This window comes from Cyprinodon tularosa, unplaced genomic scaffold (assembly GCF_016077235.1).
Source record: "Cyprinodon tularosa strain WSP-4 unplaced genomic scaffold, ASM1607723v1 ctg355, whole genome shotgun sequence".
Taxonomy (NCBI): Eukaryota; Metazoa; Chordata; class Actinopteri; order Cyprinodontiformes; family Cyprinodontidae; genus Cyprinodon; species Cyprinodon tularosa.
In genome coordinates, this window is record NW_024039069.1 from 1,225,982 (window position 1) to 1,495,589 (window position 269,608).

The following is a 269,608-nucleotide window of genomic DNA, read 5'->3' on the forward strand; positions in this document are numbered from 1 at the left end:
ATAACAGTATCTTCAATATAACAATTGAAGAAAATAGCAGGGTAGAGATCACAGCGGAAATATTGTAACTTATACATCACAGAGAATAATTTCCTCTTTCTTTGGGAAGCGCTCACAATAAAATCAGAATATATGGAAGATCTATCCATGAGGATTTATTGATCCATAAGCAGAATAACCATCTCAGATCCATTCTGTCTTAAGTTTAAATGAACAGTCACTGCAAAAGAAAAACATCACTGAACTGATAAAGGATTCAGCAAGTGAATGAAAATCTAAAGAAGGAGCAGCACTGCTGGAAAATAGAGCATTTCAGTGTATGTCCACTCAAAGGAAGGAATCTAAGGGTGTAACCAAGAGTTAGAAAATAAGCTTCCTTTTTTTCACACAACAAAGGCAGATGTTTTCAGGTTAGGGCCAAATTATAAAGACAGGGAGCCTCCCTTTTTCTTCTTTCTCATTATTTTCAACTCTTTCTTAGCAAAGGCCCAGTTTTACCTTATTGTTGCTTTTCATAATATCAGAGGTAGTTTTATTCTGTTTTTTTGGGAGTTCAAAACACAAAAGATTAAGAAAATTTAAGCTGCTTAATGTTTTTTCTATTAGATATCGCGTCATATATGTATTTTGCACATAACAAAATACAAAATTTTTTTTTAATATAATTTTACTTAGCTGGTCCTGCTTTGCATTGTACTTGCAGGTGAAATTTGTTTTTTGATATGTTTTCCTCAAAGAGCCCAATGACGTACTACAGACATTGTAAATTTGTATGATAAATGAAGCATGATTATCCAAACAGACCATCGGTTGTTGCGAGTCAATACAAAACGGTTTGCTGACTTCTGACGTCTGCAAACCGATGATCCAAGATAATTGATGCTTTCTTCGATTTTGTGGAAATGTGGTGAACGTTCAATCCTTTGGAGAGGCGGCAGAGGATAAAGAGTCCCTGGACGGCCTCCGTCTGAACCAACATCTGAGGAAAACAGTGCTTCATTGTGTGCTGCACAAAAAACACAGATAACAAGGTTGTCAGCATGTCACTGGTCTCCTCATCTTACCCTCCTACGCACACAAATACAATGCTAATGTAATGGTTTCTGAATTTACGTTAGGACATAGCTGCAATTTCAGTTTCAATACCTGAATTTAGGGAGGCACCAATAAAAGGTGAATTCCGATGAATCTTGAGTAATAGGTTCAAAAATACTAAAGTTTTCTTCAGAAGTGGGAGTTAAGTGTGCAAAAATTATTCTTCTACTGATTCTTATAATTTTTTTATTCCTTTAATTACAAATATAAATAAGAATGTGGGAAGTTATGTTTAGATTTCCTTTCATGAATAATATAAAAACACTCCCTCTTAATTTAGTGCTATATTTGCATTTTACGCAAATCTTTGCACTGGAAAAAAATCAAAATCTAGATCAGTCATTTTTTCTTAGAATAAGTGCATTTTTTTTCTTGATTTCAGGAGGTAAGTGAGACACTTTGCCAATGGAAGAAAATAATTTACATTTAAAGTATGAAAAAAACAATTGCATTGTTTCATTTTAAGTGCATATTATCTAACAATCGTATTTTAAGAGTAAAAATACTAATTCCATTGGCAAATCTTCCTAAATAGCTACTTAAATTAAGGCTAAATATATTCAATTTAAGAAATGCTGACTTATATCTAGATCTATTTCGCAGTGTGCAAATTAATTTGTGCATTGTGAAATTTGACCAGGAGATTCTAACACAAACAAATGCTTTGATCTAACCCTTTCTAGCATAGCTTTGGCTTTATGTTAAGCGTCATCTTCCTGCTTGAAGGTGAATCTGAGGAACAGTCTGAAATCTTTTAGAGCCTCTAAGATTTTATCATTCAAGACAGTCCTGTATGATACCACAAACCATTTCACTGTCACTGCTAAGGAAAACCTCCCCCCAGCATGAAGCTGCCATTACCATTCTTTCCCATAGGGAAGGTGAGGTAAGTCATTTTAGCCCTTTGCTTGTAGGAAGAAAATTTCACATTGCCTTATCACTAACTTAGCTTCTTCTACTAATTATATTTTGGGTTTATTTTTTTTTTTGCCAATCTTCTATGAAGGACTGTTGTTTTTAAATAAAAAAAAAAAAAAAAAACTGCTGATAGCTTCTCCTGAAATCTGTAGCTAATTAATGTTCTCCTAGTTGATGTTCAATTGGTACTTGAAAATATTCAAATTTCTCCATAATCTTTTAGATTGGGCCTTTCTTCTCTGGTACTTTGACATCATGACAGTGATTGCCAGCAAATGTTGTCTAACAAACCTCTGAGGTCTTCACTATAATAGCTAAGTATCAGTTGGGCTCAGTTAGTAATTACTTATTATTGCAAAAGCTTAGAAAATGATTAATTACACTAGATATATTTTTTTAAGGTGTTAGAGTAAAAGAAATAGAAAACACATGTAGGGAAGTTTGGAGATTTTCATTTAAAACAGTTTGCAGTTCTCCATCTAAAATAAAATAAAATAGGTGCTACTTTGTGTGTCTCTCACATCATCTAAAAAAAAAAAAACATTTAATAACGCAACACGTTAAACATTCTGGTTGAGATGAGAATAAATATGGAAAAGTACTGTACCTGAACTGCTGGTGGTGTTTTGTATTCGGCACACATTGTCCTCAGATGACCAGTGATCTCATATCATAATATGGTTTTTGAATATATCTGTGTGTTTTAGGGAAAAGTGGGGTCAGGGTGCAGTTATTGCTGTCACACCATGCCCTGTGTGCCAAAACCAACTCACCCATTACCAGAAGGTTACAGCTAGTCAGAGAAATGTGCTTTTTGATGGACAAGAGCAAACACAAAGTTTACTCTGTGGTTTTGTGTCTCTCTGGGAGTCCAAGCTGTAGACTTTCTCACTGTTTGGAGCGACTTTATCATCCTGTGCTTGGAGAATATAATTTAGGGTTTGAGTTGTCAAGTGGAAATATTCCTATTTTATTCTGTAACTATAAATATTACAGGTAACATATTTCAACTTAATTAAGGGTTTTGATTGCCTCTATGGGGTTGTTCGCATTAGTTTTCTGTTAGTCTTATACGACATAACCTGTGGTATAAATGGACGTTAGTGTGACTTCTCATTATTACATGCAAAGAAAAAGAAAAAGAATAGAGTTTTGCTTGGGTAAATAGTTTTTCTCCCTTAATATTGTGCTTCATGGATTTTTGAACTTTTAAATCACTGTTTGATCTATAGAGCTTTTCACCTAGATGGGCAACTACGTTCATTTTTCATTTTAAATTGAAAATGCCATTCTCATGGAGAAATAAAATGTTTATACCATTATTATCAGTACGACTCATTGTGATCTACATTATAATTTGGAGCATCTATCAAAAAAAGGTTACAAGTGAAAAGACACTAATTACAATGAAGTCTTTGTCTAGATAAGAAACACGCTGTGTGGCTTTTGGACAGGTTTATATGATCTAAGGTCTGTAGTAATAATAGACTATATATCATGTTGGAAGTTAAATGCCTAACCCAGATGCAAAAAGTCACAGGCGACAAGGACAAACTACAACAGCTTTGTTTAGTTCAAGGGAGATTAAACAGAAGTTCTGTTTCTGGAATCTTCCTGGGGGGGGCACCACCATGCAGTTAATGGATGCTGCAGGGAGTAAGCCAGGAGGAGTGAGTTAAGCCCTTGGGCTGTGATCAGAATGATGCTTCCAGAGGAATCGATGTGTTGGAGAATGGACAGGTCGACACGATCGGTGGGGGATATATGGAGCCATGATGAAGCCAGTGAACTGTTTGTAGCCAGAAGGTTGTGGTTCTTATTGGAGAAAAATCCATTTGAGCATTGAGGAGGACCATGGGTACTGCTCAGGTAGCTGCATAGGTCAGACTCTCAGGGATGAAAAACTGGCAGCCAGCTCCTAATATACGGTACTCCATATGATGAGAAGATGAATGACAGGTGTGAGGAAAACAGACCTGAAGTTCTGTCCATGACAGCCACACAGCGACTTCTGATGGCAACTGAAAATTAAGCAACACAACACAGACACAAACCCCAGAACTCTGACACTGTTAGCCCTTTCCCACTGGCCGGAAAACCAGTTTAAACCCGGGAATAATCGGCTTTTAGTGGCAGTGAGAACAGCTCACTGACGCGTGTCTAACCAGGTCAAACGACTTGGCAAGCTTCCAGTCACGGACTACTTATTTTCAAAGTTCTTTTACATGCCTATTCCCCCGAAAAAAAAAAAAAAAAAAAAAACAGGTGTGGAAGGCTATTTTGATCACACATACCTTTTTAGGTTCCAGTTTCATATGGTAATACATAATAGCTTTTTAAAAACTATGCTTTATTGCAACCAGGTTTACAATTTATGCAAAGAAGGGGAATCTGCTACATCCTCTTACACATCTAGACTGACAAGAGCACCACAGCAGAGCAGCCATGTCCATCAAGGAGAAAAGGGAGCAGCAGTAGGAGGGCGAAGAGAAAACTGATGATAAGCCAGCAATTATGCGTCTCGTTCTCTTAAATGTCAAGAGATGCTGCTGCAGGGTTACCTTATAATGTTCCTCATCTTCTTTATTTGAAATGCACCAGTCCCTCCTGAAGCAAACCAACAACAAAACACAATGTTTGGCAATCTTGGTTGATTTCTTTGGATTTTCCATAATGTAACTTGTCATAACAATGTGTCAAAGTCTTGGTGTTAATGGCTGGCTAAACTGTTTACTCCATTCACCAGTCTAATTTGCCCAGTTGTTCATGACTGTTCATCTGATCCCCCTGGTTCCTGCTGCTATTGATGCTGCCTGTTTGCCTGCCATCAGCGCCAGGTTATTTGAGCTGTTTGTGAGAGTAACTCTAGTGATTGTGTATTATTCTGATTCTCTGATCCTGACCTGCTGCGATCGACTGGCGACCTGTCCAGGGTGTACCCGGCCTCTTGCCCAATGCCTGCTGGAGATAGGCACCAGCACCCCTCGCGACCCCACTCGGGAAAAGGGTGCTAGAAAATGGATGGATGGATGGATGGATGGATGGATGGATGGATGGATGGATGGATGGATGGATGGATGGATGGATGGATGGATGGATGGATGGATGGATGGATGGTTTGCCCCTGTTTGCTCTGTTAGTCTTATCTTTTCTATACTGATTCCTGGATTCTGCCAGCTTATTGAACTTTGACCTGTCTTCTGACCTCAGCTTGGATTCTCCTCTGGTACCTCCTTGGCTCTCTGATCTTCTGGTCTGGTAAAATGGTTCTGCTACGATCACACGACTACATTGGATTTTGTCTCACAGATACTGCTACCCCTTGTCATTGGCTGGCGTCAGCTCTGCTCATTACTCGGAACTCTGGGGGAAGCTTCCTCCACAAGCAGTAGAGAAAACTTCCGTTTGGATTGAACTCAGAGCCAGAGTACCCGATGAATTCACCCTAGCTGACGAGCAGCCGCACGTTTCTTATTTAATAAACGCTAGTTTGAAATCACCCTGATCTGTCTGTTTGAATATTGGGTCCAAAGTTCAGAGATTCTGACGCTATGTACTTGTGTCATTGCACCATCCCTAGATGTGCTTCCAAAAAAGAAAAAATATAATGAATTAGCTTAATAAACAATGAGCTGCGTTATCGTCTTGGCTTCAATAAATTATTTGAAGACATAGGGTACTTAGAGTAGGTTAACTTGTGTCTTTAAACAAATCAACATTTTCAGTAACCAATTACTGACCTAAAGTAGTAAAGGTCCATCTGATTTCATTTCAAATAGTTAAAAATCAACATAAAGCTCTTGTCTCTTCCTTTTTGTCAATCTCAAGTCCTTAAGGGAAAACAAGATCTGACTTCACATGTTTGACACACCTAAAAAGTAATTAGCTTATTGGCAGGATTCCTGTTGTATAAGACTATATAATAAGAATGCAGTTAAACCTTTTCATCCAGCTGTGTTGGACCAGGGGCACTGATTTCAGGTGTCTACTTCCTTGGTGCAGGAGACTATATTCATTCTGGTGCCAACTGCTGATTTTTTGAATGATAGACATGATGATGGACAGTCACACCTATAGGAATATTAGTTTCATATTGTATATACATTTTAAGATGAAAAAAAAAAAACGACACAAGGCCGGGAAAAAGTAAAGAAAGGACATGCCACGTAATCTCTCTACTTCTTTCTCTCTCCCTCTCTCTCTCTATTGCTGCTTCATGTAGCTGTCTTGTTTTGACGTGTTTCAGATCCAGACAGAGACTCCAGCTGTGATTTGCATTCCAAAGATGAAAACGTTTTTTTTTTTTTACTGATCTGGAACCAGGCCCGACCCTGATAAAAGAACATAGATTAGAACAGATCTATTATCTAAAATGTCATCTTTGAAAATATAATTTTGTCATGATTATCATCAGAAAAATGAATAGTTATCCCATGTGCACACAATAAAAATACATCAGACAAAATACATACTAACCTGGCATAATATAAAGGCAGAGCTTAAGTTGGTGACTATGAATTCATTTAAAAGTAAAACATAGTAAAAAATCAAATCGAATGAAGTAATGAAGAATTTCACAAGGCAGAATGAATTACATTGGCATTTTCAACCCTGACCTGCAGTTTTTACATGTTTCAGTGCTTTAAAACAGTTGATTCAGATTATTGTTATTCGGCAAAAGCCTGTTAATCAGCAATCAATTAAAATCAGGTGTTCTGATACAGGAAAAGGTCTGAAACTTTTGAAGCAGTGTTTCATAAAGGACAACTGTTCTTTTTCCAGAGCCTTACTTCCGCTACCATTTAATAACACAAAAAATCTATTCCCTAGTGGACCAGGAAACACAAGGATGCTGGGCATTGTCTGGGGTGTGATTGACAGTGGATTGATTGCGGCAATGACACTCTTCACAATGACACTCTTAGTGACTGCAAAACAGTCATGAAATGCCATCTCCATGATGCTAGGCATCCAACCATAGAATCCTTTAGATGTTAGATTACATTTAGATTACAGTAAACTGTTAAAACTATGGTCTGTATTTATACGCACACACACTCGTTATCAAGGTATGGGGAAAATCCATTTTTATACCTGAAAGCAGGAAGGCTCAGTTTTTCTGGGCGATGTTACACCAACTGTAGAGCAAACCCCAAAATGGATCCAAAATATAAACCCTAAACCCTTTAACCTCTTAAGCCTCACCGCCCACTTTCAAGGGGGCTGCAGCTATTTCAAAACAGTGATAAACTTAGTAATAAACGTAGCTGAGATGTAGCCATAACTCTGAGACTGACACAGTTATCATATGTCCAGATCTTCATCTAAGACTCCTCTGAAAGACTATCTACTTCATTCTAATATCCACCAACCACAGCTCCAGCACTATGTCAAAAAGTGCTCTGATAGCCAAAATACAATTTATTGCTTATGAAAGCCAAGACACTGAATCGGCGCAGCCAAGTAAAGCACATAAAATCTGTCCTACCTTTGCTTTTTTAAACAAATGATGTTTCATCCAAATAAAAGTCAGTTTCTGGAATATATCCTACCGATAGCTAAAGGTTGATAAATGATTAATTATGATTTTTGTCAGGAAACTGTATGTTTATAGCCAAATATATAATTGCATTCTAAATTTTAAATTTCAAGAATAAATTCCAAATTTCAGCATTTGTGCCAAACTGTTTCAAAATGGCACAGTAGGAGTTTGCCTGTATTTTCTTCATTTCCTAAAATCTATAACTTCACATTTGCTTGCTGTATAGGCACCAAACTTGCTATATATGTAACCACAGGAAAAGTAAGAACTTTTCCATGTCAACATCTGTTTTTTTTGGGGGGTGGAAGTCATTTTTTGGCCATTTGAATCTAAATTATGAGTATGCCCTTTTTAGAAAATAGACCTGCATGCTTATTAAACATGACAAAGGTACTAAACTTAAGGTTTTAGGGACAAAACCAGTACTACCAAATAAATTATAAAAATAAATTCTCAAAATAATTTCTTATATATGTAGACAGCGCTATATGACACCCATGTATGCAATCTATTATGGGGACTGCATGGTGTCCCAGTTTGTGGCATTGTTGCCTTGCAGCAAGAAGGCTCTGGCTTCAATTATCTGTACTAAGTTCTTCATGGAGTTTGCATGTTCTCCCATGCAGGCATTTGTTCTCTCCAGGTACTCCATCTTCCTATTTCAGAGACATGACTGTTAAGACAAACCATAGTGAATGGATGTATGGATGGTATACTGTTTATTAGCTAAACTAAGTCAATTTTGGGGCGAGTTGTCCTTTAAGGACTAGTTTGTAAATGTAAATGGAAGGTAGTTATATAGCACTTTATATTATATTCAATAAGCCATACACAGGCTGATGGTGGAAGGTTATACTGTAGCTACAGTTATCCTGTTGCAGATTGACAGAAGTTGACTGCTATACAATCGGACACGATTAAGATGAAAATGATCGATCCAGGAACTCAGCAGTTATAGCACAGTCGGTGATATATCACAGCTTTATTGCATTTAGCTGCCCCTTTCCATAATATGTCCATAAACTGTAATAAGATAATGCAGCAACTCTTCTTTGCCGCTGAATATGCAGTCATGTTTTTGGACTGTGGGAAGAAGCTGTAGTATCGGGAGAGAACCCATGCATGCTCTGGGAGAACATGCAAACTCCATGCAGGAAGTACCCAGGCCGGGAATGGAACCCAGAATGTCCTTGCTGCAAGGCAGCGGTGCTACCCACTGCACAGACTGTGTTTTAAATTTCAAACAATACTTGGTTACAGTGTGTGTCACAATGTCAGCAAAGAGATGTTGGTCAAATAATATATGTATGAAAAGTTTTTGCTCCTTGTCATTTGTGACCCTGCTTTGAATATTTTTTTCTCTCAGTTACTGGACAATAAATTCTTTCTGTATTGAAGTTCTCTAAATGTGGAGATTCAGACTTTTACTAACTCGGCTGTAAGTCTGCAACAAAATGAGACATTACAGAAAAAGCTTAACTTGTTCTATTTTATTTATTTACTCTGAAAAAATAGGTCAGTAGTTCAGTGGAATAGGTCAGTGGCAAGTTTTACCTGCCTAAATTGTGTCAGCAATGGATGAAAAAAATGCAAAAGTTGTTTGCAACAAAAGCCATTAAACATATCAACATGTGGGCTCCTGTGTGATGGAGATAGAGAGCATGTAGCAGGACCTAGCTTTGTAGGTTGACACTCTTACCTATGAGATGCAATTAGGTCTTTAATGACTTGACCAAAAACTGCAGGAAAAAAGATAATTAAAAACATGACTAAAATGCCATCAATAGTTGGGGCCTATTTTTACTGGACCCAAGGTGCACCTTTAGGTTAATAGTTTGAGAAAGATAACAGGTAACTCCTTAAATAAGGACATTTTCAGTGGAAAGAAATGGTCAAGAAATGTGTATTAGAGGCTGTTTAGGTATTTAGTCTATCTGCTAAGTTTGCTGAATCAGCGTGGTCTAGTGTTCTCTTATAGAACACTTAACTCACTTACACCTGGCCACACCTCTGCGGCCTGATTTGCTGTTTGTGGAACGGATGAAGCCAGGGTTTAGTGAATTCATGCAGTTGAGTCTGACTTTATCATTTATCCTTGAATTTCTGAATTCAGCCTTTGTGAAAAACGACCCTGTAGTTTGACTGTTATCAGCGAGACGACAATCCCAAAATGTCAATAGTTTTCTAACAAAAAAGCAGAAAGAAAATCAATAGTTGACTGATTCTGACAAAATAAAACTACAGTTAACATCCATCTACTTCAGAGTTTGCTTTTGCATATTTCCTTTGTTTTACATTTTGTGTTATGATTCATTTTTTCTGTTTTGTTCTTAGATTCTTGTTTTTTGGACACCAAATCATTTTCTTCTCACCTGTCCTAACATGTTCTTTATTTGTGCAGAACAAACACTCATTCACTCTCAGTTGTGTCTTCCTCATGTTTTACTTCTTGTGCAGCTATTGCTTTGAAATAATTCCTAAATGAATTTGTGTTATTTTTATTTTATTTTTTTTACCATGACCTACCCTGTAGATCTTTTGTTTTTCCTCCTGAAAGGGTTTGGTTCTAACCTAATTCCTGCTTTTAGCCTCTCAGGCTCCTTTTAGGTCTTTCATAGACGACATCTACTCCAAAAAGTGCTTCAGTGGTGGACCACCCACAATGTTTCAAACTCAAACATAGCTTGCTTCACTTGAGAAAGATGTTTATCATTTGACTAAACACCGTAAACAAGGTGTTTAGGTTTAGTTTAATGAGAAATAAAAAAAAAAGGCTACATGTTTGTATATTTCATTTGCTCAGAAATCCATCTGGGGGGAATTCTGACCCAAAACTTGACAGATAGTTAGCTTTTTTTAAATGAATGAACATCACTGCTGAAAGAAGAGCACGGATAATTTTTGATTTCAGATAAAATGTGTAAAAGAGTTTGAAGTGATAGGACCGGCAGTATTTCATTTGTGTCTGACGCCTCAGTTCCTTCCTGCCTGACTGCTCCTAAGAAAATGAGAAATACTGACTAAATGTATTCTAAAATCTAAAGCCAGAAAGGAAATGCCATGATCCTAATTTATATTTCTTTCTCTTAGATACTGCAGTTTTGGGCTAAAGACCAGCTGCTACATATACAGCCAGCCATCTATAAAGGATTAGAAGATAAAGACACTTGAAGCCTATCCTTATGGGTGTGGCATGAGCCCTGGAGCTGCTTTAAGATGCCCCATACTTTTCAACAAAACTTCACCAAAGGTATTATTATGTAAGAACTAATCTTCCTCACAACATTTTAAAATTTTATTAGCATCTGGGACTCTAGAAATGGATTTGAAGAAATGAGCAAAAAACATTATCAAAGGCAATTATTTCAGGCCATCTACCTAATCTTGTGAAAAACTAGTAGAAAATAGATATAGTTTTTATTTTCTCTTGACAAATCATTTATTAATATTGATGAATGGCAACACATTGGTTGTAAACATTACATTTTAAATCATCATAGGTTAAGAATAAAATGGACATCGAAGTGAAACACATTGGTCCAACTGACCACACTACAGTATGTATGGTGTGGTGGTGGTGTTACTTATATCTGAGGTCTTAAGGCTGATTTATACTTCAAAACTAGGTCGTCTGCTTAGGTGACGCAGTGAACGCAGAGACATCCCCATCCCCTCCGCAGACACTCAGCTGCACCTCTCCCAAATTGTAGGTGACCGCAGACACTAGCTACGTTTACATGCGCAAAAATTTCCCCGATCCGATCCAAACCTTGGTTGATCGGAAATTCAAAATCTCCGTTTACATGGACACTAAATGAAATGATCCGATCATGACATGTGTATACATGTACCAAGCGTTGGATCAGATTAAATCTTTTAAGCATGCGCAGAACTTCCTGCCAAACATGGCAGTCCTGTCTGCGTCTGGTTTTTGGGAGGCCTGACAAACGATGCGCTCGGAGCGAGCGGAAAGAAAAACGGAGAGAGGAGGAAAAAAGCGCTTGGCAGCGAAATGTCCGAGAGAAAATGTAGAGAATGAGCGATTGAACCGGCGTGGGAGAGCGAGTGGGCTGTGGAGAGAGAAAAGAGGAAGAGGAGGAGGATAAATTCCTGCTTCCTGCAGCTTTAAATGAACTTGAGTGTATAAGTCGGCGTTCCTAGACTCCTCCCGCCATGTTGTTCACAACAAGAGCGAGAGCGACCGGTGGTTTCCTGTTGTTGACAAGGCGGAAAAACGTCACGCTGACGTCGCACACATGCGCAGTGAAGATTATTTTACTCTTAAGATCCGAATGGGTGTTTACATGGACGCCAATCGGAATGGCAATCGGCAAAAACCACCTCTCTCTTTCGGAATTAAATTTAGATCCGATCGGACCGAAACGGATTAGAATCTTCAGTCTGACATGTTTACATGAAACATTTTTGATCTGATCAGGCCTTCAATCCGATTAGTTGTGTCCATGTAAACGTAGCTACTGTTGCAGACAGTAGGCATCTGATTGGTCAAATCTAAATCCCCTTTACACTTTGCATATTTCCTGTTTGGTACCTTACCGGTTTGTTTTGTTTGTATGAACGAAAATGACTTGTGAAGTTGGACCAGCTAGAAGAGCGAGGTGCGCGAGAACACTAGGACCCTTTTTCCACCTGGATCCCCGCTCTTTGTATTTTTAAGCGTGCCTTTGTACAACATGGAGAGGTTGAATGCTTTTTCTCATCATATTAGCTTCATCTGGTCTGTTCCTGTTCAGCAGTAACTCCATCCTGGATTGAAATATCAGTTGTGCTGCTGCCATTAACATCTCTCTTCATAGATTGTAGAGATTGTCCTGTTTCCAATGTACTCCTGCTTCCTTTACTGTGACTAGAGGAATTGACTTGGAGCTCATCTTCTTTGCTTTGTGAGTTGTGACTTGATGCAATCAACTGGTTCTCCTAATCAATCTAAGTATTGTCTCTGTAGAGTACATTGAGATGTCATGTTGTGCTATATAAATAAACTCAATTGAATTGAAATTGAATTGACTCACCTTAAGAGGGGCAGCAAAAAAACATTTACTCTTTATTAAAAGTAAAAAATATGCACCAAAAATTCAGTGTGTTGTTAAATTGGCCTACCAGACTGGCTCATATTCTCTGGTCTAAATCAAACCAGACCAATCACAGTGAAGGAGAAGGGAGTTTACTCTTCTCCTAATTATAGCACATATGTAAAACCGTAGTTGTCAAGATTCCTGGCACAACAAAGAAATGTTTTTATGATGCTGTTAATAATATTCCAAGTGTGCTGGATATTTAAAAATGTCAACAATTTGCTGATTTCTGAGATTTTATCATTAAAAAGACGTTTTTACATCACTGCATCAGCTGTAGTCATCTGATTGGTTCTAAACTATTTAAAATCGGGCTTTGCCTACTGCTTTCCAGATGGATAGGTCATGTAAAGTCAGTCATGTTATAGGTGTGGGGTGTGAGGCATGGAGGATAGTCAGGGTTTTCTGACATTTTCCCAGTTGAAAATTACTTCAACTTTAATCAACATGCACTTGGTTTATTTTCCTCCTAAATCCAGAATATATATATATATATATATATATATATATATATATATATATATATATATATATATATATATATATATATATATATATATATATATATATATATATATATATATATACACTATATTGCCAAAAGTATTTGCTCACCTGCCTTGACTCACATATGAGCTTAAGTGACATCCCGTTCCTAATCCATAGGGTTCAATATGACGTCGGTCCACCCTTTGCAGCTAGAACAGCTTCAACTCTTCTGGGAAGGCTGTCCACAAGGTTTAGGAGTGTGTTTATGGGAATTTTTGACCATTCTTCCAGAAGCGCATTTGTGAGGTCGCACACTGATGTTGGACGAGAAGGCCTGGCTCTCAGTCTCCGCTCTAATTCATCCCAAAGGTGTTCTATCGGGTTGAGGTCAGGACTCTGTGCAGGCCAGTCAAGTTCATCCACACCAGACTCTGTCATCCATGTCTTTATGGACCTTGCTTTGTGCACTGGTGCACAGTCATGTTGGAAGAGGAAGGGGCCAGCTCCAAACTGTTCCCACAAAGTTGGGAGCATGGAATTGTCCAAAATGTCTTGGTATGCTGAAGCATTCAGAGTTCCTTTCACTGGAACTAAGGGGCCAAGCCCAGCTCCTGAAAAACAACCCCACACCATAATCCCCCCTCCACCAAACTTTACACTTGGCACAATGCAGTCAGACAAGTACCGTTCTCCTGGCAACCGCCAAACCCAGACCCGTCCATCAGATTGCCAGATGGAGAAGCGCGATTCGTCACTCCAGAGAACGCGTCTCCACTGCTCTAGAGTCCAGTGGCGGCGTGCTTTACACCACCGCATCCGACGCTTTGCATTGCACTTGGTGATGTATGGCTTGGATGCAGCTGCTCGACCATGGAAACCCATTCCATGAAGCTCTCTGCGCACTGCTCTTGAGCTAATCTGAAGGCCACATGAAGTTTGGAGGTCTGTAGTGATTGACTCTGCAGAAAGTTGGCGACCTCTTCGCACTATGCGCGTCAGCATCCGCTGACCCCGCTCCGTCAGTTTACGTGGCCTACCACTTCGTGGCTGAGTTGCTGTCGTTCCCAAACACTTCCATTTTCTTATAATACAGCTGACAGTTGACTGTGGAATATTTAGGAGCGAGGAAATTTCACGACTGGATTTGTTGCACAGGTGGCATCCTATCACAGTTCCACGCTGGAATTCACTGAGCTCCTGAGAGCGACCCATTCTTTCACAAATTTTTGTAAAAACAGTCTGCATGCCTAGGTGCTTGAATTTATACACCTGTGGCCATGGAAGTGATTGGAACACCTGATTCCAATAATTTGGATGGGTGAGCAAATACTTTTGGCAATATAGTGTATATATATATATATATATATATATATATATATATATATATATATATATATATATATATATATATATATATATATATATATATCAGTACCAAGTTTCTGCTCTAGTCCATCTAAGATGGAGCTAAGATCCTATGGGACTTCAAGATCCAGACTGACAAACAGGTGATGGCTAACCAACCAGACATCGTGTTGATCGACAAACAGCAGAAGAAGGCAGTAGTGATAGATGTGGCAATCCCAAGCGACAGCAACATCAAGAAGAAAGAACACGAGAAGCTTGAGAAATACCAAGGGCTGAAAGAGGAGCTAGAAAAGATGTGGAAAGTAAGAGCAGCAGTGGTGCCAGTGGTAATTGGAGCACTGGGGGCTGTGACCACCAAACTGGGAGAGTGGCTACAGCAGATTCCAGGTAAAACATCAGAGGTCTCTGTCCAGAAGAGCGCAGTCCTAGGAACAGCTAAGATACTGCGCAGAACCCTCAAACTCCCAGGCCTCTGGTAGAGGACCCGAGCTTGAGGATGACACATACCACCCCACGAGGGGTGAGAAAACAGTTTTATATATATATATATATATATATATATATATATATATATATATATATATATATATATATATATATATATAAAAAAACTGTTTTCTCACCCCTCGTGGGGTGGTATGTGTCATCCTCAAGCTCGGGTCCTCTATATATATATATATATATATATATATATATATATATATATATATATATATATGTATCTATTATCTATTGTGTAGATTTAGGATAGATTGATATGATTAATAAGCTGCGAAAGACCAAGTCATTACATGAACAAAAACACTAACCAGTAGAGTCTAAAAAGAGATGCACATTTAAACCCAATGAGTCAAATTGCCGAATTGCTGTTTAATTCTTATAATTTGGTTCCCCTCATAATGACTGTTCAAATATCAGATCAAAGAAATAATCTAAACATGGAAAAGAACATCAAAGAATTTTTTTTAACCTTTCTTCAGATCCGCAGGCTCCCAAAATGATTTGCTACTAAACAGAGGGACGGTCTTTTTTTTTTTAGATGTTTTGCCTTTAGTCAGTCTGAACCTCACTCTCTTCCTGCTGCTAAACAAAGATATACAAGTAAGACTGGATTTTAACTGCCTTATTTTGGCTCATAGGAAAATTCCTAAAGGTGAAAATAACCAGTTTGCTTCACTGTGCCTCAGATTACTTGCATTGAAATGAACTAAAAATGAATTTAAAAAAGAAAAACTCCAAACCTAAGCATCTCTAAGAAACTAGACGTTAATCTATCTTTGTGATATCAGAATCGTTACCTAATTGGTTATATTTAACCTCTTGTGAGAAATTGTTAAAATTTCCATAACGTTCTACATATTGTATTTAAATTGAATTGTTGTACTGTAATGTTCAAATTCAGCAATATGTGTTGTGTTTTCGGTGGAGGTCTGTGATTTAGGCTTTCCTGAAGGCAGTCTGGTAGAGCCGCTGCAATTCTACCTGATGGAAGGTTTCAGGTTGTAATTACACCGACACAGAGGAGACCACAAAAGATCACCTATAAGATTCCTCTACAGGTTTTCAGGATTTGTTAAGGATGCCTTCAGTCAGAGGGTTTCCGAAATCCTCCGAAGAGGACCAGTTAGACCAAAGGGTGTGGCAATAAATACTGGTCAGCACGTTTCACATCATCACAAAGCTTCAATCGTTCATGTGTTCATGACGTGTTCATGGTGGAGAAAAACATTTGACTGACACTTAACATCAACATTTTTAAAGTGTTCACTTAGATCTTCATTGAGGATTTATCAGTATCTTTAGTCTTATGGGCTAAAATATTATGTTTAGGTTACATTTATTCTACTTGTGTCCATCCAGCCTACGAGCACCTTTATCCAAACACAAATATAGGAACTTGTCATATTTTCTTATTTGTAAAACTGTTGCACAAAATAGAGAAAACATACTAGATTTTTGTTATTTGGTCTCCATAGACAGAAAAAAAGCTGGTTTTACCGAAATCAGTTCCGATTTAGCATCACACAGCCTGTCTGAACACATCAGAATGAATATTGGAAAAACTTTCCACACTGGGCACAAAGAAAATATGTGATTGTCCTGAAAAAGAAAAGGGTAGCTTTGAGACGACTTTGGTATAGTGGCTTGTAAAAGTATCCACACCCCTTGAACTTTTCCACAAATTGTCATTTTAAAACCACACACATAAATATAACTTCTGGGGCTCTTATGTGAAAGACCAACATGCATTGTTATGCAATTTTGAAATAAAAAGGAAAATATACTTAATTAAAAACATGTTTTGCAGAGAAAACTGAAAAGTGTAAAATAATCACCCCCCTCTGAGTGCAACCAGACTTTGCATGACATTTGCTTATTACTAAGTACAGTCCATGTTTGGCAACCTAATCTCTGTACAAATACAGCTGCTCTGTGAATGCCTTAGAGGTTGGTTTAATGAATACAGGTACTGCAGACTCCCACAGCTCAGGTGGGGGAATCTGTCCACAGGACAGGTAACAGTTGCACACTGCATGCATGGAGAAGTGGCAAAAAGAAAGCCATTTTCAAAAGAGAACCAAAGGAAGTCCTGTTCACATTTTGCCAGAAGTCATGTTGGGGGCACAGGAAACATGTGGGAAAAAGGTGTCTTGATTCAGATGACACCAATGTTGTACCTTTTGGCTAAAAAATAAAACAACTAGATGGAGGGTGGAGCCAAACACAATGTAATCATGGAAAAAACCTGTTGGAGTCTGCAAAAGACAGCGACCCTAAACATGAAGCCCTGGCTAACATAGAATGGCTTAAAAACAAAACATATACATGTGTTAAAGCAGCCCAGTCAAAATCCAGACCTAAAACCAATTAAGAATATGTGGTGCAATATGAAAACTGCTATTCACAAACGCTCTCCAACAAATTTGACCAAGCTTGAGATTGTACAAAGAAGAATTTGGGAAAAATTCCAGTTACTAGATGTGCAAATCTGGTAGAGATCTACCATAAAGACTTGCAGGTGTAATTACAGCAAAAGCTGGACCTGGTGGGGCTGAATATTTTAGTACTATGCTCTGTTCAGCTTTTTCTTGGTAAAAAATAAAAAAACAAAAACATGTATAAAATTCCAATAAAATAGATTTATATTTGTGGTTGCAATGTAACAAATGTGGAAAAGTGTAAAGGTTATGAATACTCATGCAAGCCACTGTATAATTGGTGCAAATGAAAAACAGATCCAAAAAGAAAAACTGTGTTGAAAAGCAGCAGCTTAAAACTCCCAAAAGGAATCTGTTAAAACTGTGTGATTTAAATTGAGGTATTTTATTTGGATTGACAGTACTTTTACAGTATTAGAATCAGAATTAATGGAATTGTTCAAAACACAATTTCCATACAAGTGAATCCATCCTGATCTCCCAGAATTATTGGAGGCCAAAATCAGCCAGCCAGCACCTTCAGCTAACAGCTTTCAGCAACAGTTTTCTGTATGATTATAGTTTTATCTATCTTTTTGTTTCAACCGATTCCTTTTTTTGCACGCCCTATTTTGGCAGAGGGGTGTCCCAGACTGCCTGATTGTTTTTAAAATATAGTACCCTTTACTGTACTTTGCCTTGTGTCCACTTTGCAAATCTAACTTGACTGACTTTAAAATGTGAATATGATTCAACTTGCTAAGCTACAGGTAAATAATCTAACAGCAGCAGCCAAAATGAAGGCATAATTGCAATGTTCTGCTTCATCTCTTTTTAAGCAGCAAGGAATGGCTGCCACGTTTACAGGGTAAGGAGAGAGGATGGCAAAGAGAGCAAAGGGAACAGGGTGTGAGAGGAGAAAAGGGGAAATAAAAGGCAATCCATGGGAGGAGAGAAGAAAGAGTCATGTTCTGACAACACCTCCTCCTTTTCTCTCAATCAGCAACTGGATTTCAAGGCAGAATAGAAAATGCCACGTAGCATTACAACCCCCCTCCTCCCTCCATCCCTTCGTCCTTCTTTCCGATCCTGCAGCTGTTCTTCACATCTGCTACGCTCTGGTCTGTTCTGTGGGAACAGACCAGATAAAATAAAAACAACAATGTTTGCATGTTTAGAGGGCCTCTGTCTTTCCTTTAAGGACGGGTGATCCAACAAGGAGGAAAGACTCCGCAGATGTTAGAGGTCAGAACTGTAGAGGCAGGTTTGAGCAGGTACACCTGTAGGTTAAGTGAGAGACAGAATTATTGGGGCAAAAAGGTGGAATATTTATCATGTGTTGATGAGAGCAAGCTCTTTGAACTTTATGAGAGGCATTTCTGAGGTACATAGTGAGTATGTAAACGCTCAAGAAAAACTCCATGGAAAATCTCCATAACTGATCCGGTGTCAGAGCTTGTAATCTACACTGCTAGCAAAGATGTGTATATGACGTGGCAGCATCCCAGGGGCTTCTTAGAAACCAGCAACTTCCAAATGTTTTTAACATCCTCTCCCGTCTCACTAAGATGTAGACATTAAAATACATAGAAATTCCTGGTTGCAGCGTGCATAATTTTTTCACAAGAAGGGCTTAGTATCCAAGAATTTAAGGCTGAACTGAAGATAGTGGCCTTTGAATTTGTCACATCTACACCATGCTGCCAGTGATTTGGGTAAATGATGACGATATTGGGACTTTTAAAAACACTTCATTTACACAATTCAAAACATATAAGCATTTTTTGATATAAAGGTGTCAGTTAAGAATCATTCAATCAGGAGCTTGTTATATTGTAAATCTCCATCATCTGATACAGTATATAAAATGTTGTTAAAACTTCATAACTGAATAAAATTGTCCATGTTCTGAGTGGCTCTGTGGATGTGAAACTCTTGCCTTATTCTGGCTTTAACGTTGCACATCCACAAAGCCACGGCATCAAGGTGAGGTCCCTCCTGCAGTCTGTCTCTAGGGAACAGGTAAACTGCCATCTTTGCTTCACTGATTAAAACATTTAAAAGTCGGGTCTTTTGCAATATTGTTGATGGAGATGCTGTAACCACTGCATGGAGCAGTACATGCCACTCAGTCAATCTTCTTCGGAAAATGATGCCAAAGAAAACAAAGTTGTTCTAATCATGATTTGGCCTGCTCTATGACAAATTCACTTTGACTTTTTCTGCATAACATCAACCTAAATGTCAGTTCAAGACAGTTGAAAAGTGAAACATGTCCAATTCATATTAACAAAAGAAGGATGGATGTGGTCAAGGTTCCGCACAGTCATCCTGTTAGATTAAAAGTATTCAGTTGGAGCTTCAACAACCTTTCCCATCAAAACATTTCAAAACCTACAAAAGCCTTCATTAATAATACGTTTGGTTTTATAAATATTTGTTGAACTTTAAAGAAACAACATACTTTTCTGTTTTTTAATTGCACTTTTTATATTTCTTTAAAAAAAACTTAAAGATATAGTTGAGAATTTTTCGCAAATTTTTTAAAAAACCCTCCTGCTTCATTTAAAAAAAATAAATAATGCAGATGCACAATCCTTTGCCCGCTCCCGAGAGGGAATGACTATTAAACACGCCCCAAAGTATGCACAAGCCCAATTCTCCTCATGCACACTCTGTTTAAAAATTGCTGTTTGCATCGCTCATACAAGCTTACTTTCCAAAAGAAGATTGGCAACTTTCCCACAGTGTCAGACTCACCACTGGTAAATGAAAATGGGGATGAGCACGTAGAGCAGGTTGACATAAACATATCACCAGAATGATTGACAATTAGGAGGACCACTTATTTTTATGATCCACCCAGAAAAATAATATCCTCCACTATACCTTTAAATCATAATTTTTTTTTGTCAAGAATAGTGGATACTTGTTGCTGAAGAGACAGTGATGATTTCTTGCTAAATTTAATGAAGTAAAAATACATAAACCATTATCCAGAACCAATCGACATGAAACTCAGGAACCAAAAACTAGTAGGACACAGGAATAAAGATAATCCAGCAAACAGCAACTGCAGATGAGGAATATATATGCCAAACAGAACAATGAATGGAGTAATCAACTAATTGGGAGCAGGTGTGGACAGAAGAATCTAGAAGGGAGCTAGGAGGAAAGACACTGGCACTAGGGGGCAACAGAGAGTTAACAAAAAATACAACAGACATTAAAAGGAAATTAATCTACTGGGAATGGCTTAGAAAACACAGAATAGCATAAATAAAAGTATCTGAAAACCCAAAGTGAAAACTTAAACAGAACCAAAAAGTCCAGAAAGGTCAGAATCATAACATTTTGACCAAATGAATAAAAGACTAAACAAAATCCATTAGTTTGTACAATTTGGAATAAGAAAAAAATGCTTATGTTTTAAAATAGCCAATAAAACAAAAGTAAACTGAATAAATAAAATGTATTTGTTAGGCAGTTTTTCGAAATAGAAATTACAAACTGATGGTAAAATTTGTTAGACAAATCAGCACAAAGTCATTAGTGGATGTGGAAGAATGTACAACCCCTGGCAAAAATTATGGAATCACCGGCCAGGATGTTCATTCAGTTGTTAAATTTTGTAGGAAAAGAAGCAGATCACAAATATGACACAAAACTAAAGTAGTTTTAAATGGCAACTGTCTGGCTTTAAGAAACACTAAAAGAAATTTTTTAAAATGTGGTAGTCAGTAATGGTTACTTTTTTAGACCAAGCAGAGGAATTCATTCTAGATTCATCACTGAATATAACTTTAATCTAGTCATCCACATTTTACCATTGCTTTTCCTTAGCCCATTGTAACCTTGTTGTTAACTGTTCAGGTATTAATGATGGTTTTCATTTAGCTTTTCAGTATGTAATTCCCATTACATTTAGGCGTTTTTTTTTTTTTTAGTTCAATCACATATGTTGATTCCGTTTTTCCTTCCATTCAATTCTCATTTGTTTTGTTGTGCTTTTTGATTTTTTTAAACATTTTCCTTCAAGTCTTTTGTTCTGATGCTTTGATGTGCTCCTTGGTCTACCAGTAGAGGTGGCCCAGAGGTGTCAGGTTAAAAACAAAAGCCGCAACAGAAATACAAAAGCCACAAAGGACGTCAAGCAACCTGCAACTGAAGTAACAGTCATTATGCTCATCTTGCAATTAAGAATCAAAAGATTGCACTTATTAACAGTCTTTCTTGCCACATAATAAATGATCTGTCCCGCTAATGTTTCTGACTTAGTGTTCTGGACCATAGACATGTTTATAAATAAATCCTCCATTAAACACTATCACCTGGCGCTGGTGAGATGTGGTTCCGCCATCTTGGAGCAGTCAACCGCTCCACTCTTCGCAAGTCTATATGGTAGGATCAGGAAAGTATCAGCGCATTCAATCAATCATAACTTGAAGACACGAATATCATATATTTTATGCATTTGTGCTACAAATCTTATAAATAGGGTTATTATAACATGGTCCGGTGTATTTTAGCATTACTGGGGTTTCCAACAAATAATATTATGATATAAAACTATGTATATATTATATAACACAGTCACACACATGTTCAGAAATGTTTTCTTTACTTATTTTTAAATATATACTATACACTCACAAAAACAAAAGTATTATAGAAAAAAAGAGAACACAATGATAGACAAATATCTGCAAACAACAACAAAAAAATGTTGTATCCATGGATTTAGAAATGGGTCATTTTCTTATTTAAATTACTGGTAGAAGCGTTGAATGAATAAAAACAGGAAAACAGAACTGGAACACATCCAGTACAGATCAATATCTAAAGCTTAATATAAAATATAATTCTACATAGCCAAATAAAAAAAATATGACAGATTTCTTTGGTGGGTACAAAACCTTAAAAAATGATTACGGGCCTTCCAGAAAATTATTGTACATGCTCATCTTCAGACATCCATAAAGAAACTAGAAAATGTATTGGTATAAATGGACTCCTGCACTTTACCTAGCCGAAGGGAGCGGAGAGTTAACTTCAAGCCCATCCCATGCAGACAGGAGGAGATGGGAGGGGGTTGGGGGATGGAGGGGGCAAGAGCCATGTACATACTGGGACGTCCCACTGGAAATGTCTTCTGAGCAAACTGGTGAGCCAGTTAGATCTTCCTGGAGCCCCGCACACGGCTGACTTCTCTCCCCATTGTCCCTGCTCTGCAAAGCTGAAGGTAAGAGGTCTCACTCTGAACTGTTTTAACTGCCTCAGGTTGACATTTACTAATGGTGGAATATGATATGTCTGAGTGAAAGGTTTCCAAATTCATGGGTCTTTTAAAGCATTCAGGCTGTAAAACTGCACTTCACAGACCAATAAGTGAAATAAGTAAAGTTTGATCACTGCTAGGTGTGGAAGAATCCCTCCATTATTTATAAAAGGTTTTGAGGGTGTATCCATTTTTATGTACCAAAAGCAGGAGAAGTTCTTTTTATGAAATGGTATTCATCCTTCTTACTTTATAGTCACAATATAAATACTTTCCTCTCATGGGGAAATAATTTCAAACAACCCACTATAAATAATCTGAATTCAAACAGAAAGTTGTGCTGAAAATGTCTTCTTTGTTGTTCAGACAGCTAACTGGAAAATCATTCATTGCATGTATTATACAGAGTGTGATTGGGGAGATTATTCTCTATGGAGCTTTTGTCTGCCACATCGACAACAGGAGGAGGAGGGGGAAGAGAAATGAGGACACTGGCTTGAGGGAGGAGGCTTTCAAGAAAGCTATTCTGTTGGTCAACTTTGGTTTTCCTTTCTTAGTTGGATTTTTATTTTCCTAAGTTTGATGCAAAAACTGCACACCCTTGAAGATGTTTTTTAAACTTTCCCAGTTTTGTAAGAGAGTATCCATATTTTTTCTTACTTTTGGGGGGGAGGGGGACTTGTGGAAAAAATGAAGAAAAAACATGGAGGGATAAAAGTTTTTATCTAAACCAGGCAGCAAAACAGGAGAATTTCTCCTTCTCTGCCACCTACCCTCCATCTCCGCTGCAACTCAGGGTCTTTGATTACTCCCATGAAAAGGAATGTGGGTTGCCATGGTGATCACTGACCAGCTGTTTGCTGTGATTTAAAGCAGACCACTAAAGGTACTTTAGGAACAGGAATTTTGATTTAATTTGCTTTACAACTATGTAGAAAAATGTAAAAAGCCACTGTTACGCACTAGTCAAAAAATAGTTTCCCTAATTTAATGTAAAACTTTATGATCTTCAGTTTTGGCAAGGTTTTTTCTTTTAGTTTTAAAATATTGGTTTAAAGTTGTACTCAGATATATAAGAAGGTTTTGTGTATGTAAATTTAAAACAATAATTAGCTAAAATCTTTTGTAAATCATTTATATTGCAATGGTAGCGGGCACTCATATTTTACATTTCAGAAAAATGTCCTCTCTTTCTGTAATTTGAAAAAAGCTCCTCTTATTTTCCTATATTACTCACACTTGTTGAAGATTCCCTTGAGAGCTCCTTTAGAGAGAATGAAGCACAGTAATATGCTGGCATCAGGAGTGAACCAGAGCCTGAGCCTCTAGTGCCTAATTGTTGAGGTGGCAGGTCTGGACAGAATGTAGGGAGGATGAGGAGGAGGAGGAGGGAAGGAAGAAAGGGAAGGGAGGTGGTGTCAGCGCTAAGGATGCTGTGGAAAACTGAGCAACAAAAGCTGTAATCCCTTGACAGGAAGAAGGAAGATTGTGGTGCTGTCCACGCTGACGTGGAGAGGAAAAATCTGGATTGTTTCTGTGGGAAGGAAGATAAGATGAAAACGTAGCAGGCATTTAACATTAAGACACAAAGGAGATTAAGTTAAAAAGTAGAAAAGAATTGAGTAATGAAAATAATAGGGATTCATTATTGTTTAGGTTTTACTGATATTCTCACAGATATTCCAGAACAAGATCCACTAGTTAGAACAGCCTAGTTCTATGCTTGGGATTGATCTTGTTCTCCTAACGTTGATCATCTTTGCATTTTCTGCATCTTAAAAATGGCATGCATCAAGTACAAAACTAATTAAAAGTTCTTTATAATTTAGGTAAATGCCTTTGGGCTTTAAACTAAAGCACCATACATATTAATTGACTGGCGAAAGTAATCTCAATAAGTAGCCTAACAATTGCTGTATTATGAGGAAGAGAAGAAAAACTTTGAAAACGCAGCATCAAGATCAAAGAATGTTGCTCTGTAATAAAACAATAATTTTAGATGTTGCATAAGTCCATTAAAATCAGCTAAAGGAGAATGTTTTCTGAAAAAAAGCCATGAGGAAATGATTAAAACTGTAAAAACAACCATACATTATGTAACATACAGTTTTTTGAATTTACTCTTGACTTACAGTTCTGCATGACTTTATATATTGATGTAAATTGCATAACATTTGGTCAGTCGGCATCTATTTTTTAAAGATTTTTTTGTCATTTTAAAATGAAACAGAGAAATCTGTGTCCGTTCACAATCATTTCAGGGTAGAACAAATGACTACGGTTTATAGATTGTGAAGTGGCTGTAGAAAAGCCCTTTAGGTATGCAACGTCCCTTACAGCTTCCAGAGACATGGGATCTGAGCTGGTGGAGGAAGGGAAAATCTGAGTCAAAGAGGTCAGGTGACCGTGGCTAACAAAGATCTTCACTTTTCTCCTTTACCTTTTTGCAGGTGCCTTTCATGAAAACTACTCTTTGTCCATAGAACTGAATGGGCGTGCCAGAAATCTCAAGGGGGCGAAACTAAATTTGCCAGCTACTATAGGCCACCAAGACTAAACCTTTTTTTAGATTCCTGTCGGTAGGTCAGATATATGAGAAAATAAAATGAAAAGCAACGGGAGTTTCTATACTTAGCAACAGTAGGTAAATATAGTCTAAATGTTACTTTGTGCTTTTACTTTTCTATTAAACCCTTTAAGGTTTTGATGGTCCAGCCAACAAACAGGAAAAACAGATAAATTACAGATACACCTGATCTCAATTGTATATGTACATAAAGTAGGACTCTCCTCAAAGCCACTTCCTTCTAATCCAACCTCTCCATCATTAGGAACAATTGAAAAACTTTGTAAATGACACCAAGATATTAGATCTGCAAAAATGCAATAAGAGCATCTGCAAAAAAATTATATAAGAAGAAGACAGGTACTGGCATGATTACTAAAAAATAAAATGAAAATCACTCCACAACCACACAGAAGGAGCATGTTAATGGTCTGAAGGCTTTTGGAGCCATATACAATAAGACTCATTAGCACGCAGGGCTCTAATGCCTCAGGTTTTACAGCTAAACGTCAAATAAATTAAATGAACTGTAAAATTTTAACAGCCACAACCCTAAAGATTGGTTCCAGAAGGGTATTTTATCTTGATACTGACCCAAAACAAAACATCAAGGCTACAGAACATTGACCAAGCAAGAACTACATTATAGATCATAGAGTGATCTGTCTTAGAAAAAATCTTTGGAGGAAACTGCAGGTTCAAATTACAAGAACCCATGAGGTCTAAAGCACAGAGTCAGAAAGCTTCCTTAGATGTTCCCAAACCTGAAGAAATGCCTTACAGTAGTGTAGGGGAACAACAAGAATGGCTTTTGTTTTAATTTCCTGTCCTTTTCCCAGTTTAAAGCCATTGTTTGATTTAAGATTAAACTCTTGTTTTATCCATCCGTCCTTCGTCCATCCATCCATGTATCCGTCCAACCATCCATCCATCTGTCCATCGATCCGTTTGTCCGTCCATCCATCTTCCCCCTCTTATCCCTCATGGTCACTGTGGGGCTGGTGCCTATCTCCAGCAGTCTGTGGGTGAAAGATGGAGTTCACCCTGAACAGGTCACCAATCTGTCGCAGCACAATACACATTTCATTCAAATAAAAATTATTTAAGTTGGTTTTTATATATATATATATATATATATATATATATATATATATATATATATATATATATATATATATATATATATATATATATATATATATATATATATATATATATATATATATATATATATATATATATATATATATATATATACCATACATTTCCTCATTTGTCTTCGTTGTCAAATATTACAACATTTTCAACTTCTTCTTAAGTTAGCAAACAAATAGTGTCAGCAAAGAACCAAATTACTGTTTATTCCATATGCAACAGATTAACAACATAAATCAGGAGCTTACAAACGCAACAATCCCAGTCTTACGTTTCCTGACAGACTTTCCAGCACCTGTTTGACATGTTTAACCTCTTTGACCTGCACTGTCTGATCTTTGGCACAGTAAAGTCCTTCCAGATGGCAGACATATCCATTTAAGAATGTGAAAAGGAGACAATGATGCTTCCAAGATTTCAACCTACCTTGTTTGGAAGAGTACAGCAAAAATAAAAAGATCTACCACTAGGCTGCAAATTACTGCTGAGGTTTATGGCTTAATATTAAAGCTTCATTGTAGAAACACAAGTTGATCATCACTCACTCCCTATGTTTTGACAGTAGTCACATTATTTCCACCTCTTGGCCTTGTGCAGACACAGGAAATCATGCTTATTCTCAGAGTTTCCAAATATTTCTCTGTTCCTATTGCTGTTTGTCCAGAATGTTTACTGCCAGGCAGGCTGTTTATCTGGATCTCCAGAAACTGAATGTTATGTCACCAAGGAGGATGAGAAAGAATTTTCTCAAAGATCTGGTGGAAAAAGCAAAAGGTATTACAGCAACCCTAAGAGAATTATGAATGAGTGACAGTTCAAGCTTAGGTTGGTTTCCTCCAAAGTAAGTTTACTCTTGCTTACCTAACTACCCAAATTAAATAGATTTGTGGGGAAAAGGGCCTCTTTATAAGCCTGAAGTTTCCCTTTTAGCCTCAGCCCTGTTTAATTATGAGCACAGCTTTCCAAATAAAATAATTTGTTTTGCTGTTACGTCAGTTTGTCTGACCCCCTCCCGACACTCCAACTAAACGGGAATCTTTTAAAAGCGAACATATAACACACACATTAGATCTCTCCAAATCAAATATTGACCCCACACAATTAGGAGATTACAACATTTCTGTTTTCTCCCATTTCTGTATACACTTTTACTATTTTTTCTTATTCATTTCTCTCCCTACCTTCTCTTCTCTAGTTTTCCATCGCCAGAACCTTTTTGTTAGCTCTGCTTCTTCAAAGGTGCACTTATGCTGGTTATTTTTGAGGCGTCAGCATCTGTGTCCCCTGTCGGAGTTTCTGTAATTTTCCACCCCAAAGCTTTAGGTTTTTTGACTTCCTTGCTTGATATTTTGGGACATTCGCAAAAAGCAAACACTTGCTCTAAAAGTCTTGCTTTGTATCGACTTAGTAGAGGTTCATCAGAAGTGCTGGATAACAAAACTTTGTTGCTTTTAAACCCTATAAATTTTATTTATCCTTAATACGTTTTTTTTTCCACAAAGGCTAAAATATTTATTTGTTAGATAACATTCGTATCATATTCTGAAGTTGTACATAATCTTTGCAGTAATACTTTGTCTTTGCCCATAGCTGGTTGTTTGGCTCAACATGTGTAAAAATCCTCCCACTGTGTGAACCTCCTTCTCAGCGCAGCATTACGGGGGATTGGTGCCTATCTTCAGCAGTCATTGGGCAACATAGGCAGCATTCTCCATGAACAGATTACCATTCCATCATAGAGTAATTTAAAGACCATTCAACCAAAATATTCTTCAATATGTTTTTTAAACTTGGTTCCTATTCATAATTATACGCGCAAGTATGGCTCAAAGTACATTTTAATTTAGCTAATCATATGTTTCAAAAAGCGCTTGCATAAAAAGCTGCAAACAAAGGAAGGGGGGATGGTGAGAATGCAGTTTTGAAGTGGTGTTGAAAATTGCATTTGCATTTTCTTAGTGTAAAGGAGTAAAAGTAAGACATTTTTAAGTGGTGCTAGTAGTATTTTTTTATCCATTGCACTAGAAATAACATTGTTTTTGTTTGTTTGTTTTTGTTTGTTTACACTACAGAGATATAGTAGGAAATAATGCACAAAAAAACATAGCTTAATAAGCAGGCTAATGCTGATATCAGCCCAGACGTATCAACCATTCAATTGCATCTCTTCCCCTATTTTATTTATATTCAAAAGTTTTCAGTATGCAACAAAGGTATTTGGTTCTTTTTATCGCATGTATTTTTAATGTTTGAAAAGGAACAAAAAACAAGCAGGAGATAGATAGGAGCATATTAAACTATTGGTTAACAAAATAAAAAGTCATGATTAAAACTGAGGTTAAAGGTTCTGCGCCGGGCTTTCCTCTCCTTCAAGCTTTGAGTATCATCAACATAGATTATTTTGTTTTATGCTTATTTTAATCGTCAACATGGAAGGACATTTTGGTGTTTTGACCTGGCTACTGATAAGATGAAGTGAAGAACACATACAGCTGCTGTAGATGCAGTGGAACATGGCTCCTCTGTCGTTTTGTGTTGTCTCTTGGTGCAACCTACTCCCAGGAAAGAATCCAAATTAAACCCAAAGCAAACATGCCTGTCATTTCAAGTCAGACACAGCTGAGTGTGTTTGCTGAACAGCATACCAAATGTCTCTCATCTAAATGTCAGAATATTTTCGCTCTGCTGGAGGGTTTGTCAGACTACAGATTTACTAAATGCAATCCCAATGTTACCCTTTTCACTGCATGTGTCTGAACATGTCAGACTATTTGGGCCCTGCTTTTCATAAATCTGCACGCAACCAAGAGTTTCTTCAGTCTTGAAACTTAGCTCATATCAAGAAGAAATTAAATGTTAAATTAAATGAAAGTCCCTGTCAGAAGACATAAAAGGATCAACCTTGCTACTGTTTTTGCAACTTTGCTTTTTGCTACTGCTTTTGCAACAAAAAAGAAATCATCTCTGTTATATGTCAAGATTTTAAACAGTTTAGACTTTTTTTTTTAACCCTTGGCCCCTGCAGACATTCAGACTTACCCCTATGTAGCCTTTGATGCATAACAGATTTCCTCTTGATGTCTGGGAGATGCAGCTGATTGCACGGAGCGAGAGAAGGACACAATCTACAAAGAAAGACTAAGCAATGCGATGCTCCATTACCAAACAAAGGAACCCTTGTTTCTTCTGCAGAAGAAGTTTCTCATTGAATTTTACAACAAATGCTTAGACAGACAGCTCGAGGGGAGAGACAGATCCAGGGAATACTTTTTTCATGGCAGCTAACAGGAAATTTGTGTCTGGTGGTTTATATAATGTGTTGCTTTCAAAGTGATTCTGATCAGAAACAGTACTTCAGTCTAGGACATCCTAGTCTGTTCCAGGCTAAGAACAGCATGTTGGATGACAGCAGCCACCATGTCAAAAATAAGCTCTCATGAACTCCTACTTTTTAGTTTATTTAGTTAGGGTTAAATGACATAAACATTTATTTTACATAACAAACATGTTTGTGATATTGCTAGGAGAAAACTTATTGATTAATTGTTCTTATCAGCATTGTTGCCTTTTTCTGAGTTTTAACAGTTTGCCAGAACTACACAATTAATCTGAATTGAAATTGCTGACCTTTTTAAACAGAAGATATAATAATGATGGTTAAGATACATTTACATTTAATGAGCTAATTTTGAACATCAAACTATTTTCTTTTTGCAAGGTTTATTTATTTTTTATTCTGAATGTTTCTCCTGAAGAGTTACTTCCTGGCAAATGCTCACATTCTGGATTAGCAGTTGCACTACATTTTCTGCAATAATAAGTCACTTAAAATTAAGCTTGTTATATTGTGTAACTAAGAGTGTCCATGAATTATGCTTTTCTTAACCCTTTACAATCAAAATTAAGCTTTAAGAAAAAAGACACAAAAAAATAAAAGAATATTATAAAGATAAAAACACAAGTTGGAACAAGATATCTCTGAATCGCCTTTTTAATGCTTATAAAGTTAGCCTTTCAAAGAAAAAAACACAAATTTAAGGTAAATTAAATCTTGCAGATAAGCAGCTTGACCAGATGGAAGCACAAACATTTTCTAATGAAAATACATCACTTAAAAAAGAATGTTTATTTTGTTCAATTAATAGTTTTGGTTTGATTAATTAATCTTCTTCAAAATGATTCACAAAAGAACTACATTTATAATATTATTCCCTGTAATGGCACTCGAAGTTTTTTTTTTTCTTCAAAACAACTCTTCCTCTGTAAAACTAAGCTTATTAACTAGAAAACAGACACAGTCCTCTTAGTTCTTTCAATCTTGCTTACAGCAATTATAGGCATCAGGTGTCATAAAATGAATTTATGGCAATTGTAGAACTAAATATAAACAAGTTTAGTTTTTGACGGTGTCAAGCGAAAAACAAATATCTGCATGATAGCTTTACTACCAGCTTATGCAAAAATCTTCAGTCTCCTTTTAAAAAGTTTTAGATGTTTAAAAAGTAGTACAGAATTAGTACATTTTATTGAAATGTTTCTCTCCTAGACAAAATACATAAACATTTAAAGTTACCTAATCGGTTCCGAGCTAACACCTGAGTGGAAAAAATAGGTTGGATAAATGAATGTGCACATGGAGACAGGAGCCTGTTTACACTTGAAGTCCCGCTCAAATGTCAACACAACCTGTGTGCAGACACATTTCTGAGGCTTTATTTGATGCTTTGAGTCTCTGTGTTTCTTTGATTTATGCTCCTGAATGCAAAAACACCTCTAAGCTGGTGAGATTATTTTCTGGGGGAGTTCTTGAAAAAAAGCACAAAGATTGATGGACTGACAACAAAACTGTGATGTTTATGAGGTGGTTGTTTTAAATTGAAAAAGGACATCAGACTTATACAGTTTATAGAGATACTTGGAGATATCTGATTAAAATGTAGTTCTCCAAAAATATTTCCTACTTGTAACAACAAAATGAAATAAACCATTAAAGAGAAATCACCGAAACACCAGATGTCATTTAGACGTTGGTTTTTAGTCTAAATCTGGTCGATCCATCATAGTCTTGATTCAATAGTTGTTGAAAATTGGGCTATTTGGTCGGTCAGATTTCTTCACACTTAAGTCCAGTAATGCTGAAAATATGTTGATAAACTGGGTTTTCAACGTCTTTTCTATGATCTGAAAATTACGCTTTTCACCTTTCACTTTCAACCAACTGTAGACTTGGGTTAGACATAAATAATTTTTTTCCCCCCAATGTCTTCAACCAATTTTACTGACTTTCTTTCTGTTAGAAGAATATACACAATAGATATTAAGTCCTGTTATATCTTCTTTATCTGTTAATGTAGACATTATTCTTAGCAGTGCAATCAGTTTTTTTTCTTTTAATGTGTCAAGCAGAAACATAAAAAAAAAAAACCCACTAAAATAAACAAGAGGTGGAAGAGCTTTCTCACTATGTGTTATTAACAACTTGGAAAGCACCATTATCCCTATCTTAAATATTTTATCCTGCTGTTTGGCTTCTTTAAACGTTATTTTTTCCTTTATGCTGTGGGTCCAGTACAATGAAATTTGGAAAAATATGTTAATTCAATGGTTGGAATCTTTTAAATACATTTGATGTGTGAGTTTCCCAACTTGATTGCTTTGAATCATTTTAACATGGAATGTAGAACTGAAACATTTTCCTTTGAAAACAGCTTTTTTGGAGCGTTTATACCGATGTCGTTAGTTTCCTCCTTTTTCAGCCACACAGCACATGTTATTTCCTGCAGCACACAAATCAGCGATACCAGGTTCTTTTGAACAATATCAGTTGTTTTGAGTTTCGTGCGTTTCAGTCTTTTTTTTATGCAAAAACAAGACAAAAAAAGTTCTCTAAAATTAGCATTCCTCAAGAAACCTTATTTGGTTACTGCATTTCCACAGTTAATGTGATCTGATTTTAGCTGATGCTAATCTGGTGTTCCTTTTGCGTTTAGTTTCTTTTGCTTATTTGAAAATAAAAATAATATTCTCTGAAATAAAATTATTCTAAAAACTAAATATTTTGTAATTGTTTTTGAAGAAAGCTGTAGATTCTTAAGAATAATATGTAAAGCACTAATGAATGGAGTGACCTACTCTTGAAAATATGTCAGTTATTTCAGGTCAAAAAAGAAGCAGTTCTCTAAATTCATCTTGATCATTTTTCAAATCTGGATTATTAATCTCTGCACTTACACAGTAAAAAGGGATGTGTAATTCAGGTGCATTAAAACACAAGCCTGCATCTTTTATCCTTTAATTTAAAACAAACTGACATCAAGAAAAGACTAGAAACCAGAGGTAATATGCTGAAAAGATTGGGGAGTACCAACAGGGTTGTAAGAATATAAGCTGATTAATTCATTCCAGACTTGAAATGGACACAAAAAAAAGAAAAAACAAACAAACAGGATCGATGAGAAAAGAAGATAGACAGGTAAATCAAAAAAAAAAAAAAAGAAAAAGAAAAAAGAAAATCCGGTTGAGATAATTTATTGGTCTCTTTAGCTGCACATGTTGTTAGATCAGGAAACCTCTTCACTTCATAAACAATGAGTGGAAGTTAGAGCAATTTGGATGAACAAAGAAACTATAAGTTGCTTTATATGTTGTTCAAGTATAAACAGAAGCACTGTTCTGGTAAAAAAGAGCCATAACTGTTTACACAAATATGTGTAGACCTCATATCATATTTTATTCCAATACAGCTCATAAGTCTATTAATTGCATGATGATTTAATGAATAATAAAACGATCTCCCTTTTTTCCAGTCTTTGAAGATGAGGGTGTGGATTGTCTTCCTCCTGTGCCTGGCTGGCCATGCCATCGCTGCTCCTGTAAGTTTAACTCAGAGTTTCCAGTCTTTATCCCTCTGTGAGCCTTTTCCCTTCTTGATGGTGTCTCTGTTCCCATGACCACCTATTATTGTGTGATGGACTTCCTTTGTATTTCTAACCGGGTGTGTGCTTTCCCATTTAAAGTCTGTTTGGATTAACCATTCTTCCTAGGGTAATTCCTCCCCTGGGAGTTGGTCTGCTGGGTTATTCATGTGTATGCCAATTTTATTCACGTAGGTTGCCCCATTTTTTCTGTATTAAACATCAGATTGTTGTTTCTGTGTTTCAGACCGAGGAGGAACCGCTTGTAGAGGAGCTGGTTACTGAGGAGGCAGTTGTTGAGGTTAGTCCAGATGTGTCCTATGTTAGAGCAGAAAAGGAGCAAAAAAGTTTCAATGAGATCTTTTTAGTTCTTTTTCTTTTTGGATTTTCCTTGCAAAGGAAAAACCATATACTCCTATTTTAGTTTTTTAGACAACACATCCCACTTTAAAGTATCGCTTCAAAGATCTTCTTATAGTGTCTTGAGAGAATTGCAGAAATATTTTCCAAACACAGAAAATGGCTTTTTTTCTATTAAAATCAATTTTATTAGGCTTTCATTATTTTTGCAGAACAAAACTCTGCTTAATGAGAGGAAAACAACGCTAAACTTTTTGACATAAACTGCAATCTTTCACCAGTCACATAATAGCATTTCACTTGATTTTTTATACTAGAATAAATTCTTTCTTTTTTTTTCTTTGAATATTTTTCCCTTATTTTATCCAACATCTAAGATTTGTTTTCCAAACCACAGAGCTGATTATAGATTATATGTGACTTTTCTTTTTTCTGGACATGTAAAAGGTATGAATTTTAGTGTTAGCAGCTATAGCTAATTTGCTCATTATAATGTTGCCTTTCATGAAGTTGAACCATGAAGAGGTACCAGAGAAAAAGTTGTGATGTCATTGATTCTCTTACACGAATTGTGCATGATAATAATTGTAAAGCTTAATGTGAATGTTTCCAATATTTTAGTTTGATATTTCATTTACTGTACCTTTGATCTTCTGAATGTTTTTGTTTATCTCTTACTGTAAAGAGACACCTTAAGAGCTCTTCCTCGTCAAAGTGTTATTTGTCCATGTTATAAATACATGCATTCTGAGCTGAGTGTGTCAAATATAATTTCATTAAGAGTCCATAATGCAAATAAAGATTCTTGACTCCTGTTAGGACAAAATATCTCCTTTAGCGCTATAATTTATAGATAGCATTGCTGTATTTTAGACAAATTTGTTCATAACAAGTAGTTGAGCTCTTCTGTGGACATTTTATGGTTTCCTGCTTCAGACGTCCAGCGGGACCAGAGAGCCCACAGCTGTTAATTTTAGCCACTGGTTGAGCTGGTCAGGAAACCATTAGTTTTTTTTCTTTTTCTTTTGGTCTCACCACATGTAGATTTAGCTGTTTTTTAGTGCTGGATCTTATAGTCTCTCAGACTCTGTTGGTCTTTAGGGAGGACTGATGATATTTCATTTTGTTTTTTTAAGAGAAGCATATGAGTAAATCAGCATGAAAGTTAATGTCATAAAAGACCTGATTAACCAGCAGTTAAAAGTCTGATCTTTGATATATGCTGTACCTCAGGAACCAGAGGTGGGAGCCAACCCAGTGCAGGTGGAGGTTGGAGAGTTTGATGAAGCCATTGAGGTTGATGATGTTGCAGCTGAAAGTAAGTAAATAATTTTTCTATCAAAGAAAATGATATATCTAAATCATAATTATATATTTTTTAAACTGTTAATGGCCTGTTAGAAAACATAGGGTGGGTCTCCTTAAAAATGTAAATACATCTAGACTGGATTAAGTGGAGACAGAAGATGGAAAACTATAGAAGATGAACCTCTATATTCTGATGCAGTCTTACAGGAACGGATCTGTTTCTGCAGCACCAACCTCCTCAAACTGATTCGGCTGCAGAGACTGGATGCTGCTATACAGAGGTTTCAGGGTTTGGTCAGGGCTTAAACTGGCACACTAAACAGGCATAATTACAGACTGCCTCATTCTGCATGCAGACAGCTGTGATTATGTGTTCCAGTTCAACCACAGGAAACTTAATAAGAGGCACCATTTCCAAACTGGAGGGACGTAAGGCTGTTCCAGGCAGCTTAGCTTAGCCTCAAAAGGCATGCTGTATGTCAGTATTTTCAAAAACTTTTTTAAACTTTTATCTTTCCGCTTAAAAGATATAACTACTACGATCATATTTTTTCTTTTCATTTGCAAGATTTCGTATAACTTATTAGTATAATTAAATATATCTTAAAAAGCATGATGGACAAAAAGTGAGAGCAAGGCAGCCAAAAGCAGTAATATTATGTTCTGACCCCAAATTTGGGCATCATTGCAATAATACAATGGCTACCTAAGATCCAGTCCAGTGAAATAAGTTGTCTGAAGTAACCTTGAGTAAAGTAGCCTAAAGACCTAACAGACGAGCACCCTACAAGCAGATTTAAAAGCTCTCTGTGGTTAGTCCAGTAACCCAACACTATACTGAATCATCTAGTGACAAAAAACTCACAAACTGAAACACAAAATGACTGCAGAACAAAATATGTGGCAGCATTTAGACAGACATTGTAATCAGTGACCATCATTAGTTCTCTGATTAACGGAGGAACAGTCCGCTCATTTGTCCAAATTACTAAGTCACCAGAATGGAGCATTTCAATGATTTTACACCTCTAACGTTTTCCACTAATTTTCAACTGGTGAGGTTTTATCTGCACAATTTTATGATCAAAATGTGATCTGGGAATACAGTCTGTCGATATAGTTGTTACATAATTGTCCATAATTGTTAGGGTCTTCCTTAGTAACTGGACAAAAAGTAAATGAAAAGTATTTGATAAAATTATACATCCATTCTGAACAGTCTCTGAGAAATTATTTTGTTTAATTGTTCTAAAATCTTTGGTTGTCAGGCACAAAGGTATGATATAAATATCATATGGGTAGGACCTATATTTGATGCTATTTTAAAGTCATTTTGTTTTTATTAATTTGTACCCTTAACCTCTGCATAAATATATTTTCTTTTTGTTCACAGATCCCTGCCTGAACTACCACTGCAAGAAGGGCAAAGTGTGTGAGGTTGATGAGAGCAACACCCCCTTGTGCGTGTGCCAGGACCCCTCCACCTGCCCCCCAGCTGAGGGAGAGTTTGAGCATGTGAGTTCACTGTTAGCATCAGTTTTCCTGTCAAATTAAATACATACCGATCATTCTAAATATCTGATCTATCAGATACCAAACGCATTTTTTAAAGATGCAAAATATATATATATATATATATATATATATATATATATATATATATATATATATATATATATATATATATATATATATATATATATATATATATATATATATATATATATATATATTATATATCAGTCTTCTTTATATTAATCTGATGATTATTTTTTTCCATTCATTGATTACTAAGCAAAAGGTTCCTTAAACAATTCTTTTTGCAAAATAAAACCAGGTGAAACTAAAGCTTTTCCACTTGAAGAGGCTGGTTAGAGCCTCAATTGAAAGATTTTTTTTTTTATTGAATGCAAAATGTTTATATATTCTTTTACAATTTTTGTACAATTATTGCTCTAAGTGGGTCTATTTACTGGTATATTTTATAGTCTCTATAGTCCAGGTTGGCGATTAATCGATTACTAAATTAGTTAATTATTATTTCAATACAGTAATCCTTAAATCCGATTAATTGTTTCAGCCCTAATATTGATACATATATATATATATATATTTATACAAATATATATATATATATATATATATATATATATATATATATATATATATATATATATATATATATATATATATATATATATATATATATATATATATATGTTTGGTTGATTTGCTTTTTGTTTCCAGGTTTGCGGCACTGACAACAAGACCTATGACTCCTCCTGCCACTTCTTTGCCACCAAGTGCACTCTGGAGGGAACCAAGAAGGGCCACAAGCTTCACCTTGACTACATTGGACCCTGCAAATGTGAGAGATTAAACTCTTCTGATGTATTACAGATTATATTGTAAAGCCCTCTGTACCGTATTACTCAGCAAGCCGCAGGCAAAGGAAAAGCCTTTCTCAGCTGAAATTTTGACCCCTCTCGTCTGCACCACTTTGGGAAATACACTGGTATTTGTTTTACACCCTGTTTGTTAGTTCCCTCTCACAGGTGTGATAAAATGAAGAAGCTAAAACTCATCTCAGCAGACTCTCTGCTCTCATGTCTACACTCAGCTGAGATGGATATGTGGGTTGAACTGTCATGTTGGGTCCTGCAGACTCCGTCTAAACATGCTTTCTTCTTTTTATGTGTTTTGTCTGAACACAATGTACGCTGCTTAGGGAAATCAGTAAGGGCTGCTGGATTTGGATGGAAATTACAGCACATCTCATCTCAGAAAGTTAAGAGTAGTCAGTCTGTAGAATAAAGTGAGCATAAAGCTCTGAAACAATCTTACAATGCAGACCTTTTGATTTTACCATATAAAACACATAGATTTGCTTGTAATACTTGTAAATACTTATTATGGTTATATAATATGTCCCTAAGTCATCAAATAAGAGGAATAAGTTAATTGACTGAAGTTTGTGTTGATTATTGGTATTATTGGCTTTGTTCAGACATCGAGCCCTGCCTGGACACCGAGCTGAATGAGTTCCCTCTCCGTATGAGGGACTGGCTGAAGAACGTTCTGGTGACCCTATACGAGCGTGACGAGGACAACAATCTGCTGACTGAGAAGCAGAAGCTTAGGGTGAGAAAAGGCACATTATTAAAATACATGAATGAGTCTTTTACTAGTTATTGAATGGTTGGAATTGACAAAAAAGTGCCAGTAGCAACCGTTTGATAGACTAAGATATTAATGGAAAATACAGAATACAAGCAGAAAAACACAAACCTGCTGCATGTTTGAAAATGCTCACATATTGAGATTTTACTCACAAAGCTTTTCTCTCGGTGACTTCAGCAGCCTAGCAGGGTTCTATTGATTTAGTCGATATTATTCTTTCATATTATTCATACACTGCATCAGGGTGTCAGAAAAAAAGATGGTTGACTGTAGTGATGTTTGAGGGAGCCATATTTAAGAAGAGGAACATTGTTTGGAGCTACATTACTTCATAATTCCATTCACAATTAATGGACAACTGAAAATATTAAAATTTCTGTATGGATTAATTCATTTTACTCACTTAAATATTTGTTGGAATAAACTGTTGCTGACATTCCATAAAACATTTAAAAAATTTATAATTAATTTAGCTTTGCGAAATCTGGGATATAAAAATAGACTGGTCATGTTTCTTCAGGTAAAGAAGATCTATGAGAACGAGAAGAGGCTGCAGGCCGGTGACCACTCTCTGGACCTCCTGGCTCGTGACTTCAAGAAGAACTACAACATGTTCATCTTCCCTGTCCACTGGCAGTTCGGCCAGCTTGACCAGCACCCCGTCGATGGGTAAGAACGTGGAAAACAAGCTGATGGGACGATTTTCAGCTCCTCTTTTAGCTCATGAAGTGAGGAAAAAGCTGCAGATGCTGCATTATCTGATCCAGGCTGCTGAACTAATGAAACATTTTACATCTCTGCACAAAAACCTAGATATAGTGAAGAGGTGTCAAGTAACAAAGTACAAGTACTTTGTTACCTTTAAGTAGGGATTTAGGCTAATCTATACTTTACCTTTTCTGCTTACATATTTTTGCAATTATCTCTACAATTATCTCGACTCATCAGTTTTGTTTTATTTATGCTCTTTTTTATGGCTTGTTAGTATGGTATTACAAAAATAAATAAAAAAAATAAATAAATAAATAAAACCCTTCAAAAAATTAGCTTTATTCAGACAATTTATATCTTGCAGTTGCTGCACCAACTTGTTCTTTGCCACATACCAAAATAGATAGTTTTTAAAGATAATGCAAAGTTCAATTTGACACTGTTACCATTAGTTATAAAACTAGGAAAATTAAGTCCAAGGAAGTTATCATCCAGAATTGTAGAAAAAATGTTCCATTAATACAGTGATGCAGTAAAGTTTATATTGATACTCTAACTTCTACAAAAGTGTTTTTATACAGTAAGATTTCTAATTCTACTTGAGTAATACACATAAATACTTTTGACACCTCTGATATTGTAATGCTTATGTATACTTCATATTTACACATCTCATCCATGTTTCATTAGAGAATTTAGAAGAAAAAATAAATTCATCCATATGGATTTGGGTTAACTTATTATTCCTGATGTCACAGTTTTGGTACACATACTTGTTATATCTGCAAAAATATAGATATTTTTTTAACTTTAATTCTCCTCTCTAGCCGTTTTAATCCAAACTTAAAGGCTTACTAATACATTCTACAATTGTATAAGCAGTAATGCTGATTGCAAGAATTATCAGAATATTCTTCCCTTGTTTGTTAATAATCACATTCTTACCATCATGCATGGTCATATCAGTCATTTTGGGCTTGAAAAAGCGACTTTGATCTTCCTAGTTTAAACACGTCTGCTGAGGTGATCTGGGCTGATTTGATTAAAGTGACTTTATATGTGTTGTCGTGCTTTCATCAGATACCTGACCCACTCTGAGCTTGCTCCTCTGCGTGCTCCCCTCATTCCCATGGAGCACTGCACCACCCGCTTCTTCGAGACATGTGATGCTGACGGCGACAAATACATCGCCCTGGAGGAGTGGGCCTCCTGCTTCGGCATCAAAGAGCGTGAGTGACCCACGGAGGACAACCTCCTGTTTGTTTTGTATAATAATTTTTTACTGCTAATAATTTTTTACAGCCTCAATCCAAAACTGTGTTTTGAACTAAGAAAATAAAAACTTCCCAAAATTCTTATCTGAAAACAGTAGAATTTACACCTACACAGTAAATTCCAGTGTTAAGTATGCAAACTCAAATATACACTATGTAAGGAGTTGATTTTATACAAATTTAGAGTGGGACCAACTGCATTCGGATTGGTTTTACATTTATCTCTAACCTTAACACTGCAAAATTTACTGTGTAACTTCAAAAGTACAAGAACACGCGACAGGTTCTTGCTATCACTTATTACAAATATGAAGCCAAAATGTAGAAGCTGTAAGGGATCTTCCTTTCTTTATAAGCTTCAGCAGTAAAAACACTTGTTTTTGTATGACTTTATCGTCATCTAGATTTTCCCCTCTAATACCGGCCTTTCAGTGCAACTGGATGGAGGATTTGTATTTGTTTTGCTTCGTATTATTTGATTATCTCTGTGAGGTGGTGGACAATTAATTCAGAAAATACAACCTTTCTTGTCTGGCACTGTGTTAACACACACACCTGTGAGCTTCAAAGCAGCAACCTGCCCAAACTTCTGCTTTTAGAGCTGCAGTCAGACTGATGACAATACATGAATCAATTGAATTTGATAAGTAGGACATGACTGCAGCTTTCTTTTTAACAAAATTTAAAAAGTAAAAAAACCAAACCACTGGACTTTATTTTCCAAGTGTGAAGATGTTTCGCTTCCCGTCCAGGAAGCTTTCTCAATTCAAGATGCCTGAAGTAGTGTTTAGTTTCTGTGTTATAAAGTAGCCCTAACAAAAGCCTTGTTATGGCTTAGAAAAAATGCAAATTGAACTGAAAAAACAGGTCCACCCCTTTTTAATGGGGAGTTGTTGAGGTCATTTTTGGCCTGCAAATGAACCTGATACTGGCCCATGCCTCTGAAAAGGGAGTGGTTAGGGTTTTGTCCCGCAAATAGGGTCTTGCAGGCCAACAAACCTGAACAACTCCCCATTACTAAGGGGTGGACCTGTTTTTACGGTACAATTTTTATGTTTGCTAAAAAAATTATTCAGAAAATACAACCTTTCTTGTTTGGCACTGTGTTAACACACACGCCTGTAAGATACAAAGTAGCCAACTGCCCAAACTGCTTTTAGAGCTGCAGTCAGACTGATGACCATACATGAATCAAGTGAATTTGATCAGTAGGACATGGCTGCTGCTCTATTTTCAACAAATTTCAAAAGTAAAAAAAAAATTAATAAAACACTGGACTTTATTTTCCAAGTGTGAAGATGTTTCGCTTCCCATCCAGGAAGTTCAAACTTTTAATTTTGTTGGAATAACTATGACCTGGATGACTGAGAATCTTCAACAGCTACTTTTTCTTATAAATAATATAATCGGATTGAAAATACTTCAAAAAACACCCCGTTCCATTCTGGTTTCATGTTTGATTAATAAGTGATGATGTGCTGTAGAATCTGTCATGTTGGTTTGTTTGTAAAACCATCTTTTCACCACAACCATAAACTTAATGTATTAAATGTTTTGTTGTCTAAATACCATTATAAACTCAGATTCCAATACAATTTGAGTTTATTTGTCCTGTATGTCCAATCTTTTATATGTCCTCACTGACTAATATGTTTTTTTATTTTCTGTCTACAGAGGACGTGGATAAAGACCTCATCATCTAACTTCTTTTAATGTGCAGCAAAAGTTTGAGACAAACTTCTAGTCACAAACAACCAGATAAGGTGCTGATGATCCATAAGTTAATGAAAAAATAAAATAAAATACAGTCAAGGTGCTAATTGCAAGCTTGTTGTTTCTTTCCTATTATCAATTATCTTTTTCTAGCTATACCACTAAAACATTTCCAAAACGTTTAAGTTCACAGTTGGTACTAACCATCAGATATTTGTGAACATTTGAATTATTTTGTTTTTTGAAGAAAAACACCAGTAAGATAAAACTAAAGACCTCTGATGTAAATTTACATTGACAATATTATATGCTGTCTGTTCCAAGATGTGTTCGGGGCTTCTTTTTTTCTTCCATTTTGACCAGCTGAGATCAAAAGAATGAAACTGTAAAGTCGAAAATAAAGTTTCTAAATAAATCTCCCTCTGCTTGCTTCCTATAAACCTACTGTTCAGTTTTTTGTTTGTTTTTTTGCAATTTTTTGGTGGTGGGCTCCTTTACTTTCACTGTAATTTCATTGTATTTTTTAGCAGTTTGACTACTAGTAGTGCGCTTGTTCTGTGATCTGTGCCTTTTAAAGGGGTGCGCCTTTGTGCTTATTTGAAAAGAATTAAAAGCAGATTATTTGCTGGAATGAGGGGGAAACCTCGCAGGCTGAGAGTTTTTCTCACCATGTTTATTTTTGTGACACAAAGAGCTCGTTCGATCTCTTTAATGAATAAATGTCTATAAAAACATCTGAGCATGGCTCCATATCTGCATCGGTCTTCTCTGCAAAGGAATTTGTCACTGAGATGATCTGACCTTGGATCTGTATATTGCACCGCCAGCCAGATTTTCTTTTTCATGTGTGACATTTTTGTCATTTTTTTTTTACTTTTGAGCATAAGAAAGGTTATCCTCAAGTCTGTTGAAAAATGTATACCAAAAAATCCTGTCATACATATAAAAAAGCTTTAAAAACCTCCGTCTGTAGCTTTAAAAACGCATCAGTCTGTAGGTTATAGACTCCTGTAGTCTTTGTTAATAATACTTTTAAACATTTAGTAGTTACATAAAGTGTAACCGTCAAAATTATTAATATTATATCATATTATGTTTTGTAGCTTAGCAGATTTGCATTGCAGAAAATTATGCATATTTCTTCAAATATTTTTATATTACAAAAACAAATATAAACCTATTTGACTGGAAATATACAGCCTGACCACAGCAAGTTCATAGCTATTTGTAGATTTGAAGCAAAATGACACCCTATCTCAAGGCTTTTGGTAGGGATTCCCAGTATTTTATACATGTAATGGCCGATTTTAGCTTTGTATCAGACATCAGCCGTTCCACCAATATAACTCACCGATAAACAAGGCATTGCTTCTGGGAAAAGCAAGTGAGGGTTATGCCTGCAGTTCCAGCAGATCATGTCCACCCAACTGATTCAGGAGAGATGCAGAGTAAAAGTGTTGGGTGGTGTTTATTCCTTCTGAGGTTTCAGATGCTGAAAGCTGAACTAATGTTTGCAACGACTGCACGGGACAGGAGCGAGGAAACTATATAGTGGCTGTAAGTATTTGTTCGGGGAAAAAATGCTGGTATAGGTGATCTGCTTGAATTGTACAATATTGGCATTAGATATTGGCCATGATTACAATATCTCACATCCCTAATTTTTTAGAAGTAAAAATCTAGAAATGCATGCATGCATTTGAATTCAGACCCTCTACTCTCATAACTTATATAAAACCCCATTCTTTTCAAAAGTCCCCTGATTAAAAGGCCATAGTGTCAACTTATTTATTTATACTTTTTTTTTTTTTATAATAGTATATCAAAATAAAGTTATAATTTAACTGAACCTTTTATACATTTTGACGAATCTGAAATATATAAATATACAAGTTGACGTGAAATGATTCTGCACCAACAGGAACAGAAGTAATGTGAAATTGAGCTCAAGGGTTGCCAGATCCTGGTAGCTCTGTGAAGGAGCTGAAAAATGTCTTCTTCCCACCATGACCTCTCTCAGATATAAGCCAAAAAAATTAAACCCCCCAAAAAAAGAAGTAAAATGAGGGTGAAAATCAAGTTTTTGAATGTTGATGCTGACTTGAGGAAGCAAAAGGACAAAGAAGCCATGTGGAGGTTGTCACTTTTCTGTTGAACAGGTTAAATATTAACCTTTGGTTAAAATTTGCATTAGCAGACCTGAATCAGAACAAATAGTACAGAATGAGAGCAGACCAGCGCAGGAAGAGGATTTAAACTTTTAGCACGCAACTTTAATTAATAGAGTCATCTGTGTGAAAAACTGATTTCTACATAAATAAAGTTATATTCTATGTGGGGTCATGGGAATGTCAGAGGATGTCAATGAATAAACAGCATCAAGAAAAATAAGGAACCAACAAGGCAACATAGGTATAAGACTTGGGTAAAGTTTCCAGGATAGTTAGGTTAATTTAGATTTTTAGCCAACATTAGCTTTTTTTTTTGTCTTTTATTGGTTTTGGCTGAGTCTGTCTGCATGGAGTTTGCATGTTCTCCCTGAGCATATGTGGGTTCTCTTCGGGTACTCCGGCTTCCTCTCACAGTCCAAAAACATGACTGTTAGGTTCATTGGATTCTCTAAAATCTCCTTAGATGCGAGTGTGTGTGTGAATGGTTGTTTGCTATGTGTTGCCCTGCGATGGACTGGCGGCCAGTCCAGGTTGTACCCCGCCTCTTGCCTGTAGACAGTTGGCTCCAGCACCCCTCGCGAACCCGCTTGGGAGAAGCGTGACGGAAAATGGATGGATGGATGGTTTTGGCTGATGTACATGTGTTGGTCGATTCATTAATGCATTCAGGGGCCATGAATTGAGATCAAGTGAAGCACATGCACTGCTGCTATACCCCCATCTACTATCCATCGTTAATGTTTTGTTAATAAATATTTCATTTTTGTTGAAACTGAGACTTGTGTAGCATTTTTTATCATTCTTTTTATCTTATAAATCAATCTTAGCTATATCTGCTTCAACACCTATCTGTTTAAGTGTTAAAATGGTCCAATTGACACTATGTTGCATATTATATTGTAAGTTTTATATTGTATATAGTTATAAATTACAATATCGCCATTAGATATTGGCCAAGATTGTAATATCTCACATCCTTTTTTTTAAGAAGTAAAAATCTAGAAATGCACGCATGCATTTGAATTAAGATCCTTTATTCTCATAAGTTTAAATAAAATCACATTCTTTTCAAAAGTCCACTGATAAAAAAGTCATAGGGGCAACTTATTCATCAGAACAATCATTTTTTCAAAAATAGTATATCCATAGATATATCCACAGATGGCTATAAATTCTGTATATATATCCAGTTTGTCTGCACCAACAACACCATGTCAAATTCCTTGTAAGTGCAAACCTACTTGGTAATAAACTTGATTCTGATTCTGGATGAACCTACTGCTCTAAATCCCACTGATGATTGGTGCAAGACTTGACTGTTCAAATAATTCCTTCCCAAAAGACTTGTCCTCTGGTCTTTCTTTAATCCTCTGCTCTCTATAGCAGCTTCTGTTATTCAAGCAAAATAGATCAAATAAGAAATATATATAATTAAATTGTAATATTGGTCATCAATATTAAAAATACAGACTAACAAGATGTATGTCAACGATATGAAATAGGCTACTTAAAAAAAAAAAAAACAGGATGTGTTTTTTGGCTGTAGGGATCTCATGTTCATAAACTCTGTATACTGCCTTATAAGGTTAAGGTTCTGTGAGACTCTGCTCCAGCATTCTTTACTTTGTGTGCTTTATTTCATTTTGGTCCCCTGAGAGACAGCAGAGGGAGAGCTGGAGCACCCAGTTACCATCCGCACCCGCTAATCCAGACTCCAGCGTTAGGAATGTGAAACAACCTCTGGAGCTCTTCCATAATCATGCGGTGCCTCCTCTCTGCCACAGCAGGAACAGAAAAACAACCCCTCAATTCCCACAGATCCTCTTGGGGATTTATTTCCTGACTTTGACTGGGCCATTACAGAAATAAATAACCTTTGATCTGAAGGTTTTGGAGGTGCCAAGGCCAGTCCTTCAGTTCTAGATCATTAAACATTTGGATGCATCCCTGCTTTAACAAAGGATGGATTTCTTTATATCTTTTATATTTATTTTGATCAATTTATAAAAAAAACCCCAATCAAATTTATAAGACTTTAGGATTAAATAAATAAATTAATAAATTAACTTTAGGAGTTAACACTCAGTGCTATTCGTAGTGTTTGTACAAAGATGCGGCGTGCGTTTATGTAGTACTTCTGTCGCCCCCAAGCGATAAAAACCCGCAGTACACCACCACGCAACAATTTCAGTGTATGCTATTTCTTAAAACCATCGCACCTTCAGCCTCCCGTCTTTATTGGCTGAGAGCTGCGGAGATGGCTCTGGATTGGCTCTGTGTAACGTCACTTCTCCGCTCCTCTTAAGCGATTGGTTGTCAAGCCTCAGCTCTGAATTCCATTGGCTAGAAACGTTTCAAGAGGCGGAATCTTGCCTTTAGTGCGGAGGAGAGACCGGTATTCGGGTACTCTGGCACGTTGAGAAGCCGTTAGGTGTCTGCCAGCCGTTACGGCAATTCAATAACTCCACCGATTGAACAGTAATCGTTTTAACACAATTGACCAGTCGGTAAGTTGTTTCCATGTAGAATATGTGTATGTCTAATGCCAAAAAGCTCACATTTGTTCTCTCATTGTGATTATTTAACGTGTTTTATCTACAGGGCTCTGTCTAAACCCTGGTTTTCAGATGGTTGTTGCTATGTATTCATGCAGTAATTAGACTGTCTTTTTAAAATACTCTGTATTGGCAGTGTCATACGTTTAAAAGAATATAACTAAAAATACTGAAATGTAGATTGGGTGATTTATTCAGAAAATAATGACATTAAAATGCCACTAGTTTCGGTTTGGCTTTCCAGGAAGTAGCCACCGCCCTTAACTAGCTCCTATTTAGCCTTTCAGTCGTGACTCCCACCCCTCCTGTATTCTTGTCCGTGTCCAAGGTTAGATTTAAGATTTTAAGTTTGTTGGGGTCTTTTTCGCCGCTTGCTCGCACCCAGCTAACGGATTAGCTTTGGTCGCCATGAGCAGAGAGCATGGCTGGGGAGGCTGAGAGACACGTGCTGCCGGGGATCCTCCTGTCCCTGCTTTTGGGGGGCCGCAGGCGGCTACAGCTGTCGCCGTTAAGTCCCCCTGGTCAGCGGAGTCCTCTGAGCTAAAGTTAAATCTGGAAGCGTGGACGGCTGTCCCTGCTGTCCGCGTGGGCTCCATGTGTTTAGGCCGGTGCGATCGGCTCCATCACTGCCGGCATGGCGCGGCCTTTGTCTGCGTGCTATACGTGCAGCGATGAGCATTCAGGGGAAAACGTGTTTAAGTCCATATTGAAAAAACAACACAAGCACAGATAAACATCATGGAATTATTAGTGACATGTTGCATGTCCATACGCTTAAGTCTGATCGTGCTTTTTATGGTTTTGAAGGAAGGAAAGGAAGGGGCCCCGCGACCAGCAGGTTGCTTTAGGCTTTGTTGCAGATCCACTGTGAGGAGACTGTTCTGTTACTGACCGATCAGCATAAGTGTTTGCTCTAGATGGTGAACATAAAAACGATTCCTTGTGAGTTAATGGCTGAATGTGTTTCTAGCAATATAAACTGACGAGTTTTCTGATATAAAAAAGGCATCATAGTCGATGATTGCAGTCCATACTTGATTTGAGCGCCGATAATCAGGGTCCCTAACTGAACCCTTGTTGCTACTAATGTTTCAGTTAATGATTAGCTCCACCATCCGCCCATAAGAAGGAAAAAAAGGCAAGTTGTGCATTTGGAAAACCGCTGAAACATGGTAAAGATCCCTTATGCCTTACTGAAACATTGATCTATTTGGACCAAACCGTGGTTCCTGCAGATCCTTAAAAGTCTTAAAAGGGATTAATCTATTAAAATTCCTTGAAGCATTCTTTCATAGGTCTTAAAATTGTCACAAAGTCATAAATAGGATTTTATCTTTGTAATTCATATCAAAAACTAAAATAATTCACAATAATTTTTTGACATTTAACGAACGGCTTAGCTGTAACCATTATTAGTTCCATCCTGACAACCAAACCAATATAAACAATGTTGCAAACAGACCTCGGGGCAATGCTCCAATAACTTTTTATCCGGACAACGTGGGGAAGTTTAAATTCAATTAAAATCTGCTAACCAGCCAAGAGTTTTCTGTATGGCTATAAACATTACCAGGTAATGTATATGAGGAATGGAGTATTTTCAGCAAGAAGGCATTTGAGCTTGGCAGGATGGAAATCAAAGCTCTGGAGTCAGACATGTGAAGAGTGGAAAAACAAAGCGCCAAAATCGAGTTACAGAGAAGCAGCAGCTATTTCTCATTTCTGTTCCACCCTTGTCTCTGCAAGGCCTCTACAGACATTTCCATCGTCGAAAAAGGAACCAGTAGCACCAAATCTCTGGATAATGTTTGGTGGTACTCCTACAATGAAAGCAGAGCTATTATGGACTTTGAGTAGGGATCAAAACAAAGTTTGTGAATTCTATTCATTAGTTGTTAAATACATATCTCTTATTAGTGTGTTTTTTAGCTTTCTTGCTATATGGAATTTTTTTTAATATGGTAAACATTTCTGCTTGGCCAGAAAGTAATGGTTTATGTTAAAATAAGCATCAGGTTAAATTTGACGCAGTTTTTTTTTTGTGTTTCTTGTAAAGTTGGTCTTAAAGTTTTATTTCAAGGGACAAAAGAAGTCTTGAATTTAACATGCTTTATGTTGTAGGAACCCTGCAAACTAAGAAAGAAATGTGCCTTCACCTTATAAAATGTCTTTACCCTCGATTTGTGTTAAATTGCTGCAGAAGTCCAGACTTACCAGAAGTATGGGGCTCCCGTCATGCTGCAGAGATCTAGGATTAGCTGGTGTAGTGTAAATAACATACAGTGATTTGACTTTATGCCGAGTATACACCATGCGGTACATTTGATATTAAATAGCGATCTGTGGGAAATCTCATATTTTCACCACTTTTTGTTGTCCTGATGACTTTCCCTGCAATCTCGCTGAGCTTTTATGGTCCTGGTTAAGGGCCATATAAAATGAAGACAAAGAATAGTGAGTCTAATTCAAAATGGTATCCTTGTAGGAAAAGTCTGGTCAGCAAGGAATGATCAATGGACCATTATCTATACCTACATACCTGGCTACATGTTCGCGGTGATTTAATTGATATAGTGCTTATCACTAAAAATAAAAATACTAACTTTTGTTGTGATTACTGAGTCTCGGAACGGCCATTTTTGCCAAAATATAGTAACACCTGACTGCTGACATCTTCCAGCAGTGACGTCATGGTGTGGTAAGCCAAATGCCATTCTTCCTGTTTTACAAGCAAAATCAATGGGAGCTACTAGACACATCTGCAACCAATGACGATTATTTAAGGTTTTGAGAGGACATCGCTATTGAAATCCGCAAGAGCTATTGTTAAACTGACGATGCCAACATGCATGGCAGTTGGAAGTTGTAATACATCGGGTAAAAGTGGGGAGAAACATTTTTTTTATTTCACCATGGGTTCGTCGGAGTGCCAAGAGGGAGTATTTTCCATCAAGCTTCTGGCCAGAGAAAAAAAGTGTAATATGTAGCCAACATCTTGAAGAAGGATGTTTTAAAAATTACTTGGTTAGTAGCGCATTGAGACACATGCCAGATACTGTACTGGGACTTGCTCAACAACCGATACCTCACTGTGAAGTCACAAACCAGTAGGTGGCAGTAGTGTTCTTTGACAAAGATTTTTCTAGGAACTGGAGAAAATCTGAAGAATAATTTATTGAATTGTTAATTCTGATTGAGGCTGCTGTTTTAGCTTTGAAACTGCTTTTAGTTTCCAGAAAACTGGCATCTCATCCATTTACACCTAATCTAATAAATAACAGACAGAGAGCCTTAAGGCATGCTACTTGAATAATTACCCAGCACTCACTGCAAAGTAGTTCTTTGCTGTTATAGTAAGAGATATATCATGTTACTAATATTCCAAGGCTGGAATTCATTACTCAGAATCTATAAAATACAACATAAAAATGCCTCAGAATACAACTTTTTAAAGAATTTATTAAAACTAGTTAAAGAGGCTTATTCTATGCCTTTCATAGATGTTTATGGGCTTTGTAAACTTTGATTATTCCGTGATGCTTTATACAACATGAGAATAATCGTCCTCTCTGTATGACCTAAAGTCTGTGGTTATATTGTACATCTGGTTTACTTCTAAACTGTGTATGACATTGATCTGGGCCACCAGAGATATTACAATAAATCTGAAAGAAATTGAGAATTCTATAAATATTTTCTTGCTGTTTGACTAGAATATTAACCCACATTTATCAGTGTTGATATTTAGTCTGCTGTAGGGCTGAAACGATTGTAATTAATCGATTATTGAAATAATCGTCAACAAATGTAGCATTTAGCCTGGACAAAAATAATAGACAAGATTAATCGATTTGCAAAATAATCGTTGGTTGCAGCCCTTATCTGAAGCTGTACCTATTCAGTTGTGGTCAATCCTTTGCGTTGTGCTTGTGATCAGAAATCCAAATGTTTTCCTTTTTAATTATTTTAAGCGTTCCACCTTTGGAAGCTGTTGAGCCTCTCCCTTATAGAATTCATCGCTCATTTATTTAATCTTATGAATCATTGTTTTTTTCCATTAAGGACAGTGTTCCTAATTGATTATCATGTTTATATAGTTCGACTCAGCCTGTGTGACACTTAACATATATTAGGCTACTCATTTATCAACAGCTAATAATGCTGAAAAGAATTAGCAGGTTTTTTTTTTTTTTCCCACCAATTATCCGGCTAGGTATTAACTTGCACTGAATGTCAGCCTGAGCTGTAGTTGCTGTTGGCAACTCAAAAGAATGTTGTTCTGTTGAAGCATGTCTCAATTTTCGCTGTCAACCGTCCAGACTGTTATCAGACTGCCTTTGGCTGCTGGTATTATAGGGCGATGCATCGGTTCTTAAAAGGTGAGCAAACTCAAACTGATGCCTTTTCAAATGGAAACATTTGCTCTTTAAATGTCATATTAAAGCTTGTCTGGTGCAACTCTTACAGTATTTGGCATTCTGATGTTAGAAAAAGACGGTGGTCAAAAAGTAACGTTCCCAGTAAAGCTTTTTGTACAGATTTGGCCTTTTCTGTTGTCACTGTGGTGAGGCGTACAGAGACCAACGAAAGCAGCAGAATCCAATGAAACATTTAGTCAAAGTTGAGCTCTCATCTTCAAAAAGTGTTTTTCATTTTATCCATGGACAAGAAACTCCAGCTGCGGTTTATTAGATTGGCTCTATTATTGTTGGATTATTGGATCCAGTAAAATATGAAACTTTCGGAATCTGGTTAATGTGTGGTACAGCATAATGCTCAGATAGCAGATGTGATCGATGTCGCCTTGCACCTGTCTCATAGCAGGAGATGTTGAAAGTCTCTTCTATATGTGTTACTTTTAACAACATCAATTTCACAATTTATAACTATAATCGATTTTAAACAAGAGTGATAGAAACACAGTACAATCTAAAAGTTGTATATCATGCTTTAAGTATTTCAAAGTCAACTACAGGCATATGTACGATGAGATCTAGCCTTTTGCACTACGGGGTAACAGTTTATTGTGGAATATGGTTTTCTTTGGATGTTTTTCCACCTGAGGAGTAAGACCCCCCCAGAAAGGCACTGCATCATCAGTCTAAATTTTTTTTTTTTTTTTTGACGGAAATTGTTGTTTATGCCATACTTCCAGCAAGATAAGTAACTGTACAGTTGATCTTTTAATGGAGGGATCCCAGCTTTTGCCACTAGCCCAAAAGGGAACTCTTAAATCAGGACAGTAGTGGGTCAGGTGCTGCATGATTATGTGAAATGGGTTTAGTTTTAGTCGATCTATTTAACTCTGGAAATGACTTCTGGGAATGGAGGAGCTCTGTTGGAACAAGATCCAAAACGAGTCATAAGCTGCATTACAGTTTGAATATTGATGTGAATGCAACCTAGCTTTGAGTATTGGCATGGGTGTTGTGATACGATGCGTGTTGTGATACTTTGGTCACAATGCAATGATATCACCTTATTGTGGTTTTTCCCAGCTATCAAAATTAAATGTATAGATAAAAAGCAAGTGCTGTGTGTGTTCATCAGCAGATGTTGATCATTTAATAATTTTAGTATCCATGTTATTTGGGGTTTGAGTTTGTCCACATCTTCCACTGTGACTGCCTGAACTACAGCCACACAGTAAAAGGGCTGCACAGCGCCATCTGGCATAGTGGCAGTGCAGTCCATTTCCCCTCATTGTTTTGGGTAAAAATGTTTTTTTTAATCACTATTTTGAGCTTTAGGGCTGATATTATAGCACACTGCTGAAAAATTACGATTTATCACAAAGCAAAACATTTTTAAAGATTTTTACAGATTTATATGAACAGTCTCATGGAGCCTGATTAAGGTGCAAATTCACTGATTTGACAAACTCCTTTTCTTTTGATTTATTTTAAAATAATCTGCCACTTTAATTGAGATCACCCTCTTTTGCCCAGCAGAGATTTCCAGTCGACCAAAGAAATGGTGATGGAGAAGCCAAGTGCCCAGCTGGTCGGGCGAGAGTTTGTCCGACAGTATTACACACTCCTGAATCAGGCCCCTGACTACCTGCACAGGTAAAGAGATCAGTTGTTGCTTTTTGATCAGACATGAATTCCTCTGACTTATTTAAAATTGAATGAGTTGTTAAAATGCGTCTCTTTTCAGGTTTTATGGAAAGAACTCCTCATATGTGCATGGCGGCTTGGACAGCAACGGGAAACCACTAGAGGCTGTTTACGGACAAGCTGTAAGCAGTAGACATCATACTAGATCCAAGCTACCTCATTTTCTGCTATCCTATATTCTTTCACTGCTCTGGTCTGTTAGAGATCCAAGTTCTGATCCTTTCTTCTCTTTGTCGTTTAGAAAAAATACTGTAAATGTCTTTGCTACTAAAGAGGCATTTTTTTTATTGGACTCTTCTCTTTTTCAGGAGATCCATAAGAGGGTGATGGCTCTGAGTTTCCGGGATTGTCACACCAAGATCCGACATGTGGATGCCCACGCCACCCTGAATGAAGGCGTGGTTGTCCAGGTGATGGGCGAACTCTCAAACAACATGCAACCCATGAGGAAGTTCATGCAGACCTTTGTTCTTGCTCCTGAGGTTGGTGTTTACACATTCCACATTGTGTGGCGTATAAAAAATCTTTAAGATTTCAGTTATTTTATATATATATATATTTTTTATGTTTTAGGGTACAGTTGCAAATAAATTCTATGTCCACAATGATGTTTTCCGCTACCAAGATGAGGTGTTTGGTGACTCTGACTCTGAACCTCCAGAAGGTAAAATGATTTTTCTTATGGCTGCTCCAGTCTTTTTAATTTCCTACACAATACAGATATTGACCTGAAACCATATTAGCATTAATCATAACAGCTTTTCTAACTTATTTTATACTGTACTCAACAACAAAGGGTATTGGAACAACTGATCCATGTAAATTTAACCAATGAGTTACAGAAAACTTAAAAGGAAGCAGAGTTTTAATCAACATCAAAATATTGGAGAATTTAAATGCTGTAACATCAGTTTTTTGGCTAATATTAGCCAGTATGTTGCTGCTTCATATACTGTTGCCAAATGCGTAATGCATGTTAAAATTTTATATCTATTGATAAGAATCTAAACCTGCTTGACAGGTTACTAAAATGAAGATGTGGCTAAATAATTGAGGCTCATTTTCATGAATTTCTTTGAGTGCAACGTTGCATTGAGGCAATCCACCTGTTTCACTGCTCAGGTGTTCTGGTGACAATAGATTCCAGAACCCCTTTAGCTTTAGATTAGGTCTGCTTCCTGGTCAGTCAACTATTGTAAAATCAAAAAATGATTAGTAATTTTCCTAGTACTGGGCAGTGGAGATTGGTGTCAAATCCTGGTACCAAAACAGCTCTGGTGTCATGTTGGACAGTCCTCGAGGACTGAAAAGCTCTGGCCTTTTTAACCATATTCTTAAACGTCATATTAGGCCGGGCGTACACTGTGCAATTTTGGGGGCGATTTTCCGGGCATGCAAGAATCTTTCCATCGGGCCGACTTTCAGCCTGATCGTGAGTCGTTTCGTGTACAGGGGGTTACGAGGGGCGATCAGCCTCTCACAATCACCTCCCGAACAGGAATTGTACGGTCGTGAGAAAATCGCTCAGGGCGCATGCGCAAAGAAGGATTCTTCTTTTTATTCTTCCTCACAGATGTAAACACAGAAGCATGGCGGGGGTGTAATGAGTGAAATGCAATTCTGTCTGTAAAATTGACAGACAATAGTTGCCACGTTCGCTCAGCCGTGTCTTTTTTTCCAAATACGTGCCTCTTTATGTCTCAGGTGAATTGTAGTAGTTGGTAAATATTACATCTTCATCATTTTTCCAGAGTCGGAAGATGAGGTAGAGGAGCTGGAGAGGGTCCCTTCCCCTGATGTGGCCCCTGAGGAGTCTGCCCCCTTCTATGACCCAACAGCTTGGTATGATGTTCCCTGTTTTTAGTGTTATAGTCAAGCTCTGAAGTGTACACCTGGTTTTTTGATGGTCGCTCAGCTGAGGTTATAGTTTGCTTTGTTTGCAACTTGTTGTAATATGTTTGATAAGAAAACATGTCCCTGTTGCTGATTTTATAAATATTAAGCTAAACAAAATGCTGGTTTTAAATGTGTAATTTCTGTATCCCAATATCTAAATATTCTCGATTTTCTTTTCAGTTCAGGACCAGCGGCTCCTGGTGATGTAGAGGAAGAACCTGCAGTAAGCCCAGAACCAGAGCATGAGGTGGAGAAGGAGGTGGAGGCAGCTGAGGTGGAGCTGAAAGCAGAGGCCATGCTGGAGACGCAAACAGAAAGCCTCACAATCGAAGATCAGACGGAGAAAAGTCCCTCTACAGTCGCTCCCCCCTCCACAGAACCCGCCACAGCGCCAGCTGACACGGCTCCATCTGCTCCAGAGGAAAACCGGGTAGGTGTCACCAGTGTTGTTTTTGACAACCGTCTTAGTCTTAGCTTTCAGGATAAAAACAATTATTAGACTTTGTCGCATTTTAGTTAATATATGTTATGGGTTTTAGTCGACTGAAACTTAAAAAGATTTTAGTTTATTTTAAGTCAGTTTTATGTTGTGAAAAAGTTAACCTTTACAATTTTGAATAACCATATTTTTTACCAGACTGACAGCTGTAGCCTAGATGCTACAATTGCTGGGTATAGAATACTGCCATGCAGTTAATCTTTGCTGCTGGGTAGAAAACCTTGATTTAAAGAATTCCAATAAACTTTTTTATGAATTAATGCTCTACTTTATAAAAAAAAGTGTCTCACTAAAGCTGTGAAAATATCTAGTTTAGCACATCATATTGGTTACTATAGCAGGCAGACAAGCTAATATAATGCAAAATAAAGGAATGGTTTTAGAAATGCAATGTTTCCATCATAAAGCAAACACCTCCTGATCTACTATGAATTATGCATTAAACACAGATCAATAAAATCTTTATTACTCCAAAAAAAGCAAAGAACTAAAGTATTATTCTTTCTACTTAGGAAATTTTAGCTTTATTTCTGAGAATTTGCCTCGCTGCTCGGGGGTCAAAGTAGATTGAAATTCACAGGGTTATGATATAAAGAAATAAAGACAGAACCTACATAATTGCCTTGTAATGCCATAGCAATCTAGACCTAAATTGAATGAATATGCTACTAAAAAGTAAAATTTAAAGGAAACATAGAAAATGTTTTAGCTACAAAACAAGGAAACATTTACATCATATTTATATAGATGTGAACGAGAGAGAAATATTCAAAGATCTATGTACCTTCTCTGGATCTTTATTAAAAAATAAACAGAATGCAATGAAACATTTTATTTGAATATAATTCAGGTATTCCTTTTGGTAGAAATTAAAGAATGTTTAGTATCACCTCTTGTAAGCTGGAAGAAATAAAATATTGATAGTAAAGGGATTATTTATGCTTGGCAGAGGATGATCAGCCCCATATAGTTTAATATCGAGAGCTGGAAGAGCCATACTGCTGAGAGCGAACCAGCAGTGTGGAGCGTGAAGCGCAGACTCAGAAAAATGCATTTCTGCACAAGCACAGATGGAAGATCAGATCAGAGTTCAGCGCACTGTACTGGGCCATTCTGGGTTATTTTCTCAGACCCTGCCATTCCTGCCATGATCCATATGTGCTCCTGCAGCATGTGCAATGCTGCGTCAGGATCATACAACACGCAGCAGCACGGATGAAGCAGATTACAGCATGATGATATGCAGTTTAAATGTCTGACTGACGACCCGCTAATTTTTATTTAGTCTTGTCTCATTGACGAAAACTCAAACCTATGTTTTAGTTATTAAAGATCCATGTTTAGCAATTTTTGTTATCGTCATGACTAAAAGGAGGGTTAACGAAATTATTTCGTCATCCTTACCTTTAACGAAAACAACACTGGGTGTGTTATGGTAAGACCATAAGAAATGGTCTCTGAACTGAAAACAAAACAAAACATTTATTTTTAATTTGTTATTTAATTTTATTTTTCCCCATGACAGCCGTTCTCTTGGGCATCAGTTACCAGTAAGAACCTCCCTCCAAGTGGTGCTGTCCCAGTCTCAGGCTTCTCCCAACATATTGCAAAGGCTCCTCCTGCAGCTCAGGTATGCTTAAGGTCCTCCTTACTCTGTCTGATTGATATTATAGAAACAGCATTTTACTTTTCTATCAGACTCTTTATTTTCCTTAATTTCTTTAAATCAGAATACCCATGTAGTTGACAGTCAGTTTTATGCATACATTGTTTAGAAACAATACAATTTTGGAAAATATAATTTTTTTGTTTGTACATTTCTTAAGTTATTACATGGTCTAAATATTTTTTATTTTTTTGAGTCGGCAGTCTTCAAATGTAGTGGAATGTGAAGAGCAAGCAGAATAGCATTTAGCTGCCTGCTGTTCAGCTTTCTGTCTAGCTTCAAATAATTGATTCAGACCTTTAAGACTTTTGTTTTGTTGTTTTTATGTATAAATAAAATCAATTTTCTTAAATGATTAAATCCTGGTAAAGATTTTTTTTGAATAAAAGGCCTATACAGTTGAAAAAAGATAGAAAATCGCTTTTCCTTTGTTTATTTCTGATATAAAATCTGTTTTACTGCAGCCAAGAGTGGAGGTTAAGTCTGAGACACAGACGGCACAGAGACCACAGAGAGACCAGAGGCCGAGAGAACAGAGGCCTGGGGGTCCTCCGTCCACCAACAGAGGGCCAAGGCCAGGTACAGGCAAGCTGAGCCTCCAAAAAAAGAACTTATGGATTATATTCAACTTTCCTCTTCTGAAGTAATAAATATCACTCTTTTTTTTTTAGTTCGAGAAGGTGAGCCGGGTGAGTTGGAGGGTCGCAGGATGGTTCGGTACCCAGATGCCCACCAGCTGTTTGTGGGTAACGTTCCTCATGATGTGGACAAGACGGAACTGAAAGAGTTCTTTGAACGTAAGTTGGAGTGAAGTCTAACCGTAACAGTGGGTATTCAGTAGGTTTAAGGGTCTTAACTTTTCCATGTCTTTGAGACACTGGGGTGGTTCATTCTGCAGAAATGACTGTAAATAGTGTTTAAATTCTGGCCCCAAAAACTGAAGCATATTAACAATAAAATAGATTTGTGGGTTAAGGAGGTAAAATGTGGTCTGTCTTTTTGCAGAATATGGAAATGTCCTGGAGTTGCGGATCAACAGCGGAGGAAAGCTCCCAAACTTTGGCTTTGTGGTCTTTGATGATTCTGAACCTGTACAGAAGATCCTCAGCAACCGGGTAAGAACAACTTATTTGTTTTTGTTGACTTCAGGCTACTGAATATTTTTGGATTATAATCTGTTGTCTCTTTCAGCCCATCAAGTTCAGAGGAGACATCCGTCTGAATGTGGAGGAGAAGAAAACCCGGTCGGCCAGAGAGGGTGACAGGCGAGATGTAAGGCCCCGTGGTCCAGGTGGCCCCGGTGGTCCGAGAGAGCGAATAGGAGGTGGCGGGGGACCCAGGGGCCCCCCTGTTCGCGGCGGCATGTCACAGAAACCCAGCTTTGGTTCTGGACGGGGGGCAGGAGCTGTGGAGGGGCGCTACTCTGCTCCTCGTCAGTGAACCCACCGGAAATAAATTAACCATCTGGATTCAGTCTCTACTGGTTTTTGATTGTTCTGCAACAGGAACTGATTGGAAAAAAAAAGAGATAAATTTACAAAAACAGAGAAACCTCCCTTTACATCTAGGAGAGAAAATCGGCAGGAAATAAGAGTTGGAGTCAATTTGATCTGCTACTCAGATGTTGTCTGACTCATCACTCATTTCTGCATTATTCTGTCTCCTAAATGTTTCCAGTTCATGTTTGGTCAAACTTTCAACATCGGGTCACTTCTGCTGAATTTAAGTAGCAGACTCATCAATCTGTTTGTTCTAAGGACAGCCGCTCCCCTTCCAACACATACGTCCTAAACCTCCCACCACCAGTGTCTGAGCAGTCATGGTATAAACACTCCAGGGGAACATCGTCACTGTTAATGGGGGGAGGAGACTGCTGGATTTTACAGGAGTGCTGATGCAAACGACTATTAGCATTTCTACACTAGTAGTTTTGAAGTGTTTTTAAGTTCTTTGTATTTTTGTTTTCTACCCTGCCAAAAGATGTCTTTTTCTTTTGTTCTGATCGTTTGGAAAAAAACTAATGAAACCATAACTGCTGTCTGCATTCTCTCCTGAAGCTGAGCGGCTCCTCTTGTGAACAGCTGTTTCCTCCCATCATGATGGCCATCCTTCCTATATCCAGAAGACAAAAGCAGCTTCTCTTCAGATCAGCCCCAGATTTATTTTTTTTGTTCTTTTCACACATTTTACCTGGACTTTTTGGTCAACTTTTTCATGCTAAACCTGAATTTGTTAAATCAGAACTCAAACAGATGAAAAAGGGTAAATATTACTTGAATTGGGGCTTTGTAAACCCAGAATTTATTTCGCGTTCTCTCCCTGTTTCTTAAAGGAACGTGTACTTTTACTGCTTGGGCAATCCTGTGTATTGCTACCACCGTTTTATCTAGCGTTGGATCTGTCTTTTTATTCTATCAGGTCAAAGAGCTGAAATGTTGTAGTTTATTTTAATATTGTCTGAATAGAGCATGTATCAAATCCTGTCAGACTTGTACTACCGATGCACTTCATTTGTCATCTGAAAAATAAGCTCACATGCCGACGAGAGAACTAAATTAAAAGCGATTTACTGTTTTAAACTGGTCCAGTTTTTATCAGACTCCCTTTTGCAAAGAAATATACTTTTTTTTTATATTCTCACCACTTGCTGCTATTGGTAAGTTCTGGTAATAAAGCCCAGTGAAGACACGGAAGTACTTTTGTCATAAGGATGACAGAATGGTTTCTTTGAACCCTTTACAGATCTAAATCCTGAGGAAAGTAGTTTCTTACATTACCCCTGAAGTGCTCACTTTCTTTAGACCTACAAATGGCCCTAAGTTTTCTAATGCAATTGGCTAGCATTAACTCAGTGTTTTCAAAATGGACTGAAAATTATGCATGGCTTCTTCTAAAAAGATAAATGCATAGCAAATATGGTTATCCAGTGAAAAAAAAATAAATAAATTCCTTCACGTGTTTCTGGCAAGCCAAACTAACTTAAAGGTATAGTGGAGGACGATCTTTTCTGGGTGGATCTTCAAAATAAGTAGTCCTCCTTTCAATCATTCTGGTGATATGATTATGTAAGGCTGCCCTACGTGCTCATCCCCATTTTCACTTCCTAGTGGTGAGTATGACAGTGGGAAAAATTGCACATTTTTGGTTCAATTTGCATGTTTTCTAAGCTATAACAAGGCTTTGTTGGGCTGCTCTATAAGCCTGGAACTCAACGATAATCCAGACGCTTTGAATTGAGAAAGTTTCCTGGATGGGAAGCAAAAACATCTTCAAACTTGGAAAACGAAGTCCAGTGGTTTCTTTTAACTTTTTTGGAGTTTCAATGCAGAAGAGCGTCTGAAAACACAAAACATTGAACCTAGAGGCATATTGGCTACAGCAGCAGAAGACCACACCGGGTTCCCCTCCTGTCAGCTAAGAGCAGGAACCTGGCTACAATTATCAAACAATAGAAGATTGGGGAAAAACACTGAATTTGCAACATTCAGATGATAGCCTTGCTGCAGTCAACATAAAAGCATGGATCCTTCTTGCCTTGTATTAATGGTTCAGGCTGGTGGTGGGTTGACGATGTGCAGACCTTACCTTTATTAGCACAGTGTACCCAGCATCTTAAGGCTACTGATGGCATCTCAGAATCTGAGGAATGTTTCCAGTACCTTATGGAATCTAACACAAAGGATTAGGGAGGCTCTGAAAGCCCAAGGGATCCAACCTGGGACTAGCAAGGTATACCTGATGAAGCGGCCGGTGAGTCCTCAGAGGTGTATCTCAGGAAATTAGAATATTATCAGATTCTGGGTACTGAATGAAGTGTTAAATTTCACCTTTACCTCTCCTTAGCCCACCTCTTAATTATTGCCTCTTTTCAGGAGTGGTTACACTAAGGGAAAATGACAGTTGTAGCTCATTTCTTGGATACACCTGTGTGTGATGGCTCTGAAAGCACTGACTCTGTCTGCACTCTACTCACTAATATCAAAACCAAGGGGACTTCTGTATTTGCACAATTTCTACACTTTCAACTCAACTTTTCCTTAGTACACCTAAATAATGTCTTTGCAGCCAACTTCATTTCAAAAGACCTTACATCTTTCCTATAACTGCAAATGGTATTTTACAGCGGTAATTTCAGAAAATAGGTTTCAGCTTTCTTTTCTGTAAACCATAATCAACCAAATTAAATGAAGCAAGTGCTTTAAATGCATTCCAATGGGTAATGCATGTAAATATGGATTTAAACATATATTTATTTATTTATTGAGCTACAGAAGCCAGAAAAAGGGATGGTACCCAGGTTGCAATCTAGAAGCTGGAAACTACTTCAGTCCAACAGAGACGCCTACTGACATCTCTATGGTAACGCAGCTCCACTGAAGTAATGCTCTATGGTCTTATACCTATATTATATCGTTGGTCAGGGATCATTTTTACACAAACATACTAAAGGATGTTTGAAGTGATTCTAATTTAAGTTGGCTAAATCTGTATTTTTCTTGCTCTCCCTCGCTGAGAGAGGCTGCCAACCATATACATCTGGGTTTTTTTCTCACTTTAGCTTCAGCTCCCCTTTCAGAGGAATACTGCACATCTAATTATGGGGACCACAATCAGTTGAGCGTCGTGATTCTTGCTCTGAAAAACATTAGTTTCATTTATTCGTCGTGTGCACGGACTATTAAAAGGGTCCTGAGATGTATAAGAAGAGCCTTCACCTAAATGATTAGTATTGATTTTCTGCAGGAGACCGGTTCGTTTGGTGCTGGACTCTAAGTGAGCTGAAGTACTCATCTGTCCTATTGATCATAGAGTCCCAACATTCTGACTGTAAACCATTGGTTTTGCCTACTCATCAGCTGCCCCCACTAAGCTTTTAAGCAATCTGAATGAACTGAAGTTTTCAGATACGCTTGGAAAGAAAAAAATCAAATGGAGCTCTGCCCTCTCTTGATGTGTCACATCCTGCCATGTTGCTAGGCTTAAAGGGGGAAATGGAATGCAAAATGAGTTGAAGTAAAAGCATGACCGGTGTGAGAAAAAAAAAGTACTAATCTGATTTGAAATCACAAATCCTGCTGCCTGGATGGATCCAGCTTTGTAGCTGTTGCTGAAATTGATCTTAAAATGATGCTTGTTTAGGTTATTTTATCTTCCTAACAAGGCCAGTTGGTATCCCTTTCAAAGATTAGAAAGCCCAAAGCAAGATCTTTTATGTTCTGCAATATTCAGGGTGATGTGCATTGTTAGTTTTCCACCTACACTCATTTTTGCATGGTGATGATATTTCATCTAACCAGAGAACCTTCCATTTTTGCTGTGTCCCTTACATGGCTTGAGCGATAAATACTATTTCTACGGCTGGACCATAAATAGTTCAGACTCTCAGCTTGGCAGTAGATCTCTGCAGTGTCATTAACAATCAGCCTCTAATTTTCAGTGGATTGCATGTTTTGGCAGGCTTACAGTTGGGTTATACTTTTGCTATTACTCAGGTGATGATTTAAAAATTTCTCCATGACATGTTCAAAACTTGATTTTTTTTTCTTTAATATTAGTTAACTATATTTTTTAGTTCTACAAAAGTTTCCTGATACATCTGCTCTCTTCCATTGTCTTCATTACCGTTTTTCTATTACTACTCTGAACCTTCTAAAGCCTTCAAAGGTATCCTTTGGTTATACTAGGAATATATGTCACACAGATTCACACAGACTCTTTAGTAATCAGTGGATTCAGAAAGCTATTAACTGTGAAGAATCTAACAGGGATCAGATTCAGGGGGCATAAATTAATACCCCACTTCTCTTTTTATTTATCATCTATTGGGAAAAAAATAAAAAAAATCAGCCATAATTTTCCTTACATTTCACCGTTATACACTTTAGGCCTGATCTCCAAATAATAGGTGATTAAATTTATGTGCAATAAGTTGGTCTGTTGCATGTGATCTAAAGGTTGGTCAACTAATGGTAAATCCAAACCAATTTGGTTCCACCCGTTAAAATAAGCAGACTGCGTTTGAGAGTGGCTGCAAAAGAAGGATGAGGTTCTAAGCCATGAAGAGGGGGATAAAAATTGGTGCGAAATATTGATATATTGGTAGTACACCTCACATAAGTCCTCTCAAAGTCCTTTGAACAACATTTAAAAACAAAGAAACACAAACAAGCTTCATGAGGAGTTATGCTTTATAAACATGCCACATTATCTAATTTCATGTTTTCAATTCAATTCAATTCAGTTTATTTATATAGCGCCAAATTCACAACACATGTCATCTCAAGGCACGTTTTCTGTTTAGCTTTTTTTTTTATTGCAAACAGGTGCATTGGGCCAACCTGCGTAGACATTTTTTTATTCATTATTATTTTTCTAGTATTGTTGTTACCTCTCTCAATCGTCAGGCTTTGAACCCAATTCCTTCTTTGAGGCAACAACTACGGATATTTTTGTGCGTAAATTTGCAACTGATTTCCAGTAGTACTAAAAGAACACTGCAAGAACAAATGTTGAGTTTCAGATTTGAAATATTTTTTTGCGCATGGAAAATGTTTACATTTGCATATCCTTCACACATCAATTTGCATGGTTTGGTCAATAAAATATGATCTGCATATGGATGAAGGCAAGCATGCAAAAAAAATAGTTTGCAAATGCGTGCTAAATTGGAAATGCAAATCGCTTTGCAGCTTCTGTAAAGATCTGATCTGTGCGTACAAACATGTTTGCATCTATTTTAAGACAAGCAAACCTTCTGACGATCAATCCCTTAACACTTGGTCTGCTTCACAACATTCATTATGGGCTAGTGATTATAATTCGGTAACATTTAAAAAAGCTCTAAACTATCTCTTTTAATTCTAATTGAAAAGTTATAAACATTTATATGAAAATAAGGTTAGTATATTTTTTGTTGTTTCAAGAAACAAAAACAAAAAATGACAGAATATGTTTATTTGCGATTTTTAATACTTTTTCTTTAATGATTACACAGATCCTTGAGTCGAGTAACAGAAAGCAGAAGATCCAACTCCAACAATCTTGACAATGTTCAAAAACAGGTAAAGAGATTTTTGTCCAGAAAACCTTTAATCGTTAATAGAATTAGTAGTATGACATATTTTCTTTTTTATAAATATTCAGATATATACAGATACAGCAGAAACGGTACATTCTTTTTTTTTTTTCATCTTCAAATTGCTTCACGGTTTTTTTTGTACAAGCCAAAATATCTGCCATTTTTATTCATATTCATGCAAAATATAGTTTCTCAGATTAATGAAAAAATAAAAAGAATTCGCTGAACTTTTTCATCTTGCTTTGATGTGCACTCTCAGCTTATATAAGCACCATAATTAGCATCTGAAATTTAGCAAATTAAAACGAGGTGCACTTTGTGCCAGACACAATAGAAGCAGGTTAAAGCAAAATTAAGGCCATTCCAACTTTTGCAAATAAGTTTAACAAATCAATAATAATAGTAATTTATTAATTCACATCAGTTCAGGTTTCACTGTATTTTTTTCCTTTTTCTCTCTGGGTATCAGATTTTACAATACATACATTAAAATACAAGTGAAAAATCCAACCAAAAAAAATTCAACTTCAAAATCGATAAGCTTTGAAATATCAACCATGTTTCGTTAAAATCCAGCTTAGAAATCAAAGTTTGATAAACGTATCCTTCATTATCAACTTATCTTTCTTTTTCTCTTTTAATATGATGCAATATAATCCTAATATTTTTACATGATACCTTTTGCAGCTCCACCAAATACAATGAAATCAATGACTAATATAATAAAATGAGGCTCCTGATGATGCAGCTATGATACACAGAGGACTCATGCCAGAGGAAAGGCTCATGAATCATGTAAAGTGGTTGAAAAATTCATGATATGCTTGTAGGTCCATTTTTCATTTTTTAGACTTATTTTTTCCCCTTGTATTTTGGTTGCATATTCAACCCTGATATGGCACAAGAAGATACATGTAGGAAAAGGGATGTCGGCTTATGAAAAGAAGTGCTTGGAGTGAGACCGCTTATGGCACACAGAGAAATTAGTTCCTTAAGAAAAGGAGAAAAGGTTTCAGTTTTATTTTGAAAGGCAACGACATCAGCAGTTTTTTTGGCACCTAAAACACAATGTTAAGTTCTATTACATTATGCTGTAATCTATCAAAATTTTATTTAAATCTAATTGGCATTTTGAATAAAAAAAATATAAATTTATATATTTTCCCATTACGTGTCTTACAGAAAAACAAAATAAGCAACAAAAAAAAACAACCAAAACAAACCCCAAAACAAAAGATCTAGGCTCATGTTGTTCAAGTAAGCCTCACAATAAAATATTTTTTATTCACTTAATATGCAATTGTTTCTCTAAACAAATAATTAGCTGTAAATGCTTGGCTTGCACTTCATATGTCTTGAGCATGGTGTTTGTTGGATTTCATGCTCTGCGATTTCATGCAAACATGCCAACTGCAATGTCAAATACACCTTTGATGGAAACAAATGTTGAGAGCTTTATTTTAATGCTACATACTTTTCTAGGCGCAAAGTAAAAAAAAAAAGGTTATTTGAGTTTGCAGAAAGTAATCAATATGAAGTTGTTTTTGGGATATTTGGATGGACAGCGTCTCACTAAAGGCTACATCAATTGAAGTAGCTACCAACAAATACTTTTGTACTTCAACTTTTATTAACATTCTGGGCTTCGTTAAAACCTCCAGTTAACATGAAACTGATAAACTAAAGTTAAAATAATTACTTTGGTAAAAGTGGACCACAGCAGGCACTGGCACTGCTCACATTTTCACACCAACATCAAACACATTATAGAGAAGGGAAATTACCACCGTCTACTTCTACTTTAAGTGTCTTTTGCTTCTCCTTAAAAATAAAAGCCTAATGAGGTGGGAGATCGACTGTTGGAATAAAGTGGCAGTGTCTTAGTAAAAAGTCAAAAGTAAAAGATTTGGATTTAGTTATTGATAAAACAATCATCTAACGTCATAAGCTGCTGATATTGACTAAAGCTGCTGAGCTTTCTTCAGCTGTAGAATGGCTCATTTACCATTAAAGGAAAAACACACTGACGCCATATGTTGCCTCTTGTTTGCATACCAGCAGTTGTCCTAAAGGTCAAAATACATTAACCCACTTTTGGACTCTTGTTATGAATTTGCCTCAGACCAGAAGGTGGCAGTGACACACCACCATTATCTGTGCATGTATGTGTTTTATGTGTAGATGTATTCTATACATAAAATATCTTTATTAGTACATTGCCACCATCTGGCGGTTGGGGTTCTAACCAATAGTATGTAATTTAGGGAACTTGCAAACTAATTCTAATAAGCTGCATACAGCTTAAATAAAACCATTCCAAAAACACAAATATTTCAGTCAATAATGGGTTAAAACTTATTATTTTGGTTACAAAAACTGAATTTAAGTTTAAACACTAAAATAGAGATTTATCTGTATTTATCTACACTGCAAAAACGATCTAGAAATAAGTAAAATTTTCTTATATTAAGTGTATTCACTCTGAATTTGAGTGGGTAAATGAGACAGTTTGCCAATGGAATGAGTAATTTTACTCTTAAAATAAGATAATTAGATAATATGCACTTGAAATAAGACAATGCAATTGTGTTTTCTTATTTTAAGTGTAAATTGCCTTGTTCCATTGGCAAAATGTCTCTTTTACCTCCTCAATTCAAGAACAAATGCACTTATTTTTAGAAAAAAATGACTTATCTAGATTTAGATTTTTTGCAGTGTAGAGATGATTAAAGGCGGCCAATGATCCCTAAAAAAACACAGTTAGACGATAACGATTTAAATAGTGTGTTAATTGTGAACATCAGCTCAGATACTATTTTGTGTGTCTCAGCCAGCAACATTGTTATCCCATGTTTTCTAATTCTCCTCCAGCCGTCAATCACAATTGGCAGCAGAAACCCATTTTCAGCCAACTCCACAGATAACTGTTTGCCTCTGTGCCTTTGTCACCCACAGATGGACTGGTGCCCTGGGCGCTGGGTCATATCAATGCCTGTCACAGCAGGATCTTATGTATTTTCGGCCTTTATTGATAATGTGAGATGTTTGTTCTACTGGTGGGAGCCAAGATTAAAATCATTACTTCTACAGATTAAAATCAACCAACTAAACTGGTTTTGGCATCTGGTGGGATAATTGCTTGGGGGAGACCCATAACTCACCGGTAAGATTAACTTTCTTGACTCTGGGCATCCCCAGATAAGCTGGGGAAAGTAGCAGGGAAGAAAAAGGGTCTTGGGATTTCTGCTTAATGCATTGCCTCTATAACTTGGCCTAGAGTGAGTGTTAGAAGATAGATGGACCAAACTGACTTTTGATCTGTAAAACTTCTCAGTTGAAAAAGTTGCTGTTGGATGATAAAGTAGAAACAGCTTCACCAACATGTGTTTGGAAAGAAAGGCATATCTTTTGGGGTGATATGCATTTATGTGGATCTTTTTACTATAGAGTCTAGAATCAGAATGAAATAATAAATAGGTGGCTTAGCCCTTCAGATCAGCCTGACATATCTTCAGTAACAAAGCCTTGGACATATTCATGATGGAATAAAACAGATTTCTGATTTGAAAGAAAAACTGTTCCACTAGACATATTCAAGGATATCAAAAAAATTTACTCTAAGAGGTAAAAAGCTGTTTAGGCAATTATTAGACGAAGTTTGCTAAGGAATGAAACATATTTTGCAGATTTATATTTGCGCATAAGAGGAGCATTATAATAGACTATAATATTCCCAGGACACCATGATTTTTTTTAAGTTCCATACTCCAAAAATAAGTGCCTGAAACGGGTTCCTCCAATGTATTGTATGTGTTCTTCCTATTTTGAAAATCCTAATGAATAATGAGTGAAGTAGATTTCACAGGAAAGACTGCTCTTAGCTACTGATGTTAAGCCAGGAATTTTCAACCTCAATTTATACATTTTTTAACAATTTAGTGTTTTTTGATAGGTGCTAAAATACATTTTATGTCATTAATATAAATAAATCTCTTTTCTAAATCGTATCACAACAATAACATCTATAATATTAATTCTATATTTTCATCTTTGCTTAAAAAACTGGTAATTTTCCAGGATTTTCATCGTTCAAAACATTTTCAAAACAAATAAGCACTTAGGGATATTCTGCATTTACTATGCAGATGAATTAACAAATATGATATTCTTGTGTGCATTAAACAGGGGAAAAAAATGATATCAAGCAAGATTTGGCTCTATTTCTTTTTAAAGACTAGTTTTTCATGCAGTCATCTGCATGCTTTTTGGCCAAAAGTGCCTTAAAGAGGTCATTACCTCAACATTCTCACTATCAATAAAGTGTAGCCACTTCAGATGGAAGAGCAATGAAGTTAAAATTAAAATTGCATATACTGATCATTGCATAGAAAAGCCTGGTGCAAAGCAAAATTATCAATCAATCAATCACATAAACCAGCCTGACCGATTAAACCCATTGCAGTGAAACAAATCAAGTTAATGCATTCTGCATTTGTGACCATGTAGTTCCATTAAGTGTCGAGCTACAGCTGGGTCATGTGGATGAGATGGAGGTAAAGTTCTGTGTTATAATCTGGATGATTTAAGACATGTTGTCCTCTTGCTTGGGATTAAAAAAGGCGGGGGGATGTTGGTGTCACCTTGAGGTAGGGTTGAAGCAAGGAAGCCCTGTGATATCAACACAAGGATGTTTTAGTCTCCAATACAGCGAAGGAAAATGAATCAGACTCTGCAATTTTTTTTTTACTCCGGTCAAGGATCGATCTGGTCTTTCTTCCGCTGATGGCATTGAACTCAAACCTTAGTGATCAAAACAAAATCCTAAAAAGACATCAAACTGCTCACCCTCCCTCCAGAGGAAAAGGTCAGAAATGACGAGATATGCACAGCAACAAGGGACAAGTTTAGTTGGCACGTATATCAATAATATCGATAATAATAAATAAATAAAAAACAACAACAAACAAATAACACAAATATGCAGACTGAAAGTAATTAGGAAATGATAGATGTTTATCACAAGTATTAATCAGCTCTGGGTGTCAATTATGTTTTTAGTTTCTTCATTTTTTTTTCTTTATAGTCCAGCAGCGACAAACTTCAAGTTTCTGTATAGCTTTTGTGGCATTGGCAGCAGGACAGGAGGGAGGGAAAGCTTCGACAAGTGCTTGCAATACATATTTGAAGCAAATCTATATATATATAGAATGCATGATCCTTGCATCAATTAATTTAGTGGAAGCACTGAACCGCCATCTTTCTTTTATTTTTTGGGGGGATGAAACATCCTTTGTTCCAGCTGTCCACCCTTAGAGGCATGGTCCATAACTTTTCCGATTCCGGTAAATAATTATATTACACTGCTGTATGCCACTTTCACCTTTGCTACCCCATCTCTACATCATATTTCCACAAAGAGTTATATATTTGTCTTCACAAAAAAAAAAAAGCTAAAATTAAATACAAGGTCTTTTGTCTCCTTTTGTTCCAGTCGTTTCACTCCCAAATCATTTCCTCTGTGTTCCTTGAAAAGTTTGTTTAGATTTTAAAGTTTCTTCTTCGACATATTGCCACATTCATATATCATGCATTTTACTGCATTGCTATTGCACTGGTCCGGACTGTTAAGGGACATTGAAGATAAAGGAAAAGGGTCTAGGATTCAGGAGCAGGGATAAAGAGGAAAAAGCATCTTTAAATGATTTGGTCAGGTTGGATTTTGAGGGGGCTGCAAAAAGCAGCAAATCCTCGACCAAAGTGAAGGAGAGTAAAGGAGAGGACAAGAGATACGGATGGAAAAGGAGGGCAATATAATCTGCCTTGAAGTCACTTTTGTCTCATATTTTTAACTTGCTTTGCTGCTTCCTTTGCTTCATGTCACTGTCGCCCTTTTCCTCTATTGAACTACTGCTTATGGATGTCCTCACTGCGGATGATCTTGTAAGTGATCCAGTAGAAAATGTTAAAAATGAGGAAGACGAGCGGGAAGGCCACGCGGGACACCGTGTCAATGCGCTTGGCCCGGCTGATGAACAGCTTCTTCATCTCCTCGATGCTTTTCTCGGGCGCTGCCGAGGTCGGAGCGTTGTTGTTGTTGCCCTTGATGGCCATGCCATCCTTGGCCTGTAGGCAGGCAGGACCCATGCCATACCCGGGGAAGCTGAAACGCCCATCGCCCGGGTCCTCCTCCTGCAACACATGCCAAGACTCAGGCTGTTAGGAATCAGAAAAACAAAAACATTACAGTTGAGAGCTTTTTCTGAGTTTAGGGGAACTGCAGAGACATTTTAAACAAATACTAAATTTAAACTGATGAAAAGAAAAAAGAAACAATTGCTTTAGAATATGAAAGGCAATATAACCGTTAATTTTTCAATATCTCTGCTCGAGCATTCAACACCAGCAAATGTCCAAGATATGTTCAGGGCTTTTTATGAATATAGGATCATTTATATTTGAATTTAAAGTTCAAGGTTATGGTTGTGATTTCACATTTGTATTAGTTAAATGCTAAAATCTCACCAATGCTCACTTTAGTTGGTTCCTGTTGCTAAGTCACGTTCGCCATACCTACTTCGATTCTCCTATTGTTTTAAATCCGTTCCTCTTTAATTAGAATTTTGTTTGACATTAAATGTTTATGGAGTTGTCTGCTTACATTTATCTCATCAGTCAAATTGTTTAACAGGATTGAAAAAACTAAAAATCTTACTGTTCCCTGAGAGTAGAATAAAAAGTTAGTTTATCATTATTTGCCTAGCTAGCCCAATAAAATGCTTTATGACAGGGATATTTTTTGCCCTTCATGTTTCAGATCACCAGACAAAGTTGAATAACAAAGAAAAATACAATAAAAACATAATCCAGTTTTAAATAAACATAAATCTTAATTCCTTAAGAAGTGAAAATGTACCCAAAACACCCTGGAACCTATGTATAGATTAATTTGACCTCTAAGTTAACTCTGATCAACCAAATTTATTGAAAAACTGAATTTAATTCACTAACCACCCCGAGTCTTGATTCTAGCCTCACATATACAGGTGCTGTTCATAAAATTAGAATATCATGAAAAAGTAGATTGATTTCAGTAATTCCATTTAAAAAGTGAAACTTGTATATTATATTCATACATTACATACAAACTCATATATTTCAGATGTTTATTTTGTTTAATTTTGATGATTACAAATGACAACAAATGAAAATCTCAAATTCATCATATCAGAAAATTAGAATATTGTGAAAAGGTTCAAAATTGATGGCCCCTGGTGCCACACTCTAATCAGCTAATTAACTCAAACCACCTGCAAAAGCCTTTAAATGGTCTTTCAGTCTAGTTCTATAGGCTACGCAATCATGGGGAAGACTGCTGACTTGACAGTTGTCCAAAAGACGACCATCGACACCTTGCACAAGGAGGGCAAGACACAAAAGGTCATCGCTAAAGAGGCTGGCTGTTCACAGAGCTCAGTGTCCAAGCACATTAATAGAGAGGCGAAGGGAAGGAAAAGATGTGGTCGAAAAAAGTGTACAAGCAAGAGAGATAACCGCACCCTGGAGAGGATTGTGAAACAAAACCCCTTCAAAAATGTGGGGGAGATTCACAAAGAGTGGACTGCAGCTGGAGTGAGTGCTTCAAGAACCACCACACACAGACGTATGAAAGACATGGGTTTCTGCTGTCGCATTCCTTGTGTCAAGCCACTCTTGAACCACAGACAGCGTCAGAAGCGTCTTGCCTGGGCTAAAGAGAAACAGGACTGGACTGCTGGTGAGTGGTCCAAAGTCATGTTCTCTGATGAAAGTAAATTTTGCATTTCCTTTGGAAATCAAGGTCCCAGAGTCTGGAGGAAAAGAAGAGAGGCACTTCATCCACGTTGCTTGAAGTCCAGTGTAAAGTTTCCACAGTCAGTGATGGTTTGGGGTGCCATGTCATCTGCTGGTGTTGGTCCATTGTGTTTTCTGAGGTCCAGGGTCAACGCAGCCACATACCAGGAAGTTTTAGAGCACTTCATGCTTCCTGCAGCCCACCAACTTTTTGGAGATGCAGATTTCATTTTCCAACAGGACTTGGCACCTGCACACAGTGCCAAAGCTACCAGTACCTGGTTGAAGGACCATGGTATCCCTGTTCTTAATTGGCCAGCAAACTCTCCTGACCTTAACCCCATAGAAAATCTATGGGGTATTGTGAAGAAGAAGATGCAATACACCAGACCCAACAATTCAGAAGAGCTAAAAGCCACTATTAGAGCAACCTGGGCTATCATAACACCTGAGCAGTGCCACAGACTGATCGACTCCATGCCACGCCGCATTGCTGCAGTAATACAGGCCAAAGGAGGCCCAACTAAATACTGAGTGCTGTACATGCTCATACTTTTCATGTTCATACTTTTCAGTTGGCCAACATTTCTATAAATCCTTTGTTTTTATTGGTCTTCAGTAATATTCTAATTTTCTGATATGATGAATTTGAGATTTTCATTTGTTGTCATTTGTAATCATCAAAATTAAACAAAATAAACATCTGAAATATATGAGTTTGTATGTAATGTATGAATATAATATACAAGTTTCACTTTTTAAATGGAATTACTGAAATCAATCTACTTTTTCATGATATTCTAATTTTATGACCAGCACCTGTAGAATGTATTTTGACAACATGAAGAAGGCTAGAAGATGTTAAAATGAATACATAACAGCTCAAGACAGAAATCTAGTAATAGATAACAAGCCTTGAAGTATCTCAGTCTGGAAGGGATAACAAAACCATGACTAAGGATATGACACTGCTGCTAATCACACTGAAGCTGTGTTTCTATCCAATTGTGATGCAAATAATGAGCGAACCTATAACTTAGATGTTTTTCCATCCATTGGAGTGAATTACAGAGATGGTGTTATCATATGGTGATGTTACGCTTGGCTGAAGTTAACAGGAAGTAAGCAGGCACTGACCATAGATCAGTGATGGACCAAGGTTTAAATGAATGTGTTGCAATCGGGCAAGTTGTACTTAAAATGATGTCAGCTAGTATTACTAATAGAACACAGCATCCTGAAACACTGAGAGAGAAGTGTGATTCTAATGCTAGAGTCAAGATGCCAGCGGTGGCCAAAAGACCTAATCATTCATGAGAGGTAATTGCTCAGAGATTATTAACACATATAAACATATTGCCATCTCCTTCTCTTTTAGAGGTATTCATGGTTTTTGTTTTGGATAATTCGGTTTTCAGGACAGAACCTTGACAACTACTTTAACTACTTTAATAACATAATATTAATATGATAAATGGATATGACAGGAAAAAATTTGTGTTTTTCTTGAATAAAAAAAAATTGGAAAACAAACCTTCTACTGTATAGAGAGTTAGTAAAATACAAAGCAGGAATATAACAAATATTACCATTAGCAGAGTTATTTTCTGTAGTTTTCTAAAAAATAAAGTGTACAAAATGATCAAACTACAGTCAGTAAATTCTCTGTCTTTGCAGTGGGACATAGCTCCACTTATGGAGGCTGCAATCTAATTATTATTTAGACGAAACAACAGCATTTCATACAATAGTAAATAGGAAATTTAAGTATCAATCTTACCATTATACAGCCTGGTATTTATATACATTTTTTAATTTTGGATGGATCTGTGACAAAGAAAGAAGGGATATCCATGTCCTTTCCTCTCTTCCATAGTTAGACAAGTAAATTAGGTTTAGTTTTAAAGCCTCATCTTACAATGTAATATAGTTACAATATATGCTTTATAATGATATTAAAACGTAATTGAACTATAGTTTGAGGATAATAATAAAAAATTATTTGATTCTTATAGTTCCTCCAGTTTCATTGGGCCATCCAAACACGACCCTACCCTATACTTTTTTAGGCCAATATTAAATCTCTGCATGGTCTTCCAATAATGGAATCCTGTTATTTTCCATTTTTTTCCTTCTGTATTGTTTTTCTCTGCACAAGTGGCAGACAGCTTTGCAAAGGTTGAGCTGTGGAGTGGATTAATAAATAAGCAACTCACCACATATCAGACTATACACAGCACTGATGTCAGACTGGTATGTCTTCCTACCAGAAGTCACAATATGTTCAACTCAGGAGACAAGGGTAGCGGGGATGTGAGTTGAGGTGTTTGAATTGATTCCATTGACTGACATGAGCTGTACTGAAGGTGACGCCATGCACGGGACATTTTCACCCAAGGGCAGTGAGATACCGATAAAGTTATCTGCATTGTCACCCCGCCTTTTCATTATAGAAGGTACATCGACTTCCTTATCCATTTCAGAGAGTTTGGCATAAACACTGGGGGTTTGAGGGAAGATTTATCACTTGAATAAACAGCAGAAATAGCTTCTAAACAACAAGCTTAAAAGTAAAGTAAAATAAAACAGAATATAACGTCATATTAGTCTCGAGTCTGAATATTTGCAGCACTATATTATTTCCCTTTGTGTCAGTTTGGGGAGAGCTTGCAGCAGCTGATCAGAATTTAATCAAACCTTTTCCTTTTGGACTGGAAAAATGAGAAAGCATTTTATGATCAGAAAGCTAGCAGGACCAATGCCTAAATCAGCAGCAACTGCTGGCAGCAAGGGAGCTTAAGTGACGCAAAACCTCTGCAGCAACAACAAATCAAGCCAGCAATAAAAGACGACAGCTGAACACCCCTGTGCTAGACTTCTGGATCTACCATTCCGAAGAAAAGAGGCTAAATATCCAATAAATTGCCAAAGAAAAGGATGAAAATGATCACGAAAACTTAATCAGAAATGAATGTCTTGTCCATGTATGTTATTCTTTAATGAGTAGCGTTCATTTGGTTGTGTGTATCTGTTGATGTGAGCATATACACTTATGCATTTTGCACCACTAGGTAGTGATCCATTTTTAGCAACCGATGTCCCTGTTCTGTCCTTGCATCCACACCAAGTCATCTATTACTGTTAATACAAACACACTCACAAGGAGTCCATGCATTAGCCACAATGCTAGCCGACCTCTGCCCGTCCTTCAGTGACGCTGTGAAACTATTACAGATGCTCCGCTTTATTCTCCCTGCCATGTGATTAATGTGGAGGGTGGAGGGACGTGAGGAGGAGGCGCAATGAGAAGAATTGTCGAGAGAGAAGGAGGAGGTGGAGGAGAAGAAAAAAATGAAAAGGAGGCAATAAAGAACAATAAGAGGGGAAGAAGGAAGCTCTGCACTCATATGCTTCTTTAAAAACAGAAAAAAAACAAAGGGTGGATCACGTGAGCCATTGTAAATATCTCCATTAGTACAGCAAGGACAATAAACAGTTTATAAAAGGAAGGATAGAGCAAATTGCTATGGAGATAAATGCTTTGGAAAAAAAAACGTTTCTTCACTGTCGTGAAGAAAAAACTTGTTCCTTTATAAGAGCAATGTTTCAGTTTTAAATAAAGCTTTTTTAACATATTTGTTGGCGTAAACTTTTCTAACTGTCCTTTGATCATCTGTTAAACCTACCCTGTAAATTTCGTAAAATTATTGATAAAATATGCATTGTTAAATTTGATAAAAATGCGCCTGATTTGATGAGTATTTTGCTCATTACCAAAAGCTGTTTATTCCGCTTTTGGACGTGATCTCCCCTCCACTCTGAAGCAGCAGGACACTGCATGTCAGCCTCTATAAGAAATTCCTGTTGAGATTTGAGCCTTGGTCAAACTAGAAACTAGAACCCTAACGTCCAGTGAGGCTCAACCTCTTAGAGGCCCGATCCCAAACCGGCCCCTAAGCACTAACCCTGAGCACTAACCCTCCATCTGCACATTCCTTTGGAGGGTCCGCCACATTAAGTGCCATCCCAAACCCCATAGTGGGTAGGGCAAGTGGTCCGTTCAGCCCTAAATAACGAGTCTATGTTAAGTACAGGCTCGCTGGAAATTGGCAGCATGTTTAACAGTGGCTTGATGGCGAACAAAACCATGCATTTAAATATAAGTTCAACGGGTTTGCTTCATCTTTATCACACTTCAACAATCAGCAATTGTTTCCTTTGTCTTTTGGCAAAAAATCCAGGTCTGATACCCCGCTGAAAAGCTGTGTCCTCTGTCCCCCACCAGTGTATGTCTGCTGATGCTATCATACTTAGTCAGCGTTGATGATGTCATCGGTGCGACAGAAATCAGAAAAGTAAACAATGGAGAGCAACATGGAAGGCAGCCAGGGCGTATTTAATGTGCTGTACTGTTTTACTCTTCGCCATGTTTATTAAATGCAAGCAGAGTTGTTTTTGCTTGTTATATCAGATGGTGCAATGCCAAGATGTACATATGTTGTGCTAAAAGGCACTGTAGGCAGGCTGTAGGTTTTAAAAGCGGAAGCCCTAAGCCCTCCTTCTCAATTTAAAGTTGTTTAAACATCAATTATCAGTATTAAGTATGTGTCTCATTTTCTCAAATTTTTCATTTGTGGAGTGGGATCTCCAGCTTTCCACAGCCATAACATTGGCTAGTTAGTCAGTCATTACGCAATAATTATTTTAACATAAAAATCATTTTAAGATGTTTTAAGACAAAAAAGTACACCTTAAAATTTGGTCAACTTTTCTGATGTAGTTCTGTGCTTTTCTTTTCAATGCTGTCTTAACGACCAGGCGTCCATTTTATTATGCAGATTTCTAAACGAGAAATGTGGGAAACTCTGACTTTTCCATTTCACAGTTTCCTCGTCCTCTGTTTCTGTTGCCGTAGTAACATTCTCCCCACATCTAACCTGGTCAGGATCAGGTTTTGTTCAGTAAACGCAGAGTGACCTCTGTCTCTGCTCTCTCAATCACTTTGTTTTATTTCCTGATTTAGTTAATAGATTTTTGTCATAGTTTTGTACATAAAAATAAAATAAAACATTCACTAGGTCCGTTAGGCACATTAGTTCTTCAAAAGAAACACGGCATGTTCTTTTGACGAGGATATTAATTCAAAGAGAATTAAATATTTATAGGGCCAGGATTCTACAACTCAGTTGACAGGATTTTCTATTTTTTTGTTTGTTTAATAAGAGTGACATGCGAATTGTTTTTTTATTTACTTATTTTTACAGTAAATGAAGAACTAGTGAAATTATTTTCGGATCACACATAAATAGATTAATTAATTCCATGGGGGGAAAGGCATTACCTTAGGGTTAGGATTAGGATTCATTCAGTGATAACAACTACTTAAGATATTATTTTTTTTTTCTTTTGTAAAAAAAGCTACTCAAAGAGTTGAACAATAAAAAAAGCAGACTAGAAGAGAAGTGAGGGAGTCAGAACCTCTTTGCTTATTCATCTGTCATGCTTTCAGGTCATGTTTGAAGCATTTGTATCCATGCCATTGCAGATGTGATTGATCGAACAGATTAGCAAGAAGCAGAAACAAAGCAGTGTCAGGCCTGTACCGTCTTCTCTGCAAACATTACCCTTGGATCCTTGTTTCAGAGAGACCTGTATTTGCATAAAACACGGCTCATAGGACGCGTCATCCCCAACTAATGCTAGAATCAGTCTCTGCTGCAGCAGCCATATGAGGGAATTCCTTTTCCTGCCTCCTTCTTCATAACTTCCCTCTGCAAGCAACTCCAGAAGAGTGATGAGGAAAAGCATTTCTTTTAAATTTGCCTTTCCTGGTCTTAGGTCTGGTAAATTCATGTGAAATTATTCCCATACTGTTTGCTGCTTTCCCCATTCCACCCATTTTGGTCTATTAAGGCCATTTAAGGCTCTTTAAAATCATAATGAACCAGTTTATTTTATTTTATTTTTTTATCTTTGACTGGATTCTGTGAAAGTATGCATATTTAAATGTGTTTTTTTTTTATTCTGCTTGCTTTGATATGAAGTGTCTTTTTATAGATTAGTAAATTTGCTATAATAACTCAGATCCATCTAGTCGGCAACCCGCAGCTCTTTAGCGTCCCCCATGTGGCTCCCTGGAGCTTTTTCAAAATTTTATGAAACTCTATTTTTTTTTTTTTTTTATGGTGTGCAGGAGGTCAAAAAAAAATGTATAATGTTTTTCAATGCTGTAAACATTTGAATAATAAATAAATGTAATCAATAATTTGCATCATAGCCATAGAGATCAGTGGTCATAACTTGCAACCAGCGTGGCGCAGTGCCAGGCAAACAAAGCGGCAGTTGTGTCTCGGAACATGGATCCCAAAGGGAAAAGGGGAAGATAGCTGATGAGAAAAGAGGATTCAAAGAATGGACCGTATCATTTGCTTTCCTTATAATTGTCTTTTAAATCCCAGATCAAAGAGGTTTCTAGAATTTCCTTCTTTCATCTGAGGAACATTGCAAAAATTAGAAATATCCTGTCCAGGGGTGATGCTGAGAAACTAGTCCATGCATTTGTTACTTCAAGGCTGGACTATTGTAATTCTTTACTATCAGGAAGTCCACAAACTGTAGTTAAAAGCCTTCAGCTGATCCAAAATGCTGCAGCCAGAGTTCTGATGAAAATTAAAAAGAGAGATCATATCTCTCCTATCCTGGCTTCTCTTCATTGGCTTCCTGTTAAATCAAGAATAGAATTTAAAATCCTCCTTCTCACATATAAAGCCTTAAATGGCCAAGCTCCATCTTATATCAGAGATCTGATTGTTCCTTATGTTCCTAACAGAGCACTTCGCTCTCAATCTGCAGGTTTACTAGTGGTTCCTAGAATTTCTAAAAGTAGAATGGGAGGCAGATCTTTTAGTTATCAGGCTCCTCTCCTGTGGAACCAACTACCAGTTTTAGTCCGTGAGGCAGACACTCTACTTTTAAGACTAGGCTTAAAACTTTCCTTTTTGATAAAGCTTATAGTTAGGGTGGCTCAGGTTATCCTGAGCTCTCTCTCTATATTTATGCTGCTATAGGCTTAGACTTTTGGAGGACATAGGGACCCCCATTTCATCATTCTGCTTCATTCTCTCTCTGTTCTCCTATTCTGCAGAATCTGTTTGTTCAATCTCTAACCTTCTGCTCTCTCTGCTTTTCCTCAGAGTAGCTTTGCCTCGTCTGTTCCTGTTTGGCTGTGACGTCATCCAGGAAAGAAACATCAGCTGTGCTGCTTCCATCAACACCCTTGTTTGTAGATGTTGGAGATCGGCCTGTCTTCAGGTGTGGTCCTGTTTCTCTGGCCGTGGCTGGGTGGATGTGCTCTCTTCATCCTCTGGCATGGGAGCTGCCTTGGAGCTCGTCTGCCTGGCTGTGTGTTTCCTGGACGGGGCCGCCTTTTACAGCTGCTTGTATCTCTGCTTCTGTCTCCTTGAACCCCAGTCGGCCTTGGCAGATGGCCGCTCACACTGAGCCTGGTTCTGCTGGAGGTTTCTTCCTGTTAAAAGGGAGTTTTTCCTCTCCACTGTCGCTACAAGCATGCTTAGTGTGAGGGATTGTATTTGAGTCAATGAGTCAATGCAATCAACTGGTTTTCCTTAGATAGAAAACTTTGTATCAATTTGACTGTATGATCTGGTTGAACTGTAAAGTGCCTTGAGATGACATGTGTTGTGAATTTGGCGCTATATAAATAAACTGAATTGAATTGAAATTGATATAATGCCGAAGAATTGCCTGCATTTTTGCTTTGTAATGAGAGGTTGTCAAAAACATAAAAATAAAAATTTGGAAAGGCATTTCCAGGGAAGGCAAGCTAAATATGCAGCTGACCACCAAGTTGGAAGTGAGATAAAAAGTGCAATTGCAGAACTTCTGGATAAATTAGAGGAGCGAAAAGATAGATTTAAGAAGTGGATTGCATCTCCTAACTCCACTAGGAGTTGGAAAACCATCCACAGATCAAACAGGTAAGTGGTAAGTAGGTGTGAACTTTCTTCAATTTTTTCTCCAAATCCTAAAAATATAAATCATACCAAGGAACCATGGTTGCAGAGGATGTGGGATTTCAGGGTTAGAGAGCTCTGCTCTGATGGATGTCAGTTCCTGCTTGGTTCATGACTCGATCGACTCCTCCCAACAGAAACACGTCCACCATAGAAAAATTCCTTTATTGTGTTTCTATAATTTCCTCAATGCAACACAAGACAACAGCGCGCAGTGAATTCCACGCAGTGAGAGCGTTCACTGTTCGTCCGTCGCCTCATGCTTCTATGTGACATTTGCTCCAGGATAAACATTTAATCATGAATGCTAATTATTGCATATTTGAGCCCACATAGTCCTTTTCTGTAGTGGGATAATACACTTAGAGCCTGTGCTGCCATATATAAAACTTTTACATTTTTACGGCTCCAGACAGATTTATTTTTCGTTTTTTTGGTCCAATACGGCTCTTTGAGCAGTTTGGGTTGCCGACCCCTGGACTAGCCAAATTGATTAAAATTTTCAAGCAGCTGTAATAAAAAAAATGATTAAAAAAAAAAACAAGAAAAAACCCCACTCTATTTTTAGGCACATATTGCAGGTATATTTTTGATTTTTGATAATCTAATAACCTACATTTTAGTATTCTGTCAGAAGCTACCATATGTGTTTGGATTTTTTTGTGTTTGTTTCTGAAAAGTGCAATCTTAATGTCATTGTTTTTCATTAGAACTACTAGCCTCTGCGTGTTTACAATTGTGATAGTAGAACAAAAATGCTTTCTATTCTAACAGCATTTGAAAAAAAACATTAGTTGCCAATTAGATGGTTTATAATCCTTGTTATGGAAGCTAAAATAAATACTGGTCCAGTCTTGTTTGTTTCAGTTCATTTATTTTTTTAATTGTTTGTTCAAACTGATTGTTAGTCCGAAAATTAGTGAGGAAGAGGCGGCCAAGAAACTTTGGACTCCAAAGCAAGGCAATAGATCTGCAGCTGAATTAGTGATTGATTTTCGGACCCTCACTGCTGATTCAGGTTGGAACACGCTTTTCCTTAAAGGAGCATTCCTTCACTCCCTATGTGAAAAACTCAAAGGTGAACTTACTAGCCGGGATGAACCAGACACTTTAGGTGATCTCATTGCCTTAGCTATCATCATCGACAATAGACTGCGGGAAAGAAATAGACTCAAGCCATTGCCTTCACAGTCAACCTTTGGTTCGGAGGTTCCCCTTCCACAACCTCCTGTCAATCCTTCTCCCCTTCTTCCTCAGGAACCAATGCAAATCTAAAACCTACAGAACCGGATCACTCCACAGATTTCGCTCCCTCTTTGTGGTTACTGTTACCCCACCTCCTCAGACTGTTTCCATGCCCAGTGAATGTTCATCTCATCATCAGATGGAACTCATGCTCATCTCTTTACCTGCTTTTTCAGTGAGACTTTGCATTTGACTGCCTGCTGTACTCATCTTCCATTCTGAATAATAAACCCTTCAAGTAAACCGATTTCTCCTATCATACGTAATTGCTGCTGCGCCAGAGTCTTGATCCACAATGTCAATAAGACTGTACATATGGACAAGTTAAGATGAATGGCTAGATACTATAAAATCATCTTCTGACTTATGAAGAAAAAAAATTATGAGCCTCTGTGTAAAATGATTTTATGTATTTTGATGAATCCCTAAAGACGGATCACTTTAGATGCAAAGTATAAATTACAAATAACTTCTTTTGATGCTCTTTTAAGGAATTATTAGGTGTCTAAAGGTCAATCTTTGTTTCCACAACATTTCACTGCACAAATAAAGAACACGCAAGACAACATTTTTTTTGTTAGGTTGTACAAGAATAAGATCCATAGAGATTACTACAATTCAATAGTTATATAAGGAATACTGGATGGGAACATACTGAAAATAGGTGGGCCAGATGAATCCATTTCACAGCACTAAATGAATGTTAACCTGTATTATTAAGGTTCATTTATTCCGATGTCCAAGCAAATTGAATTAGTTAAATGAAGGTTACTGAAACCATGAGATGCTTCAGGAGGGGTGTGAGGAATTTCTGGTATGAAAGCCTATGTAACTGATAGTAATTAAATGATGTTTAAAAAGTTGCAGCAGTGAATCCAAACTAACATTTGGGAAATTTTTAACCTGGCTGATTAGGTTTCTACGGATATTTCTGTTATACGCAGTGCTACATCCTTCATCCGCTGCTTCTCTGTTGGTTTTCACTGGAGTCTCCACTTGCATGAAGTGGAGCTGTGTTAATGTCTCTGGCTCATCAAGCCACTGACCTGGAATGATTATCCACATGATCTGCTACGCTGTCCTTTCCTCTTCTCTCTTGTTTTTTTGTTGCTTTTTTTCAGATCTGAATAACATCTAGGTATGTCTCAACCTCCTCATATTATCAATTGATGTTTATTGGAGCATAATTAGTATTTTTTAAGGCTTTTTACCAAACTAAATCAACACAGACACAGAAATAAGTTCAGGTAATAAAAAAATAAAATAAAAAAAGGAAAACTTATGGTAGGAATTTAGAAAAATGCAAAACATCTTCCAACCTCAATTTCTATAGTAATAGTTATTTCTAACGGCAAAAACAACATTGACAGCTAATAGCACAGAAACAACATATTTGACACTATCAAACTGGTTTTACAATATGGAGTTTTAATAATTAAGTTGATTTCAACTTCTCTAAAGTGTAAGCACCTCTAATGGCCACTTGGTGGCCTAAAATCATCCATCCATTCAGTTTCTGTCAAGCTTATCCCAAGCAGGGTCACGAGGGGTGCTGTTGCCTATCTCCAGCTCTCTGAAAGAGATTGGGGTGAGGGAGAACATGCAAACTCCATGCAGAAAAACGTCGGGCCGGGAATCAAACCCCAGTGCTACCAACTGCACCATAGAGAAGAAAATTTAGCGATAGAAAATAATCGAATCACCTGACCCAATATCATGTAGACACCTCACACTGGTGAAGAATCCTGCTGTTCCTCTATCAGTCTAAACACCAATGTGTTCTTATGCAAGAGATGATGTGCATGAAATAATTATTAAAATTTTGAAGCCTTTATCAGTTTGCATCAGCTGACTGGCCCAGTTGTCCCCCCCTTGTCGGCGGGTGTGGAACCAAGAGCCAGGTGACCCAAGAGAAGAACTAATGCCCAACTTACAGTAGCAGATTCTCTCACCGTCTGTCCAAATCCAAAATGCACCAGAAACCTGGGAAAAAGACTTGTTACCCTACAGTTCTAATTTCGGTAGGTCGTCGGATTCCAGCAGCGTTGTGACCGTCCAATCACAGACTCAATTCAGTGGCGCATCAAATGTTTGTAAAGTGAGTTTCTCAGCAGTGACAGCCAATCAGGAGCTTGTGGGTGATCTAAACTCAGGGTAGCAGGCTTCAGCTTGAGCTGCTGTTTTCTGCTTGATCCTAGTGATCGACGACTGTCAGTGTACTTTAGCGTAACATGTTTTTGGACAGTAAAAAGTGCAGGGGACAAAAAAGTGACTTTTGAAAAAATGCAGGTGACATGTCCCCCATGTCTCCTCCTCAAATTACGTCCGTGATGATAAGGATAGCAATAAAGCTGCCACTGTTTCACAATAACTTCAAGGAAAGACAGAAATTCTGCAGGACACAGATGAATGGACAGCAAGATAAGCAGTCCTGTTTCTGATTTTTTTGGTATATCTTCGAAAGTGACTTTGAGTCCTGTGTGAGGCCAATAGCCAAGATGATTGTGTGGCATTACTCCTCAGTCAGAGTAGAGGGGTTCCCCTTGTTTCTGCTTAAAGACACTTCCGTGACAATAGAATATAATCACAACATCTTCAGACAGACCTTTACGTATAATGTTTCAAGGAACTTTAGAAGAGCAACAGACCACCATACTTAACAATCGGGTGCTTCCAACAATTCTGAACCAATTTATTATGAATCTGTGTATTACCAGAATCAATGATCCATGTCAATGTCCAATAATCCATGTCAACAATAAGGTAAAAATGAAGTTTCAGAAAGTTTCCAGCATTAAACTTTTAATGCTTTGGTTAAAAAAAGCCTCAGATCTTAATCCAACAGAGGATGTGGGATGGAATCCAGGTGGAGAAACCCACACTGCAAAAACGATCTAGAAATAAGTAAAATTTTCTTATATTAAGTGTATTCACTCTGAATTTGAGTGGGTAAATGAGACAGTTTGCCAATGGAATGAGTAATTTTACTCTTAAAATAAGATAATTAGATAATATGCACTTGAAATAAGACAATGCAATTGTGTTTTCTTATTTTAAGTGTAAATTGCCTTGTTCCATTGGCAAAATGTCTCTTTTACCTCCTCAATTCAAGAACAAATGCACTTATTTTTAGAAAAAAATGACTTATCTAGATTTAGATTTTTTGCAGTGCAGACTTATAAATTGTGATGAATTCCACTGACTAAGCAAGACAGAATCTGTCATGATCTTGGCGCTGATGGTTTGGTTTTTTCCTTTGCTCCGTGCTCCCCTGTCTAATTGGTTCTGCGGCTGATTATCGCCGATCATTTCCACCTGGTTCCTCTACTATTTAAGTTGTGTGTTTGCCTCCCATCAGCGCCAGGTTATTTGTGTGTTTTTGTGATATGTTCCCTAGCATTCTGTAGTCTGCCTGTTTTCCTGATATTGACCAGTTTTCTGTCCTGAGGATTTCGAGTTTTTGCCTCGCCCCTGTCTGCTCAGTTTGTCCTGTCTGATCCTTGATTCTACCGGCTTCTGAACCTAGAACTGTCTTCTGACTTCGGCCTTGGATTTCCCTTCTGGACTCAGTTGCTGCTCGGCGTCTGCTGCTCGCTCTCTTGGATCTCTGGGCGCCGTAACTGCGGTCAAACCTCCATGAACGGACTGAACTTTGAATCAGGTCAGTGACTTTGCTCCAAGTCGTGTTAAGCTCCATATCCAGTCACTGACCTGTATTCTCCTATCCCTGCAGAGATCCGCCCCGCAGCAGACAAGCAGCCCCGCGCACCTGTCTGTTAATAAACGCTTTGAACTTTCCCACTGCCTGTCTCGCCTAGAATTCTGGGTCCTACATTCTGAGATCATTACAGAATCACCATCAGTCAGGATATGGATCAGAAGTTGACATCCAGCAATTCTAAGAGGATCACAGAAGTTATGAAGAACAGAGTTAGTGATTCTAATATCAGCAAATTCACTCATAGCATTTTGCATAAAAGGAAAATAAGAGTCTGAACAAAGTTGCATTAATACCACAGACTCTTAGTACTGAATTTAAGGCTTGCAAATGTTTTATGTGAAACTGTTTGAAAGTGCATTTTTTAATTGGTTAATTTTTAGTTGTAGAAAAGAAATAAGAATGAAGAATTGCAGAAAATGTGCCTAATAAAAGTGACGCCCACTGCAACAGTTAAAAAGCTGTTTAATTTGGAGAGTTTGAGAGTGCTTCACACCAGTTGACTGCCGACCTGTCAATCTGCCAGTTGATTTTACTCCCATTGCTCAGAAAGCCTCTTAATCTCTGTATTCTCTTATCTGCCTTTGTTCTCTGAGCTACCAAACAGCTGGAGAGATCAAGACAGTTGGAGCAAACCAGCATGTACAGCACACACCACCAACACCTAATCACAGCTAACGAGACGATTAAAGCAGATCAATCGGGAAGCGAGCTTCCCTAATGAGATGCTGTCATCTCCAGGTGTGATGGCGACTCTGATCCCTTTCCACCGACCGACTCTCCAAACCTGCAGCTTTTTTCCAGAGAACAGAGTGAGTCAAAAACTGTCATCATTGGTATTTATTAGTGATCTAAATAATTGGAATCAAATACTCAAGCTTCTAAACACCAGAGCAGGACACAGGTCGTTTGATTCTACTACTTATATGAATGTTACCTGCTCTTGATTTTCGCTGCAATTGAGGCCATTTACCCTGTGATGGCTTGGCAACCTGTAACCTGTTAAGAGCGGCTGAGAGTTGGTCATATCTGCTAGAATGCTGCATAGATAAGTGGACAAACAGACAGACAGACAGACAGACAGACAGACATTCATGTGGTTGTGAATTTGGATTACCCAATGGTCCTGAAGACTGACACCTTCCCTTTTCAAATCATAGGTTTTACATGAAATTAAGCTCCTAAAATCCGAGTGAGGCAATAAAACCATTCCTTTAGGTCTTTGAGAGCCCCATAGGCTGAAAGACTTTTAATACCTGATGTCAGGCCCCCAAAGTCTGTGCTGTAGGGATGCTCACCTGGTTTGAAATAGCTGAATCAAATGATTGGCTACCTAGCAAACATCTGCAGAATCTCATGATATGCGTATATGAGTTGGTAATTCCAATATTTCTATTTGTTTGGATCGAACGTGGGATCCTTTATTGGCCTTTTGTTTTAAACATCAGCACTTTGTCTTAAATTAAAACTTCATTATGCATTTCTCTTTTCTAACATTTATGGGTGAATATGTATGAAATATGTATCAAACTAATTGCAGGTTTTATCAGATTAATTCTGGTTAATGTTTAAAACTGTTTTACTGGTTATAATTAAACAGTAAGTCATTAAAAATATACAGAAATTTCTTTTGTTTCTTTATTTGTAAGACCTTTTTCTCATCGTTATTGATTTTGACTGAGTTCATTTTTAAAAATTATAAGACGACTTCATTCAGGAAATTTAATATTAAATGTAATGTAAATTTGTTACATTATTTTTTGGGGTAATCCAGGATGGTATTAGTGTTAGTATTCTGGAGTGAGCATTCTTCAGAGTGTATAATTCACACAAAGCTGTGTTTCAATGTAACCCTTAACCAGTGTAAAACTCCACATTTGTATACCTTGCTCTTGATAATTGCAAGTAAAGACCATTGTGATTGAAGTGGAGATGAGAGGCAGTCATGTTCGACTTCCCTCCGATTCCTAAAGAAGATCACACTCTCGTTCAGAGGGGAGAGCTTGTCTGTATTAAACACGCGAGTTGCTGCCAGGCGGGCCGATCTGTCAAGGAAGAGCCGAACTATTGATCTGATCCCTGCACAGTTGCTTTGCTTTCCCAGCAGGGGGGGTGTCACTCTGCCTCGACACACAGAGGGAGCCACATTGCCTTTTTGTTCTATGGGGCTGCAGAAGCTGCTCCTTCGATGCCCTCTTGCTCTGACTCTCTAATTAAACAGTCTTCTGCAGGAGGACAGTCTCAGTCTGACTGTTCCTCCTTCTTCTTTCTCCCTAGACTACCAGTGCCGCTAACAAATCAATAAAGCAGCAGGGTAGAAACCACAGAAATCAGCACAACGGGGACCACTTCATCTGCTGCAGCTACCTGCATCTCCACGACAGGCTCACGTTCAACACTGAAATACGAGCTGAGGTGCAGCAGTGGATTTATGTCAAGGCAGGGACAGAGGCAGTGAGGCATGAATTCTGAATTACATATCTGCCAATTCAAGCCAAGCAATCAAAAGCAGACACATTTTATCTGGGTTGACATTCTTTTAAGAAAAAAAAGCTTCAGTGTCCCTTTTAGAAATCAAACCTAAATGTCCGCTCTTTTGATTTCGCTGCATGCACACACTTCTACAGGGTGCACTTTTGAAGACAGTAGCATTAAAGCCACAAAAACCCTGGAGGACATTGTTCAGTCAGGTCACATATCTGACAATATGTGGACTAACAGTTGAGGGTACAACAGCAATAACCAAAACATCCATAGGGATATATTCAGGTGTAAATGTACAATCCAAATATGTCACACCGATATACTGATTCTCTCTATGCTTCATCCCTAACTGGGCTGAGAGATTTCCCATAAATAATACATTCACCGAAAAAAATAATGAGCTGTTAGTGTCAATGTCTGTCATACTTGCAATTCCCTCCTGCAAATCCACTGAGATATCGCTTTTAAGCATGCACCTGAACACAGCAGCATGGCCATGCAGGAGGTAACAATCTGCACTGGATCAGTGTCGCTCCCCATCTACACAGATGGTGCTTAAAGCTGACTGTTGGTGAGTTTTCGTCCCCATATGGTCAGTTTAAAGTTCAAGCCCTGTTCAGAATGGACAAATAACCCAATATCCACTAACCTCTGGCTTGGTCTGCGAAAAGAAATGGTACATTAGCATGAATCTCCAATTCAAATGAGTGCAGAGGTAATGGGTATTTATTGGGTCGAGCTGCAATCAGCAGAAACTGTGCATCACTGTTTCCTGTAAAGAATGGAAACAAGCGTGAAACTGCTAAGGAGTTCTATGTCAGAGAATTTATTTAGTTTTTCAAGAAAAACAACCTAAATCTGTTTTTCCTGCCATGTTAAAAACCAGAATCCCAAAATCACATTAGGTTAGATACACATTATATACACAACCGTATGCCAAGCTGGCATGTTGATTATATATAAAGTTTATCTCAAAACCCCAGAATCTGAGTGGCTGTATGTTATTTGCATTGCCTGTATCATATCCCTTAATGAAATAATTTTTCTGTGCAGACGAGAGCCGATCCGATATCATAAATGTCATAACGTCATAAAATGACTAAATATGCTTTTTATATATTTTTTTACAAATTAACTTTCCGAAGTTGCTTAATCTTATTTATTTGTTTTCTTTTTAGCTGTTCTTATGAGCTAATTATTTTTGCTTTTGCGCATTTAGTTTTCGAATAGCTTTATAATTAAATCTGGCATTGAAATAATTTTCCATTGTCTTTGTTATTTATTCTGTTTGATTGATTCGTTTTTTTTTTATTGATATATATCAATATAGTAAGTTTTTCCTTGAAACGTTGTGATATACTTTGAACCCATATTAGACACACTAATATGAATATTAAAAATGATCATTAAGTCATATTAGAGTTAAACTCTGTGGTTAATTTGAAAATAGCTGCCCACAGTAGATGTTAAAAAGGCAGCACTCCTCAGATCAAGTTTATCATTTCACCCCTTACCCGTATTTTCCATTTCACCTGTGCAGATTTGAATTAAAAATGGTTCAAGTCCCCTGTCACTGTCTTTTTTTCCAAAGCTTTAGAGTCAAACGGAGGTGAAGGAGTCGTTTCCTCTAAAGAGTGCTTCAATTACACAACGCTGAAGGGTCATCATTGAGTCTCCTCTCAATGACAACTAGAGTGACTGCCTCCTCCAGCTGTGAGGGGGAGAAGAATCAGGCAACTTAAACACTTGTTAGAGATGTGTATTTGCCAGAAAAAAACATGTCTCCACTTCCTCTTCTTCTATTTTTTTTTGACAGTATCTGCATGTTTTAGCCTTGATTTCCCCAGTCTGCTGGTTTCTACATGCTGCAGTGACGCTTTCCTTTGAGCAGAAACCTGACTGATAGTCCTCCCTAATGGATCACATTAGAGTCACATTAGAAGGACTGGCCTGGGAGGTTAATTAAGAACGCGACGCTGGAAGCACTGTCTGTCTTTCTCTGCCTGGCTGTGACAGAGAGGGGGTTTTCACCATCAGCAGATTTATTTAATAGCACCACAGTAAGGATTAATGCTTACCATCTTATTGAGGGTGCTCATCATTTGTATATTGAATCATCTTCTTCATGTTTTTTTTCTTTTTTTTTTTTAAATCAAACGACACTTGAATTAGAGTAAAAATACCAGAGCGGCTGAATCTAACAAATTCTTGAATGATGAGTTTTCCTTCTCTGCAAAATTATGCAAAGTCCTGCTTCAAATGCAAATACCCTCCATCCTTGCGGTGTTTCCAGAGTTCCTTGAAGTCTGGTTTTTAAATAGTTTATATGAAGAAGTAGAAAAGCTTCTTAGTGTTTTCACCTGTCAAGGTTTTGCAGCGTAAACTGGTGGAATTAAAATACTTTGATGGCTTACTGCGCTGAAGTCAGTGCAACATTATATTTATAATGTTCTTGTTTAAAAAAAAAAAAGAATATTAAAACATTTGTTTGGAATTCAAAAACATTATGATAGACAGAAACTAGAAAATTTATAAACAGGAGAAGGGGTATTAAAAAAACGCCAAACCGGCCAAACCTTTTGAAGGATGGAAATGCTAATTGTTTTTATGCTTTATGGCATACAATAAGCCCCAAATTGGGTTCACAAAGGACATTTTCATTCTGTTTTAAACTAATCATTTAATAAAAATAAGAAAATAATTTTGGAGCAGATTCTGTAAAAAACTGGAGAAAATAAATCATGTTATGCAAGAACTAAGAACCTGAACTCATCTATTATTTAAGCAGATCTATTACAAATAATTTATCAACAACTAAAAAATGCTGTCAGCTGTAAAGTCACCTACATGTTGACCTTTTTCAGAATGGATAAGCATCCTTGTTATGGCACATAGAAACAGCATGAATTCACCTCCTGCTTTTATCAAACAACCACAAAAGAAAAAACAGACAATCATACCAGATGTTTGTAGCTCAAAGCTGGCAGTTTCTCTTTCCCCTGCTGTTGAAAACAGAGACAGTCCAGACACCCTGAGAAAGAGATTATTTTTCCAGAAAGTGCAGCAGTAGTCGGACTGTTTAATCCACCACTTCACCTGCTGTCACGAGTCAGGGGATTGGGAATGATAACAATGGGATTAAGGATTAATAGATTTCTACATTATCATTTTTCCCACTCCTGCCCACTCTCTCCTACTGCCTCTCTACAGCTCTTTAGATATTTTTATAAGTGGATATCAAGTTCTGCTCTTCATTATTTTGATGTCAACTTTAGATGTCATCACTGGGAATCACTGTCAACACTTGGTCTGTTCTCTAAAATCATAGACACCTTTCCTTAAACTTGAGTAAATGACAGCCTTTTAGTAGAACTCTAATAAGAAATCGATTGTGATATTATTACTTCCAAAACTCCCTTGGATCTAAAGTATTTTGTAATTTATTATCTGTCAGTTGGTTGCCTCAACTGCAGTAAGACTCCATCCAACGGGCCGAACATCTAAATGGCAGGCTAAATGCATGAACGTTAAAATTACAATCTTGACATTTACAAAACTATAAAGGAACTGAGTGATATAATGCTGATAAAATGTACAACTCTCTCTCTGAATGCTAACTTAACTTGGCCTGACAAGCCAGACTGACTTACACCATATGTATTCAAAGCACAGCTAGTCAGTCTGGGCAAGTCTAGACTCTTCCCAGACCAGCCACAGTGTGAGAGTTAGGAATTTTCAATGCCTCACTATTTTCTTTGACCTCCTGATTGTGGCCACAACTGAGCAAAGTTTTATTTATGTCTTGTTATTATGTCCTAAATGAGTTGGATACACACTAAAGTGGAAATGAAAAGCTTAACCAAACTAAGTTAATTTATGAGATTGAGTCAATCAATAGGTATATTGCAAACATGAAAAATAAAAATATGACAGAAAAAATTTAGAACTGTTTAAAATTTGTTTGGCAGGGTCATTGCGATCTTGTATTACTCTAAGCAGTGTTGTCACAGGGTTGGTTGGAACTGTAGGTGCCAGTTGAATACTTTGGTAATACCAGCTATAACCCAAAACCATAAAAGACTTTAGACATTTGGTATGATGGAAGACTAAGCTTAAAGGACACTAGAGGATCCAAATCCCATTGCTTGTGCTTTTAAAACAACTCACCTTGTGACTCTATTTGTGATAAGGAGAGAAAAGGCAGGCTCTGATTTATACGGATCTGATTCACTTATTCATAGCTCTAGATCAAAAATTATTTTCTAGTAAAACCTGAAAATTAATAGATATTAAAAATACAAACAATTATGCCCTGTTATGCCTTTAGTCTATTAGTTGAAAGACAATACTGTACATGACATTTAAATAGTATTTTCTGTGTATGACAATTTCAGAAGGGTTTCTGTTTAAAAATTCAACTTGAAAAAATGTTGCTCTAAATCCTCCCCCTGAAGCCTGTGTCTAATCTAATCTTGTTTCATAAGAATAGTCTCATACAGAGGTAGAGCAATACATTGCAGTACAGACATTTCTGAACAATATAATTTTCTATTGTATTGACATCGGCCCATACGTGACTTATTAGTGCATTCAGCCGCCATGCTTTGAGATCATGTGAAGGGCATCCATTGTCACTCAATACATTTCCTTACCATTGTCAAAGGTTTTTTTTGTATTTCTAAACAGATGTCTTCTTTCAGTTTAAAATGAGAATTGTGTAACTTTTTTTTTTATCATTCTGTCATTTTCACAGCAGCACCTAGAGCCAAAAGTGACATATGGCATATGCCAGTTAGGAACCGGTGCATGCCATTCAGGAACCAGCTTATGCCAGTAGGGAACTGGTATATGTTAGTTGGGAACTGGTTTATACCAGCTGAAAAACCAAATATGTCAATTTCGTCAAAGGTCATACATTGGCGCTGAATTTCCTTTTTTTATTGACATATATATTTTTGTATTCATGAAAAAGTACAGTTTATGTATGTATTTGTAAATGTGTCTATGTGTTGAAAAAAACAGTAAACAATCATACCACCAAATCTTGTCATTGTGTTTGCTTTGACAATGTAACTAAATGCTCAGAAAACTGCAGCATATTGGCAATATTACATTATGAAGTAGATTGCTTATGATCTGCTAAGCAATAGCCTAGCTGCCATTCCTCTTATTCATATGTGGTTGCAAACAACAGTTGATTACCGCCCCATACTGTACAAGAAAAAGCAATAATTGCTCCAAGAATGGATCCCCAAATAATCTGTAATGTATAACTGTACACCCATAGTTGTAAGTTGAGTTGGGCAGAGAACAAACTTTCTTAGGTAAAACACAAGTCGCATTTGTACACAATAAAATGATACATAGCAGCATTAAAGCGAGCAGTAAAAGAAAAGTAAATCAAAGAGAAATAAAATCCTTGTAACATTCACTAAGATGAAGATGACTGCAGGCTAGTTGTCAATAAGACAGCATAACTTAAAGTACTTTTCAAGCTTTCTGTTTAAAATCCCTGTATTTTTTTCATATTGCAATAAAAATCACAGGGTTGCAGCCCTAATTCTTTACATGGTAAAATGATGTAAGGTAAAGTCAAAATGCATGGCTATGGTAATGCTAACTTGAATGGTCAAATCAAACCTTCACATAGTCTCACCTTAATCCAAATTCTGAAATGTGGCATCCTGATTTAGCTTTTATCTTACTGAGCTCCTGAGGACACTGTGTCCTCATAAATACATGAGAATGACTCACATCTGATACTCGCATGTTATGTCAGATGGAATCAAGCAGCTTAAGTTAAATCAAACATGAACGCATGCCCCTTTGACACCAAATTAGACAACAACACTCAGAAATTCAAGCATGTTCCCAAACTTTGAAAAAACAAATCTGCCCCTTTGCTCTGACACTAACATTCGTATCCAAACTGCTTTGATTTCATATTTGTTTTTATGTGCAGGTGCATTGTTGCCTTTCTTGAGTGTTTGAGTTTTTGTTGTTTTTGTTTTTGCTCTGCACCCAACAATGGCCCCTAGCTTCACAATCAGCCAGTGCATCAATATTCCCTGCAGGCCCGACAGCTTTACCCCTTATTCAATACTGCCTGCCTGGCACAGATAAATCCAACCAGACAAACAGAATGCACTGATTAAACACTGCAGCTTTGAAACAAACTACAAGAAATTGGAAAAAAAAAAAAAAAACGTTAACGTGACGTGTCATTTTCTTTATAATTAATATATAAACTAATACAAAGAAATAATAAGTCAATGGTTTCTAAGCTCCCTGATAAGACCGAAAATGTTTTTTTTAACCACAAGATATATGAATGGTCAGAGTCACAAATAAAGATTTTTTTTGTTACATTAAGCCCACCCGCCTAATCATCTGATGTTTATATTTTCTATTTACGTATTAGATTACGTTTGTATCAGTGTTTTTACAGCACTACAGGCTGTTTGCATTTTACACACGGTCGATGAAGAAAGTAAACCAAGAAAAAAAAAAGATCAATGTTTACTACTATCAGGTTTCAATCCACTCTCAGTGTTTATGCACCGTGCTGCACTTTGAATTATTGATTCATTTTTAATTGAATGTCTTCTTATTTGAATTCTAACGTGTAGCAATGGTGAGATATTACTAATTTAAAAGTCTTTCTTTTTCATCATTACAGATTCTGTAATTTATTATTCTGTTAATGTAACCCTTTGCTGGATTAAAATGACATTTTTCCTTATATTTCATCTTTTATTAGGATATTTTTCAAAAATCTGAGAATAGTCTTGTTTTAAAAAAAGCTGTTTCTTTGCCGTATTTAAACATTTCTTTGTTTCCATTTTCCTGTCAGTTTGTATGCTTGAATTCACCACAAGCCTTTTGCTGTGCAGCTCTATATACCCTTCAATCAGCAGTCCACCTATAAAAGATTGATTCCTCATTTCTCTACCAGACAGTAATCAGCTCTGCACAAAGAACAGAATCAAGCAAGGGCTGAATGTTTTCAGAATAATCGAGCATAGAGAAACTGAGAGTTTTATTTTTATGCTTCATGTTGAAAACAAACATCTAATAAATTAAATGGTTTGATGTGAAAACAAAAGAATCAATCAAACATACATAAAATTGCCCCATTGAAAAATAAAATCCTGCTGACATTAAAGCTTAAGCAGACTTAAAAAGCCAGTCTGTTAAGGGGAAAAAAATCTGAGGTGTTTACCTTCATGTGTCGTTGCCTCCGTCTGAAGCGCAGCAGCTCCTTGTGTTGGCGGGCGATAAAGTTCACGGCGGCATATTCCAACAAGGCCGAAAAGACAAACAGCAGACAGACTGCCATCCAGATATCAATGGCTTTCACATAGGACACCTGGAGGTAGTTGGAAACATAAGAAAGAAATCATCAGATAGACCAAATCTCAATAGATAAACAGATCCTGTTGCCTGTTTTTTAAAACTATTTTCTTTTTTGATGTTGTTTTTTGTGATTCAATAGCTGTTTTTAGATAAAATAGGGAACATGGACTGAAAGGTAACAAATAAAGTCCCTATGGATCATTCTATAAATACTTTACACCCTCTCCTATTGCATCGCTTCATCTATACACTGATTGATTTGTAAAACCTTTATCAAACACCGGAAAAATACAATCAACTGTTTAAAATCTGATAAAATTATGAGTGTGAATCTTTGACAGACACACTGACTGTAAGTTCACCTTGTGACTCTAATAGGAAACCATTTATCTTAGAGCAGCTATGGGACCACATTGGTTTGATAATCATTCATATCTAAAGAGGTACAGTAAAAAGGAAACTGGTCATTCTAATACAACTGTTCTTCCGTAAAGGTCTACAACAATGGCCATTTGAATAACATTCACCATTAGCTAGTCATCAATAGCTTAAAAAATTACAACTGCCTAAATATGTAAATAAAGGCTGGCATAAGGCTACACCCAATGAGGAGAATAGAATAGAAATAGTGAAGAACTGATAGAAATAGTGGCATTTTGGGTCAGCAGTTCTCCAATTCACTATTTGACTCTATACACCAACTGTTAAGTGCGAAAAGGTCAATTTTCTCTCTAAAATCACAAACATGAACAAATATGTGGAACTCAAAAAATGGTGCTGTAACTATAATAGGACAAAGAATGATCTGTTAAGCTGTGGGCTTATTCCCTCCATAGTCTTTAACTAACCTTTGCAAGTTCTGACATCAAACACCTTTCCAAAAACAGGAATGTACAATGAGTTACCGTTGGGTGCTTTTTATGGATTGGTAATCCAAACATGACTGAATCAAAATAACAACATAGATAAATAAGATGGATAAATAAAATAGATAAATAATAAAACTGAAATAATTGCCATTTACTTCAGGACCAGTTTTTGAATTAAGACATTTCTTACATTCAAATGTTTCCATCAGAAGTTGTAGCGAATACTTATACTTCATACCTGCAATACTACTAGGCCAGTGAATGACAGAAGGAATCAATATTTCCAGATTTATACGCTGCTTACAGGATATTGGTTTGTGGCTCCACACAGAAGTTAGTTTCTGTTGCATTATTGGAATCCAAAGGCTACTTGCTCCTACATCCCCTAGGATATTGGTGAAAAGACTGATTGGGGCTTGGTACACTGATGAGTACATAGTACTTCAGTCTTCCATGGTGAAGAAGGAACTAAGCTTATAAAACAAATCTTTCTATTTGCACGTCCCTCCTGTGCATCACTTCCACTGGCTCTACTTATACTGGCTCCTGCACTCAGCCTGCTTTGCATACATTTGCAAATACAGTTATTTTTCTTTACCTGCTCACATGGTAGCATCATCAGAACTGAGTAGTGCCAAAATGTAATGTGAGGCTTTGATCAAGGAATTGAAGGGAAAAGTTAAACTAAGAGTCTGCATTAATATTATTATCACATTAGTGTGTCTCAAACCCAAAAAATTATCTTACCATTTACAAATCATAAGCTTTGCTTGAATAAAACCAAAGGAAAGAAAAAAGGAAATGTCAGCTTTGCAATTTACAGGCAGGCGGATGAGCGATCTAATTATTCACCTATAGTTCAATAGCTTCACTGGCTTCATCTTGCTTTATACATTTAAGGCCATCCATCACCCCTCTTCATACCTGTCCGATCTCCTTACTAACATCCCCTCCCTGTCTCCACGATCAGCCTCCTCTCTATCTCACTTTGACCACCTGCTCATCTGACTGCTATGGAGCTAAGGACCATCTTCTTATTCTGCCCCTGATCTCAGGATGCTCTGCTGACGACAGAAAAATGTCTCTTATAAAAACATCTATCTATATAAGAGTGCTTATCCAAAACAACCACAATGTTCCTGTTATTCTGTCATTTGACTTTTCTAACTTTCTGGCTTTATCTCATTGTATGTTGACTTTAGGTACCTTAGTAAGGGACCTTTAAATAAAATTCTTTATTAGCAGTTGAATATGTTCTCTTCCTCCTTCCTCCTCCTATACCAAAGATCAGGCAAAAATGAAACATCTGACATCAGATTTGCATCAATACATGACATCGGATTTGCATCATTATATGACATACATAGAAAAAGAGCTGGGAGATTAATTGATTTTAGCTATGAATCAAATTATCTGTTGATAAAGATCAAATTTTTGGAAAATTTAGATTTTATTCCGTCAATGCAGTCCTCGGACTGCCATACCTGAAATTAACATAATTTAATCTGTTTTTGTTCTTAAATATGAACTTATAAGTAATAAACTAGCTCTATGTGAAAAACAAATGGCTGCAAAGAGTTAGTTATATTTTCATAGTTTTTAGTGAAAAATTGTTATTTTATAACTTGAATTTCGTTGCCATATGTCACATCCCAAAAGGGACGACTGATATAAAAACTAGGTTTTGAAAGTTATGTAACTCATTTTTTTATTATTGTGTTATAAAACTTAAGGGAGAAAAAAAGAAATCGGTTAATCAGTTTTGGTAGGAAAACCAATCAGAAATTCAAATTTTCAGCCCTACATCAAAATCTATTCATTTTTGTCTCTCAAGAGTGTTTGTTTCAGAAACATATTCAAAGCATTTTTTACCCACAGCATGAAGAGCAAGCAGGCAGAGAGCAGATGCCCACAAGCAAACAGCCTGCAACGGATCAAATCAGCCAAAACCCATGAATCACCTTTGATAATCGGGGAATTAGACCAACAGCTGCACACACTGCCTACAAGTTCAGCTGGGACAACTAGTTGTCAAAATATCAAAATAACTCTAAAGTGATTCAGCATGTTGTCAACTCAAATATGTTTAAAAAATTTTAAATATGAAAGTGGGGTTCTATTTTAACATTGCAAAAGAAAATATTTACTTTCACTGTCAGATTTGCTACAGATATGCAACTGAAACCAAAACTGACTGGATGCATGGACAGTAGAAGTGTGCATGCACAGTAAGAGGGAACTACCAAAAACAACGAGCACAAAGAGAAACTTTAGTTGAGCATGTCACAAAGAATGGCATGTGGGACAACCAACAGATAAGATGATGAGGAATCTTAGAAAGATTGTTCATACCTATTCCTTACACATTAACCTTTTTCATTTGGTCTATTGATGTATAATGTATTTAGCATTCACTGGCTATGCCTACCATTGATAATTTAGTAATTTAAATAAAAATCCACACAGCTCCATATGTGTAAGAAAAATCAAAACTGAATTAATTTTTAAAATTGTTTCCTTGCTGATTGAAAAAAGTTTTTTCTTAATTGAATCATTGTAAACCAGATTTTTGTGTACATTCCTTAAAAATCATGACTGAAGGACCAAGATTCTTTATCTAGGTGGCTAGATTGAGATCTTTGTGTAGAGCAACCTAGTCTGACCAACCAGAATGACTTACACCGAATAGACGGATAATCAGTGTGGAGAAAAGCCGTTAGAGGCTAACGGCTCCTCTCCACCCTCTCCTAACTAGAGGTCAGATTTAAACCAGTTAGAGTACTTAGAAAGTGACGCAAAAAAGTTCTCAAACACTGAAAAAAATAATGCTACCATGTTTGGCAATTACTTAATCATATTTAGTTACTTTGTGCCCTATCCTGCTAGCATGAAACAACTGTGTTAAAGTAACTAAATAGGATTAAGTAAATGCCCAAAAACGGTTGCATTATTTTTTTGGTGAAGCATCCATTTAGTGGTTACAGAAAATCACTGCTGTATTATGGGTAATTCTGATACAAGACCAAACACCTGCCTCTTGTGCTGTCATTGGTGTAGTCTTTTTTTAGCCTCTTAACACCCACCCAATTTGAAGTGTTCCTTGCCTGTTTTACACAACCAAATGGAAAAGCAAATAACTAAGGAACTGTAAGCCCACCTTACATGTGTGATACATGATAATGACTCTGTAAGGATAAAGGACCTTTACTTAGTTTCTTTTGAAGGCATGTCACACTTTGAAGACACCAAAAGGCGTTCTCAGAACTTTTTAGAAGGATCTATAGATCATATGACCTTGGAACCCCCTGGAATCTCTCATGCGCAACAAGATACTGTTGCTGCGGAGAGGATTATCAAACTTCCTTCTTGGTTCTGTCACCTTCATCACATCATCTAAGATAAGCAGAACACAGCAGGTGGATGGATGAACATCAGCACAGTGTGCCTCTGCTGTTTGGTTACATTTTCAAAGGAAACACTGCCCACCTGGTTCATGAATGTTTTTCACGTCCACCTCCATTTCCAGACCAACCTGAAATGATGCAGCACGACATGTGTAGGTGTGTTTGATATCAGTCACACAGATTTGCCTGAGAGTATGCGACCGAACCGCATGGAACCTCAGCTGTGGTGTGTGATTATTGTTATGACAGCTGAACTGCAGAGGAATTACGGTTCACTTGTTCATTTTTCAGAGCGCACGAAACTTCAACAGAAAACAAACTTAGGGCGAGTGTGTTTGGTATAAAGCTTCCCTGGAATCCATCAAGGTCAAACAAGCTCATTTTGCTCTATTTTAATTTGAAAAGATCAATGGGCTTCAAAAATATATTATTTAAGAAATTACTCTCACAGTTTTATTGCCATTTTCTGTCATTCCCTCCCATTTCACTTAATTCCATCATATACATATAAGTGACTGAAAAAATGTGGGAATGTCTGATTTCTTTGCACCTTGGGCAGGGAGGCTCTGGAGCCAGAGCTCTGGGTGGTCATGGTCAGCACGGTGGTGATTCCCAGACCAACACGGGCAGGCGCTGCATCCATGTTGATCCAAAAGGAAACCCAGGACAGGATAACGATGAGCAGGGATGGGATGTACATCTGGATCAGGTAGTAGCCCATCTGACGCTCCAGGTGGAAACGAGCCTCGATGCAGGTGAATTTACCTAAAACAGCAGAACATGGTCATTCAGCTTTAGTTTGACACGTTAGACATCCTAGTCAAGTATGGTACAGGGACCATTTGGGGCCCTCAGAGAAACTGCACGGGCCACAAAAACACAATCCATGAATGGTATGAATTATTTTGCAGAAAATTTACGTGGATGGATATATTAAATAGTTTTAGGCTAAGATTTTCTCTAACATATTTGCTCAAAGAGGAAAATGTAAGATACCACACCAAATAACTACTAATTTTTACATATTTCATTTTACATTAAAACAAAAGCATATAATAAAAGCAGACTTTGTTGCACTATTGATAAAACTTGGACTCATTTACTGTTTATCGAATTCTTGTTAGGTTAGAGTGGAGCATTGTAGGGTTTCCTTTTAATAGGGTCTTGCAATGATTATGCTAGATTAAGGCTGAATGATTTTGCCAAAAATCTAATTTGCGATTATTTTCCACCAATATTGTGATTGCGATTTCATTGCGACAATCCTTTCCACTAAGCACAAGCATGTCGGTGTTTTACTCCAGGGTTTCAGTTTTTTAATGACCTTGAAAGCCAGCTTGTCCAGAGTCCAGCGTTGCAGGATTTTAGTTTTAAACTTCCACAAACTAATTCTTACTTCTACTATAAAGCATTAATCTAGGTGCTAGCTGCAACGTTGTAATCGTATTGCTGCCACCTAAAGGGCTGGAGGAGGAAATTTGGTGCCTATGGAGGAAATTGAGTGCCTATGCAATTGGAAAATTGCATTTTTCTAAATTTTGATTCTATTGCAAATGCCATTAATTGCCCAGCCCTATGCTAGATGCTTATTATGTTTCAGATCTAAAATGATTTACAAATGATCTTTCACAAATATGACTTTTAGTTTCTGCCCATGAGACAAAATCTTTGACAAAAATGTGAAGAGACTAACCCTGTGTGAGACACTAAAGTAAGTTGCTTCCTTTTAGTTAATTGTCTTAGACTATACAATTAAAGCAATCGTTTGAGGTCTTAAAGCTATATCATACAGTACAGAAGCAGTTGGTAGTAATCAGGACAGAACAGTGGCATATAAAGCTGTGGCTTTCCACCTGTAAGCAATTTAATCCACTGGGATATTTCAACATGCACCTGGTGTATCTGTGCAGAAATCCTCTCTAACTTTAACCTCAGGTTCATAATAAGACTTCAAAAATCTATAACATTTTTGTTTCAGTGTTGCATTTATCTAATCCTGAATATGCTATTGGTAACAGTTATACAGTATAGTTTTGTCCTGTTATGTATCCTTCAGTTTCAATGTTTAAAATGTAGTTTTGTTATTACATTTTATCTTTGCATGCTTCCATGTTACCTTTCACCTTTCTGCTGATGTTTCTATTTCCAACTTTGTGTTGCTGTAAACCCTTATTACCCCCAACATTTACAGAGTGCATCCCCTATCACTACCATTCACGTCTGCTGAACATAACCAAATGCTGTGAGAAGGTCAACTATCATATATTTTAGCCAGTAGACACAACACATTTTTACTAAAACAAAGAAGGTTTTTTGAGCCGCCCCCTAAAAATTCAAAGGCACTACCATTCTGATTATGTAATGTCTGTAACAACTACCCCTCCACAGCAAATTTGAAAGGGTTAATTTAACTTCATTGCAAACCTAGATTTAAGGGGAAAAGCAGCCCCAAAGTAAGGACATTAAACACACCACAATTTTACCACAGCTATAATGGGTAGCATCAACAGTCAGGCCTCAGAGGTGACAACGGCTCTTTTTGACAGGATAAAGTAAAACAGGTACGATATGGGTTTCTTTACTAATAATGAGCTATAGTAGCATCGTTTTCCCCTCCACATCTAAAGAAAATGAGCCAATGGAGGAGAGAACTCTTAACGCCTAAAAGTGGTCTTACCTCGAAGTGACTTTTTTAAGGTCAGACAACATATTGTTGTTGGCCTTAGAAAATTAGTTATATTAACATTACATTTAGTGCAGCTAAACTGTGTGTCAAATAGAGATTTTAGGCTCGAAGTGATGCTTGTACAACATATTTATGGTTCACTAATATGAAACCATTTTTTGGAGAAATGGGAGCACTGACAACGCTTTTTATAACCATAGCATACATTTCAACACCTATACTTTATGCTGCAGGTAGGGTTGCCACCTTTCAGAAATGGAAATAAGGGACGCGGGGGACCTAGAGATACTTTATTTTCACGGGGGAGTCTGGGGGATCCCCCCTAGAAAATTGTGTATTTCTTAGATGCTATTTCCTGTAATTTCCTGCATTTTAACCAAATTGTGTCCCATTTCAGCTCAACACAGAACCATACTTTGATTTTGTTCTTTGAGTGTGGCTTGTATTTCTTGCAATAAGGTACAGCCAATTAAAATAATTAATAAATGGAAATTTTAGGTTTGCACAGTATAATTGCGCACAGGAATCCCCGTATAAAACCACTGCTGTGGTTGGCCTGCTAGAATCTTTTTAGGCTATAGGGAAGATTACATTATTATTATATTGATGTTTTTTTTTGGTGCTTATTTTTGGTTTATTTTTGTTGTTAGTTACCCAGTGTATTAAATAACTCACTTTGTTGTTCTATACTTTTCCTGCCAACCTGCTCTGGCCCCCCACGGTCTCCGGCCCCCACTTTGACAACTACTGTCCAAGATCATGATGGATGTATATCCTTACAGACGAGCACAGCAGCAGTACTACAATGAAAATAACACGCTATGCACGCTTAAATATTCTGACACCCATTGCAATGCATACAGTATAGTTCAAAGAAATATGAAAATGCAAATTAAATGGGCTCATTTGACAGCATTATGTTAAGTAATTTTAAGAATTAAAAATTCTGATTTAGTATGTTGGGGGATAGTAAAAATAGCCAGAAAATGTACAACAGGCCTATACAGCATGACTGAGTGTTCTGTAGCTAACACATTAGTGTACAGTATATATGTTGGGATTTACTCTTGATTGCACATATTTAGTAGCAAAATAAACATTGCCATTCATAGCTAAAAAAATACTTAAAGTTTGCAAAGTTATACTGCCAATAATGAATAACATGAGACATAACATAACATGACATCAAAGAACATGAGATACGCCTACATAGACCACCTCTTTACAACTTGAAATGGCAACAATTACCTTTGATTAAGTCAAATATAAACTTGAATGGGAACTATCTAGGCCTAAACTGGCAATGGCATGGAACTTGGATGTATCACTTATTTTTCCATGAGTACTTTCTGTTACTCCTTGCAGCACTGAGTAACTCCCTGTCTGCCAGACTGCTGGTATAAAACTCTGAGAAGGACTGCTCAAAGTTGAGTGGGATGAGGAGTTTACTCTTCCTAAGCTCTACAGAAAACCTGTTCCTGCTGTTTGTCCACTTGTTTATCATCTGTGAGAACACCCTTTCCACATATCCGGTGGATGCTGGAATGCTGAGGATGTAACTCATGGTCGCCAACAGGTGGGGCAGGTTGACTAATTGAAAGAGAGCCATCCATGCAAGCAATAGATGCTTTGAGTTGGCGTGCGCAGGTGCACAGTTTGTAGAACTACAACTAAACATGAGGACCGTGACCAGGAAACCATGACAACGCCTCAAGGACAAAGATTACCGAGTGGAGAATGCGTTAGACAGACAAAGTCATAAGGGGAAGGTGAATCAAGAACAGTAGACATCTAAGCCCTAGCTACGAGAGGGAGGGAGAGAGAATCAGGACACGCAGACATGGGTCACACTTACAACAGTAGAGTTGTTCTGTGTGCAAGTGCCACTGAAATTACAGTTTGTTTAGTTATTCATGAAAATACAGAACAAAAAGAGTACCTTATCAGTTCAAAACGGGACACGTAATTTAAACTTCCAAATACTGGACGATTCCGTATTGCAAGGGACCCGAGCTGCAGGGTATCAGTTTTTTAAGTCAAAAGCAGCCATTTTACATAGCAGCTAATACACAAGCACACTTTTAAATCCCTTCGTTTTGGAGGGCTTTAAAGTACTGCTCTCAGCAGTAGTTCTTGTGTCTTTTTTGCTTTTTCCAAAATAAATCACATTACATACCATTGCTAATTTCAAATAGGAGCTGCAGACTCTACTGTTTCAAAGGTAACATTATCACTGAACAGCAATGTACAAACTCATGTGGAAAAGACTTGGGGCCGGATTTATCAAGATCCAATTTTGCGTGCAGTAATTTGCGCTCACAAACTGGAATTTTGCACGAGGGGCTGAACCATTGTTTGCGGGTGATTTAACAAGAGTGATTACGTAACTGGTGGCAGGTGCAAAACTGTTGGAGACGCCCTATTTAAATTATGGTTTTGCGCGTTTTGTGGTTTGCGGCAAAGTAGTTTGTAGTTTGTACAAAAACTAGTGCATTAAAAAATTTAAATCTTACAGTGACCCCCAACAAAAAAAAAAATAAAATAAAAAAAATAAAATATATATATATATATATATAAAGAAAAAACTTTGGCAACCTTTATTACCTAAGGTGGTATGTGGCTGAATTTCTACTTCACTGCAGTAAAAAAAACAAAAAACAGGTGTTTTGTATTGGCCTGTAGAAAAATGCACATACCAAATGGCTCACAAGAAGTGACTGTGGATGAGATTACTGCGCTTATGCATCCCCGCAGCATTGGCATGTTGCTCCACAGGCGCAGGGGGAGAACCCCGACCCCGTCGGACAGCACTTCGGACAGATTGGGAGATCCCAGCTCTCACTGCAACCGTACGCTGGAATGACCCAGAGGCAAAAAAGTGCAACGTTGCAAGGAGTTTTGTGATATCTGGTATTGCGTGGGTCCTCCTTGTGGCTGGCTCCAAATCCATTCGGAGTTCCCCCAACAGCTCCAAAATGGCAATGCTGGATTAACGAAATGTTTTGATGATCGTTTCCTCCTTCATTGCAAAAATATTCACACGGAGTGAAAAAATGCGTTCTCTGCGTCTCCTTGCTTCATTTCGACGTCTCCTTCTTGCGACAATAACCGCTGCCATGTGTGCGCAATTACGCATACAGACCATTTGCACCTTCTTTTGAAACATGTTAAATATAGAGTCAGATACCGTTAGCAAAATTGCTTTCAGGTTTAATAAATCACTTTGCGAGTGCTAAATTAATATATTTACATGTTCTCCTCCCACAAGACGCACTTTTGTGTGTAAACGCCCCATATTGCATATTCATTGCAGAAAAAGTACTAAATGGATAAGAGGCGCTATTTAGCACGTTTTAAAGACCAAATCCTTTTAGCACGCTGTTGATAGATCAGTTTGTACATTTTTTAGCGTGCGCAGTGAAATAGCTCACGTTTTTATACACGCAAACCTTTGATAGATCCGGCCCTTGGTTTCTAAAACAGCAACTAACTTTTGAGAAAAAAACATATTTTTAGGCTTTGCTCACGTCAATCACACCTAGCTAGTTGGTGCTCTTCCAAATCATTTTAATTGCAACATTTAAATTACCATAAACAAAAAACGTTTATCTGAAAGATTTAAATTCAGTGTCCAATTGCTACTTTGTCACTCAGCCACAGGACAACATTTTTGTTTAGGTACAGCCTATCCAAGAAAAGACATAAACACAGATATTTTATATTGGCAGATGCAGTATCTGAAGCCTCGCTGCCCTTATAGTTAAACAAAAAAGGAGAAAAAGATCACTGTGGATAGGAGGAAGGAAATAAATAAATGCACACTTTATCTTAAACAGGATAGAGTCTGAGATTGCAAAGATCTGAACACAATTAGTACATTTAACCCAAAGGTTTTTAATCATTTACTAAAATGAATCGGAAACCTAAAAGGTAACAATGTCTAACCACACTTCTTCTGTTTTAAACAATATTCAGCTTTGATTGTTTTTATTTTTTAAGTGTCAATTCACAATGCCTACATGATTAGCTTTCTTCTAACAAAGCCAATAATTTTGTCTCATTCAGTTTGCTGTTTTAGAGAACAGACATATAATTAAAAAAATGGGTAGTTGGAAGAAAATAACACAGTAAAGCTAATATGAAGAAAAGGAAATGAATGAGCTGCCACTCCTCGACTTTGATGAATAGTTCAGACACACTGAATACATGTTACTGCAGACCACAGGATTAAAAGATGTTTCTGTTTAAGGAGATATGGTGTCTTTACGAATTTAGTTATTAATGTTCTAATTCCCATTTTTTATTCCGAACACTTTAATTATCTTATTCCCTATTTGTCTTTTAGAATCAGGCTATATAGACAGAATGTCTCATTTCAGTTCAAACAAAGGTGTTTTGGGTCTTGTGCTGCAGAGTGCCACAGGCACTGTGAGTCCTGAGGCTGGGAGGGTTAAAGAAGTACTTGATGCTTGGTTCACAGCATTTTGTTATCTCCCAGCTCATACGTAGGAAACAAAGTCCTTCCTAATCCTTTAGTTTTTTCTGAAGCTTAAGAGTTTTTACACCTAATACACAGACAGAGTTGGGTCTTCAGCTACCAAAAGAAGAAAGATTTGTGTAAACAGATTTTGCAGCTCAAGGAACTCTGTTCTAAACAACATGAAGTCAGTATGGGATCACAAACAGGAACTGAAAACTGAAAGATGCGGGCAAGAAGCTGTAAAACGTTGCAGATGTTTTCTTTTTTCTGCTTACTGTTCTCTGTCTAAATGTTAACTAATTTTCTAGAATTATTATACATAAAAACAACCTACTGATCTTTTCCAATTATAAGTCGTTTTCTGAATCACCCTATCTTAACAAATACAATAATAATTTGTTATTTTTACGCATGACAATGTAAAAAAGTCATTATAAAAATAAATCAGTGTACACGATCTGGAGGAAAAACTATGCATAGAGAGAATTGTTCTAGCATTCTGAAAATATGCTGCATAGCAAGAACTAATTCAGAGTTAAGAGCTATAAGTCCAAAACACCTGCCAGTTGCAAGTCCGAAATTTATAGGGATTTTTCTAATTGTTGCACACAGCAGTTTTACTTGCAGAGCAAACCAAGAGTACTTTGCAGAATTATACATATTCAAGCATTAAAAATACATGTCCAACTTTGTATGGCACAATATGTATGAAAACAAACAAAGAAAATAACACCACACCTGATAAATAATTAATGTATTTAACTTTCATAACATTTTACAAAACCAACGGCCATAATGTATTTCACATATTGGAGTTGATTGATGGTCTACGAGAATGGATCTAAGAATTCTGAATTTCCAGTGGCTTTTTCAGTCCAACAACTTAGGAATAAAACTAAAACTCTGACACGAACAAACTAAACGGATCGGTAGGTCATTATGCTTTGCAGCCTAGATAGCAAAAGCATCCTTAAGCTACATCCCTTCAAAAGTTTTTAACTACTGTATCACCTCGACTGTGTAATGCAAAAATGAATCAATTGGCACAGTAAAATAGTTTAAGACTTTAGACATTATTTGATATTCACATGCTACCACATGTCACCAAATTTACATTTCTCTCTCTTTTTTAGAAGTGTGATTGTTTTACTCTTTCAGATTTTTTTGTTTGAATATATTATTTTTTCCGGAATGAGTACATCTCCTGCAAACGGCATGGGGAATATTATGTTCTGGCCCAAACCTACACTGATAATCCTCGCTGTGTTTTTTCTTCCTTCCTTTATTTCATGGCAGCGGTTCAAACATGTCGATTTTATAACCTTTCAGCTACTTTCCCATTATACCTCCCTTAAAAAATGACAGTTTTTCACCAAATGTTCTGTGGATATTTTTTTTTTTGGCAAGGATTTAAGCAGATTTGTAATGAAGCATGAGAAGTTGCTACACGTTGACTTTATCAGGTTGCTTGACTTTTGGCATCCAAAAGAACTCAGTGTTCACTTTTTCCGCTCAAAAAAGCTTTTCTAGATGTTGTCTTACTTACAAACATTTTTTTTAGCTCTGCCCACAGATTCTTAAAGGGAGTGAAATTTCTGCTTGACAGAGAAAAGGACTTTATTGACCTAAATCTATGTTTGAATCTATCTTGGGGTAAGCTTGGGATCAGTAAATGCCTGGCTTCGAGGCACATCAAGTTGTGATGGAAAGTAGGTGGAATCTAATAAACAGCTTTTTGATTGCAGGAACATTAGGCTACTCACTAACCAACCGTACCTCAAGAATGCAGAGGTACATGCAAAACTGTTGAAGACAAATACAAATTTTCCAAAAAATATTTATAAAGACAAATAGCAATGATGAAGTTCAAGACTTTATTTAGCTGTATAGTGAATCTAACATATACACTAACATACATTCAACCAGTAACATCGAAAAATATGCACAATGACACAACTTAGTCCTTGTTGTTTCATACTGCATATTTTGGTGGTAAAAAAGTGAAGATGTTGGGGATCTAAAAAGCAAGAAGCAAAAGTAAAAAAGGAAAGAGTAAATTCAATAAATAACTTGAAGACATGGAAATATAGATTCTATGACAACGATTCAAAAAGGTATGGTGAGAGAAATGTAAGACTTTTAATTATTTAATATGTGACTTAACATGACATACAGAAAAAACAAATCACCCGAATTCATTATGTATGAACAAATTGCATTTAATAGCTTAGGCGAAGATTTGACTTCATGGGGCTGATGTTCAAAGATTCCAAATAAAGGGTGCTAAATTGCATGCTTATTATTTTTTTTTAATACCTGCAATAAGTGTAATTTGCTGGTGATATACACATATTGCTGCACACATTTTAATCAGTAAACCACTTTGGTTCCATCCCAATCGCTTTGGCTTATGTTAGTATTTTAATAGGGACCTTAAAAGAAAGATGAGGTTCAAAGCCATGAAGTTGGAGCTAATGATGGTCATTATTAAAGAAATAATAATAATTTAAAAAATGGTATTTATAGTGTACCTTACATAGGTAGCCTTTCTCAAACTGCTAGGAACAAATATAAATAAAAATAAAATAAAATAGCGAATAATAAAATATGAATAATAAAAAAAAAGAATAATTATACTAAATAATAAAATAACTAAATTTTAAGTTAAAAAGATAAATATGATAAAATATTAGAAAGTTGTCTTTGTGTTCTGATTGACAGCTCCCCTCTCTCTCTCCCCAACATTGGAGCCTCAATAGATTTACAGCAGATACGTCTCTAAATCATAGGATTTATCTCCACCACCTCCTCCCAACAGGAGCTTGATCCGATATAGGTAGGTAGGCCCATAATAATTTAATAAAACATAACCGTGCAGAAAGCACGGTTATGTTTTATTAAATGGAGGGAGAAAAAAAATCCCTGTCGCTACAAGTAAGTGAAATATACTCCCCCCTGCCCATGTCTTTCTACAAGCTCTTTTGATTCAAGTTTTTTTCAATATGTCACAATATTAAGTTCAGTTAATTGTTTAATTTGGTTTATTTGTATAAAGATCATCTGCTGTCCTGCTGCATTCATCTGTGCTGGCTTGAGCAGTTATTTTCTTTAGTAATTCTATTTTACTATCATTATGTCTGATTGTTCAAATATATTTAAACACAAATAGAATCTCTCTCTGCATGACTTGGCCTTATAGCCATACTTCATTCTCTGGCAATAATGACAGCAGATATTTTTGAGAGTCATTTGGATCCTGACTTACATAATTACTATTAAAGATGCAAAAACTGCAGCCAGGTTTGAGTTTCAGATGTAAGAAATCATTCTACATGTGCTAAATGTTTATGTTTACATGTTAACACATCCTTCACCCATTCATTTGTGTATGAATTTTTAATCTGCATTTTGATGAAGGCCAACATGCAAAAAAATACACACATTGTCTGCTGATCTGCACATAACACTAAGTTTTCTAAAAGGAATTTAACAGGCAACATATTCAAGTAGTGTATTATGCATATTGTTGTTTAGTCTTAGCAGAATTGTTTCATTGTGATTGCATTAGAGTCAAACGTTTTTGCATTATTTGTTTCTTGGGGGGACATACTAAGTGAGTTAAAGCTGTTTTAGAGATTCAAAGATAAGCTTATGAGCATAAAGCAAACTTGCAATGCTTTAAAGAGGTCCAGATATATACTATGACTTTACGAATTTCTTTGTCAGTTGCTTACTCTGTTTGCATACAAGACTTCCTGGATACATTTTGCTGTGCTGTTGGATTATCATATTTAATTTCTGTGTTTTAAACTTAATGCTTGGTCTATTTCTTTGTATCTTAAGCTTTTGAGTGCTTTTAAATGTGCTCATAAATGCACTAACCAAGGATGGAGAGGGCAAAGCAACTCCTAGCGGGAGTGTGAAAAGAAAAAGGAAGTCCGAGATAAAGTATGGAAAAAAATGCAAAAACATATTCAATGCCATGAGTGACGAAACTCAAGTAGTGCTTGTAATGCAATATGAAGTTAAGGTTACCCATGTTAACCTAAAGCCTCTGCAGCTGATAGATTGATTGATGTGTGAGTAAGTACTGCCAGTGGATGTGATGATGAAGAACAATATTTACTGTAACTCATATACCTGGTGCAAATATTTTTGGGGTCTCAAAAGGGACTAGGTAAATGCCATAGGAATGAATGCTTGGCATATATTGTTTATTTTAACACAAATATGTGTTTTCTGTTGATTTTGTATAGGGATAGAACATGACTAGGCCCCTTTAATCAACATATGCAGCAGCTTATTTACATTGCAATGCTGTTGCAGCTATAGTCTTTCAGTTTCTCTAGGTAATGTAATGAGCAACTGGGTCCCCATAATAAAGTGAAAGAAAGCCAGAGAGTAAGATGGCTGGCGATCCATTTAATCAAAGACGATCAATGGAGGCCAGTCCCATCAGTTAGAGTTAACCCATGAAGCCCGGAGAGGATGGGAGAGGCAGCAAATTGGAGGAAAAACCAAAGATAAAAAAAGGGATGAGAGGAGCATGGAGACATTAAAGGGTAAAAAGAGAGATGGAAGAGGAAGGAGGAGGAGGAGAGTTCATGAGGTTGATTTATAGCTGTGATACACTTGGGAGCTTTTAAGTGCTGTCCATATTTTCCATCTGATAAGAAGATTGAAATTATTCAGCCGAGCCCATATCTCACTGTTGGTGGGTTTGTGAGTGTCTACTGAACTTCACACTGCACTGTGATCATGTCTGTGCATATTTTAAAATCCTTTTTTTTTCTCTACACCAGTAGATGTATAAACAGACTGTGTAAAACCTCCTGTGTTTTTTGAATGAAGTTTAAAATAATGGTTAAGATAAAGTAGTATCCTATAAAGTTGGACTGCAATGATAGCTATGTTACACACAAAAAAAAGTAAAGATTAATTTGAAAACGACTTATTCTTACCAGTGTACCTGCTTACTAAGTAAAAAACTGCACTACAGATGCTTATAAATTTACCTAATGTTTGATTATTACTTGAGGATAAAGAGAAACACTCTTTATTACAGATGTCTACTATTCACGGGATAATAGGCACTTATTCTGGTACCAAAATTTCTATATTTTATCTATGGATGAAAGAAGTAGATAAGGCTATCTTAACACTTTATCTTGTAGTTTACTTTCCACAAACATGATTAATTTTATTGGGTCAGGGTTAATAGGAAAGTTTCATGCTGTCATTCAGTTTTATTTTGATAAAAACAAAAATGTTGTCGGCTTATTAGAAAGGTTCGTAGTATCTCTCATTCAGGAAACTCCTTACGGAAATGTACATGTTGATGTAGTTTATACTTTAGCTCAAAACAATGTGAAAAGAGGATCATCTCTCTGATCCATGTAGGTGTTAACAACTTCTTTCACATCCCAAACATATTGTCAGCCAAAGAACAAAAGCCCCCTGCAATGCAGCAGAAACGGTAATTAGTATTTCAAACAGGGGTTTCTATGTGTGTGTGAGTGGGTTGTGGAATGGGGAGAGGAGCTGGGGGGTGAGTGAAGAGATGGAAAGAAATGAAAAGAAAATGCTCAGTGGCAGGTTGAAGGAGAGAGATGGATACAGAGAAAATGCCCCCTCTTCCACAGTGTCACAATAGACTGCAGCTAATAAATCTGTGGAAAACGACACCTTAATTCCCTCTTAATGCTTGATTAGGAGGCAGTGAGCTGAGTGCACACTCAACCCTGCACTCCAACTCACACAAACATGCCGTCACACAAAGCAAATGGCCACAGAGGAGCAGCCCTGAGATGGGATACCAGGGATGCAGAGGAGCAACAGCAGGGGAGGTAAACAGTTTTGAAAGAATTTATGTCACTGGAGCAGTAAGAGGAATAAGAGGAAAGAGGGGTTTAGGGCAAATTTTTGCTGACAAGAACATTCAGAATCTTCATTCTGTTCCAGTAACAGCAAACAGCTCATGTTAACAAAATTCTTGATGAAAGTGTTGCTGTCCCACTGCTTACTAATGAGCTCCCTCCCTCTGCCCGTTGTTCTTTTTATCATGCCACCAATGCATTGACGCAAAAAGCTGCAAAGCTTCAACCAAAAGTTCAGATTTTAACCTTGTATATTTGCATAAAATTGCTCTTTGGAAATTGAAAATGAAAACTACCAGTGAAACCTTTACATTTTGATAGAAAAACTAAAACAGCTTCCTACAAATAATCTGGGTGTTATAGAAAACAGCATTTATTAAAGGGGTCATAGAATGATGCTATAGGGTATTTGGTGCTGGTCTCTGAATAGGGTGTGTAACATTGGTTGGACTGAAAATGGCATATTTGCTGTTCTATGTGCCCTAATTCAAGCCTGGTTAAAAGCCCTAGAATGAAACGACAGGTTTTCTACCTTTTATGGTATGCTCATGAATATTTAGATGAACTTGCGCTGATTGGTTGGTTTACAATGAGTGAAGCACTCACTTACTGAAACATCGAAAGTGTTGATATGGTAGGATGATCAGACGTCCTCTTTTTTCCCAGACGTGTCCTACTTTTCATACCTAAAAAAATGTCCGGGGGGAAATTCAAAATTGTCCGGGATTTTGATCGGCTACAGTGCAGCACGTAGTCGAAACACACCGAGCACCTGAACCAAGTCGTCAGCTCCGGGGTTGGTTTGGGAACCACAGCTGAGGGCGGAGAGCCAGCGGGGGATGGAGTGATCGAACTCGACCCGGTGACAATAACCTGGACACCGGCAGCCCCGTGCGTCTTCTCGCCTTGACCGGACCCCAGCCCCCCTCATGGCTCTCTACTGAGGTCCAGACCAGTCAACGGCCCAGCAGTCGACATTTCCTACGACTTAATGGTAAGCTGGTGTTTTTCTGAAAACAACCACAGACCTCAAATGTCTCCAGTTTAGAAGAACCTTGGCAGGAAATGGCTCCTGAAGCTCTGACTCCAGCCGATACATTGTGAGTCTCCCATAAACCCTTGAATGGGTTTTCTTCATAATCATCTAAAGTCTAAGATGTTTGCCTTTGGCACAACTTTCCAAAGATCTTTCAAAGGGAGGTTTTCTGCATTTATGTATCACTTATGTATCACGAACAAAAAGGACAACTAAAATGTCTACATTCTTCTCCTTGAATATGTGGCCCCTCACATAACAGTAATTTTTTGAAATTATTGTTTTTCTTAAATTATTATTATTAGTTTAGATACTTGATTTGTTTTCATTAGTCTTAAACCATAATATTTAAAATTAGAAATCAATCAATAGAAAGTTGGCATTGGATTTGTGTATTAATAGAACAGAATCACAAACATAAATCAATGTTTCTTTCACATTATATTATATTAAAATTTAGATCTGCACTTGTTGTGTTTGTATATTATACATTGAAGATGGAAATTTGAGACATAAATCGTCCTTTTTATATTTACATTCCAATCAGCCAAATCTTCATTGAAACCTTTTTTTTCCTCAACAACTTTAAGATTTCAGCGGGTCTGTCAAACAAACAGAGTTGAAGGAACAAAGTTCAAGGAAGAACCTTGGAAAAATAATGCAAATCAGTTGAAAATATCCCACTTTGTGCCGTTTGAAAACCGAAATGTTCAAACGTGTAGAATGAAATGCATTTGTATCTTTTCTATTGTTTTTTTCTACAAACATTTCTTGTTTGTACAGGATATTCAATAAGCATGAAATGAAAATGTTCAGTCTGATGGGACCTGATCCAATCAGTCACAATTCTGAGCATTATCCCCCAATATATCCAAACCAATGAGCTCTCTGTTTTGTGTATTTGTACCGCAGCCAGCTTTAAAACATATTTATCTTTGTCTCTGTTGGATTTTCTCTGGAGTGTCAGACATGTGGGCTGGAGTGGACAGATGGTTTTCAGCAACATCTCATGGAGAGAGAAACAGAGCGTAGCGGCAGCCCCCAGTCTGTCCCCATCGGCAGCTTCAACCTCCAGTTTTGTTGTTTTGATCTGTCCTTTTTATGTCCTTATTGCTCTTTAAATTCTTTACATTTCCTTTTTATTTTATTAACCTGCCTTTACATTTTTTTCCTTTTTTCGAATACAACTTAATATTCCATCTCTTTACTGTACGGTTTTTAATAACCAACTAAAGATACACACACAAAAAGTAACCCTAAACAATGTTTTTTTTCTGTGAAAAGATATTTTCCTACTTGAAACTGAAAATAAGTATACCTGTGTTGTAGTGCTTGGTGCAATAGCGCAGATCCTTCTCTTCCTTAAGTATAAACTGAGGTAACGTCAGGCCGTCTGCCACTTGCACGGCTCCTTTCTCGTCCCACTCAAAGATCAGGTCATTCATAGTGTAGCCAACTGTAGAAGAAAGCAGAGGGTCAAAAAATCTGAACCAACATGTAGATCATTTAAGAAGGATGATGATTTTTCTGGTCCTTGCTGAGTCACAGCAAGACCTTTACCTCCTGTATCCATAATCAATATAAACCAAACCATGTTTTTGGTGTTTGCTACCAACAGAATAGTTGTTTTTACCTATTTTCCAGCAAAAATCTCAAGAAAGAAGGGGTTTAAGAGGAAGAGTTCCACAGCAAAAACTAGTTTTTTCAAACTTACAACCAATGCTGATGCTCGAATCAGAACATTTGCACTATGCAGCTTTTTTGTCTTTTTCGAGAAAGGTGTTTGAAATGTGTCCCATTGAGAGAAAGCCTCTAGACAAGGTTTTGGTTTAAGACTGACAGCTCTCAATTTCCATGTTGTGGCTGATCTGTGTAGATTCACATAGTTCTCAGAGATGCATTGACAGCCTCTCTGTGTACTTTCGCTGATTTCCCTCGGTCCATTAAGAGAATAGAAAGGCAGCAGAGAAATCTACGCCCAATCCCTCAACCTGTCATCACAGCGATTGATTGGCTGATGCCTGTGCTTCAGTGCGTGTTGATACTCACAGCTCTCCAGCTGCATTATGCAGGTCTGGACGTCCATGGGGAAGTTCTTCAGATCCATCGGACAGGCAAGGATCAGAGTTATTCTGCACAAAGAAACAAACAAGATTTAAGCGAAAACAAAAACATCTTAAAAGTTTTCTCTTTTCCTCAACCTGGCAGGTAAATACCACCATAATAAATTCAGATGTTTTTAAAGATAATTAAAAATGTTTTCTTTTATATACATTATAACATGTAAATAATGTAAAATAGATGTTGCTAAGATGTGAAAAACAACAAAAACCAGTTCTGCATATTTGAAAGAAACATACAGATCAGTAATTTAGTATTGGCTGGAATGTATATGAAAATTTCAGATTTTGTATTTGCATCTCATCTAGACATATCTTATGCTACATTGAGACCGCAAGCAGCAGAAGCAGCAAAAACGCGCGTGCTGCTTAATTTTTGATGCTTGTACAAGTTTAGTTCTGACGTGCATATGAAGCATCTTCGCTGCTCTAGCTGTGCAGTCAAAAGGTGGTCTAATGCGTGTTGGGAAGAGCTACCCTATCCTTTCCTTGCCTGTAACAATGGCAGTTATATTTGCTGTTATAAGTGGGTAAACAGCAGATTTAATATGTTTTTAAGTAAAAAAGTCCACCTGAAAACTTTATCTGTGAAGTTCATCCAAATTACGATCCTACCTTCAAATATTATTTTGCTGTTGGAGCTGCTCAAACCGGTTGTACGGTGGGTCTCTGTCACTAGGAATCCCGTTCAACAGCAGCCTCTGGCCCGGTTGCCTCTTTGCAGTTTTCTGCTACTGTTTGCAGTGGCTGGAAGGCATTTTTAATGAAATTAAATGAAACTACAGGCACCAGAATAATAAAATCGAACATATTTTGCTGGCAGGTTTCGACATTTGAAGTTAATTTAACTTTAATAAATAGTTTCAGAAGAGTGATCATAGTGATCTGCATCAGCAGTGCTGTGTCTGTCTCCCTGCCTGCTCCCAGATCAGCTTCTCTGATTGGTTGATGTGGCGCTTCGAGGAGCAAATGTTAAATTTTTCCAGCAATTTTTTCTAACTCCAGCAGCTGCTGCTTCTGAAGCGCTTTGTGTGCCTCAGAAGCTCAGGACACGCTGCTTCAGCTGCTCAGACGTACTGCTCCCGCTGCTCAAAGCGCGCTTTGGGACGTTTTGCTGTGCCTTGATGCGCGTCAACCATTGGCTTTGCATGTAAATTAGCTGCTTCTGCTGCCCCTGCTGCTTGCGTTCTGAACGTAGCATTATGCTACAACTTGAACTTTTCCTGCTCAACGCGCTACATCAACCAATCAGAGAAGCTGATCTGGGAGCTGGCAGGGAGACAGTCACAGCAGTGCTAAAGCAGATCACTGTGATCACTTCTCTGAAAAAGTTAATTAACGCCTAATTTAACTTAAATTGTTGAAACCTGCTGGCAAAATATATTTGATTTAATTATTCGGGTGCCAGCTGCTGCAAATAGTAGCGGAAAACTGGCAAGAGGCAACCGGGCCAGATGCTGCCTTTGAACGGGATTTCCAGTGACAGCGCACCGCCGGTGTATGGGGTCTGAGTGGCTCAGACAGCAAAATAATATTTGAAGGCAGGATCATAATCTTGATGAACTGACTGCATAGATTAAGTTTTCCAGTGGACTTTTGCACTTAAAAACATATTAAAACTACTTTTTACCCACCGATCACAGCAAATATAGCTACCATTGTTACAGGCAAAAAAAGGATAGGGTAGCTCCTCCCAACGTGCCTCAGAGCCACTTTTCAACTGCGCAACTAGAGCAGCAAAGATGCTTCAGCTGCAAATAAGAAATAAACTTGTACAAGCATCAAATGAAGCAGCATGCACGTTTTTGCTATAGGCTACCTGCTGATTGCGGTGTGAACATAGAATTAGTCTGTTTAAAGAAGGAAAATTTTTCCTCATTTAAAGACTCACTTTAATAAATACTTCTCATAACCTCCCTTTTACACAAAGTGTGAAAGCAAGCCCTAATTCCATATGCAATTCTTTTGACTCACAAACTAAATAAGTATTGAAAAAAATAATGGATAAAATTGTAACATTTGAATCAAGGGAGTTGAAAATACAGATAAATGTTTGCAAAACCCAGGAAAACTCTAAAAACTACTGGACAGGTAAGAGTTTGTAAGATGCATTAGTAGTTAAAGGAAAGTAACATGTGAAAGTAACATGTTACATCTATAGTTACAACTATAACCGCAAAATGCTACCTGGCGGTTCAAAATAGTATCTTGCAATCTCTGGGAAGCAGCTTGGGGATTTCAATCCTGGCAAATTACAGTGAGTATAATATAAAGTCTGGGGGAAAGGAAAGCTATCTGTGTCTGTGATCCCTAGAGATCTAAAAGTTCTTTGAATGTGATCTGTACATTTTTGGTCATAACCCTTAAATTCAGTAAATGGAGGCAGGTTCTGAGAAGCTACTGATCAGATGTATAGAACCTCACTATATGTCACTTTTATAAAACAAAGCCATATATTCAAGGGCAGCCTGAAGAATAATATGACATTTCTGAAAAAAATTCTAGAAAGTAGCTTTTCAGTTTGGCAAAGCCTCAAAATTTCACCTAAACGTTCATTTAATTAGGTTTGAAGATTAATAAACAAATTTTCTGTCAAATAACTTTTTAATGACATCTGAGGCACTACAAATAAACCACATAAATCATGTAAAATTAATTTGTAAGTTTTGTAAAATAATTCAAAAGTTTAGGTTCCACAAAGTAAACCTTTCAAACTCCATGAAGTGAAATTGTTCTTAGAAACAGGAATATGAACCCAAAGCTCCAGGAAAAGTGTTCCCAGGGCAAAATACCAGGAAAAATAGCAAACCAATCCCCCCAAAATAAGGGTATATAAACTATTTGTAAAAATGTATGTTTTATTTGATTAAACTAACAAAGTAGACAAGAAAACTGTGTCTATTAATTTGGGAAAGAGTCTAAAATAAAGCGCCTTTCATACTTAAACACAGCTGCAAATTATGTTAAGACAAATTTTGCCCACTTCCGTACTTTTTAAAACTGAAACTTTGTTCAACATAACAAAAAAGATAATTTAATCCAGTAAAGAAAAAAAAAAAAACTATCTGTGTCTGCAGAATTAGACTTTATGAGGCTGTCCCCACTAGGAGAAGCTGAGTTGACTCCTCAGCTTTAGTCCTTCTGTTCTTCTCTGACCGGACACCGACTGCGACAACTCTCCCATCCCGTCCGGCTGATGCACCAGATAAACTTTGCTGCGTCTGCACATCCTTACAAATCCTTGACAGGATGCTGAGTATGTTTTGCTCACATAATTTAACCAGCACAGATGTCCCACTTTCTAAGTAGTCGTTTACCTCTGTGGTTTTCCAATTTTCTGCACAAAGTATGTGCCCTTTTCTAACCACCACAGCTTGTAATCCATAACACCTCTGATCCTGTGTTATCCTCTGAGTTTACGGAAAATCCCCCCCAAACTTCTTTCTTATTGAAGTTTAAATTAATTTCTTCAAACCTGTATTTCTATAAAATGATTATGATAGTTATGGTTACATAAACAGCAAATCATTTATAGTTAAATTATGCTGGGGTTGTTTATGGAATAAAGGACGTGAGGGTGTGAAAGATTTTCCGAGCAAGCTGTGGGATACCTAAATGTGTAGAATTTTACGGAGGAAGATGGATTCAAAATCAGTCCTGTTTTATTCCTGCTGCTGTTGAAAGAGGACCGGCACCAAGTCAGCAGATGAAGCAAAAGAGATTGCTGGTGGAGCAGGTGAATGGATAAGAAGGCTTTCAACATGCAAAATATTTTTTTTTTCATTTCACTGGCAGGGGTCAGTTTGTCATGAGGATAAAAACAAAATTGTTTTGCACAACTGAAGCTGAAATAACTGCTTACGGAAAATTGTACATTTATCCTACTTTCTTTCACATCATGTTCTCCGTTGGTTTTCCACTTGTAAAGATAAAATCATCTGGAATTGGATAGGTAAGGCACGTCTCACACATTATGTACTGTATTCTGCATTATTGTCTGCTTTTAGAGAAAAAAATATGTAAACTTGAGTCCTTTTAGTATAAAATACCAAATTAATTTGATCTGAGAAGGTTATATACCTGCACAATATACATTTTCCATCCTGATACAGCACTCGACTTGCACAAATTGAACAACATATCAGCTCTACGCCTGCATCTACAACTGGTCATCCAATCTCAAAGAAACACTTTCCTCTCGAAGGAGAATGCAGCATCAATGTAGACTTTCTACAGCGATAAACATCAAAAACAGAGTAAACAACATTCACACCCCCCTCATTCATCCCCCCCCCACCCCCGATGGTTTAATATCCCTTTCTGCCACATCACCTCTGAGATGGAGCTGATCAACAGAGGAGCTCATTTTGACGATGTCAAGTTTAAAAATGAGAGGCACAAAAGGAAGAGCGCAAGGTGCCTCTGAGCTCTGACGATATTTATAAAGGACAATCTTCTTACTGTTCCTGCTGGACATGAAGGTGAAAGCCGAGGTTGATAGTAGATCAGAGACACCACTGGAATACTAACAGGACTGAGTAGATTACCACCGGTGCTGCGGTGCTTTTTTCATCCGCCCTGAGCAGATACAGTAAAAGCAACAAGAAGGAAACACAGACGGGCTGAAAGGTTTGTTGGCTGAAGGAGGCTGTAACTTGGAGACAGGATGCCACACATTGAAAACTTGAGAGAAGGAAGAATTAAATAAGAAAAAAAGCTCCAGTAAAACTGTCTCTCAAGAGAGATCAAATAATTTTTCAATCCCTCTTGATTAAAATATTACAAGAGAATTAGATTTCAAGCTCTCGCTCAAATCTCCTTGTTCATTAAGAGATCTATAAAACGAATATCCTGAAAATCAAAATAAGTCCTACCTGTCATTGTTCTGCACTTTTTGGTTCTGTTTAGGTTTTCTTTTCTAGTTTTTATCGGTTTTAATTTAATTTTTTTCTTATTCTAGTTGTTTTCTGGTTGTATTTGGGTTCCTATGTATTTATTGTTTACCCTCTGTTGCCACCTTGTGTCAGTCTCCTTCCCCTAGCTCCCTTCTAGATCCTTCTGTCCAAACCTGCTCCCAATCAGTTTATTACTCCATTCTTTGTTCTGTTTGGTCCTACCCAGTCCATGGGTAGGACCTGTCCTGCAATACTCTGCCATCAGAAAGGCCTCCTCAAACAAGTGCTTCATTGTCTACAATGTCATTCAAAAAAGGGCACACCATTGAAAGGAGGACACACGTTTTGAGCTACTTACTTAGCCTGAGTTTATCGACAACAGCTTTGCTTTTTTATCAGCCATATCTCTAATCCACTCAACTCATGCAATAGCCTATTAAAGCCCTTTCAATCCAACTTCAAAAGCTGATCTTCAAAAACACAGTTGAACAGTAAAAAAGCACGGATTGATAATTATAAAGTTAATAATAGTATAATCTACTATAGCCATATTAGAATTATTTCAGTGCCTGACTGTATAACAATACCTATGAGCTATATTTTAATGTATGCTGATAATATAACCAAAACACACAGATCAGAAAACAGATCACTGATCACAAAACTGTTTTCTGATCGGTGTGACCACTAACTCAACAGATAAGGCACCAGGACTAAGCAAGCCTGGCTGTTAGCCTGGTCTAAACCAAGGTAGTGGCACATAATAGATCAGCATTGTAACTTACACTCACCGGCCACTTTATTAGGTACACCTGTCCAACTGCTCGTTAACACTTAATTTCTAAGCAGCCAATCACATGGCGGCAACTCAGTGCATTTAGGCATGTAGACATGGTCAAGACAATCTCCTGCAGTTCAAACCGAGCATCAGTATGGGGAAGAAAGGTGATTTGAGTGACTTTGAACGTGGCATGATTGTTGGTGCCAGAAGAGCTGGTCTGAGTATTTCAGAAACTGCTGATCTACTGGGATTTTCACGCAAAACCATCTTTAGGGTTTACAGAGAATGGTCCAAAAAAGAAAAAACATCCAGTGAGCGGCAGTTCTGTGGGCGGAAATGCCTTGTTGATGCCAGAGGTCAGAGGAGAATGGCCAGACTGGTTCGAGCTGATAGAAGGGCAACAGTGACTCAAATAACCACCCGTTACAACCAAGTTGGGGAGAAGAGCATCTCTGAATGCACAGTATGTGGAACTTTGAGGTAGATGGGCTACAGCAGCAGAAGACCACACCGGGTGCCACTCCTTTCAGCTAAGAACAGGAAACTGAGGGTACAATTTGCACAAGCTCATCGAAATTGGACAATAGAAGATTGGAAAAACGTTGCCTGGTCTGATGAGTCTCGATTTCTGCTGCAACATTCGGATGGTAGGGTCAGAATTTGGCGTCTACAACATGAAAGCAAGGATCCATCCTGCCTTGTATCAACGGTTCAGGCTGGTGGTGGTGGTGTCATGGTGTGGGGAATATTTTCTTGGCACTCTTTGGGCCCCTTGGTACCAATTGAGCATCGTTGCAACGCCACAGCCTACCTGAGTATTGTTGCTGACCATGTCCATCCCTTTATGACCACAATGTACCCAACTTCTGATGGCTACTTTCAGCAGGATAATGCGCCATGTCATAAAGCTGGAATCATCTCAGACTGGTTTCTTCAACATGACAATGAGTTCACTGTACTTAAATGGCCTCCACAGTCACCAGATCTCAATCCAATAGAGCATCTTTGGGATGTGGTGGAACGGGAGATTCGCATCATGGATGTGCAGCCGACAAATCTGAGACAACTGTGTGATGCCATCATGTCAATATGGACCAAACTCCCTGAGGAATGCTTCCAGCACCTTGTTGAATCTATGCCACGAAGAATTGAGGCAGTTCTGAAGGCAAAAGGGGGTCCAACCCGTTACTAGCATGGGGTACCTAATAAAGTGGCCGGTAAGTGTATGTGTTCCTACTTTTGTGAAACTGACTCAAGGCTTAATTTAATCTGGATATCTAAAAAAACACTTCTTAATCACTATCTATGCATTGTAAAACAGGCATCAAGGCCTGCTTATGAACCCAGTCTGAAACAAAATATGTATCCTCTGTTTCTAGGACTTAGATCATGTGTCAAAGTGTATGTCAACATTATAAGTAAAGTTAATATAGGCTGAGTGCTGTTAAAGCAGCAATCATAAATTAACATTAGAGCCTCTAATCTGTAGCCAAGTTTACGTTCAACAGAAAATTTAATTTTAAGCAAAGCTAAGCAAGTTAAAAAGAAAAGAAATGTGACTTTGTGCTAAGCAGGATGTAGAAGCTGTAATCTAGCACTGACCATGGATCAGTGACAGAGGAAAGTTTAATAAATGTTTTACCATTGGGGAAGTTGTTCTTATGTGAACATGTCAGTTTAGTAATATCAGCCATGTTTACATACTTGAAGGTATAGTAGAGGATTTTTGCGAAATTTGAAAAGATCCCGCCCTAAAAAAAATATGCACATGCACAACCCTGTACCAGCTCCCAAGAGGGATCTCCTTTTAAACGTGAGCAAGAGCATGCACAAGCCCATTTGTCCTCGTGCACACTCTATTTAGAAGTTGCTGTTAGCATCGTTCATACCAGCTTACCTTTAATAGGAAAATCCAGGATGCAGACAGCAGAATCAGTCATGTGGGTAAGAAGTTCTCTGTCAGACCTAATTCGAAAAAAGTGTTTCTATCTCTTGTTTTGAGCATTAACCATTTTCGCATTTTTCACAAAAGCCAAAAACCAGCACAAGTGAGAATAAAAACTTTTCTGCCTATTTAAAGGAGTTTATTCAATTTGTTTCATTTCCATCAATCTTTCCAGTATTGTTTATTTACTGAATGATAAGCAACTGTGGTAAATGTAAATACAGTTCTTGGATTCAGGATTACTTATAGTAATCTCCTAATTAAAAAAATAGTTTATAGGAGTAGGTTGTAAACTACTGCTCAAGAACATTTTGATTTATGAACAATGAAGTGTTTTTTTCCTGGAGGTCAGTGATCTTTATTGGCCAAAATCAAGACCTGGAAAACATTGAAAATATATTGGAGATATATTTCAGCATCAGCAGCCTATTAGATATTGTTGCAGAGAAACAGAGTCCCTTAATGTGAATATATGACTTTCATGACCTCATATAATTTCATTTATGAGTTCTACAGATAATTATGTACTGAATAGGACAACACAAAACAGTCCCAAAATGGGATAAGTGTTCAACATTGTCAAGCCAGGGGAACAATATAAAACCAGAAACGCAGTGTATGGAAAGTTGAATGCTGTCTCATGGATGCTCTGTTAGCTCTGTGAACTTTTTTGGGACAGGGAAGGGTAATGTGTGTGGTGGTGGTGGATTTCTTAATTTACTAAATCATATTGTCAGCAAATATGTAACTTCTGTTCAAGTATAACATCAGCTTTATCCATTGCAATTTGAGTTTTTCAGTCTCAGCAAAATCCACTGAAATGTGACCCAGGGGCCTTCAGGCATGTTATTATCACCCATTACTCTGTTCCAAATGCTCAAATGAAATATCTTAAAGATTAAAAAATATTTTACTAACCTGTTGAGAGCAATTTCTGTGTGTTTGTTTTTAGAAATGATCCTTAAGAGAAAAATCTACAGTGAAGTGTTTGAACAACTGTGTCTAAAAACCTCTAAACCAGCCGTGCCCAACTCTTCACCTTCGGTTTTAAAATCTGCCAGCTCTGCCATGCTGAATCAAATAGTAAAATTGTCCCCTTATAATGTCATGACATTCTGCAAAATTGGGTGTGTTGAAGCAAGAACAGATCCAAAATTGGTGGGTTTTAACAGTAGAAAGACCAAGCGTGTCCTCCACTTGCCTTATGCTGTAGAGCACGTTGCCGTTTTTAGAGATGCGCAGGAGCTTGTTGTCAGTAGTGACCTCGTGAAAGTTGGCCCCTTTCTCATTGGCGAAGAACAAGTCAGGTTTCCAGATGGAGTCCAACATGGATGGGTCAAGATCCAGTGAGTCGTCAGGGTACTCGCTGTAAGCAAGCCTGGGGTCATTCCACTGCTGCCTCAAGAAAATATTCACTCTGTAGTCCTGAATATAAAAAAAGATAATAAGAGAGATAGAATGGTTAAAGCAAGGCATGAAAATAACATTTATAGGTAATAAATCTGTAAATTGTTATAAACTCATGTGATGATCCCAGACAGACTAGAACCCACATTCACACACTGACACCTAAATACATCAAAGTTTAACCCCTCAACTGAACTTGTGTGATTGTAAAATGTGAAGGACTGGATGATCTTGACCTTTTTGCTATTTTGTCATATCCAATCACAAAACGGCAAGAAAAATCTAAGAATCTGTCAATTTCTTGCTGTATTGTCCACCTTTACCCTTGGATCCACGAGTGACGGGAACCAACAGTCTTCTGTTTGTTTATGCTAGTTCTTTTATTTTGGTTACAGATAATCATTTGTAATACATTATGTTTTGTGTTATAGCAATTGGAATGTGCAATTTCACAGCAACAGAATATGTATCAATGTCTGGTCTGTATGTGTAAGAGTAGTGGTTTTCATAAGTGTGTATGTGGGATGCTATTTGTGTATTTGTAAATGTCTTTTCTGACTGGGATTCAATTCAATTTATTTATATAGCACCAGTTCACAACACATGTCATCTCAAGGCACTTTACAGAGCTATTACTTATTATTAGGATATTAGGATTATTAGGATGTTATTAGGATAACCAGTTGATTACATCAGGTTATTGATTTGCAAGACATGGTCCTCCTGAATGAGCTTGCTGCGACAGTGTTTGCCTGAATTTTGTCATTGACACTTCAGCAATCCCTCACACTGAGGATGCATGTAGCGACAGGGGAGAGAAAAAATCCCTTTTAACAGGAAGAAACCCCCAGAATAGAAGATAGAAGCAGAAATACAAAAAGTAGCAAATAAACAAAAGGTAACTGTTCACAAGCTCCACAGGTGGTCCTGTCCAGGAAAGGCACAGCCAGGTCAACAGACAGTTTCATAAGTAAAGGTTCATTTACAGCCACCTTTAAAGCCAGTGGTACATATCCCTGAAGCACAAATAGATTAATCATGTCTAAAATGGAGGAGGTCCCTTGAATAACTTATTTCATCTAAGTTTAAGGCTTAGATGAAGATAATTTTACTAACCCTGAAAGTTCAGCTGGATCCACACAGTCCAAACCCAGGTCAGATTCCATAGTTACCTCAAATGCTACTTCACCTTCCAGTCATTAGAAGGGCGCTAATGATCTTATTTTTAATAGAATCAATGTTATTTATAAGATCTCATAAAATCATTACAGCTTAGAGCAGGGGTTAAGAAATCTAGGATTATTCTTTTTTTCCTCTATTAATGTAGAGAAATATGCTGCTTTTGTTTTGTGAAAGGTCATTTTATGCAGCAGCAAACAGTTTTTCCAGATTAGGTAGAATTCCTGTAGGCATGTAGACTGCAATTTTATCTCCAGTTTTCCAGCATTTTGCTTCAAAGTGCACAGCTCTCTATTAAACGAAGGAGCAATATTTCTATTTTTAAATTTCTTCTTTTTTAAAGGGGCTATGTTGTCCAGAGCAGTATAGAGAGAGCTAGTGTCCTCATCAATAAAATCATACATTTGTGAAGGGGAATAAATGAAATGTTTACCTGCAGTATTATTTAGTGATACAGTAGAGATATAAAGTGGAACAGATTCTTTAAAATGTATTAGTGCATTATCTGATAATGATCTGCTAAGATCTAGAACTATGCATGCTGAGTACCATCACCCTTTTCGAGTTACTGCCTTTTTTTTTAACTGCTGCAGGACCACTACGTGAATGTGTCCCTGGGCTAAGCTCCAATCTTTTCACCGCTTCACCTGCACTAAATCCTGGATGTTCAATAGTCCGAAGTCAGGACTATAAAATGCTACACATTAAATGGATAACATTTATAGATGTAGGAGCTTGGCCTGTTTTTCACTGCAGAACTATTTCTCCTACTGTTACTAACTGTATGTGCTCTCTCTCATCCTATGATATGGTCCTGTCTCCGAGCTTGTCTGCCTGGCTGTGTCTGCCTCTCCACTGTCACTACATGTATCTTTGGTGTGAGGAATTGCTGAAGAGTCAATGAATCACTGCAATCAGCTGGTTTTCCTTAGATAGAAAACTTTGAACCAATCTGGCTGTATGATCTGGTTGAATTGTCTCTGTAAAGTGCCTTGAGATGATGTGTGTTATGAATTGAGGCTATATAAATAAACTGAAATGAATTGAAGTACCATTATCACTAAGGGAAGCAGAGAAATAACAAGAACTGAACATTTGACACAAAGAGTAGCAGATAGGAGTGGGAGACTTAGAGAGAGTAAAAAAACGGTCGGGGGGGGGGGGGGGGGGGGGGGGGTGGGTCAGAGAGAAAAGCCATGTCTGTGCTAGACAAGTGCTAGCCTAGTCCAGCTAAACCTTACTACCAGAAAAGCTGTGTGAGCATAACCCAGTAGGAAAGTGCAGCAGTAAAAGCTGCATTTAAAAGTATGTCTGGAAAGTAAGAGTAACTTAGAGATATCACAGGAAAGGGAATTTGGCGAGTCTGAGCAGCACCAGAGGAAGTAGGTCTACAACAATCAAAACAGGAAATGACGCAATACCTGGATTGCATACAAATATGTGACCTCACGATGTTTGTTAGTTGGGTAGATATCTTTTGTCTTTCCCGTTGGTGAGTTGCAGCTCTTTTCTTTCTCAAACCTTTCGTTGTGCTTCAATGATCAGAATCAGAGTGTGATGTAAGGGGCAACTTTCCGGTCACCTTCTTCTGTTTGGTTTAACAAGCTCCATTAAGAATTTATTTGAGGAAAAGCATTCAAGTATTGATGGTTCCACTCTTAAATTCTGGGTGCTGGGATGTGAGAAACGTGTACAGTATGCATTCATGGTGGCAATATCACTGATAGCTTTAAACACAAAATGATGGGTAACCTCTGTAATTGACACTTACAGGTGGAGGTCATGCCATCTGTTTCATGGTATTTATTGAAGTTGAGAGAAATTATCTTTAACGACCCCACCCCCCCATCCACCACCATCAGAAAAGATGCAACCATAATGAGGATTAGTAAACCTGGGACTATTTTCTTAGCTTGCAATATAATTTGCAAATAATGTTTAAGACACTGTCTGAAACATCTTTTTTAAACTATCATGTAGTAATTTCATTTGTTTTTAGTTTTATTAGTTATGCTTTACTTTTTGATATTTGTGAATTAAACATTTGGATCTAGAAAGCAAATATCTTTCTTTGATCCATTGACAGAAATGTCACATTTTTAATATTCTGCAAAGATACAAGAAAAAAAAGATGAAAGTAAAACTAAATAGGCAAGAATAAAACAACATGCGATTCTCAGCACAAATAGAAAAGTAGCATTCTCTGAAGAAATCCATTTGGCTGAAAAAATTAATTAAAGCAAAAGCAGCAAAAGTTATGGAGCGTACATCCTTGAAAATAGGGTTGTAATTGCATCCACAGGGAGATGTTCATTTTTAAACAAAATCATGGAGCGATGTGGGAAAGGAAGGGGAAAAATGGCTTCTTATAGGTCACTGCACTGCTGACTCAAGATGCCACTGCTCCACACGGGATACGGCATCGACAGATAACAACAGTTGGAGCGAAACAGTGATGGACTGGATTTCATGGCTGGATGAACAGGTACTCATGGGTGTTCATCCATATGTGTTTTATAGTTTTACTGATCATAGAGATGTACCACTTTGGCTGCAACAGGAACATTTTCTTGCGGGAATACCTCATTGCCTTTTTAAAATACTTTCCCTTCTGCTCTATTCATAATTTTAATTGAGGTATTAAAAACAGCGTAAAAAACACTCTAGAAATTGTTACCTTCTGCTTTAGCTAACCCAGTCATGAGAGGTGAAAATAATAAGATGAACATCAGAAATAGAGGTACATAGTAGCACACAGGCAGGTGGTTACTGAGCTGTTGCTTCTTGAGTATTTCACACACAGACAGTGAGACTCTGACATTACATTGAGGGTTAGATGAATAAGAGAAAGAGAGATGAATTTTTAAAATGGGAAGTGGGTATATTTCAAACAAAGTTTTAGAACAAATGATTCATGTGCTGAAGGGGTTTAGATATTTGGATTTAGTGAGAAGAGCACATCCAGTTGGTAATACCTTCTCACATATTACATTCTTGTTGCTTTTTTTATACTGTCCCAATACCCTTAGCTTTCCATCCAAGCAGCCAAATTTTTCCATGGTCTTTTAAAAAGCTCTTGCTTGGTAGACAGACTCAAACAGAACCTACAGCTATCATTAAAGAAAATGTGAGTCATTTTTCAAATGAATTGAAAGGTGCTGGACTGCAAATGACCAGAAAAATGCCAAATCCTTAGAAGAAATTATCAGGTCTTATCCATCTCAGAAGGTTTTGAAAAACTATTAAGGAAGACCAACTTCAAACAAACAAAAATCAGAAGGGTAATATACAGAAATCAACATTTAGTTTATGTACATATCTGTCTTATACTTACTATTCCAAGTGTGTTTATTATTATACATATATATATATATATATATATATATATATATATATATATATATATATATATATATATATATATATATATATATATATATATATATATATATATATATATATATATATATATATATATATATATATTCAAAATCTTTTTTTAAACCTATACATTTAATCAGTTTTCAACTGTCTACTCAAAACAGACAAAACAAGTTTGGAATATAAAATGAAAAAATGATAATACCATATTTTGTGGAACAATTATTTATCAAGTACAATTAGATGTTAGCTGTATCAGACATCCTGTTGGTATCTGTATAATGTGCTCATTCAAAACAAACTAACAAAACAATTGAACTAATCTGCAAAAATATTGCTTTAGTTTAGCTTGAAAATGTACAGTATGTGGTGAAATATTTCAAAAACTATAAAGAGCAGATTTACCTTCCTAGGATGCACAGTAGACTGTGCCCATTATAATGACAGATAATAGCTTTTAACAGCCTTTTTTTTTTAAAATGCCATCAACATATACATGGTCTGTCAAGATATCAGTAAGAGAGCATTTGGTTTGAAGAAATGTGTGAACATGCACTCCCTGTCCTTGCCCTTTAGGTGGTAGTATACTAAGTGGCTAGATGGAATAGAAAGAAGAGGCTCATATATGTGTATGACATCAGCTTGCTCACACGTGAAGGAAAACAGCTTTTGAATAGGTATTCTCTATTGTGACCACTATGGATGAAACGATTAAATAGGTTCTTTATGCACGTTTTTATTTGAGCTTTTAACACATTTGCATATATTTCTATGAGGTGCCCCCAGGGACATAAATCAGAATTAACTTGCATATACACATATTAAATTACACTCTTCCATATAATATACTGAAAACCTCACACAAACACTAGTAAAAGCTCTCACATAAACTAGTGAAAACATTTACCTCTTATATAATCTACTCAAAAGCTCTCATACAAAGTAGTGAGAACTGTTCATATAAACTGGTGAAAAGCTTTACCTTTCATACACACTACTAGAAAGCTTTCATATACACTATTAAAAAGCTCTCATATACACTACTAGAACGCTCTCATATACACTACTAGAACGCTCTCATATACACTATTAGAAAGCTCTCATATACACTATTAGAAAGCTCTCATATACACTACTAGAAAGCTCTCATATACACTACTAGAAAGCTCTCATATACACTATTAGAACGCTCTCATATACACTATTAGAACGCTCTCATATACACTATTAGAAAGCTCTCATATACACTACTAGAATGCTCTCATATACACTATTAGAACGCTCTCATATACACTATTAGAATGCTCTCATATACACTATTAGAACGCTCTCATATACACTATTAGAACGCTCTCATATACACTATTAGAACGCTCTCATATACACTATTAGAAAGCTCTCATATACACTACTAGAATGCTCTCATATACACTATTAGAACGCTCTCATATACACTATTAGAATGCTCTCATATACACTATTAGAACGCTCTCATATACACTATTAGAAAGCTCTCATATACACTACTAGAATGCTCTCATATACACTATTAGAACGCTCTCATATACACTATTAGAAAGCTCTCATATACACTACTAGAATGCTCTCATATACACTATTAGAACGCTCTCATATACACTACTAGAACGCTCTCATATACACTATTAGAAAGCTCTCATATACACTACTAGAATGCTCTCATATACACTATTAGAACGCTCTCATACACGCTACTAGAAAGCTCTCAAACACACTACTGGAAAGCTTTCATACACACTATTAGAAAGCTAAAATATATGGTCCCCCTCCTTTAATTTAGGCAAACATTGCTCAAATATCACCGAATCCAGATGGTTTGTTGTTGATGAAGAGAGGAATAAACACAGTTTAAGATTTGCAGCTAAATTAATTTGTTTCCATATTATGGAACTGCTATCAGGCACTTCCCATCATCTTATATCAGTAATAAAAAATTATAAATACAAATTTGGTATTTGGTGACTTGACTTTTATTTCTGTCAGGCTGAAGTGAAAAAACTTGGAAAGAGACTGATTCTCTTCGCGTTTAAAATAACAACACAAAACAGCATAAGAAAACCGCATTTATTTTTTTTATTTTACAATTTGTAAACAACAGCGGCTGATTAAACTAAACGTCTCAACCTTGTATAATTTTACGACTTTTTATTTAACCAAGAAATTATCCGAAAGGCCTGGGAAATTATCAGATCCGATTATGTGGCTGCAATGCGCGGCGCGCTCCCGACACAGGTGGAACAGATTTTCACATGGGAACAGAATTTCGCACAACACCGGAAAATGATCTCTGTTGAAGCATAAACATAAAATCAATAATTTTATTTGATACAATTTCGGCCGGAGATAGCACAAAATGTACGGAGCTAGCCAGAATGACCTCCGTTTAAAACAACTTCCGGTGTAATGACGGTCCTTCCTGTTTCACTGAAACACCTTCCGTTTCAACTAAAATCCGCTAATAGCTTTTCAGTAGTGTGTATGAGAGCTTTCTAGTAGCGTGTATGAGAGCCTTCTAGTAGTGTATATGAGAGCTTTCTAGTAGCATGTATGAGAGCGTTCTAATAGTGTATATGAGAGCTTTCTAGTAGTGTATATGAGAGCTTTTTAATAGTGTATATGAGAGCGTTCTAATAGTGTATATGAGAGCATTCTAGTAGTGTATATGAGAGCTTTCTAATAGTGTATATGAGAGCGTTCTAATAGTGTATATGAGAGCTTTCTAGTAGTGTATATGAGAGCTTTCTAATAGTGTATATGAGAGCGTTCTAGTAGTGTATATGAGAGCTTTCTAGTAGTGTATATGAGAGCGTTCTAATAGTGTATATGAGAGCGTTCTAATAGTGTATATGAGAGCGTTCTAATAGTGTATATGAGAGCTTTCTAGTAGTGTATATGAGAACTTTCTAATAGTGTATATGAGAGCTTTCTAATAGTGTATATGAGAGCGTTCTAGTAGTATACATGAGAGCGTTCTAGTAGTGTATATGAGAGCTTTTTAATAGTGTATATGAAAGCTTTCTAGTAGTGTGTATGAAAGGTAAAGCTTTTCACCAGTTTATATGAACAGTTCTCACTACTTTGTATGAGAGCTTTTGAGTAGATTATATAAGGGGTAAATGTTTTCACTAGTTTATGTGAGAGCTTTTTACTAGTGTTTGTGTGAGGTTTTCAGTATATTATATGGAAGAGTGTAATTTAATATGTGTATATGCAAGTTAATTCTGATTTATGTCCCTGGGGGCACCTCATATATTTCTTTCACTTTTACTTTACTCACACAGTTGCAAGGATTGTATTTGTTACACACCATTTTGATTTGATTGAAAAATGAGACTAAGTAAAATAAAAAAAAGGTAGTGTAGGGATCAAATGAGGCTTGTGATTTAAGATAATCACTGTAGGACAAGAATCCAAAGACACACAAACCCCTCTGTCTGGAAATGTTTAATTTAGGGTTATAGGGGAAGCAGAAAATCCAAATTTCCCATCTAAATCTCTATCGACCTCTGCTTGACCTCAGATAACTGGATAAAATGTGATAGATTCATATATTTTCAAGTTATTTCTAATATGGTGTATTATTACCGAAACATTTGATTAAAGTTTTAGGAGGTTAGAGGCACAACTAGATAAGGTTAGACATTTATTGTGTTTGTGGCAAAGTACTTCAGTATCCTCTATAAGACCATTTGAATTGCAGCTTCAATCAACATGCAAGAGAGGTTTTTCATTTTTTTTCATTTCTTTGTCTTTGTTTTGTCTGGTCCAGACTTACCAATCTAGCTATAAGACATCAACTGCTGGTCCCTGAGAGCTTTATTGTGAAACCATCGATTCTTCATTTTCTGTTTCACCATAAGAGTTCAGCTCTTTTCTGTGCGGAATTGGCATTCAGTTTGTCCCTCCATCTCCCTAATTGTTAATTATTCTAGGAATATGAAGCCTGACTGCTTCGGCTGTCATTAAGCTGTGTGGCGTTGCAGAAAAAAAGGCATTGCAGTGACTAGGTACGGCCACGCCAGCAGCCCCAGCAGGTGGCATTTAAAGAAGCAATCAGCTGCTGAGCTGAACATGTGTGCACCGTAACAGCCCCAGCCAGGCTCCCTCTCTGTTTATCACTGTTTATTACACCAAATATCTCACGTGAAACAAATGAGCTCGACCTTTTCTGAATGACTCACCTTTTTTTTCTGCTTGAGAAAGTGACAAATAACCTAAGACTGCAGAGATGAGGAGTCGGTGCTAATGGAGGAAAGAACGAAGGAAGCTGTGGGCTTATTCCTGCGTCATCAGTCACTAAGATGCCTGCAGTTTGATTTTAGCTCTGGAAAAAGCTGAGTAGAAGAGCTCCAATAGATTCACTCAAAACAAAAAAGGTCTATTATTCTCAGGAAAACAGTACAAAAATGGCAGGGCCAAACTCACTGCGGATCCAGACATTTGAATTGAGAAAGCTTCCTAGAGAGGTGGCGAAACGTCTTCAAATCTTGAAAACCAAATCCAGTGGATATTTTTTGAATTTTTACGGAATAACTATGACCTGGATGACTGAGAACCTTCATCAGCAGGGCCAAATAAAAAAAAACAGAACCTTGAAGCTTTTATTTTATTATTTTTTTTTTTTTTACATTTTAGATGTTCAAACCATTAACCTTAATGTATTTTACTGTGATTTCTTGTGTTCTAGGTCGACACAAATGAGAAAGGAAATGGTGTATGGTTTCCAGAATAATTTAAAAACAAAATCCAACAACTGTGCTGTTTGTTTATATTCGGCTTTCTGTAATTTCCCAATATAAGAGAAGGCAAAGTCGTTACATACATTTATTTGAAAATCAACAGGAGGACTTAAGGGTATAGTTTTGAAAAGATCCACTCTCCACTGTTTAAAAAAAGAAAAAATCCACATGCACAACCCTGTACCCACTCCCTAGAGGGAATGCCTTTTAAACGCGTGTGAGAGCATGCACAAGCCCACTTCACCTCGTGCATGCTCTGTTTAAAAGATGCTGTTTTCATCACTCGTACAAGTTTTCTTTCAAAAAGAAGCTTTGCCATTTTTCCCATGTCAGACTCCCTACCGGTAAGTGAAAATGGTGACGAACGCCTAGTACGGCCTTACGTAAACATATCAGCAGAATGATTGACAATTAGGAGGACCACTTATTTTGATGATCCACCTGGAAAAACAACATCCTGCACAATACCTTTAATATAAATAAGGTTTTTATATAACATCCTATAACCAGTCTGATCTAGCTGAAACTATGTTTTGAAGAAACACAGACAAAATGTTCAGACTGTTGCTGGGAGAAGCTAGTAGCCACAAATGCCAAATGATGCACAATTGTAATTGGATCTTAAAATGATTCTAGGCATTATCCTTTAGACTCATACATTGTTAAATAAATGGTTAGTTAAAAGGGTGTAAAGCACTGTAGGAGGTTACTGTAAGTGGCTGTAAATATGAAGATCTAGCCTTTAAGTCATCTCAGAAATGTTTGAGAGCATTACATTATCAAATCCACGGTGGAAAATGTACTGTTGTTAACAGGCTACATTGCAAATGGTCGGCTTTGTATGAAACCTCATAGGTCAGAGGCCCATCATGGCTGCAGATGGATGAACAGCAAACATGTTGGCCAGACATCAGTCTCCAGACTCCAGTCCAAAATTCAAATGAGCAAAAAGTAATTTGGTACATACAAAATGAATGGTTTTATGCTGACATTTAGCATTATACAGAACAGATGATTCATTTGAGTAATTGGGTTATCAAAATGGTATTGATACTGATGCAAAACTGTATTAAAACCGTTCATTTAAGAATGTGACATAAGATCACTGGAATGTTCTGACGCACAGTAAAATTAAGGAATAGCTGTCGTTAAAAAATACCAAACTCATTTCTGCAGTAAACTACGCATCAAGGACTACAATTCTCCTCCTCTTCTTTCCTTGACAAAACCAGCTATTGCAGCAAAATCTGCAGTCATATTCTAATTCCACGCCTGTCATAACATCCTGCCAACTTCCTGGAACTGCTCAGGTAGGAAGAGGAGGATATGGAGCTTGCACATTATGGTAGCACATCTGCTCAGCTCAACAGTGAGGGAGAAATATGCCCTTTTTTACTGTTTGGCCTTAGATGGAGCCACGGTTTGCTGGCGGTTCTGTGGGATGTCAAGTAAATTTACAGAGAGATCAGAGAGCAAACTTCTCTCTGGATCATAATGGAGTTTTAGTAAATGAGCACTCATCATTCAGTAAATACAGACACGGCTAACTTGAACTGAAGGTAATAATTTTCACAGGTTTGGATTATTTTTTTGGGGGGGGGACACAGAATTATCAGTGTTCTTAATATATTACTCAGATTGTACAATCTACATTTTGTAGATTATGTCTTGTTAATTTGTTTAATTTTAATGCAAATTTGTATGTAAAAAAATTATTAAAATTACTTGCTCCTAAAGAGAAATTAGAGAACAAAATTTAATACAGTTTCAAATTAGGTTTAAAGATAATGATTTCCAATTTTTAGGAATTTTAAATTTAATTTTTATTGTTTCTTATTAGAAAATAAATATATATAAGACATAAGTACCAAGTGGTTTTCAAAAAACAATTTTTAAGAAAATAATGACATTTTGTGTCCAGTTTTGTGTCCATTATTGCTAAAAAGGTTTTGCCATATTAGTTTGTATTGATGTATTTAGTTTTCTGTTTATTGTGATCAGATTTTTTGTATATTCCCTTGGTTTATAGCATTTTGTGTATGGTTACATTACTTTATTTATAATTCTTTACTTTCCCACACGCTGTCTGCTCTCTGTAACAGCTGTTCCTAATTCCCTCTCCTTAATTTACCTGCATTTAATGTAGTTTGCTCTATAAATTCAATGGTTGTCATTGTTCTTTGATGGTTCATCAGCTCTTTACTGCTTAATCCTGCTCTAGTCTAGCCTATATATTTCTGTTTTTGGATCAACTGATAAACTAGATTACTTACCCTCATGTATCAGAGGCTCATCCGTCTGTGAAGCAGCCAATCAACATTCAGCTGAATCTCCTCGTAATTCAATCAGTATCCAAAGTCCAGCTTAAAAAGACCTTCATGTCCAAAGCTTAGACTGCTACCCAACAAGCTTTTATAAGTTGGATCTGAGTGTTTGATTCTGATGAACCTGGTTTAACCCTCCTCCACCCCCTTCTGCACCATCATCATAAGCTCCATCTAGCTCCTTCTCTATGCCGCTGCCTATCCCTATTGAACTGTTCCCTTGTACTCCCACTGCATTCAACCCCACATTTTGAGCCTGATTCTGCAGAGATTTCTTCCCATAGCAGATTTTGTTTCCCTCCACCGTAACTTCATGCTTGCTCATCAGGGAGGTTCTTATGAATCTGCGCCAGCTGGCATCCATCTTCATACCATCTCTGTTCCACCATCAGTTTCAGGCCTGGGGGGAGTTCCTCCCTGTTCTCATTCAGCAGGTCATGCATATAATCAAAATCAATTTTGGTGTTAATGTACCCCGTTGAGGCCTGAGCACCGAAGACTTAAAACATTGTATGAATAAAATTCTTCTAATTGTCTTCCTTCTTTCAAGAGTTTTTCAGGTTAAACTAAACATCTTTAATTTATGTTCCACCTCTGCTTGTGTTTAGGTTCTTCACAACCATCAAATCTTTTTGTGACAAATTGGAACAACTATACTATAGGTCAAAAAACTGCAACCCTTATGACATGTTAAAAATAAAATCTCAGAGAATTATTTAAGGTTGATATTAGCCCAAGTAGCTGAGGAAAGTTAGATCTTTTTTTATAACATTTATTATTATGGTCACGTGTCTGCAGAGGTTTTGGATTTTATTGAACTCCATTTTAGCAATAATGTCCACAATAAAATTAATATCAATCAAATATGAAAGAAAAAAATATTTTGCTCAATTCAAACACATTTTATGAGAATAATTTGAAAACCTTTGCAATTTAGTTTTGGTTAAACGTTTTTTATGGTATTCCAATGTTTTCAAAGTTTTCTGCACTACTATGTGCAAAGTCCATTTATAGCATAATTTCTTTTGGTAAGGCAAAGGTAAGGGTCGTTAGAATTTTTTCCCCATAAAAGGAAAGACATGGAGTTTGAATGGGGAGAAGAAAGAGAGTAGAAAAGGCGTCTGAGGAAAGATGAGACAGAGTAAAGAAGCAGTGGGGGTGCTGAAGCACGAATAAAGCTGTGTCGTGTCAGTTCTTTAACAAGCACTCACTTCTGATCCATGAATCCAGTAGAATGTTCTTTTTAAAGAACATCAACCTAAAAGCATGTCCTTTATCTCTGTTTTGATTTTAAAAGGACAGTTTTATACAGCAGTTAATATTTTGGCAGACCCTCATTTGCAGAGCAGTGTCAGGTTTGGGCTGATCATTTAGATGGATGAAGAAAAGGGATTTTTTTTTATTGTCATCATAGCAAAAAGTTATTTGAATCAAGTCTTTCGTTAGTGGTGCAAAATCTTTCTCTTTCAGAGAACTGACTTGGCTCCCAAGGAGGAACAGACTCCTTTAACGCTCATCTGACAAACTCTTATTTTAGCTTAACTTAGCAAATATAAATGTTTTGTATGTTAATAGATCATTTTGCATTTAGTGTTTTTTATGAGAAGCCTTATACTTGCCCAACTGTATGTATATGTTAGGAAAAAAGCATTTCTTTTCAATACAATTTTATTTACATTTCTATTATTTAACCCAAAAAATTGCAAATCACTGTGAACAAAATCAACAAAAGCAAACTCCGACTGGTTATGATTCTGCTATGATCCTATATCACCACATGTGATTGGCTGTAAGTCTCCCATGTTCTCAGTCAAAACTAAGTTCTGCTGCGAGCAGGGAGGGATGCCACTGAGTAAGCACTGAGCAGTAAAAGAAAAGAAAAAAGGGACACTGTCGCTCACTCAATGGGAGTCAGCTATTCTGATTCACTGCAAAGCATCACCTCTCAGAGTCAATGCTTATGAGCATGAACCATCACAACCCCTGGTCTCTCAGTTTTCGGTTGATGCTTTACCTGCTTTAACTTTTTTGCCAACACTAATGAGCTTGGTATATTATGTTTTCAAAAAATAAAACATTTTTTAATGTATGTATTTTGTATTTTTCTCTCTTGCAAAACAGGATTATAAGAGTTACTGAAAAACAGTGCTGGTGAAAGTTTGTAGGCTGTAAAAGATTTTACCAAAATAAACAGAAATGTATTTGTTTTTAAGTTTAGTTATGTTAGGTAGGGCGAACCCATCCCTTACTGTAACACCTAAACCTAAAGAACAACTGGTAAACATGTTACCACACACTCTGAAAGCTATGAACAATAACTTTATAGGCTTAAAGTTTTTCTTTTTTTATTTGTGGCAGGTCAGAGGTCGCAGATGGTTGTCAATCTATGAGGAGAGGAGTTTCCCCTTAATTGTAGCATGTGACATGCAGGTATCAGTATCTCAGGAGTTGGGAGTTAGAATATGGAGCCTAGGCGGCAGTTCAACTGAAGGAACTCATTATTCTTCATACCTCCACCTGCGACACAGTCAACCAGCTTTAAACCGAAACTCCACGAAAGCCAATCGGCATCCAAAGTTCATCTTAAAAGGCCTCAGATATGCATCTGTCTGCTCCTGTTTGCAGGTGGTGGATGCACTGTGACTTCATTCAAATGACACAGTTTCAACCCATCTCCAGCCCCTTCTACACCTTCGTAGCTAAAACTTCATCAGAGTGTCATTCCTCCCAGACTCTTACTGTGTTCCCTGTCTAATCTTAACCGGTCTGGCAGAAGACCACCATGTTGAGCCTGGTTCTGCCAGAGGTTTCTTCCCAACAGGGAGTTCTCCCTCTCCACTGTTGCTTCATGGATGCTCATCATGGACAGGTTCTCTCAACCTGTGTTATCCAACTGGACTTCCTTCTTCCAGGTCCCTGAGTGAAGCTCTAGTATCAGCTCACGCAGTCCACTGGATCTCCCCATAAAGCTCAGCATACCGTCTCGCTCTCCACTCCATCACCAGTTGGGGGAAAACAACCCTATTCTTTGCTCCTGTTCATGCATATCTATCAAAATTAAGTGCTATGTTTGCTGCTGAGGTCTGAGCGGATTGAAGTGTGGTTATGTCGAAACCTTAGAAATGTTGACATTTCAATAATAGAAATAAAATAAATAAAGACAGGGTTATTCCTAATCTATCCAGTCATATTAGTTTTGCAACAATAATCTATGTTTAGCAATCATCTGATTATTTAAAGGCAGTAGGCTTGTCATAAAATGAATGGATCTGAGCTCATTAATGCACTCAATTGTATAGTGCCTTGAGATTACATCTAGTGCTAAATGAAGAAACTGAATAAAATAAAATTAAATCTTCAAGAAAAGTTTTCAAAATTTTATGCATTTACACATCTACACATTTTTAATCTGAGCTGACACAGCCAAAACCCAAATTTTATAAGAACAAAGGAGTTGTCACAACCTCAGAATCCCTTTCAGAGCATTCATTTAGCTGAAAGGTTTGATGCTTTCTCCAGAAAAAAAATCAGAAATTTTTCTTCACTCAGGAAGGTGACTTGTTTTTGCAATCAAACACACAGCATATCTGCTCTGAGCCTTGTTGCTCAGTGAACGTTGATGCTACTGTTATATTTATACTAATGGATTTCCTGTGTAATGAACTGGTGTAAATTTTCCCTTCATTGCCTGTAAAAAGACACGCCAGCTCTGCATTTGCTGTGTTGTTATGCTAATGGTGGCAGCAGTGATGCGCTCGTTCAAATGAAATGAAATGTGGGCTCAGTGAGGCAGGGAAACATCCAAACACAGTGAGGTCAGAAGGCTTTTTTATTTCCAAATATCTAGTAAGAAAGCATCTTTGAATGCACTGAATATCAACACAACCTTAATTTAAATTAGGGCAATTTTTAAAGTGAAAGCTAACAGAGCTGAGATGAAGCCCTGGTGATGTGACTGTCTTCATTAGAGCCTAACCATCCAAATCCAGGCACTGACACTAGTGAAAAGTTTAAAAATATTTACTTTAATGCTAAGTAGAAGTAATGAAAAATAAGCTTACCATTGTTGTTTCAGCAATGGAGCCAAAACTGTTGATAAAAATGTTGCAGGTCACATTGACAGGTGGACCTGCAGAAAGGACACAAAAAAAAAAGAAAAAAGTTAGTAATCTTTACATGATTAGAGATGTTATAAAAGGTTTCACCTATATTTTTTTGTTAAATCAAAATAAATGCTTTGAGATTTAGTCACATCAGTGAATTGTATTGATGCTCTTAAAAAGGGAAATTGTAATATAATTCAGCGCAAGGTCACTGTTCAGTATTTTGCCACATCTTACTTGATTCCCTAATCCAATTTGCAACCATTTTGAAACTAGTTTTAAAACGTAACCATTTACAGGGAACTCAGTTAAATACTTTGAAATTCAAAATTTCTAGTCAAGAGTGTTTTTGCAGAACAGACGTATTACTTTTGTAAGATAAAAAAAGTGGCAAAGGTCAATGAAATTACCTAAAACAGTCACTTTCCCTAATGTGTTGGGGAGAAAAAAATCAATGAAGTGCTTCTATTAGAAATTCCTGAAAAACACTCATATAAAGAAACACATTTGTTTGTTAGAACATAACCCTCAGAACAATAATGCTAAAAAGGGAATTTACATTTTTTTTCATTTTTAACTTAGCTTAATAGCTTTTTTAATTATCTTTTTATTTATTTATTTGTATGCTTGTTAATGAAGTTCTTATAAACTTTTTTTAAACTTAATTTACAGTTGGTAACATATCACACAGAGTAGGCAACGTAAGATTACTAGTAGTATTTTATGAAGCAGTTATATTTGCCTGATTTGTTGCAAAGTAGTATCTATATCTAAATGACCAAAAATAGTAACTTGGACGATAAAGGGTTAAAGGTATTCCAAACCAGTCAGAGGCACACTTGCCCTTGCCTGTTCTGTAACATTTGCTCCCCAAATGTCAGGTCCACTAATGGTCATGCTTACCTCTTGTTAGCATAAGCACATTTTTTACGTACCTGTCCAGTAGGAAAGCTGTGACCATTGTGTGGCTTCTGAGCCCATTTAATTTCTAATGCCAGCACCAGCGCTTAAAAGCTTGACCAATGCTTCTCAGCTCTATCATCAACTTTTATACTGGCATGATCGGGCAACGTTTTAGCTCTGTGTCATGTGACTACTATTCCTATTGGTGCAGAATCATTTTTTGTCGATTTTGCCATTGTAACCAGAAGTAAATATTTATATATTGTGTATCCATTGGAATTTATAAAACAGTTATTTATACACTATATATTTTTTTAGTAAAATAATACCTTTATTCTGAACAACATTGTGTAGCTGCGTTATTAATTTTTTTCTTATTTTTTTATGTATAATTTTGTCCAAAAAGATGTAGCTATATCCTTTTTGTATTGGGGGAAAATCTGAAATCTCTACAGCTGCAGACCTTTCTAAAGAGATACATATAGCAGAGACACCCAAATAGGCCTCTGTTGTAAAAATGTGTTTAGACCAAAAATTTACCAAACACAAATGAAGAGGTAGAAATATCACAAATCAGATAAATGAGAGGTTAAAAAGATAAAAAGACAAATTTCTTCTAGATCATTACGCATCACAAATTAACATTTTACTACATCTTGTTTTCATTTGGATTCAAAAGTAAAATTTATCAATTTCAAGTCTAGAAAGAAAATAAATTAAAAATAAATATGATAAAAAGGTAACAATAGCTTATAGAAATAGCAAATACTATCCGTGAACACACATCATGTTGAAGAAGATGAACAACAGCTGTGGTAGAGGTGCAGTGTATCAAGACTAACAAATGAACACTAGTTCACAACTCAAATAACACTAAATGAACAAGAAAACATGTTTCCAATCTCTTTGTGTACAAGATTTTGGGAACCCTTAACAAGGTAAGGTGGATGAATACCTTTTTACATTTCTTTCTTATTATTTGTCATCCTAATATGACAACATTCAATGTATTCTCATTATAAGTTCGTATGAAATCGTACAAAAAGTTATGCACAGTAATTTCGTACGTTTTCAACGTTTTTTTTGTGGTATTTCGTCGTATTTTTACGTCTTGCCTCGAGACAAGATATCCTTGCGCATGCGCATCTTACGCACCATTCAATAACATAGAATTTTACCTACAATTAACCCCAACCCTAACCCTAAGATACAAAACAGCAAGCAACCTAGTTAGAGACATCAAGAAGTAATTATTGCACAGTTTTTCCCAGTTTTACGTCCGTCCACAGATCTGCTTTTTTCGTCTGTCTGGGCACTGATCTGTTTTTTCCAGGAAAAACGTTGAAAACGTACAAAATACTGTGCATAACTTTTCGTATGATTTCATATGAACTGATAATGAGAATATGTTGCAACATTAGTGATTCAGACTGGTGATAAGAGGATAATGGTACTTTCTTGACAAACGTTCAACCCCCAACTCAGAATTGTAAATCACAACAAAGCCTGAATACTTTTCTTGCCCTAGTGCACAATGTCACAAGTCAATTCATCTCCAACTGGTATCTTGCAGATTACAATGAGCTGAAATACTCTAATGGCCTCCACAATAACCAACTAGATTTTAGTTGGGTTTTAGATTAATTGTTAATAAAGTGGCCAAAAAAATTACTTAATTAAGGGTAAATATTCAATTAACACACATAAAAGTATGATCTCTTAAATTTGTTGTTAGGGATTCTCTTTATTTCCTTCATAGCATCTGGTGTTAAGCTTGTGAGGCTGTATCTTTAAGAGAAAAGTTGTTGTGGAATCACAATATCACAATAGGAGGCAACTTTAGTGATAAAAGCAGAGTTATGTTGACAAGAGAAGTGGGAAGTAAATAAAGCTAAAGTAACTGTCTAGTGTGGTAAGAACAGATTCACGTGCCGAATGAATGAACAAGTCAAAACCTCCAAAAGAACCTGTCATCATCAGGACATTTCCCAGCTGAGATCTGGCCAAAGTGTATACATTTTAGTACAAATAAGGAAACCAATGGCATATAATTAATCTAAAAATAAAAATACATTTATTCACAAATTAAATCAGTTCATTTTTTAGCTTCTTCTTCCATGGACTACGTGTGGTGCAGAAGGTGGTTTACAGATGAGCAAGTTAAGGTGACAGTGAGCAGTAAATTAACACAGTGAAGTGTTCACCTCACAAACACACACTAAATTCAAGGCTGTTCAAACACAAAAAGGATTAGTCGATAGGCCGGAGTTGCAGAGAGGAATATGTAGGTTGACTCGGCAGAAACATAACTTTTACTCTCAATATAAAATTTAGGCAATAAGACCGAAATTACTCATATCTGTACTTTTGAAGTTCTTAGAATTTGTGCTTTCCTACAGAAAGGGATAAAATGACAATGAATACAATCTACTTAAGAGAGATATTATTACACGTATAGCTGAGTATATATATATATATATAAACAGATACAGTTGATTATATTTCCTGTGCAAAGCTTTAGTGCACAACATAAAATAGTTGGAGCCTTTAAGGCTTGGTTCTTTTTAACAATTCAGTTTTACAATATGAAGGACGAGATAAAACATCTGCAAATCAGTTTGCGACTAGGAACCAACATTGCATCCAGCTGAAGCTGTAAATCTTTCTTACTCCGCATGCCCTCTATTCTTTGATTTTAATTCCAGAAGCAACATTTCTTCAGAACATCGCAAACACAAAAATACTGTATGTTTATCAGGGACTACAAGTTAAAAGCAGTAAATTAACACAGTGAAGTGTTCACCTCACAAACACACACTAAATTCAAGGCTGTTCAAACACAAAAAGGATTAGTCGATAGGCCGGAGTTGCAGAGAGGAATATGTAGGTTGACTCGGCAGAAACATAACTTTTACTCTCAATATAAAATTTAGGCAATAAGACCGAAATTACTCATATCTGTACTTTTGAAGTTCTTAGAATTTGTGCTTTCCTACAGAAAGGGATAAAATGACAATGAATACAATCTACTTAAGAGAGATATTATTACACGTATAGCTGAGTATATATATATATATATATATATATATATATATATATATATATATATATATATATATATATATATATGACTCAATGTAATGTCTAATTCCACTTGCCGGGGGCTAGCTGAGAATGAAGGAAGGGGTCTGGATTATTTTGATGGCCAATTACTCCTGCTGTCACAGTCAGGCAAAAGCCTGTGGCCAAGAGGGAAGAAATATCATGTCATAGTTATTCACAGACACACACGGACAGACATACAACTGTTGTTACGGCAGAGAGTAGGTTGTAGAAGTACGGTTATGAGAGGAAATAAATCATTAAAGTTTGCCTGAGGGGATCATTCTTTATGTGAGTTATATGTACAACAGCCAATTAGACAACACATATTACTTACAGAACAGTGAAAAGGGATGATGATAAAATTACACTGAGGGTTGAAATGACATAATAAATTTAGCAAATGTGTTTGGTCATTGCGTACTAGAAGCAGAGATGGGAAGTAACGAAGTACAAATACTTCGTTACTGTACTCAAGTAGATTTTTCTGATATTTTTACTTTACTGTACTACTTATTTTTATGGCGACTTTTTACTTCTACTCCTTACATTTTTACACAAATATCTGTACTTTCTACTCCTTACATTTTAAAAAATTGTCTCGTTACTTTAGTTTTGAATCATTTCAATGGAGTTACCGTTATTATTTTTCACGTCATCAATACCAAATTCAATGTAATTGGATGGGAATCTACGTTGCATTTGACGCACCACTACAAGATGAATCGACAGATTCGGCGGTATTCATTGGCGGCAAATCATTGCAGCTTGGTGGCGGTGGCGTTAGCATAGTAGCATGGACGACGAGATGATTGAAAATGAACACAACGGAGATCTAGTCCTATTGGCAGACATCCATTTAAATTGTAGGCAACGGCATGAAAAAAGTGGTTTCTACTTTTACTTTTATACTTTAAGTACATTTACAAGCCTGTACTTTGTTACTTTTACTTGAGTAAAGAGGTTTAATCAGTACTTCCACTTTTACCAGAGTATTTTTTAACACAAGTATCTGTACTTTTACTCAAGTACGGAAAGTGAGTACTTTTGCCATCTCTGACTAGAAGTTGCATATGTTTACACAAAAAATAATCTGTCTAAATGAATTTAAAGTAAAGAAGTATGACTTTAGAACAAGAGAGAAAAAATTTCTTAAAATAACAAACATTACTTTAAATGTACTTAATCTGCAATTGTTTTAAATCCAAGAAAAATCGTTCCACTAAATGTCATGATTCTGCACTTTTTTTTTCTGTTTAAGTTTTCCTTTTGAGTGTTTAGTTACACTTTGGTTCATGTATTTCTGTGTTTTCTAGTTTATTGGTTTCATTTCCATTTTGGGTCATTCTATTTGTTTTCTGGTTGCATTTAAGTTCTTATAAATTTCTTGTTTACTCTCTGTTGCCCCCTTGTTTCAATCTCCTTTCCTCTGGCTCCCTTCTAGATCCTTCTGTACACACCTGCTCCCAATCAGTTGATTACTCCATTCTTTGTTTGTTTAGCATATATACTCAGTGCTCATTGCTGGATTCTCTTCATTCCTTCCTTTACCTATGTGTTCCCCTTTGTTCTGGTTCTTGTTTTCCTTGATTAGTATTTTTTTATGCTTCTGTTGCACTAACCAGTAACCATCTCAGCTCCTGTCTCCAAATTTGAGTCCTCTAAAAACCTCCACACAACCTGACAGTGAAGGGAATTAAATTAAGCCTGCTGGAATAGAATATAATTTTCCTAAACTACCTGTATTTGCTTATACTTTAAATGAACTCTGATTTTCCTTGGATTGCAAGTGCATTTGGAATTGAATTCAGTTGGCCTATAATAGAAATGAATCCCAGAAATTGCCTAGTCTTCTTTGATTTTTTTAAAAGAATGGATTGGATAAAATGAGATTATACTTGGTTTACTTGTCTTTTTATTTAGACAAAGATGTTTCCAAATGTACAATATAATCACTGTCAATTCAAAAATATCTGAGACAAATATTAATAAAAGTGAATTAGGCACTCCCATGAGCATTCGTGTAGTTTTTGTGAACCTTGTTATTAAATATTATTCTCGGATTTTTAGGCTTAATCATTTAACTTGAAAAAATTTTTATTGAACATCTTGGGAAAATTTAGAGATTGTCTTTGGAAATAGGATTCAGTTGGTTATATTGCTTATGTTAAACCACAATAATCGCTTTATTCATTATACTTTTTCTTTTTCAATTTTGGAGAGACCAGTAAAAGTCTATCATGCAAATTAATCTTTGCAATATTATGACCACTTTATCATTTTGTACTCCAGTTTTTTTGCCATATTTTCTCATAAATATAGCAATAACAGCTGTTGGTTAAAATTTCCCCATACTTTGTTTCTGACAGAAACTCAACTCTTTACCCTCCATGCAATTTTAACCATTCTGTGAATTTAACCAACTGAAAGGATAAACAGACTGGGACTAAATAACACATCAAGATAAATGGACCTCAGGTAAATAATAACTCCCTCTGGACCACCTGACCGTATCTGTCTGATGTATGAAGCCTGCATAAACCCAGTGAGTACAAGCTGTAGTACGTCTGAATGCATCTGCGGTTTTATCCATAAAACCACCTGGTATTACATTATCAGAGTGCTTTTTCTTAGAAGGGCTCTGCAGGCAATATTCAAGTCCCCAGGATCCTGGCTTTGTTCAGAATACCTCCATCAAAGTCCTCTGTGTGTGGCAAGAGGGAAGCAAGTAAAGGGATGTCATAATTTTTCTTCCCTTGACATCTCTTCAAGTGTATGATACAAAAAAGAAAAAAAACAAAAAAACAATAACAACTGGGTATGAGGAGAAGCTTTAAACCCACCTCCTTATTTTCTGCCACAACAGTTCATTTAATACCCATCAAGTAAAGGGCAGGAGAGATATTTGCTCTGTTTTATAGCTTTTTCAATAATCCAGAGGATGGGATGCGGCAGAAAAAGACAGAAAGAGAATGCAGCCACAGCTCATTAACTGTCATGGAGGACAGGCTTGTAGTGACTCACAGGCTTCTGTAGCTCTGCTCTTACGAGGGCCTCAGCATGTGAGAGCTCACAGACATGTCTGTGCTTCCAGGATCCTTTATTATGTAACAGTTTGTTTGCAGCTTGAATGAAAACACCAATTTCAATCACTTCTATTTGAAAACAAATTACAGTTTCCACATTAGTCACAACTGACAATATACAGAAGGTTTGCTCACCGAGTCTGATACATTTTCATAGGATTAAAATATGTGTGGTTTCTCAGTTATTTTTAATGACCTTCCCTTGTTTCTTTATTTAAATATCAATTGCTATGTTTGCTTTTGTGCCAGGTTATATTTGTCAGGATAATTTTTTTGTTTATACGATCTTGTGTAGGGTAAAGCAACTCACCAGTGAAGTGGATAAATCCCAAAAAAGAAAAAGAAAAAACTGAAAGAATAAGCATGAAATCTTAGAATACATTGTAAGTGTAAGAATATTGTCACATTACGCTAATTTTCTTAGAGTGTGGCACAACAATTTTTTAAAACAGACTAGGTGGAAAGACTATTAAAGCTACAGTGTGTAATTTTCAGCGACATCTAACGTCCAGACTGCAGACCGCAGCAACATGAACATCTCCCCCCCCACCGCTTCTCCCCCCCAACAGTACGGCGAGCGTTACGGGACAAAATGTCTTCCACGACGTCCGCATCATCTACCTTCTCAAGTGATGAGGTTTGTTTACATAGATAATTTTGCAGATAGTATTTCATTAGTCTGTGTAGGGTATAGATTTCATGTAGACTTAAGATATTAAATACACCCGTTATTTTTTCTACATCGTTGTGACGTTTTTGTGAGCTGCTTTGCATGGTGATATAAACAGACGAAGTAATTGTAGTCATTAGTTTAACAGCGAGATTGTGTTCGCTGGAAGAATATATATTCCCCGTTTACAGAGTCCAAGTCTTGTTTGTGGCACGGGGGTTACAAGGCGAGGAAGAGGGAGAGGAAGAGGGCGAGGAAGAGGGCAGAGAGGCCGGGGTGGGCGTGCAGCCAGGGCCAGGCGAGGGAGAGGTGCCAGCGGGGTGACTAGAGGAGAGGAGGAAAGGCTTGAAGATCTCCAAAGGAGCCGGAGAGAAGTAACCGAGGTATATATCCAGAAAATTATTTTACAGAAAATTACTGAATCATTACCTGTGAAACGTCAGGGACGTTGCTGAATAAGTATACTGGAGAGTAACAGCATCATCACGCAGCATGTTATTGTATGGGCGATCTCGCAATCGCTAGTTTGTTGGCTCTGCGCTGCCGTAGCACAAAGATGTCTGCCTCCATGGCTGCGAGACCCGCTCCTATGTAATTATAAATAACGAATTCTAAGGCAACGCAAATATTAAGGTTAAGAGACTGAGCTCGTAGATGATGATAAATAACATAGTTATGTATAATATATTACATTTCTGACTGTATATCCCTGTAATTATTACACACTGTAGCTTTAAACAAAATTAGGTTACATAGATATTTCTAATTCCATGCGCTGCCTAAGTTGATACAATGAAAGCAAAGGGGTTTAGAGTTTTGTGTGTAAATGATGTGATGTGAGCCATGTTCTAAAATTATTTAATTTAATTTGTTGAGTTACCAGGTGGTAAGGAATTATTAGCATTCCATTATATTTCAAGTTCTATTCATTCAGAATAATAATTAATAGTTAATAGTTAATAATTAACAGAATAATAATAATAGTAATTCATTTAGGCTTTCATTGTTTAGTATGCTGCTCACCCAGTGAAGTTCTTAATGACAAAGAAGCTAATCTTTAAAGTTAGTAGTGTAGATCATTATGATCAACAACTGAAGACTATGAAAGTTGTTTTTTATGTCTTAATCATGATTACATATGTATTTTGTATATGCAAAGAAAAGAAAAGAAAGAACAAATGTTTGAAAATGTCCTTCCCTTAATGCCTCTAAATAAAAATTCCCATTAGGGTATTCCAGTATGGTGGACCTATCATTGCAAAAATAAATAAATAAATAAATAAACCTAAGCACAAAAATAAAGAAAAAGAGAAATCTGCATTTCCAGTAATACCAAATGTCATCAACACTAAAACTAAAACTCTATCTTTGATGGAATATTTACCCCATTACATTTATTCATCTATCCACTCTTGTGGTGAGTCATTATCTCAGGTTCAGTGGACACCACTTTGTACATTTGGAGGAAAGTGAAGCTTGACAGACCTGCCATACTAATTTGATGTTGAAAGTTCTGATTGGACAGTCGCTATCTGGGGAGTAGAGTTTAACTAAGAGTCAGACGGCTGGTAAGCATGAAAAAGGACAAAAAGACTACTCTTTCATATTGTAGAATTGTTTTACCAAGGCAAACAGTAATCTGTTACCTTTTTAATTTGATAAAAAAAAAGAAAAATTAAAAATGTAATTGTAATTAAAAAAGACTGGGATAGACTGTCTCAGCCACATGGAGAGCATATTAATGCAATGACTGAGTGAGTGACTGACTACATAAATTTCTTTGTAGATAGCAATATCCGTACCAGAACAGTGAAACATCTCCCAAAAAATAAACCATGGATCACAAGTGATCTGAAGCAGCTGCTTAGCAAGAAAAATAAGCCTTAAAGGGAGACAGGGAATTAATAATGAATATACAGAAGCAACTTAACGTCAAGATTAGTGAAATCAAAGAGGCATATAGGAAGGCTGGAAAACAAGCTCCAACAGAACAATATCAGAGATGTGTGGTCAGGAATTAAGAAGATCCCAGACTTCAAGCAGAAGGATGATCAGACAGATGGAAGTCTGGACAAAGCCAATGAAATGAATACATTCTTCAATAGGTTCAATTCAGGAACCATCTCGGCATCCCTCTGTCTTGCCCACAGTCAAGTGAACACTCTGCCATTTACTATCCTGTTTCTTTTTTTTTTTTGTCAACAAGATCAGAAGATGGTGCTGCTCCCTCTGCCTTTTATCTATCTGTCTCCAGAAGTCAAGGGAAGAGGTAACTGGTGAGGCCGAATCATAATAATTCACCAGGTCCTGATGGTGTAAGCCCCAAAGTGCTGAAGGCCTGTGTAGAGTAACTCTGTGGGATTCTACAGCACCTCTCCAACCTTAGTCTGCCTCAAGGCATGGTTCCAGTGATATTGAAGGCATCCTGCCTTTTCCTCTTCCAAAGAAGACTCATCCAACAGTGCTCAATGAATATAGACCTGTTGCCCTGACATCCCATAAAGGCCCTAGGGAGACTTCTGTTGTTTTTCACTTCAACAATCAAACAAGCGATAAGCATCTTGCTTATCACAGTGGAGTTAGAGTTTCCTTTATGCACCTGCTTCAAGAAAGCCTTTGTAATTTAGTCAATGCAGACAACAGATGGAGAATAATATTCTTTGATGTCTTCAGTGCATTTAACACAATTCAGTCTGACTACTTTGTGAAAAACTTCAGAAGACTCGGGTAGATGCATCAACAATTGTCTCGATCAAAGTCTACCTGACAAACAGACCAAAGTTTGTTAGACTGAAGGGTCAACTGTCTAATCAAGTAGCCAGCAGCACATGTGCACAACAGGGGACGGTACTCTCTCTATTCCTTTTACATTGTAAACCTTTGGCTTCCAGTACCAAACAGAGTGCTCTGATCTGCAGAAATACAAAAACAATGTCTCACTCAGTCATTTTCTCTGGTCCCCTCCCTGAACAGACCAGTGATGAAATGTTAAGTTGCATGTCGTCATTCAATTGCAGGTCGTTTAGGTGGTGTCCCGAAAAAAAAGTAGGTTACATTAATAAATAGCAATACTTTTGGAGAAAGCCTGGTCAGATTCAGAGAGACAGCATCCATCCCACTTTGGGTGTTACAGCTCTTCATTCTAGTAATCTGGCCGAATTTATTAGTAATTTGTAGTTTAACGCACCTCCCTGCAGTTTCTCTGCTTTTACCCACTCCTTACTCCATCCAGACAGTGTCTTGCCCACAACCAAAATAAAATAAATTACAAAAGAGTAACAAAGGAGTAAATCGAGATAATCTAATTAAAATTAAAATAACTCCAAATGGGAAAAAATTTAAATGTGTTAATGTGTTTATCATAAGATCTCTTTCTTCAAAAGGTCTGCCAGTTAATGAATTGATTTGTGATAATCATATTGATTTATGTTGCATTACAGAACGTTGGCAGTGGCAAGAGGATTATGTGAGCATCAATGAGACAACTCCTTCTAGTTATCTAAATGTTCACATACCCAGAAATTCTGAGCTAGGAGGAGTGGCAAGCAGTCTGACTTGCAGTCTGACTTACTGATTACTCCAAAGGCAGTCAATAATTACAACTCTTTTGAACATTTAACCTTTAGTTTCCCTCATTCAAATTGCAAAGCCACAAAACCACTTCTCTTTGTTACTTTGTATCATCCACCAGGTCCTTACTGTGAATTTTTAGATGAGATTTCAGAGTTCCTATCTGATTTGGTGTTGAATACTGACAGGGTCATCATAGTGGGGGATTTTAACACCCAAGCTGACATTGAAGGTCATAACTGAAGTACAGTATTTAATGCTATCTTAGATGCTATTAGCTTTGTTCAAAATGTGAATAGTCCCACACAGTCTCATCTTCATACTTTGGACCTTGTGCTGACATATGGCTTTGCATGTGAAGAAATAACAGTATTTCCTCACAACCCTGTCCTCTCTGCCCACTTTTTAAACAACCTTCAGGATTACTTAACAGAGTTCCTCTCCCCCAAAAGAAGGTTTCACTTTGACAGATCATTATCAGATAGTGCAGTTATACATTTTCAAGAATCTGTTTCACATTCTCTCTCCTCTATGTCGCTGAGCAGTGCTTGAAGAGGACAAATGTATAGTTTGTTCCCCCTCACAGGTTGATGATTTTTTTGATGGGGTTGCTAGTTATCTGCTTACGTCCATTGACAATGCAGCTACTTTGAAAAAGAAAAACTTTAAAAATAGAAAGTTGGCTCCCTGCTTTAATGCAGTGCTGCTTACTCTGAAGCAAAATGCTAGGAAACTGGAGAGAAAATGCACTCTACATGCCTACAGGAATCCTACCTAGTCTGGAAAATAGTTTACTGCTCTATACAAGAACCCTTTGTTATGCAAGGACAGCATGTTTTTCCTCATTAATCAAGGAGACTAAGAATAATCCTAGATATCTTTTTAATACAGTTGCCAAACTCACACAGAGCCATAGCTCTGTCGAACCATCCATACCACCAGCAGTAATGATGTCATGGAATTCTTAATAAATAAGGTTGATTTTATTAGAAATAAAATCATTAGCACTCCTCTAACTATGATTAGTTTATCTCTGGACGGTGAGATAGCATCTGAGGTAGCCATGTACTTGTCCTGTTAGATCTCAACACTGCATTTGACAAAGTTGATCATAATATTCTTTTAGAAAGACTTGAATATTTTGTAGGAATTAAAGGAACAGCACTAGACTGGTTTAAGTCTTATCTATCTGACCAATTTCAGTTTGTTGATGTTAATGATACATCTACCTCATGCTCCAGGGTTACCTGTGGAGTACCACAGGGATAGGTGCTAGGACCAATTCTCTTTACTATATTTATGCTCCCAGTCGGTAGAATTATTAGACGGCATGGGTTTAATTTCCAATGTTATGCTGATGATACACAGCTAAATGTCTATAAATCCAGATGAAGTGAACTCATTACATAGATTACACATATGCCTTGAAGACATAAAAACGTGGATGACTGTTAACTTCCTGCTTCTGAATGCAGCCAAAACAGAAGTTATAGTCTTTGGACTGGAGTCTTTAAAAAGTAAGCTGATTAGTCAGTCACTTAATTTGGAAGGGATTAAATTGAGCTCAGACAATAAAGTAAAACAACTTGGAGTTATTTTTGATCAGGACCTGGCATTTAACTCCCATATAAAAGAGGTTTCTAGAATTCCCATCTTTCATCTGCGGAATATTGCAAAAATTAGAAATGTCCTGTCCAGGCGTGAATCTGCAGGTTTACTAGTGGTTCCTAGAATATCTAAAAGTAGAAAGGGATACGGATCTTTTAGTTATTGGGCACCTCTCCTGTGGAACCAACAACCAGTTTTTAGTCCATAAGGCAGACACCCTTTCTACTTTTAACGGAACTTTCCTTTTTGATAAAGCTTATATTTAGAGTGGCTAAGGTTATCTCTATAGTTATGCAGCTATAGGCTTAGACTGCTGTAGGACATAGGGACCCCTTTTTCATCAGTCTACTTCATTCTATCTCTATTCTCCCGCCTTGCAGAATTTGTTAGTTCACCCTCTAACGTTATGTTCTCTCTGCTTTTTCTCATAGTAGCGTCATCTAGCCTGTTCCTGTTTGCCTGTTACACCATCCTGGAGAGAAATAACAGCTGTACTGCCCCCATTAACACCCGTGTTTATAGATGTTTAAGTTTGGCCTCTTTTTCAGTGTAGTCCTGTTTCCCTGACTTTGACTGGCTGGATGTGCTCTCTTCATCCTCTAACGTCGGACCAGGCTTGGAGCTTGTCTATCTGGCTGTGTGTTTCCTAGACAAGGCCGCCTGTGAAGCTGGTTGACAAGATCCTTTGTATCTCTGCTTCTACCTGCATATCTGCTTCTGTCTCCTTGAACCCTAGTCGGCTTCGGCAGATAGCCGCTCACACTGACCTGGGTTCTGCTGAAGGTTTCTTCCTGTTAAAAGGGAGGTTTTCCTCTCCACTGTCGCTTTAAGCATGTTTGATGTGGCCTTCGAGTCAATGAGTCGATGCAACTGGTTTTCCTTAGATAGAAAACTGAATCAATTTGACTGTATGATCTGATTGAATTGTCTCTGTAAAGTGCCTTGAGATGATATGTGTTGTGAATTGGCACTGTATAAATAAACTCAATTGAATTGAAGTACTAAGAACAATCAATCCTATTCAAATCATAGAAGAAGAAGTGGAGGCGGTGGAGGAGTATAAATACCTTTGTCTACCTTTGTAACCAACAAACTCAAGAGACACAAAAGTGATGCCATCTACAAGAAGAGACACAAATGTGAAGCCATCTACAAGAAGGATTGGTCCTTCAGTGTTTGCAGCAAGATGTCGTATATATGTTCTATAAGTCGTTTTGGAGAGTGTGATTTCTTTGGCCATTATGTGCTGGGGTAACAGCATAATAGCAAATTACTTTTTTTTTTTTTGCATGTGTTTGAAAAAAAATCTCTTTGTATCTTATTCCTTTAACTTCACAGCATTAGTGACCAACAATATTGTTCTATGATTTAAAAGTAGGAATATACAACTTTAACTCAATGAACAGACACATTATTAATTTGAGTGGATAGTCAAACACTTTAAACAAGAATATACAGATACTACGTGACGATTCCCTGAGGTGTACAGCAAACACAGCCTCATGCACAAGTTCACTCTTTGTACATGCCACTTTACTTTTTCACCTTCTGCAGCCAATATGATTGAGCCATTTTCACTCACTTTTATGCTTTACTAAAAGTAACAAATGTAGAATTTACCATCTCTGGTTTTTGAGAAATATTAAACAAGAGTTAACTAAACTGAAGGAAAAGTAGCAGATCAGTATCTGGTAAATTTGAGGTAAAAATATCTACGGTCTTTTTTTTTTCTTTTTTAAATCATATATCCTGTAACTAGCACACCCACACATACACACTACAGTACAGGCAGGACAATCAAAGCTCGTCCTGGTTGTGTTGCATCTCTGCAAATAAATTCCCCTCGTCTTCAGCTGAGCTCCCCTTTCATTAAAAACAAGTGACACCAGCAATAAAGCAGGATGAAACAAACAGCTTGACTTGGCACTTCTGCTAACAGTATCTACTGAAACCACTTTTACTGCAGCTCTTCTTTAAACAGCCCCTGAGCTCACCAGCACATTGTTTGTCTGGGATTTTTTCTGAGTGCCACATCAAGTAAAAAAAAAGGACCTGAGAACAATATGTACAAATGTGTGTGATGAAAAAGACATTGTAGGTGTGTTACTATGGTGACATTATCCAGAATATTTAATTTGGTTTGAGCTTAAGGGTCTTTTTATTGAAAATAACAGAATTTAGAGCAGAAAAAAAACAAAACATAATTGTTGAAAAATTAATTTTAAATTCTAAAAGCTTGTTTTGCTCAGATTAGCTATTAAAATGCTGATTAGATTTTCTTAAGTCTGTAGACATGAGCTGCATATCTTTTCTTAAAACGTTGAAAACATAAAAGATATTTGTAGTTTTAAAAAAAAGTGTTGGTGTCTTGTTTTTAAAATCCCTTAACATTAATTAATACATTTTGTGCTCTCAAAATAGTCTTGTGAAAAATATTTAGGAAAATCCACAATTCATTGTACTTAAACATTACAATCCCATGTAAGGAAATACCTACTGTAGCCTATATACAAAAAGATTTAAAAATAATTAGCAGGGTCTGAAGATTTTAATATGGTAATTACCTGGTTGTACAGCTGGATGATGGATCATTACTACAAATGTTGAAATAAACCTAGAAATTATATAAAAAATACAAACATTTCCTAACTTTCCGCATTGAGTAAATTTGCTCAAATTGTTTTGTTCTTTTATTATTGCTTTTTTGTTTGTTTTATCTGTCAGTATGAGAGTATAGTCCAGGCATTATAGAAATTTATTTTGTATTATGACTTGACTCTGAGCGAATTTTTAAGTATGTTTGGCCAAATTCCAATGACAATTTTTCTGCATTTGTATTTAATACAATTTTTACAGTATACAGTATTTTATGACCAAAAGAAAAAAAAGAAAAGAAAAGTTAACTCCCTTTTAATTTTATTTTATGAAATTTTAAAATGGTCATAAATCAACAATTGACCCAAAATCTTATAAATTATTGTAACTTACTATTCAATCCCTCCATTTCATCTACAGAATCCTAAATTGTACATACCATCTTTTCTTTCTTTTACATCTCAATGATTTTTCTTTATTTTGTTTTAACCTACGGAGAACATTACTGAATGAATAAAAGCTTTTCTTATCTAAAATATGCAACTCCTTTTTTTAACACATACTCCTGCTTGTTTCTGACAATTATCAGACCTGGTTAGATGATGCTGAGCAAAAAATCCGGCTGAATACTGTCAGAATAAAGCCCTTTATTGCTCTATTTTAAATTAATAATGTTCAGTGTAGAATAGTTTAAAGTTCCCCAGGTGATGTTTGTTTTTTTCCTCTAAAGCAAATTTAAGTTTTTGTCCCAAGTGTGATTTCTGAAGAGGCAATTGCTGAGCTATCGAGAGAGGACCCAGGATTAAAAACTACTATTAAATGTTCATGATTCCCTTCCCGCCAGGTTTTCCCATCTCTACCAAACGACATATGTTAAAATTATGCGCCAGGTGGGAAGACTGCAGGGAACATTTCATTGGTGTAGTGGTAATTCCTGAGGCTAGCTGATAACCAATAGAACTTATTTTAACCCTATTGCAGGAAATCAGTGTGTGCACTTTGCAGCATGTGAAGTTTAAAATACGAGAGCCAAGAACTCTGTCTGAACCCCTACCAATTCCACTGGTTAGGATTCAACTAAAGAGTCAAAATTTTCAGTTCAGTTAAAAAGAACAAACATATAGTATATAGTCTATAACATATAGTCTAAATACTAAATAGTCTAAATACTACTTTTATTTCAATATTGTTATGACAATATCAGCCACTACAATGGATGAAAAAATCGATGTGAAGAATTGTATTAAACTACCACACATTCAATTTATTCTATGATGGAAAAACATCAAAACTTGTCTCAGATTTATATAATTTAAAACCAAGCTCTGTCAGTTGGAAATGTAAAAATCCAACATTTTTATAAATACATAAGCTGCAAAATAAACAAATAAAAAGAGATCTCTGAATTTTATGAAAACAAAATGACTTAATATCAATAAAATTGTTCCATAACTTAGAGGCCATAGTTGGAATACCTTTGCTTATTGTGGGTTCAAAACAAAACAATTCCTCTTTGGTGGTTTGTTAAAAATTTGACTGAAAAGCAGTTGCTGCAACTGCTGCCAATGATGGATTTGTTATTAATGTCCTCTTTTTGTCAGCGGATTTGAGGAATTCCACCGCAGTCTCTTTTTCTCCCCTTTCTGTACAGAATCTAAATGTAATGAACACCAGCTCTAGTTTTCGATTCACCATTTGACTGATATGTCCTATGGAGGCTAGTTTTTTTTCAAATGCAATTCTGGTTCAGTTTCAATTAAATGCTAAATTGTAAAATGAGACTGTGCTTTTAAGATTGTATGTCATTGGGGTTGCAGTGTACAAGTTCTGAATTATTAAAACTACATTGTGTGCACCCCTTAGAAGAAAGGCTTTGCTATTCATGTTGACTTTCCTCACCACAGATATAATATTGTGTATCTGTAAATGATCAGTAAAGCAGATTTACCTTAAAAGTCTTTTCAACTTGTAATTTTTAAAAATTAAAAATGTAAAATAATTTGACTCAATTGATTTTCAACTTTTCCTGTGGTTTTCAACTTTTCTTGTGTTTTATGTTGTTTGACTGTAAGTGTTGCTACTACAAGGTGGCAGTAATAAAACTCTTTAGATTCCTGGTTCTAATGTGTTACAGTCATTACAAAATGACAACAAAACATTGAATGAAATTCATTTTTACTGAGTTATAAACAAATGCACAAACAAAGCAGCTTTTCCTCAAAAATTTATGCACCACAAAAAAAAAAAATTCTTAGCTTATTACAAAGTTGTGATCTCAAGAAACTGAAAAAAATGCTACACGTAGTACGAAAAATACATTAAATTAAAAAATGAAATTAACCAAGAAGGGAGATATTAAGAAAAATTCTCCAGATCTTTGTTCGTTGCATCTTTACTTTCTACTTTCTGTTCAGCTATTAAGCTCTTTGGTAACCACTCATACTGTTTATGTTTCATCATCATGATGTGAGAGCTGAAATGGTCCCTCCACCACTGCACCAATTTGAAACTCAGATGTATTTATTGTTGGCGACATATTTGTCCCCAGAGGCTCATCCAAACCAACAACTTCAGATCCCCTCATCATCCGTGCATCGTATTCAGGGACCAATTAACTGGTCAACAAAACAGCTTTTTGTGCTGACATCTTCATTTTGCAATAACTCGTCACTGCGGCAAACCAGAGCCGTAGAATGGAACTAATGAAGCAGCAGAAATCAAACACATCTTGTGTTTTCAGGGGAAGGGTGAAGTGTAGGTGGTATTGTGATGTGTGCTCCATTATTGTGGCTTGAGTGGGTTGTAAAATAGATATTTTGAGAAATCGTTGCTTTCTGTAAGTCTCCTGATACCCAATTTAAGCTTCTATGTGTGACATTCATACATGGATGGCTGAAGTTCAATTTATTGTCATCAACAAAATGAGTTAAAAGAGATAATGAAAGCAGAAGTAGAAAGAAAAAAGTTAAAGGATATAAATTCAATGTATAAGAGGCTAAATTACATGGGAGTGATGTGTTTGCAGCTGAGCTGCCCTCAGCAAAAAATTGACGATGGCTGTAGGACATTAAATATTTATAAGGTTTAGCATATATGGTGGGGAGAAGACAGCTTTACTTTTTATTGAACTAATATCTATTCCCTGCACATGCTCACAGAGGAGCAAACAACACTAAAGGAGAAAGATTCAGAAAATGCATATAATGTATGAAAAGAAAAAAGCAGAGGGTTGTTTTTCTCTATTCCTCTTGCCGTTTTGCCCCCATAAAATCCAGACACGACAGCAGAGGAGATGATCATTTTGTTCCTATCAACCGTTCATTAACATCTGAGTAAAATAGCACGCATGTGTTACTATTCAAAAATTTTCCCTTGGGGATATAGAGCGCTATAAATCTCCTGGCTCAAGAACGAAACTATGAAATAATGAAAATTCTTCTGAAAAATCTTTGCTTTGATTTAAGAGTAAATTTAAAAAAATGAAATCAGCAAATTCATGAAACTAGACTCTTGAGATAAAGTTCCTCAGGTAGAGAGAGATGGAGCGGATTATTGGATTTAAATGTTGTAACATTTTTTCTTTAGTGTCCATTGCTTAAGTGTTTCAATATCATTCCATCGTGAAGGATATTTCACACTGATAAACTTCCCCACTAAACATTTTATTCTATCTCTGAATGCATAATATATATTCAACTGATCCATATGTTAAACATAATCTTACAAAATACTTTGAACTTAATCTGGTCACAATGACATGCTTTATTTTTTTTTTTCTTACAGATAATGTGGTGCTTCCTCATTTAAAGAGTTAGTGCCCCAAGTGATATGTTGCAGATTATAACCAATACAAGCTCAAAATTGAAATAGTTTGAAATTTCAAATATGGAGTAAATGATACACAAATGATGAAAAAAAACATCTGTGTACTTTGCAGTATATATACATTTTTTATAAATATGGAGTGACCCCAAGAGGCATTTAAGCCTTGTAAGGGAACCCAATGCTTAATTTAAAAATGTAGAATAGAATTCAGCTTTATTGTCGTTACACTGTCACAATTACAAAGCAACTAAATATCTGCATTTTACCAATCTCCTTGGGGAGCAGTGGGCTGTCATTATGTGGCATCCGGGGAGCAATCAGGGTTTAAGTGCCTTGCTCAGGGACCCAAAGTGGCAGTCTGTGGCAGTGGGACTTGAACTTAGAACCTTTGGGATGTAAGCGCAATGCCCTAACCACTAGGCCACCACTCCCCATATGAATGTCTGGTCTGTACATTTGCAAATTAAGCATGCATTTCTAAAGAAATCAGACTAACTGCAAAGTAAATGTTGGAATCCTCAGCTGTTCTCAAAAGCACCCAGTTTTTATCCAATCCCAATTCATCTGGCAATGTTGCAATACAGTAAGTATGAATAGTCCCTCAGCAATATTATTTTAGTGTCCTGTAATTATTAATTATTCAGTTATTCCAGTCAGTGGTTGGGCTTCGTGGTCATTCCAGTTCAGGACCATCAAAACAGAGAGCTTCATAATGTCATTTTGTCTATTAACCTTTAAATAAAATTCTCCATTGCTGCTTTTGCAGTACTGGCTTTTTTCAGCCCTGCCCATTTTTGATGGACCTACTCTGTTGCTAATGCAGATAAATCGTGAATTATTTTGACCACTAAAGGTAGGAAAATTTAAGTCTTCCTGTTTGTTTTTTTGTTGTTTTTTTATTCCATTTCCTCTGTATCACATCCAAATATGACAGTGTAAACAGAAATAAATGTTCTGGATGCATAACAATTTTGGAACACTAGATAGCATTGATGTCTAGTCTGTCTACTAACTGACTTTTAAATGCTATTTTAGCCAGCTTTAATTTATTTTGTCTGTTTGATTGAAAGTGAAACTGACCGGTTTTAAAAGATCTTTCTGTATCTTTCTTTAATGATGATTTTGAAGCCTCTTTTTTCAGTACCTTCCTGTTCGTTTCTGAAGAATTATCCTATTTATTTTCTCACGTGCAGATCTGAAAATACCTGGCTTCCAGAACACAATCACAGACCTTGTTTTTCTTCTACAAGCTGGCAAACTCTGCAGCTGATGAGCGGCAAAGGAAAACCAATCCTTGTCATATTTTAATTAGATGAGGGAAATGAAGAATAGTGGTTTCTCCAGTCGTCATATTCAGTCATCCATCATCACTACTTCTACTGAGTGAACTTAAGGGGGGAAAAAAACATTCCTTTCCCCAGTAAAGTAGTAGAAATTCCTTTATCATGTGCCTTTGTGTAATAATGCTTCTTTCTTTTCTTATTTTTGTTCCTTTTCTTTTCCTGTCTCTTGTAACTCTGGCTCCCCTTCTCATTCATATTTTCTCATGCAGCCAGAGGGTGTTCAGGTTTCATTATGGGATGAAATGTATTCAAAGTGGGAGGCAGGCAAAGAGAGGAGAGGATGGAGGGATGGATGGATGGATGGATGGCAGTTTGGTCAGGAAACACCTGAGGCTCGATTTGTGTGTATGCGAGTCTACATGCGCATACCTGCATGTGTGTCTATGTATGTTTCTATGCATGTTTGCTTAGAATTGGCAGTCATGCCTGTGAGCTTCTTCAGTTCATGCAAGAATAGTGTTTTCTGTCTATACTGAGAATATTTCTGCATGTAATTTTTTTCCCTTTTTTGCAAGTGTGCTTTCATATGAGTGTTCTCTTCTAGACTGCCTCTGTTTATTTATCTCTATTACACAACTATGCAGTCCGATGGCAATTCATAAAACATTAAATGCAGTCTAAAGCTTTGTGGTCATCAGGATAATTCAACTGTGGGCTACGTTTGATTAAAAATGAAGCCAATTACCTGGGGAGTATAAAAAGGACTAAATTTAATGTTGGAAATCATAAATGGCCTAAAAAGATACAAAGCTAACTTGGATCAAATTAATTCTTATAAATCTTAATTTGCAAAATCAGGCTAATGATGAATTTCACAAAATCTTTAATTTAGAGTACATCTATTTAAAATGCAATCTGGATGGATTTAAAAATGAAAACTGATTAAAACTGATTACTGATCATTCTGGATCCTCCTTCAGTAAAAAGAAAACATGAGTTATCCCTACTTAAATACTTGAAAATATATTTGCTTTTTCATATTTCAATATTTAAGATATTCAAACAAATTATAATTTTAAAAACATATAACCTCAGTAAATACAGTATAAATAATTTTTCTGGTTCAGCTGCAGTGGCCCCACCCAGGTTTGCAGCTGTCTGGATGATCGTTTCATTTATTCATACCATACTGTCTCTGTGGCTGACAGTATGAAGTAATTTTGAACTTTAACTTTTTTTTTTACACCTAAGCTCTTTCCATAAATTGTAAATAGTGAATGGCCTGTACTTACAGTATATAGAGCTTTTTCAAATCAGAGGACTCTACCAGAAACATTGCACACTACATTCAGTCATTCACCCATTCATGCACACAATCACACAAACTATATTGTAGCCACAGTTGGTCTGGGGCTCACTCTCAGAAGCGACGCCGCCGTACACTGGCACCACGGGGCCCTCTGACCACTATCAGTAGACAATGTGGCACTGTGACACTGAAAGCCAGAGCTTGAACTGTCAACTCTTCGTTTTCAGGGCCAACTCCTATATCTGACGCCACTGTCACCCCAACAGACATAGGTAAGTATACTGTTTATTTAAAGGAAAAGTCTGGTCATATTCAGAATTCAAACTTCTGACAGTACTTTAAATATGAAATGATTACATACTATTCAATAAATGATGTGTGTTTAATTAAGAGTAATTTCATTTGACTGTGCTTTATTGGAGACATCAATGTTTGTCAAAGAACACTACTGCCACCTACCGGCTTGTGACATCACGGTGCTGTATCAGCTGTTGAGCAATTCCCAGTGCTGTATCTGGTGTTTGTCACAATGCCCTGTTATCCAAGTCATTTGGAAAACATTCTTCTTCTAAATGTTAGCAACATATTACCTGTTTTTTTTCTCTGGCCAGAAGTTTGATAGCAAAACATCCCTCTTCAAGTTGGCAATCCAACAACCAGGACAGCAGTAACCTGTCCATGGTGGATCATGAATCGGATAGGTGAAATGACTATGTTTTTTTTTCACTTTTACCGGATGTATTACAACATCCAATTGCCATGCACGTGGACATTGTCAGTTTAACTATAGCTCTCGCGAATTTCAATGGTGAAGTCCTCTCGAAATCTTAAATAATTGTTATTTATTGCTGATGTGTCTCGTAGTTCCCATTGATTTTACTTGTAAAGTGGGGAGAATGGTGCTAGGCTTACCGCACCATTATGTCACTGCCAGAAGATGACGGGAGTGAGGTGTTACTATATTTGGGCAAAATTGGCTGGTCCCGGACTTAGTGATCACAAAGAAAATTATTATTATTTTTTTTTTATAATTAACGCCAACTTCATTAAATCACCGCGAACAGAGAAGTTCTAGCTATAAATAATGATAATTTATTATTCCTTGCTGACCAGACTTTCTTCAATGGCTTTACTGATTTTGTATGCCCAAGACTACCCCACTCCCTATACACTTACAAAATGGTTAGCCTTGCTATTAACACATTTTATTTTGTGGTTTTACCAAAGCGTATGTATTTTACTTTGCCATTGTGTCTGTTTTACTGTCAGAATCATGTTATTGTGTGGGTCTGACCAACTTAGACCAAGAGTTTACTTTCCTCAGAAATACATGGACACATACAAAGAAAGTTGAGCAGTCTGGCCGGCCCCATACATCTGAATGAGGTTGCTATAACTTTATACAATCACATTTTATGCCAGACCAGAACCTATATCAGGCACAGTCCTTTTTGCATTTAGGATAAAAAAAAATCTATGTTTATGACATCTGTTGGTCTAATAAACAGCCTATTCAAAGGCTCTAAGTCTTTAGTAGACAACAGTTCAAGATATTATCCATGTCTGAAGAAAACCTGGTTAATCTTTCAGCAGAGCTCGATATACCAAGTATACTCCAACAGCTAATTCAGGTAGTCAAAAAAGAAACAAGATAAATGCCTTGATAACTCCAGATATAAATTGTTTTTTTCTTAAGGATTCAACAATGAGACACTCTGCAAAATCTGTATTACAAGACAGAAACAACAAATGGCCAAAGCAAACAGTTTAACCAACAAAGCCCTAAAAAACTTCATAACAATCCTCAAGAGTTTTAGGAACACATTCTGTGACTGACTAGACCAACATGATGAAAAGTTGTCCATAATCAGAGCAAATAGACTGAAAAAAAAAAAAAAAAAAAAAAAAAAATATATATATATATATATATACAATCTCGAGTACACAGTATTAGCCAAGATTTTTTACAGTGTCATTTATAAACAAAAATACTAAGGACCCCCTTGAAAATAGTGATAATATAATGGTGATTATCAATTGATAACTGGTCATCAATATATGATCATAACTGGTTTGCTGATCTAGTAAAAAGGTGAAGAGACATCAGCAGTGAGGAAAGCAACTGTGAGTGTCCATAAATGTATTCCAATTTAAAACTATTATAAGAACGATCCAAAAAAATTATTATTATTATTATTATTATTAAGAGAAGAAAGAAAGAAGAAACACAAAAACCATTGTGTGAATTTTGAAAATACAATGAATATCAGAGTCCATTACAAGGTTTAGAAATTGACTTTTATTCATGGACACACACACACAGAAAAAAAAATGGACACACACACAAAAAAAAATGTTAGCAGGTAGTATTGTGGCACATACACTTATCATCACCCCTTTCATAAAGATGAGATAAGTAAATACGTCTGCAGTTAATTAATAAGGAGTCATTATGGGTTCCTGGCAAGGTTTTGAATGACAGGTGGACATGACAGGCTGGCAGCCGCCAGACTGCAGTGAGATAAAAATCAATAACAGGACTGTGTTGGCGACACAATGATGGACATGAGGTGACCACAGCATTATATCAGTGGATTACTAAAAGGTAGTGATGTGTCAAGAGTCTGTAGGAATGTGCGTACATGCAGGAAATTAAAAAACTTGAGGTACAAGCAGTGCTTGTTCAAGCTGCTTGTGTTTCTTTCTCTGTTTGACTTCAGCTTATGGGTCTGATGTAGTTACTGTTTGTATTCCAGACTGTATGCTTGTACAGATGGCCCATTTGAAAAAAAGTGTTTGTTTGTGTTATGGTCAGCTGCTAAATAAATCAGCAAGTGATTTAGTGCTGTGTTGTGAGTGCTCCCATTAGGCAGATGCTTTTAATCATTATGAAAGGAATGTAGATGCTCAACTGAGCTGGTGTAATTTTTATACGTTTACCTTTTTTATACCTTCACCAAACATATTAACGTACCTTCTACAATTCTTCCAGAAAAAAAAACAGAAACAACAACCCTACTTTGACAGTTTTTTCTTTGTAAAGAGAAAAATAATGTATTTATTCACTGCATTTTCCATTTCAGGTTTTCCTTGTTTAGGGTTGTAGGCGGCCAGGGTCTTATGGGAGCTGTCACAGGAAGACAGACAACCTTGATGGATTGCTGGTCCACTACAACTAGAAAGGAATTGATTTCTTCTCAATATTTACTGACATTACCCTTTGAAATCCACAAATTTTAATTTGCTACAAAGCTTTACTGTTGTCTTTCTTGTATTCTTTAAAACACGTTACATTAAAAAGTGTGGGTAGCACTACAATTACTGATTTACAGCTGATTTTGAAATTAAGTTGCATTCTTTCACTGAAAGTTCAATACATTTTTTACTTGAACTGCGAATTGTATTTTTTAATCAAATTAGGAATGACTTGTATGCAAATAGTCAAATTAGATATAAGTATAACCGATATGTTTTGTAGTTTCCTTTCCTCAACCTAAAAGTTTATTAAGGAGACTTTCAGCAGTGATCCCACAAAGAAAGGTTGAAATAATCAAATATTTTGTATAGTGAAAAAAAGTCAATAAATGGATACAGGGAAAAAAAATCTGAGATATTGTTTTGAAGCCATACTATCTACTCCCAAGGTCATTAACACTCTGTGTACAGTTGTGTTTATTCACTGTTCTATTTTTCGAATATTTATTTTTGATCTGTAGTCAAACAAAATATATATTCAAAATAATACGAAAAAAAAAAAACCCAAAACAAACTGCTGGTTCCTCTTTTTTGTTTTAATAATAAATTAAAAAATGAGAATTAAAAGAAGGAATTAAAAAAGCCAAAAACAAATTGTGATTTGAATTTTGTTTTAAAATACAAAAACAAAATTAAATTCAAAGCATTTCAATTTTACAGTTTCAAAAAGGGAAAAGTAAAGTTAGAAAAATTATTTGAATTTTAATGCTTTTGAACAGAAATGAAAAAAGGCTTGTTTGTCGTTGTTTATATTGTAAGACAGAATCTGGTTACTTTTTAGTGGCAAAAGCGCCAATGAAGTAAGAGCTGCCCTGGGGGAAAAAGTACTTGCTGCTGTGTAATTGAGCTTGAGTAAGGACATGGAGCCAGGCGTTGTTATCCGAAACAATAAAAGAGTCTCTCTCAACACAGAAATAAGAAACTTCGGTAAAGTTGAAAAGATATTCACAGATTTGGCGTCCCTGGACTCATCGGCTGATCATTTCTTCTACAAAACCAAGTACAATTATTTCACCATTGTGTTAATAGCAGTACTCAGTTTGAACTGCAGGGATTTTCAAGCCAGAACTTTGTCCTGGAAAACATTTTTACCAATTATGTATTTCTTTACAGGGAAATCATTCATTAAAAATCAACATGTAGTCTAAAAACATGCTGTTTTTATGTGTTACCATTGATTTTGTCATAAACAGGACAGATGGACCCAGTATTCAAGCTGACAGAGTCAATAGGAAAGTTCAAAACGTTTATTAAAATAAAAACATAAACAGGACAGAACGCGCTGCTGTGGATCTGTGGCTCGCCGTGGCTGCAGGAGGGGAACGGGGCACCACCCATTCACTGACACTCTGGGGAAAGAAACACAGGTAAGTGACCACGATCATCTGACAGGAGATGATAAACTCAATTCGCCACTTACCTGGTTTCACAGTTCATTCCACCAGATGTAGCGTGCGTTGCCCAGAGTGTCCCTGATGCTGCAGCCCCGGAGAAGTTGCAAGAAGCCGATCCAGGTCAGGGGAAGACAGAGCAGGCAGGAACACACCAGGAATCCAAGAGTCCACAGCTGATCAGAAATTCCGACCAAAGCAGGAACAGAAGGATCCAGACTTCCAGGAATCCACAGAGCGTTCAGGCAGGTTCAGAGTCTGGAGTCCGACGGGTCGAGAAGTGTGCCCACACAGACATGCACAGATGCAGACAGGCAGGCTCAAATGCAGACGAGCAGGCTCAACCATTGGAGGGCTCACCCATTGGCTCTGTGTACGCGCCTGTTACCCATTACCTAATCTTCCTGTAGCTTAAGAGGAAACAGATTGCAAGCACCTCGTTGCCTGAGTGTTTGCTAGTTGTGGTACTCTGGGCCTCCATAGAGATACTCTTTGTGTACTTTTCCTGAAGACAAAGTTTCAGTAATTGACTCTCATTTTCTGCCTTCTCTCAGGTGTTTCCTCATGACCCTATGGATCCTACTTGTGAGAATCTTGCTCCTCATGATGGATTCTCTCTCCTCGTGATGTCGTGGAAGGTAACCCACTGGTTGCCCAAGTCTCTCCATCAACTCCTCAGTTTCATCACAAGCAGTTCCTAGATTGTCCTGGATTGAGTAAACCTGTCCATTCTCCACTGCAGTCTCCACATTATCAACCTGAACTCAACTCATTCAAAACCTCTCTCTGGAGCCTGCATGCCTACAAAGGAACTAAGAGCACAACCAACATCCCCCTCCCTTCTGGGTAATGGAAGACTTCAGGCCACGTAAGATCAGTTTGTAAACTTCTCTCAAAGATCTGACGGCCAATAACCTCAAACACATCCTCTTCCTTTTTCTGCTCAGCAGTGTGCAGCGACCCCGAGAGCCCTCCCTCCAAAGACCCATACCATTCACTGAACTATTTTAACTGTTTAAATAAACTTTATTTATCTGATTACCTTTTCTCTTGTGGTTCTGTATGTGGGTTAAGGAACTGGAAACCAACAAGAGAGTTTGAGCATTGGTTAGTTATTTAACTAATTTAATAAATGTACTGGTATTGAGTTTTTACCCCATGACTGCCTCATGTCCACTGCCCTGCAACCACACCTCCAGACAGAATCAGACAGTCAGATGCTTAGTTTAATGAAGTACATCATGATCAGCCATCAATTAAGGTCAGTAGGGGAAGAATATTTTAGAGCTCAGTGTGAAAAAGAGTTTATGAGGTTTTCACTGCCTGAGGTGCTTAAACCTGGATGAGAAAAGTAAAAGAAACAATTAAATAGCTTTGAATTTATAATAAACACAAAGGTTAATAAAATTAATTTAAATCAGGTAGATGTTAGACAGTTCCATTATGTTTCACTATGTTTCTTGGCTGGCCTGGGAGTGCCTTGGGATTCCTCCGGAGGAGCTGGCCCAAGTGACTGGAGAGAGGGACGTCTGGGCCTCCCTACTGAAGCTGCTACCCGGCCACGGATAAGCGGAAGAAGATAGATAGATGGATGAATGGATGGATTATTTTCCTGGTATTGCAACTTTCAGACGGTCCCTAAGCATTTGCAAACCAGAGAACTCTGCATAGAATGGGAAATACGTTTGAATATTAAAAAAGCTTAATTAACTATTTTCCCTTCCAGTCTGCAAAACTCTGATATTCATTGTATTTTCAAAATATGTTCTTATCAGTTAAAATATACACTTAAAGCTACAGTGTGTAATAATTACAGGGATATACAGTCAGAAATGTAATATATTATACATAACTTTGTTATTTATCTTCATCTACGAGCTCAGCCTCTTAACCTTAATATTTGCGTTGCCTTAGAATTCGCTATTTATAATTACATAGGAGCGGGTCTCGCAGCCATGGAGGCAGACATCTTTGCGCTACGGCAGTGCAGAGCCAACAAACTAGCGATTGCGAGATCGCCCATTACGCTCGAAAGTAACTACAGCAAGTTGAGAGAGATGAACTGAGACGATACTGAAATCTATCTCTACACAGACTAATGAAATACTATCTGTAAAATTATCTATGTAAACAAACCTCATCACTTGAGAAGGTAGGTGATGCGGACGTCGTGGAAGACATTTTGTTCCGCCGTACTGTTGGGGGGGAGAAGCGGTGGGGGGGAAGATGTTCATGTTGCTGCGGTCTGCAGTCTGGACGTTAGATGTCGCTGAAAATTACACACTGTAGCTTTAATTCATCATAACTTCCTGATTGCAAGGAATGAAAGTTTCATGAAGTTGTAACTGCTGGTGGACTAAGCAATTTATGAGAAATGTGAAATCACAGTCCTCGCCAATGATTTACCATCACTTTAATTAATTCCATTTCAAAATCAAAATACATTTTTGTTGCAAATGCATTTAAAAAATAATTCAACCTTAATTTTAAGCATTGTTTTTCAATGTACTTTAGCTCTACATACACACTTTGAGACCATTTTTAACATCTTGGCCTCACTTACTAAGGTTAGTAGGCTGAGTGGGCGGAAAATCTATAGAGGACTAATTAATAGTGCTGTGGTGATTAGTCAATGTCAATTCATCTATGGATATTTTTTCGTTGATTACTTTTTTTTGTCATCCTTTTTATTGCCTATTTATTTTGGTCTGAGCAAACGGCTCATCTAAGTTCAGGTAATTCCGCTCCACAGCACTAGTTTTGCTTTGTTTAAATGGTTGGCTCCCTTTTCCTCTCCTCTCACGAGCTCATGGTTCTGGTTTTGAGCATGATGCAAAAATGGCAGCAACAGCTGAGTCTGAATCGAGGATGGAGGCATCTGCTAAACCAAAGGTATCCAAGTATGGGAGTACTATCGGGCAGCTCGTAATACAGTGGTTTGTTCTCTCTGTAAGTCTGCATTCACACAGGAGGCGTTGTGGGTCAAGTTGCTTTGATACTTCAACGCTCTGGCTACTCGATGCTCTGATTGTTTATCTGCTCTGTTCTGTAGCTTCAAGCTAGAGAGCAGCTTGGTTTTATCTACTTTATGAATTGGAAAATTTGTTTTAACCCATTTTTAAGTAGGAATTTGCACCTCCAAACATATTTGTGCAGTCAGTTCATCAGGATTATGATAAAATATAATATACTAAAATATGCTGTTCTTTTTTGGAGCCAGACCTCCAGCATAGCGCTCCCCACTGGGATTCTCTGCAGCTGCCAGCCTGTGAGGGATTTCCCGCTGCCGTTCGTGGCGGCTGGAAGTGAATATAAAAAATTTTTAAGGTTTGTGGTAAAAACTGCAAGTACCAAAATATACAATAGAATATTTTTCGTTGGCAAGTTTTAACATTACTAGTTAATTTGAGTACTTATAAACTTTTTTGCCATAGTTCGTAAAAAAAATGTTTTACTGCAGCAATAATGATCAGAGCTCGCTTTATTTTCCTTCTGAATGAATGTTGAACCATGCTATGCATGTGCGTTTATAATAATTTTTGTGATGGCACCAGACTTGAGACAGAGGGTTAATCCTAGGAGCACAGGCGCACACAGTACAAATGTAACTTTTTTGTTTACTTGGCATCACCATCCTGGGCTACTCGGCAAACACCCAACAGTGGGGATTTTTTTTTTTTTTATTAGTTGTTAAGATTAGTCGACTAATCAAAAAATTTGTTGAAAGATTAATCGTTAGAAAATTTGTCATTAGTGGCAGCTCTACTATTTAAGTTCAAAACAGCTAGAACTGTGACCAACAATGTTGATTGTAGAGCCAAGGTAATTTCAATAATTCATTACACACAAAAACTGGACAATAAAGTTTTTTAGCATATTTTCAAATCTCACTATTGTGCAGCACAGAGTGGCCTTTTAGGGTAACCATTTTGTCATAAAGTTATTACTCACTATCTACCTGCCAAATTGCCAAAAAACCTCTACAAAAGGTGTATAATTTCCAGAATCAAAATCTCCACTGGCTAATATGGCGATTCTGGAGGGATGATTCCTTTTTTAAGTTCTCTGGAGGTTGAAGTGTGATAATGTGGTGGCAGAAGCAAACAATTTAGATGTTATCCATATGTTGTGGGTGGCTCTAAAAGCACACAAATTGAGTTTACATTAATAGAGAAAGCTAAACTTATGTTTATATTCGGGTCACAAAAGCCAATCAGGATGTAGAAGTGGCTCTGACCTACAGTGAATGAGTGCTGGAGATGAGCTGTTTATGGAGAAAATAATGTTGACAAGTGATGAAGTAGGGGATGCTCTTAAGAGGTTTGTACGTGGCTTTTAAAAAAAGCTGTTTCAGTTTAGCCCTAAAAAAACAGCTTGTTTTCCTCCCTTACCTCTAAAACAGACACCAGCCTTTTGCTGCCATCTCTCCCCACTCTGCCCGGTGGGTTTTTCTTCGTTGTATCATTGTCTTCCTTTGATCTCCCGCAGTTAGTCCTCAGAGCTAGCCCCAGCCAGCTGCCTCCTCTACCCTGCTCTGGTGCTGGAGGGTTTATTCAAGGTACATCGGTCCTCCTTCAATCTCCCAAGGTTAGCCTATAGAGCTAGCCCTGGCCAGCCACAGCCTCTCCATGCTTTGGTCCTCTGTGTGCCTGGCAGACTTCTTCAATCCTGTGGCTTTGCTTGACTTTCCAAAGTAAATACAGTACAGCTACCCGCTTTGTATAAATCCTGTTCTCAATGTGAAACCGCCATGTGAATTTGCCTGCTGTCTGAACTGCTTTTGCTGGCCAGGGGAATTTCTGGCTAATTTCAGGCAACTAAATGCACACTGTTCACGGAAAACCAAGTCTCTAAGTCTTATTTAACAAGAATTTGAGATCCAGTGTTCTTCATTCAAGCCGGTATTTTATTAACACCTCGTAAGAGAGAAGAGATACAGTATTGCCAAAGTTCCTGCCTGTTCTGGTCACATATACAGTCCAACATATTCTCATTATGAGTACGTATGAACTCGTACGAAAAGTTATGCACACTATTTTGTACGTTTTGGACGTTTTTCCTCAAAAAACCACATCAGTGCGCATGCGCTGGCAGACGGAGCAGATCCGCAGACGGACGGAAAACTGGGAAAAACAGTGCAATCATCACTTATTCATGTCTCTAACTACGTTGCTTGCTGTTTTATATCTTAGGGTCAGGGTTAGGGCTAACTGTAATTGATATTCTAGATTCGTGAATGGTGCGTCAGATGCGCATGCGCATACAACGAAAAAAAACGTCCAAAGCGTATGAAATAGTGTGCATGACTTTTCGTACGATTTCATACGCACTCATAATGAGAATAGGTTGTACAGTCACACAGGTTTTCACTACTTAAGAAGCACAGGGAGAGATTCTTACAAACAGAATACATTCCCTAACAAACCGAAGCATTTGTTGAAATAACCTTGAGTCTAAAAGAGCCGAGGCTCCTACCAAAACATCTAAAACTGGAAAACAGCTTCTGAGGCATTACTAAGTTAAGAACCGTATTCAAACTTGCCTAGCAGGTGCTCTGCTAGTGCGAATACAAAAAAAAAAGTTAAAAGAATGCAAATAAAAATCAGCACTCATGATTAACATGAGAAGGGGTGTGATAGTAAATAGATTTTCTCTGAACACAACACAAAGCTGGAAAATTTTTTGAAGGTTTTATATTTGATATGAAAGTACCATTATTGGTGTGTCTGAATATTTTAGATATAGATCTGATGGTACATGCCAGAAATGAGAATAGGTTTTGACAAGATCAAGAACATATTGGCAAATCAATACATAAATGGTTCAACAGGGAGAAATTAACCCCTCTTTCTTAGCTACCATATTCGGACCTTAAACCTTATGGAGAACAATGGTTAGTTAAAGAGAAAAAGAGCATTAGAGGCACTCTAGACTGTTTAGGATGGTTGTATAAATTGTCAGACATAACTCTCTTTAATATCAATTGGTGATTTCATTGGCATAAATTGCATTTTACACATAATGATTGATGATTGAATGACAACTCTTAATCTCAAATAAATAATCGCTCATTTATTATTTCATGTTAGTAGAATACAATTTCTGTTTGTTTTGTCTTTAAATGTTAAGACATATTGCAGGAAAATATATGTTGGTATATTTCAAAGGTCAAACTTAACGTCACCTACTTATGGTGCCAAATGTTTAGTCCAAATAAATTGTAATTTTTTAATATGTCTTAAGCCTTCCATTTAGAGCTGAGCTTCCTTCTTGTATCACATACTAGCTGAAATCTTTTAAGAGGCCACTTCTGCTAGCATGAATCTGTGCGAGTGTATTTTCAGCTCTACCATCACTTAGACAATACAATTTGCTTCTGCCTTGGATAACCATTTTGCAGTGTTAGCTTTCTGCAGCACTGTGCAATCACATTATAAAGATGTGCTCCATAAGGCAGGCCTCTTGGAAGAGTATAAATCTACATAGCAGCAATTTTTTTTGGCTATCAACGAACAGTCGAATAGTGGCAATATGCTCCAAACTGCTGCAGTCCCTTCTGCAAAGCTCACTGCAACCGTATTACAGGACTGTCCTGAGTGGAAAATAACTCTCACATGAGCATAAATCTGTGTAGGATTGAATCTGCACGCTGTGCGCAGAGCACTAAAAGGGGAAGGACCAAGACTTAGTCATCAGATATCCTCTGGCCTAACATTTCAGGACAAAAGTGCCAATGTGAGAAAGTGAGTTACATGTAAAATGTGCTGAATATTGGACAACAGAAGGAGCAGAGCACAGGCTCGAATCAGGACGAACGACTCTTGCCTGCAGTGGTTGTACCACTACTCAAGGGCCTGACCTGCTCACAGAATTCTGCTTAACACGCTAAAGGAGAAATACCTTCTATATACACCTCCCATTTATAAAGATCTCCTGGTTTTTGCGCTTCCTTGTTTGTTAACAAAAAAAAAAAAAAAAAACAGTTTAATATCTGTTAAAATTGTTAAATTTTTTTCTTCCAGGTTATAAAACTTCTGTCAAAATGCCTCTTTCATATTTTCAGCTACAAAACAATTTGATACACTGAAAATGTATCAATACTTACTACAGAAATCATACTTTGAGTCAAGAAATTAATTCATTCTGGCATGTCAGCCTTTTTTGTAACTTTGTGCTAACTCAAAAACAACTTTCCATACTTAAACATTTTTTTCTTCTGAAATTAAGTTACTGACTGCAGAGTTGATTCTGTTAGTAAATAAAAAAAATAAAATCTAAGCAAATTTAAATGCTATTTTATTACAAAATGGAAACAGAAACAAACCCATTGACTTTGTAGATCTGAACAAAAAACTGTAAATGCATATTGTAGCACACTGCAGTAAACTGCCTTCATTAGCTTTTATTCATTGACTGATGTCCACAGTGGTCCTTTTGCATCTCTAAACTTCTTGAACTGTAATTGTGCTTGAACATTAAAATGAGAAATTAACTTATTAACTCTGTGGCTTTCGTTATTTTTCTTCCTTTGCCAAGCTAGTGGATAAGTTATGCATATGGACTGCCTGGAGGCAGACAGGCTGCTGCCTGCTAATATAAAGCTTGTTCTCCTGTGAAGCTGACAGCAGTGGCCGACAGAATAAGCTCAGGAGGTAATTGGGGTCTTTAGTCTGCAAACCAATACGCTCCCTGGAAGACATTATTCGCTGAGGGTAATTAGACACAAAAGGATAATATCTGCTTCAGACCCTGATAAAGTTGAACTTTCATTTAATGTCATGGTCCAAATGACATTTTCTTCAAACTGCCTTTTCTGATTGACTTCTTTAGTACACTTTTTAGTGTGCTCAGTCTGTGTAGGCTTTGTATTGTCCCAATGCAGAAAACCTAGTGACTCACCTTTACCATTTGCTCCATTCCCAGCTTAAACTCTCTTCAAACAAAGGTTAAAACAAAAGAAAGTCTCACTGGAGAGACAGGTAACTAGGTAGGATCGTATTTTATCATGGTCTTTTTTATCATGACCTTGTCTCTTTGTATCAGAATTATGATAAGCACGTTTATCAGTGTATGTATTACTTTGGTAATAATAAATATATTCCAGTGAGACAAAAGGAAATAAACTGTGTTTTCCTTTAATGCGCTAAACTATCCATTTGAAAGAGTGTTATTTGTATTTTTCACAGTATAAGTGAAAAATGCTTCACCTTTTAAGATGGAACTCCATCCATGGCATGTTTCCTATTTGCATCAGAAAAGCTTTGTAATTAAGTCATTGATCTACCCTATTTGTTTTAATAAATGTATATTGGTAAAATATAACCAGGGAAAATCCATCAATCTGTACGTCTTTCTAACACCTAACTTAAGACGATAATTTGCAAGACATTACAGCCTTGGCATAAATATAGAAAAAAAGTTTTAGGAAGTTAAAAATATAAACCCACTTTTCAAACTAGAAGAGTATAAAAATCTGAGTTTCAGATTCATTTATATTTACAACAGTATTTTCAAGCCTAAATTGTGCATCAATTTAAAGATGTTTTGTTGCAAATACATTAAGTAATGATAACCATCAAATGCATCACTTACTGAGCTCTAAAATTAGCCAGAGAAATTGTTGGACTAAATGATCTCATGACAATACTGACGTAACCACACTTTCTTTTCACTAGAAACTGAACTTCTGATTTATTACTCTGTACTGTACCAAGCTTTTATGTGCTGGGTTTTTAACATAAAATGAGTCAGTGTTTCTGAAAATGGAGGCCAGGCAGAGTCATTATGTTTGATCAGTCCTGAAGATGCTTACAGAATTTGGAAGGACGCCCAGAAGATGTTCTCTCTGAAACTTTCTATTTTCCTTTGGCTTGTTTTGTTTCTTGCAGCAGAAGGCCTCATTGATCCAAATGTTGCTTTGGATAAAGCATTTTGGTTTAACAGAGGTTGTGCTGAGTCAGGATCAATGACCAGGGTGTGCAGGAGTGTCACAGGGTACTGTTGCTCTTAAAAAACACATCAGACCCACAGAGATTAAGAAGGTATAATTGAAACTTAATACAAATCTTTTCTTAGCTGTTAGGATTTATTACCAAAAAAAGGTCCCATTAGTTATATTAAAACTTGTATGACATTTGTCTAGTGTAAATACACTAACAAGGGAATATAGAGTACATCCTCATTTAACTCAAGGTTTTATTTAAAACACTTTATGTTTGGATCTTCATCAGGTACTAAATTATTCCAATTTTTGACATCAACTTTAATAACTGAAAACAAATGATTGCCATAAATTAAACAGATGATGTGGGAAAAACTAAGCACACTCTGTAATCCAGCAGCCTTTATTACCACTGTGAGCAGCAGAAACTCTTAGTATTAATGTTTTTTTTTTACTTTTTCAATGCCTCAAATCATTCTGGAGGGCATTTGGCACAATCTTCTATCCAGCGTTGTTTTTGTCACCAATGACGAAATTATTTTGTTAACGCTCCTTTTTTTAAATGACAATAACGAAAAACCGACGAGCAAAAAATAAATCTTTAATGACTAAAATAGCACTAGTCATAGGTTTGAGTTTTCATTAATGAGACGAGACTAAATCAAAATTAGTGCCTCGTTGGTCAGACATGCTAAAATGCATCATTGGTGCTATAATCTGCTAAGCAGTATCAGCCATGCTACTGTATCCTGTTTGTTACATATGATGCAAATGTTTCCTTGTATTGTCATTAAAACATTTTCTATGTTTCCTTTAAATTAAACACTTTAGTAGCATATTCATTCAGTTTAGGTCTGGATTGCTAACAACGTTTTTGTCTGAAAGACTAAGACTAAATCTAAGATGGCTGTCAAAAACAACACTGATTCTATCCAATTTTAGCCAAGTAAACTAGCCTCACCCGCCAGCGGCCAAAATCATTTTTGTCTGCGAGTGGTCTAGCCTCGATTAATGCCCCAGGCCCTAGAACTGGCAGGCCAATGACAACGCAGAGATGCGTTTTGAATTTCTGGATACAAAGCGGGCGGGGTTTTGAGGGCGTGACGACAAAGCTGTGCAACGCTGGAGAAAGCACAACAAGGAAGATGGCAAAAACTATTGAAAAGCTCTTGTATGACTCAGCTTTGGAATAAGTTTTGGAAGGATTAAACTTGGGGTTTTCATTGAAACGTGAGCAGGAAGAGGCTCTACGCTCATTCACTTTTAAGAAGGACGTATTTGCCATTTGTTTACATTCCCCCACCTGCTTTCTGTCGCGCTTACTATGTCACAGTCAGTTGCACTCATTGGTCAGAGCGTTGGCCGATAGGCACAGACAGGTGAGAGACAATGGGTTGTTCTCATCAACAATCTTCCAATGTGTTATTCATCGGGGCCAGACTAAATTACACATTCAATCTCACATTTAGTCTGGTTTATAAGGCTAATCGAATGTCTTTCTATTGTTTGTTTCTTCACGGCTATTTTAAGCTAGCATAATAACATTTCAAAGAGCTGGAAGTTGGTGACGAGTGTCAGCAGTCGAAAAGCTGTCACATTAGAGACTGAATTATTTTGTTCTACAGGGGAGATCATTGTAGAATTATCAAATGCACGATGCCTAGGCCTAATCAGCGCCAAGCCAGGTCCAAATCATCTAAAACTCCACAAATGTGTTAGTGGTGGTATGCTTTCTCAAAATATGCAATGCGTCATAAAGAACTATTTTTGCTTTGGTGTCACTTTCAATTTTCAGTTTCAATTTCGATGTTTAATAGAGAAAGACTCTATTACTTCTAAAGTCAAGCATAATTTTTCCCTGTCATGACCTTTAAACACTTAGGCCTAGGCGCTATTCCTGCAGCATCTGAGATTGAGCACCTGGATTTGTGTTCAAGGCAGCAATGGTAAACTTCATTTCCAAACAGAGCATCTACCTTTGGACCTTATCTGTGCTCTTTTAAATAATTACAGTGGGGAATTAGTTGTATCTTGCATACAATTGAGGGTTGATTTGACTCACCCTAGGACCTGATAAAGACCAGATATTATTTATATCATCATCATTTCAATTAACTGACTCTGCATATTGAATAACAGTTGTCATCTGCTACTTTCTGCACTCATCTGTGACCACAAAGATTCTCAAGACAACAGCAGTGTCTGAGAGGAGAAGATTGACAAAAAGGTGTGGGAATATTAAATTATGAATTAAACACATATATTTCCAGTAACCAGAAACAAAATTCATTGATACCTTATATTTTTCTGTGGAAAGTGCGAATGTCAAGGGCGCCCAAAACCATTTGTTAAACTAAATAAAAAATTATTTCAGGCAAGTTTATATTCACCAGCCCAATGAATTAAGCAGGCTAAAGCTTTAAAACGGCTGAAGTTTCCAGTCAACAAGGTTAACAACTTTAATTCATACAAAAACATCAACACAAGGCAATATCTCGATCTACATCAGAAAGACATTTGCCAATGTTTTTTCTTCTTCTCAACACCTGCAAACAACCCATTACTGCAAGAGTGACTGTTAAACACAAATGAAGATGGCCAGGGAAGAGAGGGAGAAGAGTAAAAACAAAACAATAAAGAAATAAAATCAAAAGAAATGAACAAAAGAAACTGAAAAAAAAGGAAAGTACCTTTCTTGTGAGTAGCTTCATTTTTGGAGCCTTTGGGGTCTAACAAAGAAACAGATCAGAATTAAACACAGCATATACTAACACCACCTTACCAACTATACGTTGTTTCTCCTCATTAAGGAAAACAACAGCTTCTTCTATCAACGAACGAACAAGACAGCAAGGCACACCTATCTAAGGTGTCGCTCTGCTGCCAACACTCAGCAAGAGTGAGTGTGTGGCAGAGGGGGAGACTTGAGGGGACGGTAGGGAAGGCAATAGCAGGAAGGGGGATGCAACGAGTCTGTAAGGAAACAATCTACTGCCATACTGCAGCGGGCAGGAAAGGAAAGGCAATGCACTGGAATGAGGAGGAGGAGGGTTGCAATGCGGCTCTGTCAAGAGGAGCTTAAATAAGACTAGCAAAATGCACTAAAGGAGATGCAGGAGGCCAGAAAGAGAAAGGAGGGCGAGGAGAAAGGGTAGGGATGCAAAGACTACATGTCAAACTGGCTTCATTTTGGCTTTTTTGCCTTCAAGAAAACTTATTTCTCTATTCATGGTAGCAAGTTTTCAACCACAACTTTAAGCAAAATCCTTTAAATTATTTCTTTGTTCTTTTTAATATTTTCAATCCAGATCTAGTAAAAGCTACCAACATAAATGATCTCTAAATGTGAAATAAAACCCTATTTTCTCTTTTAATGATCATAATTTAATTGAACTAATTTGGCTGAAATGGAGCCCATGATGTAAATCTGTAACCTTTCACAAATGGGCCACATCATTTCAGTTTCAGATCTTCCAGGCTGCGGCAAGGCTGATTTATAATAGAGAAATGCCCGCCTGCTAATGTCAAGTAACTGGAAGTAGAGGGTGAACGATTCATTGCTCTGCAGCGACAAGGCATTTTCCCCTTGTTCACTCTACAAAAGTTAGTGCTCTACTGCGGACTCTGCCTCATGTGTCATGGAAGATTGGTGGCTTATTAGATTTATTGGATTTGTCTGGAAAGTTCCAGAAAGTACAAGGAGCAAAGACAGAAAGTTGTACTGCTGCTTTGATCAGCAGCTGTTCTATTAAACCCTCAACGCAATCAAACCTGTTATCAGTTAACTCTGGGTAAGATATACTGTGTATTTATCTAGCAAGGGTTTCTCAACATCAACCAATCTCTCAGTGGTTAGGGAGTGGCACTGATATCATTTGCATTTATAGTTAATTCAACCCTTAGAGCTTAGATTTGTCAGTTAATGTTATATTTTGCCTCAAACCTGAACTGACTGATCCAGACCAAACTGGGTTCACTTTACTCGACAGCCACCAGTGTGAATGATGGCAACAGCATCCAGTGGAAATCTCAGAGTAATGCTGTTATCAGTCACTGTCAATCCACAAAAACAAGGAAATGGCTTTTAGAATAGATTGAAAGCATCCACCATGACCATGATCTATCTATAGGCAGGTGACTTAAATTCTGTTATCTAACTAAACCTATGGCTTAATCTCTCTATGTCTGGGCTTAGCCCAGGTTTAACCCAGTGACCAAGCAAAATGTCGAGGTTCCTTTCTCTTAGCTTCGGTATTTTTTGGCGGTATAATTCCTATCATTTAATGACGAAGTTCAAAAAATAATAAAAGTTCTGATTTGATATAAATTTGATATAAATATAACTAAATTCTTTGCCTCTGCGCTGGAAACAAAGATCCTACACTCCGTGATTTGCCTCTTAAATAGTATGCTTCTTTTAAAATGGGTGCTTAAAGACTTTATAATGAGCCAATACACCTAGCTGTTTGACAGCCAAAGGCCATGAATGCTTTTCAATAAAGAGCATCTTATTGAATAATTCAAGCAATGACCCTTTTCCCTGCTTTACTAATATAAAAAAATCAGCACATATACCTGAATTATCAGGTAGGAGTGCTGCACAATGGTTTCCTTGATATAGTTGAAACCTTACAGGATGTTGACAGTTTTGATACCTTAAAAAAAACTTCACATTCAACTAATTCCTTTAAAGAGATCAAAACCGATTTGTACAATAACCACCAAAGTTCATATGAGTCTTCAGGGCTCCCCATTCAAAGCTATGAACAAACTTCAAGGATTCATTGCCTATAACTTTATCTAAAAAATCATTGCCTATAACTTTATCTAAAAAATAGAAAAACCTAAGCAAAATAACTTCAGAATGGATCTAACAACAAACAAAAAGCATTTTACACACACTCCAAACCTTACAGTAGGTTTTCCATATCTAATTATGGCCCTTCCTGACAGACCTTCTTTTTGCTCAACATGGTGCTTCTTAAACCTTGGACCTTCTTAGCTAATTGGTATGGACAGTTTAGTTACTAGCTTGGTAAACTTACATTACAAAGGCAATCAGGACAAATTCTGATTACAGTATATGCTTTAGCTACCTCCTCTGACTTCCTTCAATGTGCAGTTATACGCCAAGCCTCCTTAGATGATGGAACTCTTCACCTTTCTAAAGCTGAGGCCAGAGATCCTACAGAGACACATTTTTCTCCTATCCAGAATCTATATATTTTGACCATAGGTGAGGAGTGGAACATAGACATTCCAGCAAGTTGAAAGCTGACCTATTTGTCAAGGCTCTTTATAACCCCAACAGAGTTGAAGTAGTCCACATTAGTGGAGATAATGCCCAAATCCGACAGTCAATCGCCTGCTCTATCCATCACTACTTGTAAATAAAACAATACAAGATACTTAAACCTGTCTGTTAAAGGCAGAGACTGTCCGTATTGGCTAATAATTTCATAAACTATATTTTCCAATGTGCGGACTTTGTAGGATTTTTTTATTTCTATTTAACTTTTTTTCCCCTCCTGTTTACTTTCAAAAACTAACACGGAAAAAGCTTCTCACCCTCTTCATGCTTGCGTAACAACAGTAAACCTTAATCTCTTTGTTAGCCACTTTTTCTCTCGAGCTAGTAATTAGAAGTGTGATCAGATTCACTGGAGGACTGAATGGCCTTTAATAAAGCGGTATTCCCCTTCTCTTGAAGTTATTAGCCATGGATGGGTGACCTGCTGAGAAGTCAGAGTATTGTAGCCTTTCAAGTCCTCTTAACATAATCCATGTTTGCATATGAAGCCCTGGCTGCACCATTGCCTAATCTGATATTTACTAAGCTATTTCCAGAAGCAACTCCCTCCAAGTCTCTAAGCCAGCATGGTTGCCTTTCCACCCTTCCCCTTGCTCTTCCAACCATCCATTTTTCCCTTGCAGCCAGTCCCCCATCCCACGCCCATTACCTTATACCCATTAATCCCATTAAGTACCCATTAAACAAGTGTCGATAAGACCAAATGAACATCAGGCTCTGACAGCTAATAACTACCATCCCACATTGACAACTTCAACTGTGGTCAAAAAAAGGAGACACTATGTGCAACAACAAGTGCTCCAGCTGTGAAAAAAGAAAAGTTAAAAGAAGAGTAGGATGCTGAGCATACTCGTTCACCGTTAATACCGGACTCATATCCACTTGTTCAGAGCTCAGTGGTGAAGTGAGGCGACTCAGTGGTGAAGTGAGGCGACGGTGGATTTTCTAAGATTTTTTCCCCCAACGTGAGGATTTCTCAGCAAACAGAGGGAGGAAGCATTTTCCAATGAGCGGAGTGAGCAGAGGGGAAAAAAAGGATCATGGCTGAAAGAGGGAAACTATCACAGCTGCTTAGTGGTGCCACAAATATCCTCCTGCAGGAGACATATTCCCTGTTCTGTCTTCTTGTTGCTGTACTTCTAATTCTTTTTTTTTTACTTTCATTTGCAATTGGATAACAAATAATAATGCTTTAATTTTGTATAAACAGATAATTAATGTTCACATGGGCTAATTGATCGTTACAGCTGTACCAGGAAAACTTATATTTAAGACAAATCACTCTAGATAATGCAAATACATTTTAAGAACTCTTAAGCATTTGTCAAGTTTTGATTGAATAATCAATAAAAGTCTGAGTTGACTGGCCTTTAACTGTTCCCATTTTGTTTGAAAAAAGCTAATAGAAAACACTTGCCCTATTAGAAGCTTATCACTTCAGCTAATAAACTGGAAAGGTGTCGAGAAATCAAGAAAGAAATTCACTCAAAATCTCTTCCTTGACAGTAAGCTTATATATTCATTTGGTGAAAAGATGTGAAAAAGGAGTCAGTTAAAGCAGTAATATTCAAATCAATGGTGTTGATGTCACTTTTATTCAGTGGAAGCATATGGAAGAAATGCATAAAATATTTTATGTTATATTTAGTTTTTTCACAATACAGTTTTTTTTTTTTTTTGGGCTTATTACTACTCTGGTCAGATACAAAAAAATGCAAGCCATAGACCCGGTTCATCACAGTGAAGACTGAAGCAGTTTGAAAGATGGAAGTCAGCCAGAGTCTTTGCCACAGAGGCTCTTAGTCTGTGTAGAGTGGTGTAGAGTGGAATTATGAAATCCTAAATTTTATTAAATTTATGGAAAAATATAAGCTACTGTACCTTTAAATAGACAGTGACAATTTAGAATATTTTAAAAATCCCCTAAAGGAATATAACAATCCAAACACAATCAATGTATTAACATCAGTAAAGAGTCCAGTATGTCTGATCTTCTGCCTGATCTCTCTAGCACCAGAAAGGTTGAGTTCTGTTAATGGGCATTTGATTCTGTTTACACTTCTTACTTCATAATCACCCTATCTTCTAATACAATTAAAATCATTTGTTAAAGTGTCTTGCAAATATGTCAACCACTACAATCTTAATTCATTAAAAATGTGCCGAAAAAGGTAACCAAATTGGATTTATTATCTGTCCAATTGGGTACCAAATGAGAACTTCAGGTTCTCTTTTGCACATGAGCCTCCTGTCATCAATTAATTTATATAACAGCGTGAGGTGATGCCATTGAACAGCAGAGTTTATGAAACCTTGCATTTATTTTTGAGTGAAAGGGGGTTAGGGTTATGATTCGGTGGTAAGATACAAATGTTTAACAAAACCGCAGGTGATAGATCCACTAGTATAACTGCTGTTAATAGTCCGAACCTATAACCGTCTTGCCAACACTACACTCATTTTGCAAGGTTAGAGCAACTGGAAAAGAATTATTAATGATTTCTCTTGGTAAAATCTCAAAACCAGGCTTCCTTTGCCCGGCCCATGAGGTCCGATGCCTGCACACTTTAAGGCTTAAACACACTAGTATGACTTTTTTTCCATGTCACACTGACTGCGTATGGAGAGGCTCTGACTAGTCTGGGTGAGCAGATCAGTGCTGATATTTTTTCAGCTCTCTCTCTCTGCCACACAAATTAAAACTGTTTTCTATAATTTAACTTGGACAGATTAAAAAAGTTCTTGAAAATATATAAATAAATAAAAAATGCCACTGATATAAAGCAAAGCCCAACCTATGAGTCTGTGCAGCATCTCAAACCAGAACAGATAGAGGATTTTTATAGGTCTATATCAAAAACTTAATGGGGACCACATTTAAAGAAAATGAAAACGCAATAAAGGCGGTGGGATGGTTTATATTCTGGCTGAGGCAGTGAGAGGTGATTCGCAGAGAGAGAGATCTGGGAAGTTTATAAAAGTCCTGTTTTTTTTATTTTTTTTTCATATAAGACTACCTGAACGTTGTTCAAAGATTACCAGTGAGGTTCAAAGAGGATAACTAATTTATACATTTTCTGTTCTCCTGAACTCCTATCATGAGTAAAGTATTCTTGTTTTAAGTTTAATTGATTGTTTATATATATTGATCATCGGTCCTGCCTGATTTATATTCACTGTGTGAATTAAACGTGACTGTTTTCCAGTGTGATTGACAGATTTTTTTTGGTAATTTCCCCCACAGCGGATTTGCTTTAGTTTGAAACCGTGCCTCTATTCCTGCCAGACCCATGAAATTGCCGGTGAATTGCTGGGTACATGTACTCTATCTCACTCGGAGCTATGCAAGCCCCCTGTGAAAAAAAATCGTGTCAGGTGTGTTCATCCCCATTGAGTTTCAATGATGCTACGACCTTGGATATTGGACACAAAATCCGATTTCGGTGCTTTCAGGGCTTAAAATGTGTATCTGCTTCCACACCTGAATTAATTGCTGAATTACCTCCCCCGCATGCAGTCAAGTGCCAGAGTCCTCCAAATGACCTAATTATTAAACTACTGTAAGGTGTGTTGAAGCAGAGACATATCTAAAAGGTGCAGGACACCAGACCTTGAGGGCCAGAATTGAGGATACCTCCTCCAGACTATCTGGTGTAAATTAGTTTAGTCATCTCTGAGTAGGTTCACAAAAGTCAAGAAAGTCAAGAACATGTAAAATTTCAACAATGGAAATTATCCTAACGTGAAAAATGGCATATATACATCAACTTTAATCTTTACATTAAAAATTATCCTCCCAAAATAATAAAAGCTTATTTAAAACAAAATAGTTTTAGATTTTAAAATATAGACCTATTAGTTTTCGCTATAACTTTGATAAAGGACTGATTTTTTTATGCTGGCCCTGAGAACTTATTTTTAGGTTATTTATCAATGTAATGACAATACAATAAATGTATTTTGGTGTGGTCGCTTCATGTTGTTCCTAAGAATGATTAAGATGTATTGAGGTCTTTCAATGGCTGTAACTCAATCTGAATATAAAAATCTAACTGAACAATTTTAAAATTAACAGCTATTTTAAAGGATGCTGGAGGCGACTCAAGTGTTTTCCTTCAGCTGTCCACGATCCAGTACAAACAGCTGCAGGCTATTTTTATTTCATAGTGCTCATTATGTAGAAAAAATTATGTGTTTCAATTTTATGTATATATATATATATATATATATATGAAAAAGTTCAAATGTATTTTTTAAAATGGTAAAAAGAGAAAAAATCCCACAAACTCTGTAATGATGCTAACTGGCCTGTTCCAAAACATAATGTAGCTCACCTTCTTCATTGGGACAGGGAAGGGGGTGAAGGGTGGCGCTGCTGCTCGTGGATCATCTGTTTACATGATGAAGGAGGGAGAAGGACAGTTATTTAATTTAAATATCCTGCTTAATATTGACTAGCCGTCAGCTGATGTTAATCCTCTGAGGACTATCCCGTTTTCCTGTTGCCTGGTCTGGTTTGTAAATGTAAATTCTCAGCTTTGTGAGCTTTCTGGCTTAGTTGCATTGCCTCTGTTTTAGTTAAAGACACAATAGACTCATTAAATGCTGGAATAATCTTGGTTTACTTTTTCTACTAAAAACAAAACAAAATTATAAATAAAAAAACCTTGTAATCATTTTCCAGTTAAGACGTACAGCAATACCCAGTCAGTCAGCATCCTCGATTATGTAATTTCGTTCCAACCTTCAGGAGGATTAACTAAGAAGTGGCAGCCAGCAGATACAGTAGATGGATTATTCTATTCAACAAGTTAATAATCAAGCGGTAGTAGTTAAAACCTTTCTTGAAAGCCCAGGTTATGTATTACTTAATATTTCCTCTTTCTCTTGTCTTTGTGTTCTTTTTTTTTTTAAATACGTTGATTTTTTTGGGGCACTGCATTCTTCAGCCGTGGAAGGATTTTCCACACTGCTACTTATTTACACATCTTCTTGTTAATTTATGTTGTTCAATGGCTCTCTGTAAAATGATGTGCATCAGGCGCTGAAGTCTAGCAAACTGCTGGTGACAGACAAGAAGCTGTTGCACCAAGGCAGGACCTGAGGACCAAACCATTTCTTGGAATTTCACAGGGGGAGGGTGGGTTGGTCAATATATTCGAGACCTTAGAATCTTCCTAATTTGAGACTTGAGTGGCTCTCTCCTCTCCTCTGACTGCAGGTAGGGTCCTGAATGACAGGCCTGTCATTGCTTTTAAAGTGGGAGGGACTTAAAACAGCATCCTTGCTAAAGACTGTTGATTTGAAGTGTTTACTGCTTTACTTGTTTCCAAAGTTTCTAGATTTATTACTAATAACTTTTGAAAAAAAATCGCAAAATGGGTCTGAGAAGTCACTAAACGGTTGGTAACATGTGGGAGCAGAATGTTACCTACTCCCATCAGTCCCCTAGCCGTGTGTGTTTATGAAGAGATCCGTAATGCAATTTATTTTTAGGTGAAGCCTCAATAAAAAAAGAAAAATGTGACCTTAATAATACCTTTTACAGGACTGATAAGACTAAAACTTGTCAGGCCTTGACGTCTGTCCAACATAGTCCAAAGCCTGTTTTGATACCATGTTTCTGTACCCATCCCTTTTGTGGCTGGGGGAAAAGAAGTCCAGAATGCTATGCTGATTCAAGATAGCCTTTAGCCCCCTGGATGTCATTGTTCAACTGAAATGTGCATGGATGATGCTAGTCAAATCGAAGACTAGAGCTTTCTGAAAAAGAACTACAAAAAACAAAAGTTACTCTAATATAGTGAGCTTTGAAGCTTTTTACAAAGCAAAACGTGTGAAGGTGCTTACATTTGCATGTGTCACACATACTTCATGTAAAGTAATATTGTATTTTGTTTATTTCTGAGAAGTGGTCTGTGCCTATTTACCATGTAACCCAAATGATTGTGGGTTTCCTTATAGCTCATTATTAGCTCATGCCAAAGAAACTTAGGAGCATAGAGGCATTCTTTTCTAACCTTCTTCATTACTGCCAGTACTCTCTGTCTGTATTTATTTGCACTCTTTACACTTCTGACCTCCAGTACAAGACTCCTTGCTGAAATACTCTCATGACCCTGCAGTTGTGGGGTATATCAGAGATGGATAGTTAACTGAGTACAGACAATTGTCAACCCACTTTTTGGCATGGTGTGGAAGCAATCATCTGATGTTGAATGTAAGTAAAACATTTTAGATGATTGTGGATTTTAAAAGAAACATGAAAAACTTAAATGCTATTACCATCATGGGAGAAGAAGTGGAGGTGGTGGAGGAGTATAAATATCTTGGTGTTCCCGTGGACAACAGACTAGATTAGAGACAAAACTGTAAAACCATCTACAAAGAGGGACAGAGGTGACAGTACTTCTTTACACTGAATGACTTTTGACACAGGCATTTGCCGCTTACCATTCCCAGGATTTTCAGCTGAAAACATTTAAAAACGCTTAAAAAGGCCTCTCCAAATTGAAAGTGTTATGTTATTCTGGAGCTCAGATGATTCAAACGACCATCATCCAGACTTAGTTCCTGGATGAGGCAGGGATATTTCCCATACTTATTCCGTCTCCGGAGAATATTGTGATCAGAACATGAAAGTTATGATCCTACTTAGAAGAATTCTGTAGTTGTTCTGAGAGGAACTCCCCTGCATACAGTTGGCTGATAACACAGTGAATCCCTAGTGATAGATTAATCAACCTGGCCAATCCCTCAAGGACTTTTCTCTACAGATCATAACAGCTGAAATTAATAGACAGCAATTTTTAGGTATATGGCAAAAACCACAAGTACCACAATATAAAAGGCCATATTTTTGCCATTTCAAGTTCATGTAGGTATGAATTATAAAATTTTGCCACAGTTCAGTTTTAATGGAATACCAATGAGCATAGCATTCTCACTTCACTTTGGACATAAAAAAATACTTTTTCCTGACTTTTCATTTAAACCTGATTGGCTTTAATCCCTTTATATACGTGAATTTCTGTGGTTCTATGCTAACAGCTATAGAGGAGGAGAAATCACAGGTTCCACTTTCCCAACTGTGGTGTCTGAGGCTTAGGACACAAATGATGTATATCAACACTTGAAAGCTTAAATGTGGCACACCACACTGAAAGACCATAGACTCGTAGTGAAGAGTAGCGGGTTACGCATATAGAGGTAACATGATAGTGATCCCGGGGTAGCTTCTAATTTTTTACAAACTCTCAAAGCCGAGTTTGAAATGCAGTTGGTTTCATGATTGCTTTACTGTGAAGGAACCCTATGACCACACAAGGACCTTGTTGCATAAACTCAAACTGCTTTGTCTGGACCAGGTCTAAACTATTTCAAGTTCATACTTTTTCAGAATAATCACGCTTTACAGACTTCACTGTATTTGTTTTAAGTTATGCATAATTTAAAATCCTATTTAAAAGAATCCAATGTCTTGAAAAGTGTTCTTTTAAACATAGAACTACCAAACAGTGACAAAATTTTGTTTGGAATCAGTCCCCTGCGTTCTGCCACATTAAGTTAAAATAACCTTTTTTATTTATATTCATCCAGATATGTGTCACCAAGTAGACCCGCCCCAGGCAGTTTGTAAAGCCTCTTTAACAATGGTAAACCATGTTAACGCGTGTTTTTCAAAGTTGGGTTGAGACCTGCTAACAATTGGCATTTGGCTGCCTTCACATTGGCAAAGAAATCTGGGTCTAACTCCTTGATTGCAATTTGCATATTCCCTGACCCCTGTAGCTGTGTGTCTGATGGCACCATCAAGCTGGGTTAGCATTGATGCTGTCACCAGTGCGACAGAAATAAGGAAAGTAAATAATGGAGAGCAACATGTAAGGAGACCAGGGCGTATTAAGTGTACTTTATTGTTTCGCTGTTTTGTCCCTCCGAATCCATCTCACCAGTGCTGCACCATGTTTCTCTAATGTAAACTGAGTTTTTTGGCTTGTTAGATCAGAAGGGACTGGCACAGTGTGTGGATGTCCGTATGTTGTGTTCAATAGTGTCAAGTAATTTAGCGGGTTAACCCACCTCTGGTGTTCCCACACTATGCCGATCAGATCAGAGGCTATTTTGAAAGGGGTTACTTCCCAAGTCTTTGGACCCAGGTTTACACAGCCCTAAAAGCTGAGTGTTCCTGGATTTAAACAGGTTTTTCAGCCAGTGGGTAAGGGTTTTAACATTGCTCTATAGATACAAAAATTCTACTCCAGCTGGTCATGAAAAAGAGCTTGAGCTGTGAGGGCGGATTACAGTGTGACCAGCACTTTCAGTGCTAAATATTTGCGCAGGTCTTTCTGTTGATGACTGTGTTACCTTGATGACATAAAGAAAACATATTTGTAATTAAATATAACTACTTGATCAAATTTGCCAGAATGAGTTTGAATGGCTGTTCTGCCAGCTGATAACTGATCTGTAGAAAGAAAATAGCATTCTGCAACATTGATTTATCTCCACATTTACGGATGCAGAGCATATATTTTGAATCACCACATTCTCCCTTTTTATCTCTTTCAGGTTTGCTGAACACAGCAGCAATGTGTTTGTTTCTGCATCTAATTTTCAAGATTCCATATGTGGACCTTAGCTAATGTCCAAAATAAGTATATATCACTACAGATCATCTCCGCAAATCTGAAGCTTCTATTCCTTATTCATTGTCAGATAAGATACTGTCAGATTGCAGAAGCACATTCTCACTGCAGTGAAGTTAGGTTAAAATTGAGAATGCGGGCTCCGTAGAGACAGTGGTACAGTGTACCCTCGTTTATCGCGGGGGTTACGTTCCAAAAAGAACCCGCGATAGGCAAAATCCATGAAGTAGAAACCTTTATTTTTTTACAGCTATTATACAATGAAATACTCCATAAAACATTGAAAACAAGGAACGAAAACATTTTACAGGCCCAAGCATTTGTTTAACAAATAAAAGTACTGTTCTGTAAAATAATATAGTTATAGATAAATAAGTAATAGTTTTAATAATCAATACGAACTGAAGCGTTAATATTGCGGGGATCAGCACCGCCCCACCGTGACGGATTTGAACGGGAGAAAATGATAAATGATTATGAAAAAAAGTCCAAAGTACAGTAGGACAAATAGTGACTCACGTGTACAGTACAGTATTTCACTGCTGTTCTGACGGAGCCGCTGCATCCTGACTCTGCTCTGTGGCGTTCTTTTCTTCTAAAGTCTGCGGTGCAGGTGTGTTTTTTGGAGAAAAGAACATAGTTATCGGTAGTTGTTGTCGCTCTTTTTTTCTTCTGGGCCAAAAGATCCTTATAAACCGACATGCCACCATCGATTATGTTTGACAGTAAAGTTTAACAATGCATGATGCAAATCCGTGAAGCAGCGAGACCATGAAAAGTGAACCGCTTTATAGCGAGGGTTCACTGTATTTCAATTTCTAGTCTGATGATAGCCCTGTACCTTTCAGGCAAAATTTAAGTGACAACATTCGATTTAATAAATTATAATTTTTTTTTATGTCAAATATAATTCATCCAAAGGTAGGTGTGACAGGGTTGAGACTATGATAACACTGTTAAAGGTAGTAACAGGTTTGAAGAGACAAATATTGATGGTTGATTTAAGCCGGGCATACCCTGGGCAATATTTTCAATCATTGCACGCAGCTACAGCTCAAACTGTACGATGAAATCTGTACGATGAAGTTCACATCTCACAATGCATTTTCTCCCACCGTGCGGCCCGACGCTCTGATGCGACCTTACAACAGCCGACTGAATTTTAAACATGTTTGATTTTCTCCCAATCATATCTGATCGGGAGGTGGTCGTTAGAGGCCGATCACCCCTCGTTACCCCCTGTACCCTTCACAATACACGATCAGGCTGAAAGTCGGCCCCATTGAAAAATTCTCACACGACTGGAGAATCGGCCTGAAAAGGGCAAAAAATCGTACAGTGTATGGACGGCTTTAAGCTGTTTTTGAAACTAAATTTCACTGCATTGTATTTAATTATATAACCAAAAGAAAGACAACAGATATGAATTGCAGTTGAAATTAGTTTTATTAACCTAAACAAGTAAAATATTATCTATATTATCTAAAGTTTGGTGGAATTCTCAATTTTGAAAAAGGTATGTGTGCGTGGGTTTGTGTGTGTGTATGTATGCCAGGCCTCAATTGCTCAAATCTACTTTGCTAAATTAGTGGTAATTTGTCCTACTGTAATAACATAACAAAACTTAAAAACAAATACTTTAATTAACAGAACAAATAAAACAGCTCATGATTTTAGTATTCCAGTTTTTATCAGTAACTGTGTGTTTGTGAGGGGGTGGGGTGGTACGGCTGTTTATGAATAGATTAACGGTTATTGTTGAAATAAAACATCACCAACTAATGAGTAAAACTGTATATTTATGTTGAGGTAATTTTTTTTATTGACTTAATAATTTAATGTGGTATTTTCAAAGAATACTTTTAGTTATACCTTGAGGGAAATGACTAAACTAAACTACTAGTAGGAGGAATTTCTTAAATGTTATTTACACTATTTCAACTTCAAGGAATCTAATCTACATGCTTCGCTTTTTAAACAGAATTTCAGGCTATGTGTTTGATGAACTAAAACTAGGTGTAAGAGGGACTAAAAATGTGCTATTTCAATAAAAGGACTAAAGGACTAAAAATCTACATTCCTGCTGCTCACCAAGCTGCTGCAGCCTGGACCTGGAGCTCAACATCAACATCATCATCATAATAAAACTTGTATGTTCTGGTTTGAAAACTTTGTGTACATTCTAAACTCACTCATAATTCACAATCATTGTCAAATGCACAGTAACCTATTTATACTGGACGTTTATACTTATTGCAGTTGTAATAAAAGTCAACTAATAGGTTGATCGATAGATAAATATAATATCCGGATATGTATTCAACTGTTCACCAGCTTTGAAAATAAAAAAATAAAATGATGAAAATAAAGTCCTCACAAATACAAGTCATAATAAGGAAAACAACTGTTATAGATAAGCAAAAATGTATCTGATGTAAACACATAAACCATTTCAGCATAGAAATACTCTAATCAGTCAGCTTCCAGTTGTAAAATGTGGTTTTGGTTATAAGACCTACTATTATCAACATTGTCGACCCACTCTGTTCCTCAAAACTGTTGTTTACTTTTAGTCTATCACTGCATTATAACTGGTGTTTTCCTTATTATGACTTATTTATGAGGGTTTTATTCTAATCTTTTTGTTATTGTATATTTAAAAAATGCTACTTAGTTCAATATTTATCTGGATATAATATCTCTTTATCTACTTACTGCAATAACTCCAAAGTAAAGAGGTTACTGTGCAACTTTTCTTTCTTATAAATGTATCTTTTTACAATCTACTGAAAATTTTTGAATAAGACCTTGAGTGAATTAGTTCTTAAGAAAAGATTCATTTGAAAATGATAGTAAGTTACAATGTGTAACTATGGTTTAGTTAAGAATTTACACAAAGTTTTCAAACAAGAGAATGAGTTTTATCATGATAAAGATGTCCAGGTCCAGCAGTTTGGATCAGTAGGTGAGCCAGTAATATGAAAACTGAACCCAAACAAACAGCAGGATTGCAGCTTTTCATTTACATTGTTCCTACTTGCGTGCAAATATTGGCCCAGCAGTTCCTTTTTTCCAACTGCAAAGCACAGCAGAGCACACTCTGTTCCTTGAGCTGGGTTTGACTTGAAACTTAGATCTTAAGGCAGAAAGTGCTAGTGATGCAGTGGCGGCTACAAGCCGAAGGGGGTAAAAGTATACAACAGGGAGTGGGAGGGACAATTAATTCAGGTACAGGGAGGGAGAAACCTAAATCCTGGCAATTCTACAGTTAAATAAATTTACTAATTGTGCCAAGTATATTTGACAGGCTAGGGTAAAACCCAGTGCTCTTTTGCAATATTTAAAGATTCTGAATGAGTGGAGTCCGTCTTAAAAGACGGAATTGAAGACCATGCCCAGTCCCATTTCTCTCACTTGGTTCTGAAAACACGCCAGTGAGTTCCCTGCTCAGTGAAGTACACTCAATGAGGGAAGTGCAAGTGACGATTTTCTCCCTAAGAAACGGGACAACAGTAGCAAAATTACATCCCAACCCAGTAGACTCTGCCATACTTATAACTTTTCACCAAACACATGCATAATATTGAACAACAAATATATCCATCTATGAGCCAACATGGATAACTAAAGGTATCACAACCATCTCTAAATTAATAAACAATCATGGTAATATAATTAGTTACGACATCTTTTTGATGAAATAAATACAACAAGATACAAGGAATACAAATTAATTAAACAGTGCATCCTCAATGGACTCTAACAACTATTAAAATCATCACAATTTACTCCAACTATGACCACCAAATTGTATTTCAACGGACTGTATTTTCTTGGCACCAAATACAATAACAAACACAAACGGAACACATTTCAACGATCTAAATGCCTCAAATCAAGAGGCAAATTCTACTGAAACTTTTTAATTGAATAGACCGCAACAAATCATGGTCACTGCCTCATCAATACCCCATTAACAATAAAATCTGTGAAATTCATTTCAAAATTCTTTATAACATCTATCCTACAAATAATGAACTAGCTAAATATCTTGAAATAAATCCAAATTTTTCCTTCTGCAACATTGAACCTGAAATAACCCCTGACATATTCTTCACATGTCCTGTAACCACATCCTTTTTGGAAAGCAATAGAGTGGTACTTATTTCAAAAATTAAACTACAGCATAACCCTGTTGGGCCATAGCATTATCACTTTTTTTACACACCAAAACAAGGAACTGGCAAAAAGCTAATTAATCTATTATGTTATTTCGTAAATTTCACATTCATAGAAGTGTATTCAATAAAACAAAACCGTCTTTATTCACGCTAGATACTGAAATAAAGAAATACATACAATCTCCAAATCATATCAACAATAAACAAACTAACTCCATAGCTAACATGCACCGGACACTGATCCTTCATTCACCCCAAATACCAAATCAATCTTAAAGCCTTCACAACTTTATTCACCCTCAAATGCACTTATCGTTATTGTTTGTGGAAATCTACTGCCATTTTTTATTGCACTTGCAATTACAGTAATATGATTGTCTCCTATAAATATTGAATAGATCTTTTCCTGTATATATTTCCTGTATATTTTCCTGTATATTTCCTCCAAGGCTGTTTTGTCCTTCTTAATCTGTTTACATACGTTGAATCATTTATTAAGACAATAGGTTGCGTTAATGTTCTAGAATTCTTTTTCTTTTTTTCATATGGTTCAGTCCAGGAACTAAGGAGATATTACTCATCATGCCTTATGACAATTATGCATAAACTTATACCATCTATGCTGCTATAGTGACCGTTGCAATTCCACGCATCAAGATGGAAATGGTGTGTCTCCTTGAACCCCAGTCGGCCTCAGCAGACACTGAGCCTGGTTCTGGTGGGGGTTTCTTCCTGTTAAAACTGAGTTTTTCCTCTCCACTGTCGCTACAAGCATTCTTAGTGTGAGGGATTGCATTTGAGTCAATGAGTTGATGCAATCAACTGGTTTTCCTTAAATAGAAAACTTTGAATCAATTTCACTTTATGGTCTGTTTAACTGTAAAGTACCTTGAGATGACATGTGTTGTCAGTTGGCGCTATTTAAATAAACATAATTGGTGGTAACATGATTTTGTTAAAAGCTGTCATACATAATCATACCACGGTGAAGTTGATTAGAAGCCAGACATTTGACACCCAAGCGCTGTGTAGCCAGCGGGATCCAGCCCGGTACTGATCCGACCCAGAGCCCCAGGGCCCCGGCCAGCACCTCCTCGAGAAATTGGAGTCCCTCAATTAGATCAACCGTGAGCTAGATCCCGCTGACCACTCGAAGACCGAATGTCCAACCCCCAACCATTGATTATGACCGCGGTGGGGTTGCACCACGGCCATAATCAGCGATTTTTTTTTTGCATGGTTAATCGTAAATATATACTTACATTTGTGCAGTTCTTTTCAACAACCGGACGACATTTTTTCTTTCACTGAATGAGTTCCTGGAAGCCACTCCATTTCAAAGTTAGCTCCCGACCTCACTCAATTTGAAGGGATGATTTTAAGGGTATGAGGGCACTTCCCCCTAAGTCTTAAAATTATTAGGACACATTAACCTTACACGTGAGTGCTAGGGTCCAAAACGTGTGCAAGTGAGAGGTGACTGCAATGTGACTGGCCCAATATCTCCACAGTATTTAAGAGAGAAAACTGGCGTCAAAGTCAAGAGATTCACTCTATTTTTCTATCTAAAGGTATTTTTCAGCACTGCATTAAAATATGTGTGTTACATCTGTCCATTGCACAAATAAACAACTTTCAGATGTCCCAAAAATTACAACAGCAAATGTAACAGTAACAAACACATTAAAAACTAAGTGAAAAACTTAAAAAGCAGATATTTTCAAAACTGGTAAATATCATCTTTTTAAATTTTCTTTCTCTTTTTTTTTGTTTCTCTACATGTTTCTAGTATCTGCACGTGTAATCATGAATCAACTTGGTATGAAATGACATGGTTACATTTTTTAGCTGCTCTCTCTACCTCCCAATACTGCTGAGGTTCAGGTTCCCCTTGGTTATTGTAATGATGCACTGCTGCATGATTCATATCAGGGGCCAGGCTTTTCTAAATGACCAAATGGTTAATTTGAAAAGAAAAAAATCACAAAACATAGCACACATTGGCATTTATTTGAGGTTTTTATCATTTTTTTTAATGGAAGACATGGAGCTTATTGGAAAACATTCCTGCTTTGAAACAAACAACTCCTTGTTTAAATGAACTGAGGATTTGCCTTCCTCCAAGTATGCAGTCAACCTGGTGTGATTTTATGTAAAAAAAAAAAAAAAAAAAAAAAAAAGTCTAAACACAAAATTCTTCATTTTAAAACCTCCAAAATTGTCTTTTGCAGAACTTGCTTTAAAATTTGAACTTGCATATTTTTCAATAAAACAAAAATCACCCAGAATTCAATACTCCTACTCCTAATTCCTACATTTCTCATGACACGTCAAATATGCATTTATCCACATTTACTCTGGTGTCCTAAAATGAAAAAATAAAAACAAGCTTTCAAAGTGATGATAGCTTATTTCTTTGTTAAACAGAAGTTGCATGAACAACAATGACATTTTGCGAAAAGGAAGTTGGGTTATAATGCCAGAAATCTGCTTCGGTCTTTGCCCTAGTTTTAATGAGCCACTGGTATTACTACCGGTCTAAAACTGATATATATCTGCACAAAATAAAGACACTTCACTACTTTTGAAGTTCTATATGTTTTTAGAACCTGCTGAAGAGAAATGTTAAAAAAAAAAAAAAATATTCAGTTAAATGTAAACTGGAACTTGAGCTACAATCATTTTTGAGCAGCCTTTTTTGCATATTTTTAGAGACTGGCGATTGCCTTACAGGGAACTGTGAAGGAGAAAGAGGAGTAACATTGTGGCAGCGTTAGCCAGCTCATCTATTTCTGATAGAGCCTAAAACTCAGGGCATGGTTGCTGCCGTCGTCCTTGCTGCTGCTCAGATTGAGTGATGAGAAAGGACGAGGTTATGGCAGAGAGGAAGAGGGGAGTTGCAGCATCAGTCTATGCCATTCATCAAGACATCCAACACAAAACGGAGGGAGGGGGCATGAACACGGAGACCAATAAACACTCTGATTCCCTATCTTACACTCTCATACAAACTCATTTATCTTTACAGCTCCATGTTAGCTATCATCACAGAAAAGAGAAAATCAATGGTCCCGTTGAAGGAGCTGAACAACATTATTCTACTTTGAGAGCTTAAGTACTGCTTGTCCATCCGGTCAGTTGAGTTAAAAGGGTCCTTTTTGTTTCAGGGGTTAGGTGTAGTTAAACCACGGTGAAAACCATGAGAATAGGCTAGATTTGAGGACAGAAGGAGGGGAAGGTTTGGACAGCTTTGTATCTGTGACCTTGTTTTTCTTTCTATAGACAATAGAAAGAGTTGGTATAAGGAGTACTGAATGTTACTAGAGGATAAAGAAAAAAACAGGAACAAATAAGTCCATATCATAAGAACCCACAAGGATATTAACAACACGAGAAATAAGAGAAAAAGCACAATAAAAGAGAATGGATGGTTTCCAAACATGAATGAAGGATGGAATAGAAAAAGGGGAGGGGAGCATACTATTATAAGAATGACAAAGAAGGGAGGGAGAGAGAATGAAAGGATGGATGAATTCATGGATTATAAATGGCTTGTCCTGAATGTGTCAGCAGTGTTTCCTCTTCGTAGTCCAATGGAGGAACCTGCTAAATCAATCGGAAGCTTTCTGCTCACACAGTGGACGCCCCGAGTCATGATCACTGTAATTTCTTCTCATGCTGGTACTATATTCGTAGCTTTGGGCAAATCTCATCTCTTTCCTGTCATGTTTCCCTTGCTGTCTTAAGTCTGCTGTATCTTTGTGGAAAAGGTAGATTGGTTGGTGCTAATTTCACCAAAAGAGAAAATGTGTAGGCTAGGCGCATTTAGAGAAATACATTTTTGCATGTTTAAATCTAACAATTAAATTAAATTACATTCTCTTTCATTCAAACTAATAATCTAGTGATTAACAAAAAGCCATTAACACTAGTAACACATAAGACACCTAATAATAATTTAGAAAATCCTAAACAGTTTTTCTCTTACCAGAATTTTACCTAACACTACAATTTTACCCAACACAATGTTTTCAGAGTTTGACATCCAAACAGGGTTTTATAGTTTATATATGAACACATATGAGGCAGCAACATTCCTATTACAGAAGTTTTGGAAACTGTATATCTTGTAGAGGCAGAGGGCTCAAGCATGCTGCGGTCTGGGGTTCAAGTTGTGACCCTGAGCCCCATTGCTGCATGTTCTCTCCTTCTCTCTGTGTTAATGTCACATCTCTGCCTGCTACAAAGGCCACTATTACCTTTTAGAATCAAACACTGACAGACATTGTTCTGTCTTGAAACAAAAATATGCATTGCTTGTATTATTTTTAAATTCTTAAACTAAAACTGCAGTTGCTAATTAGGCATGAATGTACATATTTAAAATCTATCCAAATTTTTAAACATTTAATCAAATATTATTTTGCAGGATCAACAGTTAAACTGTAAGACCTAGATATATTCCTAAGTCCTTAATTAAAAGGCCTATAGGGCCGTACCTATAGGGCTCAAGAAAAGGCCAATGAAACCTGAGGCTGCTGCTGCACTGTAAAAACAATCTAGAAATAAGTAAAATTTCTTAAATTAAGTGTATTTACTCTTAATTTGAGTGGGTAAATGAAATGCTTTACCAATGGAATTAGTATTTTTACTCTTAAAAGAATATATTTAGATAAACTGCACTTGAAATAAGACAATGCAATTGTGTTTTCTTATTCTAAATGTAAATTGTCTTGTTCCATTGGCAAAATGTCTCTTTTACCTGCTCAATCCAAGAACAAATGCACTTATTTTAGGAAAAAATAACTTATCTAGATTTCAATTTTTTCCAGTGTGCTGTTTAATGTTTGTATTTTATGTTTAATGTAGGTCACTTCTTTGCTCACTCAATCTACCTGTCTTTGCTGTCCAAAATGTGCCCATTACTGTATTAAGTTGAGTGTCACATGTCCTTAAGATGTACATTAAATGCTGAGGAGTTAGTTTTGTGTTGGGTCAGCTGCTGTTTAGTAGAGAATCCCTCACTGTACTCGACTGCATGTACAGTAACTCACCGCTGAGCTTGTGTTTTTTGTGCTTAATTGTTATAGATTAATAATTTTTTTTCCACAAGGGTTTTATTTGGTTTAAAGTGAATAACAAAATAGCTAACTAACTGTATACGTTGCTGTATGACATCTATGTTGTATCATTTCATTTTTACTATTTTTCATCATATAAAATCCCCAAAACCAATGTATCATTCCCAAAAAAAATTTGTTTTAAGCGGGTAGCATTAAGATTAATCAGCAATTATAGGAAAATCAGCAGCTACAGACTTGCAGATATGCCTACATAAACACCTACCTGCTGAGAGAGAAATTGGATTAGTCCTAAATTAGTATTGTAAGGGGATATCATCCCAAACATTAGAACTTCTCAATGACATTTTAATATGAATCTTACATACATTTTACTAAACTGTATTTTTATTGGCCCATGAAAAGTTAGTTAATTAATTTCTGTTTTGGGGGGATTAAAGTATTTATTTATTAATTGTTTTTTACAGAGAAAATCATCTTTGCAAATGATAAGGAAGAGAGTCACCAAAGCCTGAGAAATATTCAGAAACTGTTGCACTTAACTATTTCTGCTTCTTGTCTTCTGGGTTTATTGTCTGAGTTTTTTTTATTTATTTTCCTTAAGAGTTTATTAATTTGCAGAGCATACAGTCTAAACTGTTTTATTGTAGTAAGGTTTTCAGTTGTCAGGGGACAGACACAAAAACATAATGGAAAACTGGAGTGAATAAACAAATGTATGCTCATCTCATCTTCAGTGACATCGTGACAGATTCAGAAAAATCCCATCAGATTCTGTCTACCAAGGATTAATTATATGAAGTTTAGAAAGCTGCATATAAAATATCTTAAACAAATCACAGATCAATCCATCAAAGTTATTTTGTGCCAACAGAGTATTTCACCACATCACTTTCAAATATTTCTGTTTTTATTCTAAAATACTGGAATTAAGCTGAATTCAGGCCTGCTTTCTAATCTAATCTGCAATACACTATTGCTGCACTTACTCCAGCCAATAATGGCAGATCGTTGAAAATCAGAAGTAAAAAATTTAGAGATGTCTTAAAACGTATTACTGACACACACCTGAGTGAATTCTCTGCATGTTAAGAGCTTGTTCAGCTGTTGTGAAGCCAAAGCCAGTTTAATAACAGACAGTTAGTCACGCCAAAACTCCTCCGCCTAACTCTATTCTGTCTTGCATTAGCCGAGATATCTCACTTAGAAAGATCACCATATAATGGGTTATAACATAATGGGCTGAAACGGAGAGGGGAAATAATGCTGTGGTGCCGCATTTCTAAACGTAAGCTGAGGTTCCCAGGAGAAGAATCCTGTGTTACGGTTCCTACTGCAGAAAATATTAGAAAACATTTTTACTGCTTTAATAACTAAAAAAAGAATGTTCATTTGTAAACAATAAAGAAGAAATCATAGCCAGGCTGTGGTGCTTCAGGGCTAACTAATTTACCGTCCCCAAAGTTTTAAGACTAGAGTTAAAAGATACAGCATATTAAAAAGTAGTTTACTGCACAGAAAACATTCGTCTGGAAAAAATGGGTATTAATACAGGTAAGTATCAGGTCAAGCTGGCTTGGACAAACCACAAAAAAACAATGTTTCTTGTTTGCAATATGGCAAAACACATTTTGAGATTTTCTAGCTTCTTGTAGATGTAAACATAGATATATCTGTTGATGACTGGGTATGCACAAAATTACACACAACTCAGACTATTCTTTCTGGTCCCAATAGCTGTTGCCATTTTTTAGTTCTTATTCATTTATTTATTTTTTCATGTGCACTAAAACTTGGTTAAACAAATTTACTATCACAACAAAAGAACACAAAACTCATATCTGGCTCAAATTTATTTGATGTATCCTATTGCGAGATATTACAAGCTTGATTGGTATTTACAATACATATAAATAAAGATCAGTTTTATATTTATTCCATTACAAAGAAAGAGGATGGATGGATGGATGGATGGATGGATGGATGGATGGATGGATGGATGGATGGATGGATGGATGGATGGATGGATGGATGGATGGATGGATGGATGGATGGATGGATGGATGGATGGATGGATGGATGGATGGATGGATGGATGGATGGATGGATGATTATGACTCAACAGGAATATTTTTTCTGACTGTGCAGGGACTGTGTAAATTCAAGAAATTCCAAGGTTCCTTTTTTTTTTTACCATAATAAAGGATTCAGAAATAAATTATTTTGAAATTATGAAAATTGTTCTTTTAAATATAGAAACGTGTTAATAATGAGTGAACAACCATTTAATTACAACAAAAAGTTTTTAGGGGATTTCAGACTGTTACAGGTAAAAGCATATTAACCTTTTTTAATGGAATGGAAGTAATGAGAATATTACCTACTGACATAAATAAGAGTTGGTTATTGCGGAAACACAAATGATTAGCAATAATACAAGAGAGAGAAAAATCCCATTCACCTTATAATCCTTACTTATTTAGTTTTGAGTTGTGTTCCAAAATATACATTCAGTTCTGTTTCTGCACCACGCTCTGTAATCTTTTTGTACATATTGCATTAATCCTACTAATTATATGCTTCATTAAACATGTAGTAAAACTCATTAATGCTCAGACTGTTTTCTAATGTGAGAACATTTATCAAAGAAACCTCTGACATGTGTCTTTATGGGGGCTAACATTCAGGGAAAGGTCACTTTATTTTAGATTATCATCAGCATCATCCTCAAGATCAAATCATATTCAGCAGCACACTGGCAGGAAGAAGGCACATTACCTTGACCACCAAAACAAGCACTCAGGATACTGTGTGGATACCAAGGAATGTAGCCAACTAGCATCATGATAGCTATAGATCTAAAATATGTTGATGGAAAAGCTTTTTTGCCATTATATTGGGGCTTAAGGTGCATTTACAGGGATTTATGCTCAAAAAATATAGAGGGAAATAGGGTTTAACATATAACTTAAGTCAGTCTATAACAACTTGGGCAATGTGCAGAATTACCTTTGTTCATCACTGCAAAGCGCAAACAAAAGAGATCAAGAGATGTATGACCAAAAACATTAAACAGAAAGCAGAATTTTTACATTGATGCAAAAAAATTGTTCAAACCACTTTTTAATAAAATAAATACAAACCTTCCACCTGTGACAGTCTTTGCTAAAATGCATTTGAAGATGTTAGTAAGAATGCAGAAGCAAGATGAGTTTTTAGAGGAAACTTTGGCTACATTCCTGCCTTATCCGACTGAGTCTTGGTGGCAACTCCTACCTTTAAAATTCGGTCGGATTCTGGCATCGTAACCTGAGACCTTTCCCATAAGCTTGTCCAGAAACTCAGACGGTGGCATCGGAGTGGCAGCTTTCCTTGCCGCAGCTTCTTTTGATGCCGCTAAGCTGGAAAAAAAAAAAAAGAGAGATTAATTGGATTAGAAACAGAATGCTGCACAGTTGGAGATGTCAGGAGAAAAATACATTAAGAAAAATATATCTAATTTGTGTTCAATTGAGCATGGAGTTATTAACACCCAAAGTACTCTGAGTAGGAGTTAAGTTTTAATGTAAATTATCTCGAGTTAGAAATCTGAATCAGGATGCCATAAAGTGTGGGCCTGTCAATAATAACTTACTGCACTTCTTAAGCTGATACTGCAATTAGATTTCTCATAATAAATTAGACTTTTCTATCCTATGTACAATATATATATATATATATATATATATATATATATATATATATATATATAAAATTGTATTTAATCGAATCGCTGTTTCTTTTATGGTACTCACATTTTATCTTCTAATCCAAGAAAATGTTAAATCAAAAATGTATTTAATGATATCCATTCATCAATAATCCTTGCATGCCTAATCCTAGCCCCTGAGGTGGCCCTACCCATTTGTCCATTTTCTCCAAAGAAAGGCCCTAACATCTGAGTTTTATTACAATACAGTACGTATATAATTAAGCATTCTAAAACAGCTTAAATAAATACCTCCTGACAGATTTCTTATTATTCTGCTTAAACAAAAACATTTCGTGGAGTAAACAGTACCAGCCTACAAAAGTGACATTTTTTAGGGAGAAAACATACAGCATTAATGCCTTTAAGTATACAAATGATCACACATTAAATATTGTTTTTTAACGATTAAGGCAAATGTGTTATGGTTTGACAGGCAGATCAAATTAAAATTTCTAAATTATTCTATGTTTGATCATTAGAGTTAGATTTTCCTATTGAATACTACATTAAGTTCATTGAGGAAAGGGATGCAATTAGGAAATCCATGCAGTCTTAAGCTGAATATAAAACAAGAATCTAAAGTATATTTGCAAAAATATTCTTGCTAGTTCTATTTCATTAACTCAAAAGAAAACTCAAGAGACTTATTTTTCCTTCAGTAAACTAAAAAGTTTCATTTATTTAGCTGACTTTGTCAACAGCTAAATCCCACATTGATTTCTGTAACAAACTGATCTTTTTTTGTTTAAAATGTCTATCATTAAGCTCACTGGATCCATTAGATACCCCTTTAATATTAATGTCAAATCTCTGTACATGGTTAATCTCATAGAAAGGGGATAGCCTTCTGTGAATAACCCAATACAATAAATATAAACCTTTTTAATTTTCAGTTTCACTGCATCTTCTTTTGTTGAACTTAAAGAATTACCACCCAGGATTGTGATATGGACTAATAATAACATTCTGTACTGACCCATTTCCTGTGATGAGACTAGAACAGAGATGTCCAAAGTGCAGCCTGTAGGCCATTTGTGGTCCTCTGCATAATTTTGTGCAGCCTGCAACCGCCATTCAAAAATGGCGAGCACAGATTGACACCTTAACATCTCTCAAAATGATAAAGGTGTAGCAGACCAAACATGGCAAGAAAACCCATATCCTGTTATTCTTATAAGGCATAAATATTTTTTTAATGAGGTAAATGTGTCTGTAAAGGCAACATTACCCATATGTAATTTATTTACAATATGTAGGCCTAGATGCCATACTAACACCTGAATCAATCATGTTATCCTGTAATGACCTACAGTTATTCCACTAACATTTTACGAAAATCAGAAGAAAATATACAGCCTAAAGCAATGCTGGGAGTGTGACTGAAGTTAAATGTAAAAAGGGTGATTATGTAGGCATTAGTTGTAACTCCTGATGAGTCTGGGGGAGGAGAGCACAACCACCACATTAATCTCTCATAAATTAAAATGACACTTGATACAGTCGATTGCGCTTAAATTTTCACCTTCTAAATGTAAAACTGCAAAGCGTGACTTTCAATATGGTAAATCATGTCGTACGGCATGATAAATGGCTCCATTAGCAATTCATAAACATGCAACACAGTCAGTGCTGTCGCTTTATCAGGAAGCTGCTGATCAGTATCACAGTTTGCTTGGAGAAAATAAGGAATATGGAGGTGGCATGATTGGAAAACAAAACAAACCAGCGACCAATCCCTTCTTAGTCTTGGCACTAAAGGGCATCTGTGTGCACAAAGCAACTAAACACACTCGGACTAGCAAACAAAAACAGTAATAATGTGTACACACAATATTTACACATTTGTATGCACATGTAAATATGTAAACACTCAATATGATTTTTTCTTTTTTTACAAACTTCCCCTTATCAGTTAAAACACTTACAAATATTGGACATTAAGTATGTGTGTGTGTGTGTAGAAGAGGAGCTGTGTATTAGGTTCTTCTGTCAAAGTTGTTGCAGGCAAACTGGTGGGGTTGTCACCTTATGAATCCTCTAAGGTTGAGGCCATGATTCTCATATAGAAGAAGGTAAAAGATAAGAAGAAAGTTCTTTACTTATGTATTCATTTAAATCTAAACCCTCATCTTTCTTTATGAGATATAGAAGAGCTGAGTTCCACCCATCAAATGAACTAGGGACTGTTACCTTGGTGTCGGTTTTTCTTCTTGACTTTCACAGCCCAATTTCAGATAAGTGGAAGACTTTTGGGTAGATCATAATATATCTCTTCACTTTCTTCCTTTTTATTTTTGCACCAGAACTTCGTTTGGATTAAAAAGAAGTCTCCAGAAACCCGATTCAGTCAGCCAACATCTAATCAAACAGTGTTTCTACCCTTTAATTACCTAAACACATGCTGCAAATATTAACGATAAGAAGTAACAGATTGATAGATCTTTGTTTTATGATACTCTGGAATTCTATCTGTCTGCCCATGCAGCTACACAACCAGCAAAGGAAACTACATATCCATCTCCTTGGCAAAGATTTTCTGCTAAGCACAAACCGTGCACCTCAAGAAATTAAGGCCTGGGCAACTGATTATTGACCAGCTGTGCACATAAAACCTTAAATATGACTAAACAGGGATTTGGTTTTTTCGTACTTGCATGGTCGAAATGCCCATGAAAAATTGGTTTTATCATCAGATCGTTAATATTATAAGGAGGTACATGTACCACAGGATGGCACATACCCATCCCGAGAGAGAACGGCTATTAAACGTGTGCGAGAGCATTCACAAGCCCATTTCTCCAAGTGCACACTCTATTAAAAAGTTGCTCTTTGCATCACTCATACAAGCTTACTTTCCAAAAGAAGATTTGCAATTTTTCCACTATGCCTGACTCACCACCGATAAGTGAAAATGGGGATGAGCAAGTAGGACGGCCTTACTTAAAAATAACACCAAGATGATTGACAAATAGGTAGACCACTTATTTTGATGAGCCACCCAGAACAAGATCATCCTCCACTTTACCTTTTAAGTGTCAAAAAAATATCTCTTATCATGTTGCTCAAAGATGCCTAAACCAAACAAGATAGGTTGATGTTACTGATATCAAATTCTGCACCTTTCATCTGAATACTACACTGTATGAAAATTAAATAAGCAACTTAAACAGACTGGTGAGTATATTTTATATCTAAAAAGTACTGTGAAAAATGTCCAATGGTGCAATCATGAAATATCTTTTTTTTCTTTTCTTTTTTATAAAAAAAGGAAATCTAATGACTGGTATTAAAACATTTATAACTTAACGACTGTATTGCTTATGCAACTGATGTGACTGTAATCCAGCTTGAATCAAATGATGTCTCACCATGTGTCCACAGCTGAATGATGATGGTGGGCCCTCTCTGTGCATCTCTGCTGTTAAATGATGACAGTGATGCTGATGATGTTTCATAGTGATAAATCAAAACACAGATAATTACATAAGATGCTTTCTGACTTATGATGTTGATGATCAAACTGAAAAGTTTAAGTGAACATCACATCAAGAACGCATTCCTGACTTTGTGATGAATGCTACAGTGATGGCTGTAATTTTATTAAGTTAGCATATCAACATGATACTGTAAACTATTTTTTTCTCTCTCATTAGTTCTTTAGCTCTGTAATAAAATAAGTATTTTAAGACTTAACTCACTTCACCCTTAGAGAAGCTGAGTTAACAGTGAACTTAATTCTTTTATGGATTTGTCCCAGCTATAGTGAAATGCACACACAAATGTTGATGAAGGAATACTTTGGAAGACACACAGAGTGTGAAGCACTCTTAAAGATTTAAACATCTTAACCTCTGACCTTTACCTGCAAACCTCTGGACTGAAAAGCCAACAGCTTTTTAAATACCAGTGTACAGATCTAACATGCATCTCATATCATAATTTTATTAAACAAAAACAAAGGATCTGAATGGTACCACTTCAGGAAATATGGTAAAATTCAGAAAGCAGATTCTGGAACTGCTGTAGACATGTCGCTAATGATATCAAGGAGATGCACTTAATTTTCAGGTGAAAGGGCCAGACTCTGGAAAAGCATATTTTGGTTTCCGATTTCCCAGTATAATGTAAAGCTGAAAAACAGGTAAAATCTGCACAAAATGTCTAAACCTAAACCCAGGCTTGGAATGGGAATGATTCCCCCCGAATAAAAACAATTGAAGCACAGTCAAACACATGCGTCTCAAATGTGAAACACAACACAAATACACATTGTGGATTAACCGATCTACAACGTAAGCCCGAGTGTTGTAAAAACACCAACATAAAACAATGTAATATAGAGGAAGACAGACAGTTCTTCATGAAAGCTCAGAGGTGTGTAAGCATTCATTGCGAGTCCAGGTGGCATGTGGGCAATGAAATGGAACAATGTAAACACCATGGTTCCATCAGTCAACAGACTGAAATCAACGAAACCAGCAGTCCTATTGATACTACTACTATTAAGAGTAGTAGTGGTTAAGTGGGGAATTGTACACCGTGACACACAGCCGTCAGTCAGTTGAATGCTTTACAAAGCCTTCACACTAGGTTACAAGCATCACATGACTCTTCCATCTTGCACTGAAATACCGTTTACAGTGATATTTCACACTCCATAAAAAAAAGCAAACCATGATGAGCACGGACACACAGTTTTGAGTATACCATTTTTTTTTAGAGTAATATAACTATAAAAAGTCTCTCAACATAGCACAATGAACCCCACCGTTTAGCGCAAATGAGCCAAACCTACTTCATCGAACCTAAGAAAAACCTGTGAGCCCAAGTAAACATGTCGCGGTGGGCAAAACTAAAAACCAAACGACCTACCTTGATGCTGTCTTGTTAGCGGGACCTTTTGCAAGTTGCAATTTATTCTAGATTCCATTATAATATTTATGGTTTATCACAACCGGACAGCACTGCTAGCAAGCAATGGATTATGTTTGCATTGTTCATTCACATTAGAAGGATTTGCCTTTAGATGTAAAACCCCATCATGCACCGCAACATATCTTTGCAAAATATTCAAACATAAATTCGCCAAATATAAGAGGAACATGGTAGCTTGGTTTAAAGCATTTTAGTTTATTTATAATTTAGTTTTTTGCAAGGATTTTACAGTTTGAAGAAATAGAAAATTACACCATATGCCAACCGATACAAGGATGTGCATGACAATGAAGGGCCTTATATACTGCATGCATCAGTTAGGTAGTTAACATTGTATTACTTCTTGAGCTCCTTGATGTAGTTACTGTCACAGGTAGGAGCTTCGGCTGGAGAGTAAGTGTTTGGGCCAGTATGATTTAAGGAGGGCCGGCCCTTGCCACTGCATTTAGGATCGACCCACCAGGCAAGTACTTTTACTAAAATGCTACACTGAAAAAAGTGACTTTTTTTCTGTGCAGGTTAACTCTATAAGAGTATTCGTCATAATTTCTACTCTGTATTTTTAAGCTTCAGTAAAAAATTTGTTTCTGAAGTAAAATAAACCTTTTTTTATATAATACATGAACTTTGGGAAAAGAGTGAGTTTTACTTAGATTTCTGTATACTATTTAAATGTTTAATAGCAGTATGTGCATAAACCTAAAAATACAACATAAACTTTACTCTAAAAATGTAACATTTTTAAACGCACTCATGGTGCATGTGCACTGTAGCTCACAGCAGGACTGATTCTGCTCCAGACGTTACAGGATCTTCCAAAAACTTTTCATGGAGTTGGATGATTTAAACTGAAGTTGCTTTCCTAAATGCATTCATGATTTAGGTCAGGAAAATGAGGCATCAAATGCTAAGAATTAGCAGTAGGTTTCAATTAATCTTAGTGGAAGGTTGCATGTAATTAATGTTTTTTTAATTTTTTTTCCAAATAAGGTATATGTTGTTTGGCAAAAAATAACAGATACCTTTATTAAAATATCTAGTAGGGATTTTATTCTTCATTTAGAATGGTTAGACAGTTTAAGCTTATTTCATTAAAGCTTGTTTCATTAATGTTGTAATTGCATTCTTAAAAGTCCACTAGTCTGGACGACTGGTTTAAATGTTTAAATTGTACTGTTTCAGTGAGTAGGTTTGTAAGATTTTTATTGCATCTTTGAGCAGTGACTATATAACCAGATCTGTGTTTGATGTGGTATATATGAAATACTGTGTATTTCATACCAATCTTATCTTTAATTGGTAGAAATTCTAATGCAGTACAACATAATGCGCTTTAACATGCCTTTGTACATGCCTTTATTCATTTAAATAGAGGCATACATAATCTTAACACTCCTGCTCAAATTTAAGTGGTTGTTTCTGTTCTGACCCTTACCCACAAGTTGATTTGAGAATGTTTGTGTAAGTTAAATATTATTCATCTTACATATGAGTATATTTCTGTAACACATGTCGAAGCTCTCAGTTTCAGTGTTGCTGTGAGTAGCACTGCTCCCTGCAGTAAGAAGATTCTTGGTTCGATTCCTGGCTAGGTGTCTTTCTGCATTGAGTCCTCCGGCTTCCTCCTACAGTCAAAATACATGACTGTTAGGTTAATTGGCTTCTCTATATTCACCTTAGGTGTGAGTGTGTGCATGAATGTTTCTGTGTTGCCCTACGACTGGTAATGATTACCTAATATTATTGAGTAATGCAACAAGTAAATCAATATGTCAAGCTAAAGAGAGTAATTAATATCTTCTTAATTACTTAATAACAGCAAATACCACAGGGATATATTTTATTAAAATTTTGAGTATAATGATGTTTCTGCCCATGAAAAACAAGCACACTTTACTTAATTTGTGAAAATAAATCTAACCTAAAATTTGGATGAAATTAAGTAAATGTTCCTTAATATCTTCACAGCTGTTATGTCTTATGTAAAAGAACATTCACTTGATACTGGAAAATAAGTGTTACTTGATATTGCGACATTAAATTTTACTTAAATAATCTTTTGTGCAAATACATATATTGCTTACAAATCATATGAGTTGTTTTTTTCAGTGTAGTTATCAAACAGAGGAGCATTCCACATATAATGTGAAGAGCTGTTTTGCTTTTCTAAGCAGATAGGTTTTTTTTTTTTTTTGTAAAATATGTGTTGAAATTAGGTTTGGAGGGTTGGGGGTTTCTCCTGTCTCCTATGTGTCATCAGCTGATGTCCCTTCTAGCTCTCCTTGTTGCCCTTACAGAAGGTCACGTGTCTTGAGGCAAACACCACACTGTGTGTTATATAAACACCCTCTAAATATGCCAAAAATGTCTCTTACTGATTTTTTATTTTATTTGGAATGAACTGACCAGCCTTTATATTTGTCTCTATCATTCAGAACAGTTAGTGTATTTATATCTGTTGAAATTTGAAAAATGAGTCTTGAACCAAACTCAGTTACTGTAATTATATATTTAAAACAGCACCCAGTTATTTTTCAGTGACGCTCACCCACTCTCTAAGCAGCTGGAAGACATCACAACCAAATGTCTAAAGAGGTGCAGTAGGAGATCTTTTCTGACACATTTTTTACCATGTGGCTTAAAGATCTCCCCACAGTTGCATAGCAAGCAGTGGAATAGAAGGTCTGGAAGTAAAACTAAAATAAATGGTCCCTGCTACAGTGAGAAATCAATGAATAACCCCAACCAATTCAATTCAATTCAATTCAGTTTATTTATATAGCGCCAAATTCACAACACATGTCATCTCAAGGCACTTTACAATTCAACCAGATCATACAGTCAAATTGATACAAAGTTTTCTATCTAAGGAAAACCAGTTGATTGCATTGACTCATTGACTCAAATACAATCCCCCACACTAAGCATGCTTGTAGCAACAGTGGAGAGGAAAAACTCCCTTTTAACAGGAAGAAACCTCCAGCAGAACCAGGCTCAGTGTGAGTGGCCATCTGCTCACACTGAGCCCAACCAATCACAAAAGAAGGTCTGTTGTACACCATTGGTTTGTGAAACATCAATCATGGTTGTGTACTTGTCCCTCCTCCCTGTGCATGTACCCTGACACATGAACGGATTGACCCCCCCAATGCTCGTGCAGGACGCCATTGCTGGAAGCTAGCCACTGTTATGCTTTGTTCATAATTAAAGCAGCAAGAGCAGCAAAAATGTGCACGCTGCTTCATTTTTGTTGCTTGTATAAGTTTAGTTCTGATGCGCGGCTGAAGCATCAAATATTATTTCTGTCGGAGCCGCTCAGACCCCCATACAACGGCGTTGCATTTTCACTACGAATCCCATTCAACAGCAATTTATTCTTTTGTTAGTCTTGTTCCAGCTCTATTCATGGCTTCTCTTTAATTTCCTCTTCTAACAAAAGTTTTCTTTGCCATTATAGCTGGCTTAGCCATGTTATAAGCATAAATAAAAAAATTGTTCAATAATCACCTTAGGTTAGTGCAAAGTGAGGCATGTTGCGACAAAAGACAGTGGCTTTATATTGGGCTATCATAAAGCTCTTCGTCTAACCAGAAGAACAAGAAGAAGGCCTTTAGACTGCCATTGGGTTCAGTGGCACAAAAACTTCAAGTGTAATTTTACAACCATTGGAGAAGGATCCTAAACACATATTAGATCAAGAAGGTAGGTTAACATAAAGACTTAGCAATGAGCTTCAGAAAGCCTTGAAGCCCTAAGTGAACATGATCAGGACACCGTGATGACCCAGCTTCAGAAGATGTCTGTGGTATCTTTCTGCCTTAATTTTCACATATCTCTGAGTTTTTTTATAAGAGAGAGAAAACTAAACACACCGCCCTGATATTATAAAACCTCTCTCACTCTGTTAACATCCCTTATCATTTCAAACCGAGTGCTGATAGAGTGACACAGTGGTAACCTCAGTAATTATCAACGAAAACAAAGAAAAACAATTAACTGCTCTTTGTATTTACAGTTTAATATTACTGTAATGATATAAAACAAAAAATTATTGCAATTTTTTTTTTTATGTCCAGACATCCAGATAATATCTCTGAAATTATGTTCAACCTGAATATGCGGTAATGTGCTCCTTTAACTAAATTACATCTATTAGAAAAAAGTGTAACATAATTATAGCAATCAAACAATTAGATTTAGCTGTGATTAAATCAAGCACCTTCTCTGAGTGATTACCAGCTTGTCTTGTTGGAATCCCTGAGGTCAAACTGTTGACTGATGAAAGTGAGAGGATATTGATGATAGTTATTTGCAGGGACAAAGTGCTTATAAGAGTATCCGTGGATTCTATGCAGAAATCCTGAAAAAATATAAGCATCAATATTTAGTCAGTGTCAATGATATTGATGATATCAGACTCAATGCATCAGATTCTTTTTTTAAATAACAGAAAATTAGGTAGATCAGAGATTATCTTGTGCCAGCGTGACAAATCCAAGTACAATCCTCTTTGGCAAGATCACAAAAGTGATAGAATCGAGCTCTTCCAGAAAACTAATTTCTGTTGTTCAGTACTGAGCTCAGCACAGCCCAGATGACACAATGAAGCCTAAGCTCCGTGTGAAATGGCTCTCAAATTAGCATCGAACAAACACGCTGTTGGTGTGATGACAGCCCAATCTGATTAGTCGCAGATCGGGATTACAGCTGTGTGTTCTTGACACAAAGGGAATGTCTGCAGGATGTGAAGCGTGGGACAAACACTTCAGGCTAAATAGTGCTGACACTGTGACAGTCGGAAGGAGTGAGGGGTTTTCTGCCTTTCTTTCATCCTTTTTCATACTTTAAAGTTTATTCAAGTTTAATTTGCAAAATACTGAATACTTGGGGAAATGTTCTTGATTCACAAAAAACAGGAGATGAAGAAGGATTATTTCCTACAATAATAGAACTTAGTTGAATTGTTTTGTTGCTTTTTCTGGTATATTGCTACAGTGACATGATTTTTTTTGTGATCCAGTAAACTTATAGGTTGGTGCCTTGTTCAATGAACTTCTTTGTACTTTAGGATTATTTTAAAATTGGATATTTTTGCATAGAATTCCCATAAGCTCGCTCCCTTTTTTAAACCCTGATGTGTTCCCTGTGGCTTCAATAAAACAGCGAAAGTATAATGTGACAAAGGGACTAAATGAGGTGGATCTTAGCAGATTTTAGAATTACTTTAAATTAACATAATGTAAATGAAACGACAAAAGAGATTACACAATCATACTTTCTTTGAAGGAGAAAAAAGCATTAAATAAATAAATAAATACTACAACCTTCCTGCTGCAAGAGTTTAAAAGCGATAGTAAACAATATGAGCCCAAGTTGTTGTCTTTGTCATGATCTTAGCGCTGATGGCTGGTTTGGTTGGTCATTTCTTTCACCTGTCCAATTCTGCTTGGTTTTCTCATCACTGCTCATCTGATCAACCTTCTCCTGCCACTATTTAAAGGGATCATAGAATGATTATATAGGGTATTTGGTGCTGGTCCTTAAGGACATAGAAAGTGAATAGGGTGTATAACATTGGTTGGGCTGAAAAATAGTATACTTGCTGTTCTATGAGCCCTAAAGCAAGCCTGGTTACAAGCCTCAGAATGAAATGACTGGTTTTCTTCCTGTTATGGTATGCTCATGAATATTTGGATGAGCCGTGTGCTGATTGGTTGGTTTACAATGAGCAAAGCTGCTGATAATAATAGCAGCAAGCACTCACTCACTGAAACATACCATACCAGACGTCCTCTTTTTCCCGGACATGTCCTACTTTTCATGCCTAAAAAAATGTCCGTGGGGGAATTTCAAAATCGTCCGGGATTTTGGTCGACTACAGTGCGACACATAGTCGAAACAGGAAGCCAGCGGGGGATGGAGCGACCGAACCCGACCCAGTGACGGTAGCCTGGACAATGGCGGCCCCATGCAATCTGTACCACATTCACAGAACCATGACTCCATTATGAGTCTTCTGTTTACCAATAAAAAGTGGTGATTCTCCTTGATCAGATTAAGTTATAGTAAAACTATATCTGATCCAGGAGAACCATTGCTATATTCTTAGAACAGAAGAAACTCTGCTCGGACATGCTGAACTGCTATCTTTTTGCAGAATGTGTTCCTAATGGGAAGGTCACTGTTACATACATCATGCTACAGGACGACAGTACACAAGCTCTACAATGTTTTAATTCATTGAAATGGAACTGTGGGTTGTCTGTCCAGACATAATTCAAAGCTATAGTGAAACAGTGGTGGTGCACGCTTTGCAAGAAAGCTAGCATGTTTAAACATGGCTGGCTTTGCAAAAAAGAAGAGGTCCTCTTTGTCCAGACAAAACTACAAAAAAGCAGAGTCACACAGATCTTTTAATAACCTGTGTTGTATTGTCAGAGCTGCAATGCATGCTGGTAGGTGTAGTTGCCACCTGTTTCTTTGTGTTAAGGCACACCATTCATATTTGTCTCTGGTTGAATTTTCAGTTCCTCAGTCTATCTTGTCATTACATGTTGGTATTAATCCACTGGGAAACAATGTTGTTGTTTTTTTCCTTCCAAATCCCCTAAAAATGTGCCTGCCTTAGAAGCAAAGCAGCCTCTTCCTGTCTAGGTGCCAGCAATTCTGTTCAAATGTGTTCAAATACTTGCTTTCATGGGACAGTTAAAGGCTCCTACTCAAACAGAAGAACTCACGAGTATTGCTTAGATATGCATGACTCAAATTAAATACCGCTTTGTGCAGGATTAGGATAAAGGAATAACTTTAAAGCACAGTTAAAAGCTCAAAGTAGATTTTACACGATATAGGCTCTTTTAACCTTTAACTGAATGTTTTGCTGGAGTTTGGACTTTTGAAAGTTAGCTCATAATTTGAAGCAGAACCTCAGGACTAATAAGTTGGATGTTGGATCAGCACAGCTTATGTAGTTGCAGTCCTGCTAACAGACAGCAATTACATGACTTTGAATTTTTTGTTGTTTTAAATGGTCTCATGTAATAGCTCTGTCTTCTGTTCATGCACCATCTACCACTTATTAAATTTCCACCTGAGTTTTTTTTTTTTTTTTTTGCCATGGCCTTCACTTATTTATGTATAAACACCAGAAAAAGGCAACACAACGTGTGTTACCATTACAGATTAGCCAGTCACAGATATAATGTCTTGCCCCTAGCAAAAAAAGCTAAACCAAAACAAGCTGAGTATTGGTAGAGAAAATGCTTGTTGTGCTGTTTCATTGCCACCATATTAATTTCTCCTTTCTATACTACTTAACAGAATTGATGTTTACTGGGTCACAGAGCCAAACATCTGCCAGGTGTCTGCCATTTGCATAATTACTTGGCCTAACAGATGCAACTGATGTCTGCTTTGCTTCTGCTGTAAACACATCTCACTGCAAAGCCATGTTCTATCTCTAAGAAAACATTAGTTTTCTGATTATTCCTCCCCCCTGTCAGAAAGACATTTAGTGCAGGTAAATGAAAGGAAAAGAGTTTCCAACTTTAGACATTTAACTCACATCAAGCGAACAAAGCAACAACAACACAAGTTGCTGTAATGTTTTTGGTCTTTATTTTTAACCTGATAAAACATTCTTCCTTCCATAAAAAAATTACTTTCCTGGTATATTTATAATTCTTTTCTTCACAAGGGTCTTGATAACCATTTTACAGCTAACACATTAGAAAGTGAATAAATGAAGTTTTGCAAAATATGAGGAATGTCTGGGGATTTGTTGATTTTCTGTCAAGCAGATATCAAAAATGAAGTATATAAAAATATCATGTTTTTTACTATAATTACAGTTGAAAGCAGCAAAAAGACCAGCTTTGGTTAATAGTTATACTATTAAAAACTGTTTTTTTCTTATTCGTTATTCCGCTGCCATTCTAAAAGGTTCCCGCCAACACTGCCCTTATTTTTTCCTAACAAACAAATGAACAAACAAAAAAAAATAATAGATATAGGCTGATTATAACGTAACGGGATCAAACTTATATAGTGCTTGTTTAGTTTTGACTAAGACCATTTTTCCATTCCATTGATCATTCTCAATGGTCACAGATTCATTAACAAAAGGCAAGAGACAACAACTACAAAATATCTTATTTGTATTTCTTTGGGTTTTTTTTTAGGATTATGTGGCACACAAGGCTCATTATTGGAAAACCATGTCAAGGACTAGGGCCTCTTTACATGGGTCCTGCGTGCTAACCACTGTGCTTCCGAAGAATGCCCACCTAATTTGCATTTTTACACGGTCTTTAAAGAGCATGCACTCTAATTTAAACACCTTAAATGTCTAGATAGCTGTGAAGGAAGAGAGGAATACCATTTCTATTCAACTGTTGACTTATTTTATTGCATTATTCACCAGTGGGGGTTCTATCTCCTTTCCTTGTGCTTTTCAACTTACTTAAGCATTTTTCATAATTGTGTTACACCTGACTGTATAAAAAGTGCTCTGTTAATAACTTTCATTGATCTGATTTTTTTTATGACTGGTCTAAAAGTGAAAAAAGTGAAAATGTTTTCCGTGTAACGGTGGTTAAGCAGTTTCCTGTGGTGTTATTACAGGTTTATAAGTGTTGGTCATTGATTTTTACTGCATAAACTTGAATGGCATCCAGAGACTGAAAATAAAGCTTCTGATATTCACCAACACTTGTTTCAGTCTTTTCAGCGGCTTATGTTAATAATCCTCCCCCTCAGCATCCTCTTCTTTGGGTTTCCAATGATCAAACTTTGGATTTGTTTTAATTATTTCAGATCAATGCTGGCAAAGGCAACTGCTGAGACCTGTGGCCAGTGCTGAGACAGCAGAGGAGTATGAAAAACAGCTGAGTCGTCTGGTGCCAGATTCTCCGAGTGCAAGAGCTACGGAAAGATGTGAGCAAATGCAACGCTTCAATTATTAGTCTTAAGTGTTTCTCATTATGTTCCTAAAGCCTCAGAAGACCTAAAATCCTAATTGATCTCATCCTGGCATTTTGTAACACATCCCTGGCTCTAACGGATGCTCCGCCTGCCTCTGACAAAACACTGGCTCATCACTTCAAACGCCAAAGGCCTTAAACTATGAAGGCTAAGCTGCATTACAATCTCTGCTGCCCTAGAAAAAAAGAGAAGTACACTTCCCTTGTTTGGGCTTTGAAAAGCATTTTCCCCAATTCATTGACCCTATAAGGTTTGCATAATAAGCTTAACCTTTTTACTTTGCCTTTATGCCTGCCAGATGTGTTTATTTAAGTCTGACTTTCCTGTTTCTTCTCAATGTGAGGAGTAAGCAATCCAACAAATGTTTAACTGAACAGTACTTTAAACTTCCACATATCACATGAAGATTAATTTACAATCGCTTAAATGAACAGAAATCTGCATTTTTAAATGTGATATACATGTTTCTATGGACACTGTTTACAATATCCAGACTTTAAGCCGATTGTCTATAAGCATTATAGACATGTATAAGCATTATATATAACAAAGCTACATTGTTTAAGCCAAACTCAGATGCCACGTCCTCCGTCAGCCCTGGCCACATACGTTTTGCGGACATTTGTGCACTCATTTTAATTAATGAGAGCTGTTTATTGATTAAAATCCTCCACACGACACCATTCACGTATGTCTTCTCCATAACTAAAAATTATAGCATTATTCTTATATATTCCTCAAAACGAAGACCGTTTAATTAAATTATTGGATGCCAATTATTAGTACTTCAACATACCAGGAAGCAGATTTCTCATCTCCATCAAAATATTTATTTAATACAGAGTGCCTTAAAAGCAGTGATGGAGGGTGTGGGATCTGGGGGTAAGTCAACTCACGTGGAGTAGTTTCTTGTAATTGACTAACACAATGGAGCTTTCTGATTGGTGGCAAACACTTCCCTATTTAAAAAATGCATTTGTGTTTCGAGGCATGTCAGGGTAGTCTCAAAAATCCACACACAAATGCAGTGAAGTTTGAAGACCACTGGAACTTTGTTATTTAATTTATAATTGTTTATGGAGCAGAAATACCTTGGTGAATCTTGTTCTGTGCATGTGTGGATCTTGTGTGCTTGTGTGAATTGTGCTGTGCGTGTGTGGATCTTTTCCTATGTGTGTGTGTGGATCTTGTCCTATGCATGGATGAATCATATATGTGTATTTGTGAAAACTTAGAGCGATCTCGTTCCATACTACTCTAACTGGACCATTTGAAACACAAAACATCAGTTAATGTTTTTGCTTATTTACACGATCAAATTTCAAATTTCATTTTATCTAATAGGTTAATCATTTTAATAGGTAAATTAGGCTTTTTTTGTCACTGAAGACAAGACAAATCATGCGTCACTGTTGCAATCGTATTCTAGGGTAAAATGGTTCCTTGGCCACAGTTTTATTACAGAAAAAGTTTAAGCTTATACAATTCTGCTGGCTGTAGGAAAGCTGAATAGTGATGAGGTAAGGAATCGAATTGTGGTGAAACACTGTCATATGATGCTGTTGAAATAAGACACGTCTAACTTATGGTTTTGTAGCATATTCCTGTCCCAGTTGATCCCCCCACCCTCCAAACCACACCTCACCACTAATCAATGATCATTATGATGATGAGTTTAGAGGCTTTAATCAGATGAATATAATGTTAAGTTTCATAACTTCACAGTTTACGTACGTATAGATCCCAGTAGGAAGGTGCTGCATTGCCTGAATAGAAACCTGCACAGTTTTGCATGAATATACAGTGAAAGCATTCTGCACATTTGCAGCTCCAGTATTTTGTGTGGCAGGTTTAAGGGTAAGTCGAAGTATAATCACAAAAGTTAGGAAAATATTTTATGAAGGTTGAAAAGTTAAAGTTGGTATAAGTTGAGTTTGGATCAATGAAAACCTTTGAACATGAGTTTTAGAGGAATTTTTCTCTTTACTTCCTTTACTTCTGTGTAGGCCATAGCTACTGTGGGGTAATTGATAATATACTTTGCTATTGAGGGTGCAAATGGGTTACCATTTTCTAATCGATGATGTTTCATCATATATCAGGTTTTTGGAAATTAACCTGCCCAGAAGTTAATTATTGTTGAGGTGCAGCGAACTTCTCAGAGAAGTCGATTGTTTTTCATTACAGAACTTGGAGAGTGGGGGGGATTGATCACAGCAAAAGAATGTATATACAGCGTATGTTATGATTTGTTATGATGGAGGATGCTGGTGATAAATGTTTGGCCCTGCTGCTGCCGAACAAATGAAACAGCCCGAGGGCAGATTCATAAATAACACGGTTGGTTTAATTTGACTGAATGCGGTATGGATGGGAACTGACACAGGAAGATTTCTAAGAAGGGCAGCCGGCCAGCCAGGCTCGTCCTTCAGTGGCACAATAAAACCCTGAACACGCTGCAGATGATTGTGTTCTGTGTTCCTGATAGGTGAACTGTGAATTCTGACGTTCAGAATTAAATCTATACCTACCCGGGGACTAAGAGAAAAATTATTGAATAATATAGTTTAAACTGTTAAACTGAAAGACACTTTGATATAGTCTATTATCAGTGCTCAATATCCAGTTTGTCTGGAAGTTTTTACAAAGTCATCAAACAATAATGTATAAATTATAAAATATTGTAAAATTTATTTTATCATGATTTTGCTCCTTCCTTGCATCATTCATTAAATCAAGGTCAAGGAATTTGAAAACTTAAAAAGATATATAACTAAGGGAAATGATTCAGCTTTTGCTATATTTTTTACCTTTAATTTCTCTCAACTTATCAGCCTTTAATTCATGTGAAGGAATTTATGTTTAATATTTTTTGACCACTTTGCTTCATTGCTTGAATGATACTTCTTTGTGACTTTAGAATACTTTGATACACTTTTATAAAAGCACATTATTAAAACAAAAATCTATTTATAACAAAATGATGAGCCTTCAAAACCCATGCTTGACTGTAGTTATAAGATGTTTGAGCAACTTCTCCTTTTTCCAAATTTTTTTTCTCATAGAAGTTTTGTTATTTTTTTCCATTTTTTTTCCTTTTTTTGGATAAGATGTTTTTTCTTCCTCAAAACATTTTTTCTCCTTTATTTGCCCTGGAATGATATCTACATTTATCGTGTGTGTAGTTGAACTTTTAGTAATTTCTATGATCATTAAACAGATGCTGGAGTAAACTTGTTAGGATGAAAATATTTCTCACTGTATTTGCTTCTCCCAATACCATAGACCAAGTTTCTTAGCCTGGACATTGTGTACACACTCCTGAGGTCACAATAATGTTTAACTATTTAATTACCTGGATGTTCCTTTTTAATCTTTAACCCTAAGAGATCAGCAAGAGAGTACTTAAAGTACTAAAAATAAAGACAAAGGAAAATCTTGCTTTAATGTATTTGTGCAATATGTTCAATCTAGAATATTGAGTGTACTTTCTTTTCACTGTTAATCTTTTTATTATTATTATTATTATTATTATTATTATTATTATTATTATTATTATTATATGGTTACATCCCATACATTTAATATTCCTCTTATTTTACTTAAAAGGAGATCATATTTTTTTCTTATGTAAGAATCACAGGCTGATTGCTTAACTCTTTAATCTTGCCAAAACACAAAGAACAAAAAGGAGGGGATTCCTGCTGTAAACAGTTATTTTAGTTTCTGGCAGACAATAATCAACATGGAACAGAAGCAATACCTTTTAAGTTGAATAAGAATGCTTGAAAGTTCAGGCTTTTTTCACATTCAAAGAGAATTTAAAAGTGCAAATCAGTACTTCTTCTGTGTCATCACAGTAGAATAAATCATCATAAAGAACTAACACCTGCCAGCTAAATATAGGATTTTGTTTGATTCAATTCTTGCAATGCAGTCTTACCCTGACTTTCCTTAAGGGTTTTAAAATCAGTCACAGAATTACCGTTAAAAAGATATTAAATAATGAATGATCTAAGGAAAATGTATACAATGATTCAGTATATTAGGATTTTCTTTCTTTATAACTTTGAAAAATATGTCTTCTCCACATATAAAAAAATATGTAAGTATACCTAAAGGCAATAGAATTTTTCTTTTTTCTCATTAGTACTACTGTGCCTTTAAAGAAACTTTAATTCTTCCTTCATATTCCTTCATATGCACTAGAAATGTTATGTTATGAAGTGGCGTCTTGGGCTCAACTAACAGAATATTCCCGGGAAATGTATTCAGGAACACCAATAGAATATTTAGGAGCATAGGGTCATTGTAAAACAAGTGCAACGCGGCCTTTTTTTCTGGCTAAACGTGAAACCTGCAGAATCATAGTATAGATTTCTTTTAAAGTAGTCAGGTGAGAAAGTTGTGTAGGACACCAAAGCTGACACCAATTTAAAGTAGGTGAACTTGCTGGCCAGAACGCACCAATAAGTATTGCTAATGACACCATAATTTCTTTGCTTCAAGTCACATTTATCTTCACAAGCAGTTATTTATCCCTGTTATGAAATAAAACACATCTGGGCTCAGCAAAAACACTTCCAAATCCCTATGCAGGGTGCTTGTCAGTTTGGTGGCCACATTAATCCACTCTAGAGACATTTCCATCCTACATTCCTTTTTCATCCATGGTTTCATGCATTAATGTCCACACTTTGCATTGCTAACGTAACTCAATTCCATTATAGAGAATTTCAGCTATGTTCTTTGCTGCCTGTTGCTTGCCTGCTTTTTAATGTGACTCCTTTACATATTTTTCAGTTTCAGACATGGAAACAGGGCATATTTTAAGGAGGAACACAACTTTAGGAAAACTGGAAAATCTAATGATATGCTCTTTATGATTTAGAACCAAAACAGACCCATTTCTCAGGGTGGGTTTTCTCAGCATCCACTTTATATATATCAACTAAAAACAGCCAATGACATCTTATCTTAAAAAAAATAAAGGCAGGTTTGCTTGTAAATGCAGATGACAACCAATGCCGAGTCATAACCCTCATCTAATGAATGCTACAACTAAAAGTAGCATATAACTCCAGGTAACATGACATTTCAGAAACCTTCTTTGTCAAAGCTACTCTTTTTACATCACTGTGAAATCTAACTTTTCCATTTTATGGACAAAAGAATCTGTTCAGGTTTTTAATATTCTCCAAGCATTCTCAGGATAAGAATTTTATTTAATATAAGCACCATACAATGTTAAACATCAATGAATTATCAAGGTAGACTACTAAAAATTTGCTTTAAGAGAACGATAACTTTGAAGTTTTGTGGAATTTAATTTTGTGTTTTAAGGTGATAGTAGCAAATATAAAGAACTGAGGAAATCTTTACATGCAGCTGCTTTGCAAGGCCAAACCGAGAAGTTTAAAGACCTTAAGCTTACATTATTATTTAGTGTGCTCCAAGAAATTTAAGAAATTCCCTATAAGACTATACATATATTATACAGTTCAGAAATTATTATTATAGTACTGAAAAAAAGGATTATTGAATGTAAAATGTATTAATATTTCACCAATGCAAGCTGGTAAATTTCCATGTATTTCTATATGACAGAGTAAAGATTATTATTGAATACAGATATCAATACAGGAAAAGGTCACTCTCTGCATATTTTGTTTAGCATTAAGATGAATAGTTTGCATACTAAGAGCTACTGTCTGCTTTGGAGTACAGTAACGATCTGTGCAACCTCCCAGAATGGAAAGAGGGGATCAATCTGCGTTATCACTGGGAGGAGGATGACGAATGAGAAATGATTCTGATCAAACAGAGAAATGTAGTTTCTGATCAAACAGAGAAATGTAGTTAGGATAGGTTGAGTTCTTGAAACCTGATGCTTTGGTCAATGCAACAAATTACAAATATACATATATTCTTTCATGAATTAAAAACTGTAATTATCCAAAATTATCTCTTCTTATCTCTTCTAAAATATGGTAGAGCTTAACCCTACAGTTTCTTTGCAGAAACTAAAACCCTTAACTCATGCACCAATTGTAGAACTCTCTTTTTTTAAAATACCCACACCTTGTATCAAGAGCTTGCGGCATTTTGGCAAACACAAGAAAATCTTCCCTCTTAATACGAGGACTGCTTTCCAATGAATTCAGCAATGCAGATATGCCATTAGCTGTTCAGAATTCTGACAATCATTTTGACTGTCTTATTGGCAGTCCAGCGTGGTCATGATTCATCATTAATGAGTAACCAGTCAATGAGAACAGACAATGATCCTAAGGGTTACTGGCTTGCTCACTTAAATTATAAACTTAAAGCTCTGTCACATATAAGGACTGGTAACTGGTGCAGTCAGTGACGGGAATAAAACAACAGCACTCTGAGCCAAACATACATATTAGCAAAAACTGGGGATCAAAGCAGCAAAAGATATCCGACAATTTTCCCATTTGGTAATCTCAAAAGATTCGCCTTTCAACCCATAATCCAATTAAAGCATTAGATAATCCAAGCAATATAAGTAATTTAAGGTGTTTAAATGTAGAGATATCCATAAAAACCCAAAGATTGTTATGGCCAGTGTCCTGCATGCTTCTTATATCAAAATTCCTGAGCCAATACACGGTATTGAGAATTGGGATATGAAAACTTTTGATCAAGATAATTTGGATGTTTTTTCCTTATGAGTCAAAAATAGAAAAGACGCAATTTTTATCAAATATCCTAAGTAATTTAAGTTGCTTAGATTTCCATAAAAAGCCAAACATTGTTGTAGCCAGTGTCCAGCATGCTCCAGCATTCCTAAATTCTGGTACTCAAGTATATATTTGTTTGTTGTTATCATGACTTAAAATGATAAAAGATGTGGGGTTTTTTAAATAAATGGTGCAATACAATAACCTTCACTTTGACTTTATTTCCTTAAAGGATTCAAGTGTTAAATGATGTTGCAATGCACATAAAATGCCTTCAGGTCCTTTATCAGCAGCTTGCCAATGGTGTCAAACAGCTATGTTGATACTTTGTTGGCAGCTCCTGGTGGGCCGTAAACAGTGATGATACACACCACAGTAAATTCCCATGCCAGATAGTATGGCCAACAATTGCTAGTTTTATGACTTCAGAGCAGTAGCTTTTAACCAGTCCATAGTTCATAAATCAACCTTAATTCACGTACTGTACATACGGAGTCCTCATCCTTGTGTTTTTCCCAACCAGTCATTTTGGTCTCTTCAGAACAACTAAAGACTACTTCTCTGGAAAGCTGTTTCCAGTATGCTACTGTTCTGTTAAACCAGGTTTCTGTGAGGCAAAGAACATCGTAGAAACACTCTAAAGTAATATATCACTTTGTTATCCAAAGACCATATATTGACTAGGATGAAAGTCAGAATCGATGGCTTCCTAGCCTTCGACTTGCTGCCAACACACTCACCCACTTTTCCCTCTTCTCTTTTTGGCACAAAAATTTCTTTTGACTGTTGCTCCCCGTGTTCTGCTGTGCCAGTCCATTAGAAGCCACTGTTTACCTAGTGATGAATTTGACCTCTGTGATGTATTAAAAAACTGAATGGTTTCTATAAGCCATCCGTTTGGTTGAGCTGTATTTCAGCTGTTAATTTAGCACTTACTGGTGCCTTACAGTCTCAAAGGAATTTAAATAAAGCTTAATGCTTGGACCTGGAGAAGCCACTGCACCTTTGTCCAACGCCATGGCCACCACCTTTGAATCCCACATGGGGTATATTACGAGGTATGTGGCAGGCTTTTGACAACATAATTAATAATAATAAGGCCAAATAAACAGAGTGCCATATAAGAGCAGCAGAGCCGAGTTCAATTTATAGCAGCAACATCTGGTAGTGGCACTTCCGGTGGCAGCTGTATCTAATAGTGGCACTTCCAGTTGAAGCTGGAGACTAGTGGCGTTTCTCGTGGCACTCCCACTGGCATTCGATTGCCAAAAAGGGCCACGGCTGTTTCCGCACCCCTGTTAGTCTGTAACTACTTCAGAATGATCATATTTTATTTATATTAAAGCTTGTAGACCTTGCTGATTTTTGGCAAATGGGATTTCAGGATAGTTATGAACGACTTACTGTTAGTAAATAAGTAATTTTAAATGGTGTCATTATTATTTTTTAATTAATAAAAAGTGTTAGACCCAAAATATAAAGGTAATGTATATACCTATATCAGATGTAAACTATATGTCCTAATTTCACAGTATGTATATGACACCCACTGCAATGGCTGCAATCACTTTGTTATTGACAAACCTGCCAATAGGAGTAATTATTATTCCTCAAATCTTGCAAAAACCTTGAGATTTTGTACATGAATAATGACAGCAGAACTTGTCTAAGTCATTTTTCTTTTCAAAAACATCGGATGGAGAGCTGGCGCCAATCTACAGCAGCATGGCTATCATTCAAAATAGCCAAAATACACAGTGGGGCTGTCTGGCACCCGCTCCGGTGCCATGCCAGGCGATGGAAATCAGTGGCAGGCTGTCTTGCACCCGTTTTGCAGCCATGTCATGTCAGGTAAATCAGTGGCACACTGTCTGGTACCTACTTCATGGTTGTGTCAGGTCAGGGAAATCAGTTGCATGCTGTCGGGCAACCTCTTTGCGGCCGTTTTAGGTCATGGAAATCAGTGGCAGGCTTCCTGAGTGCCACTGGCACAATTTGCTCCTGCTGTGTCTCGGCAAGAGTTAAGGTGTTGCCTGGTCAAACAAGGTCTGCAATGTGATGAAGACCTTGTTATTGGAACACATAGACAATGTACACAAGAAGATAATAAGGCACTCTTGGACTGCTACTTCTCCGATAACCCCTGTTATATAATGCATGTCAAAGATCTAAAGTAACAGCAAAAGAAGCTAGTACCTAAGTGTTCCATCATCCAAATACAACTACTGCTTCCATACCTAGAGTGACAAGAGATGTAACAAATGAATGCTATGGCAAGGGTGTGCCAAGGCAGAAGCCCAGATGAGGGTGCTAACATCAGCCCCACAGAGATTGGGTACCAAGCCACAATGATGCAAGAACAGCTGAACACAAGAATGACTGACCTGAGAAATAAGATAATGGTTAATACAAAAGCATGTCAACCCTAACACTGGTTATTAAAGTTAAGTGAATTTCTTCCTGAGGATCTTCTAGATAATGTGGATACAGCACTAAATACGATCCCTGCTGTGACAGTCACAGATTGAATAAACTGTGACAAGCTAAAGTATAGTCCTAGTGGAAGAGTAATAATAACACACAAGCCAACCTACGAAGCTGGCAACTGAACAATACTGGACAGGTTCTGAGATAGAATTATCATATGCCAGAGATGCACAGTGGATAATAGACCACACTAATCTCCCTTGAGAAAATCCAGTGAACATCATCATTGCAGACATCCATCACAAGCTCTAAGGTATGAAGAACTGGACTGGAATGGGAATGGCTGACAGAGGGCCGAACAGTCCTAATAATGAAAGAACTCTAACGAAAGGGGACAACACCAATAAAAGTGTCTCTATGATATGAAAGCTAAGTCAGCATCATAGTGCCTAAGATGAAAAGGACATGGATCAACATGGATCAACAGTGGCACAGAAAGGCATTGGTAAAAATACCAAAGGTGCCAAAAACCAACTGCTGGTTGACATAGCAATCACCTAAGAAGGCAAAGCTAGTGAAAAAATGTGTGCTCTACCTTGGTTGATTGCTAGGAAGCCTATGCTTCAATCTTGGATTGCTTGAAATTGTAAAAGTTGCAAAACACTATTTTTTCAAGCACTCTCTCAAATGTGGAATATACCAAGGAGATGCCCTTTCTCCTCTGCTGTTCTGCATAGAACTAAACCCCCTCTGTCGAACATAAAACAAGAATGGCTACTCAGAAAGCCACCTTTTGTACATGAATTACATCAAGCTGTATAATAAGATTGAGTGAGACATTAACTTTCTGATCGAGACCAACAGCATTTCCAACAGGGGCATCAGAATTTCATTTAAGCTGGATAAATGTGGCTGGACAGTGAAAAAGAAAGGGAAGGTAATCCAAACAGTGGCGTTTACACTCCGAGAAGGAAAATAGCAAATATTGAGGAGAGGTATAAGTTCCTTAGAAGACCACAAACAAATGGCAAACATAAAGAGCCCTCAAGGAGAGCAGCAAATACTTGCAACTGGTAAGGCAAGGTCAGGTGGATAGGTAGTGAAGGCATGGTGGAATTAACCCCAACTACATTATCCACAAACTATATACTAAGTACAAAAGAAACAGAGGCTCCTAGGCATTAGAGCCTCCACTTAAGATGAAGCATCCATTCATTTTCCATCACGCTTATCCCAAGCGGGGTCGCGAGGGCTGCTAGTGCCTATTTCCAGCTGTCTACGGGCGAGAGGCGGGGTGCATCCTGGACAGGTCGCCAGTCTATTGCAGGGCAACACAGAAACAAACAGGACAAACAACCATTTACCTACACACTCACACCAATCCAATTAACCTAACAGTAATGTTTTTTAGCTGTGGGAGGAAGCCGGAGTACCCGCACAGAACCCACACATGCTCAGGGAGACCATACAAACTCCATACAGAAATATCCCAGGCCAGGATACAAACCTGGAACCTTATTGCTGCAAGGCAGCAGTGCTGCCCACTGTGCCACTGAGCAGCCCATAAAGCATCCAAGCTCCAGAGTATTTTGGGAAGGTGGCCCTAAGGGTTAAAGCATTCAGTGAACAATTCAGACAATGGAAGGGAAAGAACTGGAGGAACCTTCATGGGAGGAAAAAACCCTGCATAGGATGTACCTCCGATGGACAGCTAAATTGTTTGATATAACCAAATCTTACTAATATATAAAGAGGGACAGGCTGAAGGAAAGCACATGAGGACAGGTCATTGAGGCACAGAAGCAGGCCAAGTTCAGGGACTAAAATAAGCTGTGTTTCATTTGTAGATTTTTTAATCAGCCTGAAGGCATACAAAGAGTCTTCTAAAAAAGTTTTTCACTGAACATAGAAAGAGGTTGAACCTAGAAACAATACAATGCAGTACAAAATATCTACTCTAAAGGTATTTAATCTAAGTCAGTCTTTCATCAAATCTTCTAATTTCTTTTTAAAACATAATTCCTAGATTAATTTGTTGTTAAATAACAGCATTTGCATCTACAAACTATCCTATTCTGCCATTCTAATGACCAAAAAAGCATAGAAATAGATGGGAAGGAAAAAGAGAGCGATGTTTAAGTATTTTATGTGTATTCATCAGGTCTGGCCTCAGTCATTGACGGGCTAATCGATGTTTAGTAATAAGGTAGAATAGGGAATGAGGTGTAAGGGTCCGGGTTGGGAGGGAGGGGAAAGACATATCAATTAGGCACAAAACTGCCGAGTCCAGAGCTCAGAAGCTGAGGCAGCAATATACCTGACGGTGCTTCATTACCAATCGGTGTGTATACTGAATGCAAAATCCTGCACACCACCGTTTAGGCTGTAAATGGCTGCCTAATTTCATGAAAATGAGGAAGTCTGCACCTTGTGGAAAAATACCTTTAATAGTTCTCATAATGAGATACCTCAGAGGCTGTGCAGAGAGAATAATATCCACATGTGATGCAATGAAGTGAAAAATGTGAGGTATACCCACAGGATAAATGGAAAGTAGCTCTAAATCCCCACTAAAAATATTATGAAGGTAAACAGGGTCATTTTCAGTGTTTAACTTCTAGAGATTAGTTTCATAAACTGTATGTTAATCTTATCTAATGAAAAAAATGTAGAGATGTTAAAAGTTAAATAACTTTAAACATTTAGGTACTGGACAACAGATTTTTGAAAAAAAAATGCTTTAATTTCTTTGGATCAGATACAGATCCTATCAAACTATTGTTAGCAAATCATATTAATCCTAGACTTCATTATTTTAAAAGTGTCAATGTCTAGAAATATGAGATTTTCAATTCATAATTTTCTGTTTTCTATGGTCTGTTCTTATAAACTGTACCATTCTGATTTATTGACATTTCGTTTTTAAACTTTCGACAACAACAACAAAATCATAGCAATCCATTTTTGTTGTTAGTTTTCCTCAACTTAAAATGAAACTTGATCTTGCCACTAAACTCAACCTTTCCAAATGTAGGCAAACATATTCCTTTCTGTTTAAATGCATAAGGGATAACACCTCTTTCGTAGTTTTACACTACAAAGCAAGGGTTTCATGTGCACAATGAAAACAAAAGTTTAAAATTTTAGCTTCAAATAAAGCATAATTTATAATATATCAAGAGTAACAGGATATAAACTGAAAATTTTTTTTTTTATCTCAGTCATCATGAAGACAAAGGTTAGAGTAATCAATGCTTAGAGGAAGGCAGACCTTTGGATCTTTCTGCTACACTCAGCTGAATGATTTGTCTCGCATCATGACATGAAACAGCCATTTCTCGGTTGGAAAGACATTGTTTTACTGAGTGGAGCATGAAGACTGATGATTTGCCAATCAGCAACTGTCGACAGGATTAAAGCCAATGTGGAGTCTTGTCAACCTCAGTGCTGAGATGTGACAGTTTTTAGGAAAAATTTAAATACTGTCCTAAAATTGGTTAATCTCGCTTAATAACAGCAATAAGGATTAATTATGTGCTAGACCCATATACTATTGTTCATTGTTGCATAAATTAAACATTTCAAAGCAAAAATATATAATAATTTAGTGAAGTTTGCCACAAACATGATAAGAGGAAATTCAAGATGGAACTTCCCCTACATACAAAAAAAAATAAATAATGTAAGACCACACAAAATGCGAACAAATTTAACTTAATATCCAGTTGGTTCCAGAAAGAAGTTTATATCCACACATGTTAATTGATGGTCTAATAAGTTTTTGTTTGTAAGGTTAACATCATAATTACATCCATCATGTATGCATAAAATTATCTGTGTTTTAAAAATGCTCAGCTGAAGGCCCTACAATGTTTTTTAACTCCTGCTTATTGCTCATATTTGGGTTCAGCTGATACATTTTAGCACCAACAAAACATCCGGACAAGGTGGAATTTAGTAGAAATCAGTGAAGCTCAAATAAAAGTCTAGATTAATGCAATTAAAAATCGTATTTTTCGAAAACTTATTCTTAGCAGATGGAGATTCCAAGAATGTCAATATGGAGATTGCTTGTAAACACAAGTTCATGTGTGTCACCACCAATTACCCCACTTAATAATTTAAAACTGGTATTAGTAGTTTAGAAACAACCAAGTAACCTCCAATGCTTGAGCCTACAATAAATTAGGAAGGGCTTGAACAATATTGTCACAACAGGAATAAAATCAGTTTTAAATATTTACAGTATGAACTTGGACACCATAAAAATAGACACCTTCAAGCCTGACTTGAATTCTCAGTATTCAAAACAGAGCAAGCCAAATTCCATCTGAAGAAAGATTTTTTTTATAAAATTAGATTTAGCTTCTTGGCACAAGGCCTCATGCAAGAAACTTTTTGTATTTTTATTGTAAATTTCTCTTACATTTTCTCCTATGATGGACTTTTATGAGAGCAACACGTCAGATTCAACAAACTTTCTTAACTTCATTAAATTATGGTAAATTATCGTCATCAATGTGATGCACTCAACATGTGTGTAAGTGGGCTTGTGTTCCAGAGAAATGTAAATCTGCATAATTATAACCCCGATTATTCCATATAGTGCTACAAATCCCCACGCCCCTGTAATTAACACACAGTTGTTCATTCATAAAAAATGACATTGAAGACAGAGAAGAAAAACTTAAAAGGTTTGCAGATTGATGTCTGACTGAGAGCGGAGCAGCAGAATTAAAGGACCAGTAAACAGCCAAGCAGTAGGGAATACATTACGAGAGCTGTAAAAGCTGTGGTTGAACTGGAAAAACAATCTAGAAATAAGTTAAAATTTCTTAAATTAAGAGTATTAACCTTAATTTGAATAGGTAAATGAGATGATTCGCCAATGGAATGAGTATTTTTACTCTTAAAATAATATGTTTAGATAAAATGCACTTGAAATAAGACAATGTAATTGTGTTATTTTAAATGTAAATTGTCTTGTTCCATTGGCAAAATGTCTCTTTTACCTCCTCAATCCAAGAACAAATGCACTTATTTTAAGAAAAAAATGACTGATCTAGATTTAGATTTTTTCCAGTGTGCACTGTTCGATAGTAAAAATAAAGTAAAAGAATAAAAATAATATACAAAGAAAACAATTTGACCCAAAAACAGTCAATGAAAACTGTTGATGGAGGTAAGCGGTGCAACATAAGCATCAACATAAATACTTGATATGAGTTCAACATCAACCAACACAACATTCTGCTAAATCTCATCTAATTACACAGATAGACCTGTGCTGTACATCGCGAAACCATGTCTGCCATCCCTTCATATACTCTCCATCTATCTAACAATGAATAAAAATGTATAAAATGTTGATAGCAAACCTCTGATTTAATGAAGTCAGACAGACCCAAACCCAAATATTTTGCATTTAGTGTAATAACAAAGCTGCCATGGAGGATAAAGCTCCGTTAGAGGAGCTTTGCTGCACTTTCAATCTATTTTCTGTTTCAGATGTTATTTCAATAGTAGAGTGATCTCTGACTGGTTTTTCTTCTGACGAAATGACAAAAAAAATCAAACCAGTGTCCTGGATATCAACATGCCAGCTCTAGTGACCGAAACTTATGTGATCAGCGAATAAAAATATAATTCATATCTGCAGAGTTGCATAATATATAACAATGTGGCCTAATTATTTACCACTGCTTCTAAGGAAAACAAGCGCAGTCATTTAGTGAAAACATTTTTGATAAGAATGACCTTATTGAAAATCTAGGTTTTTATAACAGCTTATTTATTCGAAAAGTTTACAAGTCTGGAGTACTGGTAAAATTTGTTAAAACCTGAGAGAAGATTAGAAATAAGAGAAGAATTTTACTCTTATGAAAGATTAAAAAATTAATTTGTGTGTACAAACGGGTCTTGCTTGTGGCTCATTGCTGGCAAATATGTTTTGAGGAGCCCATGTGAGGGTTGTAACCCCTAACCCCTATGTGGTACTGGGGGAGGGATTTTAGCTTTTCTTTTCTATGTTTTCTAAGTTCTACATTTTTTTTAATTAAACATAGACCTGGGGTATTCAAACGTATTTACTGAGTGTCTTTAACTTAAAGGTCCTATATAATGTAAAACCAACTGTTCTAAGCTTTTAATCATGATATGTGATTTCTTTCATCAAAACCATGCCCAAAGCAAACACAGACAGACAAATTGCAGCTCCACACATGGTCTTTACTGATGCATGGGAGGTTAGAGCTCTCTTTTAATGTTATACAGGAGCTTATATATGGCCAGAATGTAAAGAAATATTTTTGTCTCTCTGCTGCATCTAATGTGCCATGCACAGGAGACCTTGGCCGGCAGGAAAATTTGATTATTGATCTTCCTTTAATGGATTAACACTGCTAAACATTAATACTAATTTTGAGTCATTAATAGAACTTAGTAAATATTCCGTGCACACTTCTTAAAAAAGAAAGAACCAGGGGAATATTGATGAAAGAGAAAGAGTAGAAACGTAGTTTTATCACTACCCCTGCAGGATGCCTTAACCTTGACCGTGCCATACCTTCCCAGTAAAAAAAAAGTCTCCCTCTTTCTCCAATAAGTAAGCAGTGATGTGAGACAGAGCACAATCATTTCTGCTCAAAAGGGCTCCAAAATCTACATTTTATCATAAAGATGCCTATGTTTGACTTAAGTATAAATTTCAAGGGAAACCCATGGAGCTTAAGATGTCAAAGCCAAGAATATTGTACAAACAGCCAAGAATTGTGGGAGTGGCATCATGCTCTGGGGCTGTATCTCATCAGTGTTCAAGGCACGTTGATTGATGGAATAATGAGGATGGAAATCCAACTCTAAATTACTCACATTCCACAAATTCCACATTCCACACATGCCTCAAATATGTAGTTTTAGTGTTAACATTTTTTAAAAAATGGTTTTCCAACAGTATGCAAAACATTAAACTGATGTATTTGGGATACCGTTGGCTTTGCCCTGAGCTCAACTTTACTAACTAATTTTAATGAAACCAAAAAAACCAAGCATATCTTTCAATGTGGTCTTGATTATAACTAAAAGAGGATACTTAAGGCACTTGCTGCAGGCCAACAGTCTGACAGAACTCAGTGTTTGCTAAGTGAATGTAATAAATTAAAGTATTAGAGATGTATGGAAAGCCAGATATCATGATTTCAAGCAGTTGAATAGTGTAGATTAAAAACACATAATAGACTTGAGTTAAGCATGTCCTTTTGAGGTCAATCTGCAGCAGTGGTTCCTAAATTTGGGGTCAGGACCCTCCAGAGGGCTAATAGGATACCAAGTAGGCGTTTGGAAGATCAGCATCAATGTGGTGGTTCTTCAGGGCATGGGGAACCAAAAGGAACTAGATTAACAAGACATATCATGGTATAAATAAATGTTAACATCCAGCCAATTACTTAAAAGTACCTTGAAAAAAATTTCATATCTTCAAAGTCATATTAAATGATTTCTTGTACCATTTATGTACCCATACATTGTTAAATAATTAGGGATGCATGATATTGGGATTTTGGCCGATATCTGATATGCCGATATTTTTAAAACTCATGTAACCGATAACCGATATCGATACCAATGTTAAAGCTGGACAAAAATAAGTAGTCATTGAAAATAGCAGTTTTATTATCCATTTCTGACACTTTGAAAAATAATATACTCAAATATATTTTCATATGCTGATATCAAATACATTTTTTAAAACGCGGTATCGATCTATTTTACGTGAAATAGATCGTGAAATTTCATTGTTCTGTTACAAACTCTCGTGATATTTGGCAAATTCTTGTGAGATTTTGTTTGTAAAATAGATCGATACCGCGTCAATATATCAACATATAAAAATATGGCAAAATTTCGGGAATTTTCGGGGGATTTCGTAGCATAACGATGACATATAGCAATATTTCATTAGTAAAAGAGGTGATATGGTGTTTTTAAATGGCAATATATCAGCATATGAAGATATTGGGATATTTTAATGTATCAATATTTTTTCCCTCGTCTTTAGAAGTTTTTAAGTCTGTAAAAAAGAAGTTTTTGAGGAAGACTTTAGAAACTCAGAAGCTGATCAAATATCGGGTTAAATATCGGTGGGGTGGCCGATGTCCGATATTCAGTTTTAAGGCCGATACAGGCCGATACGGATAGGGGGCCGATTATATCGTGCATCCCTATAAATAATAAATATGCTATTAATTTCTGAAAGCATTTTTTTTCAGATTTAAAAAAATATATAGATTTTTTACAAATAATTTGCTGGGTTGCTAGTTAGCGGTTGCCAGTTTCTGGTATTATTGTGGATTTTACAGCCTGAAATGTTCAATTATGGATGATCAATTATGATTATGGATGATTTTTCTGTGAATAGATCAATTAAACAAAGACCAAAGGTTAGGTTTCTTCAACTTAGCAAAACTGAACGTATTCAAATAGGAAACTTCAAGTACATATTCAGCACAAAATAACCAGAATATAGCATGAAATCATCAAAATCACAAGACTGTGCTCACCAAGATAAAGGTTATGCTCTGTAAGACTTAAGTTGCACTTCGAGTTTGTATGGTTTTTTTGTTTTTCTTTTCTTTGTTTTGCTGTAAATTGCCATGCAGCATTAATGTCCCGGCTTTGATTCCCAGCCTAGGGTATTTCTCCATGGAGTTTGCATTTTTTCCCTGTGCATGTGTGGGTTCTCTCATGGCACTTCGGCTTCCTCAAACTGTTTATTGCTGTTTCTAAATTGCCCTTAGGTGTGACTGTGATCATGGCCATAGGTGTCCACCCTGTGTTAGACTGGTGACCTGCCCAGGCAGGATACAGACTTTTGCCCAAAGACTGTTGGATATAGGCACCAGACCCACATTTAGCCTGACAAATAAGAGGAACAGTCAAATTTGGATAATTTATTATTTGAAGAAGTGTAATGATGTAAGTATGGATGTTATGTGATTTAAGAATAGCAAGTACCTATCTAAGACAAAGTTTCTGTGGACAATAAACACTGAATCTACTCAAATCTAGTTTAATCTTTTGTGAGTACATTTTTGAAAAGTAATGTGATAAACCTTCAACATTACATTTGTGAAATGAGTGTTCACTAATAATAGTTTAGGTACTGTGAGGCACTGATAGAAAAGAAAGAAATTGGACTAAATAGTGTCACCAAACAATGCAAATGTGGGGTTGTTACATGGTCTGGTATAGGCTTGGTGGGAAGGGAATGGTTGTGTATGGAGAAATTACATGAGGAGCAGATGATTGAATTATAAACTTAACTATTTTTTATTTATTTATTTATTTATTTTGCCTTTAAAGTGCCTGTTTTGGAGCATTTTTTTCCTGCATAATTAAAAAAACCTATAAGGAACTAATGATTCACAGGATATCCAGCCACTAGTGGACGCAATTTTCTCCAAATAAAAGGGAAAGAAAAAAAAAACCCTGTCTGATCTTAGTCCAACTTCATTACAAGTCCTTCCCATGTCCAGAATGCTTATCAGTCATAACTCAACTCAGAGGAAACTTTGACAACTCAGAGGCAACTTTGACAACTTCTAACCGTAATTCCCCTTTATGCTGTTAAGATCTCTGAACGCTGTTTTAATTTCCATACGTGTCCCAAACGGCATCAAGGCAATAAAAATGCTAATTTCATTTGTTTTTATCAAATCCCCGAGCAAATTAAACATATTTCGTTATGTATTTCCCTTTCCCCACCAGTCATGTCGGCTTCATGGATGTGCTTACCTGATAAATAAAACCGTTTCCCACAAATAGATCCCCAGCGGGTTCAGTCGGCACATTTTTGCGAGTCTCATTTTTTGAAGGGGGGTTGTGAAGGTGATGGACACTCTTTAGAAAATGTTGAAAAGAAGGTCTGGTGTCAGGGACTGGGGAGGGCGGGGATGATGTTTTATGACCTCCAAGGTGAGCCCGGAATGTCCTGCTTTTCTATGGGTGAGGGTCCGTGTCAGATCCTGTACTCTCCAATGCCGAGCCGTGGGATGGCCATCACTTCACCCTCCATAAAAGCATGCCTGTCCGCTTACTTCTCAAGAGCCGACGTAAGAGAAAATCCACTGAATCCAGGCCGAAAATGTTTTCAGCACCTCGGACAGAGGCAGAGGGAGGAAGGGACCGTGAGGGGGGAGCTCTTCTAGGTCTTGGTTCGAGGGGGGACACCCGGGAACAAACAATGGAGGGGATGGGGCAGGGGCGGAGGGGGTCTTTGGTCTCAGAGGCCAGCAGCCGCTTAAAGGCTGCTAATGCTTGACACGACTAGAGGCGATGACTCTGAGGTCCGGTCTGTGCGCTCCGCCGCAGTTCACAGAGAAATTACACATATTCCTTCATTGGCTGGTTGACTGCAAAAACCTGCGTCCTCTTGCCCCTGGAGCGCCGAAACAAATACGGATGTGTTATATTCCTAAAATCCGCACACAGAGGAGAGCTTTCTCTCACATCTGCAGGTTCTGTCTCACATGGATCCCTGGGGCAACCGGAGCGTCGTTCTGGATCTGTGCGTATCGGCTGCTGAGGGAGTCCCGGGGCTGCTGCTGCTGCAGGTACAACACGTCTGTCTCCTCTTCTCCCTCTCCTTCTTTACCCCCTCCTCTCGTTTCTGGTTCTCCTTCTTCTTCTCGTACTTATCTCCCAGGGGCAAGCAGTTGTAGTAGTACTTGGCGCTGCAGCAGCTCGGCTCAGCTGCTCCCATTGTCTGGTAGTGGTCAAGTTGGAGACGCGTCGGCAACCGCTGCTGCTCTCCGCATCCGCTCCCACCGGCGCACCGGGCGCGTTAAATCCCAACAATAGCAATAACTCAGTCCCGCTGTCGATCAGAGTTTCATAATAACATGCAGCCCCGTGTGTCAGACTGATATGGACCCTCTTCCATGGCAGAAGAGGACATCACTGCCTGGCGCGTATAGACACGCACTCTCTCTCTCATATAACAGTGCCAGCTCTTTGCGCTTCGACACTATATTTTCCTGCTGCAGTCATTTACCAAACTCCAAAATACGCACCTCAGCGTGGCCAGAGACGCCCATAGAATGCTGCCATTGGTCTGCATCCTGCTGAAGCCTACAAATGATTGGTCCACCAAGGTGTCGAAATTCAAGCTGAAAACCTATTCTGCCTCCAACATTGATCCCCTGGGGGGATGAAGACTGGGAAAGTAAAATCAATTAAATAACAGTGCAGGTTTACCTGAAAGCACTGTGCAAAGCCTTCTATTGTCGCAGAAGTTTTATTGGTCCTTAATTAAACAATAATTATATGGAGATTGTTTAACAGTGAAAACATTACAAAGTTATTATTTAGAAACTTAAAATGACAAGAATAAAAATATGGGCGACAGCGTGTAAAATACATAAAGTGTTATCAAGGTAGAATATTACATAAAAGTATACTTTTTATACAGTTTTTGTTTTTAATGAAAATAGAATGGATTCATAACAGAGTGATACTTTTTAAGGTGGTTTCTAATTTTTTTTAAAAACCTAGCAAATGTAAACTTAGTTTCAGATTAATTGAAAATTATACACATGGCCAGAAACAAGCATATATATAAAAAAAATCATTTTATGTTCCGACAAGATAGTAATGGGAAATACTGATGACTAACCAGTTGCTGTTGACATAAAAAAAAAAGATTCAGCTTAATTTCCTCGTATCCAGTTTTAAGTTAATGACTCCATGCAGGTTTGCCTTGACAGAACTTTAAAACCAATGTGACTGTATCATCCCCGTAAATTGTCTTGAGCTATATAAAAAACAGTGGAACTGACTTTCATTTGTTTGCTTTGTAATATTTTTTTGTTCACCTAAAACTGCTCTATGAACTTTTTTTTTTTTTTTTTTTATGGTAAATTACTGGGTACTAATTGCATTTCTCTACAGTAATCCACAGAGAATATTTCAAAATATTTATCTACATATATTTGACAGTAATAGTATTTTACAGTAATTTACATGAAAATTGCAGCTATATATTCTAACTTCACAAAGGCAATGCCAGTGGAATTATTGTGATACAATTGGGAAATCACAGTATTTAGCTGTGAATATAAATCAGTTATTTTTACATTGTTGCTGTAAAAGTGATGCAACTCAGTAGCCAATAATTTATTTCAATATAAATTAAATAATACTGTAAAATAATTTACATTGGATTTCACTAGGATTTTAACTAAAATATATTTCTTAATTTGCTCCACAAACAAAAAAATTTAATCTTTTATTACAAAAAGTTCAACAAAAAGAATGCAATATACACAGAACTGAAAATGGAAACAATCATTAAACCATCCATTCAAGGTCTGTTAGTTTAAGGAGAAGTGTCCTCACATGTTGAACTTTTTCCTGGACTTACCTGCAGAGAAAGACAATAACTTTCAGTTTTACAAAAATGCATTGTTGCATTGTTTACTCGGGGCACATGCCATAGACTCTGCTCCCATGTAAATGAATACAATATCAAATAAACAAAAAATGGCTAATTAAAGAGATGATGGTAAGGCCTGGCTAAGGTTAAACCTTTAAACCAGGGTGATCTCTTCTTCTTTGTCCCTCTACAACAGAAGAAGGCCGCACAGTGAGTTTTAAAACCAGCAAAGAAGAACTGTGTCAGATAGAAAAAAGCTGATGGAAAAATAGATTCGTATTAACAAATTAGGTGTTCGATCAATGACTGAACTCCAGTTCTGATGCCAGCACTTTCTGTATCGTAGACGTAGATTTCAGATACTGGCATCAATATCAGACCAACTAACCAAAAGCAAAGTAAGACTGATTACAGGTAAGCAAGTCAGGTGCGTAGAGATGGAAGTAGACATGCAAACATTGAACAACTAACCTGTGATCTAAACAGCATGCATGTTATTTTGATTATGTCATCTACTGGACACCCAAAGTTAAAAAGACACTTAGAGGTTAAAGTTTGACACAAAATCAGCTTACCAAAAAGGAGCATGTCAGCTGCTCACTGGTTGTATAGTCTTCTTTATGATAACAAAAAGGAAAAAGCTGGGGAGTGTTAGGCTGCTGAATTTAATTAAATTCAGTTTACGGAATGCTAAACGATAGCACAACTTCAACTGTATAATATTTCTGATCCAAGGAAATCAAATGATGGATTTTTTAAGTTTGGAAATTTGAGTCATTGTTTCATCTTGATGAAGACTTTCAGTCATTAAATGGGAGATAATTTGTATTAATCCCATACGGAAAATTCCTTATTGTTGTACTTTTCAACAATATTCTGAAATCTTATTCCTAAGGGTGATGGCAGCAGGAATGATCTTTATCTTTCCGTCTTGCAGTGGACCCAAGGAAGCCTCCCACTGATGCAGATGCTGCAGCTTCTGATGAAGTTGAATAAGGATTCTATACACCCTCTATTGGAACTCTAGTGATTGTCTTACCACGTTCAGCCTAAAAAGGGAGGTGTGCTGAGATAGGTTAATGGCAAATTGTTATTTCAGTGACTTGGAGCAAAACTATCTGGAAATGGAATACGGCACTGCATCTTTCTTTTACATACAATGCAGTACTACCTTCCATTTAGAGGAGGTTTTTCTGCAAGTCACATGACTCCTGTAAAAACAAAAACCTGTTTTCCATCCAACTAATGAAGCAGCTTGGGTGAGCAGCTTCGACCTTCTGAGCAATAAGAAGAATGCAATATTGCTAACTACAGGTCTTGCTGACCTTAGTTACCATGACATTGGCCAGACACACATGGACTAATCGCTCAGTCAAAAAATGAGAGACAGTAAAGAAAGGAGCTGGTTAAGTTCTGGAAATAGTGGAGTTGGCTGTGTAGCCCATCCACTGGTTAGTACTTGTTAAGTATGACAACACATTTGGATACACTCCAAATTGCAGGTGCTGTCACAGAGATACTGCAGATTGAAGTTGTAATAAAAGAAAGAGTTCAGCTAACCCAGTAATGACTGAGGTGATCCCAGTACAACCGCTCCTTCACGGATAGCCTCCAGGACCAGGAATACATCACTTCACCATGTTGTCTTACTGTATGGTAAAGGTGGGGGATGCTGCAAATAAGTAGAATTTCTTAGCAGCATGAATTGCTTCGCAATAGCTTCATCTTTAAAAAAAACTTAAAAAATTCTTTGAAAATAAGTTCAGGTCAAGCAAGATTATTGTTCTCAATCAATGCGTTGGCTAAAATGGTAGTTGGTGACAGTAGAAACAGAACATCCAAATATATATTAACAAATCTTATTTCACAGTTTATTATTTATTAAGGAAGTAGTTAAAACATTTTTTAAGGTGGGTCATTTATACGAATCACACCCTCCAGAGTTTCCCAAGCTGTAGTTTCTGGACAGTGAGGTAAATGAGATGAACCATAGTCTAGTGGTTCAAAGTCTTCCTTTTAGATGAAAATACTGATTTCGATTAAAGAATAAACATTCCGGATTCTTGAGAGGAGTGAAAAAAGGCAAAATAAATTAGTTACAGATGCTTTCAAAGGACATGTCCTTTGCTTGTGTTAGTGCATTTTGTTTTCTCAAGTAGAAAGTCAGTGCAGCCATCTATCAATCCATTTTAGAGCAATTCATACCTTCCTGTATGAGCAAGCTCATAGTTCAGTTTGATTCTGACAACAGTATGGATGAATTTTATTTTAATTGCCTGTATTTGATTGCTTCACAATCAACCAGAGCAGCGCAGTAAGATTATTCCAGATGGAACCCCTAATGTTACCCCTTCATTCGATCCAGAAACTAACCCTCAACCCAGAACAACCCTTCTGGTTAAAGAACCAGTGCTACAGACTTAGAGGAGCTGACTATTATAGCAGACCACAACACACTTGGCTGTAATTTTCTCCAGTGCCTGCTAAAGGTCATAGGCTACAGATGCCAACAAGAACCACTTTATTTGCAAAAAATAATGATGAGACATACATATTCTCAAACCATAAATCTCCTTTTCCAACTCTATGCCTTGTAATCCTTGATTCACAAAGCATTCCTGAAATAGGCAACCAAAATGTCATGATAATCCTTAGCAATTCTGCAAAAAGAAAACCAGACGTACGTATCTGCCATTGTGACCAAATCTTCTTGCCTGGGCCCAGATCAACATTGTTTTCAAGGTCATGCACATTAAAAGTTATATTATAAGCAAGAAAGAATTAACTGTCAAACAGTCTAAACAAAAAAAAAAAAAAAGGAGACATCAGACAGAGGAGGTCCTGCTTGAGCTTAAAGTCGAATAGTTATACAGATGATTCATAATTCAAGTGGTCTTATATTTCATAACTGTTACTTTTTTATCTTGCTGAATTTAACATGTGACTTTTTATTTTAAAATTCTAAAGAAGTATTTTGTATTATTGGTATATTGCTCTCAAATAAAGCACAGAAAACCGACTGAGACTCACACACACAGACTTCTCCTCCTAAGGACCATTTTGTCTGAATTGTCCGCTGGAACGTGACCCTGATTCTAATGCCTGCAGCCACTGAAGGCATCTCAAGGCTGAGTGATACTGGCACCAAGGCACACACACAAAAATGCACACATATGTACACACAGTGCAAGAGAGTGGAAGAACTGTTGACTATGGATACAATTTCTTCATTAACAAAGCTCCAACCTTCACTGCAGACCTGGCACTCATTGTTACAGTTGATAACACTTTGTATAGGTCACTTTCCAGCATATTGCACTGTAAATGAGTAGCAAATTGTCACAAATAAGCAATCAAATAATCAAAAGTTTCAGAAATTTTCAGACCCAAATCAGGTTGAGGGAAAATTAATGACACAATTAATTATGTTTTCATCAGTAATTGCTTTGTCTGTCAACAAAATAAGTGTTTTCCTACAGTAAGGAACTGATCGAATGTTTTCTGAAAAAGCAGTCTTTTTAAAATAGGTGCAAACCCCCCCATAAAATTAAAGTAGATTCGAGTGAGAAATAAAAAGTTGAATTCAAAGCTAGTTTTGGAGATCAAGTTTCAATGATGTAAGCAAGCCAAGCCCCCCTGACATGATGTCCCATTAAAACCAAACTCTTCTCACCCTCTTTGCCCTGTGGCCTCTGTGCCTGATAGGCGAGACACACTGGTCTTAAGCTGAAGCCATGTTAAGTTGCCACCCACTCAGGAGAAGAGGCTGTGTTCGTTGGTGAAACAAGGTGCTTTGGGCCTACGATTACGTGAGAACTGAACACAGTGTTTTTTCATTGAGACCCTACCTGCTCTGAAGCAGATGAGAAAAAATATTCGTTTTTTGACATGGTCGACTCTTGTTTGCCAGCCACAAAATGATCCTGGCCCAGCTGTGTTTCGGAGGTGCCGCATCAAAGCCGTACCTCACTAGTTCCACTGCTCGTTGTAGTTGTTTAGCTACCCGCTGCGCCCCTGCAACCAAGCTGTCCAGCTGCTGCTCTGAGGGCACATCCTCTTATGGCTTCCATAAGTGATCAAACAAATCATATCCCTGCAAAGTCCCTTCAGTTGTTGCATGGGACTAATTCAATTCTCCCTGAGAGCTGCCTATTGGACCAGTGGACTGGGTCTATGAGCCTAACCGGACCAAACATTGCTCCCTCCCACCCGAGTCAAAACAGAGTAACACCCCCTTTTCCCCTTTTTTATCTGATGCTTACTGAGAAGCTCTAAGTTTTGCGCGAGGTCAGGATATTTTTGCCTGCGTTGCGTGTTGTCTTTATCTGAACAAAGCTGTATAGTTTCCAAACGTTATATTTTTAAGTAAGAGAGTTCTGAACTGAATGCTAACTCTCACTGAGTCTGGCTGTGAACGACCGGTGCTGCGTGGTATGTTCCTGGTTAGTTTCCCTTTATCTAAAAAGTCCTATGGTTGGTTTGACTAGCACTGTTAGCTTCAGTCTACCTCATCTAGATATAAGGGTCTACTTATAAAGGAGCTGGTTTAATAGGAAGAGTTAAACCTTGAGTTTCTGCCTCTTTGCATTGAAAAAGAGTTGGCAGTTGCATATGTGTTTAGGATACCTCCTCTGTGCATTGCTTTAGAGAATGGCCCTAAATGTTTAGTCCTGTAGTGTTCAGATGTGTCTATTTAAACTCATCTAAATCAAATAAGAATGTTATTAGCAGGACATGATTACCTGCTCAGGAAGGAAATTCAGGGATTTGATTTAAAGTGTTTTGGACCAAAGAGACATGTTGGCTGCAGGGGATAAGCATTAGAGGTAAGGAGTTTGATATCTGAGCTTTAGAGGTTTTCAGGCCTAGAGGTTTACCCCAGAGTACTTTGATGAGACTAGAGGGACCCATAACTCACTGGAGAGATTATGTTTTTCGTTATTTTTCTGGTTATGTCCTGAGATTCTTACATTTAGCTACCCTGCAACCCAATCTTAATGGTGCCCTTTCTATTTTACCTCAGCACTTTATGCTGCTCACAAATATAGAAAGAAATGCAGTGGTATGTAATTATGGCAGAAACATTTTCCCAAATTAAAACAAACCAAAGAGGTTTGTTTTAAATCATGGCCTCGTATTTAAACAAGATGAGTCTCTTCTGTTTCTTGAAAATATATGTTGGCATTATCGAATCTGTGATAATTTGTTGCAATTCTAACACCCAAAGCCACAGTTAGATATAGCATGTTAAAAAATCTGCATCGTGTTGACAGTTACAGTATTACATCATATAGCTTTTTTAATGTATGATTGAAATCATAATTAAAATTTAGTGTATTGTAAAAGGAAATTGTAGCAGTAACATTATAACTGATCAACCCCATAAATATGACAGAGAGAACATACAGACCTGATCAAAAGTTACACATAAAATCAAGACAAGCAGAACAAATTCTCCAGCAACAAATTCCTGGTTAATTTACTTATATGTGCAAGTTTCATGTCTCATATACCCTTATGCAATAGTGACTCCCTGCTTTTATTTGCCTTCTTTTATTTTATGCATCAGTTTTACTTCCAGTTCTATTCTTCCACTGAGCCAATCCTAAATTATATGAAATCAAGGAAAGATGTCGTATAAAAATCTGTTTGCCCTCAGACTTCCACAGAGTGCAAAGCACTTTATTTCCCATAAGCTGTGAAAGAACCGTTGTTGATGCTCACTAAGGCATCAGTTTCTCTGGAAGATACTCCTACAACAAAAGTCATGTTTTTGTTAGCATTTAGGTTTATTTTAACCTTCAGCACAAAAATATGGAGGATAATAACTGATAGCAATTTGAACAAACCATGGAACACCTCTTTTGTAAAATGTAGAACAAAGTTCAAGCCTTTGCATTATTTGTAGTTACATGATATTTATGAAACATATCAAGCTGCATGTATGCTGATTATGATTAAGGGCTTCCAGTGTAGTTGTTTCTTTCATCTCCAGGAGTACATTATGAATCAGAATGCAGCACCAGAAATCAACTGGATAACATTGACTCTTTCTATTAAAACTCTTTAGAGATTGCTGTTTATCTGATTGGCTGTTAGGTTTGTAAAGGAGAAGTAACAATGGTCAGCAACAAGCCTGCAGCAAAAATCAATGGCTCCTGTTTCATACTGAAAGCAGTGTCTAGGCAATATTTATCTGCTACAGAAAGTCTGAAAGAGACTTGAGGATTCTTTTTCTCATATCAGATCAGATAATCACCTGCTACTGTAGAAGGAAACAATGAAGCCCTAAGTGTTGCTGGAAGTGTGCTATATATCAGACAAAGGACCAATGAGGTAATCAGACATTGCTTCTTTATGAATTGCGAATAATAAAGTATTCAAGTTATTATCTTTATGCAAGCTTATCAACATTAGGCATCCATCTCTGGTATTTCCCTGTCTTGCTGAACACACCTATGCAAGTGATGTTTTACAGTATGAATTTCATGAATATTTTGTTATGCTTATCCATTCCTTTGATAATAGCTTAGCAAGTTTAACTACCACTCGGGAATAACTTCCTGCTCTATTTATGTATACAAAAGGTATAACTTTTATTCTTATTGTCACATAAGACACCCACAACTGCAGTGAACTGGCCTCGGAGCTTTAAGAGCAAACATAGAAAGACCAGGTACAATTTCAATTATCTTCCCCCATCTTAAGTCACTCTTGGACCAGAGACAACATTGGAACCATCTTATACCTGAGCCTAAGGACTATACCAGTTCTCATAGGTATGAAGTATTGCTTTTATATTTTTGTTACTGATGTTTTGCCATAAACCATGACAATAATTTTGGACTTGAGAACCATTGTCCATGTTTTATCTTAATGTGATCACTGGAGAAGAGGCCTAGTTTTGCTCATAAAACAGCTTTGAGAACTCTGTTCTCTGCTGTGCAACCCCCTATCAGCCAAGTGGCTCCACAGGATCCCTTTCACATAGGTGTGCTTTGGGCCCCCCATGGAGCTGAGGACAGCAAAAACCACAGCACAGAGGATTTCTCTCTCTTTCTTTGAAACTGCCTGGGATTTCACATTGGAAGAGGTCAAAAACAGGGCACCAGGCCCAAAGGCCCTGATCTCCAGATAACCATAACCAAGGATAAGCCATAATGGTTGACTTTACAGAACCAAACTGCTACAAAACAGAGTTTTTGCAACACAGTTCTCTGAGTTTCAGCAGTTCCAGAGCCCGACTGGAGGGGAAAGTCTCCTGAAGAAGACAGTGGGTGATGTTAAGGCTTGGCTGTCAAAAAACCTTCCGAAGCTTAATGAGAGCAAGACAGAGATGGTGGTGTTAGGAACTGCCATCTCTGACTTGGGACTTTTCAGGCATTTTGTGCGTTCCAAAGTAACCAGCCTTGGTGTCACCACAGAACAGTGATTTTAAACTGAATAAACAAATAAATTTGTGTTTTTATCATCTCCCTCTTTTATCTAAGGTAAAACCATTTTTTATCTTTTAACCTCTTTGAGCAGGTTTTACAATCTTTTATTTCCAGTCATCTGGACTACTGCAATGCACGTTATTCAGGCATTAGCCACCAAGCTCTCTCCAGTCTGCACTTGGTCCAAAATACAGTGGCTCGTCTTTTAACAGGGACCAGAAAACATCAACACCTTACACCAGTTCTTGTGTCTTTGCTCTGGCTGCCTGTTCATTTTTGAATGGATTTTAAGGTTTTAGTGTTTGTGTTTAGAGCCCTGAATAGGATGGCTCACTGACCTCCTCCAGATTTACTCTCCGGCACGTGCTCTGAGGTCTGAGGGCCATCTTAAATTAATAGTGCCTAAGACAAGGCTTAAAACCAGAGGGGACAAAGCCTTTTCTGTAGCTGGCCCCAGACTTTGGAATACTTGCCCCTCCATATAGGGACTGCCTCTACGGTGGGGTTTTCTAAGTCTCGTCTTAAGACCCGTTTTTACTCTTTGGCCTTTAACAACGTGTAGTTGTGAGTTCCTCTGTGTCCTTTTTAGTTTATTTATTGTTGTATTGTGTTTATGTATTGTTGTGTTGGGTTGTTGTTTATTATTTGTTATGTACAGCACATTGTAAAATGTTTCTGTTGTTAAATCCATCCATCCATCTTCCTCCGCTTATCCGGGGTCGGGTCGCGGGGGCAGCAGCTTAAGAAGGGAGGCCCAGACTTCCCTCTCCCCAGCCACTTCTTCCAGCTCTTCAGGAGGAACCCCAAGGCGTTCCCAGGCCAGCCGAGAAACATAGTCTCTCCAGCGTGTCCTGGGTCTTCCCCGGGGCCTACCCCCGGTGGGACGTGCCCGGAACACCTCACCAGGGAGGCGTCCAGGAGGCATCCTAAACAGATGCCCAAGCCACCTCAACTGGCTCCTCTCGACGTGGAGGAGCAGCGGCTCTACTCCGAGTCCCTCCCGGATGACCGAGCTTCTCACCCTATCTCTAAGGGAGAGCCCAGCCACCCTACGGAGGAAACCCATTTCGGCCGCTTGTATCCGCGATCTCGTTCTTTCGGTCATGACCCAGAGTTCATGACCATAGATGAGGGTAGGAACGTAGATCGACCGGTAAATCGAGAGCTTCGCTTTTTGACTCAGCTCTCTCTTCACCATGACGGACCGGTACAGTGCCCGCTTCACGGCAGACGCTGCACCAATCCGCCTGTCGATCTCCCGCTCCCTTCTTCCCTCATTCGTGAACAAGATCCCAAGATACTTAAACTCCTCCACTTGGGGCAGGACACCCCCCCTGACCCGGAGAAGGCACTCTACCCTTTTCCGGCTCAAGACCATGGCTTCGGATTTGGAGGCACTGATCCCCATCCCGGCCGCTTCACACTCGGCTGCGAACCGATCCAGCGAGAGCTGCAGATCACGACCTGATGAAGCCAATAGGACCACATCATCTGCAAAAAGCAGAGACGCAATCCTAAGGCCACCAAAACGGATCCCCTCAACACCTTGGCTGCGCCTAGAAATTCTGTCCATGAAGGTAATGAACAGAATCGGTGACAAAGGGCAGCCCTGGCGGAGTCCAACTCTCACTGGAAACGAGCCCGACTTACTGCCGACTTACTGCCGGCGTTCGACCGTGTCCCCCGAGGGACACGGTCGAACGCCTTCTCCAAGTCCACAAAGCACATGTAGACTGGTTGGGCGAACTCCCATGCACCCTCCAGGACCCTGCTGAGGGTGTAGAGCTGGTCCAGCGTTCCACGACCAGGACAGAAACCACACTGCTCTTCCTGAATCCGAGGTTCGACTATCCGACGGACCCTCCTCTCCAGCACCCCCGAATAGACCTTGCCGGGGAGGCTTAAGAGTGTGACTCCCCTGTAATTGGAGCACACCCTCCGGTCCCCCTTTTTGAATAGGGGGACCACCACCCCAGTCTGCCAATCCAGGGGGACTGCCCCCGATGTCCATGCAATGTTGAAGAGTCGTGTCAGCCAACACAACCCCACAACATCCAGGACCTTGAGGAACTCCGGGCGGATCTCATCCACTCCCGGGGCCCTGCCACAGAGGAGCTTTTTAACCACCTCGGCGACCTCGCCCACAGAGATTGGAGAGCCCAGCCCAGAGTCCCCAGGCCCAGCTTCCTCAATGAAAGACATGTTGGTGGGATTGAGGAGGTCTTCGAAGTATTCCGCCCACCGACCCACAACGTCCCGAGTCGAGGTCAGCAGCACACCATCCCCACTATAAACAGTGTTGGTGCTGTACCGCTTCCCCCTCCCGAGACGCCGGATGGCGGACCAGAATCGCTTCGGAGCCGTGCGGAAGTCTTTCTCCATGGCCTCTCCAAACTCCTCCCACACCCGAGTTTTTGCCTCAGCAACCATCCGAGCCGCATGCCGCTTCGCCCGCCAGTACCCATCAGCTGATTCCGGAGTCCCACAGGCCAAAAAGGCCCGATAGGCCTCCTTCTTCAACCTGACAGCATCCCTCACCGGAGGTGTCCACCAACGGGTTCGAGGGTTGCCGCCACGACAGGCACCGACAACCTTGCGGCCGCAGCTCAGATAAGCCGCCTCGACAATGGAGGAACGGAACATGGTCCACTCGGACTCAATGTCCCCCACCTCCCCCGGGATGTGTTCGAAGTTCTGCCGGAGATGGGAGTTAAAGCTCCCATCTGGCCCTCTATAGCACATTTAACTTGTTAAATGTGCTATATAAATAAAGTGGATTGAATTGGATTGAAGCTGTTCCCCTTGTGTAGGAACACATGTCATAGCAAAAGGAACCCTCCCTTTTGCTATGAGAACTGCCTTGCTAAAGCCGGGCATACACTGTACGATTTTCAGTCGTTGCACGCAGCCACGGCTCACGATTTATGTTCGACCCGACACGCTGATGCGATCTACCTGCTCACACTGTACGACTAAAAACCACGTCGGTGAGATGGAGCTGCTCTGACTCGTCTATCCGGAAGCCAGAAGAGGAATATGAAGCTTACTATAGTGAACCGCGCTGCCTTGGCAATTCGTGCAATTCTATGCTGAAAGCCATAAAAAGAAAAGGCGACGACATATTTGGGAAAAAGACATTGCTGACCAAACGTGGCTGCTACAGTCTGTCAATTTTACAGACAGAACTGCATTTCACTCATTGCATCCTGCCATGCTGCTGTGTTTACATCTGAGAGGAAGAAGAAAAAGAAGCATCCTTGTTTGTGCATGCGCACTGAGCGATTTGCCCACCTCCCGAATCGGGAGGTGGTCGTGAGAGGCTGATCCCCCCTCATAACCTCCTGTATACTACACGACTCCCGACACACGATCAGGCTGAAAGTCTGTCTGATCGTAAGATTCTCGCACGAAAATCGCACAGTGTACGCCTGGCTTAAGCTGCTGCTGGATGAAAACTCAAACCTACCAAAATGGAAACGAACAAAGGTATAAGGTCAGGCACAGTTAGGGACAGATTCCAGTGAAACAATATGACTATTTATGATTTTGATCCTTTCACATGTTTACTGATGAGTAAAGACAAAGCTAACAGGATAGATGGCATAGTACACAATGCAAGAGTAATATGTTTTGAGCTGTTGTTAAAGCTTGGACAAGCTTTACTTCACTAAGGGTTTAAACACGGATAGAAGATTAGTGTTCATGTGTTACTCATGTGCTCATTACATTTCGATTACCAAATTATAAGTCATTAAATGGAATCCTCATGTATTTTCGCTGCTAGCTATTTCAAAGAGGGTAAAGAATAATTTAACTAAAGGTTAATGGTTCCCGATTAAGCAAATTATTTTATAAAACAATATTTGGCCAAATCATGGCCTGCACAATCTGCACAAGGCCTCTTGTCAATATGGCTGTCAGCTGGTTGAGCATCTCTCAAAGATTCCCTCTCTGGCTTTTCTCTCCCACTTTGTATTTACATGAAATGAGTAGAGTGGTAGAAAAGTACCTCTAACTAACTGCCTCCTGACTTCGATCTGGATTTACCTTTGGTATCCTTAAGATCTCTGATCTTCTGGCCTGGACACGTTTGTTTCCTTTCTGTAGAGGTTATTCCTTAGATGCCCTAGCTGCATTAACTGCATATCTGACGTTTTAAATAAACGATTTTGAATTATCCCACTGTCTGTCTTGCCTTGAATACTGCATCCTCTGTTCTGAGCCCTGCCAAAATCAGAGGTTGACCTAGGAACACAGGAGGCTGCCGATTGCGGCTCCGGATCAGGAACAGAAGAGGCCGACGATTGCGGCTTCACCCCAGGAGAACCAGAAGCCGCCGATTGCGGTTCCGAATCAGGAACTGAAGAGGCCACCCATTGCGGCTTCGCATCAGGAGCAGAGGAAACCACCGACTCTGGCTCCACAGGCACACAGGAGACCGCCGATTGCGGCTCCGAATCAAGAAGTGAAGAGGCCGCCGATTCAGGAGTCACTGGATGACGCAGAGCAGGCTCAGGGGTTCCCCAACGGCCCCAAATCTCCCGACATCTGCGATTCCACTCCTCATCACATCGACGCCGCTTCATCTCCCACACCTCTTCTTGTCGACGCCGCTCCATCTCCAACTCTCGATCCAACTCCTCAAAACGCGGGCGCAACCTCTCCCTCAAGGATGATGGCGGAAGACTCAGAGCGGGTTTAGGGGTCTCCAGCGGGCTCAGAGCTGGCTCAGGGGTCTCAAGACGGCTCAGAGCGGGCTCAGGAGCTAAGGACGCCACCAACTCATCATGGCGTCGAAGCAGCGCCTCCTGCCAGGGAGGCGGCGGACGACGCTGAGCGGGCCTCACCAGGTGAGCATGGAAGGAGTCTGCTGGGCTAGTCTGTTGGCCGGATCGTTCTGTCATGATGTGGTTGGTTTGCTAGCCCAAGATGCAGAACTCACAGAACAGACAGGCAGGATTTAAGTCCAATATTTAATGGTGACACACAGGGTTCTACCCTGGAAGGCAGAGAGGACAAACAGGTTAGGTTCAGGTTACGGGTTACAAGCTCAAACTCACTGGTTCGCTCGTTCAGACAGACTGGGTTAACAGGCACAGATTAGCAGATTCAGGCAGGCAGACAGGCTCAGGTTTGCTTCCATGGCAAGGACAGTACAAAGACAACGGCAAGGCATGGCATGGCTGAGCATGGCAACGATCCGGCTCAGAGAGAAGCTATCACTCAGCTTATATAGGGAGAGGTTAATCAGCAGAGCTGATGGGAATCAGCTGAGCACAGAGAACCAGCTCCCAGGAGAGGATCCACGGCGCCCTCTGGTGGGCAAACCTCTGGATCCCAACAGAAACAGAAGCCCACAGGAAGGGATCCACACAGCCCTCTGGAGGGCAAGCCCTTGGATCCCAACAGTACCCACCCCTCCCAGTGATGTTAATTAGGGTCTATGATGCAATTGTACTTCTTTAAATCTAACAATGGTATTTCAGCGACACATAAATCTAAAAACTTAGGCCACTAGAATGTTTTAAAATCCTCCTCATATCTGAGTTTTGACTGACTTTTAGATGTGCTTGGGATTATTGCCTAGCAATGTGGTATAATGATGAGCAGTGTTTACTTTTCCAGTGGATGGCATCAAGGACCTTTTACAACAGCCTGGTACTTCGTGGAAATCGATTATGCCAGTTATATAATCAGGAATGCTCTTTCCATCACTATATAACCAGCCCTCAAACCAGTCATTAGGGCCAGATTATCTTGTACCAAACTGGTAAAACTAATCCAGCATCCTCTTGTTTACCTGCCTTCCTTCCTTTCTGTTATCTGACTCATTCTGCCTTCTGATACCGAGCCTGCCTAACCCCATAATGCCTCTACCAGCTTGCCTTGATGTCCAATCTGTTCCACCTCTGGATCTCGGAATCTGTCTGGACCAGGCTGCTTGCCTTCCTCCCTCTGGATCACAAACCCAGTAAAGCCCCACACATTCTGCCTGCCTATCTGCCTGAAGCCTGCCAGCCTGCTCCTCTCAAACTCTGCCCATCCCTGGACCTCTGAGCTCCAGCCCCGCTCAACAAACACACTTCTGAAATAAACTGCATTCAAACATCACTGACCTGCCTTGGTTGAATTTTGTGTCCGATCCCTTTTCCTCACAGAGGGGGTTCAGACCTATGCAGAACAGTAGTGGGAACAGCACTTCTCCTTGGTATATGCCACATTTGATGGAGACTTGTTCAAGTGTCTTGTCATTGGCCTCAAGGGTTGGTTTTCCACAACTTCATCAAGTTTGCAACGAAGGCTCTTAGAGTCCTGTTGATGTTGCATAACTCCAAGCATTGTATTCAATCCAGGCAGTGCTCATGTTAGCGTTTCAGGTTCTGCAGTCTGGAGTGACCGTTCTGTCTACCAGGAGCTGATGTTTTGCATCTCTGGTATTTTTACACATTCCCTTCTTAGCTGTGCTCATGTATTCATCTATTTGCCTGCCTACCTTAGCCGCTGTAATGCCAGAGATTAGCTTCCATGTTGGCCCGGGGTCTTTCTGCATGGAGTTTGCATGTTCCCCCTGAGCATGCTGGAGTTCTCTCCGGGTACTCCAGCTTCCTCCCACAGTCCAAAAACATGACTGTTAGGTTAACTGGCTTCTATTAATTCTCCTTAGGTGTGAGTGTGTGCGTGAATGGTTGTTTGTCCTGTTTGTTGCTTTGTTGGCTTGCGATGGATAGGCGACCTGTCCAGGGTGTACCTCACCTCTCGCCCTCACAACCCCATTCGGGATAAAGCGTGTCAGATAATGGATGGATGGATATATATATATATATATATATATATATATATATATATATATATATATATATATATATATATATATATATATATATATATATATATGTATAGGTGAGCATGGTGAATCTGATGGATATGATTAAGAACAGGGCGGAGCTGACATGTGTGCTCAATCCTGAATCAGACCAGCAATAGTGCCGGGAATTATAACAAGTAGTATAAATTAGGACCGATCATTATGTATTATGCAACTCTGTAATTATAAATTGCATTTTACATTAGCCAATGACAGAACTATTAGTCTCTCCACCTACACCAGCTGGTAGGCCAGTAACTTGGAAACAATTAATTAACCAATTGATTTGTTGTCATTTCATCAAAAGAAAGTGAAGTCTGTGAGCTGTATGAGAGATCAAGCTACTATTTAAATAATGTTTCACAGAAAATGGATAGGAAGATCATAATTGAGGTTCAGGTGCCATAAACTGATGTACAGTACACATGTTCTTGCGTATTAAAAGGAGATTTAGTAGAACATTAGTAGAACATTGTTGCGTTGGTGTATACTTGTCATTGACTGTCTCACTTTTTGTAGACTTTTTTTGGTAGACAGCATTATTAAATTAAATAATTTAAAATTTTACTTCTGTAACAGCAAAACCAACAGGGATATTTACAGCTCTTGTGTTTTATTCCCGATCGCTTGGCTTTTACAGGTCCTTCAATGGATGATTTTGCTGCTCCGCTCTCACCCATCAGAACCTTGATCTCCAAACTGGTAAAGTCTCTCGTCTCCTCTTCAATGTCATTTCTGCAAATGAACACCATCTGACAAGCGTTGGAAGTCGTAGCCATATATGGAATCATTGGAGTGTAATCATACAGATTAGAAATTTTAATGAAGAAGCGCTCAAAAACAGGTGGAATGCATCACAGTTCCCAGGATCATTTAATATTTATCTGAAGTTAAGAATGTTTGTTGGGTCTGATGTGTCATAAGAGCCCCAGGTAGGAGCAAAAATAAGACATTTATGACAACAATATGAAAATGTTGTTGCATGATGCCTAATGACACAAGCTTTACTCACCACAAGCCTGGCTTTAATCACAATGCAAAAAGAGAAACAACTATAGTAGTAGGCTTTGTAGATGATGGCACAGTAAAGGCAAACACAGATAAGGATGTACAATAAACTTAATACATTCTCTATGGCCAAAGATATTTAAATACAATAAAATATATGCTATTGCTTGCTTCATTTTTCTAATGTAAAATTTCAAATAGTCTGTATTGTAATAATGCCAGGGAGAAAAATGTTGCAGAACATCTAGCAACATAACCAAATTATCTGTTACATAAATAAGTTAGTGATGCAGTCAGAAAGGTTTTAACTGACACTTATATGTGATTAAAAAACAAAGCTTTGGGGAGATCATATAACATCACATTTTTCCCCTTAATGAGTGGAAATCTTACTTTAATAACGCTCAAACTGTTTCCTTATAGTATGTACTGTAGTGCACCGACAAACAAGGCAACGTTATTTTTTGTAGGATTTGTGAAATTCCCATTTTGAAGACTTGTGGGGTTAAAATTTAAGGACTGAAATCAGGTTGCCTGTTGTGTAACATGCATAACTTGTTTTCATTAACCTTGAAATTTTGTTGGTCAGAGGCTCACACATATCCCTCACAACTCAACTGGATATGAAGAGAAGAAGCTGGATCTCCATGTTAATGCAGATTTTTTCAGGAAAGTTTGCTCAACAGAGATTTGTTTCTCCAAGCAGTGTTGCTTCGTTGCAGTCAGGTTTATTGTCAAGTATCAAGGCCACAATCATTTTTATGTGTTTTTCTTTCAGTGGGACTTCTAAAGAATGGGTTGCTGATTTTTATTAGGCTACATGCAGATGTAGAGCAAAAGAACAGAAACTAATTAAATTTGGTGCAACTTGAATCTCATGCTTGGAACTGAGAGATTGCATATTGGCCTTTTTGAAGGGCTTTGTACTTTAAGTGTTTTTTACTTCATTTTCTGATGTCTTGAGCATTTATAGGATACTGTTTGACCTTTAATTTAGTTTGTGCCAGCCGCTAAGTGCAACTGGCCCAGTATCAAGAATTTTCTTTGATAAAAAAATGTAACACAACCTCTTCACATACTCTTACTGCCTCTCTATTACATCAAAGCAGGTGACAGCACCAAGCTCAGTAGGAATCTGTCCTTTTGTTACATCATTGAAAACCTCCTCTGAGATTAATACCAAGGGGATGCAGCACTTTATTCCTGAACAGAAAAATACAGTTGTCAGTCGACCTAATTGCACTCTCATGGTGCATGAGGGCCTGCTGAGTTATTGAGAGCTCTACTAGAGAGATCATGATCGACGAGCAGCAGGAGGGCCTGACATCGCACTTCATATATTCTGTCAGGAGAAAGAGAAGAAGAAAAAATTGAAAAGAGAAATTAAGTATCAACTCAACCTGAGGGAGATTGAATCTCTACAATGTAAATGGGAATGGGGATGTCTATTTTTGATAATATGTTTTATTTGCAATTGACTTAAAGCAAAATAATTGGCAAACCAGTCTTCCAAAATCTGCAAAGTATCAAAAAGAAATAGCCATCAGCTTTCCTATGGTTTTGAGCTAAGTTATTTTAAAAACTGACTTTTGACTCAGCCCCATCAAAAGCCTTATTAATAATGTGTCATATATATGATATGCTTGCAAACACAAGAAAGAGGGCACATCACACCCTATGCTTTAGCTACAAGCTTGTAGTAAACAGATAAACTACTGGGGTGTCAGTGGATGTTGTTTACAAGCATAAAGTGTCATGGAGGAAAAGGCGTTGCACAGGTCTGTGCACTCTTCTCTACAATTGTTTAAGGACAATAACATCCATATTCTGGCCAAGGAAGACATGGTTTGAGAGATTTAAGGAAGCCATCTTTGTTAACCTGGAAAAACCAACACTCAACATAGGAGGTGGTCTTAGATTTAACTGCCCCCTACTTACAAGGTACTTTTAGTAACAATACACAAAAGAGTTGATGCATACTTCATAGAGGCATGTGATCATACCCACTCTGATGAGGTAGTTGATGACCCGTCAGAACACCCCCCTAACGACCATTAACACCCCCAAATTTGAGGCTCTTATAAAGCAGCCCAACAAATCCTTTTAGTAAACATGCAAATCGAAACAGACAAATGGGTCCATCCATTTGGAATGGGGGTCCTTTTGCTTCTTGTTTTAGCCTGCAATGCCTCATACCTGTCATGGTCCCAGGCCATAGCTTCTGGTCTCATGTAAAGGGGTTGGGGTTGCGATGATAGTGGGAAGGGAACTAGTTTGTTTTTTTAATTTTTGGGGAATTTAGAGCCTTAAATATATGTGGTGCAAATATGCAGTATTTTGGTTTGGTGTTATCAGTGTGATGAAGAATCTGTCACCTTATTTAGAGTTTTCTCAACAGTTCCTACACTTACAGTATATTAATCTCACTGCTCCCCACCACCATTTAGAACTGAAGAAGCCTCTTGGATGAGAGGCAAACCATATTCTAGAAAACTTCATGTCTAGTTGCCTAGACTTAACTTTTCAAGCTAGATTTCTACAGTGAAATCCTGAGAAATTTCCATCAAGATGAAATAAACCCCTCGAATTAAGGATCGGTTGTAGGTGTTGGGCTAATGTTTAAATTGGGCTTAGTTTAGGGTTAGGATGAGGTATGCTGATGATAAGGTTTATTGTTATTGTAAGGGTTAGGCCATAGAAATGGTTGAAAATGACTGTACATTCATGAAAGTCAATGGGAGTCGACACATCGTCCTTACCAGAAAATTGGGTCAAATAAACTCAGTTCATTACAGTTTACATTAATACAGCACTAATTTACAACACATCATCTCAAGGCTCTGTACAAAGACAATAGAGATGAGGTCTGAACCAGTCCTGATGTCAGAAAAAGAAACTAACTAATGACTGAGAAAAGTAAGGGAGTGGTCCCTATGTCCTCAAGCAGCCTAAATGTATGGCAATATGAATACAGAAAATAGCTTAGAATAACCTAACTATGTTATATGAGGAATGAGAAAGGTAGAGCCAAAGAGAAAGTCTTTGTGGACTGAATGTTCTTCTGGATTTGAATGTTCACTCCTACTCCACACAACTAACCTTGCGCTGTAAGCTGGATTGTTGTAAGATCCTAGTTTCAGTCTCACAACAAATCCATCTTAAAAGACTCAAGCTAATATGTCCATCTTGTAAAAACTAGTGACATCATATGCCAGACCAACGACATGCCAGCAGTGTTTTTTGGGGCTGGAAAATTTAGGAATGACAACAGTCAGAAGGGTTTGCCAGGGTATTACAAACATGGCTACGCTGGAGGACACACCTGTCGATACTGCAATTGAGTCGGTTTTAGCCAAAATATTATTTCTAATTTCTCATTTAAAAAGGAGCAAAGAGAAGCACTTTGTACATTCGTAGATGGGAAAGATGTCTGTCTGGGTATGTCAGTTGGTAGCTCTCATGGTCGACCAAGTTGTAGAAGCCATTAATTCCAAAAAGTCACAATGCTCTGCTACAATTTGCTAAAAAAAGCATATTATGGAAAGCGCGTACTAGCTGGCACGTCACCCAGTCAGCTCAAAGTATTATACTAAACATCCTTGCTTTTCACAGACAGACTAACCGGCAGACATCCCAGATTGATAACGTAGAACTCGTAGAATGAGGCGGACCCGTTCTTCCGGTTCAATTTGCATGTTTTCTATGCCAAAACAAAGCATTGTTTTTTGGTCCACTCTATAAAACCTGTGTTACATTAAATATAACCACTAATACGATAAAATAAATGTATGACTGAAATTAAGCTTAAGCGAAAATTGGACCTGGAAGATTCATAATCAACCTTACATGGAACATCTGCTGATGTCCCTTCCTCAGGCTTCAGCCAATCAACCACGAACCTCACTCTATCTGAAGCCAATCATTTATCAAGATGCTCTTCATTAAGATGAAGGCCCAAATTCCCTGTTCTGGGCTTCAGCTGAACTTTGAATGCATCTGCCACATTTTGATTTACAACATTTCACACGATTTGATTTACACTTGCTGCACATCCTGTGCCTTGTGGATCCAGGTTTCTCCCCTTTCAGCATCTACATTCTGCTCCTGGCTCTGCTAGGACTCATCCCACCTGGCTCATCTAAGCCTCTCTCAGGCCCACCTCATTCAATCCCACGCACCTATTCCAGTAGGCATCCATTCTCTTCAACTTCAGCTCAACATAGGCTCCTCCAATCTGCCTTCAGCCTGGCAGACGGCTGTGACTGATTTTCTCAGGTGAGATGTATTTTTTTCGAAGTCTCCAATGCGCTCTTTTAACCTTGTCCCTTGCTTCTGAACTCTGTTCCTTATCAAGAGGAGCGTACATTTTTAAGCACTAATTTCCTTCAGGTAAGCATATTCATTATATATATGGGGCAGTGGCGGCTGGTGGAGTTTTCTCTAGGGGGGGCTATAAATTCAAAATAGACGTATACCAAAAAAAAATCAAACCTACACTAAGTTATCACACCAGTGTTGAAAAACACTGCTTCAATCTATTGGGTAAGAATTCTGGTTTCAACAGATAACAGTTAGATAGTACGATATGGGAAGACCAGGTTAGTGTCACGCTCAGGCTTCGAGTGAATATTGGCCTTGTGTACCATAGGGGAGAGACTCAGAGACTATCAATGGAGGATTAAGAACAGACTATTTTTAAGAGAAATTGCATAAGATGTGTCCCATTATATAAAATATTTCAAAACATTCATTCTTAGGGCCTTATCTTTTACATTAAAACAGCTTGTGTTTTAAGAGAGCTGTTAACACCTAAAAAACACTATGCAGATCAAAATATATATTACTATAACTTACTGGAAAAAGAACAAAATATGGTTTTGCACAATTTTCTTTCTAAATGTCATGGTGAAATTATTTTAACAGATGGCATAAGTTTAGTCAGAAAGCCCAAGGTAGATTGGGTAAATTTTAAATGATAATAATAAGGACCACTGAGTCAGGACCCCTTAGACATAACAATTCCTAAGGGAATGATAAGTAGGTTTGAGTGACATTTGACATACTTCATGAAAAATCTTTGACCTCTTCATTATATTTCTGAACTACAACGTTTTCTAATAAAAGTAATTCCCACACTAAGATTTTGATTGCAGCAAAACTGAAAACACAAAAGGCAGATTTTCAATATTTGTGTTTTGCTCTTTAAGGTTTTGTGGGAAGCAGCTTTATCTACATTCATTGCTTTTAAAGTAACACTAAAATATATATATATATATATATTCTTAGCTGTATCTTGTCAATTTGGCGAAACGGAAGAAATCAGCAGTACACTGAACTGAACATCTTGCCATGATGTTCAGGAGTCAGATAACTGAGCCATATGGTTCCAGTTAAGAAAATGCAAAAAAAACATTGTGTTTATCATGAAAATACATAATTGTGTATGTATAAACAAACAAAACAACAAGCAGACGGCTGTGACTGATTTTCTCAGGTGAGATGTATTTTTTTCGAAGTCTCCAATGCGCTCTTTTAACCTTGTCCCTTGCTTCTGAACTCTGTTCCTTATCAAGAGGAGCGTACATTTTTAAGCACTAATTTCCTTCAGGTAAGCATATTCATTATATATATGGGGCAGTGGCGGCTGGTGGAGTTTTCTCTAGGGGGGGCTATAAATTCAAAATAGACGTATACCAAAAAAAAATCAAACCTACACTAAGTTATCACACCAGTGTTGAAAAACACTGCTTCAATCTATTGGGTAAGAATTCTGGTTTCAACAGATAACAGTTAGATAGTACGATATGGGAAGACCAGGTTAGTGTCACGCTCAGGCTTCGAGTGAATATTGGCCTTGTGTACCATAGGGGAGAGACTCAGAGACTATCAATGGAGGATTAAGAACAGACTATTTTTAAGAGAAATTGCATAAGATGTGTCCCATTATATAAAATATTTCAAAACATTAATTCTTAGGGCCTTATCTTTTACATTAAAACAGCTTGTGTTTTAAGAGAGCTGTTAACACCTAAAAAACACTATGCAGATCAAAATATATATTACTATAACTTACTGGAAAAAGAACAAAATATGGTTTTGCACAATTTTCTTTCTAAATGTCATGGTGAAATTATTTTAACAGATGGCATAAGTTTAGTCAGAAAGCCCAAGGTAGATTGGGTAAATTTTAAATGATAATAATAAGGACCACTGAGTCAGGACCCCTTAGACATAACAATTCCTAAGGGAATGATAAGTAGGTTTGAGTGACATTTGACATACTTCATGAAAAATCTTTGACCTCTTCATTATATTTCTGAACTACAACGTTTTCTAATAAAAGTAATTCCCACACTAAGATTTTGATTGCAGCAAAACTGAAAACACAAAAGGCAGATTTTCAATATTTGTGTTTTGCTCTTTAAGGTTTTGTGGGAAGCAGCTTTATCTACATTCATTGCTTTTAAAGTAACACTAAAATATATATATATATATTCTTAGCTGTATCTTGTCAATTTGGCGAAACGGAAGAAATTAGCAGTACACTGAACTGAACATCTTGCCATGATGTTCAGGAGTCAGATAACTGAGCCATATGGTTCCAGTTAAGAAAATGCAAAAAAAACATTGTGTTTATCATGAAAATACATAATTGTGTATGTATAAACAAACAAAACAACAAGCAAACACACATGCCATGCAAATGAGTCCACACACACTCTCCCTAGTCTGAATACTGAATGACCCCTAAATTAAAAATCCAGCATACAATGTTAGACTGTATGAATATTACATGAAGCCAGCTGTCTTGTATTATTGCCAGGAGCAAGGTGTAATTGCATTTGCCTCAGGTGTTTAAACATGGGTGACTAAAAGATGAGAAATGAAAACGGACCAATAAAAAATATATGAACCCCAAGTCTGAAGTCTGTTTGATGAGCTGATTTGATCATTGTACTGTAATAATTAGGTTATTTTCATATGAGTTTGTTTTATTTATAGCTATCAAACTAACAGCCAAAAGTTATGACATAGCTCAATAGTTACTTGGAAGAGAGTAACTTATTATTTTCTCTGCCATTATCGATAAGGCCCCAAAATATCACATATTTACACATTTATAAATTAATTTAGCTAGCATTAACCTTCAAAGGTTTTAAAGGGGCTACAGTTGCGAATGGCAGATGAAACATATTTTCCAGAAAAAGCTCCCCCTTACACATTTTGTAAAAGGCAGTTAATCTATTTTTTGAGCATAATTTTGCCCTCTTTATTTAACGAAAAATGGTAGAAATCTAGTTTATTCTTGCAGATGAAATTGATAGGGTTTTGATAAGTTACTTGTTTTGTGTTTACTTTAATATCATTAAAAAGATGAAGTTATGATTTTCAGTGGATGATTTGACAAAAGTTTTTGTGTATCGCAACTCATTTCCTGTTAATTATGACTGTATTCTGAGCAAGCTGATGTATAATGAGCCAAGCTTTATGCCAGTATTATCTGTATTAATACAAATAAAATCAGTTTATAATGCTAAAGCCTGAACTGAACTTGACTGATGTGTAGCCTAAGTCAAGAATTAAATATATTTATACAGTTTATGGTCACACTGTATTGTACAACAGCATTGTCATGTACAGAAACTGAATATTAGTGTTAAAGTCATTATATTTATATACAAAAAGTATGAAGCGTATTCATAAAAATCATATTTTTTATCTGCTACTTTCTCCCCCTGATTAACACAAGGGAGTATTGTATGAAATTTTTGTTTCCAAGCCCACATATACGTATGTATATAGTATTTTTATTCTAATGACAGTTTAACTTCACTCACTAGGTTTCTGTACACAAATTAGGAATTTGATTTTGGTGTTGAGTAATCAACAGTTAAAACGTTTTTTGAAAGAAAAAAGATATTTTGCAGGTTCCTTTTTTTGCCCATACCAAAGCCGGACATTTCAAGTCACCCTGGGAGATTGGCAAGCCAACATGATGGATAATGACACTGAAATGGATAGCGATTGCAACAAAAATACTTAAGGATCTTTGTCCAGTTAGCATATTTCAATGAATGACAAACAGAATCCAGTCAATAAACATGTCCTGGAACTGCTGCCCCATTTGTTCAAGCCTGATGCCTTGTCAGATGAGGAACATTTCTTGGTTCATTTAGGCCACTCAAAGAGCCCACTAGCCTCTTAAGGGCATTGCTATACATCCTGCCAAGGCTCAGAAAATGGACCCAGAATTCAGACAGATCAGGTTTGTTTAAAGATAAAACACTTTATTGAGACCTCTGGATTAAGCTTCTCATCAGCTGGGACCGGCTTGCTGGATTCTCTGTAGAGACAGAAACTTAGATTAGTGATCACTAGGCTCAGATGAGGAACCATAACAAGCATAACGACTTTGTTCCAAGTTCAGTCAGTGTCCAGAGGAAGGAGGGGGAACCAGTCGGATGACTTCTCGGGGAGCCTCCCAGAGAGAAGCAGAAGCAAGGCAGAGCAGCCTGTAGAGCGCACGCCAGCAGATGCTGAAGAGCAGAAGAGTCCAGAAGCAGAAACAGTTCAGGATTGGGCAGTCAAACAACACTACAGGGTACGCAAGATACTTCTCACACTAGGCTCGAATAATCTGGCATTTATGGCTGGAAAACAGGAAGCATAAATAGGAGCTGGGACAGATGGATCAGATGAGGGCAGATGAAAACTGGGTGGAGCCAAGCAGGTGGAAGGAATGAAGCTAATGATCCAGTCATCAGTGCCAAGATCATGACACATCTCTTTGTCATTGTACATAACAGCAAAAATGTTTCAATCAAAACCACAACAAGATCTCTTAAAGGTGTACAGGGCAATCTTTTATTTTCAGGTGGATCATCTAAATAAATGGTCCACCATTCTTTTAATCATTCTGGTGATATATTTATGTAAGGCCATCCTACATGGTCGCCCCATTAGCTATCTTTTTCTGGACATGCGTACTTTCAGCCCCATATGTATGTGTGATACAGTTTCAGACAGCCATTGAAGCTCACCTTTCTCACCACGGTTGTTTGAAAATGGCCGAAAGTCATAAGAGAAAAATGTCCAGTGTATGAGAAGAAAAGAAATGCCTCTGAAGAGGCAGATATATTCCAGAATGATTTGCTTTACTGGGTCTGTTTTTCTGAAAATAGCTTTTTATGTAAATGGATTGTAGTACTTTAAAGGGGCCTTTGCACTTTATTAAAAACCAGCTTGGTTAGTCTTTAAGCATAGATTTGCACATAAAGAACAATTTCCACACAAGGTTTTTCAAATATTTATTGAACATTTATTGTGTATTTTAGTAGTTAGCATGTAGCCTTTTTGTTCCAGGCTCTTCACAGCTGCGCTCCATTAACAATTGGGGTGGTTGTCTGTGGAAAAGAGAATTGATGTTTAGAGCAAGCAACAGTTACTGTTTAGAAACTATAGCAAATTTAAGTGTAAAGTCTGTTGTAGGTGAGTGCGAAAGAAGTGTTATGGTGGTAGGAAAGTGACTTACCTGTTTCTGTCTTCTCTCATGGACAAATGCTTCCCCAAAAGAAAACTTCACGTCCAGTTGCCTAAACTAATCTTTTCAAGTTGACTATGACCTGGATGACTAACAATTTTCACAGATATGTTAGTTTGTATGATGAGAGAGAATTTGCGTGTTTTTTTGAATTAGTCATGTTTTCTTTAATGTAGTGCGGTACACATTACAGCATAAAGAAGAGGGTTTTTTTTAGGGCTGCAGCACAACATTGATAGTAATTTGTCTACATAAAGCTAAAGAAAACAGTTTTACATTTTTAAATTAGACTTCAAAGAAACTCATCTCTGCAGGGCAAATATTTCCTTTTTTTATTTACTAAAGTTAGAATGTAAATAATGTAATCTGATTTGAATAATAAAGTAAACAATGTGAGTACCATCCTTTGAAACAAATAATGCAAACAATGTACAATACATTTTTTTTAAACTTTATTAATTAATTTAAGAATCTAATTTTCAGAAAGCATCCTGGCTTAAGCTGCTGATCTCAGCCTCCTGATCTTCATGCCAGATGCATCTGTTCCATTTTGCCCCTTGGGAATGCATCTGAGCTCTGGCCTTCGTGGGACAGTACACATAAAATGAGATATGGAGCCAGAGAATGAGCAGGAGAGACAGCGGGAGCAGGAAGAGGAAAGAATCACTTCTGCTTCAATGGGCTATGTATGTCCTTCTCCCACAGTTCCAGAAGTCACAGGCATGATATGGCTGTAATTAAGATGAATGAAGTGTCTCTGACTGATGAACTCCATGTGAACTGCAAAAGTTAAAAAGCAATCACATTGTAAGGCGGGATGGTTAAAGCTCTAGTATACAGTTGTGTGAAATTTGAAAACTTGAAATTTTGCATACCCTTCCATCAAAGACAGAAACAAGTAACCTGCCTGTAAATTACTGGCAGGAGTTTGTGGAAGACCTCCTGCCTTGTTCTTGTACCAAATAATACTCAGACTGAATGTTTATAGACCTGTTCCCCTGACATCCCACATCATGAAGGTTCAAAAGAGACTCCTGTTGGTGTACCTGAGTAAATAAAAAAGAAACCATTTGGACCCACTGATGTTTACTTTAATATCAAGAAAGAAAAAAAAATATCCAATCTATTAAATTTTTATGGGTTGTTTATTGATTAGAAATATAAGGTAATGTCTAAAATCAATAAAGTATTTTTAATTTAAGTTAAATTTAGTTATTTTTACGTGTATACACACAAAAGTAAAAAACTATATTCTTTTACATTATTGTAACGTTTTAAGTGATATGAAATTTAAAGTAAGTATCATTACTAAAAAAATAGCATGCTTTAAGGGCAGAGCTCAAAGATGTATTAGCCTGAAGGGACAAAAAAAAACAAAAAACATTTCTTATCTTATCAATTTAAATAGTAGAAGCTATCTTTTTTTCAACAGGGTTTTCCTTTAAAAAGTGAGGTTTACTTTCGGGAGGAGAAAATGATGACTTCCAAGGCCTCGCTAGCTAACCATACGAAAGGACTACTTTGTGACTTGGTTCAGTTTTCCCATGAGGGTGGCCAAACATCTAAAAGGCTCAGTTTTCCGTCAAAATGTGCTCGGCCAGCCTGGCTCCAAATCTCTTTCGGTTCCATTTCGGTCATATTACCACGCTGGAAGTGCAAACAGCTGCTTATAAAGCCCCTCTTATGAGGCGTACTTTAGATATGGGACAACTGAAACATAAACTTTTTTGAGCTTTTATCATCCTTATAATTCTATGTAAAATCTAAATCAGACACAAAGTTATATTTTGTTATATTCATTTACCTCAGAGTAAACCTTGTGAGTTCTGCTGTCCGAGCAGCAGCCCTCCCTGACTTGTAAAAAAACAGAAGTAGGAGAATATCTACGTAAAACGGCTCCCCCCAGGAAGCTCATAACTTCCTGGCGATGAAGTAGGCTCCTTCAACAGCTAAATGGCTTAGGCCAACAGTGTTTCTTTTTGAGCTACTGTGTCGTGAAAATCATTTTAATTTGCCCAATGAGGTCTCAGACCTCGTTCCGACTTCGGAAGTTCTATGATACGATGATGTTATGAAACAGCAACTCTTAACCTGATTGGGAGAGAAAGCTTCGCTTTGAAGGCAAGTATTCTTCTTTACACTTGGAAGAAAACAACTATATTTCATAGAAAACTAATATACACATAGTTTTAAAGGCATCATTTATTCATATTTTTCCTAATAGATAAGTTTAACAGGATTACACTATAAGAGCATGATATGGGACCCACTAAAAATTTAAGTAGCATTGCTTTAGAGGCCAAATCTCAAAACTGTTACTATTTTAGTCAGAAATAACCAACATTAAGCACTAAACATTTTCTATATTGATAGTAAGTAGAATGTGTTTTGTGCTTCTGATGTAAGCAGAAGTGAGTAACAAGAAAAATCAACAAGAAGACTTCAGTAATCCAGCAGCTCACCATCTCATGCATCTCATGTTGTTCTAGACCTCATAAAGGCATAATCCCTGTGAGTAGGATGTTTTACTAGAACTATATATTTGTTATTATTGCAGTTTGATATATGTAGATTTGCAATAAGATATTTAACCACATGTTAGGGGATTCAGTGAAGCAGGTGGCTGGTGAATGTGTTCAATTAAGTTCATCAAACATGTTTGCATTGGAAATATGTTTTTTAATAATAGGTTAGTAAATATTTTGAAGGTAGCATTTGTGTTTCATATATTATATTTGCAGACAGTTTATTTTAAATACTGTAGCTCTGTTTAGATATGTTTGTATTTGAAGTACTGAACCCACTTTGTATTTACTGTTGTGTATCTGTATTTCTGTTTCACTTCGTTCACATTATAAAGAAACTGAAGTTCGACTGGGTGTCCTGGATTTATTGTGTGGAGGTGTTTAGCTTGCTGGAATACGGATTGGAGATTTCTGCCAGGGCTGTACAGAATGGGCTCAGTTTCTTTTCTGTTTTATGGACTTTACACTTAAGTCTTTAAAGAGAAACGCTTACAATATCTGTTATTTCTTCTGTTACTATACAAATCATATAATCTGTTTAAAATTAAGTATTTAAGTAAGTAATTAAAATTCTATGTCACAGCTTTGTACTGGATAAAGAAAAGAGAAAACTCATCCTATGACTCTAATTCAATCTTTTTGTATGGGTTTTAATCCTCCACTCCAGTTAGAGTCCACATCCTCTAATAGAATAAAAGCTTTTAGGTTACCATGGCACTCCAAGAAGTGGCTTTGAACATATTTTTTTATAATATTTTGATAACATTTGTTCTGAGTTGCTTTGATACAAATGATGTCACCACTGTGCACATGGTTGTGAGTGTGTGTTGGTTTGTGCTTGATCATGAACAAATTGGTATTCGTGTGTTAGCAGTCAAAGATTCTGGCAGAGTGTACCTGCATTTAGCTGCATCTCTAATTACAGTGAGTGCTTTTGTGGTGCACGTCAGTTTTATTGGTCCTCACTGAGTTTGACATTCACATCAATAGAAGCCTGACGATGATAGATTCCCCATTCACTGTTATACTCACATGCTCACATTTACCAATGTTCTCTGCACATATCTCTCCAATAGTACTCACTCTATACCTCAGTCATATGTGGAACAAATGTATGCACAATAACAATAATAACAACATAAATTGCTGTTCCTGCGAGACAGCCATGAGAATGCTATACGCTAAACTGTAAGCTGAAAACGGCAGAAATTATTTGAAATAGAAGGAAAGATAAATGCTTAATTTCTTTGTTGAAAAACAGTAGAAGCAAGCTGAAGCAAACAGCAGAAACATGTCAGGCTGGTTATGGATTAGCAGCAAAGAGAAAAGCTTAATTTCTGTCCAGAAAGACAGAATGAGCAAGCAAATTTTGAAAATATTGGTTAAAATATATTAAATTAGCAAAATCATAAAATGAATTAGCAAGAAAAATGTGAATCTTATCTGGTTGAAGAAATAAAGGTTTAGTTTAAGGATAGAGACTAAAATGTTGAAGAATGTGGTATTGAATGAGCAGCTTAGGGCTTGTAAAATATGGCCAGAAAATTTATACAGAAATAAGCTAAACTTGGAAGCAGAAACTTTGATAAAGTGTTAAAAATGAGCAGAAAAAAAGCTTAATGGCCTTCCTGGAAATAGAGGAATCAGAGAGAAGCAAATGGCAGAAGTATGACTGATAATAAATTAGAAAAAAAACAAACTTTTAAGTTTATAAATGCAACACATGCCACAACACTCTATGAGCTAATGTGAGTGTTTAGTCTAAGAGGACAGGACAGAAAACAATAAGAACTAGAAAAAGCTGTTTCGGAGAAACATCAAAGTGGGAATGCTTTTGCTGAATGAAAAAAGCTGAAATTACCTGCAGAACATATGAAAATGTGATAGGAAGTCATCAGAAACCTCAAACTGCAGAAAACAATTGAATCATCTGAAGATTTTGTAGGGTAGAATCATTTGGCAGTAAAATGGCAGAAACAAACTCATCTTAAAAGCTGCACAGCCAAACCATACATGATATCAAAAAATGTCTTGAATGTGGGCACTAGAAGGGTCTTAATATAATGTCTCACAAGTTTCTAGCAAAATGTATAAAGAAATTTTGAAGGGGGTTTTACCTACTTTCCAGAAACACGTTAGGCTTGTTATGAATTAGCAGCAAACAGAAAAGCTTAATTTCTGTCCAGAAAGAGAGCAGAATGAAACCAAAGTTCTCAGCATAGGCTGAAAAGTATTAAAGGAATAGTACACCCAAAACATGATTAGCCTTCATTTTCTACTCACCTCCATGCTGAACAACACTCTGGAGTACTTTTTTGATATCTCAAATGCATCTGGAGATCTGGGAGACTTCTTGCTGTCTGCTGACATTCAAATAATGGAGGTCTATGGCGCCCGAGACAGAAAGGTCCACAAAAGTCCACAAAAACTTGTCAATATTCCTCCATACTGCTCGTCCAATGTAATCCAAGTGTCCTGAGTGGGTAGCATCCAGAATTTACTCGAAACGAAGTCATTTAGAACGTTTTAGAGCCTAAACAGTAGTGTATAGGATTTCCTAATAGCGCCCCCATGCGCGCTCACGATTCTACGGAAGCCGGCAGACCAAACCAGCGCATTCAGCTCGGCAAAGAACTCATGCTCTTCCTCAACACTGAAGTCCTCAGACATTTTTCTTTCGTTGTTTCTTTCTTTGCACAGGTAAACAGCACATTTCTTCTTCTACGCTTGCATTATCGGCAGACCAGACGCTGAATGCGCACTTCCTTCCGGTTTGGTCTGCCGGCTTCCGTAGAATCGTGAGCGCGCATGGGGGCGCTATTAGGAAATCCTATACACTACTGTTTATGCTCTAAAAACATTCTAAATGACTTCGTTTCGAGTAAATTCTGGATGCTACCCACTCAGGACACTTGGATTACATTGGACGAGCAGTATGGAGGAATATTGACACGTTTTTGTGGACTTTTATGGACCTTTCTGTCTCGGGCGCCATGGACCTCCATTATTTGAATGTCAGCAGACAGCAAGAAGCCTCCCAGATCTCCAGATGCATTTGAGATATCAAAAAAGTACTCCAGAGTGTTGTTCAGCATGGAGGTGAGTAGAAAATGAAGGCTAATCATGTTTTGGGTGTACTATTCCTTTAAATTAGCTGAATCAGAAAATAAATTACAAAGAAAAACTTGAATCTTATCTGGTTGAAGAAAAAATGAGTAGCTCAAGGATGGGAAGTAAAATGTTGAGGAAGATGGTATTGAATAAGTATCAAAATTTAGAAATTGTGGAAATGTCAAGACTTTGCAAAACAATTTGAAATGATTTAAAATGTGTTGGTTGATCAGCTTAAAGAAAACAGCGTCATCCTTGGAGGATTGAAAATCTACAAACCTATGTGCAAGACTGGCCATTAGAAGCAGAGGAAGGACAGAGAGAGAAGCTTATAGAAAGAGAGCTAATACCACTTAAGGAGCTGAATTTATCAAAAAAACTAACCTGCATGTTACGAGCCACTGTGGTGATGAAAGCATCGTTGGCAGGCTTAGGCTGCATGTTACAAGGTTAGCAGATGCTTTATTTAATTTAGTTCTTAGAACCTGATAAGAAATATGCACTGAGGTGTGTGGTCATCAGGCCTTGGTGGTGTAATTTGAAGAAATTGGTTGAGTTTGGGTCATAGGTACAAGCCATTTGGCACAATGAATGAGTGTATGTAAGGAAGAGGCTTTTATTTTGTAGGTTCCCTTTAGTCTTATTTTGAAAGTCTATCGTGGATGTGTGTCAAGGGAAGGGTCACGGTTTTGATACCAAATTTGTTGAAATCGGATGAAGTATGGGGAACGAGTTAGAGACGGAAAAACGTACGGAAAGTATAATAATAACTAGAAAAAGCTGTTTCGGAGAAACAGCAAGTGGGAATGCTTTTGCTGAATGAAAAAAGCTGAAATTAACGGCAGAACATGTGAAAATGTGATAGGAAGTCATCAGAAACTTCAAACTGCAGAAAACAATTGAATCATCTGAAGATTTTTGTAGGGTAGAATTATTTGGCACTAAAATGGCAGAAAGAAACTCATCTTAAAAGCTGCACAGCCAAACCATACATAATATCAAAAATGTCATTAATATGTGCACTAGAAGGGTCTTAATATAATGTCTATCAAGTTTCTAGAAAAATTTCTGAAGAAATTTTGAAGTGGGGCCACCTACTGCCCAGAAACATGTCAGGCATGTTATGAATTAGCAGCAAACAGAAAAGCTTAATTCCTGTCCAGAAAAAGAGCAAAATTAAGCCAAGGTTCACAGCATAGGCTGAACAATATAAAATTAGCTGAATCAGAAAAGAAATTACAAAGAAAAAATTGAATCTTATCTGGTTGAAGAAAATATGAGTAGCTCAAGGATGGGAAGTAAAATGTTGAGGAAGATGGTATTGAATAAGTA

The 269,608-nt window shown here is 37.2% G+C and overlaps 3 protein-coding genes across 6 annotated transcripts; 2 read left to right on the top strand and 1 right to left on the bottom strand.

Moving 5' to 3' along the window:
• Positions 1-22,517: 22,517 nt before the first annotated feature.
• On the top strand, positions 22,518-42,137 carry sparc (secreted protein, acidic, cysteine-rich (osteonectin)). The gene is made up of 10 exons (XM_038295411.1): positions 22,518-22,668; positions 33,232-33,297; positions 33,587-33,640; positions 34,933-35,017; positions 36,401-36,522; positions 37,255-37,375; positions 38,015-38,148; positions 38,708-38,856; positions 39,979-40,127; positions 41,847-42,137. The coding sequence occupies exons 2-10, from the start codon at positions 33,241-33,243 to the stop codon at positions 41,873-41,875; spliced, it is 900 nt and encodes a 299-aa protein (XP_038151339.1). The 5' UTR covers positions 22,518-22,668; positions 33,232-33,240; the 3' UTR covers positions 41,876-42,137.
• Positions 42,138-46,404: 4,267 nt separating this feature from the next.
• g3bp1 (GTPase activating protein (SH3 domain) binding protein 1) lies at positions 46,405-58,370 on the top strand. 3 transcript variants are annotated; one of them, XM_038295407.1, is made up of 12 exons: positions 46,405-46,563; positions 52,563-52,679; positions 52,771-52,852; positions 53,039-53,212; positions 53,304-53,394; positions 54,482-54,572; positions 54,807-55,056; positions 56,651-56,755; positions 57,256-57,376; positions 57,463-57,588; positions 57,797-57,906; positions 57,983-58,370. In XM_038295407.1, exons 2-12 carry the CDS (start codon positions 52,585-52,587, stop codon positions 58,229-58,231), a joined length of 1,494 nt encoding a protein of 497 aa, XP_038151335.1. In that variant the 5' UTR covers positions 46,405-46,563; positions 52,563-52,584; the 3' UTR covers positions 58,232-58,370. The 3 variants fall into 3 exon arrangements, with proteins under 3 accessions (XP_038151335.1, XP_038151338.1, XP_038151337.1); XM_038295410.1 differs by having other exon boundaries at positions 57,256-57,370; XM_038295409.1 differs by having other exon boundaries at positions 46,413-46,563; positions 52,560-52,679.
• A 10,389-nt stretch (positions 58,371-68,759) lies between these two features.
• Positions 68,760-236,424, bottom strand: glra1 (glycine receptor, alpha 1). 2 transcript variants are annotated; one of them, XM_038295419.1, is made up of 11 exons: positions 235,153-236,424; positions 201,835-201,959; positions 201,568-201,579; positions 178,028-178,066; positions 139,758-139,825; positions 123,829-124,052; positions 114,936-115,018; positions 114,205-114,342; positions 99,359-99,573; positions 94,402-94,548; positions 68,760-70,058 (listed from the first exon to the last, which is right to left on the bottom strand). In XM_038295419.1, exons 1-11 carry the CDS (start codon positions 235,221-235,223, stop codon positions 69,774-69,776), a joined length of 1,407 nt encoding a protein of 468 aa, XP_038151347.1. In that variant the 5' UTR covers positions 235,224-236,424; the 3' UTR covers positions 68,760-69,773. The 2 variants fall into 2 exon arrangements, with proteins under 2 accessions (XP_038151347.1, XP_038151348.1); XM_038295420.1 differs by lacking the exons at positions 178,028-178,066; positions 201,568-201,579 and having other exon boundaries at positions 235,153-236,422.
• Positions 236,425-269,608: the final 33,184 nt, after the last annotated feature.

Excerpts from the sequence above, each read along its gene's own strand:
- glra1 (XM_038295419.1), bottom strand. The coding sequence starts at position 235,223 with ATGAGACTCGCAAAAATGTGCCGACTGAACCCGCTGGGGATCTATTTG. Across the intron at positions 139,826-178,027 it reads TGAAGCTACTCACAAGAAAG|GTCCACCTGTCAATGTGACC; the intron begins GTACTTTCCTTT and ends TCCTTTCTGCAG. Across the intron at positions 94,549-99,358 it reads CCAGAGCCTCCCTGCCCAAG|GTGTCCTATGTGAAAGCCAT; the intron begins GTGCAAAGAAAT and ends AACTACCTCCAG.
- g3bp1 (XM_038295407.1), top strand. The coding sequence starts at position 52,585 with ATGGTGATGGAGAAGCCAAGTGCCCAGCTGGTCGGGCGAGAGTTTGTC. Across the intron at positions 52,853-53,038 it reads AGGCTGTTTACGGACAAGCT|GAGATCCATAAGAGGGTGAT; the intron begins GTAAGCAGTAGA and ends TCTCTTTTTCAG. Across the intron at positions 53,213-53,303 it reads CCTTTGTTCTTGCTCCTGAG|GGTACAGTTGCAAATAAATT; the intron begins GTTGGTGTTTAC and ends TTTATGTTTTAG.
- sparc (XM_038295411.1), top strand. The coding sequence starts at position 33,241 with ATGAGGGTGTGGATTGTCTTCCTCCTGTGCCTGGCTGGCCATGCCATC. Across the intron at positions 36,523-37,254 it reads CTGAGGGAGAGTTTGAGCAT|GTTTGCGGCACTGACAACAA; the intron begins GTGAGTTCACTG and ends TTTTGTTTCCAG. Across the intron at positions 38,149-38,707 it reads CTGAGAAGCAGAAGCTTAGG|GTAAAGAAGATCTATGAGAA; the intron begins GTGAGAAAAGGC and ends ATGTTTCTTCAG.